Source organism: Channa argus, chromosome 18, assembly GCF_033026475.1.
Source record: "Channa argus isolate prfri chromosome 18, Channa argus male v1.0, whole genome shotgun sequence".
NCBI lineage: Eukaryota > Metazoa > Chordata > Actinopteri > Anabantiformes > Channidae > Channa > Channa argus.
In genome coordinates, this window is record NC_090214.1 from 2,516,739 (window position 1) to 2,777,894 (window position 261,156).

The 261,156-nt window shown below is 41.4% G+C and overlaps 11 protein-coding genes across 27 annotated transcripts; 5 read left to right on the forward strand and 6 right to left on the reverse strand.

Annotated features, from left to right (window-relative positions):
• Window positions 1-6,027: 6,027 nt before the first annotated feature.
• Window positions 6,028-51,493, reverse strand: LOC137103201 (unconventional myosin-XVIIIb-like). Of its 2 annotated transcripts, XM_067483291.1 has the most exons (44): window positions 51,266-51,493; window positions 50,047-50,240; window positions 46,713-46,856; window positions 45,154-45,558; window positions 44,945-45,008; window positions 43,801-43,913; window positions 43,551-43,718; window positions 43,170-43,380; window positions 42,954-43,096; window positions 42,762-42,862; window positions 41,431-41,494; window positions 40,416-40,560; window positions 39,164-39,334; window positions 38,439-38,529; window positions 37,557-37,749; window positions 36,291-36,371; window positions 35,243-35,363; window positions 34,961-35,108; window positions 34,244-34,427; window positions 34,006-34,156; window positions 33,134-33,243; window positions 32,977-33,042; window positions 32,759-32,887; window positions 31,893-32,036; window positions 28,837-28,926; window positions 28,643-28,762; window positions 28,334-28,439; window positions 27,946-28,070; window positions 27,679-27,833; window positions 26,730-26,853; window positions 24,870-25,070; window positions 24,677-24,787; window positions 22,471-22,575; window positions 21,907-22,068; window positions 21,704-21,817; window positions 18,154-18,270; window positions 17,985-18,068; window positions 17,614-17,751; window positions 17,336-17,521; window positions 13,029-13,162; window positions 11,930-11,971; window positions 10,284-10,448; window positions 9,084-10,042; window positions 6,028-6,235 (listed from the first exon to the last, which is right to left on the reverse strand). In XM_067483291.1, exons 2-43 carry the CDS (start codon window positions 50,083-50,085, stop codon window positions 9,094-9,096), a joined length of 6,414 nt encoding a protein of 2,137 aa, XP_067339392.1. In that variant the 5' UTR covers window positions 50,086-50,240; window positions 51,266-51,493; the 3' UTR covers window positions 6,028-6,235; window positions 9,084-9,093. The 2 variants fall into 2 exon arrangements, with proteins under 2 accessions (XP_067339392.1, XP_067339393.1); XM_067483292.1 differs by lacking the exon at window positions 50,047-50,240 and having other exon boundaries at window positions 51,266-51,471.
• A 1,603-nt stretch (window positions 51,494-53,096) lies between these two features.
• grk3 (G protein-coupled receptor kinase 3) lies at window positions 53,097-113,887 on the reverse strand. 5 transcript variants are annotated; one of them, XM_067483294.1, is made up of 22 exons: window positions 113,292-113,886; window positions 111,714-112,644; window positions 98,966-99,042; window positions 80,984-81,057; window positions 80,680-80,829; window positions 79,075-79,149; window positions 77,138-77,199; window positions 76,799-76,850; window positions 75,618-75,709; window positions 75,437-75,536; window positions 74,213-74,291; window positions 73,504-73,634; window positions 72,293-72,387; window positions 70,924-71,031; window positions 67,570-67,636; window positions 62,828-62,928; window positions 62,388-62,454; window positions 61,384-61,479; window positions 59,138-59,300; window positions 58,924-59,060; window positions 57,751-57,864; window positions 53,097-57,637 (listed from the first exon to the last, which is right to left on the reverse strand). In XM_067483294.1, exons 2-22 carry the CDS (start codon window positions 111,824-111,826, stop codon window positions 57,476-57,478), a joined length of 2,115 nt encoding a protein of 704 aa, XP_067339395.1. In that variant the 5' UTR covers window positions 111,827-112,644; window positions 113,292-113,886; the 3' UTR covers window positions 53,097-57,475. The 5 variants fall into 5 exon arrangements, with proteins under 5 accessions (XP_067339395.1, XP_067339396.1, XP_067339394.1 ...); XM_067483295.1 differs by having other exon boundaries at window positions 113,262-113,886; XM_067483293.1 differs by having other exon boundaries at window positions 112,727-113,886.
• A 1,541-nt stretch (window positions 113,888-115,428) lies between these two features.
• Window positions 115,429-124,673, reverse strand: cryba4 (crystallin, beta A4). Of its 2 annotated transcripts, XM_067485137.1 has the most exons (7): window positions 124,555-124,673; window positions 117,764-117,922; window positions 117,049-117,092; window positions 116,576-116,694; window positions 116,250-116,391; window positions 115,931-116,073; window positions 115,430-115,764 (listed from the first exon to the last, which is right to left on the reverse strand). In XM_067485137.1, exons 3-7 carry the CDS (start codon window positions 117,085-117,087, stop codon window positions 115,617-115,619), a joined length of 591 nt encoding a protein of 196 aa, XP_067341238.1. In that variant the 5' UTR covers window positions 117,088-117,092; window positions 117,764-117,922; window positions 124,555-124,673; the 3' UTR covers window positions 115,430-115,616. The 2 variants fall into 2 exon arrangements, with proteins under 2 accessions (XP_067341239.1, XP_067341238.1); XM_067485138.1 differs by lacking the exons at window positions 117,764-117,922; window positions 124,555-124,673 and adding an exon at window positions 117,272-117,581 and having other exon boundaries at window positions 115,429-115,764.
• crybb1 (crystallin, beta B1) lies at window positions 121,425-124,689 on the forward strand. The gene is made up of 6 exons (XM_067485136.1): window positions 121,425-121,515; window positions 121,850-121,993; window positions 122,737-122,855; window positions 123,028-123,160; window positions 123,879-124,021; window positions 124,512-124,689. Exons 1-6 carry the CDS (start codon window positions 121,489-121,491, stop codon window positions 124,687-124,689), a joined length of 744 nt encoding a protein of 247 aa, XP_067341237.1. The 5' UTR covers window positions 121,425-121,488.
• Window positions 124,690-126,547: 1,858 nt separating this feature from the next.
• On the forward strand, window positions 126,548-134,471 carry acads (acyl-CoA dehydrogenase short chain). Of its 2 annotated transcripts, none has more exons than XM_067484065.1 (10): window positions 126,548-126,696; window positions 129,182-129,342; window positions 129,460-129,609; window positions 129,710-129,821; window positions 130,503-130,654; window positions 130,745-130,915; window positions 131,153-131,290; window positions 132,683-132,778; window positions 132,862-132,918; window positions 133,014-134,471. In XM_067484065.1, exons 1-10 carry the CDS (start codon window positions 126,669-126,671, stop codon window positions 133,164-133,166), a joined length of 1,218 nt encoding a protein of 405 aa, XP_067340166.1. In that variant the 5' UTR covers window positions 126,548-126,668; the 3' UTR covers window positions 133,167-134,471. The 2 variants fall into 2 exon arrangements, with proteins under 2 accessions (XP_067340166.1, XP_067340167.1); XM_067484066.1 differs by lacking the exon at window positions 126,548-126,696 and adding an exon at window positions 126,769-126,977.
• A 3,391-nt stretch (window positions 134,472-137,862) lies between these two features.
• Window positions 137,863-139,469, reverse strand: cldn5b (claudin 5b). The gene has a single exon (XM_067484067.1). It carries the CDS (start codon window positions 138,821-138,823, stop codon window positions 138,176-138,178), a length of 648 nt encoding a protein of 215 aa, XP_067340168.1. The 5' UTR covers window positions 138,824-139,469; the 3' UTR covers window positions 137,863-138,175.
• Window positions 139,470-147,537: 8,068 nt separating this feature from the next.
• On the forward strand, window positions 147,538-158,758 carry septin5b (septin 5b). 3 transcript variants are annotated; one of them, XM_067483399.1, is made up of 12 exons: window positions 147,540-147,883; window positions 148,044-148,054; window positions 151,115-151,205; window positions 152,482-152,568; window positions 152,674-152,797; window positions 154,100-154,234; window positions 154,336-154,453; window positions 154,877-154,978; window positions 155,606-155,702; window positions 155,786-155,921; window positions 157,293-157,395; window positions 157,561-158,758. In XM_067483399.1, the coding sequence occupies exons 1-12, from the start codon at window positions 147,541-147,543 to the stop codon at window positions 157,621-157,623; spliced, it is 1,410 nt and encodes a 469-aa protein (XP_067339500.1). In that variant the 5' UTR covers window position 147,540; the 3' UTR covers window positions 157,624-158,758. The 3 variants fall into 3 exon arrangements, with proteins under 3 accessions (XP_067339499.1, XP_067339500.1, XP_067339501.1); XM_067483398.1 differs by having other exon boundaries at window positions 147,538-147,883; window positions 152,482-152,797; XM_067483400.1 differs by lacking the exon at window positions 152,482-152,568.
• A 1,616-nt stretch (window positions 158,759-160,374) lies between these two features.
• Window positions 160,375-184,312, forward strand: mctp1b (multiple C2 domains, transmembrane 1b). Of its 5 annotated transcripts, none has more exons than XM_067483394.1 (22): window positions 160,375-161,192; window positions 164,705-164,824; window positions 170,931-171,051; window positions 171,136-171,278; window positions 171,370-171,449; window positions 172,714-172,834; window positions 174,974-175,012; window positions 175,788-175,952; window positions 176,036-176,166; window positions 176,642-176,828; window positions 176,932-177,025; window positions 177,259-177,361; window positions 177,667-177,769; window positions 178,172-178,273; window positions 178,354-178,428; window positions 178,667-178,786; window positions 179,536-179,646; window positions 180,113-180,157; window positions 180,243-180,352; window positions 180,710-180,819; window positions 180,901-180,998; window positions 181,913-184,312. In XM_067483394.1, exons 1-22 carry the CDS (start codon window positions 160,665-160,667, stop codon window positions 181,982-181,984), a joined length of 2,778 nt encoding a protein of 925 aa, XP_067339495.1. In that variant the 5' UTR covers window positions 160,375-160,664; the 3' UTR covers window positions 181,985-184,312. The 5 variants fall into 5 exon arrangements, with proteins under 5 accessions (XP_067339495.1, XP_067339494.1, XP_067339496.1 ...); XM_067483393.1 differs by having other exon boundaries at window positions 160,376-161,192; window positions 175,785-175,952; XM_067483395.1 differs by lacking the exon at window positions 174,974-175,012 and having other exon boundaries at window positions 160,376-161,192; window positions 175,785-175,952.
• Window positions 184,313-188,658: 4,346 nt separating this feature from the next.
• On the forward strand, window positions 188,659-198,531 carry arrdc3b (arrestin domain containing 3b). Its single transcript, XM_067483401.1, has 8 exons — window positions 188,659-189,272; window positions 192,995-193,076; window positions 193,799-193,946; window positions 194,774-194,876; window positions 194,962-195,218; window positions 196,067-196,220; window positions 196,313-196,467; window positions 197,499-198,531. Exons 1-8 carry the CDS (start codon window positions 188,993-188,995, stop codon window positions 197,574-197,576), a joined length of 1,257 nt encoding a protein of 418 aa, XP_067339502.1. The 5' UTR covers window positions 188,659-188,992; the 3' UTR covers window positions 197,577-198,531.
• Window positions 198,532-210,566: 12,035 nt separating this feature from the next.
• LOC137103621 (myocyte-specific enhancer factor 2C-like) lies at window positions 210,567-224,420 on the reverse strand. Of its 4 annotated transcripts, none has more exons than XM_067484122.1 (10): window positions 224,288-224,420; window positions 222,820-223,023; window positions 214,994-215,137; window positions 214,719-214,905; window positions 214,595-214,639; window positions 214,082-214,248; window positions 213,954-213,977; window positions 212,790-212,913; window positions 212,580-212,703; window positions 210,567-211,590 (listed from the first exon to the last, which is right to left on the reverse strand). In XM_067484122.1, the coding sequence occupies exons 1-10, from the start codon at window positions 224,339-224,341 to the stop codon at window positions 211,242-211,244; spliced, it is 1,422 nt and encodes a 473-aa protein (XP_067340223.1). In that variant the 5' UTR covers window positions 224,342-224,420; the 3' UTR covers window positions 210,567-211,241. The 4 variants fall into 4 exon arrangements, with proteins under 4 accessions (XP_067340223.1, XP_067340222.1, XP_067340225.1 ...); XM_067484121.1 differs by having other exon boundaries at window positions 214,719-214,908; XM_067484124.1 differs by lacking the exon at window positions 213,954-213,977.
• Window positions 224,421-224,433: 13 nt separating this feature from the next.
• On the reverse strand, window positions 224,434-250,329 carry cetn3 (centrin 3). The gene is made up of 7 exons (XM_067484125.1): window positions 250,193-250,329; window positions 248,783-248,918; window positions 248,543-248,657; window positions 248,178-248,369; window positions 238,174-246,636; window positions 233,714-233,870; window positions 224,434-224,469 (listed from the first exon to the last, which is right to left on the reverse strand). Exons 1-5 carry the CDS (start codon window positions 250,207-250,209, stop codon window positions 246,593-246,595), a joined length of 504 nt encoding a protein of 167 aa, XP_067340226.1. The 5' UTR covers window positions 250,210-250,329; the 3' UTR covers window positions 224,434-224,469; window positions 233,714-233,870; window positions 238,174-246,592.
• Window positions 250,330-261,156: the final 10,827 nt, after the last annotated feature.

Genomic DNA, 261,156 nt, shown 5'->3' on the forward strand with positions numbered 1-261,156 from the left:
TTGTCTAAATGCTTAATTTATTTAGGAGATAATATAGAAAACATAATTGTGTTTGCAGTTTTTGGAGACAGGGTTGCAACATGTCTTAGTTTGACTCATTCACCATCCTGCTGCCACAAATACGCACTAGAGACTGAAAGTAGGTTAATCTGCTGCTGAAAATAGTCCAACAAAAAACATTATTTCCTTATGTTTTAGTATTCTTTACTGAAAACTCTATAAAGCTCAGCTGTGAAGTATTAAACTATATATTTGTGAGGGTTTTTTTCCCCCCATTTTCAGTAAGAACAGACCTGAAGCTGAGAGACACAGACAGGGACTGACATGCTACTGTAGTGATTAACTACAGTAGCATATTGTTAGATTTGGTCTAAAGGTGCTTAGTGTTATGGTCCTGTGTAGCAGCAGACCAGTCAAAGTGCCAGAGTGCCCCGAACTGTAGGGTCAGGGGTTTGATTCCCGGTTCCTCCTGCTCAAACATCGGAGCGTCCTTTAAGAAGACACTGAATCCAAAGGTGGCAGAGCCTCCCCCTTCCTTCTCTGCCAACAGGAAACTATGCTGGTGGGCCATAATCCAGACAGTGAAATGTGCAGTAATTCCCCCCAAATATTAGCAATAACACAGTAAACATAATTTCTATGGAGACATTGACAGTAGAAGCTGCTGGGAATTAGTTTAACTGGCATCAAATACCTGCTGACAGACACATGCGTATGCACTTCTATTTCCCACTTACACAGACTATTGTATAGTCCACACACGCTACTGGGGACAATATTTTAGGTCACTGAGCAGGACAGTCTACACACTGAGCTCTGCTTCCATTCGTGGCTTGTCTGGGACTTTGGAGGCAGAAATAAAATTAACCAATAAACCCTCCTGTGTGAGCTCCGGGACAAAAACACATTGCATCTATTTCCCGCTGCCCGCTCACACACACTGTGGCTGTTGCGGTGTGTGTTCTTAGTGTAGGACGCCCTGCGGCGGTGAAGATTTGCTAAAGTGGAAGATCCTCTATTGTTAAGATTCCATAACGAGCCACACTTGGCTGCACAGGCCAGCGGCAGTCAGAACACACAATAGAAGAGCTATAGCCAACATTTGTTTGTCTCCCACAAACAGCAGCTCACTGATCTATGGACTGTAGTAGCTCACATACGGCAGCAGCATCAATAATGAATCGGTCCTTTTGAATGTTATTTGCCTTCACTAATCAATTCCATTAACAGGACTCAGGGAGCAAACGCAGGATGGATTTTAAGTTGTTAACTACCGACTGCAAGTTAAATCCCAAGAATCCGTCTCAGTGAATCAGGAAGTGAGTCAAACAGAAGCTTTTGTGACGCAGGGCCATTACTGTAAATCACACGCCAGCTACGAGTCAGTACAATCAGGCTCGATATACATAAGTTCTGGAGCAGTGAGAATGTGTGGCAGCAGAGATGTAATCACAGAGGAAGGTCTCCTACTGATGTGGCTCCTAATGAGAACTGGCTCTTTTGCTCCGAACGTGGTTTTCAAATCTGAGGGATGATCATGCAAAGGATACGGATCACACACACACACACACACACACAGTACAGTACGTCTGCTTTAAAATAATGACAATGCATGGAGAGCTCTAAGAGCCGAGAAGCTCAAGTTTTATCTCTCAGTGAGATACAATTAATTGCACTGATCTGTTTTTTTATCTGTCATTGTACACACTGCTTTTGTAGCCTGTTGGCTTTGCCTAAATATGAACACCTCAACTGTTTGAGTGCAAAACCACCATTCACTCACTATAGAGTTTGGTCACCATTACGTAGGGTCTGAATGTTGAGTGCGTCGATCCATTCACTCAAAGTACTGCACACGTTACGAGCCGGTTCTCGGTCTGCGTTTCTTCTCTGTATTTGTGTTCTCACGAAGATGTGAAACGTCACCAGTCAAAGCCCAAGTACTGTTCCCATTCAAAGTTCGCATCTAACCGGGTGCAGATCAAATGACCCGGAGTGTTCTCAGGTCCCCCGTTTTTTTTTTCCTCTGTACACCTGTTTCAGCTATTCATCAGTGCTGAGCTAAGCGGCTGCCGCCCCAACGGCAAATAGTCCTCCTGTCCTCAGAGTCTGGACTCTGGGTTCAGACTGGCCAAGTCCAAAATCCTAAATTGGATATCAGAAAAATGCTTTTGTTTAAAAATGCTCTCAACCCCACGATGCAATGCTCCCCATTTTAAAAGTACATCGGTGCAGGTCAAACAGCTTGGACAATGATTAGTAAGTGTCCAAAATGTGGACATTATATTGTGACTAAAAGGGACATTTTTAAATGGACTTTTCTGTTTCTGTTTCCTGTAAACAAGCCACTGATATAAAACAGTCCAAATGTATCTTTTCTGCTAGCTCCTATTAGCCAAACAAGCTAGCAGTAAGCCAAAACCAGTGTTCTTCTGCTGCCTCATGTTAGCAGCCACATCTTAGCAATTCATAAAATAAACCGACCAAGCTTCCTCTGCTCAGCAAGCTGCTGCTATACGACCAGCGGAACAGCCGCGTTTCTAAGGCACAGATAATGTGTCCACTCCTGTGTTAAGAAAACACTTCTGTAACTAGAACCCTAACAATTCTACTTGTCTTACCTTTCTTCACACACGCAGACCTTTACTAGAACTGGCTTCGTTGTCGGCCATGTTTGTTTGTCTTTTCCCCGCCTCCTTTAGACTCCACCCCTTTGTATCCAGCTCAGGTAGTGCTGACTCTTTGTACTGCAAAGAAAAATCTCCTACGTGGCCATAAATGCGTTTTCTCCTTTGACTATAGTCGTAAAAGAGCCTGTCGTCCTCTGAAATGTCCTTTGTACCGTCTACAAAAACTGATGTCACGTATGTCCTGCTGCTTGGTGACACACATTTTAAATCACACATATTTCAGTGTTTAGAGCGAAAATTTTGGCGCCATTTTGGCTCTATTGAATGTTGTCCACCATTTTGTATTGTGATGTCATAATGGGTGTAATTTCAACAGACGCCTTCGTGGAGGCACTATTACACTAAAAAGTTCACTGATACATAGGAGAGCGAAGGGACAAAGACCGTCTTTGGGCATTAAAGTTGAGGAATTTTAGTAAAAGTTTTTTCCTGTTTTTCCTCCATTGACATTTTGTTGTGAACAGTATGACAGAAAAACACAGTACATACAAAACGTACCTAGATACAAGGTCACATTTGAATACAGAAAAAAACCTTGGGGACCATAGACCAAGTGTCAAAGTAATGGACATGAAAAATATGGAACCAAGTAAATCAACACTATTGTTAGCACATCAATTCAATGTTTTGTTAAAAAAAAATGTTGTTTTTTTGACAGTTTCATAGATTTAATATAGTGTTTCAATAATAAATGGCTCACAGGATGGGAGGGATTTAGAAAGTTTGGATTTGAGGATATAGTGAGCAGTTTGCAGTGAAGTGACAATGTCAACAAGCCATTTAATGATTTGTTTTAGTGGCCATATTGGAACATGTATGCTACAATGTTCTTTCACCGTCTTCTGAGTCTTGTGAAACATGTCATGCAAAATGTGGATTTTGATGGAATTGTGGATGTGACATGAGGCAGGAACTTCATCCAACATCACCTTAAATAAAGTTCGTGTTTGTTTTGGATCAACATTCATCTCTGGGACAATGAACTCCAGTCATTACTGTAGCATTTAAATTAGATTTTCAGGGGATGGGCAGTTCACCAGAGCCACTTAACACAATCAGGTCAAGACCCGAGCATCAAGCCAGTCATTGAACGTTAATGTACGACAGGCTTCCTCACACTGAGGTGTTGAAGTGGACCTCGCGTTTGTGGTTTGCTACAACTCACTTAAAACAGCCCTTAGAGTTCAGTGTAAGTTAAAGTGGGGATAATCCACAATTCCTCCCAGACATTTGGAGGAAACATTCCCTATAAAAACTATTTAAAAAGGTATTATCGTGGTCTAAAATAGCACTCAGCTCCTCTGTAGATGTGTTGGAAAAAAACAGAGTAAGTTGTTTTAATGGCTTCATCTTTGACTGACACATCAGTAATTTACACCTTTGTCACGTTAGTCTTTTTCTTCTCTGTAGAAGTGGATGAATAGAAAAATGGTATGTTACCGGATTAACTTTATAACTTGGCCTGTGTTTTTTTTTTCACGCGTATTTATTTACCTGCAATGAACAAAAGCTTTGAAATGAGATGTGTGGTCAGACCACAAACTGTGTTTTAATGTCTAGTTGAGCAGTGTATATAAACTTTACGTTAATGACCCTAATGATAGAGACCCAACAAAATAAATGTTCCCTGCCCCTCCCCCCCCAGAAAAGAGTGAGACAAATCATCCAATCTGGCATCTCCTGCTTTTTGCTTGGGAGAAATAAAAAGGCCATTTGGTCTGATTTTTCTCTTAAGTCAAGGATCCTATTGTTGTTGTAAAAAAAACTTTTTAAATTTAAGAGGCCAATCTGCTGCTATCATTGGGTTAACTGCTTATATTGGTTTCTGGGAATTTCTTTTCCTCCCTTCCCAGTGTGTTTCAATCTGGAGATTATAGGCTGATAAATGCATGTTTTTATTTTACCCAGATATTGATTGAGGGCAGTTTCAAAGAGAAACATCCTGATCACATTCACACAGTTACAACTGGAAGCTGCCCAGTAGAAGCACAGTCTGAAAGTGTGGCGACAGGGTTAAGGGTCCTGCTCAAAGGCACCACAGTGGGGCTGATGATGAGGGAGGGGCAAACGTTGCTTTTCACTTACCCTAACAAGATTTACCACTGCTGCTCCCTAGTGTTATTTCAACAAGAAAATAGCTGTACTTTGCAAAACATGTCACCTTCAACCACGGAGGAGGAAACAGCAGCTGCAGTAAATTGAAAAGCTGCAAACTCCAGGGACTTCACAAATAAGCAATGCGACAGACATGCAACTAAATTGTTGAGGATAAAAACACAATAAAGCTAAAAGTGCATTTCTATTGTGGGACAAAACACAGAGTGTTGTCATCACTTGTCTTTCTTGCAGTGTTTCTTTGCCTCTCGTTTTATTACTTTAGGTTGAAGGTGTAGCATGTTCAAAGTACAGACTTGGGTTTGCACTCTTTTCTTTGGAATCAAGGATAAACATGTTTCGTTCTGCCTGTGATCTATGTTATATTGCATATTAAAACCCACATTGTAATCACCATGTGTTCATTAATGTCTGGTTTTTCAGAGCTCTACTGTACCTGCTGCATATGGCTGTAACTGGAGTTACCCAGAGTAAATGTTACCCCCTCAGCTGAACTTTGGCTCGGCTCGTGCAGAGCCACAGATGGGGACGAAGAGCATACTGTGGGAAACATCGGGAGAAACGTCAGTTTGGCCAGACACAACAAAAAAGCTTAAAACGTGATGGAGATAAATAACTGACCGCACACATAAGGTCAGAGTCTCAGTTTATGCATCGGTGTTTCTGAACACGGCAACTGACTGTGTAACGTTTGCGAGCTTTTCCCTGTGGGACTGACCTGCTGATATCATGAACGGCTTGATCTGGTAAAAGATAAAAGGTGGGATGAAATGGAAAATGAATAATTGTCTCTTTGTAACAGATGTGTGTCCTTGATGAAGGTACATTCCCCCAAACTCTTCCAGCTGTATAAGAGCATGAATGCAGAGCACACTGTCGCTGTTGTAAAGCGACAGTGTTCTCTCTCTTTTCTCTCTCTGGATCAATAAACAGCATAAAAACAGATAAAGCTCTGGACAAAAGTCTTTGTGTTTTTATTTGGTTCGTAACTCCTGTTTCAGATTTTACTCCATCCCTCCTACTTTCCCGCCTTCTCCCCACTGTCAGTGCCTCCACTCAGTTTAGACGTCATCTATGTGCTCGTATTTCTTAAACCCATAAGTCCAAGTGCTGTTTTTTTACGTCTAAATTAATCTCTGTTATTCTGTCTTTTAGACCTAGTGTTTCCCAACCCACCACCTTTCAGTCACCACCATGTGACAAGAGGACGGCAACAGGGGGAATAAATTCACAAACACCTTTATTCTTCTTATTCATATACAAACATCTGAAAATATGGTTGAGTGCTTTTGGGTTGAACAAATGCTTTGATGTCAACATGGAGAGTCAAACGAAGCATCTTTGTCGATTTCTTAAGTGTTTCACCCTTGATCGGAGCCCCGATGCGGCCTTCAGTGAAGGTCGCAACTCGATGTGGACACACAAAGAGGCTGATGGGAGAGAAAAACAAAGACGACACAGTGGAGAGAGAAAGGACAGTGTGAAAAAATAAGGACTTTCCACACACAGAGTACAAGTCTGGGCTTGTGTTTCATCAGACACCTCAGTATTACATCACTGGAAGTTGAACTGGGACTAAAACTAGCTCAGATGTTAATGAATCATACTACACCTGCTGTCAGCAGGGAGACCAGCTGAACATTCACAACAACCAGAGCTTCCTGATAATGACTGAGAAGTTATTGCCTACCCATTCTCCTCAAACGTTTACATGCGTTTCCCACCCAGATCTAACGTTCGCAAGATTGAAAGACAAAGTGCAGCTGGGGCTAAAGGGTATGTTATTAGCTTTGAAGCTACTTGGCCATAACCTGAAGTGCTGGACAAATTAAAACGCTAATAAGGTGATGGCACAATATTAATTATTACAAATCATCGCGAGGGAAACACGAATGTCTGATCAAATTTTATGTCAATCTGTCCTGCAGCTGCTGACATATTTCAGTCTGAGCCAAAGTGATGGACTGTGGCTAATACATGAATCACAAAGTGACAAATGTAAAAGATACAAAAATCTTTCTAGTTGGATATATTCAGACATCTGGAAATGTTTTTCAGCTCCCTGCCCATTGTGCTTCATGTCACAAGGACAAATTAATCACAAACTTTAAACCATTATTAGCAGCTGTGAAAAAAACATTAATGTCAAACATCTCAACAAACTGTTGGCAGAACGGCTGCAGTTAAAAATGTAAAATTAAATATTAACACGCTTCAGCTCATTTCCAGCAGCTACACTGTATCTGGTCTCACTTGGCAACAAATTGCTACAGAAAAATTTTACGCCACAGCCTTATTTCAAACAATACACCATAATGACAACATGAAAGAAGTTTATTTGAAATCTTTACAAATTTATTAAAATAAAAAAATAAATAAATAAAAACATCACACGTACATAAGTATTCACAGCCTTTGCTTAATACTTAGCACCTTTAGTACCAATTACAGCCTCAGGTCGTTTTGATGATGATGCTACAAGCTTGACACACCTCGTTTCTCCCATTCTTCTTTACAGTACCTCTCAAGCTCCATCAGGTTGGATGGGGAACGTCTGTGTAAAGCAATTTTCAGATCTCTCCAGAGATGTTCAAGTCTGGGCTCTGGCTGGTCCACTCAAGGACGTTCACAGAGTTGTCCTCTATCCACTCCTTTGTTACCTTGGCTGTGTGCTTAGGGTCATTGTCCTGTTGAAAGATGAACCGTCGCCCCAGTCTGAGGTCCAGAGCGCTCTGGAACAGGACGTTTCTGCACATCGCTACATTCATCTTTCCCTCCATCCTGACTAGTCTCCCAGTTCCTGCCACTGCAAAAACTTCCCCACAGCATGATCCTGCCATCACCATGCTTCACTGTAGGGATGGTATTGGTCAGGTGGTGAGTGGTGCCTGGTTTCCTCCGAACATGACACTTGGCATTCAGGCCAGAGAGTTCAATCTTTGTTTCATCAGTCCAAAGAATTTAGTTTGTCATGGGAGGAGTGGTTTCTGTATGGCCACTCTCAGGTCTGTGTGGTAGAGTACTGCAGAGATGGTTGTTGTTCTGGAAGGTTCTCCTCTCTCCATAGAGAAACACTGGAGCTCTTACAGAGAGTACAGAGGTTCTTGGTCACCTCCCTGACTAAGGCCCTTCTCTCTCGATCGTATAGTTTGGACGGCTGGTTGCACTTGGCAGAGTCCTGGTGGTTCCAAACATCTTCCATTTACGGATGATGGAGGCCACTGTGCTCTTTCGGACCTTCAATGCTGCACAAAATGTTCTATACCCTTCCCCAGATCTGTGCCTTGATACAATCCTGTCTCAGATGTCTACAGACAATTTCTTGGACTTTCATGTCTTGGTTTGTGCTCTGACAAAGTGTTAGCTGTGGGACCTGATATAAACAGGTCTGTGCTTTTTTAAAATCACATCCAATCAACTGAGTTTCCCACAGGTGGACTCCAGTCAAGTTGTAGAAACATCTCAATCATGATCAGTAGAAACAGGATCCACCAGAGCTCAATTTTGAATGTCATGGCAAAGGCCGTGAATATTTATGTACATGTTCACTTCTGGTAAACAGTAGAGCTGCACCTAGCAATTATTTTTGTTGATTAATCTGTCGATTGTTTTCCAATTAAGTTCTTTTTATTATTCAATCATAACAATTAGTTTACTCATAATACTGTTTTAGGGGGCAGCAGTGAAATGCTGTCATTGTGCTTTACTTTAAGATAAATAATCCACTTCAAACTTTAACCTGTTTCTGCATCTATGTCTGCAGAGCTGGAAGGTTAGGAATCAAGAGCATAACAGATTATTATACCAGCGAAAGTAGAATCTGATATTATGACTAATTAGCTTGTGTTAGCTGGTAACTGCATGTTATGAGACTTTTTTTTTTACCATGGATGCGGAACTGCGGGCACCGCTGAGATTTTCACTTTTCTGCACGTTTCTGAACAATTGTTTTGATCATTTCCTCATATAGATCTTTTTTTTTTTAACGAAGCAAACACCCTTAATTTCGAGCCCTGCCTGCGACGCATTGACGCATGTTATATGAATCAACATATTTTCGTAATCCCTGTAATCAATTACATCGACACATCACACAACCCCTAGTAAAGACTTCATAAGCTAAGAGTCAGGTAGATTCTGTCATCTTAGATTTAAGAAGCCTTGGAGATACTCGGCCCTGGTCAAAACCGCAACAACTGTAAAGAATTTGCAGACGTCCTGATCTCTTTCCTTAGTTGCCATTATTAGAAACCCTGACGTCTACAGCTGAGAACTCACCTTATCCGGTTCAGTCAATCTCCTTCTTCAAGTATTTCTTCATGACTGAAGCCACATCTCCCCCCTCACTGCCCTCTGCCTCCAGCCTTTCACCCTGTGGTCTTTCAAACCGCCTTCTGGCCCCGCCACCCTGGGAACTTCCCCCTGATCCACCTGAGCTGGACGAGTCTGTTTCCGAACTTTTTCTGCTGCGGGTTGAAGGGGGCAGATCTCCAAAGTGGACGCTCAGCGCCCTCCTGCCTCCTCTGACTGAGCCGGCTATGCTGCTGGCGGACTGAGCTCTGCGGATGGCAGGAAGGATGTCGGACGCTGCGTCATCACGGCCGTTGTCCCCGGTCAGACGCCGATTTTGGAAGACCATAGGTTCTGAACCCTGAGAGACCTCACCTCCATCTTCTGTGACGAGGCTCCCCAACATGTACCGCCTTCGCGGCTGAGGGGATTGCTTGAATGGAATCGTCACGGAGCGAAGGGATTCCTCAGGGTCCTCCTCTGGGATGGACAGGGAGGGAGGTTGATGGCGAGTGCTGATGGAGGACGCTAGTGAGGAGAGGTGTGGCAGTGAGGGAAGCGAAGAGAGGGAGTCGTTCGAGTTGATGCGGGAGAGTTTGGCTCCAGCTGCAGATGCCTGAGAGTCGGTAATGGAACAAGTACTGGCAGCGCGAGGCAGGAGCGGAGAGGATGGTTTGAGAATACTGGGGCCCGGCCTGGGCTCCTGGAGGTCTTCAGGACTGAGAGACATGGCTGAAGCTCTTCGCCTGATAGTCGAAGCTCCGGTTGTTTGATAGATTGGCAGGGAGACGGCGCTGCCTGTATCGTCCCCTGCATCGCCGCCGGCTCTGCGTTTACGAAGTCCGTCCAGCAGCTCAGACAGGGCTGAGGAGGACGGGGCTCGACCGGGACCTCTGGTACTAACCCCTCCAGCCTCAGAACTCTCGTCATCATGGTCCATGCAAGAACTTTTAAGAAATAAAACAGACACTTATGACTGGATAAAATAATGTGTTGACAGCTGCCTGCATGAATCCCAAATTAATGAAATACATTTAAGAGAGAGACACACAGCAAAGAACCACACGAGAAAATCTAGAATCAGAAAGTCACTTTTGCTGAAGAAATGATTAAAATATATAGATTTGACAACCTACTCAATATTGCTACATGCACATGTGAATGAAAGCAACTGGGCATCAGTCTTACCGGAAGCTGTAAGTGCTCATAGTGTCAGAGACAGACTGGCGCCCTCCATGGCTGCTGTAAGGAGAACCTCCGCCACGAGATCCACCTCTCGGCCCTCCCAACCAGTTACGAATACCGTCACCAACATCCTGCGTCCCGATCGAGCCGACGCTGGACACAGAGTCACTGCAGAACAAAGCAGCCGCTTATGAGACCGTCAGAGCCAGAACAGAGACGTCTGCCCTCCATTCTCCAGCTGACAAACATGCTCTACCAGCCGCAAAGAGCATGCACGAACATGACAGACACCACCACTGATTTATGACAGCAGCGCAACAGACAGCTGATTGCAGTCAGGTCTGCAGTCTTTGTTTAGAGTTGTGAGAGATTCAGGGAGACTTTTTTCAATAAAACAAGACAGTTTAAACACAGTTTAAAAGGAAATGTCCCCACTCTATGGACAACCCCATATTCTATACATCATACATCAGGCTGTTAGATCAGCCAATGCATGTATCAATGTTCCTTTCCTTTCAAGCTAGTTTGGTTCTTATTTCAGCATAAAGATGCTCACATTTTGCATGACACACACAATCCACCACTGAGCAGCATAAGTTAACCCGTATGCACTGTTAGTTCACCAATCTGGGAAATCGACACAGTTTAAGGCAAGTGTTGGTCTGAAATCTGCCTCTATCGGTAAGTGACTATAGTAACTGAGGAAAAAAGCTAATGAGTATCAAAATGAAAACCTGTACTGTGTAACATGTTTGCTTTATTGCAGCTGAAATGCAGTAACATCCCATGGATTGTTAATGACATGCACACAGCCCTTTTTCACATGAGTCACATGAAAAGATAATTCTATTTATCTGGGGTTTATTTCCCTTAGTTTTGACCACATTTTATTGCCTAGGTCTGAAAGTGTGGCAGAGCAGTCGGGTGATCAGACAGGTTGTTGCCAAACCTCCAGGTAATTAAATACTTGTCAGTTTTAAATATCCATCCAGTCCAGAACTAAACTGTTTTGTGTGAAAAATAAATGCAGGCTCTGTCTGAGTCTTAGTTTGATTGGAGCCAAAGTTAAAGGCAACATTTTTAGAGAAATCTGATTTTCCAGATTGTAATTATTACTTGCTTGTTGACTTGCAAGTCGAAAACTGGTGATTACGATCACTCTGATGTGACATTAATGAAGCTGTGGGACTGATGATATATTTTGCTCAGTATATAAACACTTTCCAGGAGGTGTGTGGAAATGTTCAGAGCAAAGCTAAATTACATTTGGATTAAGAAATATGTATATCCACAAAGTAACCACATAATAAGTCATCTCCCACTTGGTTGTATAGATGTGCCGTGTTCTCAGATCTCGACAATTTCTTTGACGAGTACAGTGGTGTTACTACTGATGGAAGTGGTCAAAAATACAACCCGAGTTTAAATAAAAGGAATTATCCTTTAACAGGCTGAATTAAAGTTAAAGCTCTGCTTCACATTTAATTCACCATTGTAATGAACACAGGACTGATGGTATGTTGAGGTCACGCTCACATACAGTATCTGTACCAGCAAATACTGTAAACCAGGAAGCACGCACACACACACACACACACACACACACACACACACACGCACACAAACACACACGTTCATGAGGTTCTTACAGGTCTTTCTTTCGGGTTAAAGACTCGACAGCAGTTTGAACGCTGGGGGGTAGAGTGATGAAAAGACTGGTGATGAAAGGTGTTCAGAATACTTCAGAGTATTAAATTGTATAAATACTCCATTACAAATAAAGTCCTGCATTAATAATGGTGTAATTATAAACTGCAGGTATAATCAAATATTAAGAGTAGGTAGATATTAAATATTAAAGCTAAATCTATCCAACACGTGGTCTTTGTCAGTGTTATATTGTTACTTAAATGAATGAGAATCTTTACTAGTAGTCATTGCGTACATGTACATATTACAATAAAATGAGTCATTAACATTTAACCCTTTCCCCCCAGTGTGTGTGTGGGGGGGTGGGGGATGCATCCCAGCCTGGCTGCATCCCAGCCTGACGTTCTACCTCTTTAGCCACCGGGCCACCGTGGCCAATTCGCTGATGTTTAACAATTTAGGGCTGCAACTACAAAGATTTTCCATTGTGGATCACTGGGTTTTCTCAATTTGAGGACAAAAACCCCAATCCACACTGAACCCAAATGGAAAGTACCTTAATATTCAAAATTCTCACATGTGAGATGCCAGAACCATGAAATCTTTGGCACTGTGACATGAAAAAAAGTAGTTGCCACTTAAAGTAATGTTCTGATAACTGACTTGTTATTTTAACTCTAGTTTACTCAGCTCTTCTACATGAGTAAAAGTAGCATTAATGCAGAGTAAAATTCCTTTGTCACAAATAAAACTCCTGTTAGCAAAATATGTTATTGGCTATTTGTCATTTTTATGATTGATGCATTAATGTGTGAACAACCCAACATTACAGGAGGCAATGTAATGCCGGGTGGTTTCAACAACAACAACAATAATAATAATAGTACATCAGAATTTATTAGTTAGATTTTTAATCAATCATCTGCATCTGCAGAGTAATCAAAGCCATCAAATATTTCCCTTTGCTCTGTAGCGGAGTACAAGTATAAAGTTAAATAAAACAGTGCTCTAAATGTTTGCATGCACTAAAGATGTATTCCTCCTCTGTCTTTTACAGTTACAGTACTTGAGTATTTGTATTTGGTTACATTCCATTACCTTTCAGAGTCACTCTGGTCGCTCGAGTCCACTTCCTCCAGAGCGGCCTGCAGGTCCACGATGCGGCGGATGGACGTCTCCAGGTCGGCCTGCAGAGCCTGTCTGACGGCGCTGAGCTCCTCCACCTGCATTTCCTGTGAACAAAGGACATTTGTTAGCACGAGGACGAACAACACGCTCACCTTCATTGGTGCCAGATGTGTTTTCTCATCCCCCCTGACAACCTGTAGAGACCCCCCAGCCCAATCTGCCTCAGCAATTACCTTCATTCTGGCCCATATTACCTCATCAGTCAAACGTGTGTGTGTGTGCAGTGGGATGTCTCACATGTTGTCCTATGACCCACCCTCTGGTGCTGATGCTTGTATCACTGTGCCCAGGTTATTTAGACAAGAAATAGTACTTACTTACAATGTCGCTGACATTGGGAGAATAGAATGGTTTATTAATTCTTCAGTTTTTTGTAGTTTTTTTTTTTTTACCCTTCTTCTGTATCTCAAGCATCCTGTCACACATGCCCCCACACACACACACAAGCTTCTAGGCTTTCAAAGTTATTGGCTTTGTTAGCTTTGAGGAGACGGGTGTGGGTGCAGTGGTTGTCATAGAGACACATAAGCATGTATGAATGTGTGTGTGTGTGTGTGGGTGTGTGTGTGTGTGTTTCCATAACCTTGAAGAGACAATGAGGATTAATCGCAGGCGGAGGGAAAAAGCAGGACGAGGGAGAGATGACGTTTAGCAGGGTGGTGGGGACGTTGGTGGAGGAGGTGTGTGTGTGTATGAATATGTCTATTAATGAGAGATGTGTGTGTACACTTGCTTGTTAAAGGACGTCCTCATGTCTGTGTGTGTTGTGCTAATAAGTAAATAATTATTGAAGCTCTTCGTCTTTACCTCGGCTCAGAGGCCATAAAGGATTCTGCTGTGAGCAAGAACACGATTGAGTTTGTAACTGACTGTAAATGCTGGCTTCAGGGAGCAATTTGTTCTATTATAACAAAACTACATGAATTTTTAGATAAATGAGATTGTTAAAATACCTTCCTAAACCTGCGTGTGTTAGCTCGAACCAATTCATATATTTACTAAAGGTAATTTGTGAAAAGATACTATATATACTGCAAAGTATAATGTTTGGTTTTGTGTTACTGTAAGATAAGATTTTCCTGTTATTATTTACAACACCTGCAGGCTTAAATATATACATATTGTATATGCAGTGCACATCGGCATAGAAATGACTTAGTCTGACATGAGAAGAAAGCTTTTGGATGAACCTAAGAGATAGTGATCTTGCAAGATTGTCCCAACTGCAAAAGCTCTGTCCGCCTTAGTCTAAATCCTCAACACAGACATGGCCAGGTGCATCCTGCCTCAGGATCTCAGACTGATATTTTTACTGCTCTAGAGGTTTTTCTCTGGTGGATTTTAAGTTGTCTGAATGTCTGACAGCTCATCTTTCTGAACCTTCTTTTCTGCTCCCAGACTGCAGCTGTTAACCCTTTGACTACAATGTGACTGTTCACAAAATAAATGAAACTCAGAATTGGATAAGAATGACTCGAGTTGTCATAACATTACCCGTTAAAGATGGAGGCCAATTGGCTCAATTCAGTAAATAGTATACAGTATAACCTGTTGTTGAATGTTGTATCAAATGAGCAGCGGTCAGTGTTATTGTGTCATCACACATTCAAATATCGGCCCCTCTCTCCAGAAATGTGGCACAAAGCACCCCCACTGAAAACACTGGGGGTGTAAACTGCTGGTGTTTGACTGATCATCGTCAGCAGATACAGACCAGGCAAATGTTGGGGCTGCGCAAATAAAAAAAAAAAGGCCCCTGCTGGACACTCATATTGGCACAACCTCTGTACAATGGTGGGTAGAACTACAGCCCCTGAACAAAATGTAGACTCTGGCTGTTCTGGTGAACGTGCATTCTGAGGAAGTGAGTTCCATGGAAGGTTCCCGATGCTCGGGTAAACTTCCTGCAGTGGAGATGAGCATTTAGTGAGCAGTCCACAGTGTAGTACAAAGATAAATATATAAAAATATTTTAGTGAAGTACCAGGGCAACTAATGACCTACAATTGATGATGTTTGTCTCCAGCAATACGTAAAACAGGTGGCAGTCCTTGTTACAGTTGCGGATTTAGCCATTTCACATGAAACTTGGGTTTGCACTATTTTGCTAACTGATTATCTCATCAAATCAATTATAGGAAAATTACATTTGTAACTATGAGGCTTTTTGCACAGTGTGATACGGTGAAATAGGTGAGCTTTGAAATATTCTGCATGTTGAATGTAGAATATTTAGGGATGTTTTTATGCATTCACCCTCTGAGTGTACTGAATCCTTTCTTCTTGCTCTTGGTGCTATTACGATCAAATTGCTGCACTGATGAAAACAAGGTTTTCTAATGTTGCGGTTAATTTACCAGCTGTTGCTTTTCTTTATGAGAACAGTAGAGAAGTGACTGTTTTTGGACGAGAGCTCTACTCTAAATCGTAGCCTGGAGCAAGTGCTTCTTGCCAGGGTTTTTTTTTTTTTGTTTTTTTTGGTACTAGCCTCCTTTGCAGCTTGGATATGAGTATGTTGAGGTTTATATTTAAAATCCTCCGTTGGTGCCGGGGCAGAGTGGTGATGATCTGTCTGCAGGTAGCAGACATGCCAAAGGTCCATGGTGGTGAGGAATTGTCCTGCAATTATCTCTATTTCTGGGGAAAAGGGAGCTATTTGTGTCTGAGTGGTGAGATGGTTTCATCGGCTACTGTTATTGTTTTGTACTTTGGTTTAAAAGTGTGACGTGGAAGTTGCAGCAGGACATAAAGGAGTACGATGGAGACGAGAAGAGAAGAAAGACGAGCAAATGTCACGAAAACAATCGTGATAAGCAAAGTGAAGCTGAGTGTTATTGATTGGATGTGAGGCGATAGGAAGTGACGCACGTCTGTGTGCATGAGGAGCGTATGACAATGGAGAGACGAGCCGTGAAAAAAGGAATGAAACCAATATGTTTTCATTTCACTCATCACTAAGCCAACATAACTACAATTTACTTAATGGTACAAGCCATAAATGATTGTTTGAAGCTGTTTTGGCTTTTTGATCCAATCTTTTTTTCCCCCACACTGCTTATGATCGTGATCATCACAACGTGACGGTAATATCCGAGAGCAGTATTTGTACTATAAGGCATTTCAGGAATAAACATGGATCACTGATGAAATGTGAAGAAAGCTGGAAATAAGGTCAGGACACGTAGAATTAATGAGCCACAAAATTCCATAACGAGGAGAAAATGAGCGTAATGGCGTGTGGGTTTCATAAAATGTAAAAGAAAAAAAGAAAAATACAAAAATCATATCAACATATAAATCAACAGTGAACGCTCATCCCGATATGCCAACGAGTAAAATAAGGAAGTGCCAGAATTGTGTACTGGTGCGTAGCGGACCAATCCCAGCACGGGTCCACAACCATGGAAGCAGCTGTGTGAGATCCAGTGGTGTTTCAAGCTACATGCTAACATAGGCAAACATGCCCAACATACTGAAGTTTGTCAGGTATAAAGTTGACCATTTTCACTATCTTAGCTTGTGTGCTAACATTTCCTTACTGGATACCGTGGGTTCTGCAGGAGTTTGATCCTTGACGTGCTTTATTAAAAAGGGATTTAAAAAATAGTAATAAAGAGCATGTCAATGTCGGTAAACTGAGCTCATGGTAATCTAATCAACAGCTGCATAGGTGACAAACATAAATGCACTTTTGCACAGTAGCATCAATCTTCTCTTCTAACAAGAAAGTGTAATTCAGGAGGGAGTTTTGATGTTAAGTTCTCTTTCTCCTCAACATTTTCAGTTGCAGAAGACAAAGTCTGTCAGCGTCAAGATGCTAAAGTGTGTACCAAACATTTTGTATGATAATGGGAAAAATGGAAAATCAAAAATTAGTAACGCCAACTAAACAAATTAAAAAAAACAATACAGAGAGTGGAGCTGCAGAGAAGTAAAGACCTGTCTCTACTTCCTCTCTCTTTACTTCCTTATTGGTGGTTACACCTTTTACTTTATTCATACACATTTATCCTACTTCTACTACTAAATAAATGAAATGGAAAGCACTGGATCTTCTGCATGAAGTACAGTAACAAGGCTGAAAACAGATCTGCTTCTATTAACTCCTGATGTTTAGTGGGCTTGTGTGTCGCTGGACAACATTCACGTAATGTGGTCACTAGGACCAGTAGCAGCTACATCTCAAGCTCAATGCAGCATCGGTTGGAGTGTGTTACCAGCTCCATGCGTCTGCGGCTGCTCTCCTGCTCTCTCTGGGCCAGCTCCTCCATCTCCACCCTCATGTCCTGCAGGCGCTGCTGATAGTATCGGGCGCTCTCTCTCTCCCGGGCTTCGGCCTGGGAGCTCTGCTCCAGCTCCTCTCCAAGTCGAACCACGCTGTCCCTCAAACGCAACACCAGCACCTGTTCATAAACACAAGAGTTGCACTAAAGAATAATAAAACCTGTTAGCAACCCCAGGGTGGAATTTCGGAAATGAATAACCATAATCATACCTCAAATCTCTTCACTTGCCCTCTCTGAAACTCCAGTTTATTCTCCAGGTCACATACACGTGCCTCCTGTTTACTGACGATGCTACGCCCCACAGTGGACGCCTCCAGGAACTGCACCCTGGACGCACACTGCTGGAGCTGAATTACGAGTAGGTGGAGAAGAGAGAGAGGAGTGAGCCAAATATATTTGGAGAGCCGAATTAATGTACTAATACGTGAGTAAGTGGGAGAGCGCTGGAGCCTGCAGTTATACTGAGATCTGTAACAAGCAGGTTAAATGATCCAGAAACCCATCACAATCTTACACGGGCCAGCTTGGTCCATAAACCTCCTAGAGCTGCATTTATTTTCTGATTAGATAACAAAGGTACCTCTTCTTGGAGAGAGTGCCTCTGTTTCTTCACCTCCTCTAGTTCAGCTTGTAACTCTCTGATCTGAGAGATATCACTGGAAGACTGAAGCAGACAAGGACAGTGACAGATTTGCTTTTGGAATGTGAGTGACGCAGCTAGAAATGCAGAGTGTGAAACAAGCACTTACCTGCGCAATGAGAGCTTTGTGCTTCTTCATCAGTTCATTGAGGTCTTCTTGGTCCTCCTCAAGCCTCTTCAGTAGGTCCACCTTCTCGTGCTGCAGCAGGGCTAACTGCTCATCCACCTGGACATAAAAACAAAAAGATAAGGACTCACGCTGCATACATGTTCCACTTCCCGTACGACTGAAAAGATGCTCTCTGCTGCCAAACTCCACAATGCAGATAACAGACGACATGGATGTTTCCCTAACCCTCTGACAACCACTTACCCTCTCACCTGTGCAGGTTTTTTGGGGAACAAACAGGCGATAATGTGGATTTATATGAAAAAAAGGTGCTGCAGATGAACAATGTTATTAAGTTTTGTTTGCAATGTTTCAATTCAAGTTAATTCAACTTTACTAATATAGAGCCAATTCACAAAAAGGTCATCTCAAGGCACTTCACAGAATAAAGTCCAGACTATACTGTCTCTTTAATTTCCGATAAATAGATAGATAGGTCAATAGTTATTAATAATCATAACAATAATAACAATAATATTGGGCTGTATTTCTATAGCATCTTCTATGTAAAAGCATCTAAAGTGCTGTACATCAGTCACAAACAACAAACAACCATAAAACTTACAAGAAAAGCAATAAAATGTAAAACAATGAATAAGACATTAAAAAAAACGGAAAACAATAATACAAAATGTACATAGTAGTAAAAGCAAACATATCAGACACAAAAAAACCTGTTTCTAGCTGTAAGTGGCAGCATATAAGAAGGTTTTTAGTCTCGTTTTAAAAGACTCCAGGGTGTCTCTAATAGAGAGAGGAGGGGAGTGTGATATGAAAAAGACCCTTCTACCAGCTGATCTTTTCTTAACCTTCCTCTTGTGTTAGCTTTCTGTTTCCATCCCTTGTGTTAACGGGTCAGTTTTGACCCGTGTTCTAAATCAGCTGTAAAATACACAAAAAAACAATTATTTCTCATCTAATTTGTTTCTCATTTGTTGGTTACTTTGTTAGGCTTCTTTTTCAATGAAAATATTAGTTTTAATGTTTTAGGTGTGGGCCTTTTGGGGCTTTTTTTTGTCATTATACCCCTCAATCTTAATATAAGAACATTGTAAAATGAACCTCAATAGAAAAATATAAATAAATACAAGATTGTTTTGTTACCTTACCATTATTAAGGGTTGTTAGAACACATCACTTTAATAATTTTGCTCATTTTTTTTTTTTTTATATTTTTAACAATAGTAAAATCTATGGTGTTACGGGTCAGTTTTGACCCGTATACATTTACTTCAAGGAAAAGCCAAAAAATAAAATTATTTCTCTAAAATTTCACTAAAAGTTTCCTCCTGTGAAGCTCTTATCCAAGGTCATAGCTGGTACAAAGAATTGTCACAAATGATATTGTGACTTTGCAGTCCAGTAGTCATATCGAGGACCACACGTTTTCCTTGATTTTTCTCTGGGATGCCGCCAGCAACTTTGCCTGTGTAAATCTATAAATTCCAGGCATAGCTTGTTTTTGAATCACAGGCTGCCCAGATTTTTATACCATAAGTGACATTGTTGCACGAAAAATATTTCTGTCTGTTGATGCATCCCAGAGACTATCAGTGGCCTCATTGCAGGATCTGTACCCTCCAGCAAGAAGAAGAACACCAAGGTAAGCATCTAGGTGTTCCTCATCAATGTCTTTCCACGTGTCACCATGGACTTTTTTTTCCTTCAAGGTTTGTCAAAGCAAGAATGACTCTTTTTAGTGACAATGGCATAAAAAGCTCAAAACATGTCTTGATGTCACTGACTCTCGTCACAGCAAACCTTGTGATTTCAGGGGTCATTTTGATGACATTTGCAGCAGCTGCCCTGCCATGTGCATCATGAGGTACTGACCTCCAAAAGATATTACCATCTTTGGACTTTCAGCAAATTCTTCAATGGTGACTTCCTTATCAGACTCATCAGATGTGTCTGTCTCTTCTGGATGAAACTTTACATTGTCTTCCTCCTCAGAAACCTGCTTATCCATGTCGCTTTGTTCCTCTGTGTTTACTTCCTCATTTTCACCAAAAATACTATCCAGAACTTGGCTCATTTAAAATCTTTCTCATTTTTGAAGCTGTAAATTGGAGATGTGAACTCTGCAAGTCACCAATTCAATACTGAATTCACACGTCTGGACGCGTCCATGTTTGTTTGTTTGTTCTGTATTTGTGCAGCTATACAGGAAAACTTAAAGCTCACATGATTGGGAGAGGAGCTGGCTGTCAGTGTTTAGGCTGACAGTGCACTTATTATTTCAGTTTTTGCTCTAAATATTGCTTTATAACCTTATTTTTAGCAGTGGGTCGAAACCGACCCTAACATCACAAATGTCATAATTTTAATAAGAGCATTTCATAATTTAGTTAGAAGTTTTAAATGTTTTTTATTTTGTTGAAATAGAGGTTACTGACAAATTCAAAAAGCCTTGATGTAACAAACAAATGTATATGGTTTTTTTATGCATTTAAAACTGAAAATGGGTCGGTGCCGACCCTAACACAAGAGGAAGGTTAACTCCAGAAATACATAATAGTCCTGATGACTGGGACCAGAGGAGTCTAGACGGAACATAGGGATTCAACATTTGCTGGTGCCAGGTCAATAGAAGCACCCTAAAATCCGGTCTGACCTTTATAGGAAGCCACTGGAGTGATTAAACATCCTGGCTCTGAATCCTAGCTAGCTGCAGAGTTCTGGAGCATCTGGAGATTTCTAATGCTTGAATGTGGGAAACCTGACAGCAGTACATCCTGTCGTGTGTTATTTATCTTGACTTTCTGTATGCGTGCACCCACATACGCAAATGATTAATACTTTTCTCGTGTGTTAACAGGTGTCATCATCTTCATCGTCCTGTCCTAACCTTTTTAATTTAACATAAATATGCAAGTTTCATACTTTCAAGCTAATTACAATTTAACGGCAAGTGTTGATCTTTTTTGTAGATTAAAAAAAAAAACATTAATGATGGAAACTTGCTGTTTGTCATGGTTGATGTATTAATAATGAAACCAACATGAACCACGATGAAGCTCGGTGTTGAATTCACACTGAGGTTTATCCAAGAGTCCATTTAAATGACAGTGATTGAATTTAACCCACTATCCAACAACTTCAATTAACCAAACTAAGAGTTTACACGAAATGTGGTTTGTTTAGTTCTTTATTTCTTTTTACATTTAGTTTGGTTAGAAGACTTCATGTATAGTAGAACCTTTTGTTTAAGTTGAAACATTACACTTTATAGTGTAACAGTGTAACATCCTGCACTGAATTGCCATAGTATGGACACTTTTGATTTCATCTGGTTACAGAACTCCAGGCTTCACTGTGTCATTACAACTTTGCAATCCTTTGCTCTTCGTCTCCCTCTTGCCTGAGTAGGTTTTAAGCCACCAGAGCAACTTCAAAACTCTCATCATCTGCATGTCTAATGTTGCTTCTCTAATTTATTGACGCTTTTCGCCCCTTTCGGCTACACATGCATCAGTCAAAACACACTCACCACACTCTTCTGCTTGCAGATATTTTCCAGTTCAATCTGAGTGTTCTCCAGCTCCTGGGAGAGAGTTGCCTGGGTCCTCTCAGCCTCCAGCCGCCTCGCTTCACTCTCTTCAAGCTAATTGGAAACAGAGGGTGCATTAATGCATCTCAGAAGGAGCAGAAGGTGACATTGGGAAGTGTGCAGCGTGCTGTAGGCAGCGGTACCTGACAGTGCAGGCGCTCTATCTGATCTTTGCCGCCGTTGGGAAGGTTCTGTCCCGAGCTGTTGACCGTGGCAAGAAGCAGCTGGGCATCGGCCAACAGGGCGTGAGTCCTCTTCAGATCTCTCCTCAGCTTCTTCTCCACATCGAAGTCTCTGTGTCCCACCTGCAAGATGAGGGAGCTTGGATTAACCCTTCCCTACAAAGACATTAAGCCTGGAAGAGATTAGCATTTTATAAGCCTTGAAAATGAGCAGTTTGAGGGCATAGTGACAGAGACACTATAAGACTAGAAAAGAGTGCAAAATTAGCTGGCCCCTAGTTGCTGGGTACGATTGTTTTGCAGTGCCTGCAATGGAGTAATAACATATCCATCAGCTAGAGAACATCAACCCACATTAATATTGACGTACTGTATAATGTGCCAGAGCTGGATGCTCATTCAATCCCCACTGGAAAAAATGTCCCACACACACCAAAGCAAACACGTAAGAGCATGAAAAGTGTGTGTAATACAGTTTGCATGCTTCTGCATCAAAGTGTGTGTATGTGTGTGTTCCATGCCTACCTGGTCACACAGGGTTGCAATAAGTCCTTCCAAGTCATGCTTTTCGTGAATCACCATCTGTTTCTCCTCGTACTCCTGCTCCAACTGCATCTCCAACTGTCTGAGCTACACACACACACACACACACACACACACACACACACACACACACACACACACACACACACACACACACACACACACACACACACACACACACACACACACACACACACACACACACACACACACACACACACACGAGAATGGTGAACAGCCTGTGTGAATGAGCTTTTATTGTATTGTCTCAGGAAATTCTCCCTGCAGCAGAATGCATAATGATGACAGCATGAAACACGCCTCCTAACTATTTACTTTTGAATAAATCAGGCAAAGTTTGGTGCTTTGACCCTTTAGCCCAGGGGTGGAAACTCGTTTCTCATCAGTGAGATAAAGATAATGACACTCACGCTCAAACACAAACCCACATCTTACTCTTGAACAACAAGTAGCCAAGTTAGCACCAAAGTCTTTATTACTGTTCAGTCAAAATGACTTCTCCCACATTCTCAAAAGGTGAAAATTGATTTTTTTTTAAATTAATATTTGGGGGGTTTGGAGGCCTCTGGGAAATTGTGATGAGACTAAACAACTTGCTACTACTGCTGCTGGTCCTCACCTACATGCCCAAAATCACCTTTGTATTCAGTGCGTGGACAGATTATGAGAAAATTGGTCCCTGGGCACAGACAGTGGAAGGGCCCCCTACCATTTTTAGGGGGGGGGGGGGTTGATTTGAGCCTGTTTTTTGTAATCCCCACCAACATTTCAGTAAAGTCATTCACACTATCTTTGGTGTGAAGCGGTCCACATGTACTTGCAGGCAGAGTCATGGTGTCTGTTACTACAAACTAAATATCAATAGTTAACAACAGTTAATACTAAATAATTCATTCCAATAACAGAAATGGGAAAAATTGAAATATGTAAATGAGAAGGAATAAAGAGGAAATGCAGAGGACAAACATTGGGGGATGCTGCGTAACACTGGCAGGAAGTTGCGCTTAGCGGTTGTATAGTAATGTTATATACATTGAATCCACTAAAACAGTGTCAGAGTTATGTTCTTTTCATTGCTAATCAGCCATGTGTTGCGTTTTTATGGTAATTTGCCACATGGAGCTGGTCCTTGTTTAAAATAATGAGGAGTGAACCAAAAAAAAGCTGTATTTTCTGCTACTTGAGGGTAAAGGAATTTTGAATAATATCTATATTTAAAACTATATTGTTTGTTTTTAATCTTGTGCAGTTTGCAACCTTCTGTTTCAGCTATAGGCTACTGCTTTGTGAACAACTTTAGCCGTATATCCCTTGCAGTTAACTTAGGACCTTTTCAGGTTTAGGTAGGTGAGTGGGATGAAGACTGAGGCTAAAATGCATGTTTGTGAAATGCATTGGGTCATTTTGGAAACATTTGTAAGCCTGTATTTTCTGCTTGCAGAGCATCCAAAGTTTGATTTCCCATATTTTGGTTTAAACTTAGAGGTCAAAACTCCTGAAAACAGGATGCAGGGATTCTGTATTTCTACTTTAAAACTGGGACAGCAGAGTTCATGTAAAAATCTTCAGGTCGATCAGGCTTATTTCAAAAGAACAGTCTAGACGTCTCATTTGATAATAACTAATCAATTCAAACATTGGCGTCACCGAGCAATTGCCACAGAAGGCGAGAAGTATCTAAGTTGGCAGCTCCTCACATCTGTGAAAACACTTCAGGAAATGCTCAAGTAGGAATTACTTTAATCAATCAATCGTGTATCCTCTACCATCGCTGCAGCTATGCTGCTGATGAAAAATCCATGCTGGGATACTTGTAAATCCAAGTTCACATACACAAATCCATGCTCAAAATGTCCTTGATAAAAAGGTGGAGGAAGAACTCGCCGAGAGTTGGCATCCTCTTACTTTGAAATGTCATAAAGAGTAAAACAATATTAATGTATATGCCAATTCAGTTTAAAGGGATGCAAACTTAACTCTAATAAAATATTAATGGACATTCAGCAAATGTTCTTTCATCATTAGAAGTAACAAAATGGTCAAGGAAAGCATAAAAAGGTATAATAAAACACGGAAAATGACATTGGTGCAAACTAAATCTTTGTTTTACTCATTAAAATTTTCAATGCAAACCTTTGCACCCAACGGTATTATGTGTTTAACTCACCCGTCTTTGGGAGGACTTGTGGACATCTTCTAACTCCTCTTCTTTATCCTCTAATTCCTTTTGATGAATCTGTTTCATCCTCTCCATCTCCACCTCAAACCGCATGTGGACCTGTCAGAGATCAGGAGACATGAGGTGAGAAAAGCGGCAGTGTGCAGATGTACTTCATCATGTCAACGTGCACCGTAGGCACCTGTTGCTGCTGTTGTATTTTGGCAGTGAGCTTGGAGATTTCCTCCGCTCTCTCACTGGCCTGGCTTTCAAGGAGGCGAAGCTGTTTCTTGAGGTCAGGTAATGAATCTGAGGCAAGGTGAACAGGCAGGCTGAGGTCACGGATCTGAGCGCACAACTCCTCCTTCTGCTTCTGCAGACGATCCACCTCTGACTGGTTTTCCTGTACACACACATATTCCCAATATTCACCACTGGTATGAAAACATTTTGTTAACTCTCCAGTTCGGAAACTGTTTTGTCCTCTGGTTACCTCTGGGGCAAGTGCAGGTTTAATGGTCTAATCATGCCCAAGGATATTTTGTCAGGTTTGGCTACGAGATGAAACTAGAGCACACTAACATGTGCACAGACACATGAAGCACAAATACAAAAACAAAGAAAAGCAACAGCAGAGTTTTGTGTGGAAAAATAAAGATATTATAGACCTTTTTTTTTTTTTTTTTTTTTACTAAACCTAAAACATCTTAAATCTTAAAGTTTATTAAAAATCCTTTCACCTATATATAGGTGAAGGTATACTGCTTATTCTGGTGATGCTTTTCCTGGGTTGTGTGGGTTTCCTGTAGATTTCTGTTTCTAGGTTGCCACAAGTCCCTATGCTAACTGCACAGTCCAGGAAGGCCAGTCTGTTGGTGTTCTCCCTGGTGAAAATGATGTTGATGTCTTCTCCTTTTAAGTGGTCTGTGAAAGCCTTCTCTTCCTGGATGTTAAACTTCACCCAGGTGTCATCTACATATCTGAACTAGTGGGTCCCAAGGAGGAGGAGGGTTTTGTGCCATCTTCTCTACTTCTTCCATGTATAGGTGACACTGGAGAACCCATGGCACAACAATGTTTCTGTCTTTAGAAGTTGCCTCTGTAGGTGGTCACTGTCACGTTTGTTGATTTTAGACACAAGTTCTGAGTTTGAGGTTGAAGTTGCTTCTAGTGTTCACAGTGTTGCCCTCTTCCAGTTGTCCCCTAATGACTGTCAGTGCTTTAAGGGTGGGTGTCATGGTATCATCGGCGTACAGTTTCAGCGGGGAATTTTAGATCAGATGGTGTTCAGTGTCCAACCAGCGGTGAAAGGATGGTGGCAAAGCATTTCACAATGTTGTGTGTCACCACCACAAGAAGAGCAACATATTGTAAATGGTTCTAAGCCTTTTCTTGTCTTCTATAGTTAATCTTTAATGTTTTTTTTGGCTTGTGGTTGGCACGTGTTCGTATCTGTGTAATCTAAACACCATTTATCCCTTGCTGAAATTAATTTAGTTCTATATTAAATTCTGTATTAATTGAACATTTAGCGCGAGCTGCCACGATAACATTCATAACTCAAATGTAGCAGCTGAGTTCACACAGTTCACGTAACATGTCTGACACATCAAACCCCGAAGATGTTTGTGTCATTCACTGGCACAATACCATTACATAAATAATTTCCATGACTAATTAAATGCTCTTTTCCAGGTTTACTTGATGAGTACTGAATGGCATTTAGATAAAAATACACTGTTAGTGTATGTTAGGTTTTGCTGTTCCCTTGGAAAAGAAACAAGCAGCAGAGTTACTGTAAGAACACACTGAAAAGCACTAATAACTCATTGTGTCAATATGTCATTAACACCACTGCACTGCAGAACTGAGCAGCATGAAGTACTTGTTAGTTTACACTCATGACTCATGTAAAAAAAAAACTACACCAAAGCTACAATCTGTCACACTGGAGCTGAGCCATTTATTCTATATTTATTTATATGTCATTTATAGGTTCTAGTTGTTTCCCACTGAAGTTCCCCATGTGGTTTCGTGCAAACGCACATAAATACATACAGACCTGTAGGCTGCGGCGCAGAGTGTATAGTTCAACGCCCAGAGCCGTGTTTTCCTGAAAGGCTTTGTCCTTTTGCTCCTTCTCATTGTCGGCTTCCTCCAGAGCCTGAGTCAACTCACTGTCAAACCTGAATAAACACAAAAAGACGCACAGGTGCTTCAGGAAAAGTACTATAGAGGTGGTATTTTTTAGCTTACATAAAGTACATTTTCATTTAATTCATATAATCCAATTCACAAATCATTCATTTGCCTTAGTTGGCTTTACAGTCTTTATAACACACTTTTAAAGGGAAAAATCTGATGTTAAAATGTTTTTTCTTTCTTCCTCCTGTCATTAACAATGATGCCGTTACCGTGAGCATGGATTTGAATAAAACGGTCATAAAAAACCTATTGAAGGGAAGAAAAAAAAGCCTGCAGCGTCCTGGTTAACCGTGCAGGCTGCTAGTTAAGGCTACAATATGCTCGACTGTGTTCTCTAGCTAGTGTCAAATGTACCTGCCTGTGGTTTCCTACTGAGCCGGTAGTGGACAGCTCGGCCTCAGGCAATAAGCACTGAGCTGAAACTCGCTATAAAGCTCAGAAGAAACCCATGGGAGCTGCAGGTTTAGCGGATGATTCTCCACAGGTCTATAATTTAACCTTTTACTGTTACAGTCATTTGATACATTATTAGAATAAAGGTGCTGATTGTAGCTGCTTTGAACACAGCAAACACTTAGCAAACATCTTCTGACCAGTTCAGTTCATATCAGCTTCTTCCTCCGTGTATTTGTGAGGAAACAATTTGAGCAAGTTGAGAAATGGACACTTGCTTTAGTGAAGGAATAATCTCTTCGTCTGACCGGCATTAATACTCAGGTACTGACTACAGACCTGATGTGAACATGACTCAGCTATTCTAAAGCTACATAGAAAGGCTGTATTCAGAGAAACAGGTGGACACACACCTTCTCTGTTTGCGCTCCAGCTCATGCATGCGGCTCTGCAGGCAGTCGGTGAGAACTCGAGCATCCTGAAGGTCAGAGGTCACGCGGCGACAGTGACGTTTCAGTTCTGTCACACTCCTCCTGGACTGCTCTAGCTGGGCCTGCAGTGACGCCACCTACACACACACACACAGACACACACACACACACACACAAAGTGTTATTATTATCACCAGATTTTTAAACTCCCATCAGAGCTGCTCTGCACGACTGGCTGTTCCGTCTCACCTTGGCATCAAGGCACTGCCTGGTCTGTCTCTCTGTCTCCAGTTTTTCCTCTGTCTGCTTCAGTCGTCTGCGAACAAATTCAACCTCAGTCTGGCAGCACTCCAGCTGCATGGCCAGCTCCCCTTCTGTGTGGGGAGAGAGGGATGGGACTTTGTCTTGGGTGATGGTCATGGTCACTTTAAATCTGCTGGCATTTTGCCAGTTGTCACCAGTCAAGTGCCACAAAGCTCAAACTTTAAACAGGTTTTTAATGCAACCAAGCTAAATTGTGTTTCTCTTGAAGATGTCGTGGTTATTAGGACCAGTCTGAATGGATGTAAACAGCACAATGTTAGCAGCTAACTGCACAGCTATAGTCTGTCCACAGTGAAAGAATCCTGTTCTTTACCTGTCCCTGCTCCTCTCTGACTCTCAGTGAGCTCAGCTTTGTGTTTCTCCTCCTTCAGCTGCTTCTCCAGGGTTTCCATGGTGACTTTGCACTGGTCTAGTCGAGCCTGATGTTGAAGGAAAAGATATGTTCAACAAGAGGGAGGCTGCATCACTTTCAGGCAGATGACAGAAAAGGATTAAGCGAGGAGCACAACAAATCAGTGCACCCACACAGTGCACAGGTGTTGAGAAGTCCCTCGTCTGGACTTGTGCATTGAGGAATTTGTAATCGATTACTTCTTCACGAGTGACAGCTCAGTGTGTCTACCTGCAGGTCTTTGTTCTCCCTGCTGAGCCGAAGTCTCTCTGCCCTCTCCACATCCAGAGCCTGACCCACCGCATCACCACGGAAACGCTCATCGCTCAGCTCAGATGTCACTGCTGTAACCTGCAAGCGTGGATAAAAATGTTAATATAGTGTGTGTGCATTCATGTCTGTGTGTTTGTGTGTGTGTCACGAGCCTTGGTCTCCAGGCTGTCTGCAGTCTGCCTCAGCTCATTCCGCTCTTTCTCTGATTTCTCCAGGCGTCGTCTCAGAGCCGATATCTCGTCCTGGCAAAGAGTAAAAGAGATTCTCAGAACATCTGAAGCATCTTTGAAATCACTGCTGAAAAGATTCGCTTTATGAAGTGTTTGCTGCCATTATTTTTCCACTTGTTGCACACAGAGTCTGTACAGCTGTGGATGCAGATGCTGCTTTAGCTGAAACTGAACTATTATTATCTGTTTGTTTCCATGGGTCATTTTATATTTGTGTCTCATCACTGCACATAAATTCACTTAGAAAACCAAAGTCTGGCGTTATAACAACACACTGTAATATCAGACACACTTCATGGTCAGGTTACAGTGTACGCTGTGTGATTTCAATGCAAATGAGGGGAGTAAGTCACTTTTAAATCCGTTAGCATTAATTAAAGTACATGCTGTTGAATTATTGTCACGTTACCGTAGCAGTTGAAACTGAAGTTTATGTGGGAACCAATGAGCAGAGATGGTAGAAGCACACAAAGTCAATACAAGTAGTTGAATAAAAGTACTCTACTACAAGTAAAAGTAATGCTTAAAATGTCTGTACTGAAGTACAAATTACATAATCTTAAGTACCAAAGTACTGTACAAGAGAAAACAATGCATTATAAGCAATACTGAATGTGATGCTGTTGATTAACTGATTTATTGAACCAACTTGCACAGGTGAAAATTATAGTACAGGACGGTTTTGGTAATTAATGAAAAATAAGGGTGAAAGTGATGTATCAACTTGGTGTTGAACAAAAACAGCACAGCAGATAATGTTCGAGCTGATTAAAACTAATTTATGTATCAACAGGAGGTCATATCCCAAATAAAACATCCTAATATTCTATTTTGTAGTGATAACCTACATCTGAAAAAAGTAACTAGAAACTTGAGTTGTGAAAAAATGTACAATATTTTCCTCTGAATTGCATTAGTATTTGTAAAAAGATTCCAGTGCCACAATATTTTAAAGTACCAGTACAGTATTGGAGTAGCTGCACTTTGTTACCTACCACGTCTGCCCATGAGTTGAATGACAGGATATCATAACATTAACATTGTCAGACAGCAGAGCAGAATGTTGGCTCCACTCTAAACAGGTACTGTACACTGCTTCGCTGCATGTCTGACACAAGGCGTCTTCACTGCTGTATTTAACAACAATTCCTGTTAACAGCAGGGACAAGGAAGCCGGTCAGAGTTGATGGAAAGATGGACGGAGCCAAATAAAGAGCAATCTGTTAGAGTCTGCAAAAGACTTGAGACTGGGGCAGAGGTTCACCTTCCAGCAGGACAACAACCCTAAACATACAGCCAGAGCTACAATGTGATGGATCAGATCAAAGCATATTCATGTGTTAGAATGACCCCGTCAAAGTTCAGACCTAAAGCCAACTGAGAATCTGTGGCAAGAGTTGAAAACTGCTGTTCACAGATGCTCTTCGTCCAAACTGACTGAGCTTCAGCTATTTTGAAAAAAAGAATGGGGGAAAGGTCTCACTCTCTAGTTGTGCAAAGCTGGTAGAGACAAACCCCAAAAGACTTGCAGCTGTAATTGCAGCAAAAGGTGGTTCTACAAAGTACTGACTCAGGGGGCTGAATACAAATGCACACCACACTTTTTAGATATTCATTTGTACAGCATTTTGAAAACCATCATTTATTCATCATTCATCGCTTCACAATTATGTACCACTTTGTGATGGTCTATCACATAAAATCCCAATAAAATACATTCATATTCGTGGTTGTAATGTGACAAAATGTGAAAAAAATCCAAGTGGTATGAATACTTTTGCCAGCAACTGCAGAACTAGACTTTTTCTTTTTTTGTTTTGTGAACATGAGGCAAATTGTGGACTCTTCTGACCACAGAAGAGTTTCCCCTCAGTCTATCTGACATGAGCTTGGGCTGAGAGCACTCTGCAGCGTTTCTGCACAGAGCTGATGTACTTTTCTTCTTGCATAATAGAGTTTCAGGCTGCATAAATGCACTGTATAAATCACAGGACCATGAAATTTCCTTATGCTTGGCCGCTGGAGGGCTTGAAAGGGACATTGGATGGTGGTTTCTACCCTTGGCCTTTACTCACTGAGATTTCCCTGGAGTCCCTGTAGCTTTTCACAACATTATGAACAATAGATGTAAAGTCAACATTTTGCCATCTTTTAGAAATAATTTACATTTCTGTCATAAATTTTGGCACAAAGCAGTGAGCCACAACTTTGCTCCTTTGAACCTTTGGTGAAAGCTCAAACACGATTCTGTCAGCTGTAACCAACCTGCTACTTTTAAAAGCAACCTAAATTTAAACCGTAGTCTTTTTTTGCCTCGGTCACAATTTTTTTATGACTGTGTTGCAGCCAGCAAACCTTTACTTATATGTTTTTACTTATGCTGAGATATCTATCTCTATAGATAGACAGATATTTATATCAATCAATAGATATAGATAGATAGGTAGATATAAGCTAAATTTACTTATATTGACAATAAACAATAAAGTCGGTCAGTGAAACCATTAAAAATCTTTTCATTGTACTGTTGTCAGGTAAATGAAGCTTTAGAAAAACTGACAGATTCTAGTTTTTAATGCAGTTTAGAAAAAAGTCCAAATTTTTCTTCAATAGTTTGGACTTTCTGACACATTATCAAATCTGATGCAGAATCTGTGCACAGTATCTAAATACATGTGCAAAAAACCCCACAGAAAAGAAGCTCATGAGTCACGATTATTAACAAAAGAATGGCCCACACTTGTCTTTGCTTCTGGGGGAAGCTAAGCCCCTCTGTCACTGTGAGGTTTGACTTGTCTTATCATGAGGGTCTTAAAACTAAAGGTAGTCTGGATTTTGGACTAAGACACTTGCAGATGCTTTTTAAAATTTTACTTTCTAACCAACATTAAGTCATTTCCCCACATGATCCCAATTGAAGCTCGGTGTACTACCAGGGTTACTCCAGCTTTTTCCTCAGTGTGTGTTTGTGTGTGTACCTCTTTGGTCCTGAGCCAATCATTTTCCATGTTGACATCGAGCAGAGGACGCACTCGGCAGAAAAGTTTCCACCAGCTCCACTTGGACACGACCCAAAGAACCCGGAGGTTCCTCTGCAGACAGCTGACCGCCATCTGCTGCACCTGAAAACACACACATTTCAGTAATTAATGGGTTAAAATATAGTGGGGTTTTCCCCTTTGATAAATATAAACTCACCACTGTAAATGAAAAATACACTAAAAGTGGGAAATATGATCAAATCCATTCTGTAAAATCTCATTGGATTTTCAGTACTTGCACATTGAGTCACTGTGGATTTCGGAAATGTTTTAGCTGGACTTGTTGGGAGGTGACATCCTTTCAATAACAAAATGATGACAAAAGCAGAAAGCTTTTAAAAATAATATTAAAAAAAAACTTCCCAGTAAACTTCCTAGTAAAATCCCAGACAAATTCTAGCCATGGTAGGCTTACGTTACATTCAATGTTGATGTTTAATGAGACATAACTACGATTTCCTTTGGCTTTTTGTGACCTTTTATTGTGTCTTGGTCATATTTAGTCCCTTTATGGTAATTGTTTCCCTTTGTGGTCATTTTTCAGTTGCTTTGTAGCCAGGATTTTTCTCTCTTTTAGTAGTTTTCATTAGCTTGATCATTTCCTTTATAGACATATTTTTGGCCTCTCTGGTCGTACTTTGTCTCTCTGTGTCCATTTTGTGCCTGGCTGTGGTCATTTTCCATCTGTTTGTGTGCATTTTTCATTTGGAGTCATCGTTTTAGTGGAAAAGTCTGCATGAGCTCAGCATACAGATGCGATCTCAACAGTCGCCATCACAGCAGACCTACAGACGGACACAAACCTTTAGTTTGCGGTATTTCTGACGGGCCAGATGTCCCATGCAGGCGGCCTGTAAATAGACCAACCAGCCTGTGACCTGCTGGTCTCTCTGCTGCTCCAGGTACTGCAGCATACCTCGCTTCATAAACACCTGAGGCACAGCAGGAAGACAATTCATGAGTCATATTAGCTGGATTCATGTTTTGCTGTTTGATTAGAGGAGTTCAAACATGCTCTCACCCTGCTTGCACCCACAACAATGCGCTTTCTGTCCAGATCCAGCTCAACCAGCAACTCCTCCACCGCCTGAGACACAGAGACAGGAAGCACCAGTCATTTATTCTAGCGGAACATCAGAGACACGGCGTTTCTAGGAGGAAGTGATGTTCCATCTCACCTTTCTCTCATCATGGCTGACAAACCTTGAAGCGTAACGTTTCAGAATAGGTGGAGACAAGGCCTGGAAATGACACCTGAAGTCACTCAAAGTCATGTGCTCCGGATAACCTGAGAGAATCAAGACGAGACAAAGAGTCTGAAATCTGCACCCTCGTTTACACAAACAAGCAAAATGATTTTTTCTCAGTAAGGTGAAACCATGGTGACCCCAGGTAAACTGTGGCCGTGCACACAGTATGAAAAGAGGCTAAAATTAAGAGGCAGTATACAAACAGTCACGATTGTATACAATATTTTGTTGCTTCAGCTGGATGTCGGCCTAAATAAAACCAGGTCTCAGCAAGCAATGTGGACAGTTTCATAAATCAGCAAACACCATTTATTCCTATGCATATCATTTTAATAATGAGGGTTTTGTAATATGTTTCCGATTGAGCTAAAACCAGAACTGGTGCACAAACAGCAGCGCTGCTCTTTAATCGTATGATCTATTAAAATCTCGCTGTGGTCGCTCTGTGCCTCCTGTTTACTCGGCAGCTCTGTGCCAGTCTGGATAAAAATAGGCAGATTTGTTGCAAGTAAAGTAGAGCATGGCCCTAAATGGATAAATCTGCTGCACCTAGAAGAAAATCTCACCCAGTGGGCTCTCTGTTCTTAATCTCTCTTCTCAGGTATGAAAGTTTACATTTTCCTAACGTCGCAGATGCAGTTTCTCATGTTGATGTGTGATTTCCAGTTGAAGGAAAAGTGGTCTGTAAGTCTTTTCCTAACAAACAAAAGTTCGCAAACTTTTTGTGCAGTTAAGTACAACACCGGGTGTGGCAGGCGGTGCGAGCGTGGATACGGTAAACAAGTTAACAAAATGCTGACCTGTGCGGTAGAGCTGCAGGGCCAACAGGATCTGCGTGGAGTGCAGCTGGACTCTGAGAGCTGGGACGTCAACGTTTCCACTGTCGGTCTTTGCGCTCATACACTGCAGGAACACAGGCCTGGCTCGACGGATCAGGTTCACCAGAGCATCCTAGCAGGGGGGGACAGTGACAGAGAGACACTGAAACCGGTGATGCTGTACCTCTCAAACGTTCGCATTATGTAGTGGTAATCGTACTGCCTGTAGTTTCACTGCGATACACTGGGAGTGTCTGCGTATTGCTGCCATTCCCCCGCTGAAGGTTTTCCTGATGGTGCCGTTCCTCTGCAGAGAGCGCTGGCTGCTGCCCTCCAGACCCCCCAGGCCTCGACACAGAGGGGGCAGAGAGATCCTGGGAGTAAACATGGCCTTCACTGCTCGGCTGAAGACAATAGAGAGAGAATCCAGCCATCAGGTGAGACACTAAGGCAAGATTTGAATGCCAGCCAACACGAGGACATGATAGGACACAAGCAGTATTCAGATTACTAATGCAAGTGTTCAATAACTGCATGCATTTATTACTTCTATGGTGGTGTAATGGTAGCATTACATGCAAAAGCTGCGATGTGTAAATCTGAACATACATAACTGCGAATCCAACTCTCCAATAACATTTACAAATTTTCTGCAATCTCCATTATTGCAGTGAGAGGATACAAAAAACACATTCCTTCTTCATTGAAAGTTATGAAATTTTAAGTTTTCTTTAGAGTCAAAGTAAGTCAGTGATAGTTGTCTGTACATTCATGTGCACCCCAGCATTAAAGAGCTGTCATATTTTTAATGATGACTTGAGCAAATATGGGCTAAACCGGAACCCAACAACATACAGTGCTTCGCATTCACCCAGGGTCTTATGGGAAGGCTGGCGACATTTAGGGCTCAGTCTCCTGGGCCTTTACGCAGACTCACTTGGTGGAGTTTTGCAGCAAACAGATGGCATTGAGTGCAGAGAGGTTGTTTTGGATCAGACCGAACCATCCAGTCAGGTCATAGCGGACCGGGTCACAGCCCATCAGGTGGTTCACTTCACATTGCAGCGGCTGCTCACACTGACGCACTGCAGGGACATGCATATTAACAGCGTCCAACTGTGAATTAATGCTGCGTTTTAAGGGGTTTACACATTCTGCAGACGTACTGGCAGTGTGTGTGTGTGTGTGTGTGTGTGTGTGTGTCTCAGCTGTTTTCTACCAGTGTTGCTGTAGTACTGGCAGACTCTCGCCAAGACGCTGTTCTCACTAGAGGCTGGCGTCACCATCTCCTCATCCAGAACCCATAACAGACCCCTGGGGTCTCCATCTGCCGCACGAACCTCAAATAAACACGCAACAATACGTAATTACCACGAAAGAGCAAAATGAGCCGCTGCTGTTTTGTCTTTGAGAATTCCTGGCTCTGTTAGATAGAGGAGGCCGTGAAAAAGAAAACCACAAAGGACAAAATGCATTTTCACCATACTGATCCTCTCAGGAGGAAACAGCTGAGTAAAGCAGTCCTAATTTGGATTTCAACAAACTGCATTAGCATATTTAGAAGTAAAGTCTGCTAAATAAGCACCGATTGCTGCTGCTGCTGCCGCGGTTCTGTGCATGCGAATAACCGAAGGCTAATGAGCACATCAACACTTCTTTAATTATATAGCACTTTTCAAAACGCAGTCACAAAGTGCTTTCCACTATCAACACTGGATCACTAAAAAAAAAAAAAAAAAAGAAAAAAAAATCAACTTCTGCAACTCGGGTCTCATCGAGAAAGTGACTCCAAAGTGATTCCTGACTGTGAAGACCCGGTGACCTTTAAGTTTGAATTGCGATGAGGAGAGAGGCCTCTGAAGATCTGAAGGTTTTACCAAACTGCAGCTAGAAGACAGATTTTTAGTTGCCATAATCGAACTGACTGGAGATGAAAACGTGAAGAAGAGGTTCCAAACTCTTGGCAGAGCAGAAGACTCTAGAGACTTAAAACACCCAATTGAGCTGTTAATTTCATGAGCTTCTCTAAGCTGAGTTTACAGACAGAGTTTACAGACAGACAGAAAAGGGAAATGATCATTGTGAGTATCTGCCTATAGGAAATGCTTTCTAAACTCCTCTCTTCTCTGGATCCCCTGAACTTAAACAGAGAAATGAGTGACGGACATGTTACTTACCGTCCCCAGTGGAAATTATTCCTTCACCTTGTGAAGTCAGAAATCATGGAGCTATAATTGTCGTTGCCGTATGTTGTATGAGCCGCGTACCTGTGGAGGTTGTTGGTCGATGGCAGAAACAACCTCGGCCGGGCTGCTCTCTGGACAGTCAAACTTCACCGGGACCTTCTCCTGTAACAGTCAACACATGGCCAGTGTTCAGTGTTCAGTGGGCCTAATGATTTCTGTGTGACCCTCCAACCCCAGCAGAGACCTGCGCGTTCTAGTTTCCCCTCAAACTGTACGGTGAATGAAGCTGCAAGTTCATGAGAAATCGTCTTTTTCGAGGCCACTTTGAATGTGTTCACTGACGTGAACAAGGATTAATGGATTGTTCAGACGCAGAATGAACAAATGGACCCATCAACTCTGTAAACAGGAGTGTTAACAGTTCGGTAAAGTCTGTTTGGAAAGTTGGAAAACAGGTTCTTCGTCATGTCTCCTGAGAGACTGTACACAGTTCGCTGTCAGAAATTGAAAAAGCTTTTGGAGCAGAAGAACTTGACACGGAGCCGCAGCTTAAATTACGAGTTTATTAAAGTAGTTCTTTTTCAGTTAAAAGCTGAACTGGTGTAAATCTGTAAATCAGAAATTACTGTAATGATTGATTAAAATGTATAAAATATGGTCTCAAGAGGGCCCCTGCAAACATTTGCTAATTAGCAGTGAAGACAAAGTACAGCTGAGCCTGATGGGAATGTAATTAGTTTTGCAGCATTGGGTCATAAACCTACATTACATTTGAACTCAATTAAAGCTCTGGATTAAACGTTTGTTTCTTAAAATTCATCTTGAGGGAAACACAAGAATGTGCACAAGATTTCAGCACCGTCTTTGCAAGAAATTACAGATAAAATCTTTTAACCTGAAACCTGCACTAAGCTCTAAAGATAACAATTCTACTGTTCTTCTTCTACTGTCAATAGCTACTGACAGATTTTAGTCTGGACCAATGTGGGGCAGGAAAAGATGGTTGAGGGAAATGTTGAGTTTCCAGCTGAGCTTAAAAGATGAGCATCTTGTGGGCGCTCTCTGATCTGTACCCAGGTGGCTTCTCGTGTGGTGGGAAAACCAAACCAGGCAGCAACAGTATCAAGGTGGATCTGTGCTTATAACACTCTTGTTTCAAGAATTTGCTATCTGGACCCTGGTGACCACCAAAAGCTGGTTATGCTGAAGTTGAAAGTTCTGAAACCTCTTTACAGGCGCAACACACTGTAGAAGAGAACTGCTAAGTGCCGACCACATATTTTAAGAAAACCGTGCGGTACGATTCTCTAAACCCTGCTTTGAGCGTGCGACGTCTACGAGTGTTACCTGTGCGTATCTCTCCAGCGTGTGTGTGAAGGTGTGTGTGTGGTAGTGCTCCAGCAGCCTCTCTTGCAGGTAGTTGTGACAGAGCTCGGACCAGCTGGCTCCCCGCTCCTCTGCGCAGTGTCTCGGATTCCTCAGGCCCGGCGTGTCCACCACCATCACAGAGGCTAACGCCAGCTGCTGACCGCTCAGAGCCCTGCACACAAAGCACACGCCGTCACAGATTTACAGTGTATGCATGTTACACAGGAGGCTGGCTCACTTGGACTGACTGTAGGGTCTGAACGGTGAATGTACCATGAGACCGAGACTGAGGACGCCTGGTATGTGCGAACACTGAGCCAGCGAAGGCTGAAAGCTTCCCAAAGCACTTTGGCCTTGAGTCATGATTACTGTGCTAAACATTTGCACGTTTTATAGTGAAACTTGTACTTTCCACCCTAAACACAAAGTGATAAATTCGTGAAAACCTTTATTCGGTCTTGTGTTTAGCTCCATTGAACACTTTGTTCTCCAGAGCTGATACATTTAGATCATTTACATCATTTAGCAGCAGCGTTTGTAGGAAGAAGTGCCTCACATCTCCACACACACGGCATTGGCCTAAAATTGGACACCAGAGTCTTCCAGATCCATGGATGGATAATGATTATTACTATGGACAAAGAAAATGTGCGCCATTGTCATTTTTTGCCTCTTTTTAGTAACTTTAATTTTCCTGTCTTTTTAGTCTCTCATGTGTCTCTATCAGCATTTAGTCTCCCTTCCTGTCTTCCCGGGCCCAAGTAGGCTCCCCCACCACTGTGACGTATCAACGTCCTGCTCTACCCCCTTAACAACCGCAGCTGCTCATAACTACTCCGCTGAGTGTGGACCCCCACGTACCTGTTGATGAGTGACACTATGGCGGCGAAGAGTTCTTCATAGAGTCCGGCAGCCATTCCATCAACACACTGAGCAGCCGTCAACCTGGGGCCTACAGAGATAAAACACACTTTAGGACGGTGATAGGCCAGTTTGTCCGTCCAACACTGATTCATTGGTGAACTACTAAAATGGAATTTATTAGATATTGATGATCACAAAATGGGTCTTTTCTGGTCTTTTCTAGCAGCATTTTTGTTTGCTTTTAAATTTAAACAGTTTTTACTTTTATGGTGGCTTCTAACACTTTTGGAAACACAACGGTTGAAATAAACTGATGACAGGCCTGATGAATAAATCATTTCATATAAATAATTTATTATTTGTCTAAGATAATAGTGTTTCTGTTATTCAAATTGATGCTAAAGGGGTTTTTTCTACAAATACTGTTCTCTGCTTCTCATTAAGGTTTAGTTTAATATGTAAAGGGCTGATGTGGCATTTAGTTGATCTTTAAATAAAACTCAAACTAAATAAAGTCAGTGAAATGTAAATCATTTAAGCATCTTCACTCCTGACCTATTTCTGAATCCTGGCTACGGCCCTACCAATGTCCCACTGGTGGTGAGGATTCTAAGAAGAGACACGTGGTCGCTCCACTTCCATCCCTCAGCTTCTGCAGTGCCACACCCACACAGGACGACTAACACCCACAAGCCTTCAGTGAGTCAGTGTGTGTGTCTCACCCTCCTCTGCCTCCGCTGCAGGACTTCTCTCTCTGCTGCCTCCGGTGGCTCTCTGCAGCAGCTGTCGGAGGTGATGTTTAAAGACGGCGGTTTGCAGCTCTTCTCCCTCACACCCCAGCACGCCGCTGGCCACCTGAGCGCTGTCGAAATTCACAAACTGTCTCCTGCCCACTGTGCAAAGGAAAGAACGCAGAGAGGACAGGATGCTACTGAGGTGAGGGTTAAGGAAATTGCAAAGTGCTTGTTTCTCCTTTTTCCTGCTATGGTCGGAAGGGTTTGGTGCGTTTTCTGCATCATGGTGTGAGGTGGACAGAGTAAAAGTGGTCCACATCTGTGCATGCACATCTGGATTTAGTCAAGTTTAACTCAGAGTGCATGACAGTTAAATGTGTTCAGCATATTAGCTACGTTTTTTTTTTTTTAATTAAACAAATTTACATTTTTTAAATCTCCTATAAAAAAATTCCCTATTAATAGGAAACGTGGTGTTTAAGATTCTGAACCAAATGTTCGCATCACGCAGGCAAGAAGAAACAATGCTGCACCTACAAAATAACAAAAGAGTAAGAAACAAAGGGAATAAGGTTGGTTAGACAGAGCAACAGGAAATTCACCCATTTCATTTTATGATTTCATAACAGGATACTATTATTCCAATATATCAGAACGACTTCTTCACATGGATACAACCTTCTTATGTACATACCCACAAAACATCTGCGTTAGGTTTAGGTAAAGGTTGTGATTTGGGTAAAGATTCAAGCTGCCTGTTCAAGGTGGGAAACAAATGGCACCTTCCCACTGCCAAACCATGTGTTTGCCCCCCTCCACCACCTTTTCTCCCCCAACATCCTCCCTGAGCTTAAAACTAGAACACGTGCACATAGAAGCATAATTTGTCAACTAAATATTTTGGACGCTGATTACAGTCCAATAAAACACTTCAGGTGTCACGATAACTACAGGAGACATCTTGGGTTGAGTTAAATATTCAAAATGATCAATTTTTGCATACAGAAAAAATTGGAGGAGAAATGTTTATTAAATAGACTTTATGAAACAAAACTGTTTATTATTCAGAGCAGAGTAATTTTAAAGGTGTAGATGTGTGAATGGAGCATGGACCATTTGGAGCAGTGAGTACCCTCACACATGTAGAAAGACAAATGTGTTTCCATGCAGAAGTCTCACTAACACAGTGTGAGTGATGATGATGATGATGATAATGCTGATGATGATGAATCAGTGTTACCTTTACAAGCCCCAGCGGCTCCCAGATGGTAAATACCAGCCAGAACATGCCATATCGCCTTCTGCTCACTGGCTGAGAAGCCCAGCGTTTCCATGGCAGTCAGCAGCTTGGTGAAGGCAACGGACGCATGCTGTTTCTCCTCAACCTGGGAAAACACACACACACACGCACACACACACACACACACACGGAGAGAAGAACAATGCTCTGTCTCTGAAAAAGCAGCCACCTAATAAGGTGGAGAAGAGCTGAGTCACAACCCCCTCATCACTGCCTCAGATTCATCAACATGGATCATTTCAGTGGCTTTGGCCTCTTTTAAAAAGAGCACAGGCTCATAGGAACACGGGTAAACACACAGAACAACGTGTTTGTTAGCGTGTAATTCATGGGGATTTGGAAATGTTCTTCATGTGAAGAGCTGTGTGAGGTGAATATAACCAAGTCACGCCCTGTTATTCCCATTACTAACCCTAACCATGTGATTTGCACAAAAGTCAAAGGCTTTCGGCTTCTCCCTTCAGGAAGTCGCCACAGTGGAACGTGCTCCGCACCGTGATTTGGCGTGAGTTGTTACACTGGATGCCCTTTCTGCTGCAACCATCCCATTTCATCAGAGCTCGGATAAGGTGGCCCTTGATGGCTGAGCGGGGCCACATCTGGTGGGGTGGGATTCGATCCTGTGGCCTTATGCATACCAACCCAACCCAATGCTCTACCCATTGAGCCACCAGGCCCCCAACCATTTGTTTTGCACAGCTATGTTTAAATGTGCCCTGATTCTCTTTGGCAGTGAGGACGAAGATGTTCGGCTACATATCTGCTCAAACTGATGTTTTGTTTTTAGGCTTTAATGGGACACGTCACAGTCACAGAAATGATGGTTCTGTTGTGTCCAAGTGTCCTACTAACCCCCCTACACACACACACACACACACACACACACACACACACACACAGCCCGATACACTCCCACATTACAGTAAAGCCCACTCGTCTGTTGCACATACTGCACCTTGGTGGGATGAACAATACCAAAGGAGTTGGATTCAGGAAGCTGGTGCAGCTGCAGTTCTGTCCTAAGGAAAAAATAAGACTAGGTGGTTATTTACCCGCATCCTTTCTTTAAGTATTGCACTAAAACACACAGTAAAAATATGCAATTTTCACCTAAGTAAAAAAAGTACGTAAAATTCCCCCTGACTTCACTATTAAAATATTTCTCTACTTCTAGCTGAAAAATGCCTCCACATGACATCACTTAGAGGATTGTGTCATCTTGATACTCTCATTAAGGCTGTAATCATGGTCAACCGGCTTTTCCAGAGCTCCTCCAGATGACATCATCTGAACTCAAAATGATGAGAAACTCCTCCAGGTGATGTCATCTGGAGTAAATTTCCAGCTAGAAGCAGAAGAATAATTGAATATAGGGAAGTCAGAGGGAGGTTTATAAGCATGAATGTATATTTACACCCTAAACTAAAGCCGTAGAAAGCAAGTTGGAAATAAGTGAAGTCGTCCTTTAAGCATTAAGTTACCCAAAAAACAGAATAATGCAGTGATGAAGTATTCAGATCATTTACTTACAGTAAGTACCACAGTGTAGAAATACTTTGTTACAAGTCCTGCATTTAATTGGTACATGAGTAAAAGCCCAAAAGTTTTTGCTCAATAAAATACTTGAAGTAACAAAAGTTAAAGGCCTCTTTATGCTGGACGGCTCATTTTATTATTGGATTATAATTATTGATGCTCTAATGTGTTTACCACTTTAATTATCATATCCTAAAATCTGCATTTTCCTTTTCTTCCCCTGTGTTTGAGTGGATTTCTTCTGCGTCCTCTGGTTTGCTGCCACAGTTTAAAGACATGCGTGTTCGAGTGCAGTCCTGAAAAGGGTTTTAATGGAAATGACCACCATGGCCTGTGTTCGGAGTAGCTTCACTTATACGGTAAATATCAAAAGTAAAAGTACCTTTCGCGAAGCTAGTTTTAACCAGCTTATATGCAGTTAGTTTAGTCTACTGGTTGTCAGCGTTAGGCTCTGGTCTCTTAAAAGGATCATAAAAATATAATGGGCGAGAAACATGTTTACAGTTGTGGACTTTTCTTTAATGTATTGTGATTCACACGGGATGGAAACATCTGAAAAAAGATATCATATAAACAGAAATGGGAAATATTGAAGAATCTGGACATTTTGTGTCTCACTTAAAATAGTTTGCCAAATAAATGTGGAGCAGCAGACGTAGGATATTTCTCTCTGAAATGTTGTGAAAATGAATTTGACAGAAGCCTAAAGTCCTTGTGGAGTAAACCTACTGTCAATCACTGGAGATTTACCTCATCTCTGTGTTAAGTCCTGCCAGCATCTGAGAGAAGACAAGGAAGTTACTCTCTCCCTGAGTCCTCTGACACACTTTCCATTTGTCCAGCATCATGGTCTGATGGAAAGGCAGGAGAGACCGTGGGTTGAGAAGGTGGACAGAAACAGAAGAAGACATGTGTGACTCGTAAAATGCGTATTTGTGTTGCCTGTAGGTGTCCGGCAGCAGCCTGCCCCGCGTGGTTGAAGTCCAGTGAGAAGACCATGGCAAACCGAGAGGAAGCGTTGCTGTGCTGCGAGCTCACACAGCCAAACGACCTGAGGACGGTGAACATGGCCTTCACGCGCTCCACTGGGGAAACACAAAGAGAACCGTTAGGCGTCGGCAGAGCGCGGCGCGTGATCCCTGCGGCGGCTGCACTCACCGCTGATGTTCTCCCCCGTGGTTCCAGCCTGTTTGAGCAGGGCGAGCGTGAAGGCGTGGCACGCGGTGCTCTTCCCCGTGCCACTGCGTCCCAGCGCGCACACGCTGTGGTCTCTCCTGGTGCCGACCATGGACACGTACACGCGTTTGACCAGAGCGGCCAGGGCCGGTGGAGCGTCCCACACTGACTCCCCGCGCCGGGACTTTGGAGTCTGACAGAAAACAAGCGCCAACAAATGAAACGGAAACAAATTTTTCAAGAAAAATGGGAAACGATTTACTGACTTTGAATTATTCAAACAAACGAAGAAAAAAACCCCACTAACTGTGCATTCAGACTAACAGTGTGTGGAAAGTTTATGCGTCATTGACAAAGTGGCACCTTGCTGTGCGTCTGTAACGGAGGCCACACGTTCACCAAGTTGGGTCCCGCCTGCGTGAGCGGCATGTTGGCTTTAGCTCGACTGCTCAGCGTGTGCAGAACTCCGCATTCATTCACAGCCTGCAGGTCACTCAGATCCTCACACAGGTCCAGTTCTGCGGGGTTACACTGCGGGACGGGATGGGAGGAGACAGTCGGTCCGTGGTGACGTCATTACTTTGGAGAACAGTATATGTAAAAACGGAGCTACCTTTTCAATGTCATACTCTGTGACGTCATGCAGAGACCCGTCTGTCTGCAGGCGGACCCTCACACGCCCTTCTGGGAGTTCAGGTGTGCCCTCGTCAGGCTTCAGCTGAGTGGCTGTAATGAGAGACAGTCCATTTTCTGCAGGAACTAACAACTTCCGGCTGGTATCGGTTACTTCCTGCTGCCATCTTTCTTTGCAAGATCACTCAAACAGTTAGAAGCAGAACGTTTTGTGCCTTTCAAGAGTGTAAAATAATCTAAAAACTAAAGGTACATTGGTTTTAAAAAGTTGTTTTTGAGTTGTTGTTTGTTTTTTGAGAATTTAAATGGAAAAAATTCAATAATAAATTATCCATTTAGAGACAGTTGCTGTTACACCTGACAACTCAAAAAACTTACACTGAACAGTTTTAAATGGAAAAAACTTCTGCGATTAAAGCCTTTTTTATCATGTTAACCACACTGGAAACTGAAACGGGATGTGTATTTGTACTTACAAATGCTTATCAAGTGCAGTATGCTAATTTTTTTACTGGAACTCTGAACATCTGAGTTGTAGCTACTTGAACAAAACCATACAAACTGGTTTCCTTAACAAAAAAGTAATAGTTACCTGTGTAACCATGTTGATTTGAACATCTGTTATGCACGACTTTTTACTTTTTACTTTGTTGACCCCCCCTTAAGTTTATTAACATGCATTCCTAGTGTACTATATTAGTATATACACTATACTACTAAGGGGGGCTTCCCACCCATCTAACCCTCCACTGTCCCCTGTCTCTCTCGCTCTCTGCTGTGCAAAAATAACAGGGCTTTTTGTGTCAATTAGCTTTATTCATGCAGTACTGCACTGACTTGGTTTAAGTTAGCTTCACTCACACACAACAGCTAAATGGGTTTGTTCGCCGTGCAATTACCCCGAACATGATCAAAACTAGTAACAAGTGCATTTTGTTAAGTATTAATAATGTAAATTTGAACAGCTGTTGCCTTTCATTCTGTGAAGCCGACGATGTGGTTTGAAAGTTTGCAGTGCAGACGGGATTTAAACAAATTGACCAAACTGTGGCAAACATGTAAAATGAGCTATTTATTGCGATTGTGTGTGTGTGTGTGTGTGTGTGTGTGTTTTCATGTCTCACCGCGGGTGAAACCATCCTTGTGGACGTACCACACAGTTCCAGCTTCATACCACACATCCCTCACCTGAGACAGAAACACAGGGGGCAGAGGCAAAAAGCAAAGTACTTGTGATATAATTACTGCACACTGTACAACATCTCATTGGTTGTTTCTAATCGATGAGTGAACATCTAGAAATGGCTGCAGAGGCACAGAGTAATGTCCTCACCTCTCTCCTGTCAGGCTCTGTCATGGATGCGTCCGCTTGCCTTCCATCTGGTTCCTGCCTCTCCGACATGCTCTCCTCCTCTTTCTTCACCGGCTTCACCTCCTCTCTCTTGTCCTCCTGAGCCTGTGGCGTCTTCTTGGTTTTCTTCTCTGACCTCACGTCCTGCAACGGCTTAAGCGGCTCTGGTATCACAGCCTGCTTGGTTTGCGGTTTGTTGCCGGGGTCAGGAGACATGACGAGTCTCTGAGACGAGGACCTGCCGTCCGACTGGGCTGAGCTGCGTCCCTGTTTGCTGCCGCCCATCAGTTGTTCAGCCCGGAGGGACATCTCCGCTTCGAGGATCGGGGGAGTCTGATCTGGGACAAGGAACTGTTGCACGAGGTTGTTGCTCAGTTTGCTTGGTTGCTGGGGGTAAAACAGAGAATCAGTGTGGTCCTTTAAAGGAGCAGTGTGACATTTTGCTGAATGGACTTTGTTTTCATTCTGACAGATGAAAAGTCCGAACACATCTGTGCGCTCAGTCTAGAAAGCTCAACAGACACATGCAAACACACAAGGAAACGGAAGGACACATCTGAGCCACAGAAACATGCTTCTGATGTCGGGTTTTGGATACTTCTCTGGCTGTCTGCTGTTAACCTGAGCAAAAGTAGAACCTGCTGTCAAGATGCACAGACTCAACTTTACAGGCTCCCGACGCCATAGATGCCTTCTGTTCACTTCCAGTAGTTGTGCTTTTTCTATCAAATGTCCTAACATAGGTTCTTTGTTTGCATCCAGTCTATTTGCGTGTTTATTCTTAAGTTGCACAGTGAAAAACTCACAGTTAAGTGGCAAATGTGTTTGAAAATGTTAATGTACATTTTTAAGCCCATTAAAAAAATTGTGAAAAAAGTTAAATAACTCTTTCTGTAATCAACTAATCAATTCTTTAACTAACTAACTAATTTAACTGTTTGCTTCCTGTGTGACAAAGCTAGTTAGCATAGCTTAGAATTAAGAATGGAAACTGATGGAAGCAACTGTTTCTTTGGTTTTTCCTGGTTTCTTGTTTTGCAGTTCATTTATGTACATTAAAAATAACGGAATTAAATGTGTTGGGTAATAATAACATTAAAATAAGTATGTGTTTAAAGCCACAGAGGCAGACCAGCTGTTTCCCCTTTATGCTAAGCTATGCTAACTAGCTGCTTAGCATAGCTTAGCATAAAGACTGGAAACCGATAGGAAGAACTTTTTTTCTTTGTTGTGTTACAGTTCAGTTTCGTACATGAAATAAAACAAAATTATGGAACAAATAATCTAACATTAATAAGTGTCCAGCCTCTTTCCACTTTATGCTAAGCTACGCTAACTAGCTAAAGGCTTATCTATACCATACAAACCTTTTCCTTTGGGATTCGTTGGGTTTCCTGTACATATTTGTATAGTCTTGACTTTATTCTGTAAAGTACCTTGAGAAGACTTGTAAATTGTTGCTCTATAAATAAAGTTGATTTGAACAGAAATAAACTTTATTGTGTCCTTCAACAACTAGTTTAAACTGAAGAAACACTCACTGCTCTCTCCTCTTTGACCTCCGGCTCCTTATGTTTGGTCTCCTTCTCGGTTTCCCTGACCAGCTGTTTGAGGAAGCCGCCCGGCAGCGCTGACAGCGGCGGCGGAGGCACGGCCGTGGCCACCTGCTTGTTCTCCTCCTTTATCTGTGGTCCCGTCGGTTCGCGCGAGGACAGGTGGGGTTATGATGGAAACAGAGAGTCATTATGCGGCAGACTTGTACGGCAGGTTGGTGCACGAATGTGGGGAAAGTACCGAAGTTAAAAACCAAACATGCACTTCATTCACAAAAACGGCAGTGAGGCAGCAGAGCTTCTGCAGGGGAAATACATTTTATCCAGGTTCCACTACAGTAGATATACAGTAAGATGTACATGTAATTGTAATTTGGAAATTAAGTGGAAGTATCAAATGCAAGTTCATGCATTTGTGCTTCCACCATTGATCTTAAGTAATATTGCCATCTTCACAATTTAGAAATGCAAGTAAAAATCCTGTACAAAATACAAAAATGGTGGCAATGAAATATAATAGTGTCTAGTAAATGAGTAATTGTTGATGAAGAAACATGCAAGTAGGTCTTGAACTTACTAACTAGATCTTAGGACTTTGAGTTTGCATTAGCTTTACTTTTGTCCACATCGATTATCTTCAGACAGCTCTAAACCACAGACATGCTGACGTGGTATCGGACACAGCATCAGAGAGGTTTTACGAGTATGAATACATAAAGGCAAGATTGAGCCCGATACCTTATATTGGTATTGGTATCGGAACATCTCTAATAAGAATTGTTGTTGATTATGAATCTGCTGTCAATCAATGAATCAATTACCAGCTCTGCACTATGTGGTTTGTTGTCTGCTAAAACATTTTTCTCACTGTTGTAGCAAACACAGCATCATTAACGTTGTTGTGGTTCTGTTCAGGTACACAGACCACTTGCTGTGATGGCTAATGATTAAATGTATGATTTTAATATTTAACACGACCGTTCTCTGAACTTAGTAATTTTGTTGCCTTAACTTAACCACAGATGGAAACCACACGACTGATGCGTGGGAAAAACTGGAGCCGTCCTTTGACTTTTCCAAAATCAGTGTTGCCAAGGATCTAAATTCACAGACTAAATGTTTCCACTGACCATATTTGGCAACAGAAATTAGTTGGGTATCGAGGCAGCATCACGTAGACGTGGCGTCAGAGAGAGAGGTACCTCAAAACCTGGACACACACTATAAAACCCAAGAATCTTCTCGCTCGTTTGCTGCACGTGCTCAGCTGTGCACAGCTGGGATTTGGTCCCTATGACTTAAATCTCTCTTGTGACAGTCGAGTATAATTTGAAATGCTTTTCGGAGTGTGCTCCGGGCTTTACGAGGAAACGTGAGTCAGCGGCTGTGACGAGCACCATTAGGGAGGGAAAAGTGCCAAACAGGCCGGGGGCCTGACATTTAACTAATAGGCATCACCCGCTGCCACAATGGAGAATGTGATAAAGGTCAGTAGCACAGCTGTTTCACATTCTTAGACAAGCTACACTGTGTAATCATGAGAAAACTTCCTGGAGGAACGGGCAGGGCGAAGCTTTGAGCTGCACGAAGGCGACTTAACGTGGCAAAGTAAACTAAGCTCAGTCTAACTGCCTGTTGATTAAATGGGGATTAGTATCTAAAGTCCAGGAGCAGGACCACACCTCAAACACTGGTCTGGAAACGCCCTCCTGCTGTGATCGTTTCGTATTCCCCACCCTTTGTTTATGCCCAATCCCCAGGTCGCAGTCCTCCTGGCCTCCAGAAATCATCCCGTTCCATCATCCATCCCAGTCCCTATCCAGCAGATGCTACTGTTCCTTTAGATCAGATTTGAGTGTGGGGTCCTTGCTCATGAAGTACTTCAGTATAACTCAATGACATTTGATATGTTAATCTAAATTTTAACTTTCTGCAAAATAACCAGAGGTGGAAAGAAATTAAATACATTTAGTCCTTGTAGTTTATACCTCTCAAGCTTTCAGAGGAGAATATTGTGCGTTTTACTCCTATTTTTTTCTGAGCTGCAATTATCGATTTTTTGTTTTAAAGGTTTAACTAGTGGTTTCCAGCATTTTTGACCAAACCTGTCTCTTACAAATGAGGTTCCCGTGCGTCTAAACTAAATAGATCATTTGTGTTTTGTGCGGGGACCATGATTAGTGGGTGGATTATGTTTAAAATGTGCACGGAGACAATTTGGGTGCAAACTGCAAAGCTGTCACATCACAGTTCACCTGCTCAGTTTCGTTTGAGTGGTTACGTTTGGGCAACAAAGGCTGATCAACATGTTGTGTCTGACTTTTTATTTTATTAAGTAATTACAGTCTTTTTTCCAACATTAACCATGAAAATATGTAAAACTATATCCAGACAAATGGGACATTTTACTGATCAACTAAAACATTTTTTGTGTGTATTTGCAGCTTGTTATTTTTGTTAATTCTCAACTTAACCTCATTATTAAAGGAAAAGTTCAGGATTCTTCAAGATGGTTTCAGTAGAAAATTAAGTGTGACTTATGCAAATGCAAATAAACCTCCCTGCTTCCCACAGCATCCGTGAAGGTTTCCCCTCACAAATGCCCTTTTATGTCCACCTGAGACTCGATGTTTCCCAGTGTGACGGCTGAATATTCATGAGTCTCTGATGAACTCTGTAGGCACTAAGACACTATGAAGAACTTTTTGAAACATTCCTTCACTGACAAAACATGATGTGGCTGCAAATACACTCGTGATAAAATGCAAATGTGTTTGCAGTTTTATTTTAGCTGCACTGTGCTAATAATGTCTTTTTCTTTTACACATCAAATAATAATTTAATGGTTTCAATAAAACAATTTAACATTCATTTACTCAATGTTCGTAAAGAAATAGATAGAAATGTGTGTTGACATCTCATGTTATTTTTACTGGCATTAAAGTAAATAGGTCAAGTTTTTTTTCAACGAGTACTAATACCCGTCACATAAATAGTGGAGTAAAAGTACAATAAGGGAGGACTTATAGTTTACATAAAGGTATTTTTACTTCCAAACCTATGAACACAAATATCCGCTGCTGTCAGCTTCAAAGCACAAACCTCGGTGACAGTATGAGGCTTTAAAAAGCTCTCACTTGTACATGCGGAATGACTAACAGGCCAACCACAGCAACAAGACCTCACAGACGCCACGATGATTCAGGCATGTGATCAACGCAACGTCCTACTACACAACACACACACACACACACACACACACACACGCATTTGAGATCAAACATTAGATGTTCATGCACGCATGCAACAGTTCTCCACCTCCCTTCTGCTCCCACAGTTTTAAGCGTGAAGACAGGGCCATCGTCGCTCAGGGGACGGGACTGTAGGTGGCTCAGGGTTGTGTGTGTGTGGTGGCGGGGGGGGAGGGGACAGGTGCGTCACACAGATGTCACCCAGATGTGATGTCAGAGCGGTGGAGGCGGCAGTGGGTGTGCACAGAGGAAGACACACAACCTGCTAGTGGACAGAGACAGACAGTGAGGAAAGTGACAGAAGCTGGTGGACGACTCCCCCCATTATAACTTTATAGTGGACGTCAAAACCTCTGTAAACGCTAAATTAATAAACGAGTTAAGGCCGTAGAAACAGGAAAAGCTCATTTTTACATTTGGAGATAATTTGCACCAAAATAAGTGAATTGATGCTTTTTTTCTGTCCTCTAGCTTTATGTGAATATATCACATCATCAATATACGACAATCTGACGTTTCTGTTCGTTTTATGGATCAATGTGAGGAAGGTCACAGTTTCCTCATCACTCTACACCGACCTGATGTTTTTGGTTTGATTTACGTCACGTTTACATGCAGTACATTTGATGAACCTCTAAGCAACTTGGGGCGTTTTGCTTAAAGCAACTTTTCCATCTGAACCAAGCAAAAATTCAATTCCAAAATCTCAAGTTTATCTTTGAGGACATGAGGTGTTTCCACTGAAAATGGGTTTTCTTTAACAGCCCACATCGACCCATATCAAGGCTCCGGGGCACAGATGAAGATTCTGGATTCACACATCTTAGCGAACTGACACAATTCGTTGAGTTTTAGTTTTTATGGTTTCTGTAGACAATAACAAAAATATACAAAATCACCAAACTTTTCCTGCGAGTGAGTGGTTGTGTTAGAGTCTGTGATCAACTCCGTTTTCAACAGAGTGAGGTTCTTTGCAAGAGAGAAAACAAACTTCTCACTGTGATAAACTGGTTTTGATATTAAGTTGATTCGACAACATTTCACCGGATGAATCCATAATAATACGTCACAGGAGCAGATTCACAGTGTTTTTGGCCTGTGGCTCTTCTACAAATGCTCAGAGACACTTCAGAATAAAAATCAAGCCAACGTTTCAGTGAAGGAGACTGAAAGTGAGCTGGTGTGAGCAGTGTCAAGTCACAGCCTGGTTCCTGTAGGACAGAGGGCCCGTCTCTGTCGACCAGCTCAAATAAAACCTGGACAATCTCATTACCACTGACAGCAACATACCTTCGAAAAACGTCAAAGACACGGTTTAAGGATCCAGATGGTTAACGGCAAATCCTGTGAGGCCAAATGAGAATCCCACTGTCACCCAAGCGCCACCACAGAGTCTCACACTGGACAAGACAAGACAGACTGTGTGGGGCATGCAGCAATGGGCAGAAATAGAGTGACACGCAGGGGTCTGCAGACACACACACACACCGATAAGCAAGAGAACAGGGTTGACAGACGATTCCTCTATAAATATCTGCAGGCGGAGTGGGGGAGGGAGGGGGCACAAGCCTGTCCGAGACCTGGCTGTTACTTAAACACACATTAGAAGGACAAGGAGACAACACAGGACAAGCTGTAATGGGGGAAACTGGGGTTTGTGAGATTCCAACTGTTTTCTAAAGCTGCGTGGATGCGGGGGGGGGGGGGGGGGGGGGGGGTGACAATAGACACCAGCTGCTCCCGACTGAGGACACGAGTGCATATGTACAGATCTGCAACGCATCAGCTGTCTGGTTTGATTGACAGCTGCAGCTGGGGGAGAAGGGTGAGGAGGAGGAGGAGGAGGAGGAAGAGGCCCCTCCTGTTTTTTGTGAGGAGGGGCAAGAACCAGCAACACAGTCTCCTGGAAACATTTATATAAACACACTGTCAAAGAAAGTCGTGTTGGCCGATTCACGGACTGTAACACTGCTACATGTACTTCAACTCCCTTCTGTCCTTCTGTCCCACGAGTACAGTGGCTCAGGTTCAAGCAAGTACTTAGTTACTGTACTTCAGTACATTCTTCACGCATCTGTACTTTACGTAGATTTGATTATGGCAGCTCTGACTTTCACTCCACTACAGTTCTAATCAAAGTTAAGATTAGAAAGGAAGCAGCGTAAATCGCTTTACGGTAGATAAGTGCCGACCGTTTACCATTTAACCTGTGCGTCCTCACCTTATGTTCAGCTGTCAGGACGCTTTTATCAGTGGAAAAGGCATCAGATCATAAAATTGTTTCAACCATCATTTATGTCACAATCAATCAATTCCATTATACAGTAAATTTTTATTTTGTGTATTTGACTTTTTACTTGGGTACAATTTCTGAGTACTTCATCCACCTCTAGACGAGGGAAAACACATGCAAACCGAAAACAACTAAATAAAAATATGTGAAAATTTGTTTTGATAAATCACAATTTTCATTAAGACTATTTAGACCGAATGGCTGCAGCTGTGAGTTTAATCCTGTTATTACAGTTGACTGTTCATTTCTCCCTGCTGCTGTAAAGATGTATTTTACCTTTTTACTTGGTTTTGAACAATGACAACAGAAAAACACTGTCACTTTCATGGGTTTGCCAAAGTTCAGTAAGGATTATGGACAATTGCCATCACTATCAGGGTAAATGCGTCGACAGGAACTGTAAACCCGTCTGAACGAGGCTTTAGTGCTGGTTCCAGAAAAAGATGCAGTTTTAAGAAAACCCTGATTCAGGATTCATTTGTCACGTTTGAGGCCTAAGCGTGTCAGTGATGCTCATCTTCCAAAGGAAACACCAACCCCACCTACGAGCCGTGTTCAGCGCTCTCATCATCACCATCTCACCATCGGACGGTTTAGCCCACTGCCCTCTTTGAATTTCTGACTTAATGTCAGGTATGAAAAGCTCATTCCAGAAACATAGAAGACATTATATGGTTGAATACTTCAGAAAAAGCTCGTGAGTGGACTTTGATATAGTTGTTTGTCCAACTACAATTTCATAAGATGAAGAATGTCATATTTTGTACGTCCTGTCAACATGTTTAAAATATGCGTCCATGCAGAAAGTAATGCAAAGGTAACAGGAGGCAACACGGAAAAAGGATTTTTATTCATGAACTGTTTTTACAAGCAGTCCAACACGTAATTTCCTACCTGTTTGGAAAACAAACAAACAAACAAAAAAATAATTGAAATAAAATAAATTTTAATAATAATCATTGAATATTATCAATTATATATCAGTATTTTCAGAACCGTAATGGTAATAACCCAAAGCCAGTAGTACTTGTGTTTGTGACATATGAAAAAGAAAACTTTCTGATGGGTGTAAACTGGGGTGGGGGTTGGGGGCGGGGGGTTTCTACAGGGAGCGCTCAGCTGAGAGCTCATACACGTGGAGGAGAGACGACGCAAGATAGAAAGAGAGAGAGAGAGACAGAGAGAGAGCGAGCTCCCCGCACACGCAATAAATATGAAAGAGCAAAGAGTCCGGCATTTAAACAAAAATAATCATCTGAAACTCGCAGGTACAATATCTAAAGTCTTTATGTGCAAGATTCGAGCTGAATTCTTCACCACAAACAATTATTACTCACATCAAAACCCCCCCAACCTCCCCCAAACATTTTGTTTTTCTACGATAAATCTTTTAAATAAACCTAGAGCATTTTTGTCATTTCATATACACATATATTTATATATACTTTGAATGTTTTTCCTATACGCCATCCTTTTTAAATCATCTGGTGTTGAGTGTTTTGACCAGAGAATCTGAGGAAAAATAATAATAATAATAATAAAAATGTCCACTGGGTGAACACAGAAAGCGGTAATGAAGCGCGCACATATGCTCACACATTCACATGACAGATACAGTGTGAAAGGAAGGAGAGAGTAGAGCTGGATCGGCGTGTGGCGAGAGTCCCAATGGCAACGTGGTAGAAACCCAGAAATGCACAGACGCACGTCCTCTCCGGGAAAATGTTTGGTCACAGTTTTGTACCCTTCGAGAATGTTCACCGCAAAGTTCATGTGTGTGAATTTGAGAGTGTGTGTGTGTGTGTGGTCGTTTTTTTGTTTTTTTTTTTACTTTCTTAACTTTTTTAAAATTTTATTATTTTTTTTGTCTCTTTTTTTGTTTTTTTTTTGGCTGTTGCCAAGTCCACGGTGAGAAGGGTCAAAAGTTCAGAAAAGAAGGCTTCCCATTGGTTCCCCTCAAATCAGCAACAGTTATTTGGCACATTGAACAACTATTAATTAACACACATTGGCTAAAAAGGTGCAACAACATAAATTTCCATGAAAATAATAAAAACCATTTTGGTTTACAAAAATAAAAGACACCTTGAGAGGTGACAAATTTTCTCTATAAGACAAAAAGACAATACCTCCCCCTGACTCGTAAAGGTTGCCAAAAAAAAAAAAAAAACCCAAAAAAAGCACAAAGCTCCCCTTTTAATCAATCCTTTTCTTATTGTAGGTCACACATCACAGCCCTGGAAATGCATGGACATCACAGGCGAGGACGCAGTAACGCGTGAAAAATTAAACCCTGAAATTTATGAACGAATCCAACAATTCATCCTCCTGCTTCTCTGCACGACCGTTGTGCGTGTGATGTGCTCTGCGACGACACTGAAGACGCGGTAAAAGCTCCGATAATAAAAACGCTTCGCCTCCTCTCAACTGTGTTACATTCAGAAAAGAGAGACGTAAAAATCACGAAAGACTGAGCAAAAGTCGACCCTCAAACACTAATGGGAGATATAAACAGCAGCTGTAGATGCATGACGGTGAGCGACCTGGCGTCACTCCAACAGACCCATGGTAGAAGAGGTACAGAGAATCCACTGCAACACGTAAAGTGTGGTTTGAGAAACTTCGTTATGCAGCTGGCAATTCAACATGACCGAGCTGATAAAGAACCAGGTTCTGGCCCAGAATGATGAGTGTGCTCCTGTCATGTGGGATGGATGGCAGAGGTGGAAACGTTCCCATGTTTACAGCTCGTGAGCATTAATGTGGACAAACTCAGCAACTTGTTCATAAGGCGGCACATGTGGACAGCATCTGGCTGCAGTTTCCACTGGAAACATCTGCACCGTCTGATAGCAGACACACTGAAACATTTTCCAACCTTAGATGCTGGTTTGCAGCACATTCACATGGCAACATGCTTTGTGGCAACTTCTCGTTGCTTCAAACTATTTTAGGCAACACTTAGGTTGACTCGGTATTTTATGAGCTTTACTCAAAAATACACCAAAACACAATCAAGTGTAATGTCAACAATCAATTTCAATGTCAACGCGTTAAGTGAAGAGATGGCAAACAAAGGAGAAGAACCACAGCTACAACAGCAGCCGAATGCCTCCATGGTTGCATGGTGTTGATTTAATCACTTCAGTTCTCCCCGTTTGCTTTTCAGGCACTTCCATATAGCTCAGACCCACGGCGGAGATACATTAGCTTCAAATAAACAGCACTGCTAAGAACAGGACGCTGCTTCTGTTCTTAGTCGGGACAAAACACCCGAACGCAAAATGCTCAGCGTCAGAGCCAATACGTTAAGAATGAAGCAGCCATTATTTTGATGATTCTCAGTCACTGATCGTTTCGATCACATTTCCAAGCAAATATACAGAGGCAGCTTCTTATACGTTACGATGTAAAACTCAATACGACCTCTGGTTGTGAGAAATGTATAGATCAAAGCAAACTGATAATGAAAGTGATCAGCAACTTGCTTTTCTTGGAAAATGACTTTGCTGCTTTTTTCCTTGGTTCTCTGTACCTACAGCTGCTCAATGGACTTCTGCTAGCTACAGGCCAAGGGGCAGGAAAATCTGCACAAATTATTTTAAAATGCCGCAAATATTGGAGGACTCGTGTGTAGAAATGGATCTGGAATAGTTCTGTTTGAGGGTAACTTTCTCTATTAGTTTTAGCTTTTTCCTTCTCCTCTCTGCACAGAGACGCTCCACAATAGCTGACTGCCTGAAAAAGTAAACGTTCAAAAATGATGTGTGTGTGTGTGTGTGTGAGAGAGTGTTTGTGTGTGGTGGGTGGGGGGGCAATGAGTTTTCCAAAGCGCGCTGCAGCTGCGTACAAGCTCGTCGCCTGCCTGTGCTCTGTGCTGACTGTGACATTTGGCCCGATGCGAAGTTCTCGCCTAACATGTTCAAACCAACACAATCCAACTGAGGTAATGCAGCACTGTGTGTGATAGAAAGCTGTCAGACTCCTGCCTGTCCACCCCCCCTTCCCCATTCCCTCACCTGCAAGCCAGGACAGATTCACAAACAGGCAGACAGAGGAGTCCCCAATAATGCAAACAACTCAAAACACTGGAGATTCACAGAGAAAGTTTCGTATGTACACAGTCGTCCCCTCCCCCCCTCCCCTCCTTTACTCTGCTAGCATCTCTTTTTCTACAAGTGTATTCATACACAAGAGTTACACCATTGTCTGTGGTTACTGGTTTACAGATATACCAGTGTTCATGGTTCCCATAGCGACGGCGGATGTTTGTAAGCCAATGACATTTCAGTCTCTATGGTAACTGGGTGTACAAGAGCCATTCTACAAGAGTCAGTGGTCCTTGTACTTCCAGTTTTCAGCATTGGAATGATCAAAAAACCCCATGACCAACACCTCCAATGAATACCGTCTGCCTGTGTATCTGGGTGGGGGGGGGGGATATCTGCCACCAGAGCGTTCCCCCTCCTGGGTGCTCAGGTGACTCAAGTAAATATTGGTGTTGGCACTTTATGCACTTCGGTAACGGAGGGAAGAATGGTCAGAGTGAGGCATTACAAGAACCCGGGGAGCAGCCTTTCGGTTTTCTTCAATTTTTTGTTATATGGTAGAAATACATTCCCTGCTGAGGCCCGGTCTCATCCGCATCTGCTCGGAGAGAGTAACGCCTCTTAACCGTCGAGATCTTCATGAGCTCGGTGGGGGGGCCTCCAGATTCACCTGGTTTAATCAGAGCAAGGTGGTGGAGGAAGAGAGGGGGGACTGACAAAAAAGAGAAAGACAGGAAACAAGTGAGGACCGGGAATCAGTCCTCGTCACATTCATGCAGAGGTTCTTCACATGCTGAGTCCTCTGGAACATTTCACTCCTCGCCCCGTTGTCCGTTCTTCCTCCCGCTGACTGGCAAGGTCCCATTGGCAGGGTTAAAAAAAACAAAAAACTTTATCGCACATATGATTCGCCATCATACTGAGTGTGTGTGGTTGTGGTTGGGGGTGGGGGGGTCGTCGTATCAAGCTGTTAGGCATCCATGTATACACACACACACACAAATACACACACACACAGAGTGAGACGTCTGGAGTGGGAGGTCGTAAAGTGTCAGGGTAAACATCCTGCGGCAGGAGAGGGGTGGTGGGATGCAGTGTGTTGTGTGTGTGTCGTGTGTGTGTGCACATTTACGCACACACATATGGGCATGTGTGTGTTCACAGGCCGTTGCTATTGCGGTGTGTGAGGGGGGGTTTGGAGAGCTCCACCACTCCAGCCCGGCCTTTCCCAATTACTTTGGGGGCACGACGCAGCAGCTTCTGGGCTTCTGTGAAAGCTTCGGTCAGCTCTTTCTTCCACTGCACGAACTCTGGATCGCTCTGCGGTCAGAACAAGAAGAAGAAGAAAAAAATAAATAAAAAAGGCCGATCAGCTCTTTGTGTTTCTCTTACTAAGGCTGTTAAGGAAGGAAAAGTGGGGAAATGGTCCTAACCTCACACTGCAGCACAATCTGCTTCGCCCCTTTGATGCGCAGCAGGATACACTTCTTGTCCTTAATCTGCGTTTCTTCCACTGTCGCAATGTGTTCCATCGTCAGTAGAATCTGCTGTGAACAAAATCGACCAGTCATAAAAAAGCAGTGGTGAAGTGTTAAGAGCAGAAGCTGAAGCGAATTACAGTTACTGCGGAGGTCAGAACTGACCCGAGACCGGAGGAACAACTCCTAATGTGAAAAACCCATAATGTACAATTTACGTCTTTATATTTTAAGTTATTTGCTTGGACGTCTGCTGCCCGCCGTGCGTTTACAGAGTATCTGTCTTTACAAACGGAACCAGAACAGAAGCGCTCAAGGCAGCAAGGTCAGCTCGCGGTTAAATCCTTGTGTCTGTCAGAAGATTTAATTAGCAAGGGGTCTTCACACTGCGTCAACTGTAGAAATACTAGACCTGGTGTGACAGAGGTGTCAGCGTGTGGCGGTGCAAACGCACTGGCCTGAGCAAGAGGAATCAATCTCCTTACAGTTTAATGCTGCACTGCCCAGCAGAAGCAGCTCAGTGCATGTTTGATCAGCCTACTTGACGGGTTACAGGTTGCTGCAGTGCACGCACGAGTCTGCCACCCATCACAAAAACTCTCCAAATTGCTGTTAGTTATAGTTCAGCTCTGCTCCAGACATTTTTACATGGCAGAAGATGCTTTTTTTATTTTTATTGTATTTTTGTAATTGTTATAATTATTTGTTCGCTGCACACAGGCATATACACATTTTTAAACACCATCGACTGTCACGGTATTTCATAAAGACTGAACGTACAGACAATCCATCGGTAAAACAAACCAGCTCTCAAGTTATTGCATTTAAAGCTTTTCTGTTGCACATCTACAAGCAGCAATTTGAGGAGGAAGAAGAAGAATAAAACACAAATAGTGTAAAGCAGGGAGGTGCACTACAGCTCTAAAGATCATCTGGACAAAGACAGCAGGGGACCTGGACCTGGTGACAGCACTCACCCGACTTTTCTGCTTTTTAAAATGTTTAAGCCACATCTCCTTCATGTGTGGAGACAGACAGACAGACAGACAGACAATGTTGACACACTGACAAACAGTAGCAGAACACGCTTCCTTCAGGACAGACAAACATCGGACTGATGAAGCTCACCGGTGACTCGCCTTCCACTCTCCACTCCACACGGTTAGGGAAGAGATAGAAGTATCGACGCTGCCACTGAGTCAGGAATGGGTTCCCCAGCTTCAACATGTAGCCATGCATTATGCAGTCCTTACCCAGGGCGTAGTCTGCACACAAACACACACTGTTAGGACATCTCACACCGGGTTTTCACAAGACTTAATCATCTGTCATCTGTCATTACCCTCCTCGTGGCCCAGCTGCTTGTTCTTAGCTCTCTTGCGAGCCTCGCTCTTGTCCGTGTCCGAGTTGACCGCCTCGTACACCGTCTCTGCCACCTCTTGCTGCCAGCGCTCGGATATGACCAGAGGAAAGTTCTTGTACAGCTCCTGGTCACTGTCCAACAACTGGGAGATGGAGAGATGGGGGGGGGGGGGAATTCTTGAACATCAAGTGTTGCTTCTCATTTATCCAAACTTCATTTTATTTTGAAAGTGACAGTCTTTGAACACAGGATTCGTAGATTAAGAGGGAAAATTTGAAAATCTACTGATCACGTATCCAAAATTTGTGCACAAACTGTGTCTAGACTTATGCTGACAAATGTTTCAGGTACCAATTGTAGATTCTAGTGCACAGATTCTAGTTTTTTTTTTTTTATAAACTAGAACATTTCAGATGTATTTTGTAAAATAACCAGTCAGTGAGTGCAGTTAAGCTTTGAGACAATTAGCAATGACATTTGTACATTGTACACTTCTATGTTTGTTTACCAGCACAGGAGATTCCACTTCCTCTGCAGACAAACTTTCCTCACACGTTTATACTTATTTTTTCATGGCAGTAACAGTAACTGCCATTTGCAATCGTTTGAGCACCATACTTAGTGTTTGCAAACTAGTTATTGCAACCTTCCTGAAATGTAGCTTCAGGACCTCGAGCCCACAAAGGAGGAGTGCGGTCAAACAATGGCTACACCTTAAGCTGCGGGCTAAGTTCCTGTAGTGGTAAACACTTGGTTGTGAAAAGCAGAGTAGGAGGTGGCCATCTGGTTTGCTTAACTTCCCCTCTTTATGTTGGCTACATACGTAACCACATAACATGAGTGTGGAATCTAACGGAACATATTCTTTCTCAGTTTTAAAATGTTACCTTTATACAATTGCCCTTCGTGCAGGTGGTGTGATCAGAACCTTGAGGTTCCACCCTCTCCTGACTGACCTGTTTGAATAGCTTAGTGATATCTCCGGAACCACAGGGCTTCTCACTTGTGCTGACTAAAACTTTCCTTTTCTCCACTCTGCCACTTCTTGCATTGGAAACAATAATACTACTAATATCCTTTTTTGCCCCTGTTGCTTTTTTGCAGCTGTTGCTTTTGGCCACACACCTGATATCTTTTACAAATCCTGGAATCAAAAAATGTGCACTTTTAAATTGATTTCAAACAATATATTAAAGCCACCTCTCAGTAGAACACAGTCCTGTACAAAACCAGTGTGTGGATGCTGCTGTAATTGGTTTCTACTGACTCTCTGAAAAAACTCAACTGTTCACTTTTAGACAAAAACATTTTGTTCTGGCTGGATTAATGTCAAGGGACTGGAGCTGTACACTTCCTTCCTAAACCTACTACTGTGCTCACATTACTATGCAGCAGTTATTTAGAGGATTAGGCCTCTGATGACGAAAAGCGCTGTCTTGGGAAATGTAAAATAACATTTGTGTCTTTTTTTTTTTTTATTGGCACAGGAATTTTAGAGGATGAATAACTGCTACTGCAGCCACGCTGAACTTAATGAGGAAAGAACTTGCTGTTCCAGGAAAACCAAGAAAATCACAGAAATAAAACCAGATTGACCAAAACCAGATTTGTTTTTAAATGTCAGGGGAAAAAAAGTAAAAAATTCAAAGTGGAGCACGAAAATGGCTTTTTGGCCCAATTTTGAGTCCAATTTAGTTAATGGTCCTCAATAACAAGGCAAAAGCTGCAAATCCTCACATTTAAGAAGCTAAAAGAAATTGCTTAAAAAAAAAAAATAACAAAACATAATTTGCATCCTTGCACGGCTCTGATACACAGTCCTGCCAGTGGTTTCACACTTTTCAACAGGGGGTGGAAACATGTTATTTCCTGATCAGATGAAAAGTATTTTAGCAGCCTGGGGCAGCTGTCTTCTAATTATTTTCAATGGGTGTTTTTTTCAGGACAAAAAGTGTCCAATGTCATTGGCGTCCCCCGCTCCATTGTCTGATAAGATTAAACGAGAGGTCCAAAGATTGACAGCAAATTGCCAAACAGACTAATCCTAAAATAAATGACCATCATTTAGCTGTCTCCTCCTAGTAAGGACACTTTCTGGTCTTTTGTGGTCAATTTAGTAGAAGAAGTTGAGATGAACATAAGATCTTTCACTGTTCACAGCCATGGTTGTTTACTATACAGACAACATCTGTGGTGTGTGAGAGATGTGTACGAGTTTGCTTTACCTTGATACCCTTGGTGTCCTCCTCATCAAAAGAACCTATGTCAAAAGCATCCGCAGCGTTCACCTCTCCCCTTGGGGGGATTAGAGGAGGGGAGTACTGGAGGTGGAGGGAAAGAACAGAGGAGGATGAAGGAGACACAGAAGCAACAATCCCACAGCAGCATTTTACAAAGTGATGAGGTAACCATAGCAACTGTAACCGTAGTGGACTAATGACTAGTGTAGCTCCATCCCGCATAGCATGAAACACAGAGAGAGCCATAATTTGAAGTGATGCTCTGCTCAAATAAACCAGATTCTTTTGTCATATGTAAACTGGAACACTTTAAATATCTTAAGCTTAAAAACGAGAGCTTTAGATTAGATTTTTTCTTATTCCAGGCTGATATTTATCTTCTGCCCAAAAATCAATTTGAAGAATCCTGAAACATTTGCATTTGTTACACATCACGGTCTGCGAAAATGTTTGTTAAGATTGTATTATCATAACTTAAAAAAAAAAAAAAAAAGGGATAATTTGTGTCTGAAGGCACAACCTCAAAGTCAGCATATGTACCAACTATACATATGATTAGTGTTGTTTACACACTTGTGTACTTTGCCACAAGGAGGCAGTCTTGAGTGTAATATTCTTGAACATCAATAACTGTTGCTTCTCATTAATCCAAACTTCATTTTATTTTGAAAGTGACAGTCTTTGAACACAGGATTAGTAGATTAAGAGGGAATATCTACTGATCACATATCCAAACTTTGTGCACAAACTGTGTCTAGGCCTATGCTGACAAATGTTTCAGGTACCAATTCGTCTTTAAAAAAAAAAAAAAAATGCAACAGATTCTAGTGCACATTAGTTCAACTGCATCACTTTCAACAAATAAAAAGTGGCCTGCAAAGACTAGTGTCAGATCAGATCATAGTTTACTAAATTATTAACAGACATCCTCTTGGGTCTGAATATGGCTCAACGTGCAGCACAAAGCACAAAGAAGGATTCTCACTCACCTTCTGGAGGTACACCTGCTGCCAGTCAATGCCTTTGAAAAACTGATGTTCCTTCACCTCTGGGGCTCTGCATGTGTGACAGAGAGGCAGACGGCAGGAGCATGAATTTTTTCAATTGGACACTAGGTGGCAGGTTTGCCACATTACTACCATCTGAAACACAGTCATGCTTTTTCACAGAATCCTCTCTCCGGTTTAGTCCTAAGCTGATGCGAAATGATGGCACTGAGAAATTAGTTATGAACTCAGCTTCTATTAAACTAGATGTCTGTCTCTATCCATCGTCACTGGGACACACACTACACCACCCAGCAATTTCCGCCTTAATGAGCACATCTAGCAAAACTCATCCGACTGATGAATTTATTTGCATGCTTGTGGACGTAATGTAGTGTGAACTAGTGTTTGTGTGTGTGTGTGTGTGCGTGCGTCAGCCGTACCCCCGGCCCTGACAGCCGAGCCTCTTGGATACATCTCTCTGCAGAAGCCCCTCCAGCAAATCTTTGAGCTCTGCAGTGAAAGAGTCAGGCAGCTCCACATTCTGCAGGAGAAAGAGTAGCAGGGAGGGAAACACGGAGGAGTGTTTGAACAGATCAACATAATTTGCACCTAATACTACAGTACAGAGGGATTCATTAAAGTCTGGCCATGTGCCAAAGTAATTTTGTCTTGCTCAGGGTTTCACTTGAGGTCAAAAAGAGATCGCTGTATTGTAAAGATTTTTTTTCATAAGATCAATCACTGAATTGATTATATACAGAAATATTTGTGAGGTTACTGACTGATGCAAAGACAGTACAAACATACAGTAAAATAATGATGGCTTAATAGAAAGGGTTTCACTTACTTTTGTAAATTCACATGTCATTAAGTGACATCTGATTTTGTCAGTAAAGTGTGAACAAACCCAATCAATATTTGTTTTTTAATAAATCAGCTCTGGCCCCCTTTTATATGCAGTCCTGGATCCAATTCATATCTGATCCCTGACAATGCAACCACTGTGAACAGAGCTGAATTCATGTGGTTTTTCAAACGTCTGGCTTCTGTGTGACTGTGCATATTGTCTGCTGTCATTAGTCACTGTCCAGAAAAAAAAATTTAAAAAAGGAGCATTAAATGGAGGAAGATTCACGTTGGTGACATCTATGGAGGAGCTACTGGATGGAAGAAATAGATTCAGGCCCCAACTGTTGCAGCAGAAATCTTCTGGCGGCTAATGGGCTGCCTTCCTAGTTGAGGAAGTAAAACGCTATTGACAAGAGTCATTCCCCCCCACACTACCCCCGGCCGTCCTGTCAGTCTACAGCAGCCAGGTTCTTGGGCCAACCCACTTCCTCATCTTCACTCACATCTTTTTAGAACAGAGGGCTGAGCCACAGCTGTGCCTCTGACCAATCAGCAGCAAGAATTGTTGCTGTGTCACAGACTCTTCTCACACTTCTAGTGCTGTCGCACTCACTTGCAAACCATGTGATTTTTGGGCCCATGGTGACAAGACTGTCTGTTCTGCTGCATCAGACTCACGTCAGACAGCACACACCTGCTCCAAAAGCACAGTATTCTATGACATGCAGCAGAAATGTCAATGTCACTGTGGGCAGGAAAAAACCATGTTGATCTGGTTTCTCAGCTCCTCTGCATTTACCAACTTAAAACACACTGTTGCGACAAATAAATGCATACACTTACTGGCCACTTCATTAAGTACACTTTGCAAGTACTGGGCTGACCTGTTGCCTTCAGAACTGCTATAATTCTGTGTGACGTAGATTCAACAATAAGTTGTAAACGAGATTTTGGTCCATAGTGACATATCATCATAGCAGATTTGTTGGTTGCAATTTAAGTACAGTTCACCCATTGCCATGTAAAAAAAAAACTGTCTGAGATAGTGTTAGCTTTGTGGTGCATTGCCCCTACACCATCACACCACCACTGCAACCCTGAAACGTTGATAAGTGGCAGAATGGATCCATTGTTTCATTTTTTTTTTTTTAATTCTGATTCAACCATCCACAGACAAGACAACTTTTTTCTCCAAACTTGCATTGTTTAATTTTGCGTCTCCTTATATTGAATATGCATGTAGGGGAAATTAATATTAATGCACGTTCAGCTAGTAGCAATGTTTTTTCATCATCAGAAGTAACAGAAATGATCAAGCAGTTTATAGAAAAAGTAGCATAAGAATAGTAAAATAATGAAACCTGTCAGTTTGCATCCAGCTTGATACATTCATTACAAATTAAATTTAAAGAATTTCTGATGAAGGTAAATTCGTACTAGCTGAATGTGAATTTAACATTATGCTGATGAAAGAAAAACTTTTACTATTTGTCATTTCAAAATAAGGAGATGTGAGCTTTTACACATGCTATAATTATTTTTCACCGAATTCTGCTTCCTGAACATCAGCTATCTTTATTTTCAATTGAGAGGTCAGAGATTTGAATTGATTGTGATATACGATAAGCTGAGAGATGCAGATGACTTCCTGCTCTCTTTAACATGCCAATAAAGCCTGCAACAATCCCCAATCTCTCACTGAAATGTTCGGCCGAACAAGGTCCTAGAGTTTGCTGATCCTAGGTTTACTTGTCTCCTCACTCAAAGGCAGAAATGCTCTCTTTCTTGGCTGACTGATTACTATTAGCACAACTAAAACTACAAGGGACATTTTGTGATGCCACTTTGTAATTCACTTCCTGGACTGTAATGCTGTTGATTCCCAGGCAGGTTGCGGAGCCATTCTTAAGTCACAAAGACTACATGGATTTATTTGTGATGGACAACAGTGATAAGTGACACCATCTAAAACATTTGTGCATCACTTGTGTGTGAGCTGCATTTCACGGAAAGGACTGAATTGACTTTTTGTATGTTACCTCAGCTGTCTCCCTCTACTACAGCACAAGCAATCCCTGACCCTGTTACGTTATTTTTTTGGGATTTCTGCCGTTGATGGAGATGTTTCATCTCTCTGGATTCTGTCCATGCCTTTTCCTACACATCTCCCCCTGTCTTGGCTGCTCAGTGCTGCTGTCTGCTTCGATCAAGTTTATGTAATGAGACCATTCATCATGTTTAATAAACACAAAGACATATAGAGCAGTATTTTTAGCTACGCAGAAAACCCACCCCCAAACCCCCATTGGAACCTCTCAGACACACATACACACATGCAGACAAGGATTAACGGGGATAAACCAGAGTGAGTGGCTGGATTAAAATCCTAATCTGGATTTATTGTGATAGGAAAGATCATACTTTCTCTGTTTAGAGGTCCTGCTCAGCCAAACAGTACCCGTGTCTGTGTGGGGGGGGGTTAGGGGCATCTACCCTTCACAACCGCTATATGTCCTGACGAAACCCATAACTGGACACGACATTTTGGACATTTTCCTCTGTGATGGACAACTGCTGCTGCCGATGCGCAGACAGAAGAGGAGCAATGCTGTGGTGAAAATTCCCTTTACAGCTTGTCATAGTGAACTTGTCTGTGCTAAAAAAACAACATGTCCTCTTCGCAGAATAAAATAAAAATAAATAAATTATAATAATAATAATAATAATAAGGTGTGAGTGTGAGCAGATACGTCACTGGCTGGTTTCAAAGGAAACGATTCATCCCAAGTGTTAGCTGTATCTGACCAGTGACAACAACAGTATGTGCAACACTTTGCCAGGAGTTTTTGTGCTGTATGTAGTAGGTGTGTGCTCCTTCCAGACTGTCAGATACTAGAAATCTGTGACAGTTGGTGGAACCGTACAGCCTATGAAAGTCTTAGTCTGCCGCCACTAATTGGAACAGTCTCATCAGCTTAACTGTGCAGGGGACTGATGAGGACTTTACTGTCCAGTATTCATACTAGAATGGCAACAGATTAGTACTCTTGTTAGTACTTGGTATTGGCAAGTACTCAAATGACATCCCTTCTTCCAGCCTAAAGTGAGTTTTGCTTATGTGCAGAAAAGCCTAAAATCCTTATATCTGGGCAAATGTGACCAGCAAAAGTGCTTTTTTCTGACAGGTCTTTTTCTGTCTAGGTGATTTGTCAGTTTCGGATATGAACCAGCAGGTGTTGAACATCTTGTAAAAAGTATCACAGAATTTCAAAGGCAAAATAATTGTTTCTGTAAATGAAACATTTCTTTGTGCCAGATAATCTAGGAATCCCAGACATTTTTTTTAATACAGTGACACATTCTAATAAATTCAAGTCAACCCTAAAGTTAAGTCATGATTTGTATGTTATACTTCAAAAATGTTTAAATCATAATGAAATGTTCTGCTCTACTCTATGAATAACAACTTCCCATCAATTCTCAAAAAAAAAAAAAAAAAAAAAACTAAATCTGTACAGAAAATGTATCCTTCAAATGTTTAACTGCTAAACACAACATGTCTCGTACTTTACTGAAAAGCACATTCTCAGTAACCTGCAGCCTTCACATTTCCACATCAACCAACCTGTGTATGCTGCATAATGAAATATAACTGGCTTCCAAACTCATACGGCAAAGTGTTAAACTGAGATTAAAAAGCCCCACAATGAAACGTAGGCTTCTTCAGCAGTTGAATAACATCATTCTAAACAGTAAAGCTGATGAAACTAAGACTTTTTAGTCTACAAACCTGGCTGGACTACAGATCCCAGACTTCCTGGGTAAAGCTGTACTGAATGAGTCAGTTTGACCGGTGTACTTTCAATTTCCTAGCTTTGCTGCTAGATCAGTTGATCTAAGACAGGTGTCTGTACGGTTTCATATCCATCTCCACGAGTCTTCCCAGGACACAGTAAAGTGTTAGAATCTTAACAGTCAGAGGGACTGAACAAAAATTTGAACAACATAGACATTAATCGCTGTCGAGGAAGTGAAGGAGAAACATTAAGACCTGGCACCAGAGCAGGCCATCACAGGTACATCTGCCTTGTTTAGTGTGCACCAATAATCCTTCCACTGTTTGTCAAGTCACCATACAGCATGTACAAGGATATAATGTGTACATATGGTACTGCTGAAATGTAAACACAGGCCAAACCCATACTTACAGGGTTAAGCAGAATCATATTGCCTATGTGCTTTACAGTGTTTACACAGAGACTCCATGTAATATGTCTATTTGCCATCACCTCTGTCAGCACAGACATCTAGGAAACGTGGCGAAGCGTCTTACCATGGTGAGAGTCATGCGGTCAATCTCATGCTTGTCTTTGGTCTTGTGCTGTCTGAAGGGACTGTGCCTAAATGGGAGAGAGAAGAGAGACACAGATACTGACGCTCTGATGCAAGTTACAGGAAAAAGGAGGGGGAAGGGAAGAGGCACATGGGTAAGGTGAAGTGAGGGAGAACACAAAGAGGACAAAGAAGAGCTGGACGAGGAGAACTTAGAATGTGTCACAAACACACTGACAGTGTTGCATAACTCAGTGTACTTTAACATCTTTGGTTTAAACTGAAGCAGCAAGTTCATAAATATTACAACACTAAAAATGAGGAAATGGTAATTTAAAATGACCTAGATTCTCACTTTAATTAGCCGTCTGCAGGTGCTACTAGTGCCGGTGTGTTCACGACTAGCTCTAAACTGATTATATTCAATCTGCGTGGTATTGACTCTCAAATTACTTGAAAGTCGGTCAGTGGACCACATGCAAGAATAGGGAAGCACATTGTGCTCAGCAAAGGAGAAAAAAAAAATGAGAGCCCTTATTTCAAAATGATGACTTACGAGTTCATAAATGTGAGCTGTCTGTATAACAGCTAAATAGAGCAGAATAATGAAATCTTTAGATCTTGTATGAGGAATAATCATGCTTTTAAATTGTCTTCAATAAATCAGTGGTGGTTATCCATCCAAAATCCAAACTGTTAAGAGCTAACATGACAAACGTACTGTATGTTTTAGCCAAGTGTAAACAAATAACTTTGCACATAACAGGGACTGAAAGGCTTTAGAGTTTGGCTAAGACTGATCAGGTCTTGAAGGTTTCTTCGGTTTCCAAGGGATTTGCTGCCACAGTAGCCATCTTTACATCCAATGGTACATGGCAAAAATGAACAGCACATAGATAACTAGGCAAACACAAATACTCCAAAACCTAAACATATAGGACCAGACAACTCTGTATTTATGGCAAAATTACATTTCCTGTTTCTTGTTAATACCTGTGTGGACTGTTTGTGCTTTGGAGCATCAAGTATGCAAAATCAGTCAAACAGTGTCTTGTGTCAGTCAGTGACAGTCAGACAGTGACAGTCTTTGTGTTTTAGCACCAACAGCCATCACCAAACTACTGTAATACTGAGGAAGTCTTAAAAACTTGATGATTCAGGTTCTGAAGCATTCAATTTCCTGCACCATCCAAACAGTGTGCATTTTGTATATATCATATAATTAAGAGGTCTGGACCTTACAATTATGAGATGGTCATAATTATGAGATACGTGCTTCAGCTTTTTCCTTTTTCCACTCAATACTAGAAAACACTAGAAGTCGTTTTGCCTTAATCTAAATGAATTTTAAGTTTAAAAAATACATTCACTGACTGACTTACAACATTGGCCTTTAATAATGGTTTCACTATGTTATCATCTTGGCTGACAGTCAGTGATCTTTACAGGTATAAACTGCATCCAGAAAGAGTTCACAGTATTAACTTTTTCCACATTGTTATGTTACAGCCTTCTTTTAAAATGAGACGATTTGTCAGAGCAGCCGGCCAAACTGAGCGATCGAGAGAGAAGGTCCTTAGTCAGGGAGGTGACCGAGAACCAGATGGTCAAAATGTTCCTCTGAATGCTGAGAGTTGATTGCAGCAGCAGAGCAGCTAAACTGACATTTCTAAGGAAGATTTCATCCTCAAGAGATTTTCAGAGACAGAGAGCACTGTCCTCCACTTAGTGTAAGTGATCAGATGACAGCTGGGAGTCTAAAAGGGACCAAGCTACATCTTTAATGAGAGTAATTGTTCAGCCTGAGCCAAATGGCATCAAACTCCACTGCAGTAGACCAGAGGGAAGCTGATCAATAAAGTCTGAACTGTATAGTTGCTGTCCGAGTGCTTATTTCAGAAACGTATGCAAATAAGTCTGAGTTTATTCTCAGAGAAATAATGAGTTGCAAGGCTAAAGGTTCAGTTTCCACTAGAAAAGGTGACCTGAGGTTTCTACAAAGAAGCAAAGCAGTCCTGACTTCACTTGACTAACTATTTACACCTGCCCTGAACTAATTACTATACATCACTGGAAGATTTCAAACAGGAAAACAGCCAATGGGCTGTTTAATTAAAGTAGTGTTGTATTTCAGTCACTTTTTTTACCATCTTTGTATATAATGTGATGAACAAGATTTTTTTTATTCAATTAGAAAAACGAGAAAAACTAATACTGTGACATTCAGAGTGGAGGGCAAAGTAAGAATTTCATTGTACAGGGAAACATGCGTTCTATCTGTGCATATGACAATAAACACTTTGAATCTTGAATCTTACAAAAAGTGTGTGTGCGTGTGTGTGTGTGTGTGTGTGTGTGTGTGTGTGTATAGCTGCATTCGTATAAACAAATATTTTAGATTTTGAACTATTTCTGGGTCAGAACTCAAATTTAACTTCAACTAAAGTTGACTTCTCTGTACAAAAATGCACTTTTTGTTTTTGTTTAGATGTATAGATGATGGATTTGATACAGAACCCTGATGACTAACTGGGAAACCTGGCAATTGGACTTTTTACCTTTTTGGTCATCTGTTTACAGCTGCCCAGACACATGAATAGGGTTATTAAAAAAAGCTGCTACTGTGTGGTGTGGTGTTCTGTACGTGCCTCAGAAATGGAATCGATCCTTTGAATCCTTATTAAAATTAAGATTAATCTCAACAAAAAAAAATCCCCGACATTTTACACAGTATAAAGATTAAGCATGGTTCATTTATCATCCAGCTCTAACTGAAGAAATCCTGATTTTTAAATTCTGCTATGTGTATTCAGTATTTGATAAGAGTGTGAGCTAAAACTTCAAATAACTTATAAAAAAAAGTTAAGACAAAGCAAATTTACACAACTAAAATTTGATTTACCTTTGAATAAAACAGTTTTATCAACAGGATAGAGAATTTTGGACCCAAGTGTTGAAACATGCAGCCCACCAACACACTATTCCTCTTTTAAGTGTTCAAACATACTGATCCAAATATCAATGGAAACACACGTCACAAACACAGACACACACTGTCCTTTTTTTCTACTTGCTCAGTCTTGGCAACTATTACACACACACACACATACACACACACGGTTCTTCCCTTTTACCCAATTTGTGACCTACTGGGCCTAGACCTCTGGCATTTACACACTCTAGTTCAAAAAAACATATACACACATACACACACAAACAAGATCAAACACACATGAAACAGACGGCGAGCAGGCGAGAGGGAGGACAGCAGATTCAAAGAGGTTCACTCAGAGTGGACAGGAAGGCAGAACACGGTGGGATACGGAGAGGGATGAGAAAAGAGCGAAGTACTTACCCTCGGAGGAGTTTGAAGAGCATGCAGCCTAAGGAGAACCAGTCGGCGCTGCTGTCGTATGCCGTCCCCTTCTGAAGAACCTCAGGGGCCATGTAACCATGAGTACCACTGCAGCAAACACACCACAGCTTATGTCAAACACACATTCATTACTTTTTTACAACAGCAAGAGCCGAGCATCACACTAAAGATGCAACACTTTACAGAATTCATTTCACGTGGCGAGGTGAGCAATAAAATATCTCCCCTGGTCCCTCATCATAAAAGCTGTTGTTGCTCCAGACAGTGTTTTAGCTACAGGAAAATTACAGGAGCTGCTTTTATAAAAACACGATCCTTGGATGTGGGAAACCAAGTGACCTTCATGACTAATGGGTTTAATCCAATGTTTAATACCCCTGTAACAATGTGTAAACCATCTAACTCACTACACACAGAAATCAGCTCAGGTTACTGCTGAGGTCTGATAGCATGTAACGGAATCTGGGTCTAATATCAGTATGAGTTCTGTTGTACCTTTCAAAGAACCTCAGATCAAATTCCCCATTTGCAAGGAAGGCTGAACAATGAATTTATGGCAATAGGAACGTGTGTCTACATCTCTCTGGCTGTTTAGTGGAAGTTCAAATGACATATTGTAGTATTACGATACAACAACAACGTTTAATTTTTTCACCCCCTTTTTTAGGGTTATTTGCAAGTAACTAGATTTATAGAGAACTTCAAGTTTGGGATATTTGTTGTAAATGCATCAACACCAATAAAGCGACTGTATCCTATGCAAAAAAAAAAAAAAAAAAGCTGAGTAGCAGCAGATACTTTCTACACATTGACTTTAAAACTAAAATAAAAAAATAAAAAAACTCACACCAATGAACACAAGGGGCTCTAAAAATTATTTATGTGCTGGTGTTTTGCCTCAATGTGGGCTTTTTTTTCCACACTGGTCTGCACTTAATAATAACAGAGGACAAAAAAAAGTCTGATAAGAGATTCCGTGGAGCCTGAGATTAACAAAGGGGGCATTGTGCCAGCTGTGAACTGGATCCAAAACAAAATTGGTGGTAGAAACTCAGTAATAGTTCATGATGACCTGCCCTCAGTTTTTATCCAGCTTTGTTATCAATATTTTATTTTTAATGACTAAATACCTAGAAACCTGAAATTCCCATTCTAATGGGAAAATAGCATCAACATCCCTTTCTCGCTGTGCTAACAGTACAACTAAAGCTTTTTATGTGATTACAATTGCAATGAGGGTTGAAGATCAGACAAATTGGCCCAGATAATATTTAGATCCCCACACCTCCCTCTGGAGAAAAAACTAAATCATTTGAGAATAGGGTTTAACACAAATAGGTGCACTTACACACTGGCATGGGGCTTTTTCTTGGAGAAGTCGCAGGCCAAGCCGAGGTCAGAGATACGAACGTGACCATGTTCATCCAAAAGGATGTTAGCTGGCTGAGGTAGGACACACAGAGACAGAGAGGATAGACGTGATGGAGAGTATGAAAGATAAGATCACAAGTGTAGGACACAATTTAGGAGACTTTACTAATTCCGAACTTAAGTTTTACTTTTCTCTCTTCATGTGAAAATGCAGACTGATGTAGGTGATGCAAGAAACCCTCCTGTCCTGGTTATCCTCCACTGTTTGGCAAAACTCTGACTCATTCACTCTCTTTCCTCTCTAACACTCAGCCTCAACCGTATTATGTGCATTGTGCTGTACTGTTTATTGAAGCCCTAAAGCTGTTCCCTCACTTCCAGCAAAATATGTCTATTATTATGGCAACCAGTCCAAACAGGGGAATTGGAGGAAAAACAGAAGACATTTGAAAACATGGCCGATAGGAATCTATGGCTTTGGAGGTGTGATACAGCAGCGGTTCCATGGCTGAGGCATGTAGCAATGTGATGTTTAGGGTTTGAAACTGTATCAAAGGTCATTTGTGCCAATTCTCTACCAAATTATCTAAATAGGTAACTTTATCAAGTTGAAATTACATAAAATAGCTTTTTATCTTTGTCAGTCTACTACTAATGAACATTAGTTTTTTTGTGTTTTTGGTTTAACAAACCAAAAATGATGCCTGTGGCTCTCAGCTCCAGGCCTATTCTTTCAAACTGAGGACAGAAATCTTTAAAACTACTGCATTATTGTTTCTTTTTAAATGCTCAGTAATTTTACACAACAGCTGGTCATTTACATTTAGAGCAAATGTTTACAGCTGAAATGCTTAGTTGAACTATGAGTTACTCAAGACAAATGACCAGCAACTCTTATGATAACGGGTTTATAGTTTTAGCCACTGTTGAAGCAAAGTGTGAAACAAATGTGTTTTGAGTTTTTAAATACTTTCTGCACACTGATGGAGCTCTGTGCCACACAGGAATAAGATGCATGAGATTTGGACGTGTGCGCAACTCTTCATTAGTAGAACTTGTTTGTTGCTGGTTTTAGTCTTTTCGTGACATTTGTCGAGGGTAAGAAAATACAGAATTTTACCAGAACTATTGTTCACATGTTTCGGGACTATTTTAGAGTAGACTGCAGAACCAGAGGGTGAGACCTACCTTGAGGTCCCTGTAGACAACAAAGCGGTTGTGCATATGCTCCAGACCTAAGATGATTTCAGCCGCATAGAACCGCATCTCATTCTCGTTGAACACGCCATGCTGGGACAGGTGGTAGTGCAGGTCGCCACCTGAACATACACACAGACATAAAATAGACGGCATCAGCATTATGCGGTGATTATATCCATCAATAAATTGTGGCTATTTTCTCAGGGGGGAGAATGAAAAGGGTACGGTTGCCCTCTCTGGCCGTTTCCTTTGCCCCACTGCCTCGACCTGAACATGTATTGACTAGCTGCATTTGGAACACAAGTGAAGGTGAAACCAGGCCTTACAGTCTCGTACTGAATACTGTGTGATGATGGCTGTGTCGGGCGCTGATTGGAAAAGGTGACTCAGGCTTTGATTGCTAAGACTGGATGGAAATGCTGAGAGCAGCCTCTGATGAAGCTTGGGAACTGGCGGTTTGCCGGCCGATTCCTACAATGACTGCGAGTTAAAAGAAAGCTGACATTTAACGTTAGGAAAGTTAATACAAGACTGGCTGCTGTGGGTGTGACGCATTAGCACGGAGGTCAAAATCCCATCAAGTCCAGTATGACGTAACTAGCTGGCGAGAGACTTCAGTAATCCAATCGTTCTGTCTTGAGAGATTTATCTAGGACAGGTAGGTTGGGGGGGGGTGGGTGGGTGGGAGTGGCCTTACCGTTCATGAGGTCCAGGATGAAGCAGAGCTTGTCTGGGGTGTGGAAGGCATACGTCATACACACTATGAACGGGCAGTCCTAGAGAGATGGAGTGAACTGCGTCAGTGCACAAAACAAACGGTATCTGTGTGTTTCTCGATGTCAGGGGGATAAGTTTTGCACTTGAAAACGTATTCAAGTTCAATGTTCAACAGTAAATGTACACAAGTTTAAAAAAAGAGAAGCTTCTAGGTTGGGTTTTCCTAGAAGCTACAATTTGCCACTTAAGCATGTGCTAACATGAGACTCCATATCCATCCACTCTTCCCCATCTAGCCCTCCTCCCTCTTCCTGCTCTGCTACGCTCTTCTACACTCTGCCAGGCTTTGCATTATTAAATTACAATAAGAAGCTGCGAAACTTACTGACAAAACAGTGAAAATAACTGGCCGTCCCTGGTTGGAAGAGTGAGCCTCGCTCAAGAACATTTCAAAGTGAATAGTGCAGCACTACTACCAGTGACGTTCAAAATCTGTGTCACGGGACGCTTCAACAGCACCTCTTCACATGACACATTTTGAAGCGTGTTTCTACTAAAAAACAATATTCCTAAGAGTTGCATATTATAACAATAAATTCTACCACTTATTTTTATACTAATATTTTACACACAAAAAAATCATCATTAACAACGAGAATAATTAAATCAACAAAATATATATATATATAACAACTAAAACTCATTCGTTGGTAAAATGCTGCTTGTGATTTAGATCATTAAACTTATAATACTGATGCTTTAGCAGCGTTTTACTTTTGCAGCTGCTTAAGATGGAGTTAGTTTTATCTTCGTTTATACACTTCTTTTTTGTACTTCTAGCAAGTTTTCGCCAGCGGTTCCCAACCTTGGGGTCTGGTCGTGGCCATGAGATTATTGACGGGAGAAAGAAAAAGAGAGTTATTATCCCGAATCTTCTATTAAACCTAACGATTAGGTCATTTTTACTCATTTAGCCAAAACCAGAAACAAGTCAAACCATGTGTGAATATGGGAAAAAGACAAGTGAAATTGCTGATAATTCAGACGCCCTAAAGAAGCCATGGGTCACAATGTATATTTTAATTATTTTACCTTTTTACTTATTGTGCATTTTAGCCATTATCATGTTTCACATGTGTTGTAGTAGTGTAGGACACAGAAACATAAAATGAACACTTCTTCAGTTCTGGTGTATGTGACTCACCCCTGTGCTGACTAACGACAGCATGATTCTCTCATTGAGTGCTAGAGTCTCCCCCTGCTTCATCTTAATCCTCTTCTTGTCCAAACACTTCATTGCATACCTGAAAATTACAACAACAAGCAGTTACAGCGTATTTTTTTACGTGTTCATATTTAGCGGCTGCGATGGGAGCTGTCCTTACATCTTGCCCGTGTCGGCCTTCCTGCAACCGTACACCTCTCCGAAGCCGCCCCTGCCGATGATTCGATGAACGCTGAAGTCATTCATTGTCAACTGAGGATGGAGAAAAGAGCAGGGAGACTTTAATGGAGGTCAAAAGTATGATGTGCAACAATGTGGTTCAGACAAACTCCGCCTGTTGATTGAGGTTTTGTATGGCTGGCGTGAAAAACACAGCAGCTGAAGAATGCTTGAAAAAGTGGGTCAACTAGACAACTTCCATCTGCTAAGGAAGATTGTATAATATGATCAAAAGCTCCACAACAGCAACTACGAAGATTGTTCGTTCAACAAAAGGTGCTGTAATCCTGTTTCTTATTTTTTTTTTAAAATGAGAGAAATGTGGTGACCACACAGTAACTGGAAACATCATCCTGTTCTGGAGAAACACTGGCAGTTCTCCTGAGCCCTAAAAACAATGACGGGAAGCCAGTTATCGTAGTTTGGCTGCGGCTGCTCTCCAACACAGTCAATACAAAACAGTTAACAACAGCACAGGCTGAAACACAGAGCTCAAGGAGGCGATTAAGATACTTTAACCTGATATCTGCAAATTGCATAAACAAAAAACTTCTACTTCCCCAAGTCATAACTCCAGTGAACTCCAGAAAGTGAGCAACATCCAAATATGATGCACATACTTTTACATGCAGCTGGGAACACATGTTCTACGGAAAACAGAATCTCACAAAGAAATGCACACAAATCTGCTTTATGAAACTTGGGAAGAAATACATCTATTATGTTCTAGACTTTGCCCGAGAATAAATTACGTGTTTAGGTTTCCATTCATATCAAAGACATTCAGGGGTGTGGGTGTACATCTGTTTGTGTGCTGCAAAAAGCTAAGTCAGCATCCTAAGGGTGAGGGTCATGGTTACTTAAGGAGTACTACCATAACCTAGAGTATGGTTCTCTCTCATTTAGAAGCAAGTAAAAGAATAGTAGTAACAAGCCAAAATCCACTCTCTCCCCTATGAATCCATACACACATTTGTTACGTAGTAAATACCAGAGAACGGCTCGTCGGTGATCATGTGAGGGGCTGATGCCTCACTTTGGTCTGAAAGAAGGCCAAGAGTATACAACTGAAAATAGCTGTTCTGAACTACACCAAACTACAGGTGTGACAATTGTACTCACATGAATATTGAGCTCCACATTCTTCCACTGGCAAAAACGAGTGAATTTGTCACTGAAGGGGGAAAAACAAAACAAAACAAGGTGACACATTAATTTTCAGTTTGTGAACAAATGTTGAAGCAATTTCTATCAATCCCCACTCATTTGTTTTCATTACCCTGTGAGGACCTTCAAATGACTTACATTAAGTACAGGAGTACATAAATAACCCTTAACCTTCCCCTAACCCATGTCATCACTCTTGAATTCACACATTTCTTCACAAATGACTATGGAAATGAATTGTGGGCCCCACCATGTAACACAAAACACACACACACACTCTTCCCCCAGACCTACCTCCAAATGAACTTCTGGAAGATATTCCCTCTCAAGCTGTCGCAGATCTCCACTATGTATGGCTGCAGGGGGGCGGACACAAACAGTAGGTCAAGTGTTTATCCGCAGCATTTCAATGTCTGCTCTTTCTGTAACTATGTGACAAAAATTCTTTACTAAGAAGGAGGAGAAAAAGACTTCTGTTGTCTAGTCCAATAGAAAATTCCAGCATCCATGTGGAGTAAAAACACATGCTGCAAACAATGACAGGTTGATGTAACATCTTTGAGGGGAAAACAAACCACTGGCTATAATTTTGTGTGTAGATAAGACCCACGTTGTAGTCTAAAAGGGGAAATTCTTAATTCGATTTGCTGAGCTGAAAGAAGACTTCTCTTGTTTCTCTTTTCTCCGTATTTGTTTTTCTGGGCGGCCTGTTGGCAAATGATGCCTTATGCTAAATGTTTAATTAGCAAAGTATGAATCTAAGAATCTGGGGTTTAAAAATACTTCACCAAAGCTGCAAAACATGAATACGCAAATTAGGTCTCGGAAAGAGAAGTGATATTTAGAAACGACTTCTCATTCGGCAAAGCCTAATTATACTACGGACAAAATACTTTAACTGGAAAAACTTCAGCTAATCTAACAGTAAAAACAATGTGTGCAGCTGTCGGTCGGTGCTACAAACAACATCAGATGTCTACGGCACAGACAAATACGTTTAACCCGTTGAGTAGAGGAAATTCATTATTAGTTTTAATGTCTGTATTGAAATGACTGAAAATATGATTTGTTAAAGCGTATTGGAGGCAAATACTTTAAATAAAAGGACATCAAAAATGGACAGTATAACTATTTTAGTAACCACTTTATATATTACATTTTATTAAATGAGTACAACTATTCATTTGCTCATTTTATATTAGCTTTACAGAAATGGACAAAATTTATATCCCTCCGGGAAACAACAACAAACAAATAAAATAAAAAACAAAAAAATATTTTCTCTGAAATAACTTGAAACTAAGAAAAATTAGAAAGTAAGTAAATGTAAGAATTAAATCAAATTTCAGATCTCTGAGAAATAAAAATCTGACTTCTGATATTTTAGAATTGCCAATAATCAACAAATGAAAATGGCCTAAACATTTTTTTCTTTACTGGATTCAAGCGACATTTCAAACCAAGTGTTTCCTGTAATCTGGAGAAACTGGAAAAATTCAGCAACTCTGTCCAGTTTGGCCTGTTGCATTATCTAAAAACATTTTCCTTTTGATTAAACAAAATCTGACTTTTATTTCTTACGTTGTTTTTTTTTTCTATAATTACCTTTGTCAGTATCCAGGTACTTCAGGGAAAATTATAGTTTTTTTCCAACAATTACCAACAATTTACCAATTTTCTCCACGTCTGTATTTTTCTACTCCTCAATATCTTCTCTCAACGACTCTTGATGTCTCAAGTTAAGTAAGTGCATTGTTATTTAAAGGAGCCACACAAGGCTGTATTGCAGTTAGTGGTTTATTATTAAAAGGAACAACAAAACCACAGCACTGATACACATTTAAAAATGATCACAGTTATAATGTCTGTGGCAGAATTTACAATGATTTATATTGACATGGTGGGAGTTGTGTTGGATTCTTGTAATTTAATTTTATTTAATATTCTGTTTGCAGGTCAGACGCTTTTTTCACATTCTGAATCTAATAACATGGAGTTTTAAACTAAAAGGATTATTCAGAAGGGTGGACTTAAACTTTTATTATTTATAGCAATAATGTGAAAATCTTCCAGTTTTAAGGCAAATCAACTACAGCCAGTGTGATAATGTCTTATCCTACAGTACTGCATTGTACTGTAGGATAAGACGTTACTCTACAGTTATTTTGTGTGTGTGCATCATTTACAGCTTTATGTTCATTTTCCTTTGTGTGTGAGCTGAAGTCTGTTACCTGGAAAAGAGTCGGGGGAACCTGTTTCTTTGCCAAGTGACTCTGCACATGGTCCACTGCCTTCTTTGAGAACGGCTGAGACAAAGACGAGGAAATAAAAAAAGTCATTAAAAATGCATCTTTACCAGTAATTTCACTTCTGTTTTCTGTGTGCTTCACAACAAGGCCATTTTGGTGCGATGACAATGCTACTGGGCAGAAGGCCTTAGTGTGTGTGTGTGTGTGTGGGCAGTGTGTTTAGTAACTTCCTCCCTTTAGACAATGGCAAGAACCAGCTTTGCTTTACAACCCAACTTGTTGCCTTGCAGGAGGGCAAACGCCGCACTGTGGGGTGCAGTTTGCCGTCGGTATGGACGGGCTGATTTTATGGACGGGTCGTGGGGGGGGAGCCAGGTGAAGGCTGAGCAGACTGGACTGGGGAAAGGGTGGCTGAGGGAAGTTTGTAGTGGTACAAAGACATTGTCAGGGTTTCTCATCATAGCTGGATGTTTTCATACAAGCAAAGAATATCAATCAGTATCAAGTCTATAATGCTTGTCATGTTTTTCTGGAAATAAATGATGTCACAGTTATTAGCAGAAATTAATGATATTCATTATTACTACCAATTATTATTATTATTATTATTATTATTATTATTATTATTATTATTATTATTATTATTATTATTATTATTATTATTATTATTATGGTGTGGTTTATTCAGTCCTGTTCAAGTGCCAAATTTCTGTCTGCTGTGGAAATGATTCTTTAGTAATCTATCATTCATTCACAGGACATTTCCAGCACATACCACTATGGTCATTTATAAACAACAAAGGCTTGGTGGGAGTCAGAGCCTGAACTCTGATGCAGTCAGCCACTGGAGGCCAGTGCACAGATCAGAACAGTGGTTTAACCAGGGTCCTTCTTGGCTGACCAAATAAATAAATAAATAAAAGACAGACTGCTGCTTCATTTTAAGTTCATCTGAAGAGGTTTAATTGGGTGAGCTGGGGGCCTTGTGAGCAGGGACTGAAAGGCTACATCTGACCTAGTAAGATAGTTGCTGCAACTGATATGTAAAAGGGTTTTTGAATTTGATGAGAGACTAAAAAAAGGTCTGGCTGATAATGTGTTGTGTTACAGCAGTGATTGCCAAGCTTTACTGCTTGTGGAGCCTTAAAATGCCGACCTGTGAACCTCGAGAAACTAAGTTAGTTCAATGAGAAACTAAATCAACTACATTATATAAAATCAATAATTTTCTGAAAAGTAAATAGATAACCTTTGCTTCTAGCTTCTGCAGTGTGACCGGTGGGGGATCCAGTGTTTATAATCTTTTTATATGATTGCAAACTGGATATCTTTCAATTTTACAAAGCTGGTCAGACACAACATACAATTAGAGGACATCAGCTTGGACCCAGGGAAATAGGCTGAGCATTTGCCACTGTTTTCTAATATTGTATTGCCCCAAAATCTATCTATTGATCAGTCAGATATTAGATTATAGTCAAATGTGCACTATAATGAAAAGTTGTTTCTTACAAATATTCAAATTGTTTCATTTAATGGTTCTGAGTCTTGAAGAGGTAAAACTGTGTGTCCCTGTATGTACTTAACCCAAAGGGAATGAATGATGCAGTCTGGAGGTGCAGGTGTGGTCCTCACATGTGAACAGGAAAGGAGCTCCTTCATGATGTAGCCGTCGTAAATCTGCCGGCTGCGGGTCAACCTCTCGTCCTCTGAGTCCAGCTTCTCGTACTCCTTAATCTGTAACAGACACAAGGTCAGTTTAAACACTGCACCAATACAATGCAAAGCACTTCCTGGTAGGGCTAAATCTGAATGAATGGGATTACAGTCCTAATCTCTCACCCATCCCATGTTTCTGTCTGATCCCACATACGGGACTCTTTAGACTTACTTCTTCGTAGAACTTGAGCTGTGGCACGGCCTCGTCAATCTCATTCATACAGAAGTCCTTGAACAGCAGGAAGCCTGAAGGGATGACAAAAGAAGAGAAGAAGCAATGAGGAAAAGAACTAAAACATACTAATGGTTGTTTTAAAGACACTCCTTGTGGGTTACAGTGAACTTGATGCTGGTGATGAAAATCTAGAATCCTGTGTATTTTTCTGCTGAGCAAGGTCCAGAGTGAAATGTCTCGACAACCGTCAGATAAACTACGAGGACATTGTTGCAGAAATTCAATCCTACTCACTTTGGTGACTAACAGCAAATATATTTAAAAGATTCCTCCACAAAGTCCAACTCTAAAACCTCTGCACACATCATACAATGGAATAGTTTTACTTTCTTCAAGTCCTGCATTTGGAAATCAGTAAAAAAATCTCTGTGTCATTAGTACTATGACGTCCAAAACAAACAGCAAATGTTACTAGTATAACTGAATTTGTTATGAGAGCAGAGTTGTTTTGTGACACAGATTAAAGTGGACTGATTTAACAAAAGATTAAATGCAAAAAAAAAACATCATTTTTAACAAACTCAGATGTGGTCAAGAGGATGTCACAGTCATCGAGATACCCGCTACAGCTGCTATGATTAAAGATTAAGCTGGTTGACATAAGTTTACTAAAACTTAGTCAAAGTAATTTTACTAAATGGAAGTATCTGAAAGTTAAAGTTGTCATATAACATTTAGTCATTTAACGGAGGCCTTTATCCAAAGCGACTTACAAATGAGATATGACAATAAACTGAATATCTTCATGTTCTGGACAGTTATTTAGACATATTGCGCTGACTAAAAAGATACACAACCTGCCCATTAAATGTCATGAAAAATCCAAAAATTAAGTCATCTTCTTTTTTTCAAAGTATTCTGGTGTTTGTCTCTAAAAACTGACAAACATAATTAATCAATTCCATAAACCATTAATAGTCAGATTAATATTATGTTGATCAACTGCTCTTGTTATAGACCTCTATCAGATGAGGATATTAGGGGCAGGGCAACGCATCACAAGGTGGGCTAGAAAGTAACGGTACACAAAGATTCAGCACCTGGGACAATGAAGAAATTACCTCACAGTGCATGGATTTAGTTGTTAGAGGTTAACTAGATCACTGTATATGAATTCTTCCAGACACCAATGAGCTTCGTGAATAAGAAAATACATTTGTGGACGAGCTTTTTCTCATACTTCTCAGTTTGAGCATGTGGGCAGAGCTCAGCCGAGTGTCCCATACTTTGAAATATTATATTGAAATATAAATGGTTGAAGAAATTTAAACAAATGTTATACAATTATATTATTATATTATATATTAATTGAGAAATAAAAAAGCTTCATCGATAGACTTAAATTGTTCGGTGCATCCCCAGAGGATATTATAGCTTACAGCCCGCTGTGACCCAGTGTGTCCATAGACACACACTGAAGTATACACTGGTAACAGCACGTGAACATGAAAGAATGGCAGCTCCATTTACTGTATTAGCCTTAATGACAGATTGAGGTTGTGTCCTTAGAAAAGCCTTCATACACACATCCACGCACACACACACATAAATTACAGAAAATAGCAACAGGTATTATTGACTGAAAATGAGCCAGTGTGTTGCACTTGAACACAACTACAATTAATAAAAATCTCGCTACACATAGTCAAATCCACTCTCCATAAAACATTAACATTATGGGAGGAGGAGGGGCTGGGGGAAATAAAAGTGCGACCATGTTGGTTGCAGAGATGAGATGTGTGTTGCCATGGTGATTTCCTCTGTAACTAATGGCCATATGTGCATAATGGTGTGGAGACAAAGATGCAGAGTAGGTATGGTGATCCCCATACTTTTAACTAATGTCTACCAGATAATCACACTAATAAGCTAAACATCAATCGGCTGTGTGTGACCGAGACAAAGTGGAACTCAGTGTTTGCATGTGCTGCTGTACCGCTCTCTCTAGCTTTACCTGATTAGTATCAGGTATTAGCAAAAATAGACACCTAACAAGATCTGGTCTAACCTTCCTCACTGTCCTGTTAGCATGAATGCAGTGGCATGTTTGAAAAAAGGAAGAAAAAAAAAAAAAAAGAGATCGCCGAGTGTGTAGAAAGAAGGAAATGTACCATGGATTCTCAAATGATGCTTCAGTTAAGTCGAGAGACCGTGTGTGTACAGACCAACATTGCCTTCAATAAGGCAGCCTCTTCGTCCTTTTTCATCAAACCTACCCACAGGTTTTTTTTTTTGCATTGACGGGTTTAAAACAGAGGGCGGTGAAAATGTGCAAAATGTATCGAGATCAGGTTCAAATGAAGGAACTGAAGAAAATAAACAGAAAATTAAAGCTGGGTTCATCTAAGTGAAGGTTTGTTTATGACAAAGGATTTCGAGCAATTGTCAATGTTATGCTAAAACTCCTGCATCTAATCTTTGCAGCAAAATGTGATAAAATACTTATAAAACAAAAGGAAATAAAAAAAAAAAATGCTTGTTCCAATTCAAAACTGGCTTTTCTTAGAGGCCAATGTTTCTCTGCAGCGGAGATCAACAAAGGCCTGTGCAGCCATTTGGGAATGTACAATTGTTTACATACAGAAATCAGACATAGAACAAACAGAAAATGAGTTTCTTAGCTTCTAAAAGTGGCCTCACTGATTCAGTTTGGGGCAAACATGGAGCAGAAGCCACTTGTTTTGGGCCTCCAACCTACTATCATCTATTCTCACTTCTTCCCTATGCGTTATCTCTCCTCCAGACGTGATGCATCATTTCCCCTTTTCTGCAACGCTGACACCACGGCTCATAGAAATAAACAAGGTCACATGCACGCAAATGCTGTACAGTATGTACGCAGGAGAGTGTGCAGCAGCTCTTCGATCGCAGTTACACACACTGGCTCAACAAATGTGCACCAGTCCTTACATCACCAAGACTTAGGGATTAAACTTAATCAGTGTACACTTCAACACTGTCGTGCTAATTCAACAAATGGCCTCTTACAGAGAACAAACGCACATATCTCCTATCGGACATGAGCTTCGTGTGAGCTTTGGTCTCAGGGAGATGGCATGAACGTAAATACCACGTTAGTTTGATTGTAGAAACTTCTGTCTGCAACACCACTGGCAATCTGGTCCACATATGTGTATGTTGACAAAAAAAAGCAGCACATATTGAGTGTTTCCACATTTTGACAAAAGCCAGGGGGGGAAGTCTGATCCACAGGTGCAACCTTTTTTTAACCTGCCGTTAATAAATAAGAAATGTTTTATGTATTCTTACAATTGATTAAAAAACACTTGTCATAATTGAGAAAATGCTGCTTTTTGTTTTCTCAAGATTCTGGTAATTCAAGGAAAACGTTTTGGTAATTTCATAATTTGTTCTTTTATTTCTCATCTGTTCAGCTTTATGCGCAATGCAGAGAAAGTGAAAGCGCCAAAAGAGTTGCTGGTTTTCATTACAGTGGAAGAAAGGCTCAACTTTCGCAAATACGACACGGGAGGAACGACAATTGGAGGAGCTTTAATTACGATAATCTTTATTTTAGCGGAAACCAAAGCAGATAAAGCTCATCTGAGTTTCCATCTGTGCTCTTTGGGACTGTTCAATAAAAATAATATTTAATCCATTTCTTTTGTGTAACTCACAAGCAAAGAGACCTGCTTAACAAGGACCACTACCACCACTTTCCTTATGTATCGTGAGCATCAGCTAATAGAGAGGAGCGTAGTACCAGCCACCACACGTGCCCCCTGCAGTGTATTTGTTCCCACCCATGCCGCTAGGGCAGAAGTAACACGCTGGTAGAAAGCCTTTTTATTCCCCCTCATTATCTAAGGAAAAATACGTACGGTTTAATCAATTAGTCAAGCTGCAGTTTACATGCTGTCCAGACTCAAACTCAGACTCCAGACCAAATTTAAAATGGCTTCTAGCCCTATGATATTATAAACATTGATTATGTGCTTGACACGCCTACAAATTCAAGGATTTTTTTTATTCATGACATTTTTCTGGATGATACTTCCTTTTTTACCGTCTATCTGCATTTAAAAGAGCCCTGCTGTTCTATTGGTTATGTAGTGTTATTTGAGGTCCGACGACTCAAACATTTGTCCAAGGCTTAGATGGAGAATGTATATGTTTTTGCGCCTTATGATGAAAAAGACTTTGAATCTGAAACTGAATCTAACACGGCAGAGTCTTTAGTGCTAAGATGAAGTTATATCTGCTCTCTCCTCCCACTTTTCATCTGTTCTGAACAGGATCATCTGAAAGGAGTTTGAACTGGTGTTTTAATTATGCTCTATGCTTATCTCATGCTTTTGTGGGGAGAACCTCAGGTCAAGTAAAAACATTAATTAACAAACAGATATGTAATGAGGTAGGTAGAAAGTTTAATTATTTTAGTCTTTAACTGTCAATGTCTTCTCCAGTGAGTCAGCAATAAATTCAAGCCCTGTAGAGAATTTAAACATTTCTGACAGTTTAGTTTCAATTTGCATTTGATTTTTTCCCCTCGCTGCCAAAACATTTAAAAACTAAAGACGTGTACACGCTACCCTTCATTCGGATGTTAAGGAATACTGACAAAAGTAGCAAATGGTTTCAACTCAATTTGTGGAAAAGGGAATAAAAAAAAAATAAAAATCTTATTGAAGAGTCATGTGAATTCGGATGTTAAGGAATACTGACAAAAGTAGCAAATGGTTTCAACTCAATTTGTGGAAAAGGGAATAAAAAAAAAATAAAAATCTTATTGAAGAGTCATGTGAGACAGGGGAATGACTGTGTTGCATTATACATACACTGACCTTTGCTGGCGGAAGAGAGCCAGCACTGGGGCGTCCAGAGTGACTTAGTGTATATGTGCGTGCACTGCACAAAGTGACAGATATTCATTTGAGTACAACTTCAGTTTTAGCAAACAATGTTAGGTATTCTCAGTCTTGCTGCCTTCTTGCGGTGACTACCAAGTGAGTGCAGACTGAAGATGTTAATCACCTGGGTCTGATCATTTGTAGTATATTCTGTTTTCATAAAGTAGGTTTCAGAAACAACAAGGACAAAGATTAGTAATTTATTCCACTACATGACAACATTTAGGTAGAGTAGTTTCCTACTGATGTGTTGGTGTTTAGAACCTCTGGCTGATTAACTTTATTTAAAGGCTTATGACTTAACTTGTCATATTATTTTGAGGAGGAGTTAAGCTAAATTTATGAATATGCATTTCAAACATCTTAAACAGTTTATTATAAATGCAAAAAACTATTTCTTACGTAATATCTTCTAAAACACAAATTTAGGCTGCCAATTTACTCCAGATGCTACCCACAAAAAAAATGTACTGTTAGGGGAAAAAAAAAAAAAACTTGATACTAAATCACAAGGATCCACTTACAATCCTGCATGTCTGACAATATTAAATTATTTTGAAACATTTCATTTTGTATTTTCAGTAACGATGGCTGATGTCGTAGACATTCTGTGACAGCTACACTTTATTGGGACTCCAGTTTTATTATAATTTCTATAGGATGACTATATTTTTAGATTTGATTTTCAGCATAGTACAAAGCACATGCAAGCTCAATTTCTGAATATAAACCACTTCTAGAGTGCTCTAGTCCAAGGAAAGCAAAAAATATTAAATATTGCGAACTGAGAAACATGATTTAATGTTACACAACATTGGAAAGAACTTTTACATTTTTAGCTGTGTCATCATTTTAAAGACACATAATTTATGTTGATGAGAATATATAACCAGGTGACCTTAAAAGTCTTTTACAATGGAAATGGCTCAAAATGCACTAAAATCCCATTTTGCTTGGGTAGCTATGAACATTTAATGACAGCTTCCAACTTCATCAGCACGGGACTGTTTGCAAAACCTAAATTTTAAAGTGGATGTCCTGGAACAACTCTGTTTACAAAGCCTGCTTAAGTGAATATGCTAAACAAGACTACAGCTCTTTACATGTGAACACACTGTACTTTCTGGGCCAACAGGACACGGCAATAAAGAATATGAGCATATGGAGAGTGTCTGTAGGCCTGTTTGGCTGGGCTTGACGGAGCATGTTAAATAGCTTTATCACATCCACCTGTTCATCCAATCGCATGCAAGCTGACTGGGTGCAGCTAAAGCAATATACGGGACAATTACTATCAATCACAGTGCAGTGGATGAAACTAACGTTGTCACCAACAGAGATGGTGAATTTGTCAGCATGTTTCATATTTATAAGAGGGGAAGACAAAAGGCCAGTTTGAACAAGTTCAAACATTTAATTTAGGACACCAGCACAAAGACTACCTCCCTGAGAGATGCATAGTGAATTCAGACAGAGATTTGTGGCCAAAGTCTGATGAGAGGGAAATGGGTGAAGAGTGTGGCTCAAAGAAGAAACGGAAAGTCGGCAACAAAGCGAAAAGCTGTTTCATTAGAGTGTAGAGAATAAAAACAGCAAGATAAGAAGAGCTGTCAACTGATTAGGGTTTGCACTCCTGTAACTTAATCACTGCCATGATGCAGCAGTAAATCTGAAAGACTTCATGTTTGCTGAACTTAAGACAGAGATGTATATTTCCCATTGAACAACAGCAACCTCAAGGTGCTGGTATTAGAGAGAGTCTTAAAAAAAGAGAGAGAGAAGAGGTTATAGCAGTGTGTTAGCAGCTTTACCGAGGGGCTGAAATGTGTTGAGACAAGAGTCAAATGTCACAAATGTCTCTTAGAAAGCTGATTTTATTGCTTTTTTTTATAAGGTAATAGATGCTATCTGCAGTTAGGAAGCCAGCTAGCTTGGAGTGCTACCATTTCATATAAAGTGTATTTTATATAAATAGTACATAGTTATGTAAAACTATAATTATTTTCCTAACCCCATATGGTAAATGGCCGCTGAATAGCACTTTCAGCTTTAGAATTCACCCATTCACACACACAAACACACCGACTGATGGCGGTGGCTGCCATGCAGGGGGCTCACCTGACCACTGGATTTCTCCCAGTGGTCAGGTGAGCACCCTGCATGGCGTTCGGTGTGTTGGGGTTCGGTGTCTTGCCCGAGGACACTTCGACCCTGTGCTAAGTGGATCACTGCCTTACCATTGCTTTTTTAATATGGAAAACAGCCATCGAATCTAAGATGTGGGCAGTAATTAATGAGTCTGGAACCAGCCCCCTACTTTGTCTGGTTGGGCGCAGTCATTTCACAGTGTCACGTTCTTGTCGACTAGGGCTTAAAATCAAATTGAAATGAGGAGACTTGTAATGAAGAGTCAAACAGACCATGAATTGCCAAAACTATTTTTGTTGAAATACGTGTTCTGATGAATGTTAAAAAAAAAAAAGGACAGAAACTCATTTTATTATTTAACAGATTTTCCCAAACCACGTCACATCATTTACACGTAGAAAATAAAATCTGAGAACTGCGCTTTCTCGGGTAATTGGGGAACTGTGTTTACATGCACTTAAAAAACCTGGTTACCGGAGTAACCTGATTTCTCCTCCACCTCTGACTTATATAGGAATCGTGCCACTCAGAGTTTAACTTTATATTGAAAACAAAATGCTGCTTTCTGATTTTGTGTCTATGTGTGAAAGCACAAGGGGAGAAAAGGGAACAACAATGAGGCGGCATCTTTAGTGATCTTTCCTTTCCTTAATTCTTTCACCCCGTTGCATGTTCCTGTCTGCAGCCTTTTGTTACACAGACGTGCTGTTGGGGAAACATGTATACATGGCAAAGAACTCGGCGTCCCCCACCAGAGGACCTTCTACATAGGGAAACCGGGTTTCCCCCTAACGGCCTGCTGCAATTTCAGAAACCAGCTTTCCTGTTTATTTAGCCTCTTTCAGACATGCAGTGGAATTTTTTTAGTATGATTTGGTTTTAACATTACGTTGTGCCTCCTTTTCACGCCGTTTCCGAACAGAAATAGCAGAAGTGTGACACGAGAAAGCTTCTCACTCGAGCAATCTGCCGCTGGGAGTTACATGTGTGAAAGGCCACTGTGGACAATGTCCAACGCTGAATTCTCCTAACATTGTTCCAAAGTTCATATGTGAAACGGAAAAAGAAATTAACTTCCCCGAGAAAGAAGCCTGTGACCTGGTTACTTAAGTACGTGTAAACACACTCCCATACCCAGGTGCACCTACACTGATTAGTCAGCAGGAAGTACTGTAGTGCATTTAAATCTAGTTAACCCTCACCACCTACCCATTTGGTTTATAAAGAGACTAAGCATTTACCATCAGACCAAACCCCTTCATGAAAACATCTTTTCTTGAGGTTACAGAGGTGAGTGTGTGTGTGCGAGTGTAAGAGAGAGTGAGTGAAAGAGAGAAAGGCACTCGTCCTTTTAACCTCAGCATCAGTGTAAAGAAGTTTGGTTTTCTTTTTGTCTTGGTGTGAACCACTCAGTAGAACAAGAGGTTAATACAGGTCTGACGTCTTTCAACTTTTATGTCTTAAAGCTGGAGAATCTGTTGAAGTTGCACTGAATTTGTGTTTTAACAGCATGCAGTAGCCACAGTTTAAATAAAGCAAGGACAGAATACTTTTTCATATATAATTAAACACTGTCTAGTTCGATTTAAGTGCTAGGACATGTCTGGGTCTACAGTACAGAAGCCAGTCCTCCCCACACCCATAAAGCAGGCTGTTTGACATTTAAATTATATCAAGAAAATAAAGGAGAAAAGAAGTATACAGACCGTGTCTTTCCAAAAGAGTTAAGCTTTAGGATCTGATAACTGTTAAAAGTTAAAGCATGTGGTTCACATAATTTTCATGCTTATCAAGCAATACAGTGAGCTGAAGGGAGCATTTGCAGCCCTAATGTTACTACGATGATTTACTGATTCTTTAAGCACATAATGAATCAGAGTCACTTTAAAATGGAGGTAAAAAGTTTACACACATCTTGTAAAATAATATTCAGTTTGGTTTGTTTATCATGGGTAACATACAGATTAAATCTTGGTAGAAAAAGCTAAAATCAGGCATAAAATATAACACCATTACTCGGTAATGAAAATGATTGCAGATTAATGCCTCGTTCTTCAGTTCAAACTTCAGCAGTTTACATTACACAACCCCAATTAAAGAAATGTTGCAACGTGCAATGTGTAAAACGTAAAGAAAGACAAAATTCAATATTTTATTCACAATAGAACATAAACAATATATCTGATGTTGAAACTGAGTTTATACCATTTTATGTAAAATATTAGCTCATTTTGAATTTGATGGTAGCAACACATGGACAGTTCAAAAGCCTGCACCTCTGATAGTATGGGGGGGGGGGCATTAGTGCCTATGGTGTGGGCAGCTTACACATCTGCAAAGGCTCCATCAATGCTGAAAAGCACATAGAGGTTTTAGAGCAACATATGCTCCATCCAGAGAGGGTCTCTTTCAGGGAAGACCTTGCATATTTCAGCAAGACAATGCTAAACCACATACTGCATCCATCACAACAGCATGGCTTCACAGGAGAAGAGTCTGGGTGCTGAACTGGCCTGACTGCAATCCAGACCTTTCACCAGTACTAAACATTTAGTGCATCATAAAACGAAAAATCCATCAACAAAGGCACAGGAATGTTGAGCAGCATGCTACACAATGGTAAACATCCCCCCATTTTAACTTTTTTAGGGTGTTGCTGGCATCAAATTCAAAATGAGCAAGTATTTTCCATGAAAGTGTCAGTTTCAACAATGTCAGTTTCATGCATTGTTTATGTTCTATTGTGAATAAACTATGGGTTGATAAGATTTGCTAACCATTGCATTATGTTTTTATTTGAATCTTCCACATGTCCCAAGTTTTTTTAAAATTGGGGTTGTAGTTACTTAAGCTCAATATTGTATTTAAAAAAACGTATATATATTTCATAGTTTTTTTCAGAATTGCATCTACTATTTTACCATAGCACAGTTACTGTAATTTGTGGTATCCAATAACTCCATCTGGCTGGGATCAGATTTCTCTGATGTGAAGATAGCGTGAATCATGATGGATGAATAAAAGGACAGACGTGAGAAGGACTGGAGGCGACAGTATGTTGACATACACATCCTGGTCTCTAGGATGAAACTCCTAATAAAACACCATTTCTACGCCCTTTGCAATTATTACCTTCCTTTAACATTGCTCTCTCGCTTTCCTCTCTCCAATTCACATCACCTACTTTATTCCTCCTTTAATCAATTTCATTTCTCCCCATCGACAAGCAAATGCAGCAGTTCTGGTCATGTTCCCATGGCAACTGCAGTTGCTAGGCAACCCACAACTCTCCATCATCCATTCCAGAAGTCTGACAGATGGAGAGAGAGAATGCCAAGGCAAAGAGTGAGAGAAAGACGAGAGATCGAGAGTGAGTGAGAGAGATGGGAGACATTAGGGAAGAATGAAGAAGAAATAAAAGAATGAATGCAGAGGAAAGGCTGTGCAGCAACAAAGATGGAATGAGGCAATCCAAATAACACACAATAACAAAGTCAGTGATTTTCTCTTCATATGGATTCTCTCCCTGCTTCCAACCCTTTATTAGTTTAACATGGAGCCGAAACAATTAGTGGATCAGCGAACGGGTAATCAGCAACTATATTAATATTCCATAAAATTGCTTTTGGATGAATTTGCCATTTCTAGCTTTTCAACTTTGTCACATATGGCAGTAAACTGCATTTATGTCAAATCAGTTTTTACTGTCGTTTATAGGAGGGTGAAGATAACTGGGGAGGGAAACCTCATAAACAAAAAGCAGGGTTAAGCCTAGGCTGTATTTAGCAGGGCACAATCGATGACCCGGACAGGGCGTATTGTCGGGCGGTGGAAGGAACACTTTGAGGAGCTCCTGAACTCCTCTAAAGAGGAGGCAGATTATAAAGTCTTGTGGGAAGCTTTCTCCATATCACTGGTGGAGGTCTCGGAGGTAGATAAAGAGCTCCTCATTGTTGACATTGTTGGGCTGTCCTGATTGACACACCTGTTCAGTGTCACATGAAGAACATGCAGAAGTGGAAAACCAGGTGTTGTTCGCCATTTTTAAAAAGGTTGACCAGAGGAAGTGTCGGGTTTAGGGACCTCAGAATCTTTTCTCTGCTTTTTGCCGATGATGTGGTTCTGTTGGCTTCATCAGGCCGTGACCTTCAGCACGCACTAGGATGGCAGTGTGTGAAGCGGCCAGGGAATTGCCCCTTTCGGGTTGGAAATGAGTCACTGCCCCAACTAAAGGAGTTCAAGTATCTTGGGGTTCACAAGCGAGGGTAAAATGGATCGTGAGATTGACAGGCAGATTGGTGCAACAGCAATGTGGATGTTGTACCAAACCATTGTGGCTCAATTTACCAATTAGTCTATGTTCCAACCCTCACCTATGGTCATGAGCTTTGGGTTATGACTGAAAGAATACTAACCCAAGTGCAAGCCGTCCAAAATTCGTTTTCTGCAAAGGTTGCTGGGCTCAGCCTTACAGAAAGGATGTGTTTGAATTATCAAGGTAATACCAAGGCCACCCAGAAGCAACCAACACAAAAGTATTTTTATTTCAGAGCTTTTTAAAAGATTGGTAAGACTGAATTAGTTTGTTATCTTTGTGTACCCGCTAAACTTTCATCCTTTGCCATGTTAAAGTTTAGATTTTACATCTGGCAATGACCCAGAATGCACAGAACTGTAGTTCTATCTATAACTCTAGTTTAATGGCCTGCAGTTCACTTGCGTGACAGAGTATTTTTTTACTGTCAGACATTAAAAGTAGTGACATTCCCCTTCACTGACAGTACAGACGAAGGTTCAGGACCATTTGACCTGCTAGTTAGGCCTCAGCAAAGGCAATAGAAAGTGACAGAACAGGCAAGAAAAAAGTGTGGTATAGGGAGCATAAATGTGCCACAAACACTAATAAAAACTGACTATTACCCTACTAGTACTGTAATATCACTAACTGAGGGTGAACATAACATTATCATCAATCTCAAGGCATTTGCTTTTCAGTGTGTGTGTGTGTGTGTGTGTGTGTGTGTGTGTGTGTGTGTATATATATATATATATATATATATATGTGTGTGTATATATATATATATATATATATATATGTGTGTGTGTATATATATATATATATATATATATGTGTGTATATATATATATATATATATATATATATATATGTGTGTATATATATATATATATATATATATATATATATATATATATATATATATATATGTATATATATATATATATATATATATATATATATATATATATATATATATATATATATATATATATATATATATATATATATATATATATATATATATATATATATATATATATATATATATATATATATATATATATATATATATATATATATATATATATATATATATATATATATATATATATATATATATATATATATATATGTAATTATCTCTGAAATAAAGCAAAAATATTTTCTTCCTATTTTGTTGTCCGTATTGTTTTGTTGTTCATTGTCTCCACAGCTTATCGGGTGATCAACATGTTGATTTGGCAAAGGTTTGTATGCTGGATATCTAGCCTTAAGTAACCCTCCACAACTTCACCGGGCTTGGATCCAGTGCACAGAGTGCATTGGCCTGCACAACCTCAGTGGCTGGGGTTGTCCTGCCCAGGGACACTTCGACATATGGTACGGGTGAGTTGGGCCATGAATCGCCAACTCTGTGGTCGATGGGCAAAAAAGCCAAACAACTAAAACGGAGTCCATTCTAATTATTTTAAAGTGACTTGTGTCACTTTTGAAATGTTTATATTGAAGTATGAATAAGTGTGGCTTAAAGTTTTATTATACAATATATTGAAGTGGCCATTTTTTCCAATGGGAGTGTGTGTGTAAAAGAATGCATGTTTTCCAGCCAATGACAAATGATTATTTGTCACGGACATACACTTGAAGAAACTGAAGTCTCTCTCAGGAATAATCTCTGCAGTCCAAGTCCTTTCATTTACGAACACAGCCTGAGAAGAAAAACAATAGCAGGAAACAAACAAGGCTGCATGTGTTACTAAACTGGCTACAGGTCTCAATGCAAAATGTATTGTAGAAAACCTTATATGTGGAAAAAATAAAAAAAATAAAATAAAGTATTCAAGTTAAAATAATGGCCAGTATGCCTGCTATATTTAGTGTGTACAGAATGTTACATAATGCTCATCATGCCTGACCCTGATTTTGCCTTGCCCATGGACGTCACAAGAAAAAAAATCCACTTACAACCAGGCAAAAGAAAAGCAAAGCAGCAGATGAAATGACAGGTAAGATCTCCTCAACACATGTTTCTTTGGCTTTGTAACAAGGCCAAGCCACTGACTGTCACCCCCTCGGGACACTGGACAGCAGAGTCCAGGGAGTGCCAAAGACAAAGGAGGGCATTCTTCAGATGGTTTTTATTTTTAAAAAATTTTTTAAATGAAACAATAGCCGGGTCACACATAAATCTGTTTTAAAGGGCCACTTATATATTGTTTTTATCCACCGTTATGTATAAAATATTACACTTTATGTTACAAAAACGTTCTTTAAAGTAACTAAGTGACTGGTTATCACCCTTGAGGATAAACATTCCAGCAGCAGTGCAGTTTCTACTTCCCGACCTTGGTCATCAAAACAGTCAACAAGGATTGTTGAGCTCAAGGACAAATCATGTTAAAGAGTACTGAAATTAAAAGCAAACTCAAAGCCGAGCAGAACAGTTGATTAAAATCGACTTCTAATGAAAAGCAAAAGACTGAAAAGGACTGACAAATTAAATGAATGACCAATAAAGAGCTAGAACTGGTCCATTGTGAGGGCCATCAAACACAAGTAAAGCTGGAACACAGGATAAATGTATTTTTACAGATTCCTTTAAAAATTACAGCTCAGACTCCCTCAGATTATGTGTTGACTAGTCTCCCACAATAACGCGACTAATAATCCTGACTTTTACTTTTCAGTTGTGGCAAAACTAAGCTTTATTTTGCGGATGGAATTAGAGAAAACAGTAAAATGTAAAATAATCGTCTTTTTCTGTTAAAAGAAAAATATTTTATTTTTGAAAGAAAATACTCCAGCTGACAAAGGCAGCTTAATTTTGTCAGAATCAAAACCAGGGCTGTAGCATTTTGAAATGAGTTGAAGGGCAGAGCAATAACAGAAGCAGACTGATTATTAAAGCATGAACGAGTCTCGGTTCTGTTGAAAAATTTAAATGTGTGCCTTGGAAATGTTATGTAAATGCAAATAAAACTGCTGAAACAATAGATTTTATTAACTCTAAAATGCTTAGAGTGTTACCTAATATCAGACAAACGCATTTACACTTGTTTTAATGGGAATAATTGGTTTTTAGTTATTTAATCATAAGCCCTTAGGGTTTGGTTTTACAGTTACTGTTTGTACAGCTTTAAATGATACGGACTACAAGGTGCTAAGCATGAGTGTGTTGGTCAGTTATCTCTTAAACTTGCAAAGTCAAAGATTTGCCATTCAAATGTATACAGCACAGGTGCTCTATCAAGCTTCTGGCCTCACAACTATTTCCCCAAGCCGTGCTTGGGAATCGCAGCACAAAATACATTCCACTCACTAGTAAATGGATATCCATATAAAATATTCCAGTTAAAGCAGCTTGTGGTGAGCAGCTCTTCAAACCTGTTCCAGAGTCAGATCATCTAATAATGACACAATTAGTGGCACCAGATAAATCACCCACTGAGGCAAAAATTAAAACTTGCTCTGCTCCGTGTAATAAACATTTACATTAATGGGGACCAATCTGAGAATTACATTAAGGGAATTAAGCGAGGGATGACTGTTTGTTCATTACCTGGATTCTAAATTTCCCGCAGGCACAAAGCACATTGACTGGTTCAGTAACAAGTGCTTTCTGGGAGACAACTTAATGAGACCTGAGAGCTGGACTAATGACCACCAGCAGCAATCAAGAGACAGGAAGAAAGAGAGACAGTCAGATAAGCAGAGTGATGAGTGCAAACAGCAGAACCAGGTATTGGTGTGGTCACAGTATTACAGAGGATAGTAGCAGTGGAGTCAATCAGTTCAGAGTTTTTGTTTACATAATGTTCTATAGAAAAGTGATAAAATATTCACCGTTGCAGCTGCATTTTTACTCCCCTTGAAGGCTGCACAATAACCTCTTGGTTATTTGGCTCAGTTATATTTTGCGGAGCAACTAAGGATTATTTTCAAAGTTATTTGATATCTTCACCTTTTTCTTCAATAAATAAAAGTCTATGAAATGCATTTCACCATTTCCTTGAGCCTAAAGTAAACTAAAGGGATGCAATTTACATATAATAACAATTATTTAAAAAGACGACAATAATACATTCATAATAAAACAATTATCAAAATATACTTGCTGATATTACTGAATGTTTCATAGTTGCATATTTCCTGTTGCTTTGTGAGAATTGTATTAGAAGTATTTAACACATTTTAAATAATGTGTCTCTTTAGTCTGTAAAGTAGAAGATAAAAATGCTCTTTACAGCTTCAGACGTTTTGTGTGGCCAAGAGTCTAAAACACAAAGATAAAAAAGAACAACAGACAGCAAATTGTCAAACTGGAGTAGATTGAAAATCCAAACATTTGATAGAAAAATGACTAGTAATGATATTAATATTCTTTTTCCTCACATCAACTCCTCACACAATACATAGCAGTTACTATTCTGCCTTCAACTAATCAATTTTTCGTCCTATAAATTCAGAGGTATAGTAAACCCATTCTAGAAAAAGGTCACCTGGGAAGTGTGGCTAAATTATTGGATGGGTAAGTGTGATGGGTTCCACAATGTGTCTAGTATGGGCATGTGTGGTTTCAGAGTGGAAAATAGAAGGAATAAGGTGATGACACTGAACATAGCAGACAGAAGGTAATGAAGACAGCAAGTGTGACAGAGGGAGTGAGAGCTGAAGACAAAGAGAAGGAGACAGGGAAAATTAACAGTCTATTCTCAGAGGGAGCAGAGACCTAGAACAGTAAGTAAACCTAGTAGAAGCCTGGAGGGCGGCTGTGGTCTCCTGGTACGCCACAACTACTGGAACACAGCCAATCTGCTTCGAATCAAAAAGCTCAGAGGAGCCAGTACCGACTGGAGGCCAGTAGGAAGCAGGAAACATGACTCTACATAAACAGCAGTCACACTAAAAGCAAACAAAGCCGCCTTACAATCACATGTAACTTTACATTGAGATGTGATGCTGGGTGCCCGTATAAAACAACAGGACCTACCAATACAGTTTCCTTTTAATTTAGAAATCCTAATGTGGGACATTGTATGCATCAAGCATTATACAATTGGTGCTGTGTGGCTAAGCAACAAATACATACATTTTGTCATTGGCTTTTTTTAGCAGAATTATTTATTACAGCGATGAGTTTCTGACCTGTGGCTTTTATGTCAGAATCAACACAGTACTGGAAGAACACAGTAATTCCAATAACAGACTTAACACCTTACCTCTGGCCACAAGCGATCAATGTGATAACTGTAATTTCTATGGACGTTGCTACACAGAGCTGCAGCGCTGGCATTAAAGAAGCAATGTACTCGTCGTTTTGGAAATCTGGATTTGGTTTATTGAATTATTTTGGCTTCAACTTCTCAATTTTTAATTAAAAAAAAAATGACATTTGAGTGGAGACTGAAAGAGCAGAAACACTACAATTTCGATTGGCAGCAACAATCTGCAGATAGGACAGAGCGAAAGTATGAAGGTTGAATAAATGCATCTGCTGTACATAAAAGCTACAGGCTACATTATATTTACCAGCAAAACTTACCGACTGCTTCCTCACGCCATTAAGAACCACAGGTCGAGAGCAACCACCAGTCAGCAGAGCGCAAAACTAACCAACAGCCATTTTTCATTTTGGCTTTCTGGCATTAATGTTATTAGCTCCAGCTGCTATAATGAGCAGATGGCGCTGATTGTCAAATTGGCAAAATCGGCAGTCAGTCTTAGCTAAATATGAGAAGCCTGCTTCCTTGATATGTATGAGTGTGTGGACCAATTATCATAGCAAATCATCCAGTAGTAAGCATGTCACTTAAGAACTTGTAAGCCAGCTAGTAGTATTTGCCAAAGTGAGTAGGAGACATTCTCAAGGCACTACCAGGCATCTGTCCAGTAGCTGTTGACATATTTCAGTCAAGACCAAAGTGGTAACCCGAGCAAAGACAAAATATTCCATACAACACGTGTTATATTAATTGATAAATTAATTTAATTATTGTATCGACCTGGAGCCAAAATGTAAATGACATTCAGAACATAACCTTTATTGCAGTAGTACTGACTAAGGTCTCAAGTCAAAGTATGTAACAATAGCTACTGTCTATAATACATCCGTTGCTGATTTTGGAAACAGTAACCAAATACAAAATGAACAACTCTCAAGTTTGCTCACTATTTTTTGACATACAAGTTTATCATAGATATCACAGATAAAGCCTTTCTTGTTCAAATTGTGCATGATTCAATTCCTTTATTTATCTTGATTATAGTCACCAGTATCAGCCTCAAAAAGCCAAAACTGATGAGACTTTACTTTCAACCTAATCTCACAGCCTTAATCAGTTGCAAATGTTTCCTTAAGCAAACTTTATTTGCCTCATTACAATGAAATATGGCTGGAGTTCTGTGTTAATCGAGAGCACATCATCAACAGCTCACAGGTACAGTGCACGTGTGAATCAAGTTAAACAACTCTCAACAACCGTTATATGTAGCTATCCGTGGCCTTGTCCTGCCTCTAGAGGCCTAATAAAAAAAAAAAAATACTGTCTACATCATTTCATCTAGTTCTTTTGAGTGTTTCTTTAAAATGTAAAAACTTACCAATTCTCTGGTTGAAAATTTTGTCAAATGTCAGTTCATCTCTCTCCTCAAGGTACTTCTGCATCACACTGCGAATACTGTAAACACAAAGGGGGGAGAGAAGCAGATTAATATCCTTACTAGTTTATTCAGCCTTGGTCTTCTTCACTTAGCCAGATAAAACAATAACTGTCAGTCCTGTCCTCCTCCGTCTGTGATCCAAGCCTTAGTTTGGGAGCCTCCCTGCCACCTGTCCTTTGAGAGAGTCAAACAGCAGGGAGGGGAGTGTGACACATGGGAGGCTGCGGTGGAACCTGGAGAGATACATGCTACCCTGGGAGCAGGCGTTAATGAGACGGAGAGTCGGGAGAATGAATCAATTAGCACCCCCTCCACAGGGCCTATTAACACGACAGCAGCCTCCCACATAAACAAAAAGAAAAGAGTCCAGGCTTCACCTACAACCCCCTTTGTAGGATCATACCGAGCATGTGCAAGCACGGAGAAGCTCTGCTCCCTTATGGCAATGTTATAAAGTCTCGTGTGTTTATATTTTGATAGTGTTTGCTCTTTTCCCCCTAGTTTGCTCATGCAGTTAGTACAGATGACAAACTACTTAGTCATAAATATATTTTGCTACTAGGGCCAAGTCCAAAGAAAAATGTAGCAAAAAAATAGTAAAGAATATTTCCTGAAGAATGTGTGTGTAATTGCTGATCAGCACTCTGATGAGAGTCATATTGGTCAAGTTACAGAGGCAATGGAAGTAAATGGAGACTATATAGCGCTTGTGAATTGAGCTTTAGGTGCTTGTGCATTACAGATGTTACCTCACGAAATACATGCCATGATAATAGGTTGCTTCACAGTTAATCAGTGAGCAGAACTGGCCAATTCTTCAACCTACACACAGTAACATTGTTAATGCAAGTTAGTCCAGCTAGGTAATATAAAAATAATTTGGGCTACGTCGCACACATTTCTAAAAGGAGAGTGGGAACAAACAGTGGATGCTGCATTTAAGCTGCAGCCGCAGCTAAAGGAACAACAACCTAGGAAGTAAACACTTCCTCTTTTAGAGGAGGCTGTTTGCCTGCTACACTGAATCATTAGCAGCTGACTCTGAATTATTTGTATGAAACCACACCACATCAGGGCCACTGGTAGTGTTTACTGTTAAACACATGGCTTATTAAAAAACTTAAAAAAAAAAAGGGGGGGGGGGGGGGGGGATGGGACAAGGACACAAAGGTTTCTGATAGCATATGAATGGGTGGTGAGAAAATCAGCAGTCATTTAAATTACAGTGTTTGCTGTACAGACAACTGTGAGTGATGGCACTAGATAAAGCACGAGCATTAAAATAACTGGTTTACCACAGGTTGTTTAAGCTATGTTCAGCCAAATGGAGCAGTACAGATGCAGCACAGAAGCACTTCAAAGTAACATTTTAAATCTCATCAGCAACTTCTCTTTCTATAAACAATGCCTTGTTATACTGGATGGTAAACAGACCTTGTGGCGCACGGTTTTCGTTGCATTCCTACTAAAGCACACCACAGTCAGTAACAACAGCAGCTTTGTACATCACTATTACCTTGCGGTAGCAGTTGACCTAACCAGAGCATAAGAGAAAAAAAAAAGGCAGACTCCTGCTGTGACAATGCAGTTTGAGTGACAGAATGAATGCTGGTAATCTTTAGCAAAGTGCATAGAGTGTTAAAAACGGGCTCACACATCACCATAATATGAAAACAGTCCTACACTCTGTACACAATTATCCCTCCAACAGTTGACACCCAAGATATTATTGTGCGCCCACAAGAGATCATTGAGTCCCCGTATTTGTCCGATTGTCCTGAAAAGAAGATCATCACTGAGCCTTTGTTCAGGTGTGAGGAGCTGCATCTACGTCTGCACCAGCTGTAGAGGCTACAACCACAGACTATGAGTTACACTGTAAATGCAAATGCACATTGGAACCCTGTTAAAGTTTTCAGCCCATTCCGTCCGTGCTAGCTGGTCTATCACTGCATGCAGTATGTTTTAGACCGGAGTCCATTTAGAAAAGGCTTATTTATCGAAGAACAAGTGTTTAGTGCGACATGTGCTACTGGCCTTCAGCAGAACGCTGAAACATTCCATGCTTTAGTTCAGAAAAACATTTTTTAACCATTATTTAAGGACGGCTTCACTGAAAGCAACAGGAAAGCCTTTATCACACGTTCACCTAGAAGCTGCCCAGAACCACAGCCCGATATGTCAGCCAGAGAATGAGCTTGGATTTAGAAAAGGGGTGGGCAATATATAAAATCTTATTTTATTTTCTGTTTGTGTTTTTTCTCTTTTCCAGGTGATTCACTATTTGATTTGATTTTTCTGGGTATAAGAGCTTAAAACAAAACATGAACAAGCCTAATATAACTACCTGGCTGTGTTGCTCTGCATGTGCCGATACATCTCTTGATTCCTCCTGATTCAAAATACATTTATAAAACTGTATGCTGCTCCCCAGAAACTAGGCCAAAGTCTGCAATATTAATAAAAATGTCACGGGAAAGGCTGTTCCTTTTTTTTTTTTTTTTGTTATGTTTTTTGCATAATGGGCTATAAATGCTTCCAAAGCACAGGTGAGCTACACTCTGTCTTTTGAATGTGAACCCTGAATGTGACAGCACAGTAATGAGTGCTAACACGATGGCTAACGCTATGGCTTCTACAGTGACAAGGTGTCTCTTTTAATCTGTAGTCAATGCAAAGAGACATGCGACAGAAAGAGAAGCTGTGATGTCTGACATTTCCATTATCACTGAGGCAACATCAGTCGCTTTCTTCAGTTTCCTTTTGTTGTCTTCACCTGTTGCAGATGCTGTTACTCCAGCTTAACTAAAAAAGCCCACATACACCAATCGCACATAACATTATGACCACCTGTGCAAATTAATGCAATTCAATACAGCGGTTATGCCATGAATTGTACTTTTACAAGATTATAATTTCTCAGTTTTTATGTTGAAACATTTAGAAAGGTGATAATTCTACTATGCGTTTATTATTGAAGCCAAAGTGGGTAGAGGAATTATTCGGGAGTTCATTCTAAGAAGTGTTTCTAATGTTTTGGCCACGTCATTCATTTTAAATATGGTGTCCAAAACTGGAACCACCTCTTCCCATAATGCATTCCAGTACATGCAAATGTCTCCAAGGAAACAAGAGACAGCTGACATTACTGTTGTAGCTCATGCTGGTGCTGTTGTTCAATGACAGCAGAGCAAGTAATTATCTCCATTTTTTGATTTAGGCATTTTTTACATGCTTTTACAAGAAAGCAAAAATTCAAATGAATCTAAATCATTCAATATATTGCCCAGCCCTAATTCAGGGCAAAGTCATTCAATCCTAACCCTCATTTGAAGAGATAATTTAAAAGGAATGGGAGCATCTGGCCAGCAACATTTGGATCACCGTGCTGCAGAGATACCTGTATTGATTAAAACTAGTGGACAACTAGGAAAATCTAGCAGAAGCTCATCCAATGTAGAAGGATGGAAAATAGGGGGAGCTAGGGCAAAGGGCTGGCAGCACTGGGAGCGTCTGTAGGGGAACTGTAGTGGGGAAGTTAGGAAATAGAAAACATTCTGAAGCATCCTTGGGTAAGACATTACATTCCTAACAGTGAGCTGCAACAAGTCCTGTGCCAGCATTGTTGTTTCTTTGCTAGTAGCTGTTGGATGCCTAATGTGTAGCTGGATACAAACGGCTCTATTAAAGCCCGCACTGCACGTTCCTTTTGGCTGCAATCACATTATTTTCCCTCCATTACATCTGCTCCATAATGAACCAGTTTTTTTGATCAGAATGTGTCTACCTCAAACACAAAATGAACAGCATGATAACAAGCCAAAAGCTCTAGCTCTTACAGTCTCCTAGGTGACCTTCTTTTAAAGCGCCCAACAGCTATTGAAGTGATGACAAAGCAGTGCTTGGTAATGGGAGATTCTTCCAATGTTATCTGACTTAAGGATGTTCAGGGAGACATAAGATTAACAGCACGGCAGCGCATTAGAGTGGCAACAATTGAGGATTTATCCATTGGTTGATCGACAAAATATTAGCTGGCAATTCTCTTGATAATCACAAAATGATCAGAGTCACTTCTCAAGCAAGAACATTTGCCCTGCTGATATGACAAAAAAAAAGAAAAAATAAAGTGACAACACCTTGACTCTAGAAAATTGTGACAGACATTCTTTTCCGGTGTTTTACAGAACAACAGCTAAAAACCTAATCAGTTTTAATCATTATAATCATGTGTTGCTTTGCTGCAGTGCAAACCTCAAAAATACGATTGTATACACCACACATTTGAGTGATCAAGGTTTCACATGCACACACACTTATATATATTTAATTTGTATTTTTTGTGTGTGGGTGTGTTTGTGTAAGCACCACAGAAATGAGGTATCAGATGAGTAGGTTTTAGGGTAGCAGTAAAAGGTCAGGGTATGTGCAGTCAAACTATCCAAAGTAGGTTAGCTTATCATCTCTTATTTCTTCTCTTTTGTTTTTGTTTTTTTACCTTTTTTCTTCTTTATAAGAGTTTTCAAAACCAACAGATGACGGTTCATGTAAACTTGCAAATGCCCAGTTTTAGTGAGCTGCCAGTCTCCACACCACTGTATTGTGTTCACGTTACAGGAAGTGTGCAGATGTGTAAATATTTAACATATTAACAGGATGTCTGTGACATTTGTCTAACAGTATGTGGGCATGTAATTAAACTGTGTTGATAACATATCACAAAGTACCAAGTGTTCCCACTGTGGCTTGTTAAAATGTATTTTCGAGAAACCTAATCTTTGATCATTACTTCACTGATTTTCACCTCTGTGGAGATCACACTGTGTCAGGGCAATAAGCAGTGTCAGTGTCTCTTCAGCGAGCGCAGTCCACTTGTGGTGATGCCAATGTGAGCTGAGCAGCAGGGAAGAACACTTATTTCAGCTATTTACACTCTTTACCAGAAAAACTAGTTTAACTTTGAAACCTGTCCTTCTGGCTACTGCTAGGTGTCTGACTGAAAGTGCAGGATTTAAGGGGTGTCGGCAGAGCCACCTAAAGGAAACTGAATAAATGTTGCACAAGCAGTTTTTTTTTTTTGTCCTTTCGGCTTAACCCGTGAGTTCAGGGTCGCCACAGCGGATCATTTATTTTCCCTAAATTCACAGAAAGAAGTTTGCTTAAGCCCCTTTCACACATGCACTCGGATCCTGACATTCTCCAGAGGGGTGTATGTGAGAACACTCCCGACATCATGTGCCGTTGTAGTCGAGCAAGAGCTCCTTCTTTTTTCTTTTTTTTTTTGTAAATGCACAGCTTGGATGTGCTGTAAACAAAACACAGCCAAAGTTTTCTATCATGTTGTGCCACCTGTGCTTGCTGACTCCACACTGAAATCAAGCAGAGTTTCTCCTGTGAGAATGCTTCGCACTCAGACAATCTCCCACTGCGTGTTAAATGCCGGAAACGCATTTGCCAGATTATGCAATTGCAGAAAATTGATCACTGGCTTTTCATAAAGTCACTGCCACAATGGAAAGTTGGACAATGAAATGATCTCTTAAAACCTCCGCTCTCTACACGTTGCCTTTGTTGCAATAATGCTTTCGCTCGAGACGAAATAGAATTAAAAGGGAGCTCAAAATCTGCTGCCATTACATTATTGTGATGACTAATTTGATGCTTATCGCAGGATAAGATAAATTCCCCCAACACTAACATTGCAATAAATTTACTGATCACTGTTGCAGCAAGTTCTGCTAAAATAAAAAATTGTCTAAAAACAAGTTGTTTAGTACTGACAAATCAGTGCAAAAGGACAAGAGAGGTGGGAGATTAAGAGATGATGACTCAAGACTGGAGGAGGTCAACTTGCATGTTCTTTGCGTCATCCAAGGAGGCCATAAGCATAACTCTCATAAAAAAAAAAATCTTAATATAAAAATTAACATGATAATTTATATTAATCTGATTACGTTTTATAAAACACAGAGGAAAATGAGGGTTTAACTGTGCCAATAAAAAATATTCCTCAGTACTCTCAGATGCACTTGGCTACGGAGCTAAAATTTTCTTTTATTAGCATGGCTAAGGTTAGATAATGTTAACTATGTTGCCACAGACTGACATTCCAAACTACTGTTCTGCAACTCCACAAATCTTTCGTGAGCTGAAACACCAACGTGATGCACTTACAAGTACATTTTAGCCAGGTAAAATTAGAAAAGTAGGAGGCAGGAGACAGGCCCACCGTACGAGGCTCTGTACTGGCTCGTGTCGCTTTTACTGCGCTTATAAACAAGAAATTCCCTATAAACTCTACAGAACAGTTGATTTAACTATTGTTTACTATACCCCAGTGTTAGCGACAAGTCAGTATTCAGCTGCTGTTAGTTAGCCTGGAAAACGACGCACACAGTCTGCTAAAAATGGAACGCTAGCACTGCTTTCCCAAGTAACACATTTATGAAGAAAAAACATACAATGCATTGCTATTTTTTTTTAAATATACAAATGGATCAGAGGAGCTTCATTTCTAACAGACTACACCAACTTGCAAAGCATGTTTACTATAGTCTGTTAAAGCCCACAGTTTTATTTTGCACTTTAAATTGATGTTACTGATGATAGCTAATGCTACAGGCTCTGATTATGCCCTTCATTTTGTGGCAACGACTGCCTGGAACCAGCTTGTCTTTTCAAGGGGGTCAATATTGCAAAGGCAGACTCTGGCTCCGTCCTTGCACTTCTGAGACTCCGTTTTTTCACATGTACCTTTACTTTCAGGATAATTTGGTTAAGTCTTATCTTGTGTGGGTTTGTCTGTAACAGCAGGCAGTAAAGTCGCCTTTCTTCATGCCTATCTCATCTCAACTGCCTCCAGTGTTGCTGTCAAAATCTCACCTCTCTGCCAGAGGACACAGCTTTGGCCCTCCGAGAATGTGGCAGGACCATGCTATCTCCAAAGTGCCACATTTAACGGCCCCCCCACCCACCTCCCACACAGACACACACATGGCTGAAAGCTTCAGACGTGTACAACTGCTTCTGCTAAACAGTGCATATAAATGTGTCAGCTTAGATAAAAACTCTACAGTCCAAGAGCCATGTTCGCATATTTTCTGGTATTACTTTAACATAAACCCTCCATATACTTCCTTCTTCCTCCAACTTGTCTCTTATATTGTTCACATTATTCTCAGATCTTTTACAAATCGATTCCAAATGAAAGTGATTCCACCGAGCCATCTAAAGCACTCAGGCATGATATGCTGGATACCACCCTACAGAAACAACATATGTTAATAATTTCATCCACTGATGCTGAACGCAGCATTGTAAGAATGATTTAACAGCCACGGCGGTGGTTAGGTCATTATTATTACTCATAATAATATAAAAATTTGCTTAATTTTCATATTAGCGCGAGTCTTGCTGTGCTGACTGATGTACTCAACGGCAGTGTAATAGTCCATTAACCGAGGCTTTTATCTCTGCAGCTACAGCAACAGAGTGGGCAATAAATAATAAAGCTCATATCTGACATAAAATCGCTTAATAAAGCAAAGTCACAAAAGCAGTACATTGTGCTTGCTGTGTTTTTTTCGCATCGACAACACCTTTAGGTGATGAAGCTGAGGACTCCCTTTATGGTTTTAGTTATGTTGGTGTAGATTCCAATATTATGAGGTGATCCCATAGCTTACCACCTCCTCTCTGGTTAACGCGCTGTCAATCAGTGAAATGGCCATTTGGTCTTTAGGTGGCATGTAACCCTACTTTGATAACACCTCAGTGGCTCATGGTTGCCAATCCTGGGATTAATTTTTTAGCATCAGTGTTTCACAACCTGGATTCTCCATTGAACATCAAATTAGGAGCAGGGACCTCAATTACTATGGCATACGGCCACACAGCCGTACAAGCTGATCTTGATTTACGGGTACAAACACACAGATTAAACTTAGTAGTAATGACTTTACAACTTTACACTGTACGTGGAGGACAGCTTTCATTCCACTCCAACAGACGGCCATTGTGCGGACTTATTTTATAGGCCAACCCAGGCCTGGATTATTTCAGAAAACACGGTCTGTAATGAGAAGGCATTTTGTTATTTACATGCTTTTTTATATTTCTGAACCCTGAATACAATTGCCAGACGTAAAAAGCCACTGTTGAGTTATAAAGAAACACTGCAGCCACATAATTTAAACATGACCACCACGAAGCTTCCAACTTGGAATTGGATTTCTTCTACAACAGCCTTTAGCTAATATACAGCTAATGATTGCAAGTACGAACTAAACGAGGCAGTCGAGTCTCCGTATTCAGCGTGATGATGTTTTCCTCCAACAAACTCTGTAGTCTTATTTAGCCACCTGCTGGCAACAACACTCTATACCACTGTTGTGTACAGCCATGAATGACTCGTTTCATTTGGAAATTAGAAAGAAACAAACAAACCAACAAATGGGCCACACGGTTACACAGGCTGACATGTTCTCTCATCACCATCAACACACACAGTATAGTTTATTTTGACTCAATCCCACATACAGCGGTCTGCTGCCAGCAATTCGCAGAAAGCACCAAACATGGATTAATTTGCTGCTTAAAACAGTCCTCAACAAATGCAATATTTCATCTTGTTTGTTTAAAGCTACAGCGACCGGCTATTTCAAGAAACTGGTGAGTCAAAAACTTCATTTAAAGCACTTGGGAGCAGAGAGGGATGTCAGACAGTATTGAGACATGGGCCAACACATTGTTAGTTTTGGTTAATCTTTAGTAGTTTAGAGTAAAATCACCTTATCCTTTTAAGGAAAGGCCTAAAACAACAGTCCGATGCCCACGTAAACGCCGGGAAAATATTTTTCATGCTGCTCCTGTTTAAAATGGCAGTGAACGATCATTTCCTAAAGCCCTCACAATGGAACCGATTAGGGCCAAGATTTTGAAAGTACAATGTATTGAAATCCATATCTAGAACTAATATGAGGCTGGGTTATCTTTTACAGTAAAGGTTGTGGTGTGAAATTCCCTCTTTGGGTTTCCTTGCATGGTGATTCCCTGTCACACTCCACAGGGAGAAAAACAAAAAGAGAGACTTCTGTACTAAAATAAGCAACTTTTGAAGATGTCCACGTATTGTGACTACTTTTAAAAAGGCTGAAACTGTATTTATTCTTCAGACAAACTTTATAAGAATTAAAACTAAAAACATTTGACGCCGAGGGAGGACAGTCAGCCCCCCTCTCACATACTTAAGCCGCATCTGGAGAGATCTCCTAAAGGCATAGACAGGATAACTGATCCTAGCAAGTAAAACCAGTTTCAGAGTTCTTATGGGCACTTGCCCATTGTTTAAAGACACTAAAAAAAACTAACTGAGCAAACCAGTGACACCTGGTCATTTGCATATACAAATTTGTACATTAAAATCCATTAAATTTCACTTGTGCATCGTGAACTAAATGTACAGTTACCGTGGGAGGGACTTTGTTGTGCTAAAGACTAACACAGAAACTTCTGGAGGTGCTTTGGCATAGACCTTATTGCAAGAGTGAACTTTGACATTTATGTGCCATTAGAAATGAGCCAATGCTTTTTAATAGGAAAATAATAAAATGATGCTATTGCTGGATTCCTATACTTCTGATTATGTCTTTCTAATACATGGCCATACAATTATTCTCTCTTCTCTGCAAAACGTTCAAAACTGCATAGAGCCCGTTTTGAAGCTTCAGATGCTACAATCGCAATTGTCTTTATTTAAAATAGGCACAGGAACAGTCCATTAAACAAATGTGGAATTAAAAAAAGCTTTGGAGGTTCAGTATCTGCCCATCTGCAACTGCCTTCCATAAACCAAGAGAAGGAATAGTAACACTGACTAGGTGTTAATTTAGAAACGTGCATAGACGTATGTATATGTATGTGGTCGGGTGTCAGTAGTATACTCAGTCACATCTGTATTAAAAACCACAGAAATCTGGTGTGACGCACATTAATGAAGAGTTACAGCACAATTAACCAAGGTCTTTGTTTCATGTGAAAACTTGTTCAGGTAATCAGGGTACTCAAAACGTTTAATTTTAATAAGCTAAGATTCTAATTCATTATGGTAAATTATCACGTAGAGTCAACCTGGACTGGTTTTTGGGTCATGTACGACATCAGTTAGAGATTTGAAGTCCATATGATTATCAATATTAAAGTGAAAGCTAAAAATAATACAGACAACTATATAGCACAAACTATTCCTCAAAGCTGTCTTTTTATAGAAGTGGGTCATTGACTTCAGTGTAACTAATTTATTTTTGCTGTGGCATCAAATTTAGTATGGAGAATTGCGGAACGTCAGTGGTACCGACTACCGAAATTCTGGTAATTTCCCAGTAAAGGGTGTGTCAGCACTTTAAAGCAATAGTTCAGCAAGAACCCAACTTTTAATCCCAAATACTGATGCAAGGTAGGTTTAAAAAGGGTCTGTGAAACTTTGTAGTTTGCTTCTTAATCGTATTAGTGGACATCTTGTGTAAAAAGTTATACATGTGAAGTTTTTAGCAAGTATACAGCTTTTTGTTTGTTGGTAGCAGTGTAAGCAGATCTGAAGGAACAAGCTGCACATGTTTTAGAGCAAATGGTTAAGCGTACAGGCATTAGCTTCAAACCTTTCCCTAAAGATCCCCAAGTGGCAATGCTAGTCATTTAGAGCAACAGACCAGGTACCACAGCCAAAATTAAAACAACTGTCACTAGTGACCCATAAACATCTTACTAGAATTTGGTCAAATCATCCAGTTGGCCTCTTTTTTGCACACCGCCAGTTTGTGCATCTCTACACGAGACAGAGTAGCGGCTAATGTAGGGTAACTCTGGGCGTGTAGGGCCGTGCTGCAAATGAGTCGTTACGCTTCATTAACAACTTTTTCAGACAAAAATGTATGCGACAAAATGTTCACTCTAATAGCCTGACATTCTCATGCAGGCAAGTTAATTTTAATACCATGCTGATGTGAATCGAAACCGACACCAGCCGAAGGAAGGAAACCAACATTTATCAGCTTATAAACCATTCACAAATAGTCTGCAGTAACGATAATATAATGTGAAGCATATGGGCTAAAATCTCCATAGCTATGTACTTTTAATCACCTGATGGGAAGGTCTCACTGGGAATATTGTTATAGATCAAAAGTCAAAATATGTATCGGTTATAAAAGAATCTTGTTATATAGACAACTGTCTGATATTAAACTGCCACTTAATGTTGACTTATCAGTTCAGAAATTTGATCAGCAGTTACAACTTCTAGAGAATAGAATTCACAACAAACCATGTGAGCAGTTTTGCTCAAGCAATGGAAGTGAATTATGTTCTTTAATGTAACCTGCTAGGAGGGCCGGGCATTTAAGCGTTCTATGACAGATCCATGGATAAATGAGATATGTTTATGTATTCTGTTCTTTCTTTCTAAAGGCTGATATACAAATGATAGTTCATATGAGCTGGCACATTTAATTTTATATAAAACAATATCCTGACCCTGTTTAAATTATTGATTGTTTTATTGGTTGCCAAGTAGAATCATTTAGTAGCCTAAATAAAAAAAAGCCGACCTCCAAAAACACTTTTAGTTAACAATAGTTGTTTAATCCAGATCCTCAATGTAAAATACCCATGTACAGCCACTACAGGTTTACACGAGAATCTACACTTTCCGTCTGTGACTAATCCATGTGAAGTACAAAGAAATAATTGTAAACATGGTGAACTTAAAATAAATCTGACAAAGTGCCAACTGCCAGCTCAGAGCTGTTCTACGCAGAGCTTCTGCTCCCACAGTGGTTATCATTTGATTAAACCCAAATTTACAAACCTCACATGAAAGGCAACTATCTCAATAGCCAAATTTTAACCACATCCTCTTCAATCGTGTTGCATGCTACAAGCCCAAAACCTTGTCTAAAAGACACATCCTTCAAACCACTTGTGAGCTGCAAACCAAGGACAAAAGGATGCGTAATTATGTGTAGATGTTGTGAGTGTGTGTGTGTGTGTGTGTGTGGGGGGGGGGGGGAGTGTATTATTCAAATCAAGATTTCCGCTGTAGTGTCTAAGATGACCCATTCGTAGTGGGTGCTTGCAAAACAGCATGGATGAGCGGTGGGTTTAGCTCAAGAGCTGCACATACTGACAGTGCAGCTGCATCAAAAGGCTTACAGTGCATTCAGCAGCATACACACGAGACTCAGCAGCCCACATAAATGTGCTGCACAACACATTTATAAATCAGATTGTCAGTCAAGCAAACCTGCAAACAAATTAAGCACATTTGAGAGAACATTTTGGCACGCAGTTAGCAGAGAAAGGACATCAATCACACTTTGTGTTGTTTGGAAAAATTGACAAATACCCTGCATCATATATCTAATTCTGTGAACCTTCTACGTAGGATAAAGGTTTAACAAGAAAGCATACGGAGCGACTACATGAAGCCACTGAATTGTAGCATGTTTGCAGAAATCTACAGTAATATTTCCCTCCACATCTACAGTGAGACACAGGTTTGAGAGGAAGCACGCCTCCATCTCCCTATATGGCTGCATTTTAGCGTGCACGAAAGATTCGTCCACATGACAGACAAAATAACACAAAGCTTGAGCCACAGCACAACGTAAAAGCATTTTGTGAACGTGGTTACCTGGGCTCAGGGAGGATGATTTTCTTACTCGCCCGGGCCGCGGGTGTAGATTTGCTCTTCTCCATCGCCATCAAATAACTGACATCGGCGAGTACTGCTTCGAGGTCCGCCATCTTTCGACCCTGGGACGAGCAAACTAACTAAAAGAAAATCGGGGATGGGTTTTGTTTTAGGGGATTTAAAAAAAAAAAAAAAAAAATACAGTGTCCTCAACCAGATATGTCCAACATCAAGGGCCAATGTGCGTGACAGGGCCAGCAGAGCGGACGGCGTGGCGTCTGACCATCAACAGGAACAGTGGCGTTGTCTCCAGCTGCTCACTTCGCCTCAAACTACCATCATTGTGACAGCAAGAAGGAAATTCAGGAGGAAGACATTGGGCGACAGGTTACTTGAGAATTGTGCAATCACTAGGCCCGCAAGATCGCGGTCCTTGTAATCCCATTTAGTGCAAAAAACAAAAATAATGCAGGTTTCTAGCAGGCGTATTGTGAGTGGAGAATAATGCAAAAGACTGACGAGATGTGGTCCAGAGGCCAGTACTTCCCTGCTTTGGTGCGATGTGATATGTCTCAAACAGCTAGGTAGATGCACCGCATGCTCAATGTGAAGACAACTGTCAAATCCTGCAGGTCTCTGGGGACTTTCCTGGTCCTCTAGATGGAATTGTGATTTTCCTAAAATGAATACACTGAGCTGTCGAAAACGGCTCTGGTTTTAGTGGCAGTTAAAAAAAAAATGTGCCTCGGCAACAGTAGTTAAACCTGTAGTTGGTCCTACTGGTTTCAAACAAGCAGCGAGATCGAGAAAAGGGAAACTCAGAAGGGAGGACACTGGGCGACAGACTGAAACGTAGACCATCAGATTGCTAGTTCGTCGTCCTTAACATATCAGCCGGTGCATCAAAAACGCTGATCTCTCAGGCGTGTATCTGCACAAATAAAACCACACAAGCACAAGTCAGACATGAGCCAGGATTGTTCATGATTTGCATTCCCTAAAAATCCACACACCGCCGTTGTTTATGTTGCCGTCGTTGCTGCTGGCTGGCTTCCTGTGTAGGCTAAACTCTTCCTCCTTATCGGCTCGTCAATCGCCAAAAAACGCCACCCGAAAAGATGTGTTTAAACACATTAAGAGGTTTAGCACCGAATCCAGTCCAAGCAGGAGGCTGTACTCAACTAATCACCAGCCAAAGCCAAGTCCTTTTAGCCTCCTGGCAATCTCGTTATTTGGGTTCGCCTGCTAGTTAGCCGCCACGCTAGCAACAAAACGAAACCTGTTAGCCAGTAGGCTAACTAACGAACATGATACAGCGTGATTTGTCCCTCTACGCGTCTAGTTTGGATTATTTTAGTCTACAAAAATACATTAAAATGCCCTTGTTGCTAGTAGCAAACACACGCACTGACTGGCACCAACAGTAGCTAACACTGGCTCGATTTCAGGCAGCGATTTGCTTAATAAGCTAACGGCTGCGAGTAACGTTATTGGGGAAGTCTTACAGCACTGGATGCAAAGGAGTTAAAAATACTGACTGAAACGCACAAAATAATCCATAGCTGCTTGTTGAGTTACCCCGAGTTTTCTTTTTTTGGGGGGGGGGCTCCTCGCCTGGAGAACCCGCACAGGGCTACTGGCTGTGCGCTGTCGGTGACGCTGATGGTGGAGGAGGGGAGGCAGCGCTGCTGGGAGACGGAGGTCGGCTGCACAGCGGTAGTTTGCTGCCTCGTTCACCGATAACTGTTCCTCTTCGCTGTAAACCTGCGGTCAACTTATCCTGTGACTTTCGAACGACTTTCAACCGCCCGTGGTAACGCGGAAGGTCTAAAACAACAGTGGTAACGAGCCCCGGGGCAGACACCTCAAATAAAACGGGAGCCGAGCGGGTCGTCGTGCCAGCTCCGAGCGACTACTGCCGACCAGGCTATCCGTGCTGAGAGTGCCCACTACCGGTTAAGCAGCTCGACCAAGTGTCCGTCCACTTCCTTCCGTGTGCCGCGTGCCAAGCGTTTTTTATCCGCTCTTCTCGATTAAGCTGTTCGTTTTCCGGCTCTATTATGGCACATGTTTCACTTCAAGTCCCCCCTCGATGTATTTTTTCAGGGTTTGCTGCTAGCACAGTGGCACTGCTCACATTGTGGTCCAACTTCCTCCCACTGCGGCGGGGAGACGCTTGCAAAACACGGAGCGGGCGGTTGGTGGCCGGAGCTGGAGCACACTGGGTGTCAACAGAGGGGCATTTTCGCCTTTTTTAAAAAAAAAGATGATTTCATATTGTTTATTTGGAGATAAACAACAGCCAGACTTACACATTTAGCTAATTTTATTACAAAAAAAAGATGATTTCCCTTTTCCCAGTCTCGGACCATTATTATCAGTGGCCTTCTGGGAAAAGCATCGACCAGCCTGTATACAAGAAATGTCCCAGAGATGGGTTTGCAAGATAAAGAAAGACACATTTAGGCTCATTTGAAGTGGATAAGTGAAAGCTACAGTCCTGCTGCACAACATTTAGCATTTAAACCGCCCCTCCCCTCCATCATGTGTCAGTATGAAATGCTTTCCACATTGAATCGAAATAGTCACGAAGCAGCCGCGGCTGACAATTAAAATCACACCACACTAAATGGTTTTCTGTAGCAGGGCCCCTGCTGAGCTTGGTGTGTGGTCTTGGTGGAGACGCAGTGCCGTTTCCTGGCCAGCAGCGGTAATGCTGCTAATGCTCTGCAATGGATAAAGGCTGTAGGCTGCAGGAGGCCTCCACACTGTCAGGTTCCATTATGGGGAAAGCTTTGCCAAAACCAGGGGACTCGTGCAGAAAAACAGAAAAAAGCGTGGTGCACTGGAGGTATTAGCGGTGATCATATGAACAGATCATCTATACTTTAATTTTGGCTACGCTATTTAGCCCTTAGAAGTCTGTGATCACACCAGCTGGATCAAATCAAATGATTGGTTTGATGTTAAACATCTTTTAACCCTTAGGAATCTGCCGGTGTTTTTGAAAACCTTTGGTTTAAACATAATGTACCACATTAAAAGATGTTTCATCGAACCAATCATTTGATTTGATCATGCTGGTGTGATCACGGACTTCTAAGGGTTAAAATGAAAGAGGTGGCCAAAACATTAAAACCACCACTTCTTATAATAAACATTACAAGTCTTATGTATATATATGTACACACACACACACACACACACACATATAAAAGCCCCCACTCGGGGTAGCTCAGGTCCTCTACCAGAGGCCTATGAGCTTTATTTCTGATGTTGCTATCTAACACTACAGCCTTGTTCTTTGATTGTCTCAGGGGCATCTTTGCACAGCCTGCACCTGGATTTTGTATTTATATTTTTGGTCAGTTTTAATTCTGATTAGTTTTAAACAGCAATCCAAATCAAAATGTTCAGTAACATAAAAAACTAATGGGTAGACAATTGTCAAATTTGAGATGCTGGAACCAGATTATGTGTGTGGCATTTTTGTGTAATAATTGATTGAAATGATGATCAGAGTTTGGAAATTGATAGATCATTAAAAAATAGATTATATTTCAGTCAGTTGACTGACTAATTATTTGAAATTAAGTTTAAAAATGTGTAAAACATGTGACTTGCAAATATTTGTTTTACAGTTACGAGTCACTTTGGCATCTTGGCTGTTATATAATAAACTAAAAACCCAGTTCTCCATTAGGATGTTTTCAACTCAACCTTTATTACCAGAAACCGACATTACTTTATGTCTGTACACCATCGTGTATTTCGTATCTATTACATAAGCAAATTCATCAGTGGAAGTCAGTAAGGTTTAAGAAAGACATTTTATTCAGCATTGGGAAGCAGCAGAGGTCAAAAGTAAAGGGTCACATGGGAAAAAAGGTTTGGAGTAAGTTGTTACTGCTGAATACGGCGGATGGACTGGATCTGAGGGGTCTGGCAGTGGGAGCCAAACTCCCTGAAGTGTTTGTACTCCCCACAGTGACGATCACACTCCATGATATACTGGTATCCACGATAACCAGGATACTGGTAGCACACAAATCTGTTGAGAAATCACAGTTGGAGAGAGAGAGAGAAGGAACCACACGTGAAACATTGCAAAAGACTGCTATTGTGAAAGTATTTATTTTTGGACTGAGAAGAGAGGCCCAAAACAAAAAAAGAATAGGAGAATAGGAAATAAAAGTATGGAAGCGAAGGACACTCACGCTCCAGACTGGATCCTGAGAGAACCAACTTCGTTGTTGCACCAGCCCATGGCCTGGAGGGAGGGATAATCATCGCTAAGCTCACCCTTACGGCCCAGGAAGTTCTCACGCTCGTAGATAGTCATACGACACTCTCTGTGGTTCTTGAGGGCAAAAAAACAGCAGAAGAAAACCAATCATACATGCAAGTGGTTTTTCCAGTCAGTCCAGTCCATAGAAATAATCTGACAAACACAGATGTTTAAAAGAAGTTTCCCTGAAGCAAAAGTACAAAAGAAAGAGGGCGGAAAGTTAAGATGGAAATCCATGTTTAACTTACAGCACAGGCGATAGGTCTGAAGGAGGTCAGTCTCTCAATGTGGTAGGCATTGCTACCACCGAAAGCATCACACTGGGGGTACTCCCCCCTCTCCAGCACAAACTGCTGTCCCTGGTAGGAGGCATGCTCATATCCCACCCAGCTGGGGACAAGAAAGTCAATAATTATTCTATTTAACCTTACTGACACAGAGCCTGGAAAGGATTAAGTCCAACAGTGTTCCAATGCACTCTGTATATTTTCACATGGGGTTTGATGAACTTTTGGGACAGCGTGGTGTTTTCTGCTTCCCTTCCTGGATGTAACGCAGATACGTGTTTACTTACGCTCCGCTCTCCACCTTAAGGGAGCGCACGGTCTCGAAGCCGAACTCCATCACGTTGCAGCACTCAGAGGTGAACTCATGGCGGCGGCCCTGGAAACACTCCTCATCGAACACAATGATCTGAGGGGGAACACAGACATGGAAAAGGTGTGTAGACTGACAAATGCTATTCAAGGCCAGAAATCAACTCGTCAGCTCAGTTTAAAGATATAAAATCGATCCAAACTAGAAATGTTTACCATTAGAACCATTATAAACACGGCTAAAGTCACAATCATGTGATATTAGAACACAAATTGTGCCAACATTGTGATTTATTCTACTCGCTACTAGTAAGAAAATGGCAGCTCTTCCCATACAGCTGGTGACAAATTGATTTTCATTAGGACCTGCCGCTCAAATCTCAGAGAAGACCTGTTGAAAGGCCCTGCAGTGAGGTGATGCATGAATCTGTTGTCCCATCCAAAGACTCACCTTCCAGTGGCCGGAGAACTTGGTGCAGTGGTGAGTCATTTTGTCTGGCAGGAAAAAACACAAGATGGTTAAAAGGAAGTTGCAGTAATCACAGCTCCAGAAATCTCAATTACCAGAGGGCAGCTGAGACTTTGAGCAAATAGACTGAGCAGTTAACTAAACATGAAAGTTAAGTGCCAGTCAGTTTGTCTGACAAAGAAAATCAAGGCAAAGCAGTTAATACTTTAAAGTGGTGCTTGGAACCCTGAACCAACACAACAGGAGATCCGGCCCTGTAAATCTTTCATCACAAACCGGCTGTAATGTGCTGCTCTGTGATCGACATGTGTTCTACACACATGTTAAGTGGCCGTACAGCAACACTGTGTACTTTAAAAGGTGAAAGGCACCAGTAACATAACGGCCTGGATACTGGAATCAGCCTGAATGCTTTATTCCCAGACCATAAGCCTCTATTTATAGTCCCCACTCAAAAATGAAGAGAGCCAAAAAAAGCCAGAGGCTTCATCTAGACTCCCCCGGCTCTTTCTCCCACCCATTCTATCACTTTATCTCATTTTCTGCCCATTTCCTCCCTGCTGTCGCTGCTGCTACTGAGATTTTCCACCGCCACTGTTTATGTCACCCACTGGGTGCAGCGATGGCGTTTGGGCTCCGGTGTTTGGGAGTTTTTCAGTGTATGTGCCGGCTGGCTGGGTGAGGGACAGGGACTCACCTTGCTTTGATGCCCTTGGGTTGTCCTGCCGTGAGAGTGAGAGGAGCCACGCGCCCCCACCCTTTTAAAGCCTCCCCTGGCAAGGGGCCATGCTGAAAGCCCCGGCTCAGCAGCAGGGAGGGGCTTTTCTTTGTCCCCCCCGACAAAAGCGAGGTTAATCTGTAGAGGGGCAGAAGTGCCGACACCACATTATCACCATAGGCTGAGGACACGGAGACACAAGGTTATAATCGATATGAGAGAAGAGTGTGATGAAGAAAGGTGCATCTTGAAGTTTTGCTTCGGCAGTTTATATCAATCTAGGCCTGCAAGAGATACTGTCACTTTACAGTAGATCAACTTGGCAGGAAATGGCCCCTGGGCTCTCTAGGAGCTCAGTGTGAGGAATTCATATTCTTCACATGCTTGTATCATTTGAATAGCAACCTGCAATCAAATTTTATTCAAATGGTACAAGCATCATTTGAATGTGCATCTAATCCTCATATTGTGGAAGCAGGAACCAAAGTGTGTTTGACATTTTACTTGAAAATGTTAGATTTACTGTTTTCACTTGATTCTCGTTGATGTAATTTCATCTCCTTCCTGCTCAGCTATGGACATGTTTGACATTTTCCGGCCAGACGGGCTAAATTAAGTAAAAATACAGTTTAATGTTTAGTTGAGGGGACGTGATTGCCACTGCAGATAGCGTAAGGTTATGAAACAGAACAGCATTTGTGCAAGCGGAAATATAAACGGCATCGAGGAAGTCATTCATCCAGACATTGGTGCAGAAATACTTTGCCTGACTCTGTCTGTAGTACAATAATACTCCCTCTGATGACACTGTGATAAGCTGCCTTTCCCCTTTGCTTTAAACAGACCATCTCTGTCTCTTCTCTCTTGCTAAATGTGAGCATGCGAGGAAATAGTTTCAACATTTATGTTACGAATATCTGTTAGACCACTCAATCATATCAGGACTTGGCATGTTTTATTATGAAAGTCTCACTTTGTGGGATTGTTGTTCAAATGTAAACATAATTGTCCAAATTGCTGAATACATAGCTATTTTATTGTTTGAAATGATAGAGGAGGGTGTTATTCTCCACTGTTAGCCACTGTGTGTGTGTGTGTGTGTGTGTGTGTGTGTGTGTGTGTGTGTGTGTGTTACATAATCAACCACTTGTAAACAAAGCGCAGAGGCACTGCATGGGCAGCAGCCTCTAAACAACAGCTTTGTCGTCTCGGAGCCCAAAGGAAGTTTAGCACCAAATCTGCCATTGAGCTAACTTCAATTCTGAAATACAATAATCAACACAAAGTTAATCCCAGTTTAATGGTGACTTCTTTTAAAATCCACTTATTTTTTGTTTTACTAATTGTGATCCTGTATCAAATCCGAGAGCTAAAGCATACGAAAGAAACTGCGTGAGGATGTAATAACCAGCCGAGTTCTGCCACACTTTGATAGAATTGGACGGCAGAAGTACAGATGTTATGTTTCCCAATCAGATTTTTGGTGGGACGGAATGTGATAGAAAAAGAAACTGAGGAATTAACAGCAATTTTGGGGGCCTTAGGAGTTATGATCATCTAGAAACTGACAGAGTGGACAGCATGGGAAAAAGTCACACTGTGTCCAACCTCAACAGGTTTCTTTGGGAGAAGAAATGTGCCCTGCAGATTTTGTGTCAGAGTCACAAATTCAGTGAAGCTCAAAATCAATGGGCAAAATGATATGTTAAAAATGTACGTGATTTTACATTAAAGCCCTTTTTGCATTTAAAGGATACGTGTTTTCTTATAAATACATGTAATGAAAACAGAATGTACCGTGTATCAAAGTCAAATACATCTGTAATTCTACTCTGGAGCTTAAACTGTTAAACATCATTATAGAGCCTTCATTACCATGACAACAAGAAATGTATTACTCTGCTGCTGAACACAGTCTCCCTAAAATGCAGCCTTTCATCCAATAAGCAGCTGCTGGAAAATGACGGACCTGTGTATTTGTGAGAAAAACTCTTTTCATGGGATTTGTTCACAACACCCCTGAAAAAGATCAATTCAAAATATATTGCCAGTCTTTTCCTTTCACAAAAGAAACAGTTTTACCAGAACAATACCACCAAAAAATGTATTATGGTTTAATGTACAGCTCCTATGATAACACAGAATCCAACAGGAGCCACACAGATTACGCAGCAGGATTAGTTCACACCTAATCTGCACATATCAAACACTTTTTAATCCGGCTTCCATAGTAGAAATAATCACTTTTGAGGTGATATAATCCTGACATAATCCAGCTGTAATCCAAGAATTATCATCATCATCCACAATAACTTTTATCTCACCTCTAAAGATTTGAAACGTCGGCTCCAATGCTGTCATAAATGTAATTGACCGTGTAGAGAATTATGGGAAATATTTTTATTCACCATTTCATAAAGGTACAAGAGAATTCAAAGAAAAGGTAAATAGCGTAGAGGTAATTAGCCTAGCTTAGCATAAAGACTAAGAAGCGGTGGTTTAGTACAAGTTATGCGTTGTAAATATTTGTTCCTAAAAAAACAGCTTCGTGTGCCATAAATTTTGAAAGTTATCTCTTTTGACAGGTGTTCATCCTACGGGGAGGATGGATAAACTGTTGCTCAAGCTCAAGCATCAAATATGATAATTTTTCCACATTTGTGTCCGTTAATGGATTAAACAAGACGATGTGTTTATGTTAATTTGTCATCTTTAAGCTTTAGATTGACCTTCGTCCCGAGAGATTTGCATCAATCAGTGATATTCACTCATGGGAGTAAAATAAATCTGTACATATTTCATATCCAGTTGAGCTTTGCTAGAATGAGATGTGTAAATGTGTACTGCTGGCTAATGTGGTCATGAGACAATGCTGCTTTAATTTGTGAACTTACTATTAGTGCGCACGCTAATGAACATTTGACAAGTTAATCAGCTGAGAGTAGTTGTTACTGAATGAAATGCTGAAAAGACGTTAGGGGACGTAAACTGCCCGCTACATTTTCTGGTGCGATCAGGCCTTTGGTTGGTATGGAACTTTGTAGAGAGGCCGACTGCCTTCCTGCTGCTTCCAATGGCAAGACTGCCGCGACGTGCCTCTTCAAACCACTGACTGGCAAGTAAATAAGCAGATTTCCCAAAAAAGAAAACTGCTTTTTTAAGCAGATTGACAATTGGCCCAAACATTAAGTTCAACATAAATTATGCATCTAAAACTCAAAGAAATCAAAGCAGTGTTGTGCTTATTATTTAAATGGCAAAATAGATTATTTTAGGGTTTCTCACATAATAGAGAAAGGGGTGACTTAAATTAGAGAGTTGTTGTTTTCAGGTCCTGAAACAAAATAGTATGTAGTATTTTGTGTGGCCATGTAGGTGACAGAGAGAGGGGATTACCTCTTTGTGCCCTCCAGACTTTTGCATTCCTCTTCTCAACATACAACTATAGCTTACAGCTCTAGCAGCCCAACATGTGGGAAAAATGCCTTGGTCAGTGCTTTTCTTTCATAGTAAAATGCTTACAGGCAGGGCAGAGGGGCCGGCGGTGTTTCTAGGCTATGCAATGACCCGGTGGCTTTGGCAGTGGCCAACTGTGATGACGAGAGGCTTTCTATTGTGTGGTGAGCCTCTACGTTTGGCCTTTGCCAGAGTATAAAAGCTCGGGTTGAGTGTTGAAGGGACCAGCACGAGCCAGCCTCCCTTACATGGCACTGCCAGCTAAACTAACAAAGGTAAGGACACGCAGACGCAGACATACACGGCAGTACACCCATTACAGTACTGGAGGACGACCGCACGCCATCCAGAGCCAGGATCCACTCCCTGCCCACCACACCCAGGCAAACCACACTCAGCCTGGGGAAAGACCCAAACAGAAAACCAGGGTTCCAAATAAGCCTCCCACATAAACAGCATAGTGTTTTGGTCCAAATCCCAAAAACATACCAACCTATCCCCTATCTGACAATGTTGACACCTCGACTAGCCCACACTGAGCTTTCACTTCCTTCTCTGTAATCCTGTCACTTCCATTTCCATGTTTATTTCCATCCATCTCTTACACAGAGTTTCTTGAAGCCCCTCACCATGTCTCAGACTGCCAAGATCGCCTCCAGCCAGGGCACCGACACCAAGGACAAGGGAGCCCCTGCTCCTGCTGCCACCAGCAAGGCCACCAAGACCGGCGAGCCTGGCATGGGATCCTACAGAGTGAGTCACTGCAGCGTTACGCATCAGCAGAAACCACAGCTTTTCTATTGAATATGTTGACCCAAAAAAAAGAAAGCACTTCCACCCATTAAGTTTTGATTGTACTTGCTTAGGTTTGCAGCTTTCCAAATCCAAACAAATTCAGTGGAAGTGAACTGAAATTTATTTTTGCTTAAAATATTTAGCAAAGCTCAACAGCAGCACCTCTTTCCAGGCACCTGCTTTAAGTGGTAAAAGTGTTGGAAGAAGTATTTATAACCTTTCCTTAAGTCAGGTTAAAATAACAATAGCATTTGCATTCAAATGTTAATTTCAATGTTGTAAATATACTTCTGTGATGATTTTAGCGAGTCGTGTATAATCTGCAAACCAGTACAGCTGTCAAATTATTACGGTGGAGTGAAATGTAGAAAGTAGAAAATGTGGCAGTATCACTTGTTCATGTGGTCAATTTTGACACCAGTTGTTGCTCAAGCTTATTGCATATGAAGCAGGAGTTGAGTTGTAATGTCACTGTCACAATTCAGTGGAATATTTAGCAAATCTGAGTCTATGTCGCTGGTGTTGGCCCTCAAGCCAAGACACAGTTATTTTCCCTGCACTGTAGAAGCACATTATTACTGCGGGTTCCCTCGACATGGACAAGCATTTACGTTTGGCTTGTTACTGAAACGGAGAAGCAGGACGTGATGCCTGCTGTTCTGCCCACTGCTGTAATTTCTCGCGATGCCTTTCTGTCGCAGATCATGCTGTTTGACCAGGAGAACTTCCAGGGCAGAATGATCGAGGTCCAAAATGAGTGTATGAACGTGTGTGACCGTGGCATGGACAAAGTGCGTAGTGTCATTGTGGAGAGCGGCCCGTAAGTGGACACACATCTGCCCATCGCTGAATTATCCAACTGCAGTCAGACAGATGTTCTCTGCAGGCTCTCTGTTCATGTCTGTTTCATTCTCCTATTTCCTCTAATTCATCTCTCCTGCCATCTCTCCATCCCTGTGCCTCCCCTGTGCCCGGTGGCCCCACTTCTCCAGCTTTGTTGCATTTGAGCAGACTAACTTCCGTGGGGAGATGTTCATCCTGGAGAAGGGAGAGTATCCTCGCTGGGATACCTGGAGCAACTCCTACCGCAGCGACTGCCTCATGTCCCTCAGGCCCATCCGCATGGTTTGTGTCTTTTATTTCATTCATGACTGTATAAGTTAAATCCTGGGCTGGAAGGCATTGAATCTAATACAAACAGTTACTTACAACAAACTAAACTAAATTTTCACCACAATTTTTTATACTATAATTTCTTTTAGCCCAAGATGACAGGTTGTTGGCTTGGTCCAAATTTACCTAATTTATTAATATACAAGACAGGTGAAAAGTCCTCAGATTTGAGAAGCAAGAACCAGCAAATGTCCGAACAAGCCCAAACAATGACAAAAAAAACAAAGAAGAAAATGGACGGAATAAATTGTCATCAAAATAGTTTATAGTTGAACGATTTTCTGCCCAGCGACTAAATGACTAATTCACAAATCGTTTCAGCTTTAGATACTAACCACTACTGTGCAAAGTCCCTGCTTTTACCTGATGGCTGACTGTGATTTGCTGCTCAGTTTTGGAGGCATCTTTGCATTAACTGTAGTGTTCAGGGGAATCAGGGGATCACAAAAGATGAGTGATGTGAGTCCATGAAGGTCTGTTCCAATTTTCATCCATCCAACCGATGCCTACATATTTTTATGTGGTACAGAGAAAGACACACCAATCCTGCCATCCTCAAAGCCAGAATGTGTGCACAAAAAAAAACTAAATCATGAATATGTAACATTAGCACATAGTTAATGTGTGTCAGATTAACGGATTTGCCCCATGCATCATTTGCTCCCTGCAGGACAGCCTGGAGCACAAGATCTGCCTGTATGAGCTCTCCGACTTCAAGGGCAACAAGATGGAGATCCAGGAGGATGATGTGCCCACCCTCTGGGCGCATGGCTTCTGTGACAGAGTGGGCAGCGTGAGGGTGCCAGGGGGAGCGTGAGTACACACAAGAACACACACTTACTTAGCTTGGGCTTCAAAGTGAAAGTATTCAGTTTAGGATCCACACCGATGGCCATGCTTTTCCAGTTGCATGACAATGACAAAAGGCTTCGTTATGCAGCCCGGGAACACGTCTTCTTGCCCATTTCTCACACGTAACCAAAGTGGAGGCTTTGTACTACAAATATTGTTTTAGACATAGCTTTAGTGTAGGCTGCAGGCCTCTAGAGTTACACTACAATGCAGTTGTTCATTAAAAGTAGGGTGACATGTCATCACAAGGCTTGAAGCTGACCGCATGGTGTTCTGTTTATCGACAAATGTGTATTTTTAGTCAGGAATTTTCACTTCTCACAGCTAAATACACATCAATTCATGTTGATTGCTTCACATCAAGCCCACAGAACAGCTACAGAGCTCCTGAACAGCTGTCTCATCGATGCGCTTGGAATGATTTTTCCTCACCTATCTATGTCTCTCTCAGGTGGGTGGGTTACCAGTACCCTGGATACAGAGGCTACCAGTACCTGTTTGAGTGTGGTGACTACAGACACTACAACGACTTCTGCGCCTTCCAGCCCCAGATCCAGTCCATGCGTCGTATCCGGGACATGCAGTTCCACCAGAGAGGATGCTTCACCTTCACCACCGCCAGCAAGTGAATGACATCTGCTGGACGTTTGGTGCTGTTGTAGCCACTCAGCCCTCTCAGCTTTTTATTTCTCCAAAAGCCCCTCATCTCCAATCCCTTCCTAAATCTCCACCATTGTTGCTCCATGTCGAACCAAAGACCAAATGAGAGCAAGTACACTGGACAACATTAACTGACTTTTTATGGTGCTAAAAAATAAACATGTTGTGAAAAACCTGAAACCTCACTGGCTACATAACCTTTTTTCAATCAACTGCAAAAAAAAAAAACACATTTGGACAATAATGGTGTTTAGATGGTTTATTATAACCTACTTTCTATTAATTTGTTTCATCTAAAGCCAACCTGTTACTAAACTTGAGAGGTCTAAATGGTGGTTATTGTTCTTTCATTAAGTACTATTGTCTTTTTGGATGGCAAAATTAGCTTTATAGAATTGTTCAAAATCTACAATAATTACACCAAAAAGATGGTATAATTGCGTATTTTGTGATAATGGAAAGATGAGATTTAGTCAATGTAGTACAAAAGTTTCATATTAAAATATGTGCAGGTTTAGAGATATCATAAACAAAATATAACAATAAACTTCAAAGGGCGACTTCACCCATTTTCAACTTGCTTTTTTTGGCTTTAGTTTAGAGTGTAAATGTACATTATTGCTTTTAAACTTTCATCTGACTTGACTATATTAAAATATTTCTCTTTTTCTACCTGAAAACCTCCTCCAGATGACATCACCCAGAGGAGTTTTTCATCATTAGGAATTCAGATAATGTCCTCTGGGGAAGCATTCGCACCGTCTTTATAAACTCCTTAGTGTGAGCAACAAGAAAACATAATTTCAACCAAAGGTTCCTCAAAGTGATGTCAACCGGAGGAATTTTTCAGCTAGAAGTAGAGAAATATTTTCATATAGGGAATTCAATGGGAAGTTTAATGGTATTACTACTCAAACTAGAACCAAAAGAAGCAAGTTCAAAATCGGTGAAGGTGTCCTTTAACCTTATATTATAGTATTATAAAGTATTATATAAACATTTAATAGATTAAATCACATTATAATGCAGCTGTAAGCAGGTGTATGATTAATGAACAGTATTTTCAGCAGCTACAACATCTGCTATGAAGACACATGTTATACTAATATTACTGTGTAGTATATATAATTCATCATCAGTTTATAAGGCCTATCATCATTTAATCATGGTTATAGTATATGAATAACCACTTAAAATGACAGTCTATCTGCACTATAGCGTGATTTTACAATGTACAGAATCTACTTAAAGCTGAGGTGTTACTCTGTACAAAAACCAAAAAGAAGAGATGGTACCAGCTAAGTAAATTATAACATGGGAGGATCATACAAAAAGATCTTCATATTCAGTGCAAATAAATTAATAAATAGAAGGAAAAAAATAAAGGTGTATATGCGTATTCAGGTAACGCCAGGCTTTTCTTAACAACTATGATCATTTCCAATTATTTTATGTACTGCTGCCTGAGTCTTGGCCACAGGAGCCCTTGACAACACCTTTCCGTGTTTTAGAGCATATTTCTATAAAACCATCACCACCCCCACCAATAATAATATTAGTAATAATAATAAATATTTGATGTTCTGGTGCTTGAATAATTCGGGACGTGCTGCCTTTACTGGTCCTTGACCATTGGAAAAAAGAATCAATCTAATCGTTTGTTTGTTCACTTTGCTAGGACGGCAATATGGTTCCTGTAACGACAGAAAATTAACTAATGCAGGTTAAACGTGAGTGATTCAATCACGTCTTCAACCCCAAACCTCTAACTCCGCTTTTTAAATCCATTGGCGCCTCCTCGGTCCTCGGTGGCGTTCAGGCCCTTTAATTCCTACAGTTCCGACAATTCGGGAAGGCATCAGTAGGCTTCACGTAACGTCCGTTAAAACGAGCCCTTCCAGCGTTGTAACCGAGTAACTCTGCAGGTATTAACCGAGAGCAAGGAAGCATGGCTGCACTGTTTAAAGCAAGAAAGGGTGGGTACACGAAAAAGACAAAGGACAAGAACACGTAAGGACAAAAAAAAAAAAAAAGAAACATTACTTATCGGAGGAAGTAAACGTTAGCCTCGTATTAGTCCGATGTGGACACTGGACTCCCCATAGTGCAGTAGTTAGCTTAGCTCGTCATGTAACAAGTACACGAGCTTAGGTGGCTAACGCATGTTTAGTGCATGTAACGTTAATACTGTGACTGATGACTGATGGGAGAAAAAAAAATGCAGCAGCTTAGTAAAGTTGCAAAAGAAACGCAAACGGTAAGACTGGTTTAATTATCAGGTGGACTAGCGTTAGCTAAGCTAGCTACATGTTAGTGGGCTAGCTGATATTCATTGCCGTAATACACCGAAAGAAATTGTCGTCGAGGTAAATGACACCGGTTTTGTCCTAAAAAAGTTGAAAAGCTCTTGTTGTTTGGGAATTCGGGAAGGCCACGTCTCACGCTGACACGAAGGTGACAGCCGTTGTCGAGGTTGACCTTTTACCCAAATACCCTGAAGCTAGCAAGTGACATGGTGCTAATTTAAACAAGGAAGGAAGTTCACGCAAACCCAGCAAACAAAACAACTTTGGATAACATGATTATTAAACACTAATAAGGTTTATGTGGATCTTTAACTCTCGGTTGATCTGACAGGAGCAGGTTCTTGATCGATTATTTAATCAACTGAAAATGTATCAGCAGCTTCTTTGAGTTTATTACCTTAAGGCCTTTTTTTTTATATATATACTGACAAGAGACTTTTGAGCAGGGATCTTAATTTCTGCAGGTAATGGTGCTAATATTTGTGTTCAATAATAATAATAGTAACAATAATACCTTTTCATTTACATAGTGCTTGGTAAAGAATTCATAAAGGCTTTGTAAGTGAGCAGCAGGATTTTGAGTGATGTCCCTAAGAGACGGGAAGCCAGTTTATTAAGAAGTTTAACTGACATATCATAGAAATGTCATTCGGTGCTGAAGGAAATTGCAATTGAAAATTGCAAATTGCAGGTGACAGTGGTTGACCAGTCTCAGCAGCAGGGGACGACAGGTATGGAGAGATGTATAGCAGCAGTGACAAAGGTGGTAAAAAGCACTTTTCACTGTGATTGAAAACCACAGTGCATCACAAAAGCCAAATTTGCACATCCCAGTCCACAGGAATTTCATGTATTTGTTTAAGGCCGACATGTAAATGATCGTTGTTTTAGCACTTTTCTCGGTGCATTTTCCACGTTTGCTGTGCTGACAGAGATTCAAATCTGACCCTGTCATATAAACTCAAATCAAACTGTGTCACTTCTGTTCCGCTGTGAGCATCTCCGGCGCTGCAGCTGGGTCTCATTAGTCAGTTTCATTATCAAAACTGTTCATCATCTGTGATTAAGAATCAGAAAAAAAAATATTATGACCTGTTAGTTTTAATATAAAAATATGGTATGGTTTTAATGAAAAATACAATTATGAACTAATAAATGCAGATGCATCAGTATGTTTAACCTCCTGTCATTGCATGAACTGGTTAAAGTCAGCTCCTTAGTTCTTATTAATTACTGTACATGTTTCATCATAATTATCATAGTCAGTGTTGTTTAAAATGCATTGTTTTGTATTTTGCTGTGTAGCTGCAGACTGCTAAGAGCGGCCATGCCGACCTTTGTCCTACATGACAATATTCATTTTGTGGCTGACCGGTGTATGTACTGCATGTTGGAATACCAGAAGTTTCCAGGTTTAGTTTAGTTTCATTCTTTGACAGTTGGTTATTTAGTTCAGTTGTTTTTTTGTTTTTTTAGCAAAAGTGGCAATAATTTGATGGTCTAGGTTCTCGATTGTGTAAATTTGCTGTTTTTTTTATCGTCTTTCCTGATTATAAATACAACAGTTTGTGTTTCAAACAAGTGGTTGGACCATTGGACATTTAAAGACGCCATTTGGTCCTGTAGGAAATTGCAATGGACACTTCTTTTTGTTGCCATACAGTAAATGGTTAAACAGTAAAATAAGATCAGAACATTAAGACTAATCAATTCTGAATGCAGTTGTAACCCTGAAATTAAGCATGAATTGGTGAACCGACGTGTCTTTCCTGTCCTCATTTGGATTCAAAATCCCGTTTTGTTGCGTTATTGATGAACCTGCTCAAGACAGTGACAGCTGAGTAGTTTTTTTTAATCCACTAAGCTGCAGGAAGGGTTTGGTCAGATAAGCGAAGGAAAGCACTTGTACAATGATTGAAAAAAACATTTTAGACTGCTGCATGGCCTCCCCTTCACTGGTGGTGCGAGAGAAAAAGAGAGAAAAAGAGAAGGCAAATGTCAGTAGACAACCTCATGACTATCTTTCCTGTTGTTGTTCAGATACCTTTGTCCTGGCCAAACCTGTAGACTAACAGCCTTCACGGGGTAATGTTGCAAGTATGGCTAAAAATGAACCATTCTGAAGATGAAACCTTATCATATTTCTCTCCCTCAGTGCTTGGATTATGTCTCAGTGGTTTTCGGGGTCTGTCTCAACTAGCAGAGTTACCAGAGACTCATCAGATACTGAGACAGACCTGCAGAGACTATGCTGCAAAAGAGCTGACACCCATTGCTGCCAGACTGGACAAAGAGCATTTGTACCCTGCCAAACAGGTACCCGTGTTGTAACAGCTGGATGTGGCAACAAGCAGCTACTGTTTTCACTGCCAAGTGGCGAAACAATCCATATCAGACACGTTTTAACATGTAACTGCTCTTGTCCTTGTCCAGATTCAGCAGTTGGGGGCAATGGGGGTGATGGCCATGGAGGTACCAGAGGAGCTGGGCGGAGCTGGGATGGATTATCTGGCGTACAGTCTGGCTGTGGAAGAGATCAGCCGAGGCTGCGCTAGCACCGGAGTGATCGTCTCTGTTAACAATGTTAGTACAGTCTGTTATCAATAAAGAAGCTAAAGTATTTCTAATAGAGCCGGTCATGATGTGTGTGTTTGTCTGTTTCTGTCTGCGATTCTATTCTCAGTCTCTGTACATCGGGCCGATATTAAAGTTCGGAACAGAAGAACAGAAAAAGCAGTGGATCACACCGTTCACCAGTGGAGACAAGGTGGGCTGTTTCGCCCTCAGTGAGCCTGGTAAATGTGACACCTCACACTTTCTTTTAGCAGTTGTGGTCTCAATGACTGCAACTGATAGGACACATTATACAAATGAACAACATCACATCATCCAGATGTGGCGAAAACTAAAGTACATTGTTAATCGCAGCATGTCCTGCTGCTTTGTCACAATAGAGGTTTTCCACTGGCAGTTCATATGAAAAGCAATCTTACCACTAGTTAGCAAAGCCTCTATTAAGCATCAAACATTCACCGCTTCAAGATCTCAAAGGTGAGTTGAAAACAGAAATTAGTCTACAGTTCAGTTTTAAAATAGTGCAGAAACAGAATCTTAAAGGTCTGAGATGATGCTGCAAACTGCTTGCTGTGTCTGTAATGATGTAACACTCTTCAGAAAGATGTTGTTATTGTTATTCCATGATGGAGGAGATGGTATCTAACTCTTGGGGGCAGCGTCTCCCACAGATGTGTTGTTAGGTGGGATGTTGTGATGATTAAAAACTTTCATCAAAGCCCTTGAGTGCTCTGTTCAAGCATCTGCCTTTGTAATAATTCTACACTAATTTACCAGTGTTTTTTCTTTAATTTGTCACAACTGCCAGAAGAAAAATAAACAGACAGTGTGAAAAAAAAACGGGTCCACAGCTGTTTCTCAGATCTCCTTTTTTAAATAAGGTTCACTGAATAAACTTGCAGGTAATGGCAGCGACGCAGGTGCAGCCTCTACGGTCGCTCGTCAGGAGGGAGATGAGTGGGTGCTGAATGGAACCAAAGCCTGGATTACCAACAGCTGGGACGCCTCTGCCACAGTTGTGTTTGCCACGACAGACAAGAAACTCAAACACAAGGTTCGATGCCGGCAGGACACGGAAACACCGGATAGTTTTAGTCGCATGCTCTCCTTTGTGTAGGTTTATGTTTCCATCTGCTTTGCGCAGGGTATCAGTGCGTTCCTGATTCCCATGCCTCACCCCGGGCTTTCTCTGGGGAAGAAGGAAGACAAGTTGGGCATCAGAGCCTCGTCAACTGCCAACATCATCCTGGAGGACTGCAGGCTACCGCTGGGCAACATGCTGGGCCCTCGTGGTGCTGGATTCAAGATCGCCATGGTACTCTGCATTTTGTTCACTGTTACACAGAAACTTCTTCATCATGGAACTTTTTTTTTTGACCTATATTTAAGAAATAGGAAGAGAATCAAGCTAAGAATGCCTCTGCAAAGACCTCCGTTAAAATAAAGAAGTGCATTATAAAAACCGTGTTTGTGTTTAATAATGCAAAGAAAGACATGAGTCTATTGTTGGGTTGTTGATTTAACTAACTTTAATTACCCTTGTGTCTCACAGCAAACCCTGGACAGTGGACGGATCGGCATTGCATCCCAGGCTCTCGGCATTGCTCAGGCTTCTCTGGACTGTGCGGCTGAATACGCCCAGAAACGCACTGCATTTGGAGCAGCCATCGGCAAGCTGCAGGCCATACAGGTAACACAGCCACTAATTTTTTTAGTAACGGGGGTTTTGTTTTAATAGGCTTGAGCATTGTTCATGTTTATCATTGCAACATTGCATTGATCATAGTAAATGATCATTTGGAGGTAAGACTAAAATGGAACGTAACTGAATGCTTGGCTGTACGGCCTTAATGCACAGAAATTACTAAAACTGTCCACTCTTTATTCATATTTTGTTATTTGAACATTTATGTACATTGATTAACATGAAATGATATAAATGTGCAGATTTAGCTGAAAGGCTCTGCAGCCCTTGGGAAGGTTAATGTTAAACATATAACAACTAAAAGACATACAAACCATTAAGGTCCATGTAACAAAAACAGTGTAATAAAAACTCCCTCCAGAAAGGAAAAAGCCAGCCAACATAAGTCATCTTTGCTTAGCTTAAAAGCTAAAGTGATTAGCAGTAGCCAAAGGTTAGGAGACTGACCAAAAAACAAGCTACTATTAACCTAGTTTAGGTTAAGCTGGAAAAGTTCCGAATCCCACATAATGCCATGCAATATTTCAGGAGAATGTCTGTTACATGGAAATGTGCATTTTGACTAGACATCTTTTTTCAGGCCGGGAAGTGTCGTGTATGTAGTTGCACTATGGGAAAAGAACCACCCAGCGTTTTAATGCCTAAAATGTCATATATTTTAATTTCCCTTGTGTAAGATTCGCAGATTTAAAGGAGTGTAATACTGAGTCACTTAAGTCCACCTTAACGTTTTCGAATGGTCGGGAAATACCAGGAATTAAGTGTCCATCCCAATTTTCCAGAGTCCATTGCCCATATGGTGAAGAACACTGATATAAAGAAGAGAAAAGAGGCAAGTGCAGACATTTGAGTAGATTGAAACCATGGAGTTATAAAAAAGTGACGTTGTTAATAAGCTTTTCTTTCTCGCTTTACACCTACTTGCTAATGGTTGTCTTGTCCCGTGTCTCTTTTGCCACATTTCTGCATTTCTTTGCATGTTACTGACGCCACATTATTCCAAAGTGTGTCCTCAGGTCCAAGCAACCAACAAACAAAATGGCAAAGCGAAAACGAAAAATTCACTCCACTGTTATTAGAGGTCAGATGCCCTCAAATATGTTTTTCACTGTCAGACTGAACAATCCGAACCCCATGATGAGTTGGTGATGATACATTCTCTGGTAGCACTTATTCATTACTGCACCGTCTCTGGTTTGTACAGAAACATTTTCCTCCACCTGTTGTTCTTTTTTTTGTTTTGGTGGCCCACACTGAACAGTGAGAAGCCAGACAAACTCCACAGCCACATCATGAATAGTTTCATCCAGCCATGTCTCAGTGAAGCCGAACGCAGATATTGGGGCGAAGTAACTGGCTGTTTTTACTCTTGTCTAGTTCAAATTGGCTGACATGGCTGTGGCAATAGAAAGCGCTCGCCTGCTCACCTGGAAGGCTTCTCTTCTTCGCGATTCACAGCAGCCCTTCACTAAGGTACACGCTCACCTTCAATTGTACAGGTTTTACGCTCGTGCACCGTAAAACCCATCGCGTCACCCTCCGCTCATTTCTTGCAGGAAGCAGCCATGGCCAAGCTAGCGGCGTCCGAGGCTGCCACGTTCTGCTCACACCAGGTAAGACACTAACAAAATGAAGTATTTAAAGATTAAAAAAAAAAAAAATGAAAGACCCATATAACTTCATTCTTTTTGCTTGTGCTTCAACTCAGGCGATCCAGGTCCTGGGTGGGATGGGCTATGTGACGGACATGCCTGCCGAGAGGCACTACCGCGACGCTCGCATTACAGAGATCTATGAGGGCACCAGTGAGATCCAGAGACTGGTTATTGCTGGCCAGTTACTGAAGGAATACCAGTCGTAGACTTCTGGTACAGCATGGACATATTCCCAGATATGGAATCAGAGCAACATCACCTCATCCGTAAAACTAAGGAAGCCAGTATAATACAATTTGATGTGTGCTAAGGTGCATCTTTTATACATTTTCCGACTTGTGTGCACGTTAAGTCAGACGACACTACAGAATTCCAGAGGAAATTGGGGGGATTTTACGTGTCCATACCTTCACTGTCCCGTGTTCATTCAGGAATGAACTTCTCTATGGACTTACCTCCGCTGATGGTGCAGGATGTCGGTGCGGTTACACTTTAAAGGGCAAGTTCGCCTCATGTTTTTATTTTAGTTTTTTAAATGCCAGTGGTATCAAGCCCTGCAGATATTTTGGTTTTTAAATGCTGTTTTATGTGTTTTGGGGTCAAAACCCTGACGCCTCTGCTGCCACCACAGTGAAAACAGCTCAAATGTCGCACGTCAACGAATCAATCATGTGTGTAGGAATCAAAAAGAAAGGACCCTTTTATAAATGCAGGACCTACCTAAGAACTAATAATGTTTTTAAGTTGAATAAGTATCAAACTTACTTTGATAAGATAACTTACTTTGAACGGCACCAGTTGGATAAACGGCGTGAGGCCCTCTGCTGATAATGGTCACCACCAAGCCTGCAGATGACAGCAAAGTAAAACATCTTAGTGTGATAATAAAGTGACCCTATTAACACCTCGGGATTTATCAACAGCAAATGTTCTGTATTTTGTAATCGCACGCACACGTGAGGAATTCGTTTCCGTGCTTCACTGCTTGTTTGGTGATTTGGGTGAACTGGCCCTTTAAGGTCACTAATTCTAAGCCAGGTTCATTTTGTCTTGACACATCTACATGGAAAACAAAAAGATTTTCTTAGTTACTGTTTTCACCACTTTTGTGCCTCCTTGCGAGTTGCTCCATCCACCAGAGGGCGAATGTGAGCCTTCTTGTTTCTTGACCCATTTCTTGCTGCAAACACATTAATGAATCACTAGAAATTCTGCAGTATGCACACAGTCACACACATATTTTAAGAACATACATGGTTTCACGACTATTATTAGTAATTTATTTCAACAGGGCTGATACTTGAATAACGAACATGAAGTGATTAGTTTTTGTGGGCCTCGACTTTCAGGATGCTCAACAGTTTAGGATGAAATGTGTGAATTAAAACAAAAACCTGTGTAATGACAAACAGAATGTCTCCTTTATTGTGCCTCAATAAGCTGTACATATTTTATTGTAATTTATTGTGTGCAAAGGAAAATTAAACACAGTTACAGTACTTATCATTTCATCATTTTTCAACATTATTTCAGTGTTTTTAAGCTCCTGTTTAGGTTTTAGAAAATCTCATTTTGCTTTAGATCACACATGCAAGGGCTGAAATAAACGCCAGGAAGTTCCCCTTTCTATTGGAACCCAATAGTTTACTGGTGTTACTTGGTCCCAACGGAAAAGCTTGTTCTTAAGGGCTTTTTGTGGAACTGGAAGAAAAACCACAATATCATCAAAACTTCAAAATCAATCCATTTTTAGTTGTGGATTTACAATTAAGGATACAACAACTGAACTTACTATTCGAACACAAATATTTGAAATTGTCTAAATAACCTCACTCAGAACTAAACCCCCTGGATCAGCACCGGGCAGTGAGAGAAGCATGAGGAACATGCAGGTCATTTTAAAGGCTGTACTCCAGAAGGCCCCTTAAATTCTCATTCATTTATTCAGTTAAATGTGACTATTTTTTTTTTTTTTTTGCTCATGTACCACTGAGCAACTATTATAGGAATGAAGCCATGCTCCAAATATTGCTCATGGAGTATTCAGAGCACATTGTTATTGATTTGGCATAATCCTTGACTTTCTGCTTTTCCAGAAATGGCTGGATTAAAATGTACCCAAAGCTGTTGCCATAGCAACAAATTTTAAAGCCCAATCCTGCAACAGGGAAAACGTATTATAAATTAGCTGGGTCAGGACTAACACATTAGCTAATTTTAAGATGCAAGTGGCTCACAGATAAAAAGATGTGACCGTCACTATTGCATGATAAATCAGAAAGCACTGCAAAAGAATGAATCCAGCTTTAGGGAGTAAAGAAGCAGTGGAGACCGGACATATTGAATTAAAATTGACAATAAAATGTTGATTTGCCATTTAAAGATGAATGCTTATCTACTTTTGCATCAATGTGCATTGTTAGTTTGTTTGCTTTAGGCTTAGGTTTGCAGTTACAGGATGCAAACTTCTGCATCAGTTATGCAAATAGCACAACACACAATAAAGAACGAATGAAAATGAAGAGCAAAAGAAAGAAACACGTGTAAAATGAGGCTTACAGCCATGAGTCTATTACCCCAGTGCATGCTGGGATGCTTTCTGACAGTTCAGCCAGTGGAATGAATGCTGATCACTACTTCAGCTCTCCCCTCTTTGAAACGACCATTTCATTCAGCTCAGTCCTCAAACTGGGCTCCAACAACCCGAGGAGCTGGGTTAGAAGTCTGTCCGCGCGCACACACACACACACACATCGGTGATGCTGGGTGTGGTCAGAGCTGAAACACACACTGAGCCAAAGAGGACAGTAAAACCCTGAATCTCAGTTTGCTGTGGACTCAGTCTGTAACTGTCCTGTGGACCATGTCCCTGAATGTGTATCTGTGAAACTTCTGGGAGGTTCTCCAGGTCCTGGATAAGGTTCTATGTTGACATGTGTCACTCACTGAAGCCAAACCAGTACTTGTGACCTGTGCACACGAGTCCTGTAGGACACATGTATCTTGAGACGTCTCTCATTGGGAATCTCCTTCCCTGTGAATCACACGGATTGTGATTGCGTACACTGTGGTGCACTCTTCCTCATTGTGCGTGTGTGCGTCCGTGCACGCTCCCCTCGTGCTTTTGTCCACGTCAGGGCACCGACTGCTCCGCTGGTCCGGATCCAGGCCAAGCTTCCTGACGCTGCGGTTGCACCCTGCTGATTTTAATGATAGTTTGTTTGCTGCATTGTTCCGAGCAGCAGCAGGTCCACTACACTGATTTACAGCTCCACTGTGCAACAGGCTCTTTGTTAGTCTCATGTTTTTTTGTCCATGTGTTTCCTTTATTTCCCTTACAAACAAGGGCACACGGTCTCTGTTTTCACAGACGACCTTATTAGGAACCTTATTATGCACATGCAGCAGCATAGCACAAACGTTTGGCTGCGTGATTATATCCTCGCCCACACCCTCCCTCCCCCCTCCCAAATGGTCGCCCTTCATTATCATCGGTGTGTAGTCAGCCGGACACATGCACACACTGAGTTCATGTCGTGCACTGTGACTTTAAAATCGTTCCTTTCCTTGATGGCCTTAAATTAAGAAGCAGATGTGCAAAACCAGAGCCTCTGCTCTCAGCCCGTAACGTTGACTTTGAACGGGGGACTTGTCATGATGAACACATCAATGATCATCGCAACACAAAATTCAACCTCATATCACGTTGACTGTGATTGAGTTTGACTTGGATTTTGATCGTGGCGTCCATTCTGGGATTTGAACCCTCTGGCTTTGCTGTGCTTTATTTCCGCCCCTTTTCTGTGCCCACCTTTTTGAAAATGTCCTTACTCCACACAGCTGCATTGTGATAGTCAGTGATGATCCCGATTGTTGTTCCTAATACAACAGCTCAAGTTTTTGAAAAATAGTGTTCTTGTTTATTTCTGCTGGTTTGACCAAAGTTAACTTACTTTTATGTTGGTGCCTATTTATATTCTTTTTAAAAACTATTTGTCTACAGGCAAAGCTCCATATTACCATGTTCTCCGCTTGTCTGTAAATTATTTAGAAATATAATGATGATGGTCGTAATACAAAAGGGTTAAATATGACCTTTGACACCCAACAGTAATAGTTTAACATATCCTTTAAAAATTTCCATTAAAATCTACTTTTTTGTTTCGGATGAGGGGCCTCAGTGGGGCCCCTTGTCCTACTTTTCTCAAACTACTGCAGCCCCATGCTAATATACACTCACTGGCCACGTTATTAGTCAAACCTGTACAATCTAATGCAATTTAATACTCGAGTTCTGCTTTTCTTCTCATTTCTCACCTTATTATCAGCTTTCTGAAAGTTGAAACTGTCAAAAAGCTGATAATTCTACTGTGTGATATCACTGAGGTCACAGTGGGTAGAGGCGTTGTGCTGGACTGCTTTATAAGAAGATGTGTTTTGGCCCCCTCATTCATTTTAAATACTCCAAAACATTAGAACCATCTCCTCTTATAATGCACTCCAGAACAACTCCACTAGATTTAATCTAGATTTAATTTTCATCCTAAAATGACATAAAGTGTAACAAAACCAGACAGGTGAATTGTTTTTTTTTCTTTATTACAAAATAATGACATAAAGTATAAAACGCAGTACATGTATTCAAATGCAGATTCCCTCGTTTGATCACAGCATGAGTCCACATCGCTCTGAATATGCTGCACGGCCTGCTGCATGTGTCCACTGTGGGAACCAGTCTCATAAGCAGAGCTAGACCAGTGGGGGGTAAGTTAAAAAACGATTTACGATGACTTGCTGTGCAGTTTTTCAGAGCCCACACACACACACACACACACACACACACACAATGCACAATGACGTGATTGTGGCAACAATCCTCAGCCTCTAATCAATCTCATAATGTTTTGGGTTTTTTTTTTTTTTTTTTTTTGGTTTTTTTGGCTCCTCACGCTTTACTGTGAACCGGTCCTGTGATGCATTCAATTCCCTTTCAAATCAGTGATGAGTTTAAATGAAGGTCTGAGCATAATTTACCAGTCCAGGCTTTGACACACCAGTTTTAGTCTCAGGGTGGTGTCTTCAGAGCCCCGCTTTAGTGAGCCAGCGTGTCTCTGACGCAGGAACAGGCACAGCGTCCTCTGGTCCTCATCTCAAACTATTTTCTAACAGCAGAAGCTCTTATCCAGAACAAACGTCCCCGGCGCAAACGTTCCCTTTACACGTAATGCTTTTTGTCCAAGTCCCCGTTGATCGTGATGGTCTTGGTGGGAGTGTATTTGATGGGATACGTGCCTCTCACCATCGGAGAGAAGGAGCAACACAGCAGGGTCCCGCCGAGCAGCAGCATTGCGCTGGACGCCCACCCGACGTAGATCGCCGCTCCAATCTCCCTCTTCTGGGACGGAGGCACCTGCGGGTTGTGGAAGTCCACTATGATGTTGTTGGCCATCCAGCAGAGCGGAACCAGCACCAACAGGCCGCTGATGATGTAGATGATCCCCCCGGCGTTTACCACTCTCGCCTTCACCGCCTCATCCTTGATGCAGTTGGTGCACTGCGCGCCGGCGACCGTCACCGTGAGGCCGAGAACTCCCAGCACAGCGGAGACGATAGTCAGGGCCCGGGCGGTCTGCAGGTCCTGCGACAGGGCCAGGACCGAGTCGTGGCCTTTGCACTGCATCTGGCCGGTGCTCTGCACCACGCAGGACATCCACAGACCGTCCCAGATGGTCTGCGCCACCACGATGTTGGAGTCGATGAAAGCGGTCACTTTCCACATCGGGAGGCCGCAGGCGACCATCACCAGCAGCGAGCCGATGAGGCACAGCGCCAAGCCCAGGAACTCCAGACAGGCAGCGAGCATGGCTGAATTTTCTCACCAATTTAGACGCTCTTAGTGTGAGCAGTGAAGTCCGCGTCTCCTCTTTACGCTCTAATCTGCGGCTGCGCTCCGAGCGTTTTTATTCACGGACCCGCCAGACTGACGCTCCCGCACATCCATCAACACACAAGCCAGTGGGGTGGGGCCAAGCATCTTTTTCTCAGCCAATGAGAGCCGCGCGCGTGCCTGTCCTGTCATGAGAGTGGTTTTTACCAGTTTGCGCTGGTGCGCACCAGATGTGTGTGTGTGTTAGTGGGGTTTTCCTGTGATTCAGGGTCGGAAAAGCAGCTTAGAACAGAAACCCAGGGCCACTTGGTGCTAGTCCACAGCCCAGAGAAAAAATGCGAGGGCTGCGGCAGGAAGGGCATCCGGCGCCATAACCCATGTCTAATGTGGAGACACCCGAAGGGACAAGCCGAAAGCTGTTGATCTAGGAAACATGACGCACACTGGACTCCAACAGTCCAGGAGGACGTCCTCTGTCCTCTCCTCTGCTGATCTGTCCAACAAGTCCAACCTCCTCCCATCCAACGTGTCTGAACACCAGGTGGCTGTGGTCGCTACAGATGCGTCGCCCCTCTTTAACGTGTGCTTGTATAAATTTGTAGAAATATAAAGTTTCCTCATTTGTGGACGCAGAGACAAACCGTGCTCACAGTTTTCAGAGGTGCAGCGCCGAGAGCTTGAAGATCACAGTCATTCGCTGCTTTTATTTCCATATTTATTTTAGCTATTCTCTTTGTCATTTTTATGATTTATTTACCATTGTTTTTATTTGTTTTATTCATTTTAATCTCATTTTTATTGTGTCATAAGTTTGCGTTGATTCTAATTTTATTTCTTTTTATCTTTAACCTTTTATTTGTGTGCAGTGGTGTCACTGTCCCATAGTCTCATGATGTGTTGCCATCATCTCATCTCATTACTATTTAATTATTGTTTTTAAAATTTTAAACAGTTTTGTGTAGTGGGCGTTATCATCAGTTTTTTGAGTGTTTCCAACTTTCATCGTCTTTTTCTTGGTTCCTTTTTGTCAACTTTCCATCTGTAAAGAACTTTAAATTGCATTAATCTGTACGAAAGGTGCTCAGTGAATAAAGCTTTAACTGTAACGTGCAGGATGCTCGAGGCAAAAATCTAACACACACCACACCACACTGCACAGTGACTTCCAGTAAAACACCTTAATGATTTATATTATATTTATGTCCGAATTTCTGTGCATCTAAATTTCATATTGCTGCACTGAATATAAAATGAGCAAATGTTATTTTTAAAAATGTTGCTCCAACATTTAATAAGTTGTCTTTTAATGATACACATTATGCCCAACATCCCAACATGTCTGGAAATGATCTACATATAAATAAACCAGGCCTGTTTGTGTAAAGGTGCAAAACTTTCATTTAACTTTCATTTAAAGGGGCCTGTTACCTTCTTGGAGGAACTCAAGCAATCGCTGCTAATTACAGGAAGTAAATGTTCGAGTCTGTAAAGCGGAAATGTCTTGAAAGTCATCATTCTAGACCCGGATAAACCCGGATAGGACTTAAATGCCAATAATCATCATCATTCATGTGCTGGAAACTTCAATCATGCATATGTACGAATATTAAAATGTGGGATGGTACATTTTAAGGCCTGTGACCAACCAGCATCGTGGCTCCAGTTGATATTTCAACCCTTTTTTTTCTTGCTCTTGTGTTTTTGTGCACGCAGTGAATGCATGCTGCAAATCCAGCACTGACATAGTAGAGTGAAAACACTTGACTACTTCCAGTTAAAGAGACGTTAAACTTAATATGTCCTTGTAGATTCTTCTTTGTGTCAACCGTCGAAAAAAATGTTTGCACAGAAGCCGCTGACTTGGCTACAAACACGGTGCATTTATGTCCTAATACTTGAGACCTAAAAACGCTCACATGCCATCAATCGTGTGCAAAACCAAGCGTGTTGACTTGCACAGGAGACTCATGTGCAAACTGAATCCCTGAACCTTGATTCAGTGCCACCTGCTGCAGGGGGCCTGACATTTAACTTGCATAAGAACTTGTCTCTGAAGTGGACAGAGGACTGAAAAACTAAAATAAAGTTCAGTTATGTGTCGTTTTTTTTCATTGCACTGCACCCAGATGTTCTCCATGTAAACTCCACATCGGCCTTTCACTGTTTACTGCAGGGAACGTGATGCATGCTGATAACAGCTGCACCACGCCTAACGTCATTACTCTGCTAATGTGGACAAGGCCCAATCTCCGTTTTTTTCACAGACTGAGGTGGCTGAATCCGTGCACCGTGTGGGGGGTTGGGGGGTTGGGGGGGGGGGGGGGGGGGGGGGGGGGGTTGGCTGCTGACTGACCCATTTGGATGGCACCGCAGATAAACAGGCTGGAGGAAGAACTGGCGGCCGAGATAAAGATTTTAATCCACGTTGCGGGAGCAAAAATCCAGCGAAACTATAAATACTCGTCCTGGGGTGCTGAAAATAATTTGGTAATGGCTCGTGCGCGTGCGTGGTTTTTTTTTTTGCCTGGTGGCGTGTGTAGTTGGCTGAATGTGGGGCCAAACTGGTGACGGCATTGGGAAGTTCAGGACAGAGGTAACAGGTGTTGGCCCAGTGTGGACGTGAACATGCTGGCGCACAACATTCCTCGAGCAAAACTCAATCAGCTCTCCATCTGGAAAGCTTGTTGTTTCACATAACACACACACACACACACAAAGGCGAGTAATGATGTCATGTAGCAGGTGAGCAGGTCCTGAAGACTGTTCCTGTGAGTCCAATAACATGGGAGCACTGATATGTGTGTGTGTGTGTCCTCAGAGAGCCAGATGCTTCCTCTTCTCTTCTTTGTGTTTACAGTTACACACAAATGCATCCAGCTCCCACTGTTCACTCGCCGACACAGAGAAAAACCTTTTGCACATTTTCTACACAAAAACGCGCAGAAACATAAATGGAGCTGCTGACATTTAGCGTCCTACTATGACTTGTCTGAAGGAGTCCTGTGTCTTCAGTCCTGGCCGGTGTTGGTCTGCGTGAAGCCGATGGACAGCTGCGGGAGTGTTAGGACGTCCTGTCTCTTGTCACATCCCTTCAGTCCATTGTTCCCCGAGCTCCCAGAGCCATTAATCGTCCCCCTTTTCCACGTCAACAGTTTTTACTGTCCGCAGTGAAATGTCACCTGCTGTGGGTGTTTGCAGAGGTCTGAGGCTGCTGGTTATGTGTTTGTCCAGTACCAATATCAGGAACACGGTGCATTGGCTCAGTGGTATAGAGCATTGGGTTGGGATGCAGAAGGGCCACGGGTTTGAATCCCACCCCACCAGGTGTGGCCCCGCCCAGCCACCAAAGACCCCCGTGGCGCTGGGAGTGTTGGGGCAGGAAGGGTCGACGTGGGGAACACGTTTGGCTGTGGAGGTAGACATGTCTCTCTCACAGATCAGTCTCCATGTCCATGTATTACCTCCACCTCACGTACTCACTGACTTCATGGTCGGATTTGAAGGAAGCTGCATCTGTGATGAGATTATCGAATTTAGAAGAGTAATTGTTTCTAACGTGCATTTACAGTTTGCATGTGTGATTGGGGAAAGAGTAGTGATGCAGGTGAAGCTTGACACAAACTAAACGTCACCTTTCGTCACATTTTCTACGCAGCGTTTCCATTGTTTGAGCTCTTTTAATCGTCCCACTGTGTCCTCCGCCTCCCACTAAAGGTTTGGTGGCACCAACTGGAGCAAGACGACACCCGTCTGCACTTTCGTTTCTCCATCTTTATACGATTCGCTCCGCTGACTTCAAATGTCCGTGTTTAAACGGGGATTGGTCAACTTTGTGGCTGCACCATGAATCACTGTAAAGTCAACAATTAGCTGGCGTCACAGAGGCTAATGGCTGTAATGAGCTGTTGACTCAGACAGGAGGAAATCCCAGCACTAGAAAGTCATCAACTCGCCGTGATCAGAGATAAATGTCCCCTGTCAGTGGACTTTCATGTTCACTGTGCCTCCTCATCCTCTGGTGACAAATTACACCTGTTATAACAAACACAGGAAGTGACACACACTCATTTAGCTCCATCACAACACAGTGATCCGGGGAATTCAGCCCAACACTGACATTGTTTTCAATGATTATTTTCATTTGATTTACTGCTAAACATTTGCACCACTGATCTTTTTACGTCTTCTGTCCCTCGTCTATTCTTCATATTTTAAACTCACATGTGATCCGACATTTCACAATGGGAAATGAGTTTAAATTGACTTTGAGCTGCTGCTGCTGCCTCCATGCCAGGAACATCTTTGGGAACACCTTCATACGGTGTCACTGAGCGTGGAGCTTTACGTGTTTTCCAGCATGGAGGCAGTGGTCCAGCAGATGTTGAGGCACATTGAGACCAAGACGTTATTGGCATCTGCTAAACGTTTGTTAGGCAGACGGGACCTTTTTTGTTGGGATCGGCCCAAGACCAAACAAACGCTGCAGGAATTATCGTAGGAATAGTTGCGTTTAATCTTCCAATGGTTTCGCACAGTCTTTACATCTTTGTTTTAAATCAGTTAACACACACATGTCATTGAGTGACCCAAAACCCATGTTCCCATCTGATAGAAATGACTTAGTAAATGTCTCTTTTGACCAATAGTTACATTCTAACTGGGTCATGAGATGGTTAACATCCACAGCTAGACGAAAAACTTTTGGACTAAGAGGATAAAGTGACTGAAAACACATAAAAGCTTTTGTAGCTGGAGACCGACTCCACGTTCGGACCCCTGCCCGCCACCAAATCAAAAGCAATTGAACGTTGTGGCTGATCTGAGTAAATTCTGTGAATTATTCCTTTAACTTATACCCTCTGTTCATCCCACACTCACATCAGTGTGGACTTGTGGTGGTTTCCAGGGCCATTTTCCGGCCTTATCGCTGCCATCAGCTCATTTCCCATGTGTAGCTGCACCATTTCCTGTCTCTGTGGGACCCAGTCAGAAAGATAACACAGCCACCACAGCAAAGCTCCTCTCTCCTGTTCTTAACCTTGCAGATGATCTGACAAAGGCTCTGCTGTCTGTGGAGTCTCAAGCTGCAGAAAATTATAGACGAAAGCGAAAGAGACAAATGCAAATGATCAAAAATATTGTCACACCTGAGAAACCTACTAAAATTGCATTGTCCCTGGTCTGAGCTGGATTATTTGTGAATCCGAATCCTCAGACCACTCTATGAAGAGTTTGTGTTAGTGTTGTCTGAGGATGAGCTTATCTGAGGACAGAGAGTTGGACACAAGAAGATGCCAAGAGAGCAAATTTTGAGGAAAAGTAGCGAACCATTTGGTTTCCGCTCGCTGAAAATAAATCAGATCAGGTGCCCAAACAAACACTGGACCCAGTGGATCTCTGTGGCATTTCTGTGCCTTCTACAGACTGGAAATGAATAAAAACATTTTCTTCCTGCCTCTGCTTCCTTTGTCCTTGTACCAGCGAAAAAGAAAAGTCCCACCCTGCGAGCTGGCCTCGACGGCAGTTGGAGGAATCGGCGTTATTTGAGCTGTTGTACGACGCTGAGCTCCGGCCTTCCTGCGCCGGCCTGTTTCCTACAGCTGAAGTCAGCGTGTGACCCTTAAACCGCTGTGGGTTCAACTGAGCTATTCTTTGGAGAGCGTCTGAAAGAACGTGGAGTTCCTCTCGGGTCGATCTTCTGACCTCAATTATTTCGCAGATGCTCCCATTATCCTGAAGTCTGCAGAAATCTGTCGTATCACTGACGTGTGGACCACACTCAAATCTACATACAATAACTCCCCTCCCCCCCCTCACCTTTATTTTGGCTTGCTCCAAAGAACAACAACTCATTGTCTGTGCTCCCTTGACTGTAATAACCAGGTTAGAGACGTCTCTGTTAGCTTGGATTCAGACCAACCTGCCAGATACAACGCTCATCACTTCCCGTCACTGGGGAAAGAGCAGCTATAACATGGAGAATGGGCTTTTCTGAGTAACACAAACACTGCAAACTCACTCTTTTTATGTTCGGATTGTTTTAGATTTTAGGCCAGTTTAAATCGTAATGGATAAAAGAGCCATTTTTATTTGATCCTCCTTCATGTTCGCTCTTGGACCTAAAATGCAGAGGTGCCGCAGAACACTGGAGTATTTGTTTATGCTGTTTGAACTACTGAGCAAATTTCATCAGAATAAATTGGGCACCGTCTTGAAGAATGGCAGACAGATGTTGACGGTTTGGTTCCTGACTCCTCCTTAATGCATCCATTATTCAGCTGTGAAGTTTGGCATTTTCACCACGATTTTCCCTTTCATCTTCAGCCTTTGGCCGAGTTTTATTAGACTGAGAGCATCTCTGACTCACCCTGCGTCACAAGGCTGCTACTTTAAATCAATCAAGTCTTTATTTATAGAGCGCCCAGTGTACCGATTAAAGTGCTTTTCAGATTGAAAAGCTGAAGAAAGACAAGAAAAGATTAAAAAAAAAAACTGTCAAAACAGTGTCCACAATACATGAGTGAAAGCAAAAAGGCTCACAATAAATGAAAGATTATAATCAATGAAAGATGATTAAACTGGCCAAAGTAGATAAAAACGCCGATAAACCTTATGAATAAAACATGTAGAAAATGGAATAAATGAAGCATCAAGTAGCAGTTGTGTTGCTTTGTGTGCTCCTGGAGTCGGACCCCCCACCACCCACACAGCCAACACAGGAAACGGGATCAGTTCTGTGGCCCCCTGCTCCGACCTGCTGTCCCACGCTCTCATCCATGTTCCCCTGCAGTTCTCCGTCCTCTCACTCAGGTGGCAGGACAAGTCCCTCTGAACCTCATGCGTTTTGTGGCCTTTTAGTGGGTGTTTTCTTGTCCTGCTGCTCACTGTCACGGACCACGAGAGCTCATCCAGTCACATCTGTCGAATAAGGAGCTTTTAAAATAATGCTCAGCTGCAAAGACAGGAGCAAGAAGAATTGCATTCATATGCAGGTACAGTTTGGTCTGAAGTGGTGGTAAAAACCCTTTTCAGATGCACATATCCGTCACACTAATGTGATTCCCAGTTTGCGTCTGAGTGGAAAGACAATACTGCATTGTTGAGCTGGACACTGAGTTCCTACAGGATGTCTAAATTCAGATGTGTGATGGAATGATGCTCTATGTGTGTGTGTGTGTGTGTCTTTCATCTTGACCTCAGAAAACAACTTTGAAATACTTATTTACTGTGTGTGGAGGCACTAAAGGTTTTATTATCTGTCATTAATGAGTTTAATGATTGTTAATAAATGTTCCTTTAGCATAACAATTTGTTTTAATTGTAGCAGAATTGGACCAAAATCCAGGAAGAAATTTCCTACAATTATAGCAATAATTTCTCTTTACTCCGTCTCTTACACTTTTGCTGCTGTATTTCTGGTCCTGGACTAAAGCGGACACACTTTTCTTTTCTAAACTCTTTGAGTATCGTGACACTAAACGAATCATGACTAAAATGACTAAATGACTAAATGACTAAATGACTAAATGACTAAAACAAGCAAGTAGACGATAAACAAAACGTACAAAAGGATTTTGTAGAAATGAAAAATGAGAACAATGACACACAAAACCCAAAAAAAGAGATAAAAATAAACCCAAAGAGCCAAAAATAAGACACATTAAATAAGAATAGACAAAATAAACCCCAATATATTTAAGTCACTATAATGAAACATAAAATAACTGAATTTCGTTCCAAGGGTTTAGGGGCGGAGTGGCCCTTTCCTCCCTGAACCCAGGAGCCTATTTTTCCATGATCCCTACACGGCTGAAGTTGTTTTTCTTCAAATATCTTTAAGGACAGTTTTAGGTTTTTCTTATAATAGTGAAGGAAATGGTTGGAAATAGCAGCTTTTCTGCAGCAGCAGAGGTAAATCCAGTCTTGGGCAATGATGCAAACAACTGCTACAGGTTTGCCTTTAACTTCAGGTGATTGGTTAGAAAGAACATCACAGTGGGTCTGTGCCGCCCTGTTGAACAGGATAATTAACCCACGAAGTGTTGGTCTTTTCTTCAGAGAAACTGTAAAGAAAGCTGCACTGTCAAAAGGTCGATGGAAAGTGGAGGATATTGTGCAGGAAAACGTGGGATGGCCCGCACAGACTTTAGCCCCCGTCCAGGTTTGGATTTGAGATAAGCTGGACACAAGGATAAAAGCAAAAGTGCAACACGTCAGTGGAAAGTTCTGCAGCAGAGTTGGTTAGACCCTTCTGAACAACTGGGACTCACATCTCCTTTATTATGAGGACAGATAAAATGTGTAACTCTGTCCTGGTCCTGGTGCTTGGGTGGAGACAGGATGGACTGGAGCTGGATTTGTGTGGTCACCTGTGGTCCTGATCTACCGGTGACTAGTTTGGGCCTTTGTAGATGCATGAACACATATAAATCCTTTAAGATGCTCGTGTGTTTGGATGCTGCAAGTTTAGAAACAAGATTCCACGACTGGTTTATGTTCCTCTACCTTCCATCTGTTCCATGTTTAAACTTCAGCTTTGTTGTGTAGTCGCTGCTTAAAGTGCAGCCTGAAATGCTTTTATTGCCCTGACATTTCCATGCACTTTGGCTTCCACTGCTCTCTGTCAATGATGGATTTCCATTTATCAGATTCAATGCCGAAACGTGTCAGCAGGGCGGCGCAGACCCACTGTGATGCTCTTTCTTTGCAGGAACAGAGCTACACTGCCACTCTCTGGCTTCTCCTCTGCAACAGGAGCAACGCTCACAGTCAGTGCGCCGGTCTGCACGCATGAAAACGCGTTGGGCTCAGCGGCAGAAGGATGGATGCGGGGATTTGGATGTTTTTTCTGCTCGCATAAGGGCTTTTGTTGGACTCGTCTTCCCGCTGCGGCGCTGAAACACCGTGCAGGCTTTTACCACAGGGACCAGCGGAGGCTCCAGACCCGCCCCTCTCATTCACTCAGGTCACATTCTCCAGCAACTGTGGACAAGATGACGGCCAACAGCAGGTACAAGAGCCGCGCGCCCCGCTCAGGTAAGCGCCTCACAGCTGGTTGGTTGATTAGACATTCGTGAATCAGCGTCCACACGCTGACAGTGTGTTTCTGTTTGCCCCCCCCCCCCCCCGGAAACGCTTGGATGTGGCTGTAACCTGCCCCCCGAACGGGCGGACGCCTCCTGGAATTTGCCTTCAGATGATGGAGAGGTAAGAGAGAACGCATGTGTGTGTGTGTGTGTGTGTGTGTTTGGGGAGGTGACTTACAAAATAAAAGCCCTTTGTTTTTGTGGCTGAACAGCTGACGGTGAAACCTGCTCCATCTCCAGCCTCCCTCCCCAGGATTTGGGGAGACGCACCATTTTGTGATTGCTCACATAATTTTATGTTTATGTCTTTTTATTTGCAACATCTGTGCACATCTGCAGGTCCTGGAGCTGAAACTGTAGATTCCAAAGTTTCCAAATCCATGACATCATGATGCTCATCTGCAAGACATTTTCATTTGTGTGAATCTTCCTGATGATAATGTTTATTTCTTAATTTATGAATTTAATGTTTAGTCTTTAAACGTCAGAAAATAGTGAAAAGAACCAGTCAGCCTCACTCAGGTGACGCCATCAGATTATATTTAGTGCACTGTACATAACAGAAAACGCAGATCCTTCTCTAAATAAATGCAATATAGCTTCAATAAAGAGCTGGAAAAAAACAATCATCATTATTATTATGTTTTACAATTAAGTGGTTCATCATGTAATCTACCTTTCAGAAAACGCTGCCAGTTTTAATGTGAACCTCAAACTAACCATTTCTGCTCATTTCTCAAACTATAACAGTATGAAAAAGCAGTAAATCTTCACATTGGATATGTGTCACTCTGATCCTGAAGCCTGATCCAAACCTAGTTACTGACTCTTTAAATCATTCATTTGCATCTCTGCAGCTAAAACTAAGTCTAAAAAAACGAATGCACCAGTTTGCATCAAGTATTTCGACTTACGACAGTGTCTGGTTAAATTAAGTAGAAAGAACTTCAAAACTGCTGAACATCTTAATATACTCCACATATTTTTGTCCACCTAATCTGACCTTGCAGCAAAACGTCTGGTTTGATTTTCTGCCGTGACATGCGATGCTGCGGACCCACGCCGTTAAATAAAGCATTTAATGGTTGTGGTTAGGTAGTTCCAGCCGCTGGTGGAATACACCTCCTGGCAGCTCCCCCCCTTCATAACAGCACGGATTCATTCATTCAGAAAATAATGATTCAATTACGAAAACGCAATCGCATTTGCATTTTAGGTGTATAGGAACAGCATTTGTAGGAGACAGGGTTAAAACAAACGCATTTTAACCTTTCATCCACTCAATTACTGGTATTATAAAGAAATGCATTTAAGTTGACTACTCATAAATATTAGGATGCTTCAAATAGTTTTTCCAATTAATTTTTCCATAGAGAAAAAGCTCCGACACATTTTCCCTAACTACTGGCTATAGGACGTTAATAACAGAGTTTATTTTGTTAAAGCAAATGATTCTCGCCTTGAAAGTGTCTTTTATGTCCTGTAAACACACAGTCTTCTACTTGCTTTGTGTTAAGTGGACAGAGGAGGGGACTTGCTTTACCAAGTCCATTTTATTACGTTACCACAACTTAAATGTAACTTTGCATCGACGAATGCAGAAATGTGAGTGTACGCGACACACAAAAATACGTTGCTGTAATTGCCAACATTATTATTTCAATGCAACTCATGAAAGTAAGTTTTCGAATGAAAAGTTGTATTTAAACCGTAAATTAGTATTTGAATCTTTGAAACACAAGCGGTGGGAACTGGAGGGGACTGGAGAGAAGGACGCCCTCACGATTCTTGCATGTCCTCACTGCTTCACCGGCTTCTTTTTATTTTAAGACCTCCATCCCCCAAAACTCCCTACGAGCCTTCTTTTCCCTTCATCCTGCTTCGCAGTGTTCATGTGGTGTTGGGGTCTGAGTCAGAGACGCAGACTCAGTGTGGTGTTACCCAGCAGTCTGGATCTGGATCCGTGTATTCGTGTGATATGTGTGTGGGTGTGACATGCAAATGCATCCACGCACAAAATGTCAATATGGAAGCAATACTGCAGCAGAAGAGACACAAACACACATGAAAAGAACACCCCCACACCCCCACACACGCTGCTCCTCGCTCTCTCCCTAAGGAGTCAAGCTAATGCACTCAACATTAGATTTACTGTGGCCACGAGGGGAAATGCTCGGGAAAATCCGATGCACGATGAGAGGAGGTGCACTTTTGTTTCGCCGGTTCAAACAACACACCATCTGCCTCTTTGCAGCCTCCGCTGTGTGTCTGTTTCTTGGCCTCTGCGGTGTCCAAATTTAGGCCCTTTGTGCCATAGAGCACAGTCATAGCAGTCAGAGGATGATCTAGGACAAATGAGACGTCCCACAGTCCAACGTCTTTGTCACTAAACAGTTTAAAAGAGGAACTTGTGGCACAAGCTCACCTGATGTCAAGGTGCACGACGGCCGAGGTCGAGCTGTTGTCCAAACACACAAGATCACCGCAGAGAAAGAAACAAAACCCAAACCACCACAGGGAGAGACATCAGCACCCTGGGGTCACTGTGGCGCAGGAGGTAGAGTGGTCGTCCACCAATCCCCACTTGCTGGCTTGATCCCCGGTTCCTCTGGTCACATGTCGAATTGTGCTTGAGCAAGACACTGAGCCCCAGCTCCCTCGTCAGTGTGTGGTTGTGAGTGCGAATGGGGGAATGAGGAGCAGTGTAAAGTACCAACAGGTAGAAAAGTGCAGGACATTTCCCCTGAAGAGAAGCACAAAACCACCACAGAGACATAAAACCACCACACCGAGAGACTCACATCTGACTCCTGACCTTATTAATTCTGGCAAGAAGGAAAAATATTTAGGGCGTGAAGATTTTTATTGTTTCCAAAGACTTTTCTGATGAGGCGGCTGAGGACACTGCGATGCCCTGCTTGAGCTGTTCTTCCTCCTGTCTTCATGTTGTGACGTGCACATTTATGCATCGATGCGTTCGCTGTCCTCTTCTCGTGAACCTCGGGGGCAGGGCTCTCAGTCTCGCCAAGCCCCCAGTCTCTGCCGTGTCAGTAGAACTCGAAAGGAGTCATGGGAACGTCCTACTAATACAGCTAGTGTTCCACAGAGGAGCCGTCATGTTTACAGTAGATCGACTTACTTCTGCTCGTGTAACCGTTTCTGTGTGTGTGACTGTCTTTAGGAAAAGGACTATGTGGGATTTGCAACGCTGCCCAACCAGGTGCACAGGAAATCAGTTAAAAAGGGGTTCGACTTCACCCTCATGGTGGCAGGTGAGAAATGAATGTGAACGAGAACTCGATTGGGTTGTGCACACAGTATTTTACTCACTACAGCTCCACGCACTCCACCACTTTGGCGTGTGGACAAATCCAAAGCTGCCTTGGCGCACAGAGCGCACGTGCAGGATGTCCTCGCTTCACGGCGGCTTTACCTTCACACCTCGGCACCATGGCAGTTTTCACAACTTTCATGTGAAAATGTCTGGCTCTGCTGAAATGCTGAGCTTGAGCTGCAAGATGAGTCACAAAAAAACCCCATTTCATTACACCTTAAATTCAGCCATTAAATGGTAAGTGAGCGATACAGACGTAGACGTTCTTGCCTCTGTGCGTAATTATTGACTTCTGAGCCCATGATCGAGTGAATTGTTATAACAAAACTGACATGAGCTGAGGTTTTGTGTTCAGATTTCAGCCTCAGACCCATTTGTGACGTAGCAGGTTTATATCAAATTTGGAAAGTACAGAAGGTCGCTGTGATATTTGAGTCAAATTGAGTTTGCAAAGTGTGTCTGGCAGCTGAAATTCGATCTCCAACAGTCCTCGGTGTGTCTGGGTTCCGGGTTTGCGTACAGTGCTTTTTTTTTACATTCAGATAAACTTAATTGTTTATTCATTTGTTTGTCCATCTCATCATCAATCACAGTTTCTTCAAGATACATATTTTACCTGTCCAGCCGTCCACCTCCCCACGACAGTTTTTGTCTCCATATTGGAGACACACAGACAGACAACCATTCAGGGTTGATGTAATTAAATCCTTTAACGTGACAATATGCGTCATAAGATGAGTGAGTGAAAAACCTTCTGGTCGACACATTTCTGGGTTCACGCAGTTTTGTTGCTGTAAAAGTGACTTTGCGTTGTTTCATGATTTTGTGCCGTTGAATTGATTCCACGTAGATTGAACCACATTGCTAAAAGCTCACTGTCGAAAAAACTATTGAAAGAACTGCAGAATTCAGATGCACAGTTACACGTGCACAGCCCTTGGAGTTATTACCCAATAATAAGAAATAAGAATGTTACCGAGCAGGCAAAGCAGAAATAATTGACCTGCCTGGTTACAAGGACAGTTTTGTCCCTTTGACGGCACCTCAACACATTTCAGAGTGTTCCTGCATATTTCTACTAAAACAATAACCGAAAAACGGCCAAACGATGCAGCTTTACTCAAAGCAGAATTTCTTTTTTTTTTTTTTTTTTTTTTGGTGTCCATGGCAACAGATTACAAGACAATAAAACTGTGTCTGCACGTGCATTACAGGTGAGTCTGGCCTGGGTAAATCCACCCTGGTGAACAGCCTGTTCCTCACTGATCTGCATAAAGACAGAAAGCTGCTCAGTGCTGAGGGTGAGTCAGCGGCGGACCAGACGCCTCCACACCTGCACGGCCTTCTTCTGTCTTTTGATTGGGAGACACACCCCGTTAAATATTTCTGTGTGCTGGATGTTTCAGAGCGCATCAGTCAGACGGTGGAGATCACCAAGCACACGGTGGACATCGAAGAGAAGGGGGTGAAGCTGAAACTGACCATTGTCGACACCCCCGGTTTCGGAGACGCCGTCAACAACACAGACTGGTAAATGTTCCCTGTGTAGCCTGACACCTGTTCAAAATAGGCAACTACGAAGGCTGAGGTCGGAAATAATATGTGTGTGAAGCATTTCTCCTACACAAGTGTTTGAAAATGAAAAGAGCCCTGGTGGTCTCGCTCTGCTCCATGTGCATTGGCTGCTCCTGAAATTGTAAATCTTTGATCGCAGCTCAGAAATGCATCATTTATGAGTAATATTCCAAACCCCACTCCCCACAGCAGCACTCACCAGGCTCTCAGAGAAGCTCGGGCTGTTATTTCTCTTCCCAAAACTCATCATTTTTGGCTGGGAACAGCCGGCAGTGTCTGTCTTGTCACTTCCATTTGTTGTTGGCTCTTGGCTGTAGCTACAGCACTGACTGGATTTCATTAGGACTTTAATTATATTTCACACATATCTCCCTGCCCATCTGTTGTATCTGTTTTGTATCTGCTCTGTTTTAAGTCTACTGCTGGTGAAGTAATTTGTGTCGGTCATTTGTTTAAATTGTAGTATTTGCATGCAGCATTTTAGATTACTGGGGAAAAGGATTTACTGTCACAATATGTGCAGCATAGTGAAGGGAATTAGAAGGTTTTTCAAAGAGATTTCATTCGTTCGTTTTTGCAAGACAATAAGCGGAGTTATGGTATATTTTTTATTTATTCACATTGTCCGACTCACTGGGAAGTAGACAGTAGGAGTAAGAGCTGCAGAGACGAGGTCCAGCAGAGCAGACCCATGAATGAGGTAACAATCGGGCGAGATCAGGTTCAGAATAGGCGAACGGTTTGTCGGAGGTGAGTGATGCAGATGGAAAACAGGTGAGTGGGTGGGGTGAGGTGTGGGGGGTCAGGTGGGTTAAAGAAAAGTAGGTGTGAGTGGAAACCAAACCCTTTCCCAATGTCCAAAAGCCTTGAAGCAATGTCAGTGTTTGATACACAGTACACTATTTATCACCTTTTATAATGTACACAGTTTTTAATACACGGTCACTTTTTTAAATAAAAAGTTTTTATTACATAGGTAATACTCCATTTATAACCCTGTTACATATTTTGTGTTTAAAAAAATCCTAAAATAATTATCACACAGTTGTGAGAAATTGTGTTGCCATCACTTTGTCCACCAACACGTACATGTTGATTAGAGCTATGACAAATCATTCCTGTGCTTTATCAGTTTTCACTCATGCAGCAAACCAGGACATTGCAAACAGTGCTGGTCCTTCTGCTTCTCTGGTTGGATATTAACTCATGTTGTGAGAGGATACGGTTTAAAAAAATGCGTTTGTGTTTGTGCTGTAGCTGGAGGCCAGTCACAGAATACATCGACCAGCAGTTTGAGCAGTACTTCCGAGACGAGAGCGGCCTTAACAGGAAGAACATCCAGGACAACAGAGTGCACTGCTGCCTCTACTTCATCCCTCCGTTTGGACATGGGTAAAACACACACACACACACACACACACGCGCACACACACACACACTGTGTCATATGTCACGTATTACAAATGCTCAGTAAAACCCATTTCCTCCTGCAGACTTCGTCCAGTCGACATAGAGTTCATGAAGACCCTGCAGGAGAAAGTGAATGTGGTTCCTCTCATCGCGAAGGCCGACTGCCTGACTCCCAGTGAGATAAAGAAACTCAAAGAGCAGGTGAGACCCGCCCGGGGAGCCAGCGCTGAGTGTCCCGCTCAGGGACGCGCCTGGCTGGGGCTTGATCCTGCGGACGTCTGCATCCCAGGCCGACGCTCTACCCATTAAGCCAGCAGCACATGCTGAGTGATCATTAAGGCTTGGTAGCAAACATATTCACTGTGTCTCGTGTAACAGCGTCAAATGGTATTAAAGTGCTGCTCTCACCAAACTCACCACTACACTTCTGTAAAAACGTGCACGATCACTGTGGGGCTCAAACCCACAACCCTGACAGGAAGAGGCTCATACTTGCATTTGGACCAGATGAGGATCAAAATAATGACGTTCAGCATTAGATTTAGGTTCAGGTGTGTGTGTGTGTGTGTGTTGTTTACTGTTATCGATCACACATCTTTCCTTTGTGTTTGTTTGTCCTTCCAGCTGAGGGAAGAGATTGATAAGTACGGGATAAAGATCTATCAGTTCCCCGACTGTGACTCTGATGAGGATGAGGAATTCAAGAAACAAGATAAAGAGCTGAAGGTCAACAATTTCTGAGCCAATGAGTCTAAACTGTGTGACCCACGATGAGTATTTTAAGATTTTCTGTTTAAGAGTAAACTATAAAACTACATTTATCTGGTTATTTTCACTCTTTTACTTTAGAGATAAAGATTTGTGTGCAGAACATATAGTTCAGTCTGAAACATATATAAAAAAAAGAATTTATATTTAACACATTTCTGCCAGTAACAAAAATGGTCAAAGAATGAATAAAGAGAAAGTTTACAATGAAAAAATGAAAAGTATATCATTAAATCAAATCAAATTAAATGTTCTTAAATAATTAGTTTGTCATCCCTTTGCCTTTGTATCCTCCTCTACTGCTCCCCTGCTGCATTGCATTGAGCTCCTAGCGCCACCGTATGTTCCACTAAGTGCGAAGTAAATTCACTGTAAATTTACTAAAATATTTGCACCAATGTAGAATCCTGCTGGTCTGTTTCGCTGTTTCCTGTTTGAATGCGTTTTTAATTCTAGTTGAGCTGCTTGAGTTCAGTTTTAATTAGCAAATTGCACACGGGGCCGGTTCGCCGTGATAATGAGCACAAGCAAAGGCTTTAAGATGTGAACGTCTCCCCCTTTTACCGCTGCTTTGTTGTGGTGCAGGAGAGCACACCGTTTGCAGTGATCGGCAGCAATACCGTGGTAGAGGCCCGAGGTCAGAGAGTGAGAGGGAGGATCTACCCCTGGGGCATCGTGGAGGGTGAGAAACGCACCAACACTGGGCTTTTGGCTGCAGCTTTCAGATTTCCCACCTGCATGTTAGCAATGTGGTCCTGTTTGCAGTGGAGAACCCGTCTCACTGCGACTTCGTCAAACTGAGGACCATGCTGATAAGAACCCACATGCACGACCTGAAGGACCTCACCAGTGACTGTCACTACGAGAACTACAGAGCTCAGTGCATCCAGAATATGACCAGGTGCTGTTTCGTCATTATTTTTCACTCATCCTGCCATTTTGTTGCAACACTGTCATGTTTCTATGCTAAAAAACTGAAAATATACACTAAGTTTACCATTTTTAGTTATAAGGTTATGTAGACTACACAATCGGCGAGGCTAATTTGGTTGATTCAGAATATATCGAGTATCTAAAAAAAAATAAAAAATCATATGGTACTTGGGTCAATGTAACTGAACGTCTTGCTGGTTGAACATGTAGCTTCATCTGCTGGAGAAAGGGCCTCAAAATGAGCAGCCACTGTGCTGAACAGTTAATGCAGAACACTACAGGGGCCCTGAAAGCTCACGGCACCACAAATGCACCAAAGGCCAGCAACAGCAAATGAAGAAACGCGCGGAAAAAATGTGTGTAAAAATACATCTGTAAGTCACAAAGTCCGTCAGTTTTTGTGTGACAACTGGAAACGTTGCCATGACAGTCGTCTGAATGGTTCCAGGGGACACTAAGCAGTGACGAGCACAACCAGGACACACTTGCTGCAGTAGTTTCTGACACACAAATGTGCTGGAGCCGACTCTCCCTCAGTGAGTTGGGAAATGAGCTTTCTGTTTTTTGTTTGTTTTTTTTTACTATATTGCTGATGACTACTGTTAACTTAGTGTTAGCATTTTGCTAATTATTATCCTTTTAACATCATTAATGGGACAAAAGGTTTGACGGGTTCTTTTTGAGTTGCTCCTGGAGCCATTGCTGTTGTCTGTGCTCCTTGCAGCAAGTTTCTAAATTTGGTTTTATTGTGGCTTTTTGCAGTGTGTTTCTTAATGCTGCGCCTGTGTTGGCAAATTGATAGAGTTTTTTTTTTCTTTTCATTTGCTTGTGTTTTGAATGCTGTGAATTTATAGATGGCTTGTTTGAAAACCTAAAAACTGTGTGAAACCAAAACTCTCCGTCTCAAGAGGAGCTTTTCAACTTGACTACGGTGCCAAACACACTGCACAAATCAAGAAAAAGGTGAAAACCAGTCCAACTCCGTCTAAACAACTGAGAAAAACAATTTAAGCGATGAGGAAGCTTTGTGACCAATCAGCGGCTTTTGGCTTTTCGCCACAGCAGAACGTGTTCCCCACATTGATTTGGCACGTGTTTTTGCGCCGGATGCCCTTCCTGCCGCAACCCTCCCATTTTATCTGGGCTCTGGTCCAGCACGAGGTGGCCCTTGGGGGCTTGGTGAGACCCCACCTGCACCCCGACCCAATGCTCTGCCACCAGGCCCCTTCTTTGTACACCGTGACCATCTTGCAAAATTCACTCATCTCTGCAAGTTGATTGTTTTTTCATGTTGCAGTGCGTTGCAGTTGACTCCCTTTGTGTTTGTGTGCCACCGTAGTAAGATGAACGCTGATAAGCGAGTGGAGAGCCCCCTCCCAATCCTGCCACTGCCAACACCAGATGGGGAGACAGAGAAGCTCATCAAAATGAAAGACGAAGAGGTGAGTGACTCCTTAATACACCTCGAATACTGAATATTTCACCGCAGCAGCTATTATATAACCCAGATGCTGATGTGAAGTGATGACCCATATGTGTTGTTACGTAAGCTGTTTCTCATCCTCCTCTCGTTCTTCCTCCTGTCATCATCTTGTCTGCCTCTGCAGCTGAGGAGGATGCAGCAGATGCTTCAGAAGATGCAGCAGCAGATGCATGAGCAGGACCTGTGACCTTCCTACGTAACATTGTTTTTGTGCTTAGTCCTTTTTAGCAGACAAACCCGAAAAAAATTGGAACAAAGTTAAACCTTCACTAATGCCGTCTCTTCGCGGACCGAGGTGAAGAAATCTTTAGGTGATTACAGTCAGTGGTCACAAACCGTAGATGACTGACAGCATGCAGGGTTTTTAATGAATTTAAATGTTTTCGGAATTAGACAACTTTCAGAAACATTGCTTTTTAACGCAGCCTTTAGCCAAGTGACTCTAGGCGACCAATAGAAAGTAGATTGCACTTTGTTGCCTGTAGATCACAGTAGGTTTCCAAGTGTGTTTTGTCCATGAAATGCTCAGTGAAACAAATGCACTTTGTCCTCTAGTCACTTAGTAGTGTGTGCACTCATTATGTGGGTACCTGTGGTATAATAATCATTTATACCAGACTGATAAACGGCTGATATTAAGTCACGCTTGTTCATAACGTAGAGGAGTATTGTCAGGTTACAGCAACTCTGCTATACAGTATGGCACTGATGCTTGACTGCACCCAACCCTACGATGATTTCTATGCTGATTAGCAATAGCATAGCTGGTAGTAAATTGTTTCCACGCCTCGAAGTCCACCTGTGGAAAATCTGACTCTTAGCTGCTAAATGCTGGTGTTGAGTTTTTTTCCTGCTCTCACTGGAAAGAGACAAAGCCATTCGATAGGCAGTATTCAGCACCAATCAGACCAGAATTATGGGTCAGTAGGCAACCTTCTCCCTCCTGGTAGGTTCAGTAGATTCTTATCATGTCTGAGATAAACGCGGACATACAGTCTTTGTAGCGGTAGGCAATCACATGGGCGCATGGGCACAAAAATCATGGGTAGGTTTGAAGGATTTGTACTGTCTCTACAGTTGAAAGTAGGAAGAAACTGTTGTCTCCCACTTGAAAGTCCTCTGCCTTATCTCTCATAGCTTAGCAATACTCACTATGGCCACTAGGTGATGCTGCTCCATCACATGTTAGGAAGCAGAAAGCTGCCTACTGAAGCATAACTTTGCTTTGACTGTTAGACCATCCAGTTACAAGTGGATTATGCCCCGATGAATGGTCTGTGCTCCGGACAGCTAAGCAGTGAAGTGAAACTGAGTAAAATCTACCAAAAACAATTTAAAGTAAAAAAAAAAAAAAAACCTACCACCAATATCACTGTTGCCTTCAGGCTCAGTGCTGCACAGTGTGTGCATGCTCTCTGACGATGAGGAGTAAAGGCATGATAAAGCCCTGTATTCTTCAGACAATCTCCCCTTTATAAAAGCACGAACCATAGATTTTTATGAAAGGAAGCGTTGCAGTGCACAATCATAAAGTAAAAACAATCCTATGTGAGCACAGAACACTATGTACACAATCAGTATTTCCTCTATTCTCTAGCTGTGGTACTGTTTTAAAAAGGCTCAAAATCCCCTGGTGCAGACTCTCGTTTTTAGGCTTCTAACACTCCCCAGAACATTTAGTTTGCTCTGCAATAACAATAATAATAACTTTTGTGTACATGTCACTTTTCCAACTTTCCAGTAAAACAAACACAAGGAACAGATGGTTAAAAAAAAGAAGACATGAAATCCACAAGTGTCTGTTTCTGGTTTCCAACTAATAAACCTTCCTGGAGAATTCCATGATTTGGTCTCACTTGTTTTTTTCATCACACAATTGTCATAAATTAACATGTTTGAGTATTTTTTTTTATTGTAAATTTGCCAAAAAGACAGGAAGGCAGACGAACAGCAGTTTAAGGCCAGAAAACGTAACCGACATCTATGGTATGTAGTATTTGTACTACAGTGTACAGTTGTATTTGTACCACAGTAAAAATGAGTATATCGAAGAGGGGAGGGGGCAGTGCAGCATTCTCCAGCTTACAGCTGCTTCGATTATTAGTATTTGGTTTAAAGTAGGCTTTTATAACTATAATATCTAAATATCCTAAAAAACAAAAACTCCCTCCCCCACTCTCACTCTCATTTCGCCCCTTTCTAAGATTGGTTGCTAAATTTGGGCCAAATCCATATGTGTATGTTTCGCTTACAAATCCAATTGCTCATTTAGCAGCAACCCAAAGCTTTAACGTGAAGTCAGACTCATAGAACCGAACTGGCAACTTCACCCTTTTAGCCTTTCAGCCCCTGCGTGGCACTTTTCTCTGTCACTGTGTGAACACATTCCCCCTGTTGGATACACTTTTAATAAAAAGGATCCAAAACGTCCAGCACATTAAGCACATGACAGGTGTGGGGGCAGTGTCAGAAATTGCTTTTAGCAGCAGTTTTGACCTAAAAACAAAACTGGAGTCTTGAAATTACTTGCAAAATGATGAATCCCTAATGTATATGTGAGTGTTTTCATGGCCTTATTTTAATTTCTTAAAACAATGAATTGGTTCAGTTTGTTTGAGGGAAACATTTGATTTTGTTGCAAACGTAGGAGTATTTTGCTAAGAAAACAGAAAGCACACAAGCAAATACATGAACAGTGATGTCAGTGCTGTGGACAAAACCTGGACCAAAAAACATGGACACGTTCGGAGTCTCTACTAACGCATGACGACATTGTTAGTTTCATTAATTTGGCAAATATGTTTGGATACAGGTTCATGACAAATCATGTAAATGGTTTTGGAGACATTTCAAACGTGGATAAAATCAGGGGATCACTGAGGTGCTGCTCGGGGACCGTGCAACGTCTGAGACATCAATCAGCTGACGGCGCAACACCGCCGTCCAGGGCTGCTGGCGCTCCGTAATCACTACAGCCTTTAGTCTGAGGGGATGCCATTTTGGCAAGACCTCGGAGTCAAATCTCGCGCTGGGGCACCCAACCTCCAGGTCTGGTCCTGCTAACCCCCACCCCCTCCGCGGACAGGGGGCTGGACGCAGCCAAAAGCCACGCTCGGCGTCTGCGCCACTGTTGCAGCGGCTTTTTCTTGGCGTAATGCGGCTGCGTTGGGCACGTTCACGGGGAGACCAGTAGCCTTACAGCGGGTTTCGGCTCCGACCGAGGCGGGAATGGAGCGGAGCGACCCGGACCAGAATGAGAGCAGCTCGTCCCAACACAGCACAATGTGGAAACAGTTTCAAGCCAGAGCCAAGCCGCTGCTCAGCCCCAAGCTGGGCGCCAGAGACCCCGAAGACAAGAAGGAGCGAGGGATGTGGATGTTCAAGAAGAAGAAACGGAAGGAAAACGTCGCTCTGGACCGGCTGATCTCCTCCTCGCAGCCCAACCTGCTCTTCAACTCTCCGGTGGACGTAGACACGAAGGTGGCTGCGATCTGCGGCAAAGCGGCAGGAGGCGGCGCAGGACTCGGCCAGGAGAAGCTGCAGCCGTCCACCAAGCACACGTCCACCAGCCCACATAAGCCCACGGTGTCTCAGCTGGTGCAGTGCCACCACAAGAGCTCGTCTCTGGGGTCTGCGTGCTTGGACGGGCTGGCCGAGAAACCGGGCAGCAGGAGCGGAAGCGAAGACCCAACATCTGCAGCAGCGGCGGAAGCGGCAGCGGCAGAGCCACAGCTGGAGAGCACAGATGAGCAGCCGGTGAGCTCATGAAGTTAAACACGGTGGTTTGATGTTTTCATGTCACAGCTCAGTGCAAGCACCTGTATTCATGTATGAATCAAAGCCTGTTGAGTGTTGGCAAGTTTCATTGCAGTTCTTTGATTAGTTCCAGGAACTAATCAAAGAACTTCCAGTGAGAAGCTGAAACCAGAGCAGGTTTTGCGTCTTGATGACTCATTGACTGCCCGAATAGATTACGAGCAAAATCATTAGGTCCCAGCTATTGTAGGTCAAAAGGTGTTTAAAAGGTGTGAGCTGATTGTCAGGTGATTGGTGGCCGCTTCAGGAGCACAGGTAGAGCTAATCACTATAAAAAGGGCCGAATTCCATTTAGTGCAGGGATGTCCCCCCTCTAATACTAGTATTTGCCCTTGTGCACTTGTGCTTTTGCTGGTAAAAATCCTGTAATACTGCACTTGATACCATGTTAATCTGGAAAAATGCTTCGGAGGTTTAGTGGTTCAGAGGTGTTTGAAGATGGTCCATAAGGACAAAAGTAAAACTCAGTACAACCTCTGCTGTGCTAAAGTCTCAAGATCTAGTTATTAACAGTAATACAAAGTTTAATATTTGCGACTAACATCAGCAACAACGAGGGTTATATGCAGCAACTGAAGTTCTCTTTGTTATTTTAAATTCATATTCCATATTTAATATTCCTGTGTCGACTTCACGGACTTTATTTCTGTTCTTTTGAGCGAACAAACACTTGTCGCCGCCCTATTTGTTTTGGCAGAAGAAGGCGCAAGAATTTACGTTCGTGCACGATTTCGTTCACTGCAGGGGGACTGATGAGAATTTTACTGTCCCGCAACTGGGACGCTGACATCACCATTTTCGTTTCCGTGCACCATCTTGTGAGGATCCGTCTACTTTTCAGTTTGTCAGTTGGAGGCTGAATTTCCGCCATGAGTTTGAACAGCATTGCCGCAGTGGGTCAGGAGAGAAGTGCTGCTTTGGCTTTGCCCCAACTCCGCCACATTTTTATGGTTTAAATGACTTTTTAGCCAAACGAAGCAAACGGTGTGCAGGTAACGCATTGTAACCGCCATAGCAGGCTGAGTGCATACCTCACAAGATGGCGTCTCCGTACCCCCACTTCATTCCCTATCTGTCTGCTCTCTCTGATACTTCAGACTGTTGTACAAAGTTTGGTAAATCGTTAAAAATACTTCGACCAATTGTTTTGAAATGAAGGAACGTGTCCTCCAGTGGAGCGATGTGTCCAGCTGATGTGTTTTTAATCGTGTTTAGATGACAGCACAGATCAAATAATCTAATCCAGGTTGCAGACTGAAAAATCGGATTAATTTTACACCGAAAACCCCTCACAGACTTTCTGTAAAACCTTTCTTTCTTTGATTGTCTTACTAGCAGCTTTCCGACTCTAATTTGTGAAAACGATGTGAAAAGGCCCAGTAAGGAGAATAAGGCCGAGCAGTTTCACAGTAGAGTCTGTTGCCTGGAGGACTAGAGCTGCAAAGATGGAAAGACTCTAATGACATCATAGGTACAAATCACCCTGTGGCACTGTCTTCAAGTTCAAACGGTAAGAGTCCAACTAAGACGAGAGGCTCGTTAGGTAAATGTCTTGAAGACATGTTTTATGAGAGATTCACTGGAGAGAGATGTAGTATTTAGGAAGCAGACGCAGAGATAAGTCTGCATGTCCGGTGAGATGATACTGACAAGCAGCTGGTAGCTGTTATATGAATGTGATCCTTTGCAGAGCTCTTGTGTGCAGTGTAAAGCTCTAAAAAAAAAAAAAAAAGAGGAGGAGGAAATAAATACATAACAGTGTTTGTTTGCAGCCATGTTCCGCTCCTGAGCTCTGGGTATGTCTGTGTGTGTGTTGACCCACATTGGTCTCGTGTCAGGCCTTAGACCAAGACGTGTGTGGAGCCTGCTGTCGGCATGCGTCCACCTCCTTCATGTGCATTAGTCTGTTGTCACCACACACAGTAACGGTTGCACTGAAATGAGGTTATTGAACAGTGTGTTGTGAACTGGGACCTGTAGTGATGATGAGGACGCTGTGCGATGGTTGTGTGATTGCCTATTGATCGTGTGTCCTTTTATTGAGTTTGCACTGTTCATAGTGGCTGACTTTCTGTGTGTGTGTGTGTGTGTGTGTGTGTGTGTGTGTGTGTGTGAGTGAGATGTTGGCATTTTTTGTGAAATTAATTGCTTTGAGTTGTGACTGTGACTGAAGGCAAATATAAATCTGTTTCATTTGCAAGACAACCCTCTGTGATGATGACGTCACTGTGACTGTGTAGAACTGTACAGCACTGAAAACGTCTCCTGCACTCCTGTCCGTCCTGGGGGACGGATCCCTCCCTCCCTGTCTCTTCTGTCCCCCGTTAAGGGGTTTTTCAAATCTAATTCCGGCATTTAAGGGCTTTAACAGTCGTGTTATTTCGAGATCGACTTCATGGGTGTTTTGTGTCAACAGCTACCGTGTCAGGATCCACGCACGGTTGACTGGCCTGTGGGATACATCCGGGGGTCGGGCTGGGGACAAAGGACAGACATGTTCGTTTAGATTGGAGGAAAAGTTGAGGATTGCCAGTTAACATTAGTCTAAATCGGCTTTAGCAGCAGGAGAAGTCCCTCACAGAGCCGCTGAACTTTGAGAAACCTGAGCTGAGATGGGGGCCAGACGTCCAGATGATCATTGGGCCAAAGTCTCGTTTTACTGCTGCAGGTTTCACTCGTGCCTTATTACCCCAGTGGCTTTAAATGGATCTGAACAAACTCTATGTTCGCTCCGGTCGCACACTGTTGAGGGAAACACTTGAGTAGAATAAGTGCCTTGTTTCTGGGATTTATGCTTTTAAACGATAGATATTTATTTGATTACAAAAGCATTATCTTGTGTTTTTTGGGTGCAGAGTGTTTAATATTTAATTATTTCTGCTTAAAGTCATTCATCATTGTTGTTCTTTTCTGCTGTGAACTAAACAGCTTGAAATGTTAATTGTGCAGCCGGTGTTAGTGTCCCTCTTTGGGTCTCTTACGGTAATCACCCCCAGGTCACATCACCTCCGTCTTTTTTTTTTTTTATTAGATTTTTTTATGCATCATTATAAATGATAAATAATCCTAAAACAATGCCATTTTCAAAAAATAGAAACTCATTAACATTTCATGCGATATTAATAAAGTGTGTATCTCCTAAAATTGTAGTTGGACTTGCGGTCCTGTGTTTGAGGACACTAGAATGGCCTTCAATCTATCTGTAACCCTTAGTCTAACCTGTCCTTTCCGCTCATCTTAGCTGTCAGTCAGGCTTACTGCACTGCAGGAGGATTAAAGTCAGGCCAACCCTCACACACGGTTCCTCCTCCTCCTCAGTCTTACTCACCTGTTGCTGCTTCTTTGCTGTGGAGATACTTTTCAGATAGTAGCTCTATTTTAAAGAAATCTCCCCTTTTAAACTTCTACCTCTTCACCTTTGTCTGTATCCGCCCTTCTGCTGCCCGACCCAGGATCTCTTCCTAAGGGAGGCCGCGGTGGCAGACTCCCATCAAACGATACGAGGGTTACTCCGCTATGCCTCTTGTGATGACCCCGCTTCCCTCGCCTCCGCATGTGGACGGCTGCTGTCGGTGAGCTCAGCATCAGCATCACCCTGTATTTAATGTCTCTTCCTGAATGCTTTCTCATTGACGAGATAGAGAGAACACCTTCATGTTTCTGAGCGGTCATGTGTCACACTGTGTATAACAACAGAGGTTTCACTTGTGACTGTAAGACCCATATGAGTGATGGAGTCAGTGTCTGTCAGTGGAAACTGAAATGATACAGTGTGACCTTGTTGATGTTCACTGGTTCACAGCTCTCAGTAGGTCACTGACTGGATCGGCACTTATCAGTTATTATACTGTGGTGCAGGAAGGTAGAGCGGTTGTTCACCAATCCCCCCCGGGTTGCTGGTTCAATCCCTCGACATCGAGTCTCAAATATGCTGCCATCACTTAAACTCCATGGCCTTAGCTCATTCTAGAACTATGGCAAACTTTGTTTTCTTATTTCAAATGATAGAAAAGACTCTACCCACCCAAATTATCCTCCTGATGCACCAGAATAATATCTTTAAACAGATCTGCAGGAACCGTAGCACAGAAACGACTTAAATGACTTACTTCTTGCTGTTGATGCTGATAAGTGTTCCATTTGAGCATTGAGCCACCAGACCCCCTAGGCCACAGCACTACTACTGAAAAAGAGCGAGAGTCCCAGAACTTTCTGAGCTTAAATGATATTCAAACTAGGGTCACCTTTTTTTGGTCCTCCTAATCTGAACCTACAGGTACAAAGCAACTTTGGGATGCTAAGCAACAATGTAAAGCCTTCTGCATGAAACCTAAGCATCGTCTTCGACTCCATGCTCTGCTGTCAAGCAGCAGATGACCCAGACAGTTCAGTCCTGCTTCTAAAACCTTGGAAATCTTAGTAAAGTTAAAGCTTTCCTTTAAAAAAGTGGGTCCTCCTCGTAACCGCTCACCTAGATTATTGCAACTCTCTCTACTCTGGGCTAATCCTTAAATCGATTGACCGTCACCAGCTCGTTTAAAGAAAAACCCGCCTCTCGCCCAGTGACGGCTGGGACAGGCTAAAGCCCCCATGATCCTCAAGAGGACAAGTGGTTAGATAGTATTGATGGATATTCTAAAAGCGCTTAAAGGCAGCATACGTTGAAGGAACCAAGCAAGCCAAGAGTCAAATCCAAGCCGATAAGATCATAAACACATCACATGTTTTATTATTTGTAGCTAATTAATTACATGCATGTATAGTAACATACGGTAGCGGCCTGCTTGGTAGAGTGGCGGCCCACCGACCATAATGTGGTCTACATTGAAGCTATTATTTACTATTAATATTTGAGGTGTTTTACCTTAGGAACCTGAAGGGCACAGACACGGTACAGAAATCACGCGTCCACCTGCAGAGTGGTACCTCTGTCTGTTTTTAATGATCTTTTTTTTTCAGTTTTCTGATCTGTCTTAATGTCACTTTTGACTCAACACAGTTTTGTCCTTTTTGACTCCTTCTGTGCTACTTGTTAACAATAACTACAAAATGACATGTATAAATGGGGTTTTCTTGCTTCACAAACACGGGTTTACAGTGGTGTCAGAGGTGGTTGGATGTGCTGCTAAACAGGAAGTAGAGAGCTCAGTTTGCAGCACCACCGTTTGCTTCGCTGTCCACTCCAGACTATGTGAGAAACTGCCCTGTGCAGATGTGTGCTGCCGCTTCCTCATTTATTTACCCACTGAAGCAAACCACAACTTTCTGTCAATGGTCTTATCACTTGTCCTCCGCTCTGTGCTCATCACGTGGTCTCCGCTGTCTTCTGTAAACGAACGTTACTCACACTGTCGTAATTTCGCCGTTGATCACAATTCACAAGTTTCTTCAGCTCAGTTTGTTCCGTGATGATGTGAAGAAAAGGTGTTAGATTGCATTTCTTTAAAATGCACGTTACTTCCACTGGAGTGAGCATCTCTGGAGCTTCCTCTGCCTTTTATTTACAGTATTAATCACTGCTCTCTGCGCCAGTATCGATGGTAATGGGCCCTCGAGGCTCTTGTTACAGGGAGCGATGTTATTGACGTGAAGAAGACATATTGTTATTGCTTCTTTATAGACAGTTTGAGCTTCTTGGCAGACGTGATGCTGTTTTACGTTTGACTGCATGACCACAGAAATTTTGAATTAAATACTAAAGGTGCTGGTTAAAGGCTAATAATTAGTGAGTCTTAAACTATTGCTCTGATATGGACGAGTGTTTCAGTTGGAGAAAACGACGGCCTCAGTCAGTCCACTCGTGGTTGTCACAGAGTGAAAACCTGTGAAAAGTCGAAAGTCTCGGCCGCACGTCTGTGTAAACACAAACGCACGGCGGTAAAAATAAGAGCTGATGGGATTCCACGCGATCTGATGCTATTCTCAGCTCTCTGTTTTGCTTCCTGACTTACTTGCCTCTGTTAATCCTCATTAATCAGATTGTTAAATCTAGCAGCCTGTTACTCATCCAAACTTGCTGCAGCTCTGTGTTTCCACTGATAACGTGATCTGACGCTAAGATGATGCCATGTCACCGTGACATGCAAAGTGATGTCTCATGAGTTGCGTCAGATGTTTGGATGGCAACATACACTTTCTCTCTATTATCTTCCCGTCTGAAACAATTTCGGTTTTCTAAGAAATGATGTGCAGAGTAGACTCTATGGCAAACGGACCAGCTCACTGCAGCCACGAGAGCTGCTACACAAAAACCAATAACTACAAATAACTACTGGGACTGGGACAGTTTCCAGAAAACGCCGTTTAACCATTTCCTCTAACTCATCTGCGCACTGACAAGTTGGGGAAATACACGTATATTCATTGCTCTGTGAAATGAGAAAATGGCTCATCCCCGTCGCTGTGCACTGACAAACCACAGCGTGAGATAACAGTTGCAAAAAAGCAAATATGCTTATTTGCATAAACTTTAGTATAAGTTTTCTTCTTTGGCGCAGCGCAGCCGGCTGGACACAACGCTGAGGGTGTAACACAAAGTACAGATTTAAGGAAATGTTACTTGTGTAATTTGCTAGAAGTCCCTGGTTCTAGTGTCCTTGAACGCTGCAGTCCCTTTCACATGTTTACAGATTTTGAGCCTCCTTTGGCTCATTGTTTTGGGCGGTGAACATAGTGGAGCATTTAGCAGCTAATGTGACAGATAAAAAACTGAAAAGTGGAGCTAAAAGGATCATGTTGCTGTGTCTGACCTTGGTTAAAGGCACTTGTGTCAGTGTGTAATGTGGCAGCAGCCTACACATTCCACACGAGGACAGAGGCTACATACGTTTCTGAAGTCCTCATCCTACGATACGCCCTCCACACACTCAGTCACACATACTCCGCCTACTCATGTTACACAGGATGGTCTGGTTTGCTGAATCGCCCTGTTTTCACTTGCCGCCCATCCGAATTTCCGCAGATTGAAAATGCCAGAGCAGGACGTTTTTTGGCATTTGAAAAAGCGTGTAGCTCTTTTCTGGCCGTCTCAGTCCTCATTTTGACGAGACCCCTACGTTTGTAATCTAATGTCCATAGAATGTTGCTTTTCACCTACAAAATGTGACAAGTTCATACCTTTTATGCAATTTGTTTTGTGGCTTCTATTTTTGCACCTCTCTGTAAAATGGAAGTGTGTTGTTTGGAAAGGACACTGAACGTATGCGGGAAAAAAACAGAATTTAACAATGTTAAAAAATGATTTATGGTTTGTCTGATCGGTGTATATCAAAGTAGTTTTTGTGTCAGTGAGGCTCCCGCTAATTAATGTCATTGTTAATTGATTTGTTATGGTGACAGCTTCAAATCTTAAATGAAAAAAAAGTCTCCCGTGATAATCCAGCCAGGATTTGTCATCATATTAGTTGAAACTGAACATTTTCAGGGGATGAAATTGTAGGAACAAGGAACTGTCTAACCAAACAATACTCACAATTACCCGAAGTTCAAATTCAAGCCGATTTTTCATTTACATTACATTAGTTCATTACAACAGCTCACATTCTGCTGTGTGCTGCTGTCGATGCAGAGGCTGTTTTGTGTTTGGACACACCAGACTCTCTTTAACCTTCCATTAAATCCATCAGAGTTGTCTCCTGACATCTGATATGTAATACAAACAAACAAGTGAGGCCTCTATTCATATCTCGCAGCCAAATAGTGAGCTTCTGGTGAATTATCACATTACAGACTTATTGATCATAGCATCTCTTCCAGTGGATGTTGACAGGATGCTGCATTTCGTGCTTTAATTTCTTGCATACAGAATAATGTAATGGTGAGATTGTTGCTGTTGCTTATGTTCAAAAATGTGCAGTCATGTTTTCTGATGGGCAGTGTGGTGGTAAAATGGTTAAATGTGAGTGTGACTCGTGGTCAGTCTGTGTTGGGCCTGAGACAGACTGGAGACCTGTCCGGGCTGGACCCCCGCCTCTCTTCCAATGACAGCTGGGATCTGCTCCACCCCCCACGACAGGATAAGTGATTAAAGATAATGGGTGGATGCTGGTTTTCTGTCCTTTGGGGGTAGTCTTGCATCTCTTTATAGGCATTTCAAGGCAGCTGTTGCTCAGCTGTTAGAGCAGTTGTCAATGGTTTGACTCCCAGTTCTCCTGGCTACATGTTGAAGTGTCCCCAGGACAAGACGCTGACAGAGATTTGTCCCTAGCGTCTGCTCCTTACTTGTAAGTCACTTTTGGTAAATGCATCTGCCAAACATTGACCTGTAATTGTTGGGCTTCTGTGTTGATGGATTCTGTGTTGATGTACTTTGTTGGTGTACTTTTGCGTCCCTAGATAGTTATTTAGGTCTTTTTATGGTTTTGCATTTCTGTTGGGTCATTTTTGTGTCTGTACTTATTTTACGTTGTGGTCATTTCGCATCTCTTCATGGTCGTTTCTGTTTTAATTTTTCTGCTTCTTTGTGATAACTTTGTTTCTCTCTGTGTTCATGTCTCATCTCTCTATAGCTTTTTTGGTCTCTTTTTGGTCATTTGATATCTTTTTAGAGTCATTTCCATATATTTGGGGTTGTTTCGTAGCTCTTTGGGGTCATATTGCATCACTGTAATTTCCTTATGGTATCTCTTGTTGTTTTCTTCTAATAATTTTTGATTTGCATTGTGTTCGGTCCTTTAGTATCTCTTTAACAACCCTGTCTCCTACAAGTTACCTTCCTACCCAACTAAACTGCAGAACAGATTACATTTGACAAATTTAAAATTTAATTCCTTTAATATAGTTACATTTAATTGTTTCATTTTAAAGTACCTTTCTGTGGTTATTACAGTATGTGGCCCACTATTGTCATTTTACATCCTTGTTGATTTCACATATTTTTTTATGTGTCTTTCAGTTATTTGAATCTCTTTATAGCCTCTTTGTCTCCCTGCTGTCTCTTAGGTCTTAGTAGCTATAGCTTGTAGTTGTGTGGCTTCTCATCAGTATCAGTAGCATTACTTTATAGCTGTTTTGCACCTCTTTCTGTGTCTGTTGTCATTTGCTGTGTCTTCCTGTTTATTTTGCAACACTTTCTATTTGTTTTTACACCACTTACTTTCCAACAAGAGAGGCGACCTGTTATTTTAAGCAGAAGTCGAATTCACTGATCCAGCTGATGCAGTAACAAAGTCTGAAAACGGATATTGGTGAGACAATATATGAATATATATGAGTCCAGCCAATGTCACCACAACAAAACCCCTTTTTAGACATTAAACAAATGCTCAAAGAAGCATGCATCATGTTTTGCATTCACATGGGAAAATGAATGTGTGTTATAATTATCTGTTATGTGTGTTCAGCATCTGCTTTGCAAAAGCAGAGGTGCATTGATAGAAAAATTGAAAAAATATCAGCTCGACACCACTCTGGTTGGATGGGAGGAAGCTACTCTCTTGTAATTTCCTGTCAGTGGTTACCGCTGGGACAAGTTTCCGATCTGAATTAGACGCATGAGCCAGTTTTAGTTGGTGAGAGAAGGTGATACAAATACGGGTGAGATAGCGAACTGGATGCTGCACGTTTCAGTTACAACTGCATGTGGCTTCTCTCTAAATCAAACTGGGTGAGTCTATTTTGAGGGTAAGTGTGTTGTTGTGCAATGCTGTGTGTGATTAATGCAGCCATTTCTGCTCTCAGGGTTTGGCAGCTCCTCGCTCCTCAGGCGTCACTCCTGAGCGAGTCGCCCCCAGTTCAGGGATGTACAAGCTGGACATTGAGCTGAGGAGAGGGCACAACCTGGCTGTGCGGGACAGAGGAGGTGGACTTATTTTTACTTCATTCATTTGTCTTTTTTTGTTTTTGCTTCTGCTTGTGTGATCTGAGACAAATGTGTGTTCTTCAGGCAGCAGTGATCCATATGTCAAGTTCAAGCTTGCTGGCAAAGAGGTGTTCAGAAGCAAAACCATCCACAAAAACCTCAATCCAGTGTGGGATGATAAGACTACTTTAATAATCGATAGTCTGAGTGAACCTTTGTATGTAAAGGTAAAGACACACACACACACACACACACACACACTGCTCGGTGGTCTATGAACACAGGAGTCAGTGCAGATTTGGTGTTTCTTCTCCGCAGGTGTTTGACTACGACTTTGGTCTTCAGGATGACTTCATGGGTTCTGCTCACCTGTACTTGGAGTCTCTGGAGCAGCAGAGGTACTTTGTTGTATATTTGATATAGTTTTCATTTGCTGTGCTCAGGCTGCAGGGATGTCCCGATGGTGGTATCAGTTTCAGGCTTTGGGCCTGATCCTGCCTTTGTGTACTTATTCTTGTACTCGTAAAACATTTCAGATACTGCCTCTAATACCAAGTTAAACTCTGCAGGTAGGTGGAGGTGGAACAACGTCCGGCTTACAGCTCTTTGAAGATAATCAATGAGGAAATATTAAAGCTGAATGCAGCTCTGCTCTGCTAAAGTCATAGGATCTAGTTACTAACAGTCATATTCATGTTTCTCAGGAGTATTTAAAAAATATTTAATATTTGCGACTGACATCTGCAACAACAAGTGTTATAGCAACTAGAAGCTAACAGAAGTTCTCTCTAAAGTTATTTAACAGTCCTGTGTTGACTCTACAATCCATGTTTTCCACGCTTCTCCATCCAGGATCTCACCCTGAATCTGGGCTTTGTTTGCTTTGGCAAAATCGCGCACAAGAATTTCTGCTCTCACAGCATTTGGTTAGCTGCAATGGGCTGATGAAAAGTTTACTGTCCAGCAACTTATACTAGAAGCTAGTTACTAAAATGTAAGTACTAGTACTCAGTTTGGAAAAAGTGCTATTGGGATATCCTGAATTTTGGAGTCGTTTCTTGGCCAACCAGTGACCTTGGTTGGTTTCCACACTCTAGGAAATGATTATTATTGTTTAGAAATAATAAAAGCATGTTACTCTCCGCGAAAACGTCCTGGTGAACCGACACGATGTGCTGGGGGTTGTAGGTTTTATCAGCCATGCTTGCAGCTTGTGCTAGTAGACCAGCATTTCAAGCCCAAACTGTCTCTTCTCTAAACTGTGACTGGATGTGATGACGGGCCAGTTTGGGTTCAAAACCCAAACCCTTTGTATAGATGGTTTTTACAGTCTTTGTGGGGGAATAAAAAAAACACATATCCCCAAACTTAGCTGATGTTCTCAGCAGGCTTTCCCATTAGCCTCTGGTCCACTTTGTGCTTGGTGATAAATAGCAAATGTTAGCTTGCTACCACGATGAACTATGATGGTGACGATGGTAAACATCACAAACTCTTATTCACCTTTGGACACAGGCACCTGCTTTCCACAGCCTCACTGTCTCTTGGCTCTAGCTTCACATTTAACATACGTATCCAGATGTTTCTCCAGCTCTTCCTTCATCGTGGTAGTGAGCAGAGTTGATTAGCAGCAGGACATATTCACACCTGTATGTCTTGCAGGACGATACCAGTAACTCTGTTGCTGAAGGACCCCCAGTGCCCTGATCAGGACCTGGGGTCCCTGGAGCTGGCTGTCACCCTGACGCCTAAAGACAGTCCTCTTGAGGAACGAGACTCTATGGTATGTACACTTTTCTGTCTCACGTCCTCTGTTTAGTGAAACAAAGCAAGACCTAACTCTAATCCAAGTAGTCGATTGATTGCATGCTGAACCCAAAGTGACAATCTGGTAGCTCCATCTAATAAGTGAATTAAGTAGAACAGTAGAATAAATAATCGCAAGGTACATTAAGCCAAGAACCAAATGTTTGGGATTTTTCACTGAAAGAAATACTTAAATGTTAATGAGTATATGCATAGTTCCAAGTTCATTTCCCTGTAAATTGACCAATTATTAGAATTATCACATGTAGTGGTGAAGAAGCACGACATTTCCCATGAGTGAGTGTGTTTGGTTAGTCCACCAACACAAGCTCTGCCATGTCTCTGTGAGGTTCTTAGTTTCACTTTTATCTCTGCTGGGTGTGTGTTTCCTGCAGCAGCAGAGTGGAGTGAAGACGTGTGGGTTGAGGTCGTATGTGAATAAAGTGAGTGCAGTGCTGATTAGGATGTTAGTGAATTCCTGTAGCTCAGCCCCTTATCACCCCGCTTCATCTTCTAGTCTGCTAAGTATATCTGTCTTTATGAGAATAAACTGTTGTAGCTGATTCACATCGGATAGACACTGATCCTTTCACTCAGCTGTACATTTAATTTATTTTACAGCCTACAATATTTCATTTAATTTTGTTAGCTTTACGCTTTTAGCCCCAGGTTTTTTTCCCCTCAATGGCCCCCGGCAGCTCTTAGGAATAAAACAATCATTATCATCAGTAACGGAAACAGGTGAAACATTTTCCTCGCTCTGCTGATCTCGTTATGGCATCGATAAAAATGATAAACCAAGTTCTAGCTTGTTTTTATTTGTGATAGCTTTAACTTGCTATGACTGGGACTGATACACACTGATCAGCCACAACTTTACCGCTGGTGGACAAGGGTCAACATGGCCATACTCAAAAATGTCCCACTCTGAGTACCGAGTTGGTAGAAGTACTCAAAGTCAATACTGAAGTAAAAGTGCAGGTATTGGCCTTAAAAAATCTCTACTACAAGTACCACTCAAGTAAAAATAATAATCAGATGATCTATATTTTACTTAAAATACAAAAACTCCACTAAGTAAACAATGTATTTTAATACTGATTATAGTAACTATGAAGAAACATGTAGAGTAATTAATAAAAAGTCACTGCGGATTTTAACCACTTATGTGCTGAGAGGTGAGAGGTGTAAAACATAGTGATACATCAGCATTTATGAATTACTAAACAAACATCATAACCACCAGGTGGCATTAATGTTGTGGCTTTTGTTATGGTCTGTAAAAAATGTACTGTATCTATGGAACCAGAGAAAAATAAAATAAAAAAAAAATCATGATTCAACCATCAGATACCTCATTTTAAAATGTAATCACCACTAAATATTTAGCCGTTAAATGTTTTTAAAAACTGTCCGGTGATAAAAACACTACATTTCCCCTAAGGCAACATTATTAGAATGAACTCCAAATTAACCCAAACCTGATTTTAGTTGCACATTCAGCAAACACAGAGCAACATGATGTGTGTTTATGCACATTTGTGTTTGTTTTTTTTGGGGGGGGGGGGGGTCTACTCTGTGCTAATCATACTTTATATTCTCGATCAATATACAAGTGTCAGGGGATGGTTTTACACGTATCCTCAGCACTAAGACTTAAAACACAGTCTGTCTCATTCATCATTTACTCAGCATCTAAATTAATCCTGGGTCCAGCCTTAGTCTGTGCTGCAGCTCCAGACCGAGAGACAGAGACATGAGGACAACAATGGGACAGAGAGGAGGAGTGAAGAAGGTGGGAAAATCAGCAAAAAAAAGAGATCAAAGTCTCATTGAAGCTAATAAGGCCATAATGATGAATATTTAGTAGCAGTAGAGAACAACTCCCACTGTTAGGATCTTTGTTGCTTTATTTATGGGGCTTAATTAAAGCCGTAAACCTCTTCATCGCCTGCTTTAGCTCCTTCTAGTAAGAAACAAACCGGGCTCAGCGCCTCCCCCTGTGGCTTTGATTGTATTTCATCTCAAAGGGAAACAGATTCAGCTTTCTTGAGACACATATACTCCTGAACTTAAGAGAAGTCAGTTGAAATAATGTTTGTTAATGTATGTTCAGACCATGCTGCTCAGGAGGTCCTGGAAACGATCCACTAAGGTAAATGATCCTCACACTCGTTGTCTGTGCAGCTTTCTGTTAACTGCCCTGCCTCCTTCATGTGCATCTCTCTTCAGTCTCTGGTTGTTTCATCATGTCTTATCTGATTGTTTTGGTCACATATCAGCGTTTTTGGTTTTTTTTTTTTTCAAACATGCAATGGATACAAATTCTTACATTGCAACTTCACAAGTGTTTAACTTGCTCTCTATTGCTTTAGTTTAGGGTCTAAATGTAAATTCATATTTTTAACGTCCATCTGATTTTGCCTCCAGATCATGTCACCCGGAGGAGTTTTTCATCATTGGGAGTTCAGATGATGTCATCTGGAGGCATTTTTCAGCTAGATATTTGAATGTAGGAAAGTCAGAGGGACGTTTGAATTGCATTCATTTACATGTACTAGTGAAACTAGAACCAAAAGAAGCAAGTTCAATATCAGTGAAGGCGTCTTTTCAATCTTTCCATCCACTGCCTTGTACCAGGGTCTTGTTGTTACACGAGTAACTGCCTAAGTCAGGCTAACATAATGTTATTAAATGTAAAAAGGATCCCTCTAACTAGAGGATTAACTTAATCTGGTTAATCTTTTCTTTTATTAGCCTATTTAGAAACTACATTTGTTGATTCTCAACTATCTTATGTTAAATTGTATAGGTCGAGCTTAAAAGCTTTCAGTCGGGTTCAGTCCTCCACAACAGGGCCTTGGACGCTGTGCTAATTTCCGCTGATGTGACAAATAAAATTCAGGGTGTGCGTTTGTGTTAACCAGCAGCAGCAATCAGTCCGTCTCTCCGAGTTCCATCAGAAGTCCCAGCTCTGGAGAGGGATCGTGAGCATCGCTCTGATCGAAGGTCGAAACCTTACTCCCATGGACCCCAATGGGCTGAGTGACCCGTACGTCAAGTTCAGACTGGGACCACAGAAGTACAAGAGCAAGGTTAGTAAGCTTAGGCCTCTGTGGTGGTGGCGGCGGCGGCGTTCGTTCATGGACATCAAACCTTCCTGCTTCTGTGTGTGCAGACTGTGCCCAAGACCCTGAGTCCACAGTGGAGGGAGCAGTTTGATCTGCACGTGTATGAGGAGAAAGGGGGAGTGCTGGAGATCACAGTCTGGGACAGAGACCCCGGGAAAAGAGATGACTTCATCGGACGGTCAGTCAGTCTTTGAGCCCTTAGTCTTTATTAGCTTAGTTTCTTTAGCTTAATTTTATCATCAGAGTTTGTTGAGTAAATCTGAGCCGGACATTCACATTTTTGCTATTAATAGCTTCAGAGTCAGTAATGTTTAAAACATAATTTATTAGTGGAGTAATTTTATACTTAAAGGTCCATTTTAGAGCATGAACTCATGTACTTCAGCTTGAGTGCAGATTTAAAGTGGTTGATGATTACTTTAGCCAAATACTTCCATTTTTACTTGAGTATTGAGTTTGTGTTCTTCTGCCACCACTGGTTCTGTGTTCATTTTCATTTATACTTGACCATGAAATGTTACAAGATCTTTTAATTAGAATATTAACCTTATTAAGTTCTAGAGAAACCGACTATTGGGTGTAGGTCATTGCCACTGAAAAGACATGTTTGTATATCATCATCATGTTATGCTAAATGTGCTGCTCGTGTCCAGATGCCAGTTGGATCTCTCCACTCTGGCTAAAGAACAAACCCATCACCTGGAGCTGCCGCTTGAGGAGTCCCGGGGCTGCGTGGTGATGCTGGTCACGCTGACCGCCTCAGCCCACGTTTCTATCGCAGACTTGTCCGTCACACCTCTGGACGATCCGCAGGAACGCAGGCAGACACTCAAACGATATGTAAGGAGAACCAAGCGGCTCTAACGATTCTGGAGTATAATTCAGATCTTTAAATATCTTCTGAAGATAATTCTTTTAATTCTTATATCCGTTTCCTCTTCAGGGTGTGTTAAAGTCCTTGTCGAACTTCAAAGATGTGGGGATAGTGCAGGTCAAAGTGATGAAAGCAGAAGGACTCATGGCTGCAGACGTCACTGGTAATCAAAACATCTCCCTGATGGGTTCATCATACGTTCTTCATAATTCACAGTGCAACAGTTGACTCGACTGGGTTTATTTGCCGTCCCCAGAGCTCACTATAGGCCTGTTTTCACTGCAGGAACATTTCCCAGGGCCCAGGAACCTTTTAGTAGTAGTAGTTTCTGTAGAACTAGGAAGTATTGGGACTCAAATTTATGTTTTCAACACATTTCCCTGGTTTTGCCCTCAGGAAAGAGCGATCCATTCTGTGTGTTGGAGCTGAATAATGACCGACTGCAGACGCACACTGTTTACAAGAACCTCAATCCAGAGTGGAACAAAGTCTTCACCTTGTGAGTGACCATCAGTCAGTCAGCTTTGTTGAGTATAATGTTGGATTTTTATACAAACTCCTGTTCCAGAAAAGTGTGGACACTGTATGAAAAGTCAATAGAGAGAGAACGCAATGATTGGCAAATCATTAGAAACCTTTTTTTGATTGTAAGTAGTACTAAGACGTTGAAACTGAGAAACTGATATTGATTGCTCGCTATTAGAAGTTTGTTTCCACATTGTGAAGGTAAAATGTGGACGGTGCATATTAACAGAATAATAATCTGATTTAAATAGTCTCATGTTTCTGTGATGTCTGTGCCAGTAACGTGAAAGACATTCACTCCGTGTTGGAGGTGACGGTGTTTGACGAGGACAGAGACAGGAGCGCTGACTTCCTGGGAAAAGTTGCCATCCCGCTATTACATGTGAGTGTGACAAGTGCTTTTAACACAGACTTTGTGTGTGTGTGTGTGTGTGTGGTGTGTCTGCATGTATATTTATATAAGTGTGTTACTTTTACATTTTAAGGGAAACGTTGTACTTTTTACAGTAATATATTTATTTGTGCGCTTCGATTACTTTGCAGATGCAGATTCTCAGATACTAATAAACAGTGGTTTATTATGGGGAGTGGTTAAAATTAGCTGAAACCTCAGTGATGGGAACTTAAACTAGAAGATCTGAGTGATTCTTCCACCACTATGCAGTGTTTGCTCCATGTACAGTGGCTCCATATATTGTCAGGTTTCCTAAGTGTATAGTTAGAATCCAAAAGCTGCCACAAACGTACTGGTCACTAAACCCTACTGACGTGCTGTCTCCGTCAGATCGATAACGGTGAGCAGAAGGCCTACCCGTTAAAAAATAAGGACTTGACAGGACCGACCAAAGGAGTCATCTACCTAGAGATGGACGTCATCTACAACACTGTGAGTGTCGTCGGTCCTGTACCTGTGGTGGGAGTGAAGGTGGGAGGTGCGGTAAAGCCTCACTGTGTCCTTCTGTTCAGGTCAAAGCTGCGCTGAGGACCGTGGTCCCAGCGGAACAGAAATACATTGAGGAAGAACCAAAAGTCTCCAAGCAGGTGTGTTCATGTGTATTATGACTTTAGGTAATTATACTGATGTGAGTAGAAATACGTTGCAGGTAAAGTAGAATAGATGCAGCAATGCAAATACCCCAAAATGCTGCTTTTCAATTCAGCGATTTCATCAAATCAGAAGATATTATATTTTAAATGAATTATCCAAGGTGTTATAATTAAGCAGTATCCTATATGTATATAAAATAACGTAAAACACGTGTACTTTTGTGTCTTTCAGTTGCTCCAGCAGAACTTCAACCGTGTGAAGCGGTGCATCATGGTCCTGATCAGCTATGGCACTTACATCAACAGTTGCTTTGAATGGGAGTCTGCGCAGAGGAGCATCGTGTCCTTTGTGGTAAGAGAAACACCGGTGAACTCACGCTCATCATGCCTCATGACCTTATTTCAGGTCTCCATGTTCCTTCGCTTGATCTGCAAATCAATCATCATGAAACATCAGAGACATTTCGCACATTCGCCTGAACATTGCATTGTGTGTTGTGTACAAACTATTATAATGTGAGATACGGTATGAAGGTCATTTTTTCTTTCCCCAAAGCAAATAAAATGTGTGAGTTTATCTGTGTAAAGGATCACAGTATACAAAACACAGGACTTTAGTCATTTTTTTAGGGGGAAACATAAGCTTATGCTGTAATAGCTAATTTGCTGAACATACGTTTGTCAATATGTGATACAGGCTAAAAAAAACTAACTCAAGTTGTAACCAGAGTTAAACTCTTTATTATGACACAAAGTCTTTGCTCGCTTTAATGAATGAAATACATTTACAAATGAGGATATCAGTCATGGAGAACGTGAAGTTATGTTGGGATCTATGCAGTCAGCATGGTGGAGCTGTTAACTTTTGTCTGGCTGAAAAGTTGTTCAAATTGCTACATGCGATGTCCATGGGGAAAGATAAAAGGGGGAAAATGAGCCTGTGAACCTGCTGTGGAAATGCAAATCACAAGTCCCTTAAAGGGACTTTACATCCGGGAGTTTAGTTCCTGTTCTACCTGATAAGACACCTGTAAAGGTGTAAACTTAGACTAAAGAAAGCAAAGAATCCCCCATGTTTCCGTGTCTTCTTTCTCCTACCAGCTCTTTGTGGTGGTGGTGTGGAACTTTGAGCTTTACATGCTGCCGCTGGCACTGCTGCTGCTGCTGGTGTGGAACTACTTCTTCTCCTCCAGCAGGGAAACAGCTGACATGGTGAGAAAAAAATGCTCATTTGTGTCAGTGAATTATTCTATTGCGTTGTCGAAATGCGATATGCAAATTCAAAATAGAAATCTCATTGTATGTAGAAAAAATACAATAATCAAAGGAATAAAATAAGGCAAATTCCTGGAGAATAAAAGAATTATAATAGTCCATAATGCCACCATTATGGACTATTTGGAATTTAATGTGTGGTTTAAAATATGAGATTCAGGTGGTTTTTGACCTAAACTCTGCAAACTTTATTCCCTAAATGTATTGACAACAGTTGTTTCCTGAATTTAAGCCTACAGCATTTCGTACATACCCATACAAACTAATACACACTAATTCAATTCAATTCAACTTTATTTCTGATGTACATGTGTCATTTATCAAAAGTCAAGAATATATCAAAGTGGAAAACGTGTGTCTTAAACACTGCAGTAAACCTTTGTTTGCTCCTTTTTTATTGCAGGCCGTGTTTGAATGGGAAGACGAAGAAGAAGATAAAGAGGACAAGGTAACGTTTCTCGTAGCGCAGCTGTATATTCTTCTGTAAACTCGGGCACTGGGAAAACGCTAAATCTGTCCCCTGTTCCTGTCAGGACTCGGAGCCCAAAGGCATCATAGACAAGCTGTACGCCATCCAGGACGTGTTCATCAGCGTACAGAGCGCCCTCGATGAGGTGGCGTCATTTGGAGAGCGAGTAAAGAAGTGGGTATCACCGTGGGTTGAAATCAGTCAACAGTCTGCTGCTGGGTTTTAGTGCAGCAGTTATGCACAGCATCCCCCTCCATCTGTTGCTGGTTTCAAGGAATAAACTGTAACAGTGTAATGTGGTGACATCAGCTGCCAGGACAGACACTGCTTCAACACAGTGACACACACACAAAGCGGGGGGCGGGGGATGTGAACAACACAAAATCAACAAAGAGAGCAAAGTATTTTAAAAATGTTTGTTCTGTGTATAGAGATACTACAGTACTACTGTATCACTTTACAACCTGTTTGACCCACGATGCCTTTTTCCATTGTCGTGTGCATGTGTGTTGTGCTTTCCTCCCACTGCAGCACCGTAAACTGGACAGTGCCTTTTCTAAGCTGCCTGGCCATCGCTGCCTTGTGTATGGTCACACTCCTCCTCTACCTCATCCCTCTGCGATACCTTGTGCTAGCGTGGGGTGAGTCCAAACGCTCGATTGCAGCAACGCAGAGCCAGAACGTACATATTTTAAATTGTATTGTATGTCGTTTCTCTCTAGGTGTGAATAAATTCACCAAGAAGCTCCGGGATCCGTACATGATCGACAACAACGAGATTCTCGACTTCCTCTCCAGGGTGCCCTCTGATGTTCAAGTGGTGGGTACTTTGAGGAAATGCTCATTTTAATATCTGGTTGCAACAGGTGATGTGTTTTAAGTTTGAGGATGAATGCGTGTTATTCAGATCTTCAAATGATATCTACATAAATCAAAGGCAACCTGAGCAAACACACAGTACAAGTTTTACTGTAAATCATAATTTGTTGTAACACCAACCAGGCCGGTGGGAAAAACTATCCACTTTCTTTAATTACTACATCGAAAAACCTCCATCAGTGTGGGAATGTTATAAAGCGGTTTCTGAGGCTCTGGGACTGCACAGATCCACAGTGTGAGACACAGTCTGAGTAGTGAACTTTTCCAGAAGTGGTCAATCCTCTAAAAGGAACCCAAGAGAACAGAGATGATTCATCCAAGAATTTGTAAAAGATCCAAGAAATTGTCCAAGGACCTGCAGCCTCAGTAAAGGTAGGTTTTCATGAGGTAGAATCAGCATCCACAAGGAAGTGGTGAGGCAAAAACCACCGCTGACCCAGTCAGCACACCACATGATTGAGGGCCATCTGGTTTAGGAGAATCCTCTATGGGCTGATGAGTCAAAGTTAATCTGTTTAGAAGACAGGGGTCCTGTTCCATCTGGAGTAAATCAAACAAAGAAATGCACAAACAGAACTCCATTCCTGCAATCAAACCTGGTGACGGTGGTGGTGTGGTGGTGTGGGGAGGATTTGGTGCATCAGGGCGACTCGCTGTAACCGAGGGCAACGTGAATTCAGCTTCTACCACAGAATCCTGTAGGAGAACGGCATTTGTTTTATGTTTTGTTTGAAGATCTGAAACAGTTCACTGTGAGGAAAAGAGAAGAAATGAGGAGGGGGTTCAATATGTGTCCACTGCCCTATACTAGTAAGTTGAGAGTGTGTGTGTTTGTGTGTGTGTGCTGATGGACAGATCCAGTATCGTGAACTGAAGGTGGACCCCGGACAAAGCCCCAACAAACGGAGGAGGACCAACCTGAGCTAGCTGCCGTTCCCTCTGCCGTCACCCCCCTGTAAACAAATGTAAACTATTGTATTTATATGATTCTTGTATATTTTCATTATGAATCATGTGGAGCTGTTTCTTTTCCTTACTGTGGAAAAACTGATCTTTTTAATCTTGTAAACACAGATCATGTGTTTTAGTTACTTTTATTTCTTGTAACAACTCTTCACACACAGGATGAATCTAAACATGGATTTGTAATGTATATGATGTACATGTTACAAAGATTATGCATGTATGAAGGTGTGCTGCTGTTGCATGGACTCATTGGAGTTTTGTTACGTTTCTGTTTCTGCTGTTTTGTACTCGACGTATTTTCAGTGACTCACATTATTTTAAAGACAGAGTTGCATGTTTTTACTGCCACTGTTATTCCACGTGTGACAGTATATTTGCACACACTCAGTGAATAACACCTCATAGGAAGCACCTGTTCATCTTGGTAAAATCCCCGATTGTCCATATTAAGTTTATCAGTTGTTCCTTTGTGTGCTTAGGAAAATCTGCTGGATTTCAGTCTGTGAAATGGAAAATGTTACTTTGGTGGTTTAAACCAGTGAAGGTTTTTATACGGAAACATGTTCATTTTCTTGTATCCTAAAATTCCACCGGTTTAGTGTGCAGCTCCACCTATTGAAACATTTTTTCAGGTGCTTATTTTTTTGGGGGGGGGGGGGTCAATAAGTTTTCCAGCAACTGATTCAATAAGAGACACATACAGTTATGAATAGTGGGCCCATCCAACGTCACCTGGGTACAGGTGGAGGGCAGAATAACATCTACCAGGTCTTTGTCAGGCATATCACATGATACGAACCCATGATACACGATGCACATGAAATATGTGAAGACCAGTGCAAAGTAACTGTGTTACTCTAAGCACAAATCTGAGGTATTTTACTTGCCTGTTTCCATTTTTTGCTACTTTATATTTGTCCTCCACTTACATTTCAGATGCAAACATTGTCCAACTATGCAGAGTAAGATTTAAAAATACAAAATCTAGTTTACAAACTGTCAGCACAGTATATGCAGTAATTTTAAGCTCAATCTCTACCAGCCACAAAGTTAAGGTAATACATATTAGCACTTATTAAGATAATGTGTTACTTGTATTCATTTTGCAACTTTAAATACACATTTCCTTCAGAACGTACATAGAGATGTTCACTTTTTGCACTTTGTGTTGTAGATTAAATTTTAAATGGACGTAGTTGCCATTTTCACACACAAATCTACAGTCACTAACCCAGAAAATGTTTTTAGATTTTTGTATTTTTAATTTTTTGCACATTTCTTAAAAATCAAAAGCTAAAAACTAAAGTTAGAATTGTTAATAAATACCAAACCATAACCACAATCCTTAACTCCTAATACAATGCCTCTGTTGTGATGTGGCGTAGAAAATTAATGCCTGAATGAAAAACATTGAATTTACTTTCTTTTATTTTCCTTTAGACATTTTAAATCTTGCATAATGACGAGCTGTGTGATTGGTAACATATTGTTTGTTTTTTTCAGCAAACATAAAATGTTAATATTCCTGCGTCTGTGCATCTTTTTCTCATTTGGGTTTTTTTCTCTTTTTGCAACTTTTTTTAATTTCCTGCCACACATGATCTGTACAGTCAGTGAACATTAGTGTCACCAGTATACAAACACCGGAGTATTTTACATGTGAAGGATTGTGGGATACGATTCCCTGCATGTCTGTGTAAGATGTCAGTTGTATTTGTCTTTGCATGACTGAACAGAAATTATATGCAAGTGCATTTATGGACACTGAATGTGACGTTCATCTACTGTGTGTGTGATTTCCATCTCTGCCCTGAGCTCCCGCTAAAGAAAGGGGAAGCTGTGTTATACTGTTTACTCTCTGCACCAAATGATCACATCTATCAGGTTGCACATGATCTGTTTTTCTCTCCAGTTGCACCATGGGTATTTGCTGCTGTTGTAATTGTACTGAAGTCAAATGCAGGGCCGACTGTAATGACTGGTTAGCCTTTATCTGACAAAATATATTTCTACACACATAAATGCGGCTCTCTGTGTGTGATATAAAAAGAAAGAAAGCAGATACAGAAGAAGGACTTGGTGGTCATTAATTCACTTAGCTGATTTTTGGTTGTTTCTTTTTCACCTGTTGTCATTTTGTGTCTGTATTAGGTTTTCATGTGCATGTGTCTCTCTTAGTGTGATTTCTTAAACACCTCTCCCGTCTGTATTTGTTTGTGTGACTTTTGACCCCTATTTTGGGATCATTTCAACTTCAGTCATGTCAATAAATTTTGTTTTTTTTTTTGTCTTTGTTGTCATTTCGCATTTTATTTGTAATGCATCCATATTGATTAAATAATTTGTCACTTTGTATTATTCTCGGGTTTTGTTTTTTCCTCTCTTTTTTTTAACTTCCGTTCCCATAATGCACTGCGGAAGATAAACGCGACGTACAGTTTTGCCGTGACCATGTTTACGTTGTAGGCTTCCGCTGCCGGCTCTACTTTAGCCCACATCTGTCCGCATCGTGGTAATATTTGCCACGTTAAACTAAAGCCGAATTAACTGTTAGCATCTCCTTTTTGCAACGTTTCCTTAAATTTACAAACAACTTTACCTGGATTATTGTCCTGATGAGGAAAACTCCAAAATGCGATAATTCACCGGCCAGTTCCGGACATCCATCTTTTTTTCCATGAGTTTTAAGCGGATTTGTCGACGTGAATTCGCGATGGACATGATGAGATTTGTATCCACGGGACATGTAAATCACACTGAATCTAAAAACATTTTCTCATGTCGGTCTGTTCACATTTGAGCCGCTTATTGTGACTTAAACGTGAGTGTGACGCCTCAGGTTAAAAACAAAGACTGCAGATCAATGACAACACGGTTTACATTAGATTTAACCAGGTGTACCTAATAAACTGACAACCGTGTGTCTGTGCAAATCCAAAAACCTAAAGGGGCTTTTACTCGAGCATTTGAGTAAAACTTTACTTAATTACATTTGCTCTTCTTTTCTTATTGGCTGCATAGAAAATGGTTCTAACAAGCAAAAGGATCATCATGAGAACTCAAGCATATGTCGAAAGAAAAGGAGAATAATGGGAATTATCACCACATAAATACAAAACATATGCATATCATCAGTCCCAAGTAACTGTTTCCATTAGATGCAGTTAGTGAATGAATGAAAAGTGCGTGAGCTGCATGTTGTGCAGCACAGCAGCGACCAGCAGAGGGACTCGCACTGTATGTTTTGAGCGACAGCTGCTGCAGCACTTGGGATTTGCCTCCTGCAAAGCAGCTGGAGGTGACGATCGTGATGCCAAGTCAGTTTTTCAACTGGGTTAAAGTTGAAAGTGTCACAGTTTAAATGCGTATTTTTGCACACTCCTTTGCTGCTTGTGGAAGTCGTCGGATGTGCACAACGTTTTTAAAAAATAAACATGGATGTTATCCGATGTCATTTATTTAGCTCTGGCTGTGTCTTTGGATCTGAGCATCTTGTAAAAATACAGTATTAGTTGTGTTTCTGGAGCTAAAGTTCATTACTTGGAGGCCTTGGGAACTTAATCTAATCTTTTCCTCTCCTCAAAGGAGGGAATCATTATTCCTTTTGCATTATTTTCTCACACATTGTTTTTGTTTTGTTTCTTTGTTTGTTTACAATAACACGGTCACAAACACAGAATTGGTAAATGTTGCACAGCACAGTGAATGTAATTCAAAAATGGTGGATTATGTTATGGGAAGATTGAGCTGTGCTGCATACAATTGGGTGTGGTTGAAATAAATGGACTTAAATGATGTTGTTATGGGATGTGTTAAAGGCCGAGACAACAGCGTCAATACCACAGCTGGTGATTAAATGTGTGTAGAAAACCGTTAGCGATACGAGCTAACTCACCTTTTAGCTTCATGGTTTAGTATCTTGTTTACTATCAACACTTTGAATCCAAAAACTGTCTGCAGCCACTCGCTCCCACCAAAAACTGAAATCTTTTAAAATCACCTCACAAATGGATTTTATCCTTTTCAGCAAACTAGAGTTTGTACAGTAGCAGATCAGAGACTAGACAGTGTGGTGGATGAAAACACAGGGGAAGGGAATTGGTATGTGGGCTCATGTGAAGGGCCTGCAGTGGCCATGCTAGATTCTGGGGGGGGTTATATGGTCAATTTAAGGGGGGGTATTTTTATCATAGTAAAACGGACCATAGGGTCAGTGGTTCAATCCCCGGTCCCGGCTATATGTCAAAGTGTCTCTGGGCAAGACACTGAACCCCCAACGGCCCTTTCTCCTCCCCAGCTTCGCAGTGCTGGTCCAAGCCCGGTTGAAATTGGGGAGGGTTGCGTCAGGAAGGGCATCCGGCATAAACACTGTGCCAAATAAACATGCAGACAAAGATCCGCTGTGGCGACACTGAACTCACAGGATAAGCTGAAAGGACAAAAAAAAACATTATCATAGTAAAACAATATTTGTGACCTTCAGGGGGGCAAACATTTACCTCTCCTGACTGTCTGCCTCTGATTCCAAAGCTGCAACAATTAGTTAATCAGCACACAGTAATTATGCATCTATTTTTGAAGATGAGTTAGAAAAGTTATAAATATTTGTGTTTCTTGTCTCAAATTTGAGGCTTTTCTTTGTCTAATAAACTGAACTTTTCTAGATTCTGAACTGTAGGATGTCTGAGGAGTTGTGGGTTTTTTTTTTTTGTTTGTTTTTTTTGTCTTCTAGATTTTCAGTAATATTTTTAGTAGGTTGTGAAGCTAAAAATAGGTAATAAGATCGTGAGCTGGTGCAAAGTATAGAAGTGTTACATGTGCGTGCTGCAGTGTGTTCCAACCCAATAGCTTACACACAGTCTACGAACCCGTCATTCATCTGTTTGCTTTGTCAGTTTTGTATGCGACTTATGTATTTCCTCACTTTTTTTTTTTTTTTTGTTTTCTGCCCGTGTTTATAAAATTCTGATAACTTTACATCGGGGCATCGGGGCAGAATGATCTTAGCATCTATGGAGTAGGACAAAATGACCATTTTTACACATGAAATCAAAAGAATGCTGTAACTTGGCTCAGATGATGTGAATCTTTCTCTTGTCACCATCCACTGGTGGATATGTGTCGACCCAACACGTTGTGGGCACCGAGCAGCCAAAACAACGGGTGACCTGTAATGTTGGTGAAAAGGCTCATATGCTGTAAGGCTTTAAATCAAAAGGGCACATAATTCATCAGATGTGCATCTTTTTGCACTCACTTCATTTTGGTCCATTTTAGTTCTCGTTGTATTAGTCATGGAGCAAAGATAAAATGCTGCGGCTATGTAATTTAATCCGTTAAATCCATGTTGACTTCAGCTTGTTGACTGTGTTGGTGTTTGTGGACGTTCGTTTTCTGAGCTGTTGTCTCCACGTGTTGACAAATGATTTGCCGGCTGTCTGAACCGATCGCGATTGTGATTTTTATCAACCAGAGGCCGAAGCCCAAAAAACAGGAAATGGAGCCATTGAGAAAAGCAACAAGCTCAACGGGACAAATGGAAACAGCAAAAGCGAATTTCTCTGCTGACTTCAGTTAGATACTGTGACGTTTTAGTGCGATTTTGAAAGCACCAAATAACTGAAATAAATAAAATCCTGTGTACATGTCGTCTCTCAGCTCTGTTTTCAACCTCCATGAGCATCTGTAATTTACTCCTACTGGTTGTGATGTACCTCAGCAGGCCTGTGTGTGTGTTCACTGACCTTTTCACCATTTCAGCCTCTGGGAGCAGAGTGATGACCAGTGAACGTCGTCCAACAGGTCAGATCCCAGCCCTGAGAGATGCAAAGTCCGTCTAAGAGGTCAGTCAGAAAGAACTCAAAACACTCTGCGGAGTCATAAATTCAACCCGACTTCAAGACAAAATTCAGGACTGGGTTTGAACCTGTGGTGGTTTCCACTTGGTGCTCTGGTTTCTGTGTTTGTGTATCAGGGTGTACCCCACCCCTCACTGAGCAGGGACTGGCTCCAGGCCTCCCTAACAAAGAAAAACATAAAATATCTACACGTGACAGCCTAAAAAGATCGATCCTTTTTTGCTGAAACGTTGACTTTACCAATGTTCAACTTCCTTCCTTGCTTCCAAAAGCTCCTCCAGGTGACATCATCGGGGGTGTTTTGCAGTTCAGATAATGCCATCTTGTTGCTCTTACTACACTGGTTGTAGGTCGAGTTCAACCTTCTCCTCCAGAAGCTCATAATAAACATAATGTGAAGTGCAAAATTCTTTCTGATGATGTCATCTGGAGGGGGCTTTTCCGCTAGAATCACACCGATAAATCTAAAGAAGTAAGTTTACAACCATTGATATACGTACATGTTCACCCAACCTTAGAATCAGAAAGCTGAAAATCGGTGAAATTACTTAAAGACTGTTTTTGTTCAAATAGTTCATTAGTTAATTTTCTGTGCATCAACAAGTCGATTAATCAAATTCCTGAAACAATTTAGAACACTGCCTTTTTTTTGTGGGTGTAATCAGAACCAAATTCTTCAAACTTAAGAGAAATTGCTTATCAGTCTTTATTTTTTACTTTTCTTTTGAAAATGTATCTCGGTGACAAACGGATCCTCTGTCTGTGTTTTGTCCTCAGAGCTGCTCTGCTCCTCAGCTCGTTTCTGGTGCGCACATGCTCAGTGAGGTTATTTTTGCGCACGGAGGCTTTTAAGAGCGCAGCGGCTGGAGGCAGCAGAGAGACCGGAGAGACGCGCACACAAACGCACACACAGTCGGGAGGGGAGGCAAAGCTGAAGCGGAACATCAGCTGTGCGCTTCAGACCAGATGAGCCATCACCGACACAGCCGCGGACCCGGCTCTGCGCTGGGTACCTAGGAGCGGGGCGCATGAATTTGTGCCACACGGCTCCACTCACAACTTCTCCTCCATAGACTCGTATTAGTTTTAGCTGGTTTGTCAGTAATTCATCATGGTACTGGGCAAAGTGAGGACCCTGGCGATCTACTTTGACAGCCTGAACGAGAACAACCTACCGGCGTTCTCCGGGGGAGACCTGGTGTCGGGGAGGGTGGTTGTGGATGTGACCGGGGATGTGCGGGTGAGGAGCTTGGACATAACATCGAGAGGAGTCGCCAAGGTCCGGTGGACAGAGTCGAGGAACGCCGGGGTGAACACGGCGTACACTCAGAACTACACAGAGGAGGTGGAGTACTTGCACCATTGCGACACCTTGATAGGAGAGGAGAGAGGTAAGGAGTTGGTCCTTCTCCCTGTCACCTAACTGTTGTCGCAGTGTAGCACGTCAGTTGAGCACCGCAAACTTTCCGCACAGGCTCATTTATGTGGCAGGAAACTTTGTGCAGACAGAGGGTGCAGTCATGTGGCAAAACAAACCCCGGAGCCAACCCCCCACCCCCAATTTCCCCCAGAACATCCAGTCCATCACAGCGTTGCTGATGCGGTACCGAGCACTGAACACGCTGTGGATCAGCAGCGGGGTGGAATCGGGGGTGTATTGTGCACATTCTGCATCCTCACATGTCTGACAGCCTGCTTCAGCCCGAGAAGGGGGGGGGGGGGGTAGTTGTGCAGTCGATATATGAAACGCTAAGCGTAAAAGAAGAAATCGATCCAAAATCGAAAGCACACGATGGCGTTTTAATGTTTGTCGCAACGCTTCACGTAAACTAAGGAGGAAAGAACATTTTTACTGATGACATCCTGAAGTAAGCTACAGCTCAGGCAACTCCCTTTGTTAGAAGCGGTTCAAACCTGTTCAGAAACTGCCAGAGAGCGAGCGAGCGAGGGAGGGAGGGAGGGAGGACCAGACTGACTCCGTGTGTGTGTGTGTGTGTGTGTGTGTGTGTAATTACATCTGAGCCCCTGGTCAAAACCTCTAAACCTGCACTGTTGCTCTACTTGTGTAGTAAAACTTGATGCGAAATTAGTGAAAGGTCACTTTAAAATGAAATGAAAATCCTCACGTGGAGACGTGTGGGTCAAACTCTCACATTTGTGGTCTGTTTTTTTTTCCTCCTATGGATTTGAATGATTTCAGTTATTAGAAATTGAATAACACGTTTGGACAATTTCCCACCGTCCTCCTCCTCAACATCATGGAGGATTTTCCATCATCCACCACAACTTGTTTCTGAGGACTCTGCTATCTGCTCAGTACATCCTGTCAGTTTGCCGACTCATGGATGGAGACTGTTGGGGTCAAAGGTCACAGTGAAGTAAAAAAAAAATATATTTATATACTGCAGACATCAGTATTGCTGATAAAAGCTGTTTCCCTTTCAGGAATGATAAAGTCCAAACTATGAACTTGACATAACAATGTCACCAGGAATCGATGTCCATACTGTGGCCGTTTGTGGAGCTTTTTATCCGATCACATGGTCTCTGATCAACAGATTTTGCCCAGTTGTCATGAAATTTTAAACCGTGTAGAAGCCATATTTTGGTATATGTCACCAACTATTCTGATAATATTATGATAAAGTGAAGGATTCTTAGGAGAATATTCCATCTATGTGTTGATAATTGTTGGAATTTGCTGCTTTTCTTTGTCTTTCAGAATATTAAACTGGATGTTTTTGGGTGTTTAACAAGACATTTAAAGAATTTAAAACAGAATAATTTAATATATTGTTATTTGCTTCAATGATAAAGTTTAGGCTATAGACATATTCTGTCAGAAAATGAATCAAGCGTTTGATAAAAGCCCAAATTGACATCTTCAGGTGTCTGGTTTTGTCCACTGAATGGCTCAAATGTATTCAGTGTATTACTATAAAAGAAAAAGAGGAGCAGCACATTTTTACATTTCTGAATCTGGGAACTTAAAAAAAAAAAAACCTCCAAGGCCATAATTCTTTTTTTTTTTTTTTTTTGCTTCACTGCTATGGTGACAGGTTTTAACATTAAACATCACCAAAGTCATAAAACGTGAAAAGGAATCGCATGAAAACAAAACAATAAAGAATCAAAATCTTAAATGAAACAAAAACTAAAACCAGAAACAAAGACAGAAGCTAAAATGAACCGTTTCACACAGAGGTGAAGAAATGTGCTGTACAAAGACAAATCATAAGAAAATTTGCTTCTGAAATTGTGAATCCTCTAAAACCATTTCAGTTGGAGCCTCAGAATAAAAATATTTATCCAAAGTTATGTACGATATGACCTGTTTACATGATAAGTCAGCTGGCGATTAATTTTCTTTCAATTCATTGAAATGTTTTTCATGGAGCACAGTTTCATGACCGGTCACTGGGCAAAAAAAAAAAAATCCTGTTGTTTGATTAAAAGCACAAGAAACAGCCACAGAAATGGACTTTTATTCAGCTCAAGAGCAAACTGTCTCTTTATGTAACAAAGTGAAAAATGGTTATAAATGACTGTAACTGGTTTTATTGTTTAGTGCTGACAAAATAAAAAGATGTGAAATGTTTCTTTTCCTGTCTTCATTTATTTCCCTCACAGCTGTACCTGGAGTTGGTGTTCAGTACAACACCCTTCCTCTCTCTGAAACACACCACACACCACATGGTTGTACTAATGTGGGCAGGGGCTTGTCACGGCTCCACCAATCAGAGCCCGGCCTGTAATTCTCACCACGCTTTCCTCCAATGAGACGCCGAGTTGCGTTGCATGCGTTTGGACTTTCCAGCAAAAGGAAGCTGCTCAGTCTGGTTCATACCGGTCTACTCCTGCTTGCTCTGTGTTTGCCGGTGACTTGACGGGGGCGCACGCTCATAAGTGCACAAGCGCGCGCGCACACACACACAAGCTGTTTATAGCAGCTCTTACGCCAAACATATGAATACACACAAACGGCAGAGATGAAGGTGACACGACGTTCAGAGGAGACATGTTAAAATAACAGAAGTAAATAGGAAGTGCTGCCGATGGGGGTCACGTTACTTTAGCTGCTCTTTACTACGTCCACTAATGTTCATGTTGTTCTTCTTTGCTTGCTAAAGATGTGGGTCAAACGCCAGAGTCACGTACAGTAGCTGGTTACATGACATCATGTTCTCGTCATTTATATCGAGGGCGTCAGCGTTTGCCTCCTAAATGTTAAACACAGCTGTCGCTTCTACTTTCTGGTCGTTTTTGAAGGTGCAAACGAATGTTCATTGTCATGTTTCCAATGGCTCAGACCTCTGCACACATGTTTGCAGCTTTGTGCCAAAGTTGCCATTTTGATTTCTAGTTACCATTGTCTGACGATACAGAAATGAAGTAGCAAACAACTGTTTGTTACCTGTTTCTTGCACTAGTTATTTCACAGACAGCATTAGTGATCCATCATTTACCAGCAGATTTGCCTCCGCATCTTTACGTTTTGTGGATTTAATCGATCCTCCCCCTATTTTCTCTTTTATATATATTGACATTAATTTCCACTTCTTAGCGTGGTGCCACAATGATCTTTATTTTATATCTTTTTTTTTTTCCAGATATATTTTAGTAATGTTTATTCAAACTATAGATCTCTTAATTTGACAAATATAGCCATAGTTTTCTACAGGAACTTTTTCTTAATGAATTACAGTAAAATTGGCAAGATTGTGATTTCAGTGCTGCTCCTTGTCCAATGTTGGACAAGGAGCAGCTGGAGAGGAGTTTGAATTGGAGCGAACAGTAGTGAAAATGTGTAAATGCAGTGCAGCTTGTGCAAAGCTGCAACCCGCAGACTGACTGAAGTGTCAAAGAAATGTCCCATAAAAACAGCCTCTGTTTGTATCGTTTTGTCTGGGGGGGAGCCTATCGGGGTAGTTTTTGATTAAGAATCCCCCTTTTAAATATAAAGTTTGGACGTTTTAACTTTAGGACAATGTAGATAAAGTGTCAACATTTCTAATTCTGTGACGGATTTGTCAGTCTCCTCGTCTTACAGGCCTCAAACATCACGCGTGTTAGCAGGACAACGTGTTCAATAAATGTGCGCTTTGTGTTTCAGATGAGGACTGTCCAGAGGAAGGTCTGACTGTCCTGCACGCCGGCTTACACGAGTTCGCTTTCAGCTTTAGCCTGCCACAAATGTGAGTATTTGAATACATAAGTACTGCACTTAAATACCATTTGAGACAGAAACGTTGCACTTTTTACTCCACTGTGGCAGCTCAGGTGTCTTTTCCATTTCCGAAACGTTAAAGAACCATATAAAATAAGACTAGTGGTTGAAACAGTGGTTTCTTATCTTTGTGAGCTCTGTGGGTGACACATTTCCCTTCTAAACCAACTTGTTTGAACAAATAATGCCTGTAATGGCACCACATCACTTTTAGTAATGATATTTTTCGATTGGGATGTGTAACTGCGGACGTTTTGGGCAACTTGTGCTACATTGGGATGGAAATGTGAAAGCACAACAAAAGTCCAAAAAACTTTAAGCAGAAGTTTTTTTTATTTGTATTTTTATTTCTTCCTCCCCAATTAGTTCACTCATGGCCCTCTGATGAATCTGGTGACCTTTTTATAAGGGGCTTGTACTTTAGGTTGGTAACCACTAAACTAAATTGTGTATAAAGTGGTTAAAACCACCGTAGCTCTACATCGAGCAGCTACAACACAACAACGCTGCTGAGTCACTGATGCATCACAGGGACATGTACTTTTACTGCTGATATTTACTCACATGTGAAGCCAGTAGTACTTGAACACAGAACACTTACTGGCATAGAGGAACTGAGCACTGCATCCTCCACTGCACCCAACAGTGAACCACCCTCACTTCCTAACTGTCCTTCCTCTCGTCGGTCAGGGCTCTGGCCACTTCCTTCGAAGGGAAGCACGGCAGCGTGAGGTACTGGGTGAAAGCCGAACTGCACAGACCCTGGCTGCTCCCCGTCAAAGTCAAGAAAGAGTTCATTGTGTTCGAACACATTGACATCAACACGCCGCTGCTGCTGGTAGGCACGCTGCACACAGGCTGCTTTTGTTTTAAAGGAGTAGTCCAGCGTTTTGGGAGGAGGGTCTCGATGGTCAGTGTGAGCCAGCAGCTGCTTAGCTTAGCTTAGCATAAACAGTGGGAACAGGGCTAAACTGTTAGCCTGTAGAGTATTAGTGTACACTGGATTTACAGCTTCCTTTATTCATTCACTCTTCATTCATAATTTGTATTTTTTTTTTAACTGATTTTTTTAGTGGTTTTTTTATGTTCACAAAGAGGAGGACTTCTCTTTATTTTCCCTAGGGTTTGACTCTAGTGTCTTTTTAGGAGTTGACAGGCGATTAAAACATCTTTTCAACTAAGAAATTGTGCCGCTAAGCTTTTTTTTTTTACCCTCCTGATTATGTAGAAATAGTTTATCCATTCAGAAGAAAATGAATTTCTTTTTTTATGTAAATAATCAGTGTAAAAAAGACATTAATATGCACATTTTTGATTTTGGGGTAAAATATTCCAACACAGCTAATGTCTTTCTGCCTGTGTGTAGCCTGAGAGGCAAAATGCAGGGCAGCCAACTGTGAGTCTAAAAAAATGCTCATTAAGCTCGTTAGTTTGAGCTTTGACTAAAATTTTTAGGTGAATTAGATTCGACTTAGATCTTCAGTCGGGTCAGATTCTGTCGGGGACAGTCAGGGACCAGTGTTAAGAATAAGTTGAAAAGTGGAACAAAGACGGTGAGGGGGACATCCCTCCCAACCCCAGAGGACGTTATGCCCTGTGTGTCATGGTTTATACTGTTTAAACTGTTTTGCTGTCCGTTTAAAACAGCTCATTGTTTCTGAACAGGCCCCTCAGGCTGGTACAAAAGAAAAGACCTTGTGCTGCTGGTTCTGTGCTTCAGGCCCAATTTCCCTCAGTGCCAAGATCGAGCGAAAGGGCTACACACCAGGTGAGCCGCAACTCCTTTACTTCTCAAGTTCTCCTCATGTGTCATCTCTCTCAGTCTGACGGACTGATCTTGTTCACCACTCAAGGCGAGTCGATCCAAATTTTTGCTGAAGTGGAGAACTGTTCCTCCCGGGTCGTGGTGCCCAAGGCCGCACTGTACCAGACCCAGACGTTCTTTGCAAAGGGCAAGGGCAAACAGATCCAGCAGCTAGTGTCTAACCTGCGAGGCGACCCTCTGCTGCAGGGGAAGACCCAGAGCTGGGAGGGCAAGCTGCTGAAAATACCTCCGGTGTCCCCGTCCATCCTGGACTGCCCCATTATCCGAGTGGAATACGCCCTCATGGTGAGTTTCTACGCAAACTTTAACCTCTATGTGCAGAGGTAGAAATCAAACCCTCCCCGCCGATCCGACCCAGAGACACTGACGCAGTATGAATGGACAGAAAACAAGTTAGACAGGATTGTCACTGTTTTATACTATATACACACAAACACCTTTGGGACATTTACAGTAGTGCTTTAGTTTCCGAAAATAATCCAAACACATGTTCACTAGAAGATGATTTATTAGACTCCACTAAAGTGGATGTGAGGAAGAATATTCAGCTGTAGCTACTTAAAATCCATTCATGAAGAACAAAACAGCTTTTTTTTTTTTTAAATAAAGAATATTGTGACAAAATACAAACTATTGATAACCTGCTAATTACCTACTAATATTATAATTAACCCCCCCAATAATATACTAACAATATTCAGATAACTTGCTAGTAAAACACTAACATTGTTATATTGCTAATAATTTCTGAATTGCAAACTCAAATTTGTGGTCACCTAGATATTAATAACATACAAATTACATTTTTCAAAGTACCAACTGCAAACAAAGTCTGCTATTAACATACTAAAAGGTACTACAGGTCAGCAGCACCACAACTTGTAGTAACATGCTCCTGATGTACTGCAGATCAGTAGGCAGTGGTAATAGGAAAGTCAGAGATGAATGTATGAGACAGGAAGTTGCTGGTAAAGCAGCTTGTTTTGACTTTCTGTCAGCGTGTCAGGTGGTGTAACGCACCACACGGTGCAGTAGGTCATGTGCTTACAGTAGGAGCTGTACACTGTAGTACTTTCATTGACATGAACAAGTAGAAATGACTCCGACTTTCTGTTTTTCCTCTCTGCCTGCAGGTGTATGTGGACATTCCCGGCGGGTTGAATCTGTCTCTCTCGTTGCCGTTGGTGATCGGGACCATACCGCTGCACGCCTGCGCCACCCGCACCTCCAGCATCAGCAGCAGCCGCAGCACTTCGGGCTGGCTTGGCCTCGCACAGGGACCTGAGGGTACGTACTGTCAACACATGCATGAAAGTATGTTCATGCGTGCGTTAAGTACACAACGTTCTCTGACTCCCGTTTGTTTGTTGCTCCTGCAGCACCGCCAAGCTACAGCGATCTGGCAATATCAGAGTCTCACAGGCGGGATTATCTGCAGGGCTGTGATAGTTCTGACGGGAGGGGAGAGCAACGGGGATCTCTGCTAACATACATCACAGAGTTCAGATATCTGCCCCCGCCACTCTACTCTGAGGTACAGTTCGTATGAGCGCACACACACACACACACACACTAACTCAAACTCTCATTCAACCAGAGAAAAGTCTAGTTGAGGTTCAGACAACGCAATATGAAACGTGTGTAAGGCCTAAATACTTTAAGAAGTCAGAAGGTCACAAAGCAGTTTTTAATGTTACAAAACTGTTATTTTCTTTAATTCTTTATTTTAAAAAAATGTTTTTTGTGTTTTTGCCTTTATGGGGAGAGAGGGAGCACATTTACTCATTTGACAGACGTATTTGAACAAACCTACTGACAATTAAGGTACAAAGGAAAATAAACACTTAAGATTAAAGTCCAGTGCTATAAGGAGAAAAGTTTCATTTTCAGGAGATACAAGTGGAAGACAGGAAAATCAGAATAGTTGTGGCAGGCTTGAGTCAGGAAATGATAATTTGGTTTATAAAACATCAAAAAACTGTGATAAATCCCCTTCGTGATTTCCTGTGACATAATTTGTGATGTGTCAGCCAAAAATATTCAGTTTGCTACAATGCAAGAAAATTCACGTAAAAAATAAAGAATTAAACAAAACAGTGAACATGAATGCAGCTTTACAAAATGTCCTCTTAAAATGTAGTAAAAACTCAGATGTGATGCTCTAACAGTGTTGTTGTAAAATTGCAGCACTGTTCAAACGTTTTTGGTCACTTTATGGCATCAAATTCAGGGTGGACATAAACGTACAGATGTAAAGAAGCTGATCAGTATGATCGATCTTACGGAAAACAATTTCATTTCTAAGTGACCACAAACTTTTGAAAAGTTTGAACATATTTGACCGAGAGTGCTGTTTTCCAGGTTTTGACCCTGCTCAGCTTTATTTCAGTGACGTGCAAATATTGAGACAATTCCAGTTCAACACGTAGATTTGAATGTGACAAAACGCGACTGAACTCCGTCTGTGTTTCTACCCACAGTGAAATGTTTTTCTGCTTCGTTTATTCCATCAGCAGTCTTTAAACAGGCAGTCTGCCTCTCTCTCCCCCCTCCCCCCACCCCCAGGTCGACCCTTACCCCGACCCTGTGGAGGAGTGTGGTGCTGTCAGTGTCAGGAGACCCGACACGTGTCCGTCCCGCTGAGGAGAGCTCAGACGGCTTCTGCACAAACACTTACCCTCAGCTATCAGGCTTCCACTGCTTCACATCAGATTATACATCATGATAAAAAAGGCTCGACCCCTCCCTGACCTGGGAAAGGAAGCTGGTCACGTACGGGGGCCAGGGTTGTCAGAACATGCAGGATCCTTTTGCTCCTGGGTTCATGACGAGGCAAAAGAAGGCGACTCGGATGAGACAGAAAACGGCAAAGAGCCGCAGTGACTTTTGCACACACCGCGATTCCTGTTTTCTCTCAGTGGTTGTGTCGACCGCAGATCACTGCAGGCCTGTATGCTACAGTAGAATCTGTTCACAGACGTAAACAACATTCTTCTCTTTAATTTAAATGCACATTTATGACAGAACTATTGTCAGTTAAAGGAAGTCTTTAGCTTTAAGCTGCCACAGTCACTGTCTGTTCTTGCGAACAAGAAGACGTGAGTGAAAAAAAAAGATTCCAGATAATTGAACGACCACCTACAGCACTTATAGTAAAACTCAATTTGTGTGTGAATGAGATTCAGAGTGTGTGTGTGTGTGTGTGTGTGTGTTCGTGTAAATGACCAGGTAAAGGCCCAAACAGGGTCTAAAGACAAGCACAACAACGACCTTCCAAAATAAAGTACCACAAGTCGCCTGTTGGTTTCTGCTATGAACTAAAACGATTCTCACTGGAGATTTTTCCACAACATGGATGTAAAGGAGCTTTGTGCTTGCAAATAAAAGAACAGCAGATAAATGTTTACAGATTAATATATCAAGCTGAGAATGTTGTTCAAACATGACTTCTTCCACCTAAAACCTATCAAGTGCAATATATTTTTGTATCTGTGATTTTTTGCACTAGTTTTTCATATTCTGTGTTGCTCCATTTCTGTGCATTATATATTATTGTGATTTTATTGCTGTCATGATCAACTTTTGATAAAATAAAGTTTATTTTAATGAAAAAATAAGATGCTTTTTCATTACCACATTCATTCATGTGGTAATCTTAAAAAAAAAGATTACCACAGAGTGACAGGGTTTGCGTTTTTTTTTTTCCTCTGATTCACATAAGAAAACAGAATTTGCCCATTTTTTGATTCTTCTCTCTTTTTTTCCCCCTGAGAATATCACTAAGCTTGATTTTTAATGCAAATGAGGAGCCACAAACTAGCTTAGAAATCACAGAGCAAACATGCGTCCTAAGGAGAACAGAACTCCAGCTGTAGCACCTAGAGTGGCCACTCCACAGAAACAGCACTCCTGACAGTAGTGGAATCTCTTCGAGCTGCAAAAGCCACAGGCCAGTCTTCTGTCTCAATCCTACTTGACCTATCTGCAGCCTTTAAGACTGTGAACCATCAGATCCTCTTGTCCACACACTCTGACTTGGGCATCTCTGGATCGGCTCTGGCCTGGCTTCTAGCTTCGGTCTTACCTATCGGGATGAACCTTCAAGTAGCCTCCCTACCGGTGTGCCGCAAGGTTCAGTTGTTGGTCCTCTCTCTTTTTTTACGTCTACACTACATCTCTGGGTCTTTCATCGGCTCAAGTGGCCTTTCCTGTCACTGCTACGCTAATGACACATAGGTCTCCCCGTCCTTTCATACTGTAATGTCTTATCACGCATTTCTGCCTGACTCTCCGGCATCTCTCCCAGGATGAGAAAGAGACATCTTCAGCTCAACCTTTCGAAGACTGAAATTCTTGTCTTCCCAGCCAGACCCTTGACACAAAACAACCTCAGCATCAAGACTGGATTGCACCCACTAAGTTGGCCAGAAATCTGGGGGTCATCCTCGACAACCAACTGAGCTTAAAGGACCACATCTCCTCAATCTCTAGAGCATGCAGATTTGCCCTCTACAACATCAGAAAGATCAGACCCTACCTCACGGAATTTACAACGCAACTCATTGTACAGGCACTGGTCACATCTCTTATTCATTACTGCTCTGTTATGCTCTGTTAATGGGGTTACTGGTATCCATAATCAAAGCCCTGCAGATGATCCAAAATGCGGCAGCACGCCTCATTTTTAAGCAGCCAAAAACGACTCGTGTCCCAACACTCTTCAGATCTCTACACTGGCTTTCTGTAGCTGCTCGCATCAGGTTCAAAGCTCTGTCTTTAGCCCACAGGGTGATCACCTCAAAGGCTCCTGCTTACCTCAACCTGCTCATTCAGGTCTACAATCCCTCCCGTCCGCTGTGTTCTGCCAACGAATGATGTCTGTTGGTCCCAGGACCGCACATAAGACACCAAGCAAAACTCTTCAGCTCAATGATCCCACGATGGTGGAACAAGCTACCAAACTCTGCACGCTCAACAAAATCTCTACCAATATTTAAAAAAAACAGCTGAAAACAGTTTTGCGCATCTTCCAATGCACTCAAATCTATTTAAAAACTTCTGCACTTGCACCTCTTGAAATGTAAACACTTTTCTGACTTTGCTTTAAAGTTTGCTCCTTGACTTAGATTTTTGCTGCCTTGTACCTCACTTGCAAGTCGCTTTGGATAAAGTGTAAATGTAAACTTTAGTGTGAGCATTGCAAAGAGGAAGTTATGATGGATAATTTGGCCTTCAGCTGTAATTGTAACTTACTGAATCTTCCGCCTTAAATCATAGATGAGTTATCTACGAGAGACCGGACCAGAGGACTGACTGGTCAGAGATGAGTGAATAAACATGTTCACAAAGTGACTGCAAGGTCAAAAATAGACACAAAATTATCCCAAAGAGACAGAAAAAAATGGGAAAAAAATATTTTTCATTTTTTTTTTTTGTGGACAGACCCATTCTTTCCATGGTTTAAATTCCAAAGCATCATGGAAGCTGTAGTTAGTAAATTTAGACCACGGCTACTCTCATGGTGGGGTTACTGAACAGCCCCAGGGGCCTGAACCTTTAAAGTTACAGACATGAATTGACCACAAAGAGATGCAAAAAATCTAAAAAACTGATGACCACCACCCGAAAGTAGGTGCAAAGGCGATGCAAAATGACCAAAAACAGATTCAAGTTTCCAGAAATAGACATAAAATGACCAAAATCAGACATCAAATGAACAGTAACAGATGCCAAAAACAGATACGAACATAGACAAACCGGCATCCGACGATTTAAAAACAGACATCACAAACACAGAACCCAACACAAAACTTCCAAAACAAATTTCTGCACCCAGGGGCCCCCCCCTTTTTTTTTTAAATCCAACTACGAGTTCCCCCTCAAATACATGTGGAACAAAAAAGAGACAGTGCAGTTTTTTCTAACACCATATGTCAGTGTTATAGTGTGATTCCCCAGCTGGCAGGACCTGATGTAGGCCAGAGCTCACACGAACTCCTGACCTAATTCCCACTGTAGACCAACAAACAAACAGCGTGGAGGGAAAAAAATAAAAAAAAGCTGTTTTCACTTAGCTTGTAGCACACACAGGAAACAGCTCAGTGGGAGTTTCCTTCCTCCCAGAGGTCGCACATCACCTGACGTCATACTCTGCCTCATATATACAGAATATATACACCTCTTAGGTTAAAGTGGGATTTGTTGGGATGATGGGTCAAAAAACCCTGAGGTAACACTTTACAATCAGAGTGGATCTTTGTGTGGACAGCATTTTAGTGTATTTTAAATAGAAACTCTTTCTCAAACAACAATAAAAATACTACTTGTACTATAGTTCTTCTATCGCAGGAGAGTGTTATAGTTTCACAGTCACTGGAAATGTTGTCAGTATTACTTTTAATACTTTTACGCGTCTCATTACATTTGCACACTTGCAAGAAAGTAATGCTAACATTGGAGTATATTTACTGCACGTCTACCCCAGATGTTGTACGTCACTTCTTATACTCACGGTACTGATTTCACACTGAAATGGCCGATTAACTTCACCTGTTGGCCTTTGATTGGCTCATTCACATCTCATGTGACCGCCAACGTCCAATCACATCCAGACAGGAAAACGGCGCGCTCGCCACAACCTGGCGCGTGCTCTCTGTGTATATCTCACCTCACCTGACGCAGTCGGTGCACTTTTAGAACCAGTGTATTTTATGTTTAAGGAGCAAAGACTTTCTTGTCGGCCTTCTGAGCTTACAGCCGGGTTTCATTCAACTTCCGGGGTCAGGTGTAGCAGGACTGTGACCTCTTTGACAGAGACCAGTTGTCTGGGTTCTAGTCGCCATTACTCCAGGAGCTCCGTAAGTATCTGCTTTGCTATTTCACATGCTAATACAAATAAAGTAAAAATACACGCAGGTGGTAGAAGTAGCAAAAGTTAAGGCGCAAGCACTTGCCTAATACTCAAGTTTTAAGTCCAGCTGTGCAAGTACTCCACAGAGTAAACAAAGTATTTCAAATAGTATTGAATGAAATAACCCAAAGTAATTTGATGTCTCTAAATTGAGTTTGTTTTCAGTAAGAAGTACAGGTACAGTATGTTCCCTGTGATGCTGCATTGTAGTTGCCATGTCTCCATCCAGCTCGGCTGCTGTGGACTTTCTGTTTAAACTAAGTACCAGTAATAATACTTTCAGTATTAACTTCCCACTATGTGCTGTAGTACTTCTCGATGGCTGGGTTTTCACTGCAGTTGTTCTGGGGCAGTTCTGCTATTTTCTGTGCAGAAATGACGTAATCCCAGTAAAACTCGCACTGTGGTTGTTCCTGGTGACATATGTGGATGAAGTCGTGCTCAGTTCTAATTTGTTAGGTGTTTCTCTACGTAGTACTTTTTATTTTAGTATCCTTCCTTTTATATTGTGGCGTGTGTGTCTTCTACTCCTACCGCTGATAGTTAAATACTTCACTGATAATGAACTTGCTTCTCTTGGTTCTAGTTTAGGTAGTAAATGAGAATTCGTGACGTTGCCCATTGAATCTCTTGGTAATTTTATCGCTTGGATGCATTAGCTGTGTTTACGTGGACCCAAATATTCCAGTGATAATCCGATTAGGAGCCCAACCAGAATTAAAAAGCCTCACGTAAACAGACTGACTTTAATCTGAATGACCGAGCTGCTTCATTCCTTTGTTACTCTGATCAACACGAACAGTTTAGCCATGTAATGAGGCTAAAATGTACCTGATGAGCTATGAACCTCCGCTCGCTCTCTCGCCTGTTTATAAATTGCAGGAACAGGATGTGGCTCTGAGATTCCTGCCTAATTAGACCGGCAGAAACTGAAGATTGTTTCAGGACACAACGTGGTTCCATCTCGATCCTCTTCTATTAAATAAGCCACCAAAATGCTGGAAAAAAACGCTTCTATGCAGGGGTAAACCTGTGCATGTCTACAATGTCCTATTCCAATTTAATGTTTACAGCATGTAAAGGCACATCTGAAGAAATCGTATCCGTGTCCATGCAAACCGTGTGGATCTCTGATCTACAGCCATTTGCTGTGAATCATTGCTTTGCTGGACGCGACTCTGAGTGAAATATTGTACTTTTTACTGCACTGTCAACTACTTAATAAGCTGATGATGCTTAAATATTAAACTGAACTTTAATTGACAAACATTTGGATTGTGACCTCCTTTAGAAAGAGTTTGTCCATCCTCTACTCCTTTTGAGTGTGACTTGATGGCGATGAACAGCTGTGATGAGATGAGGTCATTAAATGAGCTCCAGTCAAATCTTAGTTGATTTTTAAAAAAGAATCAGTAATGTGCTGAAGGTTGGTCTCCTCACTGGGCCACGCAGACTGATGCTGTTGTAGCGTGGCTCACGTGCTTCATATACGTAGCCATTTATGTGGTAATTTCTTCAATTGATACACCAAGTTTTCACAAAGTTGGCACCAACTTTTTCGCATTTAAGTTTTCAGCATTTGCGCTCAGATGGGAAAATCAAAGAAATGGAAAAACAAGTATTAAAGCTACAGTGTTGAATTTGTAACGTCTTGTTGTGGAGAGGTGGTGGAAATCCAGTGACCTGCTAGATCTGTGACTTTTTGCAGCTTCTTATTTCTGTAACTTGCCTGGTGCGCTGTGCAGAGCTTGGTGCATGCAGCATACTGTGGAAGATCAAGAGTGTGGACTGATTTGTCTCATGCCAGTGCTGTCTTAAGGATGTTAGCGCTTTAGAAACACATGACCTTTTAAATGAGGTTCAGAGGTTCTGTCCTTTTCCCTTGTTCATCTCAGGACCCCTCAGATTTAACTTGTCACCATTTGTGTGGGCAAACCTGCCAGATGTATGTGGTAGCATTGAGCTAGTTGGTGTACGAGGGAGCTGGAGCCTATCCCAGCTCTCATTGGGTGAGAGGGGGGGGGGGGGTCCACCCTGGAAAGGTCTCCTATCTATCTCAGGGCCACCACAGAGATTATTTAATCTAACATGCATGTCTTTGGACTGTAGGGGGAAGCTGTGGTACCCGTAGGAAACCCTCACAACCCAGTAATGATAACACACAGGCCATATTTCTGCAGAATGAATATTTTCTTTCAAATGCAATACTTGTAGTGGTTATGGGGTATTTTCGTGTAGCTTTCACTTAAAGGATCGGACCACTTCCTGCATCCACTGTGTCTGACCGCACAGACCTCCATGCATGTGTTAACCCACAGACAGACTGTCCCTTATTCCCATCCCACAGCAGAAACGTCTGACTAATCGAGTTCTTCGGAAGGTGATCGTTTGTCCCGAGTCCGTGCATGTTGACGACGGGCTGCTGACTAATGGAAGCTGCTCTGCACGTCTTCTTCGACGTGTTTATAAGGGCTCTGTCAGCACAGGGCTTTACCTTGAGACACAAACACAGAGTGATGAGAGGTCACATGAGTGTTTTGGCTTTTACTATACAGGCTGCTTCTATCCACAACTGATAAACAGAAACTGGTTTGAACTGGATGATGAGACACTGGCATAGACAGTGCTGTGTGTGTGTGTGTGTGTGTGTGTGTGTGCGTGCGCAGGCTAACAGACAGATGGCTATTACAATACTTTGAAAGCCTTTTTTTACCCTGACTAGAAAAGGTGTTTCTGTACTCTGGATTTTTGAAGTGTGTGTGTGTGTGTGTGTGTGTGTGTGTGTGTGTGTGTGTGTGTGTGTGTGTGTGTGTGTGTGTGTGTGTGTGTGTGTGTGTGTGTGTGTGTGTGTGTGTGTGTGTGTGTGTGTGTGTGTGTGTGTGTGTGTGTGTGTGTGTGTGTGTGTGTGTGTGTGTGTGTGTGTGTGTGTGTGTGTGTGTGTGTGTGTGTGTGTGTGTGTGTGTGTGTGTGTGTGTGTGTGTGTGTGTGTGTGTGTGTGTGTGTGTGTGTGTGTGTGTGTGTGTGTGTGTGTGTGTGTGTGTGTGTGTGTGTGTGTGTGTGTGTGTGTGTGTGTGTGTGTGTGTGTGTGTGTGTGTGTGTGTGTGTGTGTGTGTGTGTGTGTGTGTTATGATCCTCAGGTGACGTTGGAATAGTTCATGTGTTTTCCTGCTTGTTTGAGTTGCAAATGCATCTGCAACACTTGTGCACACACAGCACAAATGCACAGTACTTCACAGGCACCTGGGCAGATGGCCAAGTGAGTGTCCTTGATGACTTCTGAACGCTGCTCAGACTTGGTGGCTGCTCTCACGGACTGTGGACTGACTTTTTGATCCCAAATAGCTCCATTTTAATCATGCACACACACACACACTTTAGTGCTTTAGTTATTGTACACAGAGGCTCAAACCAATTTGGTCAGATTACGTACAGCAGTGGCTGTGAGAACTGCTCAAACCTTCTCCTGCAGACAGCCAGCCAACAACCTACAGACGTTACACTGACTGCCAAAAATAAACTCGGGCTGACTGCTCACGTCAAAGTATTTTTTAACCCTCTGCATGAATCACAGAATCGCATGAGACGAGCAGCAGAATTTTGAAATCTGTAATTTGGTCTAAGTTGAGATGGACAGTCATCGATAGCGTTGCTGTCCAGGAAATCAACAGTTTACCCACACAACTGTGTTCTGTGCAGTACTTTCACGTTAAGGAATGTAAATTTCAAATTCTTGTGTAGTTGTCCCACGCTCAGTTTGAACATGTGGTGCAGCTAATGTTGAAATGTTCTGTGAACTGATGCTGTAGTATCCAAGTGCTGTATTTATGGGAGCACAGGGAACGATGCAGTTTCTATGGTGGAATGGACGTGTTGTCATAGTTTGGGTTAGAAATTAGTAGTTTGTTAGAGTTTGGGAACCTTTTATTACTTTAACCAACATTACTACAGTAAGTTAAAGTAGCAGGTTGATTACAGCGGGTTAAGTCGGTGGAGCTGCTGTCTGTTTGGCTCCGGGCACAAAGAGGTCTAACGCATAAAAGGATCAGGATTCTGAAGCTTTGTCTTCATCCTTAGGACGGTCAGTGGAAATTCCCCCCTGTGTGTTTGTGTGTGCGCGCACAAGATGATCCGTTCCTTTAAAACAAAACCATTGTCAGTTTTATCATGTTTTTCTTCTATTTGAGTTAAATATTACACAACACATGGGTGTGTAATAACTTATTGTGCTTTGCAAAGTGTGAAATCTAAAGGAAACCTGAACAGAAATGGGTGTTTGTACGTCATGAGGTCAGTTGAATGTAGACAAACTCGTTAAAGAGTGTGTTAGTGTTTTCTTTGACTTAAGTCACAAACTGAATGTTTTCTTGCTTAGTTCAGTGTAAACGCCATCAGAACATCACCTTTCTGTGGAGCCCTGTGGTGTGAAATGGACCATTTGTTGGTCATTAGTTCTAATGTATGGCGCCTCCTGGTGGCTGCTGTGAGACAGGACTCTTGACATGCACATAAAAGTGTGGATGGGGGGGAAAAACAAATATTCTCTGAAAGAAGTTAAATGTTTAATACAAATCCAGTTTTGCTTTTCATTTATTACAATAGAAGTTTTGAAAGTGGCCTGGAAAGAACCAAAAATAAAATTATTGATGATTCTAGCACTGTTGTACAAGATGGGGGGAGGATCTGATGAATATTTTCTCTAATAGCTACAATTTTATTCCTACAGAAAGTCATGAAGTCATTGCTGCTCAGAGTTGAGGGAAAACTAGGCTCAACAGAACTATGGCTCTTAATCAGCCTGGCTACAGTGCTGAACAGGAACTGGGGGTTGTTCTTGTTTATATGCTGTTCTGGCATCACGGAGAGCTTTTTTTTTGTGTGTGTGTACATTATTAAACTGTTGTTCCAGACTAAACGAGATTCTTCTAAAGTAGTGGCCACTTCCTTTCTAACTTTCGTGATGCCGGATTTTTAGCTACGCGTTTGTGAATTGTACCTTTAGAGGTTGTCTCCTCTGATTCACTGCTTTCTTTTGTTGGGGGGCAACAGTATCTAGTATCATACGCAGTGAGGCTGCAGAATCATCAACTTGTACAGGAGAAAAATAACTCACCATTGTATTGACACATGATGGTGAAAATGATGCAATGGTTTCTTTAAATTTGTTCACAGCATTTTCAGATGCACATCTGCTGTAGTGGAATTGTTTTCTAACTGCTGTATAGTCTATTGTTGTAAATTCACATGTTAGCTGTCAAATGAGAGAATTATGATAAAATACAGTTAAAATATCCGTTTCAATGGTCTACGCTGGGACCAAAACGGTGAGTTTTGGGAAAAACTTAATTGAATCTAATGAATTAAATGCAGTGCTCAGGCAGTTACTGTCAGCATCTGCATGAATGTTAAAGTCACCAACTATAATGACTTTATCTGTACCAAGCAGTAGATCAGAAAATTCAGTCAAAAACTCTGCAGAAGGAACTGGAGGACGGTACACAATTTATTTTAAGTGTATTTTTGGGTGTAAAATGCTGTGAGTGAGGCTCTCAAGTGAGTTCTGTTTTTAGGTTTAGGGTTAAGTGGTAAACGTGCGTGAAAAATTGCTGCTACTCCTCCACCTCAGCCTGTGCGTCTAGGAACATGATAATTTATAGGACTTTGGGGAGTTGACTCATTTAGACTGACATACTCTTCCTGCTGCAACCAGGTCAGAGACAATGAATCGGTTTGTTGATAATTTACCAAAAGGGGTTTAGACGAGAGATCTGAGATTTAATGATCCACATTTAATTGTTTTGGTTCTGTGTCAGTAGTAGTGTTAACTTATTAGGTTTTTATGATTGACTCCCCTCGTGTTCATTTTTGGTTTTAATTGTTTGTGACTGTGGAACAGACACTGTCTCCTTTGGGCAAAGAGCAGTGAAGTAAAGATCATAACATTCATTAAAATAATAAAATTCCCTGGATGAAACCTTGGAATCCTTATGTGCATTTGCACATTTTGTCTATTGATAGCATCCGATTCTATAAACATCTCAGACTGTTCATACCTGTGGATGTGGTCAGGTGTTGGAGAGGTGAGCACATCAGACCCACAGGTGTTTTCAATGGTCGGTCAGACACTGGAGACTGAGCAATGTTCTCAGTACTTCAAACAAGATGCATGGAAATTAACTTTCTGGAGTCATGGATGTAGACTGAGGACGATCCCAGGAAAAATTTAAATTGTCTACGTAAAAGCGTGTGTGTGCGGACACTTACGGTTGAATCATGTGTGCAGGCTGTAAAGTTTTATACTTGTATGTTTTTAGCTATGCGGCAGATGTTTTGGAAACTGTTAATACAGTTTTTGTTTTGTTGTCCAGTCAGTGTAACTTCCTATGCGGTAGCATTAAATTTAACCTAGCAGATTAATGTCTATTTGATTTACCTGATGCTACTCTGACGAAACAATTAAACCGGAAATTAAAAAAAAAACTCCATCTTTTTAAAACACACACTCAAACAATGATGACAAAACACACGTGATTTTTGTAACAGAGCCTGTATATTTACTGCAAAATACAAATACCACATTTCTGAGTGAGGGCAATTGCTGTACATGATCTGTGACAGAGGTGCACTTAAATTATTTTCTGAGAAACATTGTCTCCAAGTGGCGACAAAGGCCAGCTTATGCCGCTAAGAATCTCCTAAAATATTTTAGCTGTAGTTATTAGAAGCATTAGTGCATGTAAAGAGGGAAAGTGTACAGTTATAGTACAGAGGACGTTAACTGTAGTTTGAAACAGAATTAAATAAAGTTAAATTGGCTGGAACATTTAAAAGTTCAGGCAGTTAACAATTAAAGAATCAAACCAAATAAACACAAATAAAATGGGGCATTTTACACAACCTCAACCTCCTGCTGCGTGGCCTCCTGACAACCTGGGTTTCGGGGCAGTAAACCTGAGCCCAGAACCCAGAGACAACACCACCAACAGAACAGTTAGACCCCACTGCCCTTCGCACACGTCATTTAGTAGTTTGTAACTAAACAGCAGGGCCTTCAATCGACAACAGCTACAGGGATTTTAGTGGATTCAGTCAACGGGCCACAGAGGGAACAGATCTGTGGCTGAGGGTTTCTGAGCTCTAAATATACAGTTTTGTTTAATTTAACCAAAATATTCAAATGTGATGAACCCTCAGCCACACCCGTCTCGCTAAGATAAAAATATCACTCGGCAGATCTCAACTACTCTGTAACAGACTTAAAATCTCCCTGAATCTTTAACAGAAAATCGTTTGACCTTTTTGCTTTTTTTTTTTTTTGTTTTTTTTAATTTTATTTTGTATATTACTCTTATTAAACAGTACTGCAGACATCCAAAAAATATCAATTACTATAATAAGGAAGAAAACCTTTAAAAAACATAACCCTAAACTGTGTGCAGTTTGAATATGGCTTTAGGATGGCTGATTCCTGCAAAGCTGTCGGCAGTGACCGTATTATCACGACTTCTCAGTTTTCCGTTTTAATATACAGAGTTGTATGGAAGCAAAGAAGAGCCACAAGCAAACAAATGCAAAACTGAAATGTAAAGATCACTAAAAACTACATTTTAATTCATTTGAATTTTTAGATTAAAATTCCATTTAAAATCTTGTACCTGAGTCAGAATCTTTGAAAAATTGTGCAAGATTATTCCAAGTTGTGCACCAAAAAAAAAAAAAAGGGGGGGAAGAAAATGAAGCCAAAAAAATCTGATAGATGGTTAGAAAAAAAATATTAAAAGGCATCAGTTCCCCAGTTTTAAAATTCAGCTGTTTGTGCAATTTCGAACTTGCATATTGACAGTTTATCTACTGGTAAAAACATGGTGGCATTTTAATTCTTTTTTTAAGTTGTTGCTTTTTCCAATGTTTTGTTGTGAATTTAAACACATGGGCTTCAGATGTTTAATTGTTCTTTGTCTCCAACGTATATGAACTAAAACAAAAGCTACAGGTTAGTATTCACTGTAAGATTTAAATCCTCGTGGTTTTCCTCGGCTTCGCTTGTACATAGATTGCATTTGCTGAAAATCTTCAGTTTTGCTAACACGGCTCTGAAAATTATTCACTAACTCTAAGTGTCTTCACATCAAGTGAAATTTTGACCCAAGCTTTTTTTTTTTTTCTCTCTCTTTTCAACCTGTTGCAAATACTTTTCCCCTCACACACACTTAAACGTCCTTGTCTCTTTCATCCCCCTACACGTCTCCACCACGTTCCTGTACTTTACTTGCTCGCTCTTTCATATGTCAGACTTTCCCTTCTGTACTTATTCCACTCTCTTATTAAAATGTTTTTGTGCGCGCTAAATGTTGAACCTGCAACACGGCTTGTGTAGAGGCGAAACTGAGCGCTTCACCTCAGCACGCCTGCTCATGGCTCCACGTTTTTAAACTCACCAGTAGCTTGTATGGTTGAGAGTACCAGACTTCACTTATCATGTTAGTTTGCATACATGTGCACATGTTATTTACTTAAAATAGCCTCCCTGAATACACACACGCACATACACACACCCACACAACAAAGCAGCACATGTGCACCAACACTCTGTGGCTGTTTTAGTACATGTTGATCTTCTTTGTTCAAAACTTGTAAGAAATGGTCTCAGTCCTTTGACTTGTGTCATAAGATATAACCAAGTTTGATTTCAAATGTGTATATAAAATATGAATTTCAATGCTTTTTGTTGTGATACCCTTCCAGTCTTTTTTTTTTTTTTATTAGTGTTGCCAATGACTTGCTGTGGTGTGTTTAGGTGCCACGTGAGGAGACTCAGCTCTTAATGCTGCCAGGTCTGTGATGTGCATTTGTTGTTTTAGTCTTGAGGGTTGGTGACATGTAAAACCTGACATAACACATCCCTGAAGCTTAGCTACTGCCGAATAAACCTTTTTACAGTGGAAACCACCAGATAATATGTGAAGTGCAGAGCTGTAAAGGAGCCACAGAGAACTAAACCTAAGCTCTAGCTTCATAGTTAGTGTTCACATTTGGGCGGCATCGATCTTTCCATGTTTTAATTAACTGGACATTTTGTAGACTTTTCTCTCCTGTGATTTCATTGTAGCGGACAGATCTTCACACTGTTTCACGGTCTCAAACTATTTCTTACAAGTTCTGTAAACCGGTCCTGTTCTCCCAGGAGTCATTCCTCTAGTGTACAAGTCTAACTACAGTACATGTTGTAAATACAGCAGAGCGTCGCTGTATCCATCTCTAGCCCCGCCCCCAAACTTACATGTTACACTACACATATATAGCACACCCACTCAGTACAAGAAGAATATTATGATGATGATAACACTATAAGGTAACTTTACTGACAGCCTCTTCCCCCTGTGGTTGCAGACTGGGTCCCATCATGTGGCCCAGCCCTCCGATAACCTCATCCGTTTTACTGACGGGCTGTTACGCTCCTCGTGACTGGGAAGAGGCTGGAGAAGGAAGCTGTCGTTCCCGTGATGATCCTCACGCTCCTCGCTGCCTTCGTATGAGCTCCCGCAGCTGGAAGCGCTGTCCCCGGGGGAGCGGCCCTGTTCGTTAAGACCCCGGCCAGAGGTGGGGTACCCAGCTGTGGTCATGCCTCCTCCCAGTCCTGTGCAAATCATGCCCATGCTCCGGTCTCTGGGAGGAGAGGCTGGCTCGGACTTGATGTGCAGATTCTGATGAACAGAGGTGAGGTTTACGTTTGAATTCTGACACAAGTTCCTGTAAGAGAAGAGACAGGTGTCTTGAGTTGGACAGACTCCGTATTCATTTTGTACATTGTGCCAACTCTCACTACATGTACTACACAAGATATTGTTTAAAAAAACATTGCAATGCAAGTTTGTTTTTTTTCTCTGCAATATAGAAAATAGGAGTTTTCACTAGAGGCTTTGCGAAGCTCAATTTAGAAGGAATCAATGGTTCTAGAATGATAGCGGTGATGGTTGTAGTTGTAACTGACCTACACTCTGCATGGTCCTTAAACGCCTCAGTATAGAAGTAGGATGAGGGAGAGCTACTGGTCGAGGGCAGGGACTCGGTGAGTAAACAGTATTTTCTGCTTCACTTGTGTGTTAACATGTTGAATTCTTAGTTGCAAATGGATGCGTTCAATTGACTGTTGACTGTTCAATTGATAGTTGCTCATCAGTACTTGGACAGTCAGAGGTATGTGAGTGAATTGCTGTGCATGTGATTTCTCTTGTAGATTAGTGCTGGAAATGCACATCTCAGTTTTAGCTGTACTGTACAGGCCTTTGTTTACATTGTGCAGTTTAATGAACCTACCTCAACACGGAGCTCGTGGTTAATCCTGAGTTCAGAGTGATGGAAAATAAGAGCTTATTTACACAATGAGTAGGTTGTGGAAAAGAGAAGCTGCATTATTTTGTGCATTTCCACTCTGAACCTAACAAAGGGGAAAAACAGTAAAGTCCAGCTGTAGTGACTCAGAGCTCAGCCTAAGTTTACGTATAACCAGAGACAGCGAGAGAGAACTAACTGAGTTTGTAAACTGATCTTGGTTGACATTAATAGAACACTAGGAAACAACCGTCATAGAAATCATGACTCATTAACTGGTGTGTTAACATGCCTGCTCAGCGTTGGTGACTATGGCAAAGTAATTTGGTTTGGTGGCGTCGGTAGTAAAGTGGCCACAAAATCTTTATCCTACGTTGACTAAAACATATTAATCTACAGATGCTCACCCCATGTGTCCGAGTGCTGAGTGCTGCAGGTTCTGTAACTGCTGTTGCTGCCAGCCTGTCACCGACCCAAGGCCAGAACCTCCAAACCCAGACAAAGAGGACAGGTCGCTGCCGAGGGAAAACTCTGAGGGAGCACAAAGCAGAACATCCACCTCGTTAGTCAGATCCTTCACGAGGAAGCCGGTTGGCCTGCAGCTGAGCAGCAATTACCTGTGTCATAAGAGGAGAGTGATGGATACCCGCCCATCCCCTGTCCAGGTAGAGTCTGAGCAGCAATGGAGACTGCAGGAGTGGACAGCGTCTGGGCCATCTGAGAGTGATTTATTCTCTGGTTCTGGAAAAAAAAAAAAGTCAAATCAGATGAACTCAACGGACATCAGCCAAGAACAGCAGTAATTGTACAGCTGCAGTCAAGTTTCACATAAATAGATAAACAATGAAGGTGCGACTAGTGCAAAGTAACTCAACATTTAGGATTTATTGCAGGAATTTTCAGTTTGAGTTAAAACAGTCAGAGGTAATGATTCAGCCATGTTTAGGTTGTGCAGGCTGTTAGTTACTTAACCTGCCCGCGATGATTTGAATACACTGGTTTAACTGGTAGAATCAGTGGCCATAGTAAAATGCTGATCAACAGCACCATAAACTGAGCATTATCGCCTGCATCAAGGCAGGAAGGCAATGCAATGTGCTACTTTTACATGGAACAGAATCCACATACACCTGACACAAACGGCCATTGCTACTTAAATATTAAGTTGTTATCGGTTCAGGAGGTTAATAACTGAAAATAAAAGCACCCAAATAAAACGTGGATAAGGTGAAAGTACTGCGAACACTGGGTAAATGGAAGCCTATACTGTAATGTAGCCTGACAGACAGCAACCAGGGCCAAAATAATTCCCTCTACCAACTTGCGGCTGCTTGAAAGCCTTACTGCTGTGAATGGTATCAGCCAGGACACACTGTCCATCTCTATTTCCACTGGAAATTAAAGTATTGCCTCAAGCTACTACAGTAAATACCAATAATAAAATGGCTACATTGTACTGATTCTCTTGCATCTATTTAGTGCTGAGCTGTGTGGTTAAATGTTAAGAGTTCACTTTGTACATTTTAATTTCTAAATTTAAGAAAAAGCTCTAGAAACAGTCAAGTGTGTGCTAGGTCTGTTTAGACCCGCACTGTGTGAGCTCTTAGATGATATTTAACATGTTCTGATCATTGGAGAAAACTGAAATGGGTGAATGTAAAACCATATTAAAACACAGTGGGATACTTCCCTAACAGCACCCGACTACGTTCTGTAATAATTACTTATAGTTTATAGCTGCATGGTATTCGTTTTGTTCATAATCTTGTAACAAAACTTACCAACATTAGGTCAAAGTCCTCACACTGGAGGGCAGCATTAAAACAGAAATTTAAAATCAGTCTCAATGCATTTTCACCAACGTTGCAGGGATGTCGACAGAAACTGTAACATTGATGAAAACACTCACAATCGTTGGCATGTTGTTGCACTTGTTGGAGGGGGGCATCAGTGTTCGGAGGTCAGGCTTGCGGTTCATGCTCATCGAAGGAGGACTCTTGTCCTGCAGGTTTTTGGAAACTCCATCTGGAGACAAGAGCCCGGGAGAGTCGCAGTGGTTCCCATAGCTGCCATTTCCTGATGAGAAACCAAACCAGGTTTGTATAAAGGACATGGAAGCAGAACAGACACATATGTGGATTAAGTTATTAATGGTGGAATAGTAGGATGAGGATAAGAGGTAAAGGCTGTTTCTACAAATTGAATTAGCTGTTTTATCAACATATATTCAGGTTTATTAAAAATAGTTATTTCTTTACTCGTCTAGTAAAGCTGACATCAAAGCTCCCATATTTCTGAAACACATCTACAGTGTGACCCCTGGGAAACTGATATGAAAGGTTATAGAAGTAGCGATGGAGGAGAGATTATACGTCATAACGTCTCAAGATAAAAATTGCTGAAGAAAAAGTCCCAGTCTCACCCACGCTGGAGACCATGGTGCTCGGCAGTTCCGGACCCATCAGTCCTACAGACAAAACAAAAACAGTCAGATTTGCAGATTTTAAATACTTGGCTTATATGGACAAAGTTACTCAGACACAAACCTGCATTTCCAGTGCTGGGGGGTCGCTGAGGGGAAATGTTCCTCTGCAGGGAGGGGTGGGTGTGTGACATGGACAGCAGGTTGTGGTTACTCAGACCACCGCCGATGCCGGAGTGGGAGTACAGCAGTCCACTGGGGTTACTGACTGGGATGGACACCCCCATATCATAGCTAGAGGGAGCCAGACCCTGCTGGACGGTGTAAGAGGACACTCAAGTCAGCTGGTTCACATTCACGAGATGGACAATCCTCAACAAAAAGCTGACGTGAACTTACACAGATCCTCTGTCTGTTGATCATCAGCTCGATGTCGTTGTTGACTTTGGGGTACTTGTCTTCAGACTCTGGGCTCTGGCCAGCAGAGTCGTCGGCCTCGATGTCGGGGCTGTCGCAGCCGTTTAGACCCTTCTTACGCAGTGTCTGGGGAGGAAAAAGGAGGCGTGAACACAGTATGTTGAGGTCGGCATCACTTGTTTAGAAACATGATTGAACACTTTTTTTTTGTTTGTTTTTTTAAAAGGTTAATTTCAACCCTTCGCACGGCCACAAACAGAGCTTCTACATTTAATAGTTCAATTTCAGACTTGTCACTTCGCCCTTAACCATTACTGATAAGCCCACACGTATACAGCAAGCTGTGCATTTTGCATTTGGTCTCGCAGGTAAAAAGCTTTAGTCTACGACCGATACAATTTCTCCAAGAGGGTTGGAACGAACACATTTGCCAAGCACCTGAAGAACTTATGTGGTGTCTTAGAAACAACACATTTGATTTGCCATTATTCATCTTGTATTTGTTAACACACTGCTTTATGTAATGTGGACAATGCACAATCAAATAAATTATAAATACAAGGAAGTTGGCACATGACCAGATGTGTTTCTATCGCTCCAGTGCAGCTCAGAAAAAACAAATAGGCAACACAGAAAGGAAACTTTGCACTAACATGTAGTTGCTGATTTTACAGAAACTCAGGGGCCTTTTTACTGCATTGAAGTAGACATATGCGAGTCAGTGCATCACGAATGCTGTGAGAATTTCCTCTTAACAGCACATGACAGGGTCCAGGCCCAATGGCTGCATAACTGCCTCATGTGTCGTCAGAGAGCGCGTGCTGGCGGTAATGTTTGTACTCGGTGCACAGTGACGTCACTGCTGTTTTTGAGAAGGCGGGGATCCCGCAGTGCCTACTTTAACCACAAGGTTGCGCCATCGGCACAGATATCCCCACAGGCCGCGTGCCACCATCATCTTCGCAGTCCACGAACTTTCAAGAGTCAGACAGCAGTGAAAACTAAACGCCTGACACCAGATTTAGGTAAGAATCATAAAATATAACAGACATGTTGCATCTGGACCCTTTTTCTTTCTTTGTGTGAGAAAAAACATGCATCTCACGACGTGTGGCTGAGCCAGATGTGCGTGACTCAAACATCAGGTCAGGATTGTGAAACCTCTCTCTCCCCTCCTGCAGGTTGGAGATGATGATGACAATGATGATAGAGCATGTGTGATGTGTGTGAGAGAGAATTATACAGTATGTGGTTTGGCTCCCAGTGACCTGCTTCAGCACTTCACAGCCCATTAGTCCAGTCCATCACTGCAACACACACACACACACACACACACACACACAAACACACAGGGCTCAGCATTTGGCCCAGTTCAGCAATTCCACTCATCCCAGTCATGTCCACCTGTTTTGCTTTAGAGACGGGGTCTGCGGCGAGAGGGTGGGGGAGCAGCTCGTGGCGGCTGGAGCGATGGCCGTAGAAGGCTATTTTTTACTTGTGGCTCCCATCTCTCTCTCACAATCTGTCAATCTGGCTCTTCTGTTAAAACATGAAACCGACTCCACTAGCCTACTTTCCTCTACACATGTACACACTGTGCAAGATACTGCTACGGTGCACCCACTCCTTCCTTTTACGATTAAGAAAAAAAAAAAGCTCGACTTAGTTTGGTGAAGCTAATTGTTTCAATTTTATAGACTGTTGGTTAATCTGATCTATTATAATGTGTCATGTTCCTATTAACAGATTGATTGTTTTCCATGGAAAGTCTTGACCTTAAACTAGTACCTAATTATTTAAATGCTCTTTAATCTGCTCATCATCGTTTCCACTAATTTACAAGTAGCAAAGTAGCAGTGCATAGTAGTGATTACATTAGTGAACAATGTTTTACATTAAATGAAACGGTAATTTAAGTTAACGTCATTAAAAATATCAAGAACATTTCTTAAAGAAAAGGATTCACCCAGCATAATGACTATTTCACTTTATTCTGAATTAAGTCCAGTTAGTTGAGTAATGTGATGAATCTTCACGTTTACTAAGTTTATTATATAACTAGTGTATCATTTGCTATATTTACAAAGGACCATCATGAAGTAAATATGTTCTGTAAGCTGTAGGGGAGAAGTACAATATTACAGAGTAGAACAACCATAAACTGTAAGTACTTCTACCTAAAAACTGTACTAGTAACTGTACTACTAGTAAATATTTGTAGTGGCAGGTGGTCTGGACAGCTTCACCTTCTTCTGTTGGAGAGACAGCTGAGGAGGGCGAGGAAGGATGCCATCATATCATACCAGCCTCCCCCTCCCCTCCCCCTCCCCAATCTATCCACACCTCCACCCTCACTGCTTTTCTTTTGCATCGATTTTCTTTTTTCAGTTTCAGTTCCTTCCACTGCTCTCTTTTCGTGGGTGGTCTCCTCCTCCTTCTCCTCCTCCTCCACTTCCACATCTGATGATGCTAACAGAGCGTGTGTGTGTGTGTGTGTGTGTGTGTGTGTGTGTGTGTGTGTGTGTGTGTGTGTGTGTGTGTGTGTGTGTGTGTGTGTGTGTGTGTGTGTGTGTGTGTGTGTGTGTGTGTGTGTGTGTGTGTGTGTGTGTGTGTGTGTGTGTGTGTGTGTGTGTGTGTGTTGGTGTGTGCGCGCGCCAAGGAACATGACATGCCGCTTTCACAACATCCCACCAGTATCGCTCAGGCAGCAGATGAAACCTTTGTCCAAAACCATATCAGTTCCTCCAGGAATCTGTTATGTCGTAATCGCAACAATTAAATCAACCACTTTCCCATAAAGTCTACGTAACCTTGCTATTTAAAAACATCACAACATGCATCACAATTTTTTGAAGAAAAGCAGTTGACAAATCACGAAGTCCTTGGATGACGGCCACATGTACCGGACCTACGGTCAATTTCCTACTAATTATCTAGAAAGTTTTGCATGAAAGAGAATATTCTGAGGCAGTAATCTGTGTTTCAGTTAGTTAGGGTGAATTCATAGGAAGTGGAGATTTTCCTCTTAGTTTCACAGAAATGATCTGGTTTTAAGCCGTTGCCAGGATAATAATGACATAATGTCAACTTCAGCAATACATTACTACTACGTGCTATGTGTAAAGTACTTGAGGTTCTCATACTTTACTTTAATTACTACTTCTAAAACTATATTTTTTATTAAATATTTAAATGTACCACTACTGTAGTTATTTGACACTTTGAGGATTAAATAATCATATAAAAGCATTTTACACGTTTAAAAAAAATAGCTTTTTGACCTAATGCATAAAAAAAAGTGCATCGTTGTCAGGTTTCAGGAGTGAGAGCTTCCCTCTCAGCATCTGATATGATTTCATTTAACTTGTATGAGACTACAAGTGGTAGAAACAAGGTAAACTTCATGAGGAGAACACAAACAAATATGTAAATTATGTGAATGTTCCTCTCTTTACAAATCTCATGACTTCCCAGATTTATCTGGTGACCCTTGGGGGGCCTCACCCATATGCTGGGAACCACTGGACTGAACTGCATCTACTGTAAATAAAAACTCCACCTCGAGCAGCCACGACTCTAAAATGCTGCTAAAGCATTGATGCTTCAGCACTAACAAGAAGAATTTCGCTTACTATAGACAAGTACTTTTAATGTCAGTAACAGGAGTTGAAGTTGAGAATGTTCAGTTTGGCTTTGGCTCATCAATACATCACGGTGGCCTAAAATCATAAACGTGATTGTAGATTAGAAAATATGACACATTGAAGCAACTTTAAAAAAGGAAACATTAAAAACAGCTTGACTTCTTGCTCTGGTCAGAGGGGAAAAAGGAAGGCGGGAAGTGGAGCAGGTTGTGGGGAACTAAGACTTGGTTACTCAGACTTAAGATGCTTCTCTTCCTTTAGTTTCCTCTCTTGGCTCACAGAGTAATACATACACACTCAGTCATTCACAGGCAAACCACAGTCACACACACACACACACACACAAAGCCCGTCACAGCTATTCTTAGCTGTGTTCTGGGCTATTTTTAGAGCACTACCGGTTTCCAGCCATTTAGCAGGGAGGGATCACAGCCAACACAAAGGAACTGGACTTACTCTGTGAGCATATGTGAGCGTCAGTGTGTGCGCTTGACTTTGTACATCTGAAAAATTCATCTGTTCCTAATCTGAACCAGCACGGAGCCACAGTTAACACACACACACACACACACACACACACCAAGGAACAGACCAAGCAAAATAAGGTTAACAGAGTAAAAGTGGGGAATGCAGAAGTCCATAGATTTATAAATAGCAGAAAAGTTCCCAGGCTAAATGAACACAACACAATAAGCTGATAGTTATCCTGATAGTTATCCTCCTCCCCCCCCACCCCCGCGCGCACACACACACACACACACACACACACACCAAGCTGCCACATGAGGAAAAAAAAAAGATGACCAAAACAAAGGAGCCTCTCTTCTACTAAATTCCTGTTTGGTGGATATTTCATTGTTGCTGAGCCTTTCACAGCTCTGTGGGCCACTCTGACATACAGCAGCCAGGTTTGCACCTTTCTCTCTTCTCTCCATGTTTGTTGGGTTTGGACAACCTCTCCGAAAAAGCAACATTGTCAAGAAGCGTCTTTGGTCTTTATGCTAAGTTAGGCCAAACATAAACTGTACCAGCTCATAATTACGCACACACCATCTTCTCATCTAGTGCCAAAAAAAGAAGCATTTTTCCAAAATGTTCAACTATTCCTTAAAAACCTAAGCAACAAGTGTCAGATGTTAGCACCTCTGCTTCATAAACACACTAAGGAACTGAGGACATTTACTCATTTACTGTAGTTAATTACAATTATGGTACATTAATTGAGTATTTGCTTATCATTTGATTTTTAGTTTTATTCCTGACACTACAATTCACAGGGAAATGAAGTACATTTTGTTTTTCTACCACTTAGTTACTAATTACTTTCTGCAAATTTTACTTTTGAAAGTAACACATCTAGACTTGTTCAATTAAGTTGTCAAAAGCATCAAAGTCAGTAGTTTAAAGTGCTCTGTTTTCCTAGTGATGTACTAAAGATATCGTTTAAAGTTCCATGTAAACTTGTAATGAAATGCTTACATTACTTACATGACTCTCACCACCAGAAAAACAGTCAGACCAGTTTCAGCTTCAATACACTGAAACAACAACAAACACCTTTTCTCAAAGAATTAAAATAAGATCTAAAGGCAACACGTGTGTGCAGAGAAAAAAAAACTGGATGCTTTAAAGCCCAAACACTTTCAGCTCTGGTGTCTTCACTGCAGTAATGAATTAATTACAGACGTCGTGATATGTCAAGTTACTTTACAAGACATATAAAGTACAATAAAGTAAGTACATACAATACCATAAAACAAGTGGTACCATAAGTGTGTTTAGTGTGGCACATGATCAGCACATCTCACTGACACACAGCACTAAAGCAGTGAAAATCACTGCTTATACACTGACGTAACGCACATCAATTTTCTTGGGGCTCAATCTGTTAACGGTTGCAAGGTGCTAAAGTGTATTTCAGTGAATGGTCCACGCTGGCCTACAGCATCTCAGATACACACACACACACACACACAGAATGAAGACAACCGTTCACACCAATATTTACACACCCAAGTGCAATTTTGAGACACCAGTAAGCTAACACGCATGTCTTCGGAGTGTGGGACATAAGCCGGAGGAAACATGCAAACTCCACACACTGGCTGGGACTCAAACCGGGGACTGTTTAGCTTTGAGGCTGCTAAGCCGCTAAGCCCTCGACCACCATGCCGCCACATAAAGCATATTTTACATTAAATAAATAAAAGCAGCATTTTGAATATTGCACGTCGGCATATAGCAAGAGTTAGTGTTAGCAGGCCAAATATATAGCTTCAACTAATTCTGTGGGCTCAGCTACAGCAGCAGCCACGTACAGTACAGTACAGTACAGTAAAGCCTTCATCACATTAGTGACAACTGCCTACAGCAAGTGGTTGGCTTCAACCATAAAGTCGCACCTGCCACTCAAACAGAAGAATGTCATTTGACGGGCCACAAAGCAGTAGCATATGCCAATAACAATTGTCATATGACATAAGCAACATACCACTGGTCAAAGTGACACATCACTGAGACTGTGACACAAAACAAGATGGTGTATGTCTGTACACTGTAGTATAAGGAAGGGAACGTTTAAATGTTTCAAGTGGTAGCACAACACCAGACAACCCTTATTTATTGATATCGATGACTTATTAGTTAGGAAGGATTTTTGGTAGAAAAGCGGTGGAGAGAAATGTAATACAATAATATGATCACATGTAGACAATGTACCAAAGCACTAGACTTTCTCTCCCCAGTTTGCTGTTGGATAACTGTGAGCAGAAGCAGCGAAAAGGTGAGGAGCATGTGAACGCACAGGGAAGGAAGCTGGAGAGTGGGGGAGGGTTGAAGTGGATGCAGGTACAGGTGGAGCAGTAAATAACCACGCCCGCTTCACACTGTGTGGATGCACTGCAGGGATGAGGAGGCTGCCTGGGCAGCTTATAGTAATGGGCTAAACAGGATTGTGGTAGATTACAGGGGATTACAGGGTTTGTAAGCCTAGTTCTGACGGGTTTGGCCAAGAGGCCATGTGGTGGTCCGCGTGGAAGGAAAGGCTCAGCTACACACACACACACACGCAGAATGTACTGTACATGTGCAAACAACTATCACAAACACAGGTGACATAGGATAAATGTGCAATGTTCTCACCAAATCAGCAGCGACATTTTCAGACTCTGTAAAACCTAATAATCTGTAATCGATAACAATTTGAACACTTTCATGTTTCATCAGTGCCACAGCAGCAGACTCCTGCTTGGTCTTTGACATCTGACAGCTTAGGTTTGACCTTGGCGACATGCTGTGCTTAGCAAATGTCCCACAGTGTGTGTGTGTGTGTGTGTGTGTGTCCACAGAGTGTGCTGTTTGCATGTGCCCGTGGAGGCACACACTTGCTATTGTGTTCTCCTAACACTGTTACGTAAGTCAAAGCAGAACAAGGTTCAGTCCAGTACATACTGTATTGCCCTGTGCTACTGCAATGCTGTGCAATGCTGTCTCTCTCTCTGACACACACACACACACACTTTTAATCAGTCACAAACATGGTCTACAAATGAAGCCATCTGCAGATGTGACACTTGCTCATTTTCTAGTTTTACTTGTCTTACAGACAGTTATTGCAACATGTTACGCGATTAATTTCCAAATGATTAATAATTTATTTTAGGCAATCAATCAATTTGTTATAGAGTTAGTTAGAAATCATAAAATAACAAAACTCATCCCGTTTTACATTATCTTCAGTATCGGAGTAATCCAGCGATAATCTTTTAGCTTATTTCCTTCTTTGCAAGCAATAACTGCTGACACAAAATTCGGCATAGGTCGGGTTTATGAATTGTAAGCAGGAGCTTTAAATTATCTACCACAGCATCCCAGAGGTCTATATAACGTAGGTGATGTCTTGGTTCGTCTGGCCAACATCTGGATTCACAAATGATTCTTTTTACCATTAAAAACAAACAAAGCAAATGTTTATGCTAAATATTCATACTGAATCATTTATTTATAGAAATTCTTGAAAATAGTGAAAATGACTTAGATGTTCCCATTTTAGCAGGAACCATTTTTTTTTTGTTTGATAACAACCAATCATCAAGATTGTTGCTAATTCATTTTCTGTCAGTCATTTCTAGTAGATTTACCGTGTGAGCACGTGTGTTAACTTACATCGACAATGTCGGAGTTGGTCCTGCTCTCGTGGGGCTCGTTGTATTCCGTGTATTTCAGCAGAACTTTGTCCATGTCGGTGCTGGCGTACTGAAACAGCTTGTTGGTGCTGTTGAAGATGATGAGGGCGATCTCGCAGTCGCACAACACGCTAAGCTCGTAGGCCTTCTTCATCAGACCAAACTTGCGCTTGGTGAATGTCACCTATGGGGAAACGACAAAGGTATGAGGAAAAAAACTAAAGTAAGGTCTTCAATGCTAGATTTAGAGCACAAGAATAAGGTTTTGACCCACATTGCAACTAACAATAAAAGTCCGGCCTGAATTATTTCAACAGCTCCAGGATGAGTCACGCCATCACGTTACCCTTAGGATGAAGTAGGTCCAACAGCTTAACAAATACAATCAGATAAGACTGTACACAAAACAACATACTGATACCAGATCTTAATTGTTTAAGATTAGTGAACCATCATACAGTCCAGGGAGGAAGGATTGTATCGAGGTCCGTCCTGCAAAGCTAAGGGGGTCAGGAAACATATGTTCCTGCATTTCCTGTCATAACAGGAAGAAAGGAACCACTCCCCCAGAAAGGAGTTGTGTGTATTCAAGTGTGTGCGTGTAAGTTGTGCACAGGTCGAATCGGCAACAAGCTCTCAGTACTCAGGTGTTGTATGTTCTGCACCGAGTGAGCTGGTTGAATAGACACTGACTTACGAAGACACAGACGGCTTGTGAGGGTCATATGACAGGATATTGTCATATGACCCTTGGGTTTGAGGAACTATAGTGTGTGTGTGTGTGTGTGTGTGTGTGTGTGTGTGTGTGTGTGTGTGTGTGCGTGCGCGTGTTTGGACGCGGGGATAACATGGAAAAAGAGCTGGCCTCATTGTCTGTGATGACTTTTTGTCATTTGGACATGTGGCACTTTTGTTTACGGCTTTTTTTTCAGGCACAGCCGAACATTTATGGAAACAGCCACAAGCCAATGACGCAATATTTAGCTCTTGGTGCATGAGAGGAAACAGTGTCACTGCTGAGAAAGGAGGATGAGTTGAAAAGTGTAATGACATGAATGAAGAGGAGGGTCTTCTGTTCTCTCACAGGCTGCTGCACTGAAGATGTAACGTATAACCATGTGAAGCATGTTTCCTCCCAATTCTCAGTTTGAATACAACGCTGCGTTAGGGGACATTTATTGCCAAAGACAAATCAGTTCATCCCAACCATTTATCTTCTGTAATCACGGGGTAAACAAGAGAAATACAGTGTTCATCTTACAGCATAATTCATTGTTTCCCATTTAAGGGCTTTTGTTTTGGGGGGCGACGTTTTCTCTTTTACCATTTTAAGGGTCCTAGACCCTCAAACACACAGGGTGTTGCCACACAGATTGTTGAGTGCAGTAAGACAAATGCAAGACTGTTTTTGGGGACTAATCCCACCCATAAGATGCTCGTTTGCTTACGTGTCTGTTCCGTTCATCCATGATCCGCGCTATCTGAATCTTTTTTCTCCCCATCTTCGCTATGTTTCCTGTTTGTGTCTCGTCTTTGTCACAAACGACTTCTCTGGCTGATTTGATCAACTTCCAGGTCCTCACCAGTTTTTATGTTTTTCACTTTTCAATCACAAACTGCTGGTTGGCTCCTGCAAAAACAAACAAACAAACAAAAATCATATGATTATTAGTGTTTAACGATCAGAAAAGCATCATTACTGGTCGTGCATGCTTCAAAATGAACGTGAGGAAGATGAACTGCTTTAAAGAAGTGGCGTGTCAACATTAAACCATTTCCAAGATGATAAAAATCTAAAGAGAAGCAGGTACAAACACTTCACATAATTAACAAAAATGGATCGTGTGGGTTTCATGTCATGCTACAGTATGTTGCAGAGTTTAACCGCCGTGCACGCACAGACAGGCAGCACATTGTCTGTTTGCATGCCCGTCCATTCACCGCTGCTGTATCCCCCTGACACACCCATAAACCCAACTTCCTCAGGGGGTTACTGTATGCTCAGGGGGAAGTGAAACAAGCGGGCATGTCAGAATGCAAATAATAAGCCGTAATGAGTTTGCTGCTATCACACACTGTGTGAAAACATCTGGAGGTTCTGAAAAACCACACTTCAAAGACAGGTTTGTGTCATTACCGCTCAGCACAAAATAGTGAACTTGCATAGAACATTTATCATTTATCCAAAAAAAAAAAAAAAAAAAAAAAAAAACCATTAAGCAGTAAAATGAACGAGAAAATTATATTTAAAAACAAAACACTACAGCAGAATGTAGAGGTTTAAAAAGGATAGAAGATAATGGCTGATACGTGACAAGTGACACTGCGGTTTGAGTTTTTTTTAAATCCAGCAAACACAACATCATTTTAATAAAAAAAAAAAAAACGGTATTTTTGATGCAGAACTGCTGCCAGTAACAGTTCAGATTGTCGTTTCTTGAGGCAGACACACACCAGGCAAACGTTAAAGCTACAGTAAGCGCTCGGCGATACCAAGTACCAACACGATTACTAAACTGTTGTGCTTCTAGTATAAGCTGCTAGACAATAAAGCCCTCATCAATCCACTGCACAACTAAGCTGATGAGACACTTGTGGACACTGCAGGTCTGAACAGTAGTGGTTGACACTTGGGTCAAGGCGCAAATATCAAACACGTTTCAAATATTCTTTATGAGAACGAGTATTAGCAACTGGATCTTCAACAGAGCAGATTTTGGGATCGTCGCTCATGTAAAAACAGCTCCAAACCACAGACAGTTTCACTGCCTCCTACCAGCTTAACCACCGTGAGGTTTGCGCTCAACCACCATGAGGTTTACATGGTATCGGGTGCCGTGTCCGAGAAGTCTTCTGAGTACAAGTACACAAGGGACGTATCAGAGCAGATGCCCGACGCTGGTGTCGCGTCATCTCCATTTAAAGCACTAGTGGTGGAGAAGGCCGACTCCTCCGTTGCCTCATTGGCACTTGAACTCAACCGATGGCTTCAGCATGACAGGTGCCAGTCGTTTGTATTAATCCTTCAAAGAGTCAAAGTGGGACCAGTTTTTGGTGAAGTCGTCGGCTCTTGTTTGCAGCACTACAGATTTTTTCCTTCATTTTTTTTTTTTTTGAAAACCTGATGTGGAGTCACACAGAGTCCATGAACAACTAACTGATGACAAGCACAGTTCAACCTCATGCTAGTGATGTGTGGGTTGCGAGTTCCACTTTCTGATGAATTGCGGAGCTGCACCCAACACTGCCTTCACATGCACATTTTCTGAGTCTGCACCAGAGTCTGGCTGACCTTTTACAGCAGCCACCAGTTTGTCTACATTACAAATACATTTTAAAACATGCAAGCACTAAAATGACAAGACCACAAACAAACCACAAGGTAAACGAAGCTTCTAAGAAGATTGTGAAATCTGCAAGTGTCAGTTTAAAAAATAAAAAAAATTTGCAAAGTTTGGAAAATCCATTCTTACCAGCTCATCCACTGTCACCATGTTCTCAGATCTCAACAACCACCTTGGTGTGTTTGCACGTTATCATAGCAGACACGCAAAACATTACGTTGCAATAAATCTTCCCTCAAGGCACCTTGGCAAGAGCCGGATGAGTTTCAGACCATGTTAAAACACCAGTGAAAACTTTAAGCCTTAACCCTGACTACAAACAGTCCATTTAACCTCATCTAACCTCTCACTCATCCGTTTTATTACAACAGAACACAAACAGTTGTCCTGGGAGGATTGTGATATTTGGATTGTTAACACAGCTCCTGTGTACATCTTGAAACACACTAAAAGAGCACAACCAAGTGGCACAATGTCTGTTGTAGTATCAAATGGACATGTGCAGGACGTCTGCTGCATGCAGTGTGCGTGTGCGCCATGTGACCCGTGTCTCACTCCTGAAGTGGAGCTTAAAAGCTTGGGTCGCCGAGTTAACTGGATGTTCACACACGCTGGGACAAACGCACACAAACGCAGCCACGCTCGGCAGGTTTTCCTGGCAGCTTTCCACCGTCATCATCGCAGCAGGCTGATGACAGAAAAAGGCGTGCTGGCTTTCAGGAGGTGCCAGCCCTCGGGCGCACAGGGTGAACTGGAGAATGAAATTGGGATTCGTGAAGACGTAAGCAGATGACGAAGGCGAGTTCTCCGAACAAAAGGAAGAAAACTAATGCGGCGCTTCCTTCACAGCAACACAGTCCATCAAAGCCGCTCTTTGGCTTTATCTTCCCGATCTTTTAACTGAATCATCATTCTAAAAACATATTAAGATGGGTATTAGATATGACAAGGGAGCCAACAAGCTTTTCTTATTCATCATCATCATATACACAAAGTCCATAGTACTCCTGTAAAAGTACAAGTATTTGCCTGTAAAAGTACCCCACTACTGGATGAAGTCCCCAGATTTTAATTAACAGAACAAATATCACATTCCTGCATCCAAACCTTAAAAAAAGAAAGTACTGGTTAAAAGTAAAAATGTATTAGCTGGAAAATACTTAAAAGTTCTAGGAGTAAAAGTGCTCAGAAAGCAGAATGGCTCATTTCATGTGAACAAATATTATTTTTATTAGACTTATTGATTACAATTATGAATTGATTTTTTTGTTCAGTTTAATGCAGCTGGAGAAAATTGTATTTAATAAGCCTATACTGCATTTAGATGATCAGATTATGTAAATAGTACGGTACAGTTCTTAAATAATTGTAGAGGAGTAAAAGTACAAACTTTGCCTGTGACATGTAGTGTAGTTGTATAAAAGGACGGAATCATAAACTCAAAGCAAAAAAAAAAACAAAAAAAAAAACTGCAAAACATAACAAACCTTTACTGGAATAAAAGTACAATATAATAGAATTACTCCAGTATAGTACTCAAGTATAATATAGTTGAAGTACATGTACTGAGTTGAAATGTAGCTGCGGTGGAAAGACATTGACACCAACCACAGACATTTGTTTTATTGGTGTGATCAACACACAAAACTGTAAATGCTGTCAATGTAAAGAATAAAACAGATTTATGAGACATGTTTTAGGGTTGATCTGTTGGCAGACGTCACTTATCTAATTAGCTAGACTCATTTCACTTATGCTTTAATAAAACACAATATGCCATTTATGCAAAATGCATTTCCTAGTTTTTTAGATGTTATTAGGTCATGTTCACTTAGATTCTGACAAAAATGTTGTTTAAGTTGGGAGGAAGTAAATATCCAGCTCAAATATTTTGGGCCCAAATTGGTGTCACAGAGAAATGGCAACTCGTGAAAGGCCAAGAATACAACCTGCCTGTGTTTCAGACAGAGCTGAAGCTGAAGCATCCCCAACATGCTACGCGAGTAGAATTTGGGCACAGATGGATCACTGAACAGGCCAGCTGGGCACAGGCCCAGGTCAAGGGCCCTGTGGCTCAGAGAACCTCTGAATTTACTGTTTACATTTTTTGTTTGAAAGAGCTCAGTTCAAAGACACAAAATGCCCAGTCAGCAGATGCCAAAGGACTTTAACATAATAAATAAGCACCTGAAACTATCCAAAAGATCTGCAAAATGACCAAAACACAGAGGAAACACAGTGACTGGAAAGTGACATAAAATGGCCAGAATTAGACATGAAATGACCACAAACAAACACAAAACAAATGTTAAATTACAAGAGACAGACTCAAACCAACCATAAAGAATGTTCAGTCCACGGGACTTAGGGGGCGTTTCCTCTGTGCCACAAAGCACAACTGAAAACAATAAAATAAAAAAAAGACAAAAGAAACTGCTCCTTCATCACTACGGGCATACGCCTCGTTTTTATCATTTTATTAAGTCCATCACTGTTCTGGTTTTACACCTTTGTTCTTGCAGAGCAAACCATATGACGGTTTCGCTTTTTGGTCACTGAGAAGCTTTAAACAATCAAGTGACAAATCCTGAAACTGAGCGATGGATCATTAATGACAATAATGGCTGCAGCTCGATTCAGCCGCCCTGGGTCTTTTCTCCTCCTCCTGCTGCTGTTATTTTCCACTGCTCGTGTTCGACAGTGGAAATGTATGAATATGATTTGACAGCTTCAGACATTAAGCCATAATTGATGTGTTTTGCCACAACAAACCAAACGCTTTGATTAACGGGAGCAACGGGACAGGATCAAAATCAGTGCGCGGCGAGCAGCAGCATGCCGGCCTGAGAGCATTACAGGAATATCTAGAGTCTGAGTCACGCTGCCTTTGAGCCTGCATCACTTCAGCAAAACAGCAAAGGATCAACACAGTTTAAATTTAGAGCGCTCACAGACAAGCACACTCAGCATGTTGTAGTAAAAGGGAATTTTAGGCCAAATGTAGATGAGAGATTGCGTAAAGAGATAAAAGTTCGCATGTGGGTGTATGTGTTGGTTGTATCTGTAGGTGTGACTTAATGCATGGTTTGATCAGGTCCAGGATGACAGCAAATCCCCACCCAACTCACCCTCCACACACCCACCCCTCACAAACCTCCCTGCTATTTATAGGCAGTGTAAAACAGAAGGGCTCCAAAAATAAAAGAATGAACTTTTTACCCTGAACAACAATACGACCGGTTTCTGGTTCTCAGACAGAGAGAACGACTGTTCAACAGAGGAAAAGATGGAAATCAGCCATCTCACGCAATCCTCAGCTGCTCCCTGTCTTTCTCTCCGCTTTGCCAATTATTTTCCAACATGCTTAACCTCAAAGAGGAAGAGTCTGGCTGTGTGATTGTGTGCGCCTGTCAGTGGCGAACAAAGTGTTCGGATCTGTTTTTAAATGTATGTAGGGAAAAACAGAACAGGCCACGATGCCACGAAATAAAATCTAGATTTTTCCAGGATTCTGAATGATTCACGACTGTAAAACAAAACTTGATTTACAGCCTAAAGGAATACATTTCAACTTGATGCTATTTTGTAGTAGCTGGTGTTGTACATGCAATTTCAATTAAAAAAAAATATATATATCACTTGCGAGGCGAAAAAATTCATCACCGAATCACATTCATAATCAGCCGCACAGTCATTAAGTGTGTGCCAACAGCTGATGTTACCGTTATAACCCCAGAGAAATGTGCGTCCTGGTGACTAATACCTGGAGCGACCAGTGGAGTGGATTGGTTTGACGACCACTTGTTTAAGCAACAAATATTGCATATTGTAGCTTTAGGTACAGTACTTGTGTAAATGTACTTTCCACCGCTGAGCCTGTGTTGTACATGTTATGTGTCACAGTGTATCTACATAGTTGGGGAACAGCTAATGGGTGACATGTGGCAATGCACTTGTATTCCTTGGCAAGACACTCTGCATGTCCGTGTCAGACAACCGGGGGCAGAGGGGGTTGGTGGAGGTTTAGTGGTGAGGGAGTAGGGGGAAAGGGGCTCGGCTACATGTGGCTGACAGACAGGAGGTGGATGGACAGCTGTGAACGGTCTCCAAGTAATTCACTCTATCACTGCCCTCACTGTACAGGGGAGTTTCAGGAAGTCTGGTGTGAAGTTGTTTTTAGATCTACCTGGAACTCAACCCTAGATTGATGTAAAAATAACAAATAGGAATGGAGAGTTGGCAAAACCAACCTTTTTCTAACAAACCCAAATTCTTTTTAAATGGCTTTGAACAAACAGCTCAGCATTTTTCGAGCTGGTCTTAGTACAAAACTAAGGTGCCTTCATGCACAGGACACTATCGCCGTTTCTGCTTTGCATAGAGATTGCGAACGTTTGGACACAGAACGTGACGATGTGTGCAAATTGCACTGCAATGCTCAGCGGAGACCCACTCAGACAAATCAAATTGATACCTTTCAAAGTTAGAGTAAACTTCAGAGACAATTTATCCTTAGGGTTCACCGGCAAGGAGCTCACTGCTGAGATTGTAAGGAAACCTTCTGTCCCTATTCTAATTTTTATTATTGAAAGCTGAAAAACCACAAAAAGTCCAAATTTGGGTATTCAGGGTTTTTGTTGTTTTCAGGGGTTTTAAAGGCCTATCAAAATATTCCCGATTACTAGTGAAGCACAGAGCCCATACTGCAGTATTTAGGACAGTCCCAACCACAGAGAAGTATCACCTATTCTGCTACGTTTTAAATCAGCGTCATTTAATGATCCACTGTCCACAGTAAGAGACTAACAACTAACAACTCAGAATCAAGAACAAAACGGTTTAACTTAAGGTGGTCTGCAAGACAAAAGTAGTTTCTAAGCCAGTGGCTCACGTTAGCGGAGCAGAGCACCGAGCTGCAGCCAACACAAACAAGACCAGCTGACCAGCCCATACTGCAGCACTTTCAAATCTCCCAACCAGCTCTGGCGGAGTCTCAAAAGCAGACGGTGCTCTCAATAGTAATTATGCAGCTAATGCAGCTTTGGGTGATCTGGCTCAAACAGCCATTCAAGATTCAAAGATCTTGACACGTGGAGCTGCCTCAGGACGTCTTGTAAACTCATTTCCACTTATGTCAGTTACTGTCGCTGCCATTAAGTTGAATTTCACAGCAATTCAACATTCAGACGACCAAAGACAGATTACAAATGAATGACGTAAAGAACAATATAGAGTAAATCAATAAAAACACGAATGCCTAGTCCTGGGGCCCAACTTGAAATGAGCTGACAAGTAAAAACTTTAGTTTAATGGCCCTTGGAATTTCGGTTTATCTCTCGATTCCATGGAGTACAAGCACAAAGAGGCAACACTTTGTACATCTGCAGAGATGTAAAACGTGTTTGGAGGAACTTATCAATGTGACATTTTCTTCCATTTCTTTCCAAAGTTACTACTTAGGCAGCAGACTAACTCCTACTTTTGTTTATTGTAAGAAAAGTCCTTTTTTTCCCTCTCTCCATTCTTTAGGAGTTTCTTTTCTGTAATCACAGCACACGAACGCTTAATGACTGTGGCCGACGATTTTTTTAAAATGGGACACTTCACTTTCAAAAACAGTCGCAATTGCATTAACTTCGTAAATGTAAAGTAAATACACCAAATGATCAGAGCAGAGCTGCAACTAACATTTTTACAATCAATTAATTTCTTTCCTACTTTCTTGATTAATCAATTTATTGCATAGAAAATGTCAAAAAGAAAAACAATTTCTTAGATCGCTGAAGGCTTTTTTTAAACTAACAGATTAAAATCCACAAGTTTTTATCTTTTTATCACAAGATAAAGAAATAAACCTTTACATACGCGAAGCTAAAAACTTCATGAACTTTACATTTCTACTGTTTATTAAAATAGTTGCCACTCAAAAAGGTTTTTGCTGACTGTTGCGGTTCTGAATAGAAACAGCAAGTTTACTGTAATGATTAATCAGTCTCAAGAGACTTACAAACCTCTGCGAGTTGAGCCGGACTTCCAAGTAAAACCAGCCGTTGCCCAAAAGATGGGAAATCAATCGACACATGTATCACATGGCAACAAAGTTCAAAGTGTCTCATCAACTGTAAAGAAAACATATACAGACCAAATTACTGGTCAGATCTTTTTTTAAAGGTCTGAGAAACCTGATCTAATGCATGTGGTTTGGTGTGGGACACCCCTCTATAAGCAGGGAATGAGTCACTTTGTGGCACAAGACACCACATGCTCAGCAGAAGTGACTGATATCACACCGGCATGTGCAGCGTCTCCACTGGACGCAGACCATCTCTTTAGGCAAAATCTGCTCAAGTGAAAACCAGGGGAAAATCTGTCACGAAAGCCATTACACTGGTACTGTCACACAAAGAGTGCACGTGCAGCTAAAACTACAGAGAGGTGATGAATGAAAGGGGGGGAAGTAAATACATGGATGAAGCAGTGCAGATGCCTCCACACAGGTGTAGTGTGTGGTCCCACTGTGCGATTACCTCCACAGTTCCCTGGTCTCAACCTACAGGTTAGACAGTCCTCTTCCATTACGGGCCTAAACACCATATGATGGAGTGTCTTTCTGAAGAACCATGACACATCCCTCCAGCGGACTCCCAGTGATTGGTACCACATGGAGGCCCAACACCCAACCGGGACCCTTCATGCTGGGTTTTCCTTTAGTTGCTCACCCGTCCGTACACTTAAATCCGGAAAATGAGTCCGACTGGGACCCGTTTTGATTAAAAAACGCTTAAGAACAGAAAAGCTTTTTGTTTAGGGAACATCACTTACAAGCTCGTGCACATTAACAGGGGGCTCGGTAACCGGTTAAAGACCGAAGCCATCGTAGCATTGTCCCGTCACAGAAGTTTCCCACTTAGTCGTTGTCCTATGCTAAGGGTTGAGAATAAAATCCAGAAAGTGGAGCTAAAAGCCTCGTCATTACTCCCTAAAGCTAAAATAACATGCTTTGTGTTTCGTGTAACCAACAGACAAACACAGGAAGATGTGGAGCGTGGAATCATCAGGAAACATTCACATTTGTGAAGCGTCTGGACTGAAAAGCAAAGAAATCACGAAGTGTTGTCCTGTGTGAAAGGCCTGTGGACACGATGTGTCTCACATCAAGAACAGTCCCTTCACTTTCTTACCAAGTGTTGCTTTCAGTCCTCATGCGGCACCGCGGTCCGTGACAGAAAAGTTCCCGATTGTTGCCACAAGTCTCTGCCCGGAGTTTTTTTTTTTTTGGGGGGGGGGGGGAGAGGGGGCGTCCGCACAAAGCTGTAGCTCCCGGCCACAGCGACACTGACACCGAGGCTGGAAATAAGTTTGTCCAGAACGAAACCCCGAGAGGCGTTTCAGCTTCTCCTCTGAGGAGAAGAAGAGCTTCTCCCGCTTCGGCTTGTTTCCTGTTGTTTACCAGCCTAACCGCGTGTCACGCCCGCACGCCCCGCATCACACACACACACAGAGAGAGAGAGACGGGAAACACACGCCTACCTCTCCGTTCACTCCCGCATGTCTTCCGTGACTTTCCCTGCGTCCGTCCGTCCGTCCGTCCCTCTGTCTGTGTGTGTGCCCGCGTCTCCGTCCAGCGGTTCATTCCATCAGCGAGTCTCCTCCTGGAGCACGCGCTTCTCCGGCTGCCAACGAGCACCTGGACGTCAGGAGGCGGCAACATCACATCCACACGCACGCACGCACACACAAACACATAGACATCAGAGTGCAAATAAAAATAAAACAAGACCAATGACACGACGTACTGCCGATGCACGTTATGTATTTTATTTAATTCATATTTTCAACAGATCTAAAATCTAAACTGAGAACACACTTTAATGTTTGTGTGTGTGTGTGTCTGTGTGTGTCTGTGTGTGTGTGTTGGTGCATTACCGCCTCACAGCGGAAACTACTGAAGGTGCATCTTTATTTCCACCTGTGTTCATCCCTCAGTAAAGTGGGCAGAGCTGCTAAATTTTAAAGGCGCTTACTCCACTATATTTTCTGGGGGAAATACCTTATTTTTAATACACTATTTGAATAGTCCAGTTACTTTTCAGATGTTAATATCCGCTTCACCAAGTGTTTACAGTAGAAACCAGAATGCAACAACATGTCATTTGTCATAATTGTCACCTTTGAAGGTTTGCTGAATAAATCTAAGCTTCACATTTTTTATCAACAGCATCACATTCAAGGTGTTTTAAAGGTTAATTACCGTGTGTTTAATTAGTGGAGTTCTTGCACTTTTAAAGTAAATCTGAGTACTTCAATTTGACTAAAGAATATGAAGTGGTACTTAAGTAATGTGCTAGTTGTGTCTGGTTTCATGGTTCTTCAACTCACCCATCAAACAAAAATTTTAAAAAGCGAAAATATTTGTAGCTGAAAGACGGCATATGTGGTGGAAAACTATTCCTAATAATGTCATTAATTCGAAAATTGTGGGCCCCAACACTTATGTAACATCACAAATGTCAAAATACTTGGAATCCACTGATTTAATAACATATTGTATTTTACAAGCTTATAGATTGTAGCTTATAGCTTTTTACAGTACATTTTACAGAATGTTATTGTCGAAATCACAACCTGCAAAGCAGCTAAAATTGTCAAGAATTTCTGAAAATTAGCCACATAAAAGGTATACAAGTACTTTGAAATTGTAAAATATTATTTGACTATAGTACCTTTATGATAAGTACAGCAGCTTAGCAACAAAGAACGCAGTGCAGTCCTGTGCTGCCATATGATGCTCAACATCTTTTCAGGAGAATAAAGACTAATATGGATCCTAAGTTTATTTTTGTCTTACTGTGGGAAGAGCTTTCTGATACTCATAAAGCACCTGAGAGAAACCTAATATTTCCAACATCTGGTATCTCATCTGCTACACAGTGGCTTGACTGTAAAAATAAAATGGGACACTTCAGCATGTCTTTGTTTCCCCTTTGACTGAAACAGAGACAGTTTGGCATTTGACCTGAAATCATACAACAGTTTTAAGTAAATATAAGCCGACATCTCACTTCAATAAAGCAATAAGGACTCTGATCACAGTTCAAAGTAATTATTCATAAAATCATCTTTAGTTTCCCAAAGATGTTATTTTTTAAAGCACAGTTTATGCTGTCCAACATTTTTTTTCATGTGTTATCAGAAGAAAAGTGGAGCATCCTGTAATCAGTCTATCGGTTTCTATTTTACTGAAGTGACACTTGCATGTCCGACAGAGATTAAGGAAGATGAAGGAAGAGGAGGAAGTAGCAGATGCAAAAAAACAAAGAACAAGCAAAGACGAAAAATCCCAAGTTGAGCAACTCTTGTACATTTTCCCAATGAAGACCTGTGACGGGTGAAACTGTATGTGGTTTTGTGGAAAATGTGAAGTAACAAAGATAATCACCAAATATGGGTTTAGAATTCAGATTCAGTGGACAGTTGTCTACATTTTCCCTGAAGGAAATACAGCTCAAAATCCAATTAACTACACAGCAGAAACACAGTGACGTGATGATTAATTTGAAGTTTAATTTTCAGTCTCCACCTGATGAACATCAGTCCAATATTCACTCTCTTTTAGCTCTGTTTTGGGTCTCTACCAACATTAAGTTATTATTTATCATTAATAAATATGCAAAGAATGCAATGTGGAAACAACAATAGTGAAAGATCCGTCCATTCTCTGCCTTTGGAGTCTAAAAAAACAGACATTCACATGCAATTCAACCTTCAGGAAAAGCTAACAAATGATCCTCAAGGCAAGATTTTTAATATGTTTGCATTCATTTCAATGATTAATTTCAAAAAGAGGAAGCTGATGTGCTTTTTGTTCCCCAATATTACAGTGTTCTGTTATTGTTAAAATTAAAATGTATGGTTCGTGTCATAGGAAGAAAAAATACATTATTAAGTACACAATCTAATACAATCTATGCAGCAGCTCTGCAATGAATTCCACTTTTACTACACTATAACTTCTCAGTTTTTAGGCTGAAACTTTCAGAATGCTGATAATGCAACTCTCTGTTTATTATTGAAGTGGGTAGTGGAGTCGTACTGGTGTCCATTATGAGAGGTGGTTCTAATGTTTTGGCACCCTCGTTGATTTTAAATATGGTGGCCAACTCGTGAGAAGTTATGGTGTTAAAAGCCGAATTAATTTGAATTTTACCCAATTTGAACACAGCAAATACGCATAGCACAGTTTTACACACACACACAAACATACACAGATACCTGCGGGAGGCTAAAGTCACATTAATTATGACATATACTGAAGATACCAACAGGCAGCTGGGTACGTAGTAAAAAACAAGATGTGTAAAGTAAATTGTTAGCAAAACAAGCTAAAAATCTAGGATTCACAGAGCCAGATATGGTTATATAGTTATGTCTACAGATGGTGCCAACTTATGCAGCACTTCGACTTCAACATTAGAATCACTTTTTTTTTTTAAAGTTGACATTATAATTTTCAAAGCAAATCTTCTAAAAGATCCAGGTACGAAAAAGCATTCGGATTTACTGGTGCACGGACGTCATAAATTAAGAGCATACAATTCCAACTCAAAACTAAATCCCACCGAGAAGCACAAGCTACTGTCTGAAAGACAAACAAGCCTACAAGTAATTCCTCCTGTTGGCAACGGCCCAAAGAGGAGCAATTTAAAGTTGCCCTAATTCATTTTTTTTATTTTATTTATTATTATTTTAAGGTGACAAATGTCGCAAACTCTGCCGTTCTCCTCACTTCCACAGAGGGTTTCAGTGTCTTTCAGCTCCCTGTTTTGACTTTACGACCCACAACCTCGGTGCTGTGATTCAGCCTCATAGCTCAGTATAGAGTCACAACTGTTTTCACTGAAAACACTGATAAAAAGAACTAGAATGATAAATGCTCAGGGCGGCATTTAGAAACATTATGCTCAAAGCAGGAGCCTGGTGTTTCTAGGAACCAAGAGGTGTTTTAAATAAGAAAAATCAATTACATTAGTACAAACTGCTTTACCAGTGAAACCAATGAAGTACAGAAATTATTTAGGTTATAAAAGATTTTACAGGCACAGACTCTGTGTCCCAGTGTCGAACTGCCTCTGCGAATAATACAAACTTTATTTCAAAAAATAAAAAGCACCTGTAATTTCCCTCATATCCAAGTTAATCCAGCTGGCCAGCAGATGTCGACATTTTTGACTGTCCCAAATCCGTGAAAGGTGTTTCGACAAAATAGCTTCATACTGATACGGTGCATTAGAAAGTTTAATTTCCTCCTTTAGCTCATTACAGATAAATGCAAGGCCAAAAATGTCCTATACAAACAGGCTCCCTATTAAATCTAGTTTATTCTTCAACTGTTGAGTATCCTGCTAATAACTAAATTAAATTTAAGCAAACACATTTATGTTATATCTTTATCTTAGAAAAGTAGAATTGATAATCCAGTAATTATTAGATTCTAATAATAAACATACTGTCCAATTCTGTGTAGTGCAAAAAAAGTGGAACATCTTCCACTTAAAAATATTTTTCTTGGCAGCTGTTTGTTACCAAGTACATAGGTAAAACAGAGCGAATACTAGATTTTTAAAGGGAGTGTTTCTTCTTCACTGTTGCCTTGGCCTCTACTTTATTAAGAAACGTGCCATGAGATGACTTTGCTGTGAACTGGTGCTACTGTATATAAATAAAGTTGAATTTTAAAACGTTAAAACTGATGCTAACATTCTGCAACCTTTGCTTTGCCCAATCTTTAGTTTGTTTACAGCTTGTTTCAGCTGCCACCAAGTGGTCATCGAAAGAAAAATGGAAACGATTTGTCCAGCTTTAACCTAATTCACAATTCTAAATTCAATTTCCAGACTGTTTGCTTCTTAACTATCGCGTTTTTTCTCCCAAAGATCTCCAACACATGCATCGTCCGTCACCACTTGCTCCTCTCGTTGCAGCTCACTCACCAGTGCTTTTTGTTCGCTCTTCACCTGGAAGGTTCCCCAGCAGCTCCAGCTGTGGGTTTGATCAGTCAATCCCTTGTATCAAACAAGAAAATGATTTCTGTTGAAAAAGGAAAGTAGAACGCAGCAGCGCTATTAAGCCAGACCAGCTGGCTTTGAAAGGGGGGGGACCCAAAACTGGGCTGCGTTTGAATCTGAGCTCTCCCTGCACTGATCAGAGGTAGTCTGCACCCATCGGACCCTGACGCTCAAACACCACCCTCTCTCTCTCTCCTGACAACGTACACACAAACACACATACAAACACACACACACACCCGTTTCTCTTTTACACACAAGCGTACACTCACACCCTGTGACCTCTTGTGTCCCAGCTTGCTGAGTGCATGTCTGTGGAGGAGTCCGGTCACCTGTCGTTGTCATTTGCAGTATATTTAGCTCTGAGGTGTCACTGAAGCCTGCGTGTGTGTGTTCGAGCATGCATGTGTGTGTGCGGGAGAGAAAAATGTGTTGCTGACACTCAGGGCCTCCATGGGCCTTGGTGTAAGAGCCCAGGATTACTGCTCCAAAGACCGTCGGCTCTACACATTACAGAGAGAGAGAGAAAGAGAGAGATCAAACCTGTGAGCATGTCCTAGATATCAGCACACCGAGCATCTGCTTGACGGGGGATTACTCTCAGCTGTCCCCTCCTGTCAGCTCGGAGCAGGAGGAGGAAACAAGACCAGCAGGCTTGGTCAACAGCGATGATCAATAAATCCATCGGATATTGGAGCACAAACAAGGCTGAGTCGCTAAAAAGCCAAAAAACAACACCCCTGCTGTAAAAAAAAAAAAGAAAATAAAAAAAGGGATAATACACTCGTGAGTCAAGTCATACAAAGCCACAATGTTACACTGACAGTGCTGTGCAGAAAAAGCAGCATTTCAGCAGCCTTATAAGACCCCTCTGCATTGTGAGAACCAGGCTTATTCCCTTTCTGGAGCTCCAGAGAACATTGATACCACTCTCGTGTTAACGATGAAGCCAAAAGCAGCAGCGAGTTAGTTGGGAAACAGTTAGCATTGCTCTTTCTGAAAATAATTTCTGCATCCCAGCTCCTCTGAAGCTCACTATTGTTATTGTGCATGAATCCAAGCGTGGAAATGACAGTTAGGCCGTCATCAGCCAAAAAATATAAGATACTGACTTTGTTTTTTCACTTGTCACAGTATTTCTATGAATGTAATAAAGATGTAACACGTAAGATGAGCTTTAAGTGTTTGCCGATTTTGGTACCATTGGACAGAACCATGATTCTTGTATTTCCATAAACACCTGATTTACTTAATCTGCTGAAAACACCTGATACAGATAATCAGCAGTGCATAAGTGGAACACAGGCAGACCAGGGGTCCTTGAGGATCAGGATTAAGAACCACCGTGATAGAAGACCACTGCATTTCTAAGAAACAGCAGTGTGGCTATTTTGCGTCTCTCCAGCCCTTAGAGAGCAGTGAGGACTCCATTACAGCTTAAATATGTAGAATAATGAGCTTCGAAGAGCTTGTTTTTTTTTTTTTATCTCGATTTCATCATCAACTGGTCCAAACTTAACATTTCTTACCTAATATGACTTCATGTTCACTTGTTTGTCTTGCAACAAGAAAACTAAAAGCCTAAAAACGCAAAGGCCACAAAACCCACTGTTTTCAAAAACAGCCTACTAGCAACCTTCATGATCTTCAGGTAGTGAGATCCTGGTGAACGCGAGGAAACAGTTGAATTAGGAAAAGTCACCAGAAAATAAAATTTGTGCACGACTTCTCTCTTATAATGCACAAAGACGAAAATGGCGCAAGACTGTTAGCATTTGGTCTAAAATGTTCCAATCTGTGACATTCACGTGTTTTCATTTCCCCTGCGGGGTTTGCATCCACCCTTTGCCTCCTACAGAAAAAGATCTATGCTGTTCTTTCACCGTACCGTCCCACAAAAAGAGCTGTTTAGACTCGTGTCCGCACCATTTAAACCTGAGGAAAAGAGGGGGGAGGAAATGAATAGAGGTGGGACGGCGAGGAAAAGGCTAACAGTGATTGTTTATACTTCACCCTGGCTTCAGGAAGCCAGCAAAACATGGAGATGAAATTAAATTATGGCACATTTACGCTGTCAGGGAAATCATTCTAGTTCTGGCCCATTTAGAGCCTGAAACAAAACAAACCAACAATCATCTGACTGAAGCCTCTGTCTCTTCTCCAATCCTCGCTTTCATCACTACCTTTCAGAGTTTTACTGGTCCGTAACTATAGATTCATTTTATTCCCTCTCGATGTCTAATAGTAATTCCCAAGGTGCAGCGGTTACAAAAAGTTCTCAATAAACATTTCAAACTACTTCATGGTTATATGTTTAAATGATTGAGCAGTTTGAGCGAGAGTATATCACCTCTGCTAGTATGTACAGTTGGTTTTTGAGATGTCAGAGGTTTTTTAAAAAGCATTGGTACTAGCAGAATTCACAGTGTTATCACGTTGCGTTTAAGGGTTAAGTTGGCATTTCCCTACATGCCATTTCATTTTCACTTTTTTATAATCTTTTTGACCATTTTTTCCTTCTAATAATGGAAGAGCATCAGTGCATCAGAACTCGCAGCTTAACATTTAATTAAAAGTGAATATTTTCAATGTGTTATGATTTAATATTTGGCTGCAACGAGCTTCAACATAATATAATGTGGTACTGGGAAAAAAAAGGGTCTGATAAATTGAAAATATTGCTTATTTTTGCAGATATATAGATTTCATCCTTCATGTTGTTTCTGTGTCTTTAGTGTGTATAAACTTAGCATTGTCGGAAGGGAGGCCATTGTTCTGCAAAGTCTCATACAAATGTTAAACAAATTATGGCCTGTGGATGTCTGCAGGACTTAAATCATCTTCAGACTTGCGTGTAATGTATAACTGTGCTTGTGTTTGCCGGTGTGAATCCATGCTTGCTGTCCGTGTAGGCAGATGGCGTAGGAGTTGGATGAGGTGTCACAGAAACATAAACAAGCAATGACAGAAGCAATAAGTTCACTGCGAAGAGAACCAGATGTGTGCAGAGAAAATGTTGTTACTGCAAGCACTGAGTCCTCAAACACTCTTCTTGTCCACCTCTTCTCTGGAAACGTTACACTTTTCTCGTCCTCATCTTTTGGGCCATTACAAAGTGAAAAACAGTGTTGTCACTGTATTTTAACTCCACCGCAGAAGTCCCTAAGTCCCTCAGCAATCTTTGATAGTGCGATTATTGTGTTCACACAAATAAAACGACGGTATCTTTAGGGTTCTGTTGTTTTGTCCAGCTAACTGAGTGTTGGAGAAGGTCCACTACGGTGTGGTGTGGGCTGGGTGAAGTTGGGATGTCCGAGAGATAAAGTTACTGTGAAAGCCATGAGCATGTGTAAACTAATCCACCCTCACCCAACTGCCAGGCATAGCCCACAATCCACAGCACGTCTCGAGGCATTCCCTCTTTATGGCTGTGTCTAACCAAGTAAAGTTTGCCACGTCTGTTCCCGGTAGCACTTAACTAGATTATCATCCTTTCTCTCTGCATATAGCTTTCTCGCCTTTTGGGTATTTGCAAGTGGGGTTATAGTTGTTAGTGTCCAGGCTCGGGACATGCGTGTGGGGATTCAAACCCATAGCCTTCTGCATCTCAACCCAATGCTCTACCGCTGATCCACCAGGCCCCAAGAGTATGCAACATATAACTGCTCCCATGATGTCTTTGATTTCTAAATTTAAAAAAGGTGCGGTTTGTAGGATTTAGCTGCATCTAACGGGGAGGTTGCAGGTTGCTTCACCAGAATAATCCCAGCCCTCTCTTCCTAAGCATCCACCAAGTGTATGAAATGCAAGAGTACCTCACTACCAAAATACGTATAGAGATCTGTTGTGAAGTACAGAAAACATAGAAATACTTCTTTTCAGCTGATACACGAATGAAAACGCAATTACAAATACCATAGATTTCATGCTTGCTAATAGATCAATCTAAATCTTACACACACTATCTTTAGAAGAGAAGAGTTGATGGAAGGAACAAGAGCTGAATTAAGGACAAAACATGAAAAAGAGATTAAATGTAAAAGTATAAGAAAAGTGAAATATGGGTTCATGCTTCGAAAAAGTGTTGCTGGTTAATCTGCGAATTGACCATTTTATCCCGATTTCTTATTTCCATCTTTAGTCTCTGTTTTAACATTAGCATTTAAATTTCTTTCTATGTATCTTGCCTCGGATGTTTAACTGTGTGTATGTGATTTAAACTCTTAATGTATAGTATGGATGTGCTGCCTAAGATGCCAGTCATTTTACAGAGTAGCTCCACTGGCGATGGCCATGCAGATTGCATTCATTCCTACAAGGAGGTTCAAAGATCATGGCCCACACCTGGACACTGGTGTCACACATATCCAGCTGACAAATCCTTAACAGTTTGGGTCTTTACGAACACAATCCTTTTCTGCCGGCATGATGTGATCATTTTTATTCTACATTTACAGTCTCCCCAGGCGAAAGATATTATAATAATCCGTGTTTCTATGTAAATGACGCAACACCATCACAGATCTGACCAAACCTGGCAGCAAACAGCCCCACACAGTCTTTCCACCCATGTTGCTTAGTCTCAGTAAGGGTCAGAGGGTAAGTGTTGTCACATGGTCGACATAACTTGCCTAATGACTGACAGGTGGACGCCAGCAAAATTCGGACTCTGGTTACAAATGGGACACTTCAGAGGTGCCCACTGTGCAAACATACGGACACATATATCTGGGACCAGTGGAGGAAGAATTACTCAAGTAAAATGTATAATATCCTAATGTTAAGTCTCTGTTAAAAGTAATTAGTATTTAAAATGATAAATGAGCTGTGAGAACCAAGGAGATGGTATTTGTTAGTCATCTGCGCGACCGAAGAACAACTGGGTTGAGTCAGTAGCTAAAAGTCAAGAGGAATGAATGGAAACGTTAGCATTTGCATTGAAAGAAAATAAAAAGGTGCAAACTCTCTTCATGGAAAACGGGGACTAGAGACAGACACACCGATGAATACTCCCAAGATTCAAGCCTCCACCGACTGAGACTGTGCATGCAGCTCAGCTGTTTCCCATATTCCTCACCAGTCCAAGCTTTTTGTGAGGGTAGCAAGTCTTCAAAAAAGTTCATATTAATGGTTGGCTAGAGTTTGCCAGAGGGCATGTAGGAGACTCTTTAGTCAATGGAAATAAGATTCCACAGTCTAATGATCTAAAGACTGAGCCTCTGGGTCATCGTGAAAACAAAATCATGCATCTCATTACAATAGACGCAAGATAGTAGACATGAGAACCTTTAGTCTGACAAAGGGTTCGGCTTCACAGTGCAGCATTACAAAGCAATAGGCAGCATAACGCAAAGACACTGGCTTATGATGCTGTTACTGGGTTTCTCTTGCGGTGGGGAGCATTTGCTGGCCATTTATTAATAAGATCTTTCCTGCACTCAACGTACCAATTACGGTTTTGAGAAAAAGTATACAAAAGCTTAAGAGTCAAAAGTACTTGAATGTAGAAAAGTAAAAGTGCACATCATCCTATTAGCCCATCTAAATCTGGATTATTAACCCCAACCAGAGAGCAATCAGACCCTGGTGAGATGTTTTTTTCAGATGTCTCATCAACACAGATGATTACCAGCAATACAAATGAGTATGTATGCAAAGTCATATAGCAGAAACCGCAGGGGGCGACTTTGAGGTTGTAACTGGGGAGGAACTGGGCTGGTTTATTTCTAGAACACGTGTTGCTCAGGTCCAGGGACCAACAGCTGAGCATGTGCCAGTACAAGGCCAAGCTGTGATGTCTGTCCTTGCAGATGCAGGTTGTGATAATGAACATCAATGCTGACCTTCAGCCTGAGTGCACACACACACACACACACACACACACTGCAACAAAATCCCTCTGTTGTGTTGGAGTATGTGCGCAAACAGACAACGCAGTTTCTCAGCCTTTTATTACAACATCACTTTCATTCCTCTCCCTCAGCAACCTCTATTACACAGGAGAAAACCACCGGGTCCTCTACTCTGTCATTGTGTGATTGGCTCAAGTTATTACCAAAGTAAACTGGGTTAGAAAACCGACGTCCTCTAAATCATCAGAGCAGCAGTCAGGGGCTGACAGAGATTAAAGTAAAGCAGGCAGTGTTTTCATTTGGCCAAGTCAAGAATACAGGCTTTCATCTAAATCAATATGTAAAGGTCTGTGGAAAGCCAAATGACAGAGAGCTGATGAGGATCCGCCTAAAGGGGTTTGTGGTCAGGTTCTGCATCTCGGTTCTGAGTACAGTATCATTTCAACACGTACTAAACATATTCATCATTACTCAATTTTCCACAGTCTCTTGTGGTTTTAAACATAAACTACTAAAGTGAAAAGTGTCTTTTATTATTTGATCATATTACATCATTTGTTGCTCTAAACAGAACACAATGTATTTATTAAATGCAAAGCTGATCTTCATTTTGGCACCAATTCCTACTGTAAATCAGAGCATTTGAATTAAAATACAAAGCTTGCAGCTTCTGTCTAACCACACATTTGTTCTTTTCTTAAGTATGAATCTCACTACAGAGCCTTGAAAGAACGAACAATATGTATTGACAATTATTTTCTGATCAGGAGTTTAGTCTCAGCTACACTGACACTTTACAGAACAATCATGAATAACTGACTCCCTCTGGTGGAAGGGGCATGCATAGACAATAAAACATCTCCCCCCAAAACCCCCACCCTGGAACGTTCAATGTCACTTTGCATAAGATCTTGGTTTACACAATTTTTAATATTACTCTAAATACACTGATAGTGATAAATGCCATTGGTGGAATGAATTACTGAACAGGCCTACAGAGTATGGATGATGCCTCTGCACAAAGAAAAGGCTCACAGTTAACACTGCCTGTTGTAATTTCAAAAGGTACAATACATAACTTTACTTTTTTCTTTTTTTTTTTTCCTTTTTTTATAGAAAATGCTCCAAAACTTCATATTGTGGAAGAGGTGCTGTAAACCCCCTCTTTTTTGAGCAAGACAATTAGAGAAATATTTTTTTTGTGTTTAAATAGAAGGAAGGTTTGCAACTTTTAATTTATAGCCATTTTAAATGGCTAAGAGCTAAGGGGCTGTGCACAGCTCGGCAAAGCGTAGCAGACGGTGGTAGACCAGTGTGAGGCAGAGCTAGAACAAGGGACTAATTTCAACTCTCATGCAAGTGCCAGTTTAAGTGTCTTTCTGTAGCTTAAATCTGTCACGCAAAACTAAAGAACCATCAGGGCATCTCTTATTTGACTATGAGAAGCAAGAGATGCAAAATGAGCATAAAGACATGTATGTCAGGCAGACACACAGAATGCTCTAAAAAGAGATGCGAAATGAGTAGAAATGTGGAAGAAAGGTAACGTTCCCCGAGACCGAAGTAAAACAAAGAAACAAAACGGGTTTAAATTCTCACGGCAATTTATCCAGCTGCAAATATTATACAAATATATTACAAACTGGACTCAAGTAGAAAGTAACCATTCATGTTTGATCAAAAATCTCTCTAATAAGGCCGTCTCGTGAATTATTGTGCAACTGATATTTGATGTACCTCCCTAAACGTTTTAGGAAAAATCTAATGCTGTGTGACACTAAATAGTTTGATTGTATAGAAAACCTTCCCAAATACAGCATATTTAGCCCCTTTATATTAATGCTTCTTTTTATGGAATAAAGACTTTGTAATAAATAAACAATGTAAGAAACGCTGGAAAACCAATTTATTTTGAACAAAATAAATACCACATTCACAAACATTCGCGTTATGTAAACGGCACTTACAATGCAACCAGTCAAAAATACTCATATACAGTTTGAAACGTGTTACTAAATATTGGAAATGCAGACTCAATTCTGGAATGAGCGATACATCTTTTCTTCTATTTGTCCTTTTTATTTTGATGAGAATGGGTGATAAGATTAATATTAAATCTTAAATAAAAAACTACCCAGACTAACATTAAATTTATCACAGGTCGAATTGGTCTTTCAAAGTCAATTTGCAACACAAGGCCTAGGAGCCTTGTAGCTATTAAAGACTGACATGGTATCAGCAGTTCCTGACAATTTACTCCATCACAGTGGTTGATGATGAACCTGTCAGACAGTCCAGTCTTTTTATTTTTATGAATCTAGTTTAAACCCCAGGGAAAAGGAACAGTTCCAGTCTTCATCAGACCCTTGAGAGAGAGCTGTGTCCATGTTTACCCTTACTCACCCTCGTGCACAAGTAAGATGCTCAGTAACTCAGATTCTCACAATATGGATGTCCAATCGAAAAGTTCTCAGCATCAGAAGGTTTCCTTATCAGGATTCTCCGGTCATGATTGCAAGGAACTCTTCCTGGTTTACTAAAGGGAAGTAAAAAAAAAAATAACTATTTTGCTTATTAATGTTCATTTTTTACGCTGAATACAGTGTGAGATATGCTAATCAGCAAACTGACCAAGCAGCTGTAGCCAAAACTCAGGATGACAGTTGGATGACAGTGTTTTACATCGAAGAAACCCTACGTGTGATCAAAATTGCAGTTCTGCTGTGTCTTGCAGGCAGGATGCAGTCAGGGACAAGCACAAACCGGTTCCAAAGCAATAATTTTATCTTTCACTGTGGTCTTCTTTCCACTGTTGATATGTGTTAACATGTATACTGTAGCTTCTTCGCTAATCTCCAAGAACGGTCTAAAACAAAAGCTGCATGTTCACAAAGATTCTAATTTGACATACACTATCTTAAAAACTGAGAAAGTTCTGGAGGTATCAGACAGCTGCTCCCTTAGGGGTCATTGAGGGAAGGTCACTGACCTATATATTCTTCATTATTTCTACGTGTTGACCATCGCTTATTGTCCGCACAGCTTCTTATTTTGCAGATTTGACATTTACATCAACAGAGATATTTATCCTATCTGCCTTTGCATTTGTAGAAATGAATGAATCACTGATCTCAGTTGTCATTTAGAAAATTCTACCAGAAAACTTAAACCACACTGTGGCTGTAAATGTGTAAAAATGCCATGGGGCTGGAAAAAAAAAAAGAAAAGATGATTTTATATAAATAATTAGGTTCGATTAAACAGCAGACACTAAACAGCGAAGAGCCAAATTACTAAGATCAGTGTGGAAAACATATCAGCTATGCAGATACTTATTCTTATTATACTTATTCTGTACAGACAGAGAAATCTGTGGTGTTTCTCTGCATGGAAAGGCTTGAGTTAACATTCAAGTGATGTTGTGGATCCAGAAAAGACTAAACTTACCATCTTAGTCACTTATTCCCTCATTACTGTGGTTGTTTGGGGATGATACACACATTTTACACACACAAGTCCACTAAACACACCTTACCTACACTCGCCAAATACTGCTTGGACTAAGCTGTGAGTTTGAAGCTTTAACCCCATTTGTCCACAGAGTGTTTGCCCAAAGACTACCACTGCTACTCTGAGTGGTCGATGTGTTATCCTAACAAATGTTAAAGCATGTTGTCTGATGTTTGATGATAAAATGAAAATGCAGTTATGAAGTCTACAACAACAAAATGTACAGTGTGCATTAATAAAAAGAGTGATGCAGAATTTAGTGGTTTTGGTTTTTATATGATTCACTAACAATAAACAATAAATGTAAGAAGTAATATCCAGATCATTTTTATAAATGTAAAGTAGAATATCATTGTGTCATGGCTGAATCTGTCGCACAATCTGTCCAAATTTCAGATATATAACAATAAAGCCTAAATGTAACCTTGCATTAGTATTATAAAGTGTTATATACAATAAACATAACATTATAAGAGAACATAGTGTGTTTGCAACATGACCAAAGGTCCACACTCTTTTGTCTCTTTCTACCAACAAAGTAACTAGAATATAGGAGAGCTCACTTACTTTCACCATCTCCATCAGTGTCGAACTCGTCGATCATGCTGCGCAGCTCCTCATCACTGACGTTTTCCCCAAGTTCTCGAGCTACTCGCCTCAGATTCCTCAGGCTGATCCTTCCTGATTCATCATCATCAAAGAGCTTAAAGGCCTTCATGATCTCCTCCTTTGGGTCTCGCTCCAAGATGCGATCAGTCACTGCGGAAAGATGTGAACACATTTAGGACTGTAGGCAGTGTAAAAATGCATTGATCATATCATTTTCTCGATTTATGCCTCCTGTTGTACCATCCACTGGCTCTCAGATTCCTTCACATTTATTCCAATAACTCTCTGCACAGAAATTTAGTTGAAAGTGAAGAGAAACTTACCTACTTCGTTAAAATCCTCAAATGTTATTTTGCCATTTCCCTCTCTGTCATAGTCTTTAAGAATTTTCAGAACATCCACTTTCTTCACTTCAAAGCCGAGTGCACGCATTGCCACCTGTTGGGATATTTTTTGTAGAATATATATTAAAAAAGTATATTCTCAAGTGATCAAAAAAGATAGAGCAGTTTATCTACATCACACCTTAAGCAGAATCAACTTTATTCTTTAGCACTGCTTACCTTTAGCTCGTGGTAGTCGATTTCTTTATCTTTGTCAGTGTCAAACAACTCGAAGGCTTCTTTGATTTCGTGTTTCTGATCCTCAGTGAGCTCTCTCCTCTTCTTGCGCTTAGTTTTGTCTGCTGCAAGTTCAGTTCTAGAAAGATACAATAGGAAGATATGAGATATTGCTGTCTGCTACACGCAACTATTAAAAAAATCTAAACAATAATCGCAACAACAACCAGGGAAGCTATCGATTTTTTAAGAGAGCAAAACACTATCTAACACAGACTGCTGCACAAGAGAAGCTTTACCTTATATTAAAGTCACGAGTTAACCTAACATGCATGTCTTTGGACTGTGGAGGGAAACTGGAGCAAGTCCAGCAAAGGGAGAAACTCTACGCAGCCTGCAGGTACATCGAACCAGCAACATTTTAGCTGTGAGGCGGCAGCGCCAACCACTCCACCACCATAAAGCCCAAGAATATCAATAAGAATATGTGGCCCTTTTAATCACTATGGAAGAACCATTTTAGTACACGCACTTATGAATGTGTTTATTAAAGCAAAAATCAAAACATACCAAAAAACCCTGGTAATTTCAGACTTCTCCATTCACACAATTTACAAAGTTTAGCTTAAGTGTATTTACAGATGTCAAACCAGGGCTTAATAAACATACACTGTAAGCTGTGCTTACACATTTGTTAAGCCTCCTAATAATTCAAATTACAATGGTGGCATTCAATTATATCGTTTTCTCGCTGCAGATCACACTAGACTATATTACGTCCAGACCAAAATCCGCTACAGACCGACTTGAACAATTTCAATCACATTAACCCAGAAACGCTCAAGTTTCATTCGCTCACATTTAAATATTTCAAAGCCTTTATGTTCTATTTAAGTACAAATGTACCTACCAAGTCGTGTCTAATATGGACGACATCAATCCAAAACTAATAGTGTAAATACTGTTTAAAACACAGATTCAGATTTGTAAAAAAACCGTTCTTCTATCCGTGGAGATGTTGGCAACGGAACTGTCATTTTACATTAGCTACATTTTCGGCAACAATTTGCGTTTAGGTCTCTCTCTCTCTCTCTCTCTCTCTCTCTCTCTCTCTCTCTCTCTATATATATATATATATATATATATATATATATATATATATATATATATATATATTAGTGCGAAATAGGAGGAAACCAGGCAGTTATCAAGTCAGTTATCAAGTCCCTTGTCTCCATGTGTTAACCATGTCAACTGCAACTTAGCGTTAGCTCACTATTTACATTAACCCCAAACATGCTAACGCTAGCTAGCCTAAATAAGCTAGCGTCAATATCCGTGGCTAGATATTTGATGCCTAAAAATGAACCGTGCCCGAGCAATAAACGGAGTAGGTGAAGGAGAATGTTTTACCTCAGTGAAAGACTCATTTCGGTGAACTTGGTGAGATACTAAAACAAACGTTAGCGTCGCTAAACAGAGACCCACCAACTCTTATCAACACAACAAATCCGTTTAACCGCGCTCACACTGAAGCGTCCCATTGGTCAGTGGTTGCCATGCAAGCAGTAAGGTCTTCTGTGATTGGCTTATTTGTTGCTATTCTGTATTTTTTGTTGAAACTTTATTAAAAAAACGTCTACGTTAAAAGTGACCCATCATTAATAGGATTAATAATTTTATTTGTTCCTTTTGTCCTTTTGATTCTAAGGAGATGCTAAAGTCACGAAAGAGGTGTTTTTGTGTGTGTGGTTATTGTGAGCCCTGTTCCATTCTGAAATGTATGAATCATTTTATAATGTTATTAAATAATTTTAAATTTAACCATAGAGAAAGTAAATATTATGCTCAACTAAAGACACTAGTGATTTTGATGTACCTAGCAAAGATATATCCAAAGCACACAAGAGAGCTATTGCACACAGAAATCAATGAGTTTCCTCACAAGCACGTGGGGAAAACACGAGCAGATACACGCTGACTAAAGTACAGCAGAAAGCCCTGTGTGAATCCTGTAGATCTGCAGAACTTCAAATGACCATACAATAAAACTGTCTGTTGGTGTAATCAGTTTGAACCTTTCTCTAAATAAAGCTGTAACATGACTACCATCTGCTGGCTTCTTCTTCTTTTCCTTTCGGCTGCTCCCTTTTAGGAGTCGCCACAGCGAATCATGTGCCTCCATCTAACTCTATCCTCTGCATCCTCTTCACTCACACCAACTAACTTCATGTCCTCCCTCACTACATCCATAAATCTCCTCTTTGCTCTTCCTCTAGACCTCCTGCCTGGCAGCTCCCACCTCAGCATCCTTCTACCGATATATTCACAGTTTCTCCTCTGAACATGTCCAAACCACCTCAATCTGGCCTCTCTGACTTTATCTCCAACACATCTAACATGAGCTGTCTCTCTGATGTCCTCATTCCTGATCCTGTCCATCCTCGTCACTCCCAAAGAGAACCTCAACATCTTAAGCTCTGCTACCTCCAGCTCTGCCTCCTGTCTTTTCTTCAGTGCCACTGTCTCTAAGCCGAACAACATTGCTGGTCTCACCACCGTCTTGAACATCTTTCCTTTCATTCTCGCTGATACTCTTATAACACAACACACCTGACACTTTTCTCCACCCGTTCCAACCTGCCTGCACTCGCCTCTTCACCTCTTTTCCACACTCACCGTTGCTCTGAACCGTTGACCCTAAGTACTTAAAGTCCTGCACCTTCTTCACCTCTGCTCCCTGTAACCTCACCATTCCACCTGGGTCCCTCTCATTGACACACATGTATTCTGTCTTGCTGTGGCTAAGCTTCATTCCTCTGTTTTCCAGAGCAGACCTCCACCTCTCTAGATTTTCCTCCACCTGCTCCCTGCTCTCACTACAAATAACAATGTCATCAGCAAACATCATAGTCCAGGGAGATTCTTGTCTAACCTCATCTGTCAGTCTGTCCATCACCAGAGCAAACAAGAAGGGGCTCAAAGCCGATCCTTGATGCAGACCCACCTCCACCTTGAACTCCTCTGTCACACCTACAGCACACCTCACCACTGTCTTACAGCTCTCATACATGTCCTGCACCACTCTAACATACTTCTCTGCCACTCCAGATGTCCTCATACAATACCACAGCTCCTCTCTCGGCACCCTGTCATACGCTTTTTCTAAATCTACGAAGACACAATGCAACTCCCTATGACCCTCTCTGTACTTCTCCATCAGCATCCTCAAGGCAAATACTGCATCTGTTGGACTCTTTCTAGGCATGAAACCATATTGCTGCTCACAAATACTCACCTCTGCCCTTAGCCGAGCTTCCACTACTCTTTCCCACAACTTCATTGTTTGGATCATCAGCTTTATTCCTCTGTAGTTGCCACAGCTCTGCACATCTCCCTTGTTCTTAAAAAATGGTACCAGTACACTTCTCCAGTCCTCAGCATCCTCTCACTCTCCAAGATCTTGTTAAACAAACTAGTCAAAAACTCTACTGCCACCTCTCCTAGACACTTCCATACCTCCACAGGTTTGTCATCAGGACCAACTGCCTTTCCACTCTTCATCCTCTTCAACGTCCTCCTCACTTCACTCTTACTAATCTTTGCTACTTCCTGCTCCACACCAGTCACCTCTTCTACTCTTCGTTCCCTTTCATTTTCCTCATTCATCAACTCTTCAAAGTTCTCCTTCCATCTTCCCATCACATTCCTGGCACCTGTCAATACATTTCCATCCTTATCTTTAATCACACTAACCTGCTGCACATCCTTCCCATCTCTATCTCTTTGTCTGACCAACCTGTACAAATCCACCTCTCCCTCTTTAGTGTCCAACCTAACATACAAGTCCTCATATGCTCTTTGTTTGGCCTTTGCCACCTCTATCTTCACCTTACGCTGCATCTCCCTGTGCTCCTGTCCACTCTCTTCAGTCCTCTCAGTGTCCCACTTCTTCTTAGCTAACCTCTTTCTCTGTATACACTCCTGAACTTCCTCGTTCCACCACCAAGTCTCCTTGTCCGCTTTCCTCTTTCCAGATGACACACCGAGTACCCTCCTACCTGTCTCCCTGATCAAATTAGCTGTAGTAGTCCAGTCATCTGGAAGCACCTCCAAACCACCCAGAGTCTGTCTCAGCTCCTCCCTGAAAACTAAACGACATTCTTCCTTTTTCAGCTTCCACCACTTCGTCCTCTGCTCTGCCTTAGTCCTCTTCATCTTCCTCACCACCAGCATCATTTTACACACCACCATCCTGTGTTGTCTGGCTACACTCTCCCCTACCAATGCTTTACAGTCACTGATCTCTTTCAGATTACAACATCTACACAAGATGTAGTCTACCTTAGTGCTTCTCCCTCCGCTCTTGTACGTCACCCTATGTTCCTGCCTCTTCTGGAAGAGAGTGTTCACAACAGCCATTTCCATCCTCTTTGCAAAGTCAACCACCATCTGACCTTCTGCATTCATGTCCTGAAACCAAACCTGCCCATAACAGTCTCATCACCTCTGTTCCCTTCACCTACATGCCCATTGAAATCTGCACCAATCACCACTCTCTCACCTCTGGGGATGATCTGCATCACTTCATCTAACTCACTCCAGAATTTCTCCTTCTCTTCTAACTCACATCCTACCTGTGGGGCATAACCACTCACAACATTGAACATCACCCCTTCAACTTCCAGCTTCAGACTCATCAACCTGTCTGATACTCTTTTCACCTCTAGAACATTCCTCACAAAATCCTCTTTCAATATAACTCCTACTCCATTTCTCTTCCTATCTGACCCATAGTATAACAACTTGAACCCTGCTCCTAAGCTTCTAGCCTTGCTACCTTTCCACCTGGTCTCCTGGACACACAGTATGTCCACCTTCCTTCTCTGCATCATGTCAATCAACTCTCTGTCCTTCCCTGTCATAGTACCAACATTCAAAGTCCCTACTGTCAGTCCAACATTCTTAGCTTTCCTCTTCTCTCTCTGCCTACGAACACACCTTCCTCCTCTTCTTCTTCGTCTTCGACCAACAGTAGTCCAATTTCCACCGGTACCCTGTAGGTCAACAGCACCGGTGGCGGTCGTTGTTAACCCGGGCCCCGACCGATCCGGTATGGAAGTCTTTGTTACGATTCGCATGTTTGATTTGGCATGTGTTTTACGTCGGATGCCCTTCCTGCCACAACCCTCTGCATTTATCCAGACTTGGGACTGGCACAAGAAGACACTGGCTTGTGCCCCCTTGCGGTTGCATTACTACCATCTGCTGGCTAATGAAAAGAATTGTCTATTCCAAAAGGAAGGTCCATCACAGAGGAAATTACAGATGAAACGCGAGAATTGACTTCCTGCTTTGTTCCAGAGGCAGGTCATTGCCTGGGCAGTCTGCAGAGATATAAAGACATCTGATGCATTATTCAAAGAACAACCATTATTATGTGAGCACTTCCTCATGCATTGATACCAGGGGGGTCAGTTTCTTTAAAACTCATTCAAGCACAGATGATATAATTAAGTGAACAATATTGAAAGCGTAGAGATATACGCCGATCAGAAAACACATTATGACCACCTGTGCAATTTAATGTAATCCAATACAGTAGCTCTGCCATGAAGTTATACCTTCTCAGTTTTTAGTTTAAAAAAAATATCAGAAAGTTGATCATTCTACTACGTGTTTAAAAAATTATAACCTTGCAAAAGTAGAATTCATGGCAGAGTCACTATGCATTACATTGCACAGGTTGCCAAAATGTTATGCTTGACAAGTTTGTATCTTAACACATATATCTATCTCTAATGTGTTCTGCAACTTTTGTGCCATTCGGGTTGGTCTAATGCTCGGATTTTACTGTTTCCTCTCAGTCAAACCTGGCAACACAGCATCGAAATGTTCATTTCTATGGATATTATGAATATGTGGAATAGAGAAGCAACTGGCCCACTTCGTTTTCACTTCTGTGCCACATGGCTCGTTCTGCCTTTTTAGACTGACAGAGCTGAACAGAGCTGCACACATTAATACATCCACCAAACCTGCACAAAAACAAAAGCCCAACCAGCCACACACAGAACAGAGTGTTTCTGGTTGGACAGAGTTCTCCAACATGTGTCTCCAGAGGAAAAACGCACAGAGGCCTCTTGTTCTGCCTGTGCTGTCTGGCTCACCTCTGTGGACTTTTAAAATTCACAGTTTACTTTATGATACAAACCCTTAAAGCTGCTAGTCTGCACTTCTAGAACATCTTGATTCATTACTGATTCCTGTTGTATACAGAGGAAAAATGTAAATGTAGTGTCACTGTCTCTATCTGTAACCGCTTGTCCTGTTGTCCAGGGTCGTGGCAGCAGTGCTAACTGCTCCACCACTGTGCTGCCCACTGTCCAAAACGTTCTGTCCAAATATATATGGACCCACCTGTATAACAGTACATAAACTAAAGACAAGAATCAAAAAGCTGCAGATATGAAAAACACAACATACACAAAACTAAACTCAACTTATACTAAACTCACAGACATGTGTTGAAACTAAATGCACAACCATCAAAAACTGCTTGACCTAAGCAAAAAAAAAAAAAAACACGTTCTCTTTTTGTTTTATTCACTGTTCACATTTTATTAGAAAATCAGTGAATAAACATGAATAAAACCCTCCCAGGTCACTTTATCTCATCTTTTCACCCATATCAAGAGAGCATATTTGCACAAAAACAGTCACACCCAGCACTTTTACAGCTATATACTTTAGCACACTTGGGGCAGATCAGCTTCTACAGCTGGGTGTGGCTCGATACGCTGATGGGCTTTTAACAAATATGCAATAATTGCACATACATTTGTCACTGCTGTTAATTTGCACATGGAAAAAGGAGTCAGAAATTTCTCTCAGCGGGATTTAAAAAGTCAACAACATAACAAACTTTCTTGTGCACATTTTTTAGATGTGTCGATCTTTACTATACAAAGGACGTGTGGAGTGAACCTGGCCACAGTGAAGAAAAGACTGAGGGTGACACAGTGGACTCCTTCTTGGGATGAGATATAAGTTTTGTCCCAGCCTCTATCTCAGCGTACACATGTGAGGCAGGAGACAAAGTGTTAGATAAGGAGAGACCCAGCGGCACCCACTTCACCCACAGCTGTACCTGCGGCTGAAAACCCTCTGTGGGAAAGACATGATAGTGGTGGAAGTGATGTCATGGGTCAACAAAGGACGAAGGATGTTATGGATAATAAAGATTAGCACAAAGTCGTGGAAATGTCATTCTTCAACTTCTACTGAGGACTAGATAATTGCAAGAAAACATAAGGAAACATGCAACAATTGATATTTAGAGATACACACACAGCTGTTATACAGAAGTCACTATAATTCATCCTGAGGGGAACTCGAACATTTGAGTCTAAATCCACAGTTACCCGTTCCAGATTTGGTAGAACAAAACTAAATCAGGGTGCCAGATTAATGTTACCAACAGGATCACATTTAACACGGCTTAAAATAAGTTGTACTTTTGAACTTAAGTTCATTTTATGCCGTATTTTGTACATCAAGTACTTGCATTTTCACCTGATTATTGAGTTTGTGCACTGCTTAAAAGTAACACGCAGTGTGAAAACAGACAGTAGAGAAAATTAAATGAATAGAGCTCAAGACTTTAAAGGCAAAAATGCAGTGGATAACGTGTAAACAGAGGTCATGTCTGGATCAACTGTTTTGTCCATCATCCAACAGTTGTTAAGATACTAAACATTAATTAATACACACAAATGCCAACATTTTGACTTGATTAAAGTATGAGATAAAAAGTATAGGAACAAAGTTATTGTAATTCCCATGTGGGGCGGACAACGTATGCAGAAAATGTCACAGCAATCGATTCAATAGTTAATGAGATAATTTATTCAAGTCAGATTTATTATTCAGTGGTTCCTCCTCTGCAGACCACGAATGTCTGTACCAAAGGCAAACTTGATGAGATATTTCCTGGATAAAAGTGGTGGAGCAGCGAGCAACACGCCGTCTTTGCCATCCACGGGGCCATGCGGGGCTATGAAGTGATCAAGAATCACACACATTTTAAAGCACGTTGATATTTTAAAAAAGACGTGAGGTCAGTAGATACACAGTACAAAGTCTCTGTGCTATTGTCCTGTGTTTGAACCTCGACGACCATCCACCTCTCAGACAGAGCTTGCGTTTCATGCTTCCCCTGGCTCCTGGCAGAGGGGCCTTACACATCAGTTCTTGTTGCTGAGCTGAACATGAGGAGGGGGCATAATGAGCCGAGCGTATATTTACCTTATCCAGAATCAGCAGGCGGCACACAGGCAGCTTTTTGAGGAAGCCACATATAAGAGGGGGCAGGGTGCAGACCTGGCCTCAGAAAGCAGCTTCTGTTTTAACAGAACAGAGTTTGATTCAGGCTTTTCAGCAGCTGAACTCCACTTAGAGGAAGTCTATTGAATATCCACCTCAGCCTTTATAGAGATCTGAGAAAGAACAATTTTTGCAAATATACTGTATAATACAAATGGCCACACAACCACATGACTAAAATGTTTGGTTTTTCTCTGAGTTCTTATACGCTGCGAATTGTGAATGACACACACAACAAGTAATTAAGGTGGCTGGGGTGGGGCTGCGGCGTGTTAAAGTCCCACTGTGTTTTCATGTTATTAAACCCAATTCCCTCGAACCCCACCCTGAATGAGTACAAAGACCCCCTGTCCAAACATGTAAACTTTCTACTGCAGCACTTCAGATCGGTCACATTTATTACCTGTGTGAAACGATTCGAAACAAAGGACTTTGGGGAAGAAACCTGTGAGTGATCCTTAAATTAGCACCAGGTCTCTTTGTCACACATAGATTGAAAAAGTGCCCGGAGAACTTGTCTCAGTTGGATTCAGTTGGTCTTTTGTGTCTTTATGAATTCCCAGGCTGACTCTTTGATCAGTGTGGGGGCCACACCATCTGTTGCAGGACTCCTTCTTCCTGTAGCTGGAGACTGTGTTCTGAATTTTGGACGCTGTAAAATGGAAAAAAAACCTTAACATCATTAAAAACTCATCTTTGATTGAACATAGTACAGATTTTGAAACTGACAAATCTGATGATGGACTGAGGCGAAGAGGAAAAATTTGAGAAAGGAAAGAAACCGTCTAGCTTGTTATCAGTGCACATTTCAAAAGCCAGAATGTGATAGTGCATGTGGCCTGGATAACATGCACATCTGTGAAGACGCCGTTAATGCTGAACGGTACAAGTCATGGAACAACATCTGCTGACATCCGCAAGACGTCTTCTTGAGGGACGGTCTTGCTTATTTCAGCAACTCCATCAGCCACATTCTGCACATATTGAACAGCGCGGCTCAGCAGTAAAAGAGTCTTAAAAAATGCTTAACTGGTCTGCCGGGGGAAAAAGTACTTTCAAAATAATAGTGACACAGAGGAAAACATACCACTGTCCCAACTTTCCTGAAATGTGTTGAGCACAATGTGAAATGAGCACGATTTTAGAAAAAAACAATCAAATTTCTCTCAGATGTCAAGGTTTCAAATGACATATTCTACGCATGGGTTGAACTTACACAGTTCTCCTTTGAATTTTAAACACGGGATTCTTACGTGTAACAGATCAATTTCACACTGAGTTACTGTTACACTTACTTGAAAAACAGATCTGAAAACCGCTTCAAACACTGGTCAATGGAACAAACTCAATGCTAAAAATACACAAAAGCTGAACTCCAATGTATGTGCATACGTGTACATCTCCCCTTCCCGTGAATTAGTGACTGCTGCGGTTCTAAGAAAATTATTTAAGTTCACTGCTTTACATGTTGGTGTGACAGCACTTTCCTGTTCTTGGTGATGAAGGGAAGGAAGTTCCTGCAGCCAGGTTCCTGCCACACACCGCTGTAATGTTGGGCCGTCCGTATACTTTTGTCCGCGTAGTGTAGAACAATTCAGGTGACTTGGTTAGCTTGTATAATTTATTATCTGTACACAGGGTTGGTATTTGACCTTTGGAAGTCCAATCCTGGCTGCAGCTGTACCTCTGTCATGAGACAACAGCTAATTCTGACTAAACTCGTTAAGTTGACAACAAGATTTACTCCCTGTGACAAACATCTTCTTCAGTCGTTACAGCTGACAACCTGATTGCCGACCTTTTCAACTCTTTATTACTTTAACCTTCTGCTTGGAAAGAAGCTCAATGACCGCGACAATGGTGCAGTTAATGGTGCAGTTTTAGCAGCGTGAGCTGCAATTTTGCACGCGGTTCGTTTAGCTTTACAGCCCAGAAACCTGAATCCCGCACTGCGAAAAGGAACAGTTCACTGAATTTCGCAACATCTTGGTTTAATGCATTTGCATTTGATTATTCATTTTTTAGTACACTTTATTCAAAGTACCTAGTAGTCATGAAATTGTACCTTTTATGCATTGAAATTGCTTTTAAAAGACTTCACTGAAATCAAAAGTTCAAATTTTGTATTACACTTTTACGTAGGTTATATTTGATGTACAGCGTGATACTTTTTCTCTGCTACAGTAACATTGTGATGGAAAACCAAACACAAGAGCTAAAAGACAATAAAACAGAAGTGAACTACATTATAAGTTGTTCCTTTCACACTGCACATTCAATTGTTGATTTACAAATGTGGATTTCTTTTCCGATTTTGACCAAGTTTGACAAATCTTGAAATGAACTCAGATGGCAGATGATTTATTACATATTTCTCGATTACAAAGTCGGTCATGTCTCAGTTGTACGGGATCAGAGATGCAGACATGTGATCTTCACAGACTGAGAGGGCAAAAATAAAATAGGACAATAGGATAAAGTAACTTTTTCCGGTTTGATGTTGCCAACCCAGTGGCTGAGCAAGCAGCACAGTAAGTAACATGATAATTTCATGTAACTTTATTAATTATAGCATAGTGCTATAGCAGCTAACTTGAGAACGTCACTTACACCATGTAACAACATTTCTATGAAAAGTTCTTTAGGTTTTGAAGCCTCTCGAGTAGGTTTGTCCGAACATTTTTTATAATTATTTGGGCTCTGAGGGCTCCTAACCACACTCTTGTTTCATTGTGAGCATGCAAAGGATCCTGGGATATGTTGGGTTTGAAGGATCCTCTTTTTTTGGAGCAAGTAGGTACCAAGGTCGCATTTGAAGGAACCTTTGAAATAGGACAGTAAGTAAATGGTACACACCCCAAAACACGTACAGGACCATATTTGCAGCTGGTCCTTATAAATGTCTCACAGGACAATTAAAATGTTTTATTTATCACCCAAAATATGAACACAGTGTATCTGAAAATGGGATCATATGAAAAACAAAGGTTTAAGCTGCGTGTTTTTAAAGCAGTTAAAGTCATTGTGCAACGCTGAGAAAATCTCCTGTTCATTTTTCATTTGGTCATTTCATTTTTTTTGTATAAATCATTTGCAAATTGTTTTTTTTAATGTCCGCAATAACCCTGAAAAGTGTTTATATGAGGAGAAAACTGTTTGACAATTGGTTCTGTGCCTTCCCCGTCTTTAATGGGCTGTTATTGTAATAAGACTTTGTTCTCCAAAAGCAACAAACTGGCTGCCTTAAGATACAGTAAGTGAAAAAGTAGGTAGGTGTAGTGAGTCTGTAAGGTCATAAATCAGATGACAGTGAGGCAGTGTGAGCGAGATAAAGAGCGATGCGACAGAGATAGAGTAGGGGGAGCGAGCGATGTTGTGAAACAGCATGTGGTTTGTCTGAAAGCCGATCATCCCAACACTCTGGAGCTGTTACTAATTACACCAAAAACTGGATTCACACATGCAAACATTAGATGTCCTCTCCTCTGGAACACGTCCCGGTTTTTCTCAGACTGACCCTGAACACTGGACAGGCCTACAGGGCCCATGGGCCAGACGCTCTGGTGTTGCGGTTAATCTTTCCAGTTTCACATTGAGGATACAAAACGACCACAAAGACATGTACAACAGCCACAAGGACCCAAAGATGAGGTACAATGACCTGAAACTATGCGAAAGCGGCGCAAAATGATCGTACGCAGAGACACAACATCCAAAAGTGGATAATAAATTACTGAAAACAAGCACAAAACAAATGTTAATTCACTCCGTAATACTAGTACATACAAAGAGTGGCAGCTCTTTCCCTCTCTGTGTAAATCATGTCTGCATATTTGACTGTCACACAGGGATTTTGCTTATATGCACGTTATTGTCTTCATGCGGCGATTATATGGAGGACAAATGTATCTGTTTACATGATACTGAGCATCTGATTCCGTGCAGCTAAATCTTTGAATCTTTTGTTTTCTGCATCCAAACCACTGAGGATC

Bases quoted from the DNA above. Each gene is read 5' to 3' on its own strand.
- LOC137103201 (XM_067483291.1), bottom strand. From the start codon at position 50,085: ATGGCCCTGTCTTCACGCTTAAAACTGTGGGAGCAGAAG. The intron at 43,914-44,944 runs GTGAGACATGAA...CTCTCATTACAG, and splicing joins CAAGGATGGTTTCACCCGCG to CCACTCAGCTGAAGCCTGAC. The intron at 27,834-27,945 runs GTGAGACGGAAC...GTGTGTGTGTAG, and splicing joins GGCAGTGCCTTGATGCCAAG to GTGGCGTCACTGCAGGCCCA.
- grk3 (XM_067483294.1), bottom strand. From the start codon at position 111,826: ATGGCGGACCTCGAAGCAGTACTCGCCGATGTCAGTTATTTGATGGCG. The intron at 76,851-77,137 runs GTAGGTCTGGGG...TTCCCCCTTCAG, and splicing joins TTCCAGAAGTTCATTTGGAG to TGACAAATTCACTCGTTTTT. The intron at 75,710-76,798 runs GTGAGTACAATT...CTCCATCCTCAG, and splicing joins ATGTGGAGCTCAATATTCAT to TTGACAATGAATGACTTCAG.
- cryba4 (XM_067485138.1), bottom strand. From the start codon at position 117,087: ATGACTCACCACTGCACCAAGTTCTCCGGCCACTGGAAG. The intron at 116,392-116,575 runs GTAAGTAAACAC...TCTTGTCCCCAG, and splicing joins CTTAAGGTGGAGAGCGGAGC to CTGGGTGGGATATGAGCATG. The intron at 116,074-116,249 runs GTAAGTTAAACA...TTTGCCCTCAAG, and splicing joins TCAGACCTATCGCCTGTGCT to AACCACAGAGAGTGTCGTAT.
- crybb1 (XM_067485136.1), top strand. From the start codon at position 121,489: ATGGCACTGCCAGCTAAACTAACAAAG. The intron at 121,994-122,736 runs GTGAGTCACTGC...TTTCTGTCGCAG, and splicing joins CTGGCATGGGATCCTACAGA to ATCATGCTGTTTGACCAGGA. The intron at 122,856-123,027 runs GTAAGTGGACAC...CCACTTCTCCAG, and splicing joins GTCATTGTGGAGAGCGGCCC to CTTTGTTGCATTTGAGCAGA.
- acads (XM_067484065.1), top strand. From the start codon at position 126,669: ATGGCTGCACTGTTTAAAGCAAGAAAGG. The intron at 130,655-130,744 runs GTTCGATGCCGG...TGCTTTGCGCAG, and splicing joins ACAAGAAACTCAAACACAAG to GGTATCAGTGCGTTCCTGAT. The intron at 132,779-132,861 runs GTACACGCTCAC...CATTTCTTGCAG, and splicing joins CACAGCAGCCCTTCACTAAG to GAAGCAGCCATGGCCAAGCT.
- cldn5b (XM_067484067.1), bottom strand. From the start codon at position 138,823: ATGCTCGCTGCCTGTCTGGAGTTCCTGGGCTTGGCGCTGTGCCTCATC.
- septin5b (XM_067483398.1), top strand. From the start codon at position 147,541: ATGCTCTTTCTTTGCAGGAACAGAGCTACACTGCCACTCTCTGGCTTC. The intron at 152,798-154,099 runs GTAAATGTTCCC...TTTGTGCTGTAG, and splicing joins GCCGTCAACAACACAGACTG to CTGGAGGCCAGTCACAGAAT. The intron at 154,454-154,876 runs GTGAGACCCGCC...TTGTCCTTCCAG, and splicing joins TAAAGAAACTCAAAGAGCAG to CTGAGGGAAGAGATTGATAA.
- mctp1b (XM_067483393.1), top strand. From the start codon at position 160,665: ATGGAGCGGAGCGACCCGGACCAGAATGAGAGCAGCTCGTCCCAACAC. The intron at 171,450-172,713 runs GTACTTTGTTGT...TATGTCTTGCAG, and splicing joins GAGTCTCTGGAGCAGCAGAG to GACGATACCAGTAACTCTGT. The intron at 180,999-181,912 runs GTGGGTACTTTG...GCTGATGGACAG, and splicing joins TGCCCTCTGATGTTCAAGTG to ATCCAGTATCGTGAACTGAA.
- arrdc3b (XM_067483401.1), top strand. From the start codon at position 188,993: ATGGTACTGGGCAAAGTGAGGACCCTGGCGATCTACTTTGACAGCCTG. The intron at 194,877-194,961 runs GTGAGCCGCAAC...TCACCACTCAAG, and splicing joins GCGAAAGGGCTACACACCAG to GCGAGTCGATCCAAATTTTT. The intron at 196,221-196,312 runs GTACGTACTGTC...TTGCTCCTGCAG, and splicing joins CCTCGCACAGGGACCTGAGG to CACCGCCAAGCTACAGCGAT.
- LOC137103621 (XM_067484121.1), bottom strand. From the start codon at position 224,341: ATGGGGAGAAAAAAGATTCAGATAGCGCGGATCATGGATGAACGGAAC. The intron at 214,249-214,594 runs GTGAGACTGGGA...GTTTCTCATCAG, and splicing joins CACCATGGTCTCCAGCGTGG to GAAATGGCAGCTATGGGAAC. The intron at 212,914-213,953 runs GTAAGTTTTGTT...TTTTTTTTCCAG, and splicing joins AGGACTTTGACCTAATGTTG to AACCAGAGAATAAATCACTC.
- cetn3 (XM_067484125.1), bottom strand. The intron at 248,658-248,782 runs GTAAGCAGTGCT...ATATCCCAACAG, and splicing joins TCGACTACCACGAGCTAAAG to GTGGCAATGCGTGCACTCGG. The intron at 248,370-248,542 runs GTAAGTTTCTCT...ATCTTTCCGCAG, and splicing joins TGAGGATTTTAACGAAGTAG to TGACTGATCGCATCTTGGAG.